This window comes from Chlamydotis macqueenii, chromosome W (assembly GCF_036417535.1).
Source record: "Chlamydotis macqueenii isolate bChlMac1 chromosome W, bChlMac1.mat, whole genome shotgun sequence".
Classification (NCBI taxonomy): Eukaryota; Metazoa; Chordata; class Aves; order Otidiformes; family Otididae; genus Chlamydotis; species Chlamydotis macqueenii.
Window position 1 is genome coordinate 47712876 of NC_141592.1, and position 288358 is coordinate 48001233.

Genomic DNA, 288358 nt, shown 5'->3' on the forward strand with positions numbered 1-288358 from the left:
CCCTGGGATCACAGTGCTACAGCAGCAGGAGAGGTTTGCACCGTTGGCCACCATGTGCCATGAGCACGGGTCTGTCTCATTCCAGTTCTCTGCCCCCAACTCAGTCCTTGTCATGAGTAAAAGGCATTTGAAGCTTTAGTGAATCCCACAGGGGATGGTTTGGAGAAGAAATTCCTTGATTCATCTAGGCAGAGAAAGAAGTTGGATTAGAGAGGGTGCCAGCATGTTGGGGTTTTTTTATAAGGCAAGAATCCCTGAGAATGCCCAACTTCTGCATTTTGCCAAAAACTCATGGAGATCTGGGGAACACTCCTGGCGAAGGAGTTCCTCACAGTATCCATCAGTGAATGCACTGGGGAGATCTCTGAAGGAGAAATGGCCACGTCTCTGCCCTAAAGTGAAAGTCTTCGCAGATGTTCAACCTCTGCAGATTCCAACGGATTAGACCCACCAGAAACCCGGCTGTCAGCAGAGCAGCGTGAAGAAGCACGTACTCCACGCACAGGGTTTACTACTCCAGTTCCGCAGCGAGCCCTGTGCGCTGTCTGGACGCCAAGCCTTCGGCTGACCCCGTACTTCCAACTAGAAGGTTTCCTAATTTCTAAAAGACTTTAGTGTTTCAGGAACATTGCACGTTGTGTTAGCGTTATATGGGATCTTCACTCTCTTAGGGCACGGCACATGGACAGACCTCAAGCTCTTGAGACCACCTGGAGGGCTCGAGAGGAAGGCGGTGCTTCCCTGGGGAGATAATTTAACCTGTTCTTTTGTACATAGGTATCTAGGAGGTACCACAGGGGACTGGGAGCTATTGATGGGGTTTGACCTGGCTGATTCACCTCACTTTTTCTATACCTTAATTTCCCTTCCCACACTTGCTGCTTTATGAAATGCAATGCAGTCCCTGGGGAAGTGACTCTTTATTTAGTGGGTACCTATACAGCACCTGGAAAAAAGGGATTTTGATTTATTTTAAGGCCCTCAAGATCTACTGTCTTTCACGTACCCATTAAATCCCCTGGAAGAAATTCTGCTCTATTATGCAAGGTGATCTACAGCCTTCTCTTTATTTTTCTCTTTACACCAAGCAGCAGAAACAGCCAGGAATAAAGAAAACCAGAGAGAAAACAAATAGGCCCTGCCAGAGCCAAATGGGCTTCATATGGAGTTAATTCTTTTTTTGCTGCTGCACACACTGCAGTGATTTTTTGCCCTCCTTTAATTCATCTCTCTCCCAACCAGCACGGGCTTGCACAGATGCAGGTGAAAGTGGAATGAGGGCCGTGGTCCATAAACACTTCAGACAAGATTAAAGGTAGTCCATAAATGCCAAGAAGGTTGTTGTAAGGTGTTTCCAGATGAGAGAAAAATGGATTATCCTTCAAGTCAGGCAAGAAAAATATGTTGCAGAACCAGACTCTGGAAACCTGATTTGAAACAACTGGTTTATGAGAGACAAAGAAAAATGTTATTTTATTCTCCTTGGTAGCAAATGGGGTTCAGATGCTGAAGCGTTTGATACAATTTCTTCAAGATTTCTTCTCTTTTTTTTTTTTTTATTGCGTAGCAATGATGATTTTACTAGCTCATTCCTTGTTTGCTCTTCCCCTGTTTTAAATATGGAAGACCAGTAGGTTTTGCTCCCACTCCTAGCCAATGCAGACCAGTTCCCTGGCTTAGCGAAGAGCTGATCCTACCTGCAGGTGACAAATAAACAGCAAACAGCAATGGGCAAACTGGATAAGTAAAAAGTGATTTATAGAATCACAGGATGGTTTGAGTGGGAAGGGACCTTTAAAGGCCATCTGGTCCAACCCCCCTGCAAGGAGCAGGGACATCTCCAAACCAGATCAGGTTGCTCAGAGCCCTGTCCAACCTGGCCTTGAATGTTTCCAGGGATGGGGTTTTCTTGTGATGCTGAAGCAGGCTTAGTTATGACTAAGCCATTAGGAAAGTTTCTTGTGTTAAGAATGCAGAGCAAGGATTTGGCGCTCCCAACTGGGCTCCCCACTGCCATATGGCAGATTTTTGTCATAACAACCCTATTAATTCCTTTAAGGAGATTATGGGTTTGGTGGATAAAGGCAATATACATAAGTAAGATACTGACTTTGGAAAGATCTCTTTGTGCTATGTGGAAAGTGATAAAGCTTTCAGTGCTGTTCCCAGTACTCATAAAGAACATTTTAAGTGGGCTGTAATTTGGGTGAGATGAGGAAGCCTTGATTAAATTTTAAAAAGTCAGATATTACATCCTCATCTTAGATGTTTAAGTTGGATCTAAAATTTCCCCTTATGCATTTAAGTTGGAACAAAAAATTTGCTGTTGAAGAGCTGAAGAACTGACTGATTTTTTTTTTTTTTTAAGGAAAAAGGGATAAAGACCTCAACATAGAAACTGCAGAGAAGGTATCAGGGATAATTGCTTTTTTTATCATTAAGTATAGCAATAGCTAGATGGATATTTCAGCTCCACAGGATGCTGAAAGTTTAGACAAGGTGCATGCAGGCACCTTCCCCCTTCTATTGTGCTGGGAGCTGAGCACATCACCCATGCAGCCACATACTCCAGAATTCATCCCAATGCTCCTGTCTTTTTTTTTTTAAATTTATTATTCTTACAGTCCGAGTTTCCACACCTGTCAGTGAGGTTTAAGGGTAAAAAAAGTGAGACGATGTGCTTCTTGCAGTAGTTGTTGGTTGTTTGGGGAGATCCCTTGGGTTTTTAAGCTCTGTCCCATATGCAGAGAGCCCCAGCCGAGGGCAGGACCCCTTCATGGTGGGAGGATGACAAGCACATGGTAGGAGGCACCCCCCCACCTTGTGAGGCTCTTGGAACTCAAAGCACCTTTTTAATAACCTGAACTTGCTGATTTTCACACCAAAGATAGGACTTACAGCAGTGTTGTAGTTCAGCCCTGATCGGCACCAGACTACACAGTCTCTCTCTTACTCCCCCCCCACCCTCCAGTGGGACAGAAGGGAGAACTGGTAAACAAACAAACAAAAAAACCAGCAAAAACACACAGGTTGAGATGGAACAAAAAGTAAATTTAACAGCAATAACAGAAGAAAACAAAACAGTGATGGAATACAAACACAATACAATGGCTCACAACAAATCTCCACACCCAGTTTCTTCCCACATAGCAGGAGGCTCCCCTTAGCACCCTCCTCACTTATATACTGAGCATAATGTCAGATGGGATGGAATAGCCCTTTGGCTCATTTGGGTAAATTAACCCCAGCTGTTAGCTAATTAGTTAACTATCCCAGCTGGGTGCCCCAGCCATAGGGGCCACCAGCTCCAGTTCTCCACCCAGCTCAGGTGAATATTAACTCTATCCTAGCCAGAACCAGGACAAGCAGGTTGGGAGCTGCTCTGGTATCCTCTCACTTTACTTGGGCCAGTTTTTCCAGGAGGTAGGAGAAAGCGGTCATGGGTGGATTGACATAAAGTTCAAGCCCTGCGCAACAGGTGAGCATGGACTTAGGAAGAGGATTTATCTACAGATCTAGAAATCTAGGGTGCCCCAAGACTGAAATTCATGCTTATGTAGAAACTCCTGTGCAAAACCTGTGTTTCTTGTCTCTTGACAAGTGAAAGCATCAACCACAAAGTCCATAAACCACCAAGTTCTGGCAGGAGCACTTGGAAACATGCTGGAGAACTGCTCTGGGGCCTCATGTTTAGGTATGGTCTCCCCTGCTGTAGGAAAGGGTTTTTTTACAGGGAATATTATAGTCTCAGACTTGGTTTCTGGGTGTTCTTAAGAATAAGGGACACGATAAGCACAGATGATGCATACGAAGGGGAGGTCATGAAGGGATAGGCAGGGGGGCCACATCTTCCGCATGGCTGGGTGCATCCTTTGTAGACAACCCTTCAGGAGAACCCATTCTGCTCCCACCTGCTTCCTTTTGGCTCCTGAACACCTTAGAAGGTATAGCCCTTCAAAATTTCAGCTGGGTTATTTTGGGACCCTGAACTGGACCATAAAGGCCAATATGGGTAAGATCAGACATGTTGTCATGGGCAGAGAAAAGTGCTTTATCTGTGGTCTTACTGCACAAATTCTTCTTTTAGATTATTTTCTTTGTCCTCTCTGGTCTTTCTGTGGGATTAGAAAGTGGTTGAGCAAGTTAAAGGATGAAATTCATTTTCCTAACTCTTCCTCACTTATTTTGCAATGCCAGCTGTACTTGGAAGGCGGTCCAGGAATGCCAATGGTCTGTAGAAATTTACTCCCTTCCTAGTCACCATCTGTCACCTCTTTGGCTTTGACTTGCAGTCTGACAGCAAATGGCCCCTCCGATTTGATGCCCCCCCCAGCCTGAACACCCCCAAACTGGAGGTGCTTGGGGAACACGTCCCTCGGCTGTTACCCAAGAGGTCTAGTCATGGATGAGTGGAGCAAGTGGGTTTTCCTCCAGTAATTGGTGGGAGGTTGCCATGCAGCTTTACAGGATTAGTAAGGGACCTCAGCAGCAATTTTGTTTTTCTGGTGTGTTCCCTTGAGCATGCAAATGACATGCTGGGGACCAGATTGTACCCAGAAGCTGGGAATTCAAAGCTACCACTTGGTGACCCAACATCAGGGACTATTTTTTTCTACAGGCTTCAATGAGGTAGGAGCTCTGATAAGTCTCCTACTGTTGAAAGAGGCCGTAGTTGCCAAAATAAGTGTGTCCTTTCTTCACCCTTGGCTGACGCTGGTCCTTTACATCACACATGGGGTTGAGAGGGACTGTATCTTTCTGCTTATTCTAACCTGCGCTTACACGCAGGTCTGTACAGGATTGCCACGTGGCTAGCTGGCATCACACTTGGCATGTCACAAGACATCCCTTGGTAGCCTTCATATGCTCCGCAACATGGCACTGTGTTTGCTGTGGATCTGCATTATAATCATCTTAAGCCATCAGACTTTTGGCTCAAAGAAAGAAACCACAAGCTCAAGATAGGGCCAGCATAAATGTTTGTCTTTTAAATAGTTTTCATCCTTGAAAATCACCTTCAACCAGGCTGGGTTGCTGGTAACATCCTTTCCCACCTCGCAAGCCTCAACAAGCAGCTCACATCCAGACGTGAAGCAGTTTCACTTGTAATTGTGGACAGTAGGTGCAGTGAGTTACAAGCACAGTGTTGAGGGATTTCCAGGCTCAAGACCTGAATACTTGGGTAGGCTTCAAGCATCCTGCAGGAACAGAAACCAGCAACCTCAGAGTCCAGTTTTGGCAGTTTGCCGAGGGATTTCTAGCATATTTGGTATGTCTAGGCTAGTCTGTGACCTTAAAGCTGTCCTTAAGTCTCAATGTTGACAACCAATCTTGGATCTACTTTGCTGTTCTGTACTATAACCAGAGACCTTTCTTGTGATCAGCCGGCCAGTCAAAATATTCTATCTATTCAGCATCATCTCCAGAGACTCTGAAGGGTCAACAGGGGTCCAGTAGCCAAGAGGGAGATGCTTGGTGTGTGTTTTGCAATAGATCAGCTCTAGTTGCAATGGGTAGAGAGAGACCATCTGCAGCCTGAGAGGCAGTGGGAGGTTTTTTTGTTGGCTCCTGTGACCTTCCCTGAACCTTTCTGCTGTGGAGCAATGGATCTGTTCACAACAAAATTCAAGTTAACAGCTCCTAAGATCTGCAACCTGCTGGGCTCCAACTGCTCCATGTTAACAATTATGGTTTGGTTGTTATTTTTCCCCAAAAGCAGGATGAAAAAGCTTCATCAGTATGTGCCCAAACCTCTGCTGAAGTCCGAGGAAAAATTCCTGCAGATTTCAAAAGGAACTGAGCTGGAAGACTTGGGCACATGCTTAGTTGTGTTCGGTGTGCATGTCCTACCGAGCAGTGCCCCGGTGGGTGAATCTGACCTTGCACGAAAGCAGCTGGTCAGAGCTCTTCAGACGAGGACTCTGGAGTGATCGTCTTCTCAGCCAGGAGGAAGCTTTGCAGACACAACTTGCAGAAAAGCTAACGTGTCCCTGCTTTTGCAACTTTGCTTACAGAAATTGTTAAGGCAAACATGTACAATGTGTAATGTGCTGCGTCTTTCCTGAGAGTAGATGTTCTACCACGACAGCCATTAGGAGTGTCCTCCTCTCCCTTTTAATTTTCAGCTTCCTTCACCTTCTGGCATGTTATTTGGAATTGGGGTTGTAGATGATATTAGACCAGGCTGAGCAAGTAGAAGAACGCTTCAGTAAGCAAAATAAACTCTTCAATTATTTTTCTGTGCATGAAAACTACTTGGAAGAGAAGACCGCGCACCCTTTTGGTGTGCATGCTGAGCAGTTATCCAATGTCAAGGCATCTGGGGTTTGTCTCTGTCACTGACTTGTAGCGCACATTGAAGGCAAAGCTGTTAGTCTTGTGCTATCGGTTGATTCTGTTGTGTTTTAGTTATTTGCATGTTAACGCACCAAGGCTTGGAGCCTCACCTGATCACAGAAAGGGGAGCCATGCTGATCTTGCCTTCCTTGGTTTGTGCTCTGCTGTGCACAGCAGTGCAGGTTAATGATGATTATCACATGGATTTGTCTTCCTCAACAATAAAGTCAATGTTAATAAACTCTTTGTAGAGCGAGCAGCAAGCTTTCTGAATAACTTTAGTCATCTGTAAACCAGCCAGATCCACCATTCTGAAATTTAGAGAGACATTTCAAGCTTTATTACCCAACTGATATTTTGAGACTTGTCAGTGAAAGTTCCTTCCATTGCAATGCATGAATAACATATAATCCAGCTTTTCCATGGATGTTTCTTTAATGGGTTATTCAAAGAACCAAGAGATTGGGCTGTTTCACAGAGATCTGCAGCACAAGGATCATCTTCTCATTAACATCTGCAGATTTTATGGCATGGGAGTAAGATTGTTCAGCAAACTTGCTTAGCTCCAGCTAAGCTGCATGTGGCCTCTCTTCATAATTTGGTAGGATACATCTGTTTTCAGCCAAAAACAGGATATTGAAAGTCATATGGAAAGGAGGGGAAAAAAAAAAAAAAAAGAAAAAAATCAACAAGATTTACCTTAAGGCTTGGTTCAAGTCTTGTGTCATTTCTTACTTTGTCTGAGCTGTTTTGCCTGTTTGCAATAATTAGGACAGCTGGCTAGGAGAGGTGGGACAGCATAGCCTGGAAAGCCTTATTTTATTGGTCCCCTTTCCTCGTTTTTCGATCTTATTGCAAGTCATGTCAGAAGTAAAGGATTCTGAACATTTGCACTTCATGTCTTTTTAACAGTTTGCCATAAACAGCCTAAAGCTTTGTGAAACAGCTGCAAAACAACCTAGAACAGAAAGGACAATAATCGAGCAATTAAAAAAAATGACCTGATTTTTTTGTTTTAAACTTGGGTCAGCTCTGGGTGAAGCTGTTTTACCCATCCCTCTGGGCAGCATGAGCTCTCCTGATACTTTTGCACAGATTTGCAAAAGTTGCCAGATTCTTTGTGTTTGCTGTTGGGCTGGACAGGATCACTGGGAAGGCAAATGAGCTGTATAACTTATGTTGGAATGTCAGCATCTGAACAGGCATAAAATTACAACTCGTTATCATGGGCTGAGGTGCAAGATCTTGGGTTTCTTGGATAGTCGCAGTCATCTTTTGGTAAGGCTGGTTTGGGGACCGCTGAAAAGCTTTACCTGGTGGAGCGGGGCTGCCTCATTATTTCAGCATGGGAAGCCAGCAAAGAATGTGTTTTCCTTGTTCCTGAATGGACTGGCTGGTCTTTCTCTTCCTGAACACAGCTGTTGTACTGAATTTATTCTGCCCAGATTTTCGTAGCTTAGAAACTGTCTAGGTGAGACAGCCTGCATCTCCTGTGTCAGGGACTTCTGCTGACCCACTTGGGATCTTACCTGCTCCGAGGGAAATGGAGGAGAAGCAAACTCCAATCACTTTGTGTTCAACTTACCTTCAAAAGCAGGGATGCTGGGATGTACTTGATGAAACAACCTGATCGCTGCAGCTGATGGGAGCTGGGGCAGTCCTGACTGGGTTATAAAGCATTCCCCGTGCAGGGCATATTGTTCCTTTGGAGACACAGCCTGACCTTTGGTGGGACCTGAATGGAGTGAAAAAGCGATCCTGGATAAACCTGGGGGAGGGGAGAGGGATGCCAGGCAGCTGAGAGCACAGGGGTCAGCCCCATGGCAGGTCCAGCCTGCAGCCTCAGCCCTGCCTGGCACAGATTTGGGAGGGGAGGGTGCCCACTGTGCCGATCTTAAGTTCTTACCTTATATTCTTCATCCTTTTCCTTGTAGAGAGCAGCTGGATGCAAAAGGGGCTGGTCCCTGCAGGAGATTCACCCTGCAAGAGGCACCAGCCCTTGCGCTGCAGCTGTATCCAAGGGGGTAGCATGCCAAAAAGAAAGAGCCCTAGAAATCTTGAATGACTTCTGGTATCGGTGTCCCCCTGTCTTTGCACAAGGTGCAAGGTAGCCCCACAGGAACACATCAGAAAACCTCCACTTCTGGAGTGCAGAATAATTGAGGGGGCCTACAAGCATCCAACAGCCTCCCTATCACTCTACCAAATCTACAGAAGTAGTTCTCCATGCAGTCCAGTCCATTGCTGGGCTTTTCACAGGAAGAGGTTAACTAAGCAATTTCATGTAAGTCTTCCCACAGCTTGGAGGTACTTTGTTTGCAAAAGTCCTTCTGTTGCCGCTGGATTTGTGCCACCAATGCGTGTCACAGACAGGCAAAGCACAGAGCAGTTTCCTTAAATCTGATGGCATGGCACCTGGGAAAAAACTCAGTTCGCAATCAGATTTGGGAAAGTTTTCTGAGAAGTATTCACTAATGGGCTACCTATTGAAGTCAGGCAAAGTGGAAGTATTTCAGAAGGAAAAAAACCCAGACATTCAATAGAGGGGAAAAAAAAAAACATTAATGCAGGAAGTTAAAAGAAGAGAGAGTTTGTCCAAACTTGTCCTGGCTAGCCTGGCACAGCAGCAATGGTCTTTCCAAAATTCACTACAATAGCCATAGAGAGCAAGTAACAAACTTGCTTTCCCCCAGCCAAAAGCAGTAGTGGTATTGCTATGGCTAAAAGAAAACAGGGTGGGAAGGAAGAGTTAATGTTTTGGGTAGTCTCCTCTGCTGAACATGCCTTATAGCCAGTGTGGGGAAGGGGCAGACAGAAAACCCTGCTACTGCTACCCAGACAGGGCTTATTTGGTGATATTCACTCTGGAGGAAAAAAAAAAAAAAAAAAAAAAAAAAAGCAAGCCTTGGGCACAGTTGAAATCATGGTCTCACTGCTAGGCCCAAGCTAGAAGTAAGCCAGTGACATTGTACAATGGGCATCTCAGGAGCTACAATGCAGGAGGAGATAGAAAGTGACTGCTCCATTCCCAACAGCACTCAGTGGTGTGAGGATGGAGGGAACAAGCCAACCTCGGCAACACAGCCCAGAGAGGACGTGGAAGGAAGGCACAGTGTAAAGTCACCTACATGCCAGCACTGACCTGGGTGCTTCTCTGCCTTCATGTCCTCTTTCTGCTGATCTCAGTGACCTGCAGGAAAGGGACAAGATGGCCATACACTGCTGTTCTGGCAAGGCATGGCAAAGCTTGTGGTAGATCAACAAGACTCCACTGATTTTTACAAAGCCCTTTTTTTTTTTGTCTTAAGGCTTATAAAAACTGTTACTCAAAACCAAAGTGTTTAAAACTTTACATATGTACAATATGAGAAATAAATTATGTTTTGAGTCATAAAAAAAACCCACGATATACAAATAGGGCTTTGAAACCACTTTAAGCATGACATGGTGACAAGTCACAGATACTTAAAGGCTTCAGTTATTGAAGCCTTTGCATTAAAGCCATGGGGGAAAAAAAAAAAAAAAAAATCTCCAAATGCGCTTGCTTCAGTTGGATTGAAGCTCTACAGTAACCCAGAGAATTGCAGGCCCTAAAAGGACTTTCTAAGTCTTCGGAACTCAGTGTACCATCCAGCAATACCATTTGTTGATATTGCCTTTCTGCATGCCAAAAGTTCAAGAGTTGTTACACTGAGTCACCTTCCAAAGAGAAAAAAAAATTAAGTAAATCTAATTCACCTCTGACAAAGTCCATTCTGTGTCAAACTGTGTCAAAGCCAAGTTCACCTGGCACCAGGGAATCCAACTGAGATGTTGTGGCAATGAGAGTAGGATGCCATCCGTCTGTCTCAGTTAAATACTCTGCACAAAAATAAGGTCTTAGTTACACACTGGTACTACAACAGCATCTGAACAGAGAGGCAAACACATCCTCAGTAGTTAAAAGGACTGGTGCCAAGCTCTCCTGAAGCAGTATGGTTTGTTACCTTCCTCCTCCCCTACAGTCAGTAGAAGGGCAGCTTTGCCTCTTGCAAAGAGATGAACACCCAGGGCCAGGCGGTCTCACCGCAGACACTGACTGGGGAGCAAAGAGGAGCTGCCAACCCCATTGCCTGCTGTCTGCACTGTGTTCTGCCCCAGAAACAGGGAGGATGAGTACTACCTTCTTCTAAGGTAATACAGAAATTTCAGTATTGGCCAGATGCAGAACAGCTTATTTTTAAGGCAAGCAAAGGACAACTTAAAGTTAAGTGGCATTGTGCTTATTCCCATCCCTCCCCTGAACAACCCTATGCACTTGACCTGTGCTGATCTCGTCTTCCCACAGTGCTAGCAGACCCACGGTAACTCCTACACGAGACACGAATTTCTTCTTGGCAGCTCTGTCACTGACAGTTTGATTGGGCAAGTTAACATGGTTATCTTCTCAACTCCACTGGCAGACAGACCAGAAGATCATTGCTGAGGTCTACATCTGTGAAGATCTCATCTGTCATCCTGGTTAGTGGGAGCAGGGCAGGGAATGCAGCATGTAACAGGTCAAGGTAAGGTTAAATGCACAAACCAGGCTCCTTGGGGAAGGGAGAATGTAGTTTGAGTTATTTTAAGTCCATCAATTGCTCTTCAGTTTCTTGCATCTGATCCAAGACATTTTGTCCTGAAGAGATTTAAGTGCTACCAAGCCAGATTTCTGCCAGAGCACCTTGCCACCATCTTCACGCATCTAGGTTGCTCAGTTGTGTGTCTTTAGAGAAGTCTTCAGAGCATGTTTGAGACAGATCTGGGAAAAGAAAAACAAACAACAACCTAGTTAAGTGCAGAAGTTAAGAGGAGTAATAAATAATTCCCCAGAAACTCTGGGACACTAAGAACAGGTTTAGACAGTACAAGTTGGTATTTTATTCTGTCAAAGCCACACTTTGCCCAGTAGCTACTCACCAAGAGCCTGAAGCAGACATTAGGCAGGCGAGTAGGCTGCAAACTGAAATTACAGGTCTTAATGCTAGACTGCCTGTTCAAATCCATTCAGGGTGGGCAAATGTTTGTAGCCTCAGTCTTCAAGAAGGGAACTATAGTCTCCCAGGGACTTGGCAGGAATGGAGAGCTGAACAGCCTGTGATTGCAGGGAGGAAGGATCATTTCCTCAAAACCATATGTCGTAGTTCAGCCCTGATCAGGACAGGACTACACAGTCTTTCTCTCACTCCCCCCACCTTCCGAGAGAACAGGGAGAGATAATATGAGGAAAAACGGCTCGAGGTTTGAGATAAGGACAGGGAGAAATCCTTAAAGTTACCGTCACGGGCAAAACAGACTCGACTTGGGGAAAACTATTCATTTATTATTACAAACAGCAGGATAATGAGACAGAGAACAAGATAACCTCCCTCCACCCCTCCCTCTTCCCAAGCTTAACATTATCGCTACTACCTTCCCCCCCCGAGCGGCACAGGGGGGGAAGAGGGAATGGGGGTTGCAGTCAGTTCATCATATGTTGTTTCATGCCGCTGCTTCATGGTTGGGGGAAGAACTCCTCACATTCCTCCCCTGCTCCATCGTGGGGTCCCTCCCACGGGCCACAGTCCTTTGTGGAACTGCTCCGGCGTGGGTCATCTCTTCCACGGGGTGCAGTCCCTTCAGAACAGCTGTCCCAGCGGGCCCTCCACGGGCCACAGCTGCCTTCAGGCATCCACCTCCCCCGGTACGGGGTCCTTCACGGGCTCCAAGTGGATCTCTGCTCCTCCGTGGGCCTCCATGGGCTGCAGGGGGACAACCTGCTCCACCATGGTCGTCACCACAGGCTGCAGGGGAATCTTGGCCAGGAGCCGCATTACTCCTCCCCCTCCTTCTGAACTGACCTTGGCATCTGCAGCCGTTCCTCACAACAGGCTGGTAGATGTCTCTCAGGATCTTTTTTTTTACATCTTATTCACTTCTCATCTCCTTTCCACTTCTTGCAGCTGGGCCGGGCCGAGTCGGGCCCAGTCGGCTGCCTGGCGAGAGGCCAGAGGGTGAGGCCTGCAAGGCCCATGAGGCCTGCGCCTCCCCCTTTGCACCTCTGCCCCCGCTCAGCTTCTTCACATCTTCTCTTCTCTCTTTTTTTTTTTCTGTTTTCCCATTCTTAAATACGTTATCGCAGAGGCGTTATCACGAGACATTCTGCTACCAATCGGCTCGGCCTTGGCCAGCAGTGGGTCTGCCCTAGGCCTGGCCAAGTCCACTGAACAAAGGGGAGCGACTTCTAGCAGTTTCCTACAGAAGCTACCACCTTAGGCCCCCCCCCTCACTAAACAAAACCACGACACCATAACGCTTCAGAACTCAGAGCTGCTCCTCTGCCTTGTGCAAAATGCTGTACTCCACAAGCAGGAAGGGCACATCTGCCAGCAATTCTGTTTTATGGGGGTTACTGAGTAGCATATCAAAATAGCCTTTTATTGTAACTGCAGGATTATTTACTTGATCTTTCACGACTTGTGGCAGAGCCACAAGTTTTTGCACAGGGGTTTTATTCACAGTGCTGTTTGCTACTACAGGTAGCACAGCTCGCTGGTTTCTGCCCAACCTGGAACAGTCCTGCGTTGCCAAGCTGAGCCTCAGCCACCCAAGAGGGTTGTGCAAAGCACGTCTTCCACAGGGCTTTGCTAGCCCTAACAAGCACTTCATTTCTGGATTAGAAAGCAACAGAGCTCTAAGGTTACACATGGAAATGTATGAGAGGCCAAAAGGCTGAGCTTCATCTGAAGGAGATCATTTAGTCAAATGAACAGGGATTCATTCAAAACATGACTAGAGGCAATCTGAAGCAATCAAGCTGTCACTGCTAGGACCAGACTTACTGGAAGTCATTGCTCTGAGGACTGATCCTAGGTGTCTGGGAAGTCCCCCAGAGGTTAAGCAGGGCTGAGATGCTCTGGCAACAGCTGAGTTTTGCACTCTCCTGAACCAGAAGAGATTAGTGCAGCCAGAGAAAGTAGGAGTCGCTGCTGGAACACCATGGCAAGTCCTCAGCTGTGTCTTGCTCACGCAGTTGAGCTCAAACTTTAATCAAGAGATTCCTTGGCAGCTCAAGATCTTCTACCAGGCTAAAACAGTCTTTGAGGCAGTCCCCTGTACTTCTCCCTTTCCTCTGTTTTACAGATGGAAAGATGCCTCTAAGTAGCTCTCTGCTATTGCACAGATTTGGGGTATTGGTAGCACCTCATTTTTAGCATCTACCATGATAGCAAGCAGACAGGTTCTTTAGGCTCAAGGATTGTTTTATACCAATTTGCTAGCAAGCATGTAAGGGTACAAAATAACAAACTAAGAAGAGAAGTGAGGATAATATCACCTAGTTAGTGATAGTTAAGGCATACATGAAAATTAAGTCTAATAGCTGGGAATCTTGGGCTAGAATTTTTTTTTTTTTTAATAAAAAGAGGTTCCAGGAGCCTAAACAAAAAAAAAAAAAAAAAAAGGCTCCACTCATCCCAGCACAGCCACATGCATCAGACAGGATCTCTCTTAGCTGATTTTCCCTACCTTTTTTGCCATTCCTTTGTGCACTTCACAAACCAGAGCTCTTTACCAGGAGATATACTGGTTAACTGGGAATCCTCCACACAGAAAGCAAACCTAGGAGGAGGAACTAGAAGTCAAGAGAAGATACCTGTTGTCTCCATAATTAACAAATAACATGTACTATAGATTGCAGCTAATTCTAAGACAAGTGGTTTGATTTACTCCACCTTCCTGTGGAGCATCTTGATTTGCCATTAGCCTGTTGAATGGCTGTTTTATTTCCTACTTCAGCATTTTATTTGGGGATCTTTGTTTCTACTACCCCAGTTTCATAAACTGTAGAAACTAGGATGTAGAATACCTTAGAGATGACAGGTGCTGTTTGTTTAAAGCTCCGAGATGTGGGAAATTGTCAATATCAACTATTGTTCTTTGACAGATCTGGTTTACCTTCAGAACAACATTAACACAAGATTTGGGGGTGCAGTGCTACATGCTTGGCAGCTTTACTTCTTGATGGTTGCTCATGTAGCTTTCCAACATTCAGAGATCTCTGAAGGAACAATATAGTGCCTAAGGAGTTGGTGTCACCACGTTACTGGTTGCAGTTTTAGATCTAGCTTGTTGTGCCAAATCAGTGCATTATGCATGTAAATAATAGCTATGCCCATCTACATTTCAGTATTTTTGGCACCATCGGTACTTTAATCCTTCAGGTACAATCTAAACCATCTTGAAGTTGGCTAATCAAGTCCCTGGGGCAGGCAAGACAGTGTCATGGTATCAAAATAAAGCAAAAGAACATTCCCAGATCTAATCTGCAGTGACTAGTTTGGCTTAAAGCCTCGTCTGCAACCTCATGCTGGCAAGTAACCCACTCTCCTACACCATGAGGAAGCATTAGCTGGTAACACCAAAGAGGAAAGACAGTTCAAGGTACTAGCTAAGTTCAAAACCCCAACTTCTCTTGCTAGATTCTGAATATTGCTCCTTTTGATTGGAGTTTCAAGTCAGCCCATGTGCAGTCTAACACAATCATTACCTCTGTTGTGTTTCCCCAGATTTCACATGTATACATCTGATATGCAGTTCCTGGGAAGACTTCACAGGTCAATACCAGTAGCTCTTCAGCTCTTTCCACAGATTGTACCATAACAGAGATGCTCCCTCCCAGGTGAGCTTTATTTTTTAAAAGTTCACCCACATCCTCTTCAGTATAGACCAGGAAGGTGTTAGTAGTGTTTAGGCCAATTTGATCAAGCCTGAAAGACAAGCAGACACTCAACATTTCTTCCTTATGGAAGCATGCCAGGTGCTCATTCATTCCACACAAGAAGTCAAGATGCAAAGGGCTCTGTTTATTGAGTACTCCACATTCAACTGTCACCAGTTAATTACCGATTACACTAAAGAAAGTGAGCTTGGATAGCTGGTTCAATACAATGCATCACCTTTGGCTCAGCCATCCTTCCACAGCTGAAAGGTGAATTTCATGCCTTGTGTTTCTTTTGGGAGAGGCTAAAGGAGGTCAATGATGCCTCCAGAGATGAGTGCCTTCTGACTACTTGGTAGAGGGGAAAAGCAAAACAAAGCACTTCAACAATAAGCCATGAAGGCTAGTATGTAGAGGACTTGGGCACATCAAATTGCTTTCGCAGCAATAAGTTATAATGAAGCTACAGGATGGAAAGTTTTTTGAATTGTGATGAAGTGAAGCTGCTAGGCTCCAGTGAAATACCAGAAGAAGAAGAATGATGCCACCTTGTCTAGTCCCAGTGGTCTTCTTACACAGGTAAGCACAACAGGCCAGCTTACTTACATTTCTAAAGAGAGAGGTTCAGAGTCTCCATTGGTGCCATGAAGGGTGACAAAGTGGGATCAGCCTCTCCCAAGCTCTTGTAGCTGAAGACATATGTAGGCAGCTAGGGTCTGGCGGCCGGAAGATATCATGCTGTACGGGAAGATAGGACCCCTCTCCAGATAGCCAATAGAGTTTAGTCTATGATAGCCAATAGCATTTAGTCTATGATGTAAGCACACGGAAGTGACGTTATAAACCCAAGCTATATAAGGCCATGTTACCTACCAATAAATGCCATTTGCCGTCCACCACATTGGTGTCTGTGAGCTGATGGACCGAGTGGCCTGGGGGTGGTCGCCGTGCCGTTCCGACAAAGGCAGACATACATTTTCATCTGATCGTGGTAGACTGGAGAGAAACAAGGAGAGCATAGATAGAAGCAACTTGGTGAAGAGACAACATTGCTTAGCATCACTCTTTGTGAAATAGCATTGGGTGGCAAAGGCTAGACCCTTTCTTTACTGAGATACCATTGATCACTTTTTTCCTGCGCTTACTGATTAGAAAGTTGACATTTATACAACAACAACAACAGGTCCACTCTGGGAGGGCTCCCCAAACCTTACACTGCTCTAAGGTTGGGGTGGTCTTGCAAGTATAAACACGTGTAAAGGGTAGTCCTGCTCAAAAGGCAAAGTGTCCTTATGGCCAGAGCCCTGTTGAGTTTATGTGGAGGAAGAAACAGTAATGCTGTGAGAGTTCAAAATCCTCAGGGCAGCAAGGAGGGTGAACAGCAAGCTCTCTGCCCTGGACTTCAAGAGGGCAGACTTTAGCATCTTCAGGGACCTGATGGGCAAAGTGCCATGGGAGGCTGCCCTGGAGGGAAGAGGGGCCCAGGAAAGTTGTTTAATATTCAAGGAGCTCCTCCTCCAAGCTCAGCAGTGATGCATCCCAACAAAGAGCAAGTTGGACAAAAGCACCAGGAGGCCTGCATGGATGAGCAAGGAGTGTCTGGACCAACTGAAAATAAAGGAAGTCTACAGAGGGTGGAAGTGCAGACAGGTAGCCTGGGAGGATGTCGTAGTTCAGCCCCGATCGGACCAGACTACGCAGTCTCTCTCTCACTCCCCCCACACTCCGAGAGAACAGGGAGAGAAAATATAAGGAAAAATGGCTCAAGGTTTGAGATAAGGACAGGGAGAAATCCTTAAAGTTACCGTCACGGACAAAACAGACTCGACTTGGGGAAAACTATTCATTTATTACTACAAACAGCAGGATAATGAGACAGAGAACAAGATAACCTCCCTCCACCCCTCCCTCTTCCCAAGCTTAACATTATCTCTACTACCTTCCCCCCCTGAGCGGCGCAAGACGGGGAAGAGGGAATGGGGGTTGCAGTCAGTTCATCATACGTTGTTTCACGCCGCTGCTTCATGGTCGGGGGAAGAACTCACATTCCTCCCCTGCTCCGTTGTGGGGTCCCACCCCTACGCCACAGTCCTTCGTGGAACTGCTCCGGCGTGGGTCATCTCTTCCACGGGGTACAGTCCCTCTAGAACAGCTGTCCCAGCGGGCCCTCCACAGGCCACAGCTGCCTTCAGGCATCCACCTCCCCCGGTACGGGGTCCTCCACGGGCTCCAAGTGGATCTCTGCTCCTCCGTGGACCTCCATGGGCTGCAGGGGGACAACCTGCTCCACCATGGTCATCACCACAGGCTGCAGGGGAATCTTGGCCAGGAGCTGCATTACTCCTCCCCCTCCTTCTGAACTGACCTTGGCGTCTGCAGCCGTTCCTCACAACAGGCTGGTAGATGTCTCTCAGGATCTTTTTTACATCTTATTCACTTCTTCTCATCTCCTTTCCACTTCTTGCAGCTGGGCTGGACCGAGTCGGGCCCAATCGGCTGCCTGGCAAGAGGCCAGAGGGTGAGGCCTGCAAGGCCCATGAGGCCTGCGCCTCCCCCCCCGCTCAGCTTCTTCACATCTTCTCTTCTCTCCTCTTTTTTTTCCTGTTTTCCCCTTCTTAAATACGTTATCGCAGAGGCATTATCACGGGACATTCTGCTACCAATTGGCTCGGCCTTGGCCAGCAGCAGGTCTGCCCTAGGCCCGGCCGAGTCCACTGAACAAAGGGGAGCGACTTCAAGAAGTTTCCTACAGAAGCTACCACCTTAGGCCCCCCCTCACTAACAAAACCAGAACAGAGGACTACAAAGAGGTTGTCTGAGCAGCCAGAGATCAGGTAAGGCAGGCTGAAGCCCTGACAGAATTGAATCTGTCCAGGGATGTTAAGGACAACAAGAAAAGCTTCTGTAGGCACATAGGGGACAAAAGGAGGTCTAGGGAGAATGTAGGCCCTCTCTGGAAGGAAACGAGTGACCTGGTTACCCGGGACATGGAGAAGGCTGAGGTACTCAATGACTTTTTTGCCTCAGTCTTCACTGATAAGGGCTGCTGTTGCACCACCCAAGCTGTGGAAGGCACAAGCAGGGACTGGGAGGATGAAGAACTGCCCACTGTAGCAGAAGAGCAGGTTCAGGACCATCTAAAAAACCTGAAGGTACACAAGTCCATGGAACCTGATGAGCTGCATCTGTGGGTCCTGAGGGAACTGGTGGATGAAGTTGCCAAGCTGCTGTCCATCATATTTGAGAAGTCATGGCAGTCTGGTGAGGTCCCCGATGACTGGAAGAGAGGGAACATAACCCCAATTTTTAAAAAGGGGAACAAGGAAGACCCGGTCAACTACAGGCCGGTCAGCCTCACCTCTGTGCCTGGAAAGGTCATGGAGCAGATTCTCCTGGAAACCATGCTAAGGCACATGGAGAGCAAGGAGGTGGTTGGTTGCTGACGCAGAACTCACTGACGCTGCTCACGACCAATATGATCAAGCAAATGCCAATTTATTGTTAATACATCCCAGTTAATATAGAACTTCTAGTTCCGTATCATGCGCAAGCTCTCTACTAATTGGTTAACTATATCATGCTCCTAGCTAAAATATGATTCCTGAAGTCTTTGTTCACACACGTTCTCTCCACCTGCATCCTGCTTCACATTCAGCCCCCAGTCACATATACCAGCTGTTTTCCTTCTTGTCAAGGCTGCTTCATTACTTTCTCACAGGAAGCCTTATTATCTTCTCACAGGTGGCTTCAGTACTTTCTCACAGGCAGCCTCATTGATGTCCTTGAAGCCTGCTGCTCAAAAACATAACAATTCCATTTGGTCTGGATTGTTCACTAAGTGCCCCGATTCTCCAGATATCCAACAAATCCCTCTTTTTGTTTCTGAACAATCCAGACTCCTGTCATCATATGTTATACATATACATAACTGCTAAGCAAAACTAAGTTTGACTACCTTCTAGTAATTTTCTACTACAGCATTCTTCTACCATTATAGATATAACAACTCCAGTAACTTTCTTATCTACAAGATCAGTGACTAGTTTTTTGCAGGCCTCTGTTGAAACAAGCCATAAATTCTGCTAACAATGTTTTGTATCTTAAAGCTTCCCTTCTCATTCCATGGCTTTCTTCCTGCGAGCGTGATTGTATCCCTCTCCCAAGGTCGGTGTGCTTTCACTGACACCGTACTGGCTCAGCAAAATGCCACATCTCCCCCTTCTTTGTTTATGAAAAGAGGCTTGTTTCAACACTTTACCCATTAAAGTATGCATACATTTTAAGACACAGAATATAGATCAAAATACATATATAAAAATAATGAATAGGCATCCTACAGCTATTTGTAATAAGCTTTTTATCAAGTCACCAAAAGGATTTCTGAATATATCAAAAATCATCCCATTGTTGCTGTTTTTGTACTCCTTTTTGCAAGTTTTGAATACTTTTGTGAATAGATTCCAAATGATCAGACAGATTCATGCAGCAAAGCCCATCAAAATCCTGGCAACCATGATTTTGTGCTAATAATTAAAAATCTACTACTGATCTATTCTGTTACCAACCCAACTACACCAAAGACACTGCTGAGCAAGAGGATGATGATCAGCTGGGTCAGAGCAGAGAAAGGAGGCAGGCGCAGCACCTTCAGGGCGTCCCCTGTTGTAAATAAAGTGTGCTCTGAGTCCCTTCTCTCTCCTCTGCTCTGAGCCACCTCTGTTTATACCCTCAGCAGATTCAGTGAAAGAGTACTGACTAGACGTTACTGCATGCGTGGCCAGTGCATACAAGGCCTGTCAAATATATGCGCTGCAGGGTAACAGTGGTTCTGTTTTGTAAAGTAGCATAGTGTATAGAATCTGTATCAGTTAGCAGCGTTGATAGTACTGATACAGTTGCATGCATTTACTTAGCAAGCCAACGGCCCAATTTATTTAGCGTAGCTAACGCCTGGGCACTTGCCACATCAGGTGCAAAGATTGAAGCAGCAATAATTTTACTTGGTTTCCAAAACTCTATATTATCTTGGCAATCAGATTCAAAGCTATGTGTATTTCATTTAGGTCTTTTATGATGTCTGGATTTTGATGTGTTAGTGCTTGCATGATTATACCATGCTGTATCATTGCAATTTAAAGCATTTACAATCATTACCCCTCTAGAAACATTAGCTCTTGAATAGTTAAAAAAAATAGACAGAAGTCCATCTTTACTGATTCGAGAAGTTCCATCTCTTGTAGTTCAGCACTCAGCACTCGTGGCTGCTGTTGTTTTACAGAGTTGCTGTCCTACCGTTATCTGGCAGATTGACCAAACATGTTCTGAAAGGGTCACTTGCAGATGACACAGGCAGACAAATGACGCCCCACCCTGTGGCACCAGCCATAGTTACCCACACGTTTGTTCCCTCTGTGACCGATGTCCATGGGGCTGCCACACAGCTTGTTAACAATCTGACGAACGCAAGGCAGCTTGGAGCGCTGGTCGTACCCATCGTGCAGGGATCCACTTGTTTACTGCTCCTGTAGAGACACAAGCATATCCTTTCCCCCACGTCATAAGAGGAAATGATCCTTCCCAATTACCTGTTTCCAGATTCTTCACCATCACCGGAGCTTGCCCTTGGATGGCATCAGGTACAGTAGATGATCCAAAATGTTTCTGTATTGGGGAAGAATTGTCACTCCAACAATTTAGAAAATTGAGCATATACATTGCTTTTGCTAACTTCTCATTGGCAGATTTTCCTTCTATTTCCCTTTCTTCTTTTCTTTTTTTTTGGTCCTTTTTTTCTTACTTTTTTTTAACAGCATATTTTTAAGTGTACCATGGGCACATTCAATGACTGCCCATCTAGTGGGGTTATGTGGGATACCAGTAACATGCTCAATGCCCCAAAGAGCAAGGAAGGTTTGGACTGCATGAGAAGCATACGCTGGCCCATTATCTGTTTTTATACACATGAGAACCCCCAAGAAAGCAAACGCTGACATCCAATGTTGGCAAATATCTCAAGCATGTTCTCCTGTATGAGCAGAGGCAAACAATAAGCTGGAATGGGTATCAATGGTTACATGTACATATTTGTGTCGGCCAAATGACGGGACATGAGTTATATCAGATTGCCATAACTCTTGAGAGCACAAACCACGCAGATTAACCCCATATAAAGATGGCATAATTGTGTTCTGGCAGCTGCTACAGGAACGCACAATCGCCCGAGTTTGTTCCCATGTCAGCTTAAATTGTCATTGAAGGGCTGTAGAGTTTTGGTGATAAAATTCATGGGATAGCTTAGCCTGCATGAGTGTGTTTGCAACGAGGGCCGCATTAGTGAGAGCATCTGCTCTTGTGTTACCTTTTGTGACAAGTCCTGGAAGCGAGGTGTGAGCTCTCAGATGTGCAATAAAGTAAGGATGATCCCACACATGTAATACCAATAATAGCTGTTGAAACTGATCACACAACAAAGGATTATTAATTTCCTTTAACATTGCCCATTCAGCGCATTGTATTACATTGACCACATAGGCAGAATCAGAGACAATATTGAGGGATTCATCTTTCCACTTATACAAAGCTTGTATCACTGCCGCAAGTTCTACAATTTGGGTTGAACCTTCTACCAATTGTACGTCATGATGCCACTCATCATTTTTCTTCCACACAACCATGGTCTTGTGTGTTTTTTTTCTACTCCATCTGTAAATACTGTTAAGGCCTTTTCTATGGGAGTGCAACTTAAATGAGTTGCTGGATACAATATTAATTCTCCTAAAAATTTCAGCATTGGTTGCTTGGGCCAGTGAATGGAGATCTGTAGCAAAACTGTTTGTAATGCTGTTTGTGCTTCTGGAGTCAGTCTCCTAGAAGAGGTTAAATCTGAGTCTCCTTTAAGTATTTGGAATAGTGGAGAAAGCAATACAGTAGAGAGGCCTAATACCGGACGTACCCAGCAATTTCTGCAAATCGTTTAAGGTAAACACTGTTTGAGGGATTTTTAACCTTTGCAGCCTAATTGTTCTTTCCATAATTTGCCAGCCGAGATACTGCTAGGGACACACCTTTTGAATTTTCTCTGGAGCAATAACCAATTTAAATCCGGATAATGCACTGGTGATATCATTAAGAACTCTGTCCACCAGAGAATCATCGGGTGCTGCAATTAATGTATCATCCATATAATGATAAATGAGGCTATTCCTATGCAAGCGCCTTACCGGTGCTATGACCTGTGCGACGTACCATTGGCAGATGGTTGGACTATTTTTCATACCTTGTGGAAGTACCGTCCAGTGATATCGCTGATTCGGTTCTCCCATATTAATTGAAGGCACAGAAAATGCGAATCATGGAGCATCTTCAGGATGCAAAGGTATAGTGAAAAAACAATCTTTTAAATCAATAATGCTAACATTCCAATCTCGAGGTATCATTGAAGGAGATGGTAACCCCTATTGCAAAGGTCCCATATCCTCAATTACTGAATTTACTGCCCTTAAATCCTGTAAAAGTTGCCATTTACCTGATTTTTTTCTGTATTACAAACACAGGTGTATTCCAGAAAATGTCTGTTGGCTTTATATGTCCAAGTTCTAATTGCTGGTCAACTAACTCATTCAAATGTTGCAGCTTTTGTCTTGCTAAAGGCAACTGGTCAACTCAGACGGGAGTATCTGTAACCATGGCAGTTTTTGGGTAAGCTGCCCCCGCCCCACCGGATGGGGGTGGGGGGTGCCTGGTGGCGACCGCGGCCCCGGGCATATAAGAGGGGAAAACTAAAACCCGAGGTTTAAGACAAGAATAGGAAGGGATCCTTAAAGCCACCGCTACAGGCAAAACAGACCCGACCTGGGGAAAACCACTCACCCATCACTAAAACCAAAGCGGGATAATGAGAAACGGAACAAGACAACCTCCTCCCCTCGCCCTCCCTCTTCCCGGGCTTAACACCACCTCCATCTCCTTCCCCCGCCCCCTGAGCGGGACAGGATGGCGGGGGGGGGGGGGGGGGGGGAGAGGGAATGGGGGCCACGGTCAGCTAATCACACGTTGCCTTATGCTGCAGTTTACTAAGAGGAAACCTACAATAATAACAAAATATAAGGGCATTAATATATACAAAATGAACAATGTACAATTTCTCACCACCTGATGTCCAAATGAATAACACTATCTGCCTTTGGCCCAGCTCCCTGCACGTTAACGAGACTTGGAAAGCCAGACAGTGTCCTTGGTCTCATTAACAACAACTCCTATCATCAGATCATTTTTATCAACATTCTTCACATACAAAATTCAAAGCTTCTGAGAGGAAAATTAACTCCATCCCTGCTGAAATCAGGACAGTATTCACCCCTCATTTCATACCATTTACTTCATGCTTATATGCACATACATACAGACTGCTTATACCTCTCTAGGAAAATTTTTTACTTGCCTCTGGACTGTAATCTGTTAATTTCTGTTTGCACTGCCTGTCTGTTTCCACTTAAAGATCTTATAACTCAACGCTGTGCCTTGTATGCAATAATATCAACCTGGATGTATCACTTGTTCTAACAGGATCGACCTGCAACAACGCATACACCCAAACACTAAGCAACAGCACAAATATAGATCAGCTGGAATAAGCTTACATCCACACCAACAACAAGACCAAGGGCTCCTTTTCTGGATCTATGGGACCTGGATCATAGGGATTTTCCGGCTCGCTGTTAGTCTTTGTTTCAATGGATGGAAGAGCAGATGGGGTAACAGGTGCTGTCGGATCCCACTTCTGCGTGTGATTCTTTAAGGCTTCAAACATTACATGCCATGCCAGTAATAATTTTTAAACAGCAGGCTCACTCCACGTTACACAGTCCCACAGTTCAACACTTACACTGTCCCAGGTGCCCACCGTGCAGATATTAGAGATAGCAGACACCCAAATCAACAAGCTCTTCAGGTCAGTGTTATTAATAGCACAGTTCTGTTCCTCTAACATTTTTGTTAGAATAGTTAAAACTGATTTATGTTCCTTTGAAGCCGTGCTTCTCGTCGTTCTGGTCTCGGGGACCGCAGCTCTTTACCCGCCGCTTTTTCCTTGGCATTGTCAGGTCCCCAGCCCCTCCCGCTGACATTCCTTGCCCAAATGCCGCCAAAGGTGCAAACCCATCTCCAAAGAAGACCGATCTCACCTGGTGCTCCGTTTGGAACGAACAGGTTGGGCTCTGGCAGTCCTAGGTATGGTACAGGCAAAGTGGCTGACAACTTTTCTGGCAGCGCTTCTAGGCGAGCCTCTAGAGCTTCCAGCCTTTTTAGCATCTCTTGCAACTGTGCGTCTTTTTAGCCAAATAAATGTTTATCCTCCTGCTCACGCCGTGACAGCGGGGAAGAAGGTGGTAATGGGGGATAAAATGGAGCTGTCAGCACCAGCAAAGAAGGCTCGTAATGCTGGGCCTGCACTGGCTTCTTCCCCCCCCCACCCCCCCCCCCCCCCCGCTGGAGAGCAAGGAGGTGGTTGGTTGCTGACGCAGAACTCACTGACGCTGCTCACGACCAATATGATCAAGCAAATGCCAATTTATTGTTGATACATCCCAGTTAATATAGCCCTTCTAATTTCGTATCATGTGCAAGCTCTCTACTTATTGGTTAACTATATCATGCTCCTAGCTAAAATATGATTCCTGAAGTCTTTGTTCACACACATGTTCTCTCCACCTGCATCCTGCTTCACATTCAGCCCCCAGTCACATATACCAGCTGTTTTCCTTCTTGTCAAGGTTGCTTCATTACTTTCTCACAGGAAGCCTCATTGATGTCCTTGAAGCCTGCTACTCAAAAACATAACAATTCCATTTGGTCTGGATTGTTCATTAAGTGCCCCTGGCTCTCCATGTATCCAACAGTTGGTGACAGCCAACATGGCTTCACCAAGGGCAGATCATGCCTGACCAATTTGGTGGCCTTCTATGATGGAGTGACAGCATTGGTGGACAAGGAATGAGCAACTGTTGTCACCTACCTGGACTTGTGCCAGGCATTTGACAGTCCCACATGACATCCTCCTCTCTAAACTGGAGAGGCATGGGTTTGATGGAGAGACTATTCAGTAGATAGGGAATTGGCTGGATGACTGCACTCAGAGTGGTGGTCAATGGCTCATTGTCAAAGTAGAGACTGGTGACTAGTGGCATCCCTCAGGGGTCTGTGCTGGGCCCGGCCCTGTTCAACATCTTTGTCGGCAACATGGACAGTGGGATAGAGTGCACCCTCAGCAAGGTCATCGATGACAAAGCTGTGTGGTGCCATCGACACGCTGGAAGGGAGGGATGCCATCCAGAGGGACCTGGACAGGCTGGAGAGGTGGGCCCGTGCCAACCTCATGAAGTTCAACCAGGCCAAGTGCAAGGTCCTGCACCTGGGTCATGGCAATCCCAGGCACAAATACAGGCTGGGCGGGGAATGGATTGAGAGCAGCCCTGAGGAGAAGGACTTGGGAGTGCTGGTGGACGATAAGCTCAGCATGAGCAGGCAATGCGCCCTTGCGGCCCAGAAGGCCAACCGCATCCTGGGCTGCATCAAGAGGAGTGTGGCCAGCAGTTCGAGGGAGGGGATTCTCCCCCTCTACTCTGCCCTGGTGAGACCCCACCTGGAGTACTGTGTCCAGTTCTGGAGCCCCCAGCACAAGAAGGACATGGATCAGTTGGAGAAGGTCCAGAGGAGGGCCACAAAGATGATAAGAGGGCTGGAGCACCTCTCCTATGAGGACAGGCTGAGAGAGTTGGGGCTGTTCAGCCTGGAGAAGAGGAGGCTCCGGCAAGACCTGATAGCGGTCTTCCAGTACCTCAAGGGGGCCTACAAGAAAGATGGGGAGAGGCTGTTCAGTAGGGCCTGTTGTGATAGAACAAGGGGCAATGGTTTTAAGATAGAGGGAGGTAGATCTGGATTAGATACAGGTTGCCCAGAAAGGTGGTGGATGCTCCATCCCTGGAAACCTTCAAGGCCAGGTTGGATGAGGCTGAGCAACCTGCTCCAGTTGGGGATGTCCCTGCTCCTTGCAGGACTAGATGACCTTTGAAGGTCCCTTCCAACCCTAACCATTCTATGATTATGCTCTTTTTAAGAGGGAAAGCATACCTTTGAACAGCATGCCAGCTCTTGTTTTTAAGTATATCTTGCTGTTTCTTTTTTTCCATGTTTTCTTGGCATTGTAGCCAATGCCGTTGCAGCAGTTCTTCCAGCAGCTCAGACAGATGCCCTTCTTGAAGCAACTGAAATCAGTACATTGAAATGCAAAGCTTTGTTTATCCTGGTTCACAAGGGAGTCCACAAAGAGGTGCAAACTGCTCATGTTTACATTTAACAACTTCACCAATTGCTAGAGAGGTAGAGTTGCAAGTGATAATTTTGTTTAAGCACTTGTCACCCCAGCAGCCGGTAATATACAGCAAGCTACACCTTTTTGTAGCCCAACATGAGTTGGGCATGGCCAAGCTTGAACATTTTTCAAACACTAGCAATTCAAGAGGTTAGTGCAAGACACTTGAAGAGAACTTGTCAATTAACATCTACCATGAAGAGATTCAAAGAGAATTCTAGACCTAGCATAAGATGACCATAGTTTATGAGGTGTTAGAGTGCTACTCCAAAATTTAAAAGCAGGTCTAGTTTCTAGCAGCTATCTAGTAGTACATGCAATTTTGGGGGTGGAATCTCTTCACCATGGGCTCACTGAGGGAACAAATGAAGATGTCCCATACCACTTTTCATAGAATCATAGAATCTTAAGGTTGGAAGAGACCTTGAAGATCATCTAGTCCAACCACCAACTTAACACCACCATGCCTACTATACCATGTCCCAAAGTGCCAATTTTGGCACAATACAACCCAGTAGCAGCACCAGTTTGCTTGACAGTGATGGTTTCTGATTGCCTGCTGGATGCAATGGGTCTTTGCTAGGTCACAGTGAAGAGATACTTCAAGAGGCAGCAGACAACCAGAAGACCAGAAGAGGTCCAGCACCTCACAGAGACTGCTGGTAGCCAAAGCTGCCTTGGCAATGTTTAGTCTATTTTCAGACTGGACATATGGAGGGACTAATACAAGTTTAAGCAGCATCCAGGTAATCCCTGCATCTGCAGCCCCACGATGGGTTTGAGACCTGTTAACCTCTGAGCCTCACTCCTAACCTGAAGCTGGACTCTTGAGCCATTCCACAACTTGGCCATTAGGGGATTTTTTCCTTCTTAACCAAATACAGATATTTATTGCTAGGCTGTGAGGAATTCTCACAGCCAGTGTCACATTTAAATGGTCAATGCAACCCCTTCTACTACACCCTAAGTTCTCTCATGTTGGAATCAGCTTTCCTCTGGAGTCAGAAGCACTCTATTCAAGATACTTTCAGAATGAGGAGTTGACTGAACTCCCCATGGGACAAACTGCACCCAATAGCTCTCACTTCTGTTAGTTTACAAGCTGTGATTATAAGACCAATATCACTCAGAGGCTTAGGATTTGGATAGTAAGGGTTTGAGTTGGACTTGTTTTGAACCTGCATTTAACTTCAAATGTACTGAAGATCTGTTTGTCCTCCAAGAGGTTTTTTCATTGAACCCTCAACTACATTTGAAGTTCAAAATTAAGATCCTTTCTCACATGAAGAGACCCACGCTCCTCACTGCCGCCACAGGTAGGAAACTTATTTCTGAATGAGCAAGCCCAAAACAACATCGCAGCAACACAGGAAACGAGCCTCTTCAGGGAAACTTGCTGCCATTAAGGAAAAGTAAGAGATTGCTTAAAAACCCTCTTGCCTGTAATTCTGCCTATTGTCCCACAGACATGGTTACCAGCAAAGCAGGCACCCAGGCTGTACCCGATCAGGTGGATGTTCTCAAGCTGGAAGAGGGGGTTCTCCTGCAAGGTGGAAAAAAAATAATAAAAGAGTCTAAATATATGGTAATTTGTCCCCCCTGTCTTTCAAGGCATCTGCAGGACTCAAGTCCAATTCTAAGAAGAGATTGGAGGGAGGGGGCAGGCTTCATTCTTTATTTCATCAAGATGAGTACAAGTTGAATGGTGTTTGGATAGCACTTGCTGTTTGTTTGCCCCCAACCACAGGGCCCAGTTTTCAACCCCAATTACGCTATTCTTTGTTGAAACAGCATCTGGAGCAACCTTCCCCAGGGAGCTACCAGCAGACCCCAGTTCTGGCCATGGACTCAAGTGCCAAGCATAGCACTGTGGGCCTTTTCCTTCTTTTTGACCCTCTTGCCAAGCCAACGCTGACTTTGAACACCCAGCTCCTGAGTTCCCATTGCTCAGACAGGAGGAAGGACTCCTAAACACGAAGTCCCCTTCAACAGCACAGATCTGACGGGGACAGAGCATCTCCTAGGAAAGCACCACAGCGCTTGCTTGCAAAAGGGCTGTGAGCCATCACTCCATCGAGCCATGGGGTTTGGATTACACCAGTACCTTCCTCACTTGTGAGCGTTGGAACTAGTGAATGCTCTGCTCCCTTGTGCAACAGTCCCTCACAGAGCATCACAGCAGAGCCCCTTCTTAACTTGCATTACCTCTAACCAGTCCAGCAACCTTATTATGCTTTTCCCAACAATCCTCATGTTGTTGACAGCATCAGTATAGAGCTGGTGGGCAAGCGCAAGCCAATCCACCACAACCACATTGGCATCCTTCTCCTGAAGGGCAGATACCAAGCTGCCCAGCCAGGTTTCAAACATGCCACTCATCTAGGAAAGAGATTCAGGTGTTAGTTTCCAGCTCACAGGACACAGATTAGTTATTTGTATATCATTTACATATTCTGCTCCAGCTACACACTACTCCTCTGCAAGCCCCACTACTTCTCAGCACTGTAAGAAAAACAGGTTTTGAAAGACTCTAGATGTAATTAGCCACCTCATCTTTTAAGGTGGGAGGGAGAGGCAGTCATTACATGCTACCTTATTGCTCTTTTTCTCCACCATCTCAGAAATTGACAGATTGCTAAATTATTTGCCAGTCCTGGTTCTACCATTTGCCTAAACCCTGACAGAGTTAACAAGTCCCCCAGTACCACACACTCAGCCACATCAAATACAGGAGAAGAAAGTGTGATAACATCTGCCCACCCTCCATTTTCTTCATCAAGGAAAGCATATAGCAGAAGGCGGAGACACAGCTATGATTACAGAAAGTCTTCATGTGTGCATGTCAAGGCAAGTGCCACCTTCATAGCAGTCAGTTAGTTGGATTTTAGGGAAAAATCCCCTTGGCACATTTATGTTATACAGATGTGAGCTGAGGCAGTTGTGAACAAGTTGGGTGATTTTTATGGAGTTCTGAAGTAAAACCCACATCACTTTGCTCCAGAGACTACTACAGTGCTCAGAACATGAAAAATTGTCCCAAATCCCCTGTATTCTAGAGACAGGAACCATTTGCAGGGCAGCTTGCTCTCAGACCCAACACTAAGCATCACCTTAAGCCATACTAGGATCCTCCACACTTACCATCCAGCCATGAATGATGAAGAAGGTTTTAGCAGTCAGGTTGAACTTGCAGTCTTCCAGCCACTCATGATGACTAATGGTGAGCAGACAACCATCCTCTTCAGTGGCCAGCAAGGAGCAGAGATTGAACTTGACCTACAGCTTCACAGCCAGCACAGGCTCCTATGTCTCCTGCAGCAGCTCAGCCACAGTAGCATCTGCAAACAGTGGAGAACAAAAGGTCAGCAAAGGGTTCAGCTTGTAAACCTGCTCTTCCCCCGCCCTGCCCACACACGAGCCCAAGCTTCACCCGCCTTCTCCCAACAGCGCGGCCTCCACCACCCGCAGGGCGCCTCCTGCTGTGGTGCGATAGGCCAGAGCTGTACAAAACAGCAGAACAAACCCCTTCATCGCTCAGAAGCACGCACATACAGCCCGACGAACAAACTACGCTCTGCGGGCGGCGGGGCCCTTTAAGGGGCCGCGCGGGGCGTGCTCGTGGCCCGATTGGGCCGGGCCTGGGCGGGGCCGGCTCGTAGCGCTGCTCCTATTGGTCAGGCTCTTCGTGACGTCACGGGGAGAGGTTGAATTGAAAGTCTCACGGGTGGGGGGGAAACTTCAGAAGGGATTAGGGTGGGATCTTTTGGGGAGAGTACTGTAGTAGTCACGAGCGGGTCTTCAGTGTTGTGTGACCCCGAGGGACAGCGGTTTCTCGGGTGGGGCATGGCAAAAGGACAGGGCAGCAGCGCTCCCCGGCTGCTCTCACCGACCCTGCAGCTGGCGTAGAGGCTGCGGTTTTCAGCCCTACCTGCAGGAACAACCCCGCCCCGAGCTCTTTCCCACGCAGGACCAACCAGGCACGAGGGGCTTCCCGAAGGGCATCACCTAGCACCGGCTTCTGCAGTCACGTTAGCGATACTGTTATAGTTTATCTGCCCTCTTTGTCCAATTAACTGACAGAGATTGGCCAATTAAAAATTTGGTTTATTAAAGCAAGCGACCAGTAAGCAAAACAGCGCTGGGCGGCCAGGGAGTCTCCTGCTCCGCCAACGGCGCGCGCCAAGATAGCAAACCGCCCCATTCTTATACAGTAAAACAATGAATATTTCGTTGATGCTTATACATATTCATTACCTAAACCCACCTACTCTCGCTTCGTATGTTAATTAGCTTATCAGTCCTTCGCGCTTGCGCAAATTCTCCCAGGAATTGTGGGCGAGGGTCTTCGGGGGTCTTTTGGGAGGAAGGCCGTAGGTCTTCTTCACGGTGTACTTTTCACCTTTGCCTGGAATGTGCTGTTCCCACAAGTTGGCAGTGTCCTTATCAGTCTGAGCCGATTCGTGTCCTTCTTGAACAAGGAGATTTATGTGATGGGTGCCATCCTGTTTTCGAATCCTTGCTCCTTTTAATCACTCCCTCACTCCCTCGAGATAATGTGAGACTGTTTCTTGCTCCAAACCAGACTTCCCCCTCCCACTAATTGCTTCTTCAAACTATATGGTTAGAAAGTTACTGGTTTTATACCCTTCATCTTTATGAGCCCCCCCCCGCTCCCTCCTTTCGCAGTCCTGCATGCCGTTTTTACATAGCCAGGTGCCTGTGGCTGACCTTGTGTATTTAATGTAACTTTCTTGTGGCCGACTTTGTGTATTTCATATAACTCTCCATTGTTCTGACAAGGTTTGATGAACAAACAGCTCACAGTTTATTACAGTCCCCCCTTTTTCTTTTCACTATTTTGTTCATCAAATCGCTTAAGCACCTGCTGGCTCAAAATGAGGGTCTCCTCCACCTCCGGTATTCCTCCCAAAGGTTCATGCTTGGCTCTCATAAGCATCAAATGGGCTGCTTCTAATCTGTTTTTTACAATTGTAACTACTCTATTGAATATACAGGGTCCAAAAGTTAATACCAGTATTAATATAATCAAGGGTCCTGCAATGGTAGATAGTAATGTGGTAAGCCAAGGAGAGTGGTTAAACCAGGACTCGTACCAGCTTTGTTGCGTTTCTTATTCTCGTTTTCGTTTTTCTAGGCCTTCCCGAAGTTTTGTCATAGTATCCCTTACAATCCCTGTGTGATCAGCATATACACAACATTGTTCTCCCAAGGCAGCGCATAGCCCACCTTGTTGTAGAAACATTAAATCTAACCCCCTTCGGTTTTGTAGCACCACCTCTGATAATGATCTAACAGATTTTTCCAAGGCAGTTATTGATTGTTCAAGTCTTACCAAGTCTTCGTCTACCGCTATTCTAAGTGATTGAAATTTCTGATTTTGTTGGACCAATGATGTTATTCCTGTGCCCGCGCCTGTTGCTCCTACAGCTATCAAAGTGGCTATTGTCAAAGCCGTAAAGGTAAATGGTTCTCGTTTCTGTAAGTGGTGACTCTGGGTATTCTGGTTATTATGCACAAATTCCTCAGGGTGGTATATGATCCGGGGGATTATCATCACTTGGATGCAATATTCCTCATATTCGTTGAACAATTTAAGAGATAAACAGGGAGTGATTCCAGTTTTGGAGCAGATCCATTTGGTGTTACGGGCTGGTATTAGCCAATCAGCAGGGGGCTTCCCTTTCAGGGAAGCTCTTATCTTGCATAATTTATTTTTCTCTGGGGGTACATTCCCAATACATCTCCCTTGTCCCAATACATGTTGCATCGTCAGGCCTGGTTTTCGACCTTCAGAATCCCATAAACATTGTATTGGGTTTGAACCATTTACCCTTTTCGCCTTTGAGTGGATGCCTATTGCCTCATAGAAGGGAGGTCTAGTATCGTAACACAACCAGCAATGTTGGGTCATATTTGGGTTTGTGTGGTTTAATACCAGGTAACTGGCTTGCATCAGTTTCCAAAGAGGGTTATCCCCAGAGTTTTCGTCAGGGGTTTGGATGGCTTGGGTACTATTCATTACAATAACTTTCGTTACATCACCCTCTGTTTCCTTGACCAAACTATCAGTCAATGTCTGGTCGGGGTCTGTTTTCTTAGCCAAATCATCAGTCAGGACCTGGTTGGGGCCTACTGGCAGTGGATCATTCGAGGCTGGTTTCTTTTTAATGTGTATTAGCCCACCTCTATCTTGCCCTAGTTCCTTATAATAACGAACTCCCCAAGTTCTTCCTACTAGCCAGCTAGGGTCCTGAGGTCGGGTCACATTCAAGTGCCAGTAGTTGCAACTCCACTTTGCGATACTGACAGACCCACTTCTATCCAGTGTACGTACCACTTGCGGCTTACATCCATAAGGGGCCCAAGATACCTTCAAGAAGGGATCTTTTCCAGGCTCTGGAATCCACCGGTTAGCAATTGTTTCACAACCCCAGTATGCGCAAAAATGTTGTCCTGGTTGGTTACAATACGATTTCCCAGGGTTAGAGCTCGGGCATAGATAAAATGGTGTACCTTCATTTTTACACGCTCCATCTACTGGCGCTAACTGACACAGAGTGGTCTTAAAGGCAGGGGCCCCTGGAGTTATTATAGTTTGTATGACTTTATCATCATCATTGCCCACTTGATGCAGTGTCCATTCGAATGGCTGATAAGCTTGGTGGCTCAGTTTCCCCCATGTTTGTGGTAACATTAAAAACAGAATAGTCAGGACGTACCGAAAAGGGTGAAGCCTCCAATTTTGTTTTAAGCCAATTTGACTAGTGCCTTTTTCCCATTTGGAACCTCGGGGCCTTTTCACTTGGAGGGCCTTTAAATCATCTGCAGTGACAGGGGTCAGTTCTCCACAGCACCTTGTCCCTCCACCTCGCTCGTCAACTCGGTTGCTTCGAGCTACGAGGAATGTCATCTTCTTGGTGGCAAGGACAATCTTCAGGAGAAATGAGATAGTGAATCGGCCCTCACTTATTTATTTTCTGTTCGGCTCCCGATTCTCCTGGGAGTAGCACTTTGGTATTTTATTTTTAAATTGTTTAAACGAGGCTACTCCTGTTTTCGGCACTTCCAAAGATATGTAAGTTCCTTCCCTGCTACTACCAAACTTATTACTACAATTAATATGAACTATGTGACACATCACTTTTCTTAAAGGATCATATATATAATGATAATTACAATTACAACCACAATTCTGATTTCAATATAGTCCTTACGTATCCATGTATTTTCCAGGTCTCCAAGTGTGGTTCTTCTGCAAAAAAAAGGTTAACAAGCGAAGCGTCTCCGCCTTACCGATACATGTTCATTGCTCAGTTCAATTTATTAGTCTGTCTTTTTCTTCGCAGTTTTAATTTCAAGGTATTCGGGTCTCCAGAGCTCTCCCACTGCTCCTCGGAGATGGGTCCTTTTACCCGGCTGGCATGGGTCCACCCCCGTTCAGCAGTCCGGATGGCGGTTTCTGTAGTGAGTAAAACAAGATAAGGCCCTTCCCAGCGGGGAGTTAGTGAGGACTCCTTCCATGACCTAATTAAAACGTTATCTCCAGGTTGTATATTGTGTATTGCAATGTCCAACGGAGGCCTTTGTACTGCTAAGCCTTTATCTCGCAATTGTTTCCTCATAGACATGAGTTGGATTATGTACTGTTTCAGTTGTAAATTTTCAGCCTGGGGATGATCTCGGGGAACCTCCAAATCATAAGGCATTCCATATAACATTTCGAAAGGGGAGATTCCCACATCCATGCGAGGTTGGATTCTAATATTTAATAAGGCTAAGGGAAGGCATTTTACCCAAGATAATTTGGTCTCCATCATTAATTTGGTCAGTTGTTTCTTTATCTCACCGTTTACCCGCTCTATTTTTCCCGAACTCTGTGGGTGCCAGGGTGTATGATATTCCCACTGGGTCCCCACAGCAGTAAAAACTTCTTTTATGATTTTTGAAGCAAAATGTGGTCCCCTGTCAGAGTCAATAGTTTCAATAGAGCCATACCTAGGTATCACATTTTCAAGCAATAGTTTTGTCACCGTTTGGGCAGTGGCCCTGACTGTTGGAAATGCTTCTACAAAGTGTGTTAAATGATCTATTATTACCAACAAATATCTATACCTGCCTACTTTCGGTAGTTCAGTGAGGTCTATCTGAATTTTGGCGAAGGGTCGGTGAGCCAAATCTCTTCCCCCTAATGGTCTTTCTCTTAATTGGTGCTTGTTCACTTTTTGGCAAATTAGGCAATCTCCAATTATTCTTTTTGCTATATTATATACCCCAATGCAAGCATATTTTATGGCAAATTGATCTACTAGTGCTTGAACCCCCCAGTGGGTGTTTTCATGGTACTTGCGCATGATTCTTATAGCCATAGTTTTTGAAATGACCTCTCATCCATCAGGAAGTTCCCATTCTCCAGATTTGACTTCCCTTGCCCCCATTCGGACTAACTTGTCTTTCTCCTGCACAGTGAAGCTGTACAGGTGGTACTCTTCCCCATGCACACAACAAAACTGATAATTAGGATTCGCACAGCTACAATGAAGTGTGCTCTTCCAACAATCCTTGCAAGGAAACTTTCTATCTTTCTTTTCCTTGAAGATCATTAAAGCTGCTCGTTTTGCTTCTTGATCTGCTAGATTGTTTCCCCTTGTCAGTGGAGTTAATCCCCACTGATGCCCTTTTAAATGGACCACTGCTATTCCTACCGGCCTCCATAAAGCCCGCAAAATTTCAATTATTAACTCCTGATGAACCAGTCCCTTTCCCTGGGAATTTATTAAGCCTCTTTCTTCCCAAATTTTCCCAAATGTATGCACTATTCCAAAGGCATATTTGGAATCCGTATAGATGGTGCCGATTTTTCCTTCTAATAATTGTAAAGCTCTTAAAACTGCGTATAACTCGCATGCTTGAGCCGACCAACTGGGACTCAGGGGCCCTGATTCTATTACCTTAAATGTTTTTCCATTAATTATCGCATATCCTGATTTTCTTTTCCCCTCTATTACCTGGGAAGATCCATCTACAAAAAGTTTTTCCCCATCCTCTAGCTCTTCTTCCTCCAAATCTGGTCTAATTTTGGCTTGTTCTTCAATAGTGTGCAGGCAATCATGAGTTATTTCCTCTGACGGTTCCCCGTACAGAAATTGTGCTGGATTCTGTAAACCAGTAACTTCAAGTTCTAGTTTAGGTGAAGATATCAGGATACCCTCGTACTTCAGGAGCCTGGCATCAGTAATCCACTTTTCAGCTTTCTGTTGTAAAATTCCTCTAATATTGTGGGGTGATAATACTTTCAGTTCTCCCCCAAAGGTAACTTTGTGAGCCTCTTCCACTAGCAGAGCCGCAGCCACTATAGCTTGTAGGCAGATAGGCCATCCTCTGCTTACAGGGTCTAACAATTTAGAAAGGTATCCTACAGGCTTTTTCTTCCCTGCCCATTCTTGCGCTAACACCCCATATGCTGTTCCTTCATCAACATTAATAAATAAATAAAATGGTTTCTTGACATCCGGTAAACTCAAAACAGGAGTGTTTACCAAATCCATTTTTAAAACTTCCAATTGTTCATCATCATCCTTAGACCATTTTAATAGGCCATCCTTAGATATCTTAGCATATAAAAATTTTACTTTCCTACTATAGCCTTCAATCCATTGTCTACAATATCCCAAAAGGCCCAGCAATTGTCTGATCTGTCTCTTAGTTTTTGGAGCCGGCAATGATAATATGCCCTGAACTCTTTCTGGGTCTAACTTCTTAGTTCCTTTACTCAATCTGTGCCCTAAATATTTCACTTCCTTTTCGACAAATTGCAGTTTTGATTTCGACACCTTTAATCCCTGTAAACTTAAAAAAATTTAACAACCTAATACTCTCCTCCCTAACTGCCTCCTCATCGCTGCCGGCCAACAGTAAATCGTCCACATACTGGACAAGGGTCACCCCCCCACCTAATTCGTACCCCCTCAATATTTGTTCTAATGCCTGTCCAAACAAATTTGGAGACTCGGTGAACCCTTGAGGTAAAACGGTCCACCGTAATTGTTGTTTTCTGTAAGTGTCCGGGTCTTCCCATTCAAAAGCAAAATAATCCCTGCAATCTTTCTTTAAGGGGCATGCCCAGAAGGCATCCTTTAAATCAATTACACTATACCACTGATCATTGGGGCCCAGCTGGCTTAAAAGTGTATGAGGGTTTGCCACTACAGGGAATCTGGTAACCGTTCGTTTGTTAATTTCTCGTAAATCATGCACTAATCTGTATGTCCCATCAGGTTTCTTTACAGGTAAGATGGGGGTGTTAAAAGGGGACATGCAAGGTTCTAATATTCCTTTTTCAATTAACCTTTGAATCTCAGGTTTCAATCCCTGTCTCCCCTCCATCGGTAGGGGGTATTGTTTTATTCTCACTGGTATTTCTGGGTTTCTTATTGTCACTGAAAAAGGTTCAATATCCAATTTTCCAATGGTCTCCGGAGTGTATCATACCTCAGGGTTTATTTTCCCCTCATCAACTGTCCGTAAAGGACACAACTTAATTCTTAGTTCATTTTTTATGACTTCTAAGCCAATCCCTAATTCTATCATTAAATCTCTGCCCAATAAGTTATAGTCCGCCTCAGGCACTAACAGCAAGGACCCCACCCCAAATTTAGAATCACTTTCCAAAACCACATTTTTTATTACGGGAACCCCAAAAGGCTCTCCTTTTGCTCCAATAACTTCTACTTTCTCTGAGGATGTCTCACACCCCCGGGGCAATTTTTGAACAGTAGATCTTTCTGCTCCAGAGTCCACTAGGAACTCTATTTCTTGTCGCTGGGGACCCACTTTTAATTTTATCAAGGGCTCAGTTTTCTCCCGGGTCCCCAGCAGATAGAGCCCCTGACCCCTCTAATCTTCTTTAAACATTCTCTCATCCATCATCCTCTTCCTACAATCCTTCTTAATATGCCCCGTCTTTCCACAATAGAAACAGGTCCTCATTTCCTTCTCCCCTCTCTGGTCCCTACTTTCCTTTCCAGAGGGTCCTGATGGGTTAAGGTTCGTATTTCGTCTGGGCGGAGGACCTCTCTGTCCTTCCCTTACTGCTGCAACCAAAAGCCTAGCTTGTTTCTTCTGAGTTTCTTCCTCTCTCCGAACGTAAACTTTCTGCGCCTCCCGGAGTAACTCATCTAATCCCCTTTGCTGCCAGTCCTCCATCTTTTCTAATTTCTTCCGGATATCAATACATGACTTAGCCACAAACTGAGTTTTCAATAATGCTTGCCCTAAATCAGTGGTTGGATCTAACCCGGAGTACAATTGTAAACTCTTCCTTAGTCTTTCTAACCATTCTGTAGGGGTTTCATCTTTCTTTTGTTGTTCATTAAGTGCTTTGTTAATGTTTTGTCCTCGAGGAACAGCTTCTCTAATTCCCTGTATAATTATTATCCGCAAGTCGGACATGTGGCCTCTATCAACTTCATTCTGATTATTCCAATTAGGTCTCTGGATTGGCCATTTTATATCTGCTGCCGGACCCCCTTGATGTTGATGGTCCCATATCCTCATTCCAGCTCGTCTGATCATATCTCTCTCTTCAGACGTAAATAAAATACTCAAAATTGCTTGTAGCTCATCCCAGGTATATATATTAGGACCTAGGAACTGATCCAATCTTTCCGAGACCCCTAGGGGGTCTTCCAACAAACTCCCCATCTCTTTTTTAAATTCTCTCACATCCCCTGAGTTAAGTGGGATGGATACATACCCCATGCCAGGTTGAGGTCCCCCCATCGCAATTTCTCTAAGGGGATATAACTCTGCCCGCTCCTCCCTCCGTCTGGTTTGGCTACGGGTTACTACCCTATTTTCCTCAGGGGAACTAGGAGCAGAGTCATTCTCATACCTTGGTGCTACTAGTGGGGGGGGCGCCAAAGGCTGTGGAGGAGGGGGTGGTGGAATATAAGGGGGAGGTGAGGTAGGAACCCCTTCCTCGTCCTTCTGTTTCTTTCTCCTAGCCCCTTCCTTTTCCTTTAAGGGATATAGATTCACTCTGGTCTCTGACCCAATCCACAAATGTGCATATTCACTTTCTTCTAAATTAAAAGGTTCCTTTGAATGTATGTAGATGTTTAGGGCCTGGCAAATCCAATCTTCAAAGGACCCAAATACAGGCCAATATAGATGGTCCCCTCTAATTTGTTTACCACCCCAAACTTCCATGCAATAGTGAATCATTTTTACTTTATCCTTACCCCGCCTAGAGGGGTAATCATCCCAATGTTTAATCATTAAGCCTAATGGACTATCCGGTGGTATCTGCGGGAGCCTCACCTGGACCCCAGACCCACCCATGGGATCAGAGGGCTTGCTTTTCCTCTGTCCCATCTTCCGAAGCGCCTTCTTTCACTCACACACTCACTTCCCCTGGTTCGTGGCCCAGCCCCTCGCAGGGTTTGGGAAACGCACTACTGAGGGTCTGCACTCACTTCGCCCGGTGGACTACTGAGCCCAATGGACGTCTCACACAAGCACGCTTCAGGATACCCAACCCCAACCGAACAGATAACCGGCCTATACTCACGCGTCCTGCGTCTTCGTCCGGGGCTTCGTGCACAAAGATTATGGGGTTAACCGGTTTTATTTGCTTACTGTCTAATTTAAGGTTCGTCGGTAAAGGATTTAGCATAGAAGCACCCTGACAAGGGCCGCTTATTCAGCGGGGCGCCTCCCCTGCCAAGGACCTCAGGCCAGATTGCCTTTATCCGAGTCACGGCACCAAAATTGTTATAGTTTATCTGCCCTCTTTGTCCAATTAACTGACAGAGATTGGCCAATTAAAAATTTGGTTTATTAAAGCAAGCGACCAGTAAGCAAAACAGCGCTGGGCGGCCAGGGAGTCTCCTGCTCCGCCAACGGCGCGCGCCAAGATAGCAAACCGCCCCATTCTTATACAGTAAAAACAATAAATATTTCGTTGACGCTTATACATATTCATTACCTAAACCCACCTACTCTCGCTTCGTATGTTAATTAGCTTATCAGTCCTTCGCGCTTGCGCAAATTCTCCCAGGAATTGTGGGCGAGGGTCTTCGGGGGTCTTTTGGGAGGAAGGCCGTAGGTCTTCTTCACGGTGTACTTTTCACCTTTGCCTGGAATGTGCTGTTCCCACAAGTTGGCAGTGTCCTTATCAGTCTGAGCCGATTCGTGTCCTTCTTGAACAAGGAGATTTATGTGATGGGTGCCATCCTGTTTTCGAATCCTTGCTCCTTTTAATCACTCCCTCACTCCCTCGAGATAATGTGAGACTGTTTCTTGCTCCAAACCAGACTTCCCCCTCCCACTAATTGCTTCTTCAAACTATATGGTTAGAAAGTTACTGGTTTTATACCCTTCATCTTTATGAGCCCCCCCCCGCTCCCTCCTTTCGCAGTCCTGCATGCCGTTTTTACATAGCCAGGTGCCTGTGGCTGACCTTGTGTATTTAATGTAACTTTCTTGTGGCCGACTTTGTGTATTTCATATAACTCTCCATTGTTCTGACAAGGTTTGATGAACAAACAGCTCACAGTTTATTACAATACCATAACTAATTTTGAACCCTCTGATGAGAAAAACTGTTTATTCCTACTTTCTATATTTTTACCAGTTACAGATCCATAAGATTTTTCATTTTATCTTGCTGCTGTTTCAACACGTGGTGTGAGAAGAGATGATGCTCTGGATGGGTGGCTTTCATCATCTCTTTTTTTTCTTCCCTTTCCACTCTGTTCCTTTCCCTCCAAACTCACAGCAGAAAGCGAGGAGGAGGCACTGTGTATAAAAATAACAGGGGAGAAAGCAGGAAAAAATATGAGCAGGCAGTGCTCCCTTGCAGCTCAGAAGGCCAACCGCATCCTGGGCTGCATCAAGAGGAGCATGGCCAACAGGTTCTGCCCCTCTACTCTGCTCTTGTGAGACCCCACCTGGAGTACTGCATCCAGTTCTGGAGCCCCCAACATAAGAAGGACATGGACCAGTTGGAGAGGGTCCAGAGGAGGCCACAAAGATGATCAGAGGGCTGGAGCACCTCTCATATGAGGACAGGCTGAGAGAGTTGGGGCTGTTCAGCCTGGAGAAAAGGAGGCTCCAGGGAGACCTTACAGCGGTCTTCCAGTACCTCAAGGGTACTTATAGGAAAGATGGGGAGAAACTCTTCAGCAGGGCCTGGAGCGATAGGACAAGGGGTAATGGTTTTAAAATAGAAGGAAGCAGATTCAGACTAGATATAAGGAAGAAATTCTTTACCATGAGGGTGGTGAGGCACTGGCACAGGTTGCCCAGAAAGGTGGTGGATGCCCCATCCCTGGAAACCTTCAAGGCCAGGTTGGATGAGGCTCTGAGCAACCTGATCTAGTTGGAGATGTCCCTGCTCCTTGCAGGGGGGTTGGACTAGATGATCTTTAAAGGTCCCTTCCAACCCTAACTGTTCTGTGATTCTTAAATTCCCAGAGGGCTGAGTTTGTACTCCACACCCTGTAAAAGACTGTATCGAATATTTGTCTCAACATTGTCGAAACATCAAACCACCACCCAAACAATGGAACTTCAGTTAAACCAGAGGACTAGAGTCTTCCTGTTATCTTACAAGCCAATTCCTTTTATGTTGCAAGCCAACTCCTGTTGTCCTGCGAACCTGAATGCAGAGCTGATTCTGAGAAATTTAGCCCTACCCCCCAGCATGTGCCCAGACCTGAGGCCAGAAAAACAGAGGGGCCTGTAGCCGGTTCATAGGATTCCTATGCACAAAGTTCACCCAGCATATGATATTTAAAAGCACAACAGTATTTATTGCTCTATTGTAGCCTTGCATAAGCAGTTACAGTTCCTAGCATAAGCAGTTACTAGCATATTGTTTTCCCTTTTTGAGAGTCTTACCAACCCAACTAAGCCAGAGACACCACCAAGCACGAGGATGATGATCAGCGGGGTCAGAGCAGAGAAGGGAGGTAGGCGCAGCACCTTCAGGGCGTCCCCTGTTGTTCGTAGAGTGTGCTCTGCATCCTTTCTCTCTCTTCCACTCTGAGCCGCCTCTGTTTATCCCCTCAGCAGATTCAGTGGCAGAGTACTGACCAGGTGTTGATGCACATGTGGCCAGCGCATGCAGCAAGGCCTGCCAAGTACGTGCCCTGCTGGCTAACAGCGGTTCCCGGATAGCAGCAACATCCTGCTCAATAACAACCCTCCTAGTTCCCCTCTCTGAGATAACAACCCTCCTAGCTCCCCTCTCCAAGGTTGTGTTCTCACAGCTGTGTGCAGCTTGTAATTTCCCACAGTGGCCCTACATGGACCATCACTGAAATCCCTCACACAGGGCCCGGAGACAGTAATGGGCATGCATATCACCGCAAGGTGAGGGGTGTGGCTAGGCAAACCAGCTCTTGGAATACAATGAATATGCAACGAAATGAACAATAAAAGGACAAAAACAACCAACATAAAAAGGGGAACAAACATTGACGGGAACAAACATCGACAGAACCAACATTGGAATCAACATCGGGCGGATTGTTCCCCCACCGAGTGAACTGGACTGTCGGGACGCCGCAGCTCCGTGGTGGTAGCTATTGCAACTGAAACTCTTTTCCCTCTTTCCTTTCTTTCTCTCTTTTCTCTTGCATTTGTGAACTTGTTCTCGGGTAAAGTTACCTGGCGCTTGACTCTGTTTTGAGTCTTAATTCTGTTCCTGAGAATACGAGCAAAACCACGCTCCGGTGTGTGAGAGGTTGGTCTAGCCGCCCCTAGCCTCCCAGACTCGTCTGAGGTCAGCTAGAACGCAAGGGGGCCTTCCTCTCATCCAAAATCGGAGCGTGACACACCCCTACAAGCCTTGTTCAACCCAGATGCCGCCTGACTCCACGTGGGTTGGCAACTTAAATTCCAACTTAAATTCTCCTCTTCCTCTTCTATTGATTTCTATTCTATTTTATTCTATTTCTCTTCTGTTCTAAAAGATTTTCTCATAACTCTGGTACGTGCAGCAGGTTGTGTCTGAGGACTGCTGCTCTTCTCCTCTTTGGGATCACTCCCAGAACCTCTTCATTTCTGACTCTGCAGAATGTCCACGTGTTCTGAGTGCTATTTGGGCACTCTCCTCTTTCATGACGCTAACCACTTCACCCCAGGGAGCGTGGGTTTGAGCAGAGCGTCCTGGGGATGCAGGCTCTCTCGCAGATGTGTGAGGAGCAGCATCCTGACAGCAGCAACCTAAAAAAGGACGGACAGAGGTTTCTCAGCTTCTGGCTCACAACCAAACTTACTCCTGGAAATGAATCAGCTAAGCGGATTCATCATTTAAAAAATTTCCTGGTGCTAACAAAACCCCAGCCAGACTGTCGGCCACTGCGACGTCTTCTCATTCTTCCTCCCACCCCTTTGCATTCAGTTCTTGCCTTTGTAAAGCTGTGAGGGGTTGGGGACATGTCCTCCTTTTGTCTGTGTGACACCAGGCTCCAGAGTGAGGGGGGGGGTCCTGCTCTTCGCCTCTGATTTCCAAGAATGACGGCAGCAGTGAGAATAGCTTAAGCAACAGCAAGGAAGAAGCGCATCAAAATAATTCCTGGCTGCTTCGGCCAAAAGGTGACAGATCATCCGGGGAGATGCTCAGGAGCTGTTGTGATGGGCATTGTGTCAACGCAGAGAGCACGGCTCTGCACTGACTTTTCCATAACCCTAATGGCCTGGGGGGAGAAAAAGCTCCCACCCAGAGCTGGGGTGAAGGCCGTGGGAGGACCAATGCATCGAATGGGTGTGCAGAGCTGACGGCACCCCAAAGGGTTTGCAGTCCTGGAGAGGCAGCTCTGTGGTGAAATAACATCCCTGGTTAATCCTTGCATCCCCCTGTGCCTGCTCAGCCCAGGGCCTCTTGGTTTGTCATCATCCCATCACGTCACCAATTATTTTATACTTTGCGCTTACTGCGGGGGGGGGGGATACTACTTTATGCAGCACAGCTTCTGCACTGGATATTTTTGTTCTGCAAGCATCAAACTGGGGTGAAAACAGGCCTCAGTGTCTTTGTTTCACAGCCATTCCTTACCCCACAGTCTCTCCTCCCCTCCTCAGCCTTTCAAATACAGCCCCGCTATGAACACGCTTTATAGGACCAATACTTCATGCCTCTTGATAGGTTTTGCTTGCTTACAGAAGAGGCTAATCTCCATCAGGTTATGAAAGTTGGGGATGTCCCTGCTCCTTGCAGGGGGGTTGGACTAGATGACCTTTGAAGGTCCTTTCCAACCCTAACCATTCTATGATTCTATGATTCTATGATTCTATGAAATTGGCTTACATGCTTCAGTGGCATTACCCACTATTGATAGCCCCGTTTGATCCTCGTTGAGCTCCCTTTGTTGGAGGTAACCCCCTTCTCCTGCTTCTTCTAAGCTGATTTCTTAGGCCACATCATTCAAGCCCCACATCCCCATGGTATTTAGATGTAGTAAAAATGACTGGGGGGGAAATAAATGGCAGCCAGCGAGCCAGCTAAACTGTCTGACTATTAATGGTCCTGTTAGTTGCAAATTTGCTTTGCTACAAAGCCCCCAGCATGTAATCCTTAGATGAATGCCTTTGATTGTGAGGAAATATTTACAGCTGACCCTGCCAGCAGCCTGCAAACCTGCAATGGGCCTCCTGTCCCACATTAAATCTGCTGGCATCTGTTCCTGGGTTCTTATCAAGCACATGCTCTGTTGGTGCAGTGTTTGGGCTCGCGGATACAGCGGGCCTTGAAGAAGAAATCCCCACATTCCTGTGGAACGCTAATTCTTGTGAACGTTGTCACACAGGGAGGAACGTTACAATTTGTACCTGCCTCCAGGCATCACCATCCACAGGGAGGTTTCCGGAAGGCTTTGATTCCCGCTGGCCGCCCCCTCCTCATGGCAGGTCCCTGGTCCTGCTGCTGGACCACCCTTCACCAAGGAAATACTTCTTGGCCACTTTTTGTTGTGCCATTTTCCCAGACATGTTTGAGTGACATGAAGTGATTTTTATGGGTTTTTTTAATCTCTTTTCACCCATGCCTTGCATTAGTCCCCAGGTTGCTCTGATTGAGCATGTTGTCCTTGCAGAGACCCTCAGGTGATCTTACCCTGTCTCCAGCCACAGCAGAGCTGGGCAGGAGCCCAGGCTGAAAGCTGGTGAGAGCTCAGTGTATCCTGATGCCTATTCCCCACGTCCAAGAGGACAAGTGTAATTCAGCAGCTCATCATTCCCAGCACGTCCCATGGTATGTGAGATGGATCCAGACCACTTGGCTGCTTTGTGTCGGACAGAAGACTCAGCGGTGGGTGGTGGGCCTGCTCCATCCGCTCTGCGAACAAGGATGTCTTTAAGTCTGTGCCAAGGAATGACATCTATTTTCTCTTCTTATGCCTTTACCCAAAGCCCACGCTTTTCCATCCAAGCTGTATGAATGCTGAGCATGTTTGTGCTTGGACATGGACTTGGAGCCAAGCCTGTTGGCAGTGGGTGGCCAGGGGGGATGTTTGCTTCTGCTCTGTTCTGAGGTCCTGTTCTGGTGGGGGATTGGAGAAATGTCTCAGAAGTTCATGAGCTCTTGACCCTCCAGACAGTCGATGGTGAGCCGCCAGCGGTGCTTCTGCTTTGACTCTCCTGCACCCAGCAAAGGGAAAAGATTAAAAAAATAATAAATTACTAACACTGCTCCCCTGCTTTTTTTTTGTAACTGGAGTCTGGAGCTGCTAGAGAGTCCAGGCAGGAGTTTGGGGGACGGTTGCTTGGTTTAGGGACTGCTTTAGAGTGCATAACCTTATCCACGTGATTTTTCTTCAAATCTGCAGGAATATTTGGCCCAAGTCTGGAGTGGATGTGGAAGCACCATTGGTGAGACATACTCAATGCTCAGCTGGACTGCAGCTGGAGGGGAGACCATAAGAATAGGCAGAGCAGGCAGTGGCTCTCCTGCCTGCTTGGATGGGTCTGTCAGACCGGGGCACAGCTCTGCCTTGGGGCTCATTTCTAGTATTTAGCAGCTAAAAGATCTTGCAAGTTGGCATTTTGGCAGAATAATTAGTAAGCCGACATCTCCTCCTTCTCTGAAAACTTCCCAAACTAAACCCCAAACCAGCCATCTAGGGCTTCCTTTTCAGCACTCCTAAATTCACTTTAAATTTATCTCAGTGGCACTCAGGCTTTCAAAACTGATCCTTTAAACCTGGAAATACTTTAAACGAGGAAACTGAGCATGCCACTCAAATACCCAGTGCCTACAGAAAAGAAAAAGAGTTCTTTATTAAAACCATTTAATTTATTGCTTACTTTAGCAAAGCCCTATAAAAAAGTATAATGTTAGTTCTCTCCATTATTGCTAATTTCCACCCAAGCTTTATGGTTGCAAATCTCTGATAATTCTTTCTTCCTGGGCTGTTGTTGGGTCAAACAGCTCATGCACGTTCTTCCTCTTGTGGTCCTGGTTGATTTGGCTACTGTTTAGGAGATCCTTTGGCAGTATTTTACCGTGAGTCACATTAAAGGGGAATGGTATTTTGAATGACAAACATAGACTTTACATATTGGCTGTTCAGTTTTGAACGTTCGTTTCTAATGACAAACATAGACTTTACTCCAGGCTGTTCAGCCTGGAGAAGAGGAGGCTCCGGGGAGACCTGATAGTGGTCTTCCAGTACCACAAGGGGGCCTACAAGAAAGATGGGGAGAGGCTGTTTAGTAGGGCCTGTTGTGACAGGACTAGGGGTAACGGTTTCAAAATAGAGGGAGGTAGATTTAGATTAGATATTAGGAAAAAAAATTTTACAATGAGGGTGGTGGAACACTGGCACAGGTTGCCCAGAGAAGCTGTGGAAGCCCAATCCCTGGAAACATTCAAGGCCAGGTTGGATGGGGCTCTGAGCAACCTGATCTGGTTGGAGATGTCCCTGCTCCTTGCAGAGGGGTTGGACTGGATGGCCTTTAATGGTCCTTTCTGACCCAAACCATTCTGTAATTCCATAGAATCATAGAATGGTTTGGGTTGGAAGGGACCTTCAAAGGCCTTGCCCGGCGGTCCCTACCCATCATATGACCTCCCCGAGCACCGGCATGTAACTGGGCCATGCAAACTGGAAACGACCATGCAGAGAGGAGAGGCTGGAGAGGGGGAAGGCGGCTCAGCTAGAGAGTATTAGTAAGTGTGGACAGATAGGGAAAGCTTTGAAAGAGGGGGCTTGGATCAGAGTTGCTGCAATAGCAAAGGGGGAGGTAGCTGGATGATTGGAAGAGGGAAGGAAGAAACAAGCCAGGAGGGAGGGATGACTTCAGAGGCGACATTTGGGATCAAAGCGGGGAAGTCTGCATCTTGTGGAGAGGAATATGCTGCAATCGTCCGAGCAGGAGAGAGCAGAAACTTGGGGAAAATATCTGACAACAAGAATAGGAAGGAATGAACACAGAGAAACCATGTGTGGGGTAATGTTAGCAGGGCTGCATGTATGCAGGAGGGGCGGTCCGTGGCGATTCACGCACTGGACGCGGATGAGTCCACAAGTGCAGGGGGCAGGTGCGTCCACGTACGTGGTGGGCACGGATAAGTCCATGGGCGCAGGGGCAGGTGCGTGGCGGGCATGGATAGATCCATAGGCACGGATAGATCCATGGGCACAGGGGGCCGGTGCGTTTGCGTGAGTAGTGGGTGTACGGGTATTTAACCCTGTGTTGCGCAGCATTAAATGGAAGGCTTAGCTTGACGGTATCCGTGTGATGCCCTGCTTTCCCTGGGGCGGGGCTCCGGTGCGTCCTGGGTTGGTTTGCTGGCAAGAGAGCCGGCACCATGCACTGGGATGATAAGAGAAGATGCTGGAAGGGTTGCTACAGACATTAAGTTTGGAAGAAAGGAATAGAAATTCAAGGCTGTAGCTTCTCACCGTGCCATGAACAGAACCCTGTCTGCTGGCTGAAAATTTGCACAGGTTGTGTTAACAGGCATCATCCAACCTCGTTTCCCAGATTCTGAGCAGATCTCTGCCTTGGTTCAGAACAGAGAGGGCTGCAGGGGTGACAAAGACGGGTCCTGCCTGCGAGGACTGTTCCTGCCCCAGGTCCCTCCATGTGGTGTCTGTCAGCAGGGAGGTGAAGGTGCAGAAGCCCCTGGAAGAAAATAACAGGTTTGACTGTGGTTTATCAGCTGATCCAGAGGAGCTCTTGACTAGGGCAGCCTCGAAAAGAGCAGATAATAGAGGAGAGGAGGAGGCTTCTTTGATCCCTTTTAGTTAGAAGATGCAATGCAACAAATGGATGAAGTTTGAGGCCATGTTTTGTACGTTTTTGAAGCTTTGGAGTTTTTTAGCACTAGAAAAAAGATCCAAAAATAGCCTCATGGTCAGAGTGTTTACACAGGCAGGAAGTTCTTGCTCTTATTTCTAAACGCAGAGTCAAACCCGGACTCTCCCACGCCAGGGAGGTGCCTGCACACCGGGCTGCTGGCCGCTCGGGAATATGTTTCTCTTTTTTTCCCACTCTGTCAAACTTCTTGAGGAGCCTTTTTGCTGGAGCTGGGTACCACTTCCAGGAAATGTTTCGGTTTTATTGAACCGCTGCTTTGTCAAATTTACCAAGCAGTTCTAGTTGCAAATGCAGCCTAAAATGGAAAAAAAAAAGATCTTTTATTTTAAGGACTAAGTCTTTGATTATTTTTTTTTCATAATGGTGCAACAAGTACCAGTGGCAATTTATAAACACGAATCTTTGGTGTCATCTCTGGGATACCTCTGAGAAGCGATGTGCTCCTCTCTCAGCCTGAGCTGCCATCTAGCTGCAGCCCTTGGGCTTGCGCCTTGGTTTAGTCTCAACCGATTCCTGGTCTGCAAACACCACCGGCCTCGAGCTGAGGGTTAATAAAATCGCGTCTTGGCTCCAGTGTCAGTCTTTCCTGACTAAAGCAGGTCTCTTCCCTGGGTAAAAAGGGTTAAGGCGTCAAGGGGAGGACTCGCCGCCATTTTGCGGAGGTAGGCCTTGGGACTGCGGGGAGCCCTGCACAGATGCATGTCTGCGCCCACGCTCCCGCACACAGACAGACACACGAGGACGTGTCTGGTGTAAACGCCCGTGTTATTTTCACATCGCAGGCTGACACGCCGGAATGTACCGCCACTTCTTTGTCGACAGTCCCTCCAGCGCCCTTCGCCCTCCGTTCGGAGGGGCACTTCCGCGACGCTCCCTACCCGAAATCCCGGCCGGGCTCTCGCGAGAGCGGGCGGCTGTCCCGCCTTCCTCTTCCCCGCTGCTGTTCTGAGGTGAGGCCATTGTGGCGGTCAGGGTGTGATCCCTAATCCGGTCCCATCCTCCCTAGGGCTAACTGGGGAGGTGATGAGGGGGCGAGGGCTCGGTATTTGTGGGCCTGGCGCGGGGGGACGGAGCTGTGGGATGTCTGGCGAGTGTGAGGTAGAGGAAGAGGCAGGGCCTAGGGAGAGGCCATGGCTGCGGTGATGACTTTCTTAAGACACCTTTGGATTTAATTGTGAAAAGAAAGCGTAATTTCTGAGAAGTTTGCTGTCGGCTGTGAGGCAAACAATCTGGGTTCTGCATACCTGTGTTAGAAACGTAATATATGGTGGGTTTGTTGTTCTTTGTTTTGTTTTGGTGTTTTTTTGTTTGTATTGTTTTGGTTTTTTAATTGCTTTTTTTGCAGTTGAGCTCCAAAAATGGTGCGCTACTCTCTGGATCCGGAGAACCCCACAAAATGTGAGTTTGTTTTTGTTTTGTTTTGTGAACGTTTGCCTAGGACTTCACTGAAGCCATTGAGATTTTAATTGCAAAAGTTGGTCTTTTTTTCTCTGCAGCATGCAAGTCCCGGGGATCCAACCTGCGAGTGCATTTCAAGGTACGTGGTGTGGGCATAGTAGGAAACGCAAAATAATTTGGGGTTTTTTTTGTTTTGTTTTTTTGGGGGTTTTTTTTTGTTATTTTTATTGGCGTGTTTTTGAAGGAAGCATCTTTTATTCTTCTATTTAGTTACTTAAGAGTGGTACTCCCTTAGTTACTTAAGGGTGGACAGGTTGAGAGAGTTGAGGCTGTTCAGCCTGGAGAAGAGGAGGCTCCGGGGAGACCTTATAGCAGTCTTCCAGTACCTCAAGGGGGCCTACAGGAAAGATGGGGAGAGGCTGTTCAGTAGGGCCTGTTGTGACAGGACGAGGGGTAATGGTTTTAAAACAGAGGGAGGTAGATTTAGATTAGACATTAGGAAAAAAAAATTTACACTGAGGGTTGTAGAGCACTGGAACTGGTTGCCCAGAGAGGTGGTGGATGCCCCATCCCTGGAAACATTCAAGGCCAGGCTGGATGGGGCTCTGAGCAACCTGATCTAGTTGGGGATGTCCCTGCTTCTTGCAGGGGGGTTGGACTAGATGACCTTTGAAGGTCCCTTCCAACCCTAACCATTCTATGATTCTATGATACGATAGGTTATGGCCTGTGTTTGCTTTAGCTGCTAGAAATGGCTTTCATCCACCGGAATCAAGATAAGATGGTGTGTCCTAAAGAGCTTCCTGTCTAAAACAGATAATAAAATAAATTAGGAAAACAATTGCAGTGAATTTAGCAGAGGGAATTTGGCTAATGTTGAATGAGAGGTGTTTTGTTTGTCTTACTCTGCCTTTTTGGTTGTTTGGAAAGAACATGGGGTTTGTCTGATCATGCTGCTGTCAAGAAGTATGGCAGGGGATAGCATGAGGAGATAGGTTCCTCTAGAAAAAGTGTAGATGAGGCAGGGAGTTCGGGACGTGTTGAAGTTCATCACAAAACCAAAGCTGAGCAGGTGTTTTTTTGCTTGATGTTATACAGCGCGGGTGAAATGATGCTTCGGTAATTTTGGTTCTTGTATTGTGATCAGGTAGGATTATAGTTACGCTCTGACTTCTCTATTTAGTATCTTATCTTAAGCACTGATACTTTACTCTGGATTTTTCTTTCTGAGCCTTTTCCTCTCTTCCCTTTATAATTTCTTTGCAGAGATAATTCCATTATTTGTAGCTTGTTTGTGTGGCCTGTGTTCTTATTGCTTCCTTTGAGGTGCCATAATGGAAGTTTTAGTAGGAATTTATCCTTCAGGCTCCTGCTTTTTGGATTAGTGGCCAAGGAGGAGCTATGAAAAGTATAAATCCTCAAATTTTAATTTTACTGGTTGGAAAGATCTAGCAGTTAGGTAAAAACCAAAAAGCAAAAAAGCATTGCTAATTATTCTTCATTCTTTAATTTTAGTTTTTTATGTGAGGGCTTATTTTAAACTGAGTTTGTAGCAAAAAGAATAAGATCCAGGAAAGGGAGAGGAGTGCTTTTGTTTGCATTGTAGCTTGGAAAGATCTGTTAAGAGGGACTTTGTGCTCTGTGTTGCTAGAACACCCGTGAGACGGCCCAGGCTGTCAAGGGCATGCACATCCGCAAGGCCACCAAGTACCTGAAGGATGTCACCCTGAAGAAGCAATGCGTTCCCTTCCGTCGCTACAACGGAGGAGTTGGTAGATGTGCTCAGGTGAGGGCCAAGATGAAAATGTGGGAAGGAGGCTTTGGATGTGGCTGATTAAAGAGGAGAGCAATGATGAGACAGTGTGGAGAATGGTCTGTTGATGATAATCTTATATATAAACTTAGGAGGGAGGAGAGAGGTGCTCTTAATTCCAGTACAGCAAGCATTGTACCTACTTGCAGTGGTCAAGTAATTGGTCAAATTTAATTATTTTGCTATGCAGCCTTACTAAAAGGGGTTGTAACAGCAAGTTAATGCCGTGTTAAGGGTAAGTTGTGTTGTACCAGGATAAAAATGGAACTCTTTCTTCCAGGCCAAGCAGTGGGGCTGGACGCAGGGACGGTGGCCCAAAAAAAGCGCAGAGTTCTTGCTTCACATGCTCAAAAATGCAGAGAGCAATGCTGAGCTCAAGGTAGGCCGCATAGACATTCTTAAATGCCAAGTGTCTGTCGTGCTGTGTATCAGCGTTCCTGAACTTGGCGGCTTTAGCGTGGAAGGAGGGATAAGGTCTGCTTTGTAGGTAAAACTGAATTGTATAGAGGCTTTGGCGTACTCTTCATTTGAATTAGGCTGCATGCATTTTCCAAGTTAAAATGCAAGTAACAATTTTTCACAGGTAGTTTGTGCATGGTTATCCACTGTTTAGAATAAGTGTGGTTTAGCTCTCTTAAAATCTACAAAACAAAGCAGAAGCAAAATCTGTGGACTCTTGATCAATTTGTATCTTTGTAATATCCTGAGCACTTAATTTGGTAGCTCTGATGGCAGTGATTACTATCTTGGGACACCTTTGGAATAACTATGAAACAATAGTATTCTTTTTCTGAGCCATCATTTTAAATTCATTGTGATGTGTCATGTTTTTGTTGCAGTGATTATTTATTTGAAGAGGAAAAAACAAGTCACAAGTTTTATCTTCCCCTCCCTCCTAGGGTCTTGATGTGGATTCTCTGGTGATTGAGCACATTCAGGTCAACAAGGCTCCCAAAATGCGCCGGCGCACCTATAGAGCGCATGGTCGGATCAACCCCTACATGAGCTCCCCCTGCCACATCGAGATGATCCTCACCGAGAAGGAGCAGATCGTTCCCAAGCCAGAGGAAGAAGTCGCTCAAAAGAAAAAGGTACCAAACATCATATCCTTTCATCCTCTTTAATGGTGCAGTCAAGAAATTGGAGTGTTAATGCTCTGTGGTTTTCAAAGGGGTTGCTGTGATGACCATCTTAGGATACCTTTGGAGTACCCATGGGAAAAAAAGCAGTTATTTTTGAGCAACCTCAATATTTATTGTAAATTTGTAAATACAACGTTGAGAGCTTAGGAAAATACTTCTCAGTGGTTCATATCACACGGAGGGTTTGTTCTTCCCTCGCACGGAGCAGTCACAGCATTCCCCATCCGTGTGTATAAAAGTGGATCTGCAGAACGGTGGCTCCTTGCAGAGCCCTGACTGTTGAAAAAATGATGGTATGTTTAGGCTATTCAGTTGGCATATGATGTGTTTCAATAAAATTGAGGTAATTTGGCAGCCTGTAAGTGAGGACACTTAGTTACGTGCAGGTGTGATGAGTGGAACATTTTGTAAATGTAACTATTTGTAAGATGTTTGGGGAGGGTGTAGACTCTCACTGTTCTCACATTTCTGTGTCTTGGTTTTTCAGATCTCCCAAAAGAAGTTGAAGAAGCAGAAGCTAATGGCTCGGGAGTAAATCTGATACGAGAGCTGTACATAAATAAAATTAAGGAGTTCAGAGCTGTGTGTGCTGCTTGACTCTGAGAGTTGTGCCTGGTGGGTTTGCTGGGCTGGCTGAACTGCTGGCCTGTTGCTTTGGGACGCCACGTGGTACTTAGGAGTATTAGTCACATACAAAATGAGATAACTTAGAACAAAACCGGGTGTTTATTTGCCCGGGCCCGGTGCCGTTCGGTCCCTCCCGTCCGGCGGGGGTGTGGAGGGGAGGAGGCCGGGGACCGCCGGGTCCTAGCGCCGCTCTCGGGGGCGAGGCGTGGGCCACGTGACGCGCACAACGCCTTCTCCCATTGGCGGCGAGGCCGCGGTGCGCGCCGAGCGGAAGCGTGGGGGCCGCTTCTGGTGCGGCGGGGAAGGTGGTGGCGGCTAGTCGCTGTGTCGAGTGGGGTGAGTGCGGGCTGGGCCGGGCTCGGCTCCGTGCTCCCTGGGAGTCCCTTCGCGGTCTGCCAGGCCTCCGTCCTGGCGGGGCCGGCCTTGCATTGCCGTTCGCTCCATTCTCTGCGACCGGAGCGGCTACAGTCACCGGGAGCGGGCGGGACGAATCCCGAAATGTAACAGAGCTAGGCCGAGCTGTGGAGCCCTTCTGCTTTCAGCGCGGATTTGAGGGGAGCTTTACCGATTCGGGAAATATTTGCGCTCTGGCCTTGCTGTAAGTACGAACGGGAGGGGAAATGCCACAGCTGCTCGTCTACCATAAACCGGGAAGGCTGGCCTGGCTCCTGGGGAATATTCTAGCCGGAGCGTCATCCTGTAGAGACATGGAACAGGGTTGTGTTACGTATATTCTCCCTTCCAGACTAAGTTGTCCTTTATGAAAACAATAAAATAAACCTTTTATCTGTATAGCCTTTTTCTTTGTTTCCCCGTTTCCATAATATTTGTCTAATGGCTGAGTTACACAGGGGAAAAAAAGACCAAATGTACTTAAATTTGCAACATCATGCATATTCTCTCTGCTGACCCTAATGTATGGTGGCTGACAGAGAGAAAAAGAAGCTCATATCACAAAAAAAAAACCAAGCATGCTCTTAACATTGGACTATGTGCTCTTCTAATTTTTTTTTTTTTTTTTTTTTTTTCCCCCCTCCTTAAAAATTGCCTGCTAGCCACCCAACAGAGCATCACCGAATCACAGAAGAAACTGCTGAACAGTATTTCAATGTGTTGGACTGGTGTTATGTTTCCACTGGCTGGGAGAGAAGGAAGGATTAATTTTCTAATAATTTGGCCAATTTTATGGGATTGGTTTGGGATGAAGTGATCCCTCCTGTGCAGGAGGAAGGAAGGAAGCCATATTCTCCTTTTCTCAAATCCTGACAAGGATTTTCTTTCCCTTGTTGTTGAGGACTTTATAACATTGGAACATGCAGCATTTTTGAAACTTTAACAATTAATCTATTATTAAAGGCTCTTTTCTGTTTGAATATCGATTACAATCCTTATTCATTTTTTAAGACTGTTTCCTTAGTTCATGGCATACAAACACTGTCATCCTAAGCTGTTTTTCTTCCACTCACCAGCTTTGTCACAGAACAAGTGGAAGCCATGGTGTGCATTCCTTGTATTGTCATTCCGGTTCTCCTCTGGGTCTACAAGAAATTCCTTGAACCGTATTTCTATGCTGTTATCGCACCTTTCATTAAGTGCGTCTGGACCAAGAAAACTGTGGAAGAAACAACAGCTGCGAAACAAGGTCAAGGAGGCAGCGCTGGAAATCCATGGACCACCTTCAGCCACGACAAGAGATCAGGAGGATGAGTTTGGAATTTATAAAGTAAGATTAATGCATTTAGCTAACCAGGGAAACTCCAGGTAAAGCACCCAGCAATGGTTCAGGGTGGGCACTACAAAAGAGTAAATAGTTGTGTTTTTATAGACATTTTTGTGGCTATTTTGTTATGAAAGGGAGTGACCAGTACTGAGCCAGCTGGAAATAGCAGTTACTTCAAGACAGTTTCTGGTAGGTCTTGGAAGGACAGGAATTGCACCTGTTTTCTGAAACAGCGTAGTTAATTTATTTTATTTTTTTTTCTTTAGTGATTGGCTATCCTTTCAGAGAAGGAAGAAATCAAGTAATTGGTACATCACACCAGATACATGAAGCAGAATTAAAAAAAAAAACATATTATGCATAACTCTAAAGAGACACCATCATTTTGGTTCTCACTGCAGATTTCTTTATAGATCTTCACTGGCTTCTGAAAGCCATTTCTGTCACCAGCTGTTACTGTTCTGGGTGTGGAGTCCTTTTTTGACATTCCATTAATGATACTGTCTTTTCTTTGCAGTTTGAAAGCAATGGCATTGCAAATGGGATTGCTGCAAAGAGATCCACAGAGGGTTCTGACAAGAAAACGGATTAAAGGATTTAATTAATAAGGATTTTATTCCCTTGTGTCCAATATGAACTAGTGATATTTCTCTCACTTTGAGACTTTTTTCTTTGCACATTTTAGTTGAATAAAAACCCTTATAACTTACAGGAGAGGGTCTCTCTTGCCACTAAAATGGCAGCTAGCACGTTTCTTAAAATGTTTGAAAACTGATGTTGTTTATTTTCCTCACTGGACCTACTTTTCATCTATTATCTATTTGGTGTGATTAGAGTTTAGGTTAAATAACTTATGAATAAATCTAGCTTTGGAAAGTAAATGTACCTTAGAATCTTAGTTTCCCTAATCGCTAGTGCAATACTTCAGGCTTTCACCTTAAAAAAACTATAGCTGTTCTTGACCTTGCTAAAGAACTATGAATTGCATTGTGGCAACATAAGCATCATGGTCAAATTATGAAGAGTTTAGATTTTTTTCATGTCATATCTGTAGATGAGCTAAAGGAGTTATGCTGTGTGAAAAATTTTCTTAGTTTACTAAAAGCGAAGTCTTGATTTGATACTTCTGTTAATAATTTTTTTCCTTGAAACATTGTGCCTTTCTTTCCTGAAGAGGAGCAGCAGGGGCATGATGCAAGAGAATTATTGCTTTATATTCTGTTGCAGTGGTCTAAAATGGTGCAGTTCTGTCTGTGGTTTTTTTGTTTTTTTTTTTAAATCTAATTGAAATCTCTTTAACATGCTTGTGGAATTTGAATTATAATAAACCAGGATTTTATTTAAAAATAAGTTGCTTCATACAGTTGTTCATGACAACTGTCACCGAGGTCCAGTCTTGTTCTTGTAACTGTTTTCTGCTACTGGATAATTAATTATTGCGAAGACTTGCTTGGTGCCTGTCAGATGCCTCTGGTGAGGCCTACTGTTTCTACTGCTACCTGGTTTTGTCAGGTCTTGCATGAATCGATCTGCAACGTTCACAGCTGGACATTGGACCCATCACTTCTGTAATGAGTTGAATCCCAGAAAGCTCCTTGTAAGACCTTGCCTGATACTGTTTTTCCCTTAATGAGCTGGTCTATTAGAAAGTGAATTTGGTATTACTGTTTAATCAGATTTTGCATCATCCTTGGAACATAATCCCCCATCTGATCAGTGTATCACAGATACAGCTTTCTCCTAGACCTGTGAAGTACCTACCCTTTGTGCTATTAAAACCTGGTTTTATTAGTCTGAGCATGCACGCATGATATAATTTATACAATAAAAGATAACAATACTAACTGCACTCCTGTAACTTCTCACAGATATTGTTGTGTGGATCGTATAGTAGAGAAGACAGGGTTGGGAAGCAGAAGCAAGGGAAAGAGGCTGCACTAGTTTCCGATCATTTTTGTCCTCTGTATCTTTGGATGTTTCAGCCATATTCTTGCAACGAATCGTACCCTTCATCCATCAGAACTTCAGCTGGGGAAAGGTGGATGTAATCTTTGCTGTGGTGGATTGGGCTTTGTAAACCGATCACCCCCACCTCACCCCAAACAATAAATTCCTCTGCTACTACTAGCATCAAAGTTCATGCTCTTAATCCGAAAACCAGGAACTTCTAAGGGTCTGAAATCACCTTGCAAAGAGAAAGGAGTAAACTGCCTGGGAAAGTCACTCCAGAACTGAGGTCATGCGCAGTGTCTTTCAAAGGGCTATAGAAATGAAGATCTATTGCGAGTGTGCAGCTGGAATATGAGTATGTGTTCTTGCTTTATAAGCAGTGCTGAAAAGATCATCCCTTCTGCTGTGCTTCCTGTCTCAGGGCAGGTAACCTTAGCTGCAGTTTTAAAATGTTGAGCATCACGTAAACAGGCCAAAGTTTTGGAGTAATACATTCCCCTCTAAGCTGTGAACATGACAAAAAGTAGAGCAAGAACTGTACTGGGACTCCTATGAAGTGTACATAATTATTTTGAGTTATTTAGGATATCATTGTACAAGGAAGTGCATCAGACAGTAACATGGAAAATAACCTGTACGGTAAATAAGACTGCAGGCTGAACTGGGCTTCTAGCTGTGTGCCAGCACGATATAAAGGGAGGTGGTAGAAACAAAATTTTAGAAAATAAAAAACATTTTCCTCATTTTTGTAGCATCTCATCTTTTAAAGACCTCTTTATTACTTCACAGTATCCTATATTCTGCTGTCCGACTGTGCTAGCATTTTATTGTTTCTGAAATATTTAGGTACTATGCATTCACTCTGAATCTCGAATATAAGTTATTCAGATAGCCTCTGTGATGGCTGCAAACATTGCAGCTTTTGGTTGCATCTCTTAAATTCTTTTTAGTAAGTGTCCCTTAGTTTTTATACTATTCTTTATGAATATTAACTGCTACTAGAATTGTCTTTTCTGGAAGTAACTGCCTCTGCAAAGATGAGTCAAAGAGAATCAATACTGGAGTGATTCTTGAAACACATCCTGTATTTTTGTCAAGGCCAAGGGAAGAGTTACTGCTGAGTAGTAGCTTGCATCTTCTAATATAGCTGTCCATGTTCTTATGTCTTACACCAGCTCAGGAGTGAGTATTTAGGTTACACAGTAGTACATTGCACAGCACTTTTATCTTGATGGGGGTGCTTTTTTAATATAAGCTTTTAAAGCAATTAGTCACGGTTATTTCTTATCAAAAGATGGAAGATTATTGAAGCTGATGTTCTAGAAGATGTAAGGTGGTTAGGAGCATCGCTGGCACATAGTTAATAGCATCATGGTGGGTTTTCTTTTAATTACATTGTTTATAAAGTTGAGAAGTGCTGATAAGCAGCATGGAGAACTGAAATCTCATTCTTCACGCAGATCAAGTACAACACAGCTAGTAATGAAAAGAGGTTTTTGAGTGTGTCTCTACCAACTTATGCACACGTTGCTTTAGCCGCTGCTTCATCGTTGGGGGAGGAACTCCTCACATTCCTCCCCTGCTCCATTGTGGGGTCCCACCCATACGCCACAGTCCTTTGTGAAACTGCTCCGATGTGGGTTATTTCTTGCACAGGGTACAGTCCCTCCGGAACAGGCTGCCCCAGCGGGCCCTCCACAGGCCACAGCCTCCTTCAGGCATCCACCTGCCCCAGCATGGGGTCCTCCATGGGCTGCAGGTGGATCTCTGCTCCTCCGTGGACCTCCGTGGGCTGCAGGGGGACAACCTGCTTCACCATGGTCTTCACCACGGGCTGCAGGGGAATCTTGGCCAGGAGCAGCATTACTCCTCCCCCTCCTTCTGAACTGACCTTGGCGTCTGCAGCCGTTCCTCTCACCAGAAAAATTCTTCACAACAGGCTGGCAGACGCCTCTCAGGTTCTCTTCACATCTCATCTCCTCTCCACTTCTTGCAGCCAGGCTGGGCCAAGTCAGGCCCAGTCTGCTGCCCGGCGGGAGGCCAGAGGGTGAGGCCTGCAAGGCCCACAAGGCTCGCGCCTCTCTGCCCCTGCTCAGCATCTTCACATCTTCTCTCCTTCTTTTTTTTTTTTCTGTTTTTCCCCTTCTTAAATACGTTATTGCAGAGGCCTTATCAGGGAACATTCTGCTACCAATTGGCTCAGCCTTGGCCAGCAGTGGGTCCGCCCTAGGCCCGTCCGAGTCCACTGGACAAAGGGGAACGACTTCTAGCAGCTTCTTACAGAAGCTGCCACCTTAGGCCCCCCCTCACTAAACAAAACCAGAACACTATCTCTGCGAATTCAATTGGACAACATGTTTTTGAGTAGCTTGTCAACTTAACGCTCCTGTTTAAGTTGTGCACTCCTTGGAGTTTTCCCCACTGGTAGCAACCTAACTGTGACACTGTGTTCTTGCCAAGTCTAACTTATGAAAATCCAAGTGAGAAGATGACTGCAGTATATAGCACAGTAACTTCCTTGAATGAAGACGTTATTATCTTAAGTTTGTTGAAAGGAAATCTTCTTAATGTCTTCCTATGTGCCTGTTTTCTATGTTTCAGTTATTCTTCAAGGCAGTGAACTAAAGCTTTACTGATAGCTAGTTTAGGATCCATATATTCCTTATTTGTGCTGAAGAGGAGATTTAGAAGAATAAAGGACTAATCAGAATAATAAAATTATTAAATAATAAAACAAGTAGCTTTATAATAAAGCAGTAATTTTTATGTGAAAATATAAACTACTAACCTTGAGAGAAAGAACAACAGAGTCATAAACTTAACATAACGAGATACTTTCAGGATGCTCTAGCAGGAGCTAAGGTAAGTCAGATGGGACCATCCTGAGGGAGTACAGACACACTGGCTGAAACCAAGATAAGGGGGCTTGAGGAGTTTAGAAGCAGCTGATAGGGTGGAATAACCAAGGACATTGGGAACCAGCAAAGATAAGTCAGCAAGAAACCACCCTGGCAGCAAGAACAAAGCAGGACAAAGGTCTGAATCCACGCAGCGGACACAGTGATAAAGAGGAGGGAACGACCACCAACTCCTGAGAACAGACAGGGGATGGATGCAGAGACCGGGGAATAACCTGTCGTGGGAGGAAACTTATGATAATGATTTCTCAGAAACCTAATGAATATGTAACCAAGTCCTTGGGAATTCTATGAATATGTATGTCTATGATGCATAAATACTGTACCTGTTGCTTAACACATTGCACACGTTTGGAGGAGCGATCCCCTGTGTGCCCGGCGCTGTAATAAAGAATACCTGCACTATTAAGTTTCTTTTATTATAGCTTTTTCGGCTTCAGTGCAAAAGACTTTAAATGCTTCACTTTTTTTTTTTTTTTTCTCCTTGAAGAAAATAAAATTTAGAAAGGGATTTACCAAATAAAGAAGATAGGAGCAAATAGCAGCAGCATCAGGGAGCTTCCAGAAAATAAGTACTTAAAAAAATTATCAGGAGCAGAACCCATCTCTGAGAATGACCCATTCTGGGATCAGCTGCTGTCTTTTAGCTTCACCACTCCAACAAACAGGTGCTTGTTGAAGAACTAAACCTTGATAATATATTTATAAAAGTCTGAAAGCAAATTGGTGGTTTTGTTAATTATTCCTGTTTTAAGTAGCAGAGGAATAAGTGCCTGTGTAAAATGGCCTGTTGTTTCTAATTTTGGAAGCTCTTTTCACCACCTCTTCTGTTCCTGTGGGTTCCTTTTATTCTTCCTGATAGTTATAATTGCTATTCATTGTCCTGGTAGCTGGGAAAGATCAGAAGTAGGGTCTGTAGTGTTGGGGGGAGCTTTTATTTATTTTTATTTATTAAACAAACAAACAAAAGAAAACCCCAAAAAAACGGAATACGAACCTTAACCCATCGGGACCCTCTGGAAAGGAAAGTAGGGACCAGGGAAGGGAGAAGGAAACGAGGGAGCTGTTTCTATTGTGGGAAGACGGGACATATTAAGAAGGATTGTAGGAAGAGGATGATGGATGAGAGAATGTTTAAAGAAGATTAGAGGGGTCAGGGGCTCTATCTGCTGGGGACCCGTGAGAAAACTGAGCCCTTGATAAAATTAAAAGTAGGTCCCCAGCAACAAGAAATAGAGTTCCTAGTGGACTCTGGAGCAGAGAGATCCACTGTTCAAAAATTGCCCCGAGGGTGTAAGATATCCTCGGAGAAAGTAGAATTGGAGCAAAAGGGGAGCCTGGAAAGTGATTCTAAATTAGGGGTAGGGTCTCTGCTGCTAGTGCCAGAGGCAGACTACAACTTGTTGGGAAGAGATTTAATGATAGAATTAGGAATTAATTTAGAAGTTGTAAAAGATGAGCTAAGAATAAAATTGTGTCCTTTACGGACAGCCGATGAGGAGAAAATAAACCCTGAGGCGTGGTATACTCCAGAAACTATCAGAAAATTAGATATTGAACCTTTTTCGGTAACAATAAGAAATCCGGAGATACCAGTGAGAGTAAAACAATATCCCTTATCGATGGAAGGGAAACAGGGATTAAAACCCGAAATTCAGAGACTAATCAAAAAGGGAATATTGGAACCCTGTATGTCCCCTTTCAATACTCCCATCCTGCCCGTAAAGAAGCCCAATGGGACATACAGATTAGTGCATGATTTGCGGGAAATTAATAAACGAACAGTGACCAGGTTTCCAGTAGTAGCAAACCCCCATACACTTTTAAGCCAGTTGGGCCTCAACGATCAGTGGTATAGTGTAATTGATTTAAAGGACGCATTTTGGGCATGCCCCTTAAAGAAGGAATGCAGGGATTATTTTGCCTTTGAGTGGGAAGATCCGGACACTCACAGGAGACAGCAATTACGGTGGACGGTTTTACCCCAGGGTTTCACGGAATCTCCCAACTTGTTTGGGCAAGCATTAGAACAAATACTACAGGAATTCGAACTAGGGGAGGGGGTAACCCTCGTCCAATATGTGGATGATTTATTATTGGCTGGCAGCGACGAAGAAGCGGTTAGAAAAGAGAGTATTAGGTTGTTAAATTTCTTAAGCTTACAGGGACTAGAGGTCTCGAAATCGAAACTGCAGTTTGTTGAGAAGGAAGTAAAATATCTCGGTCATAGACTAAGTAAAGGAACCAAGAGATTAGATCCAGAAAGGGTGCAAGGCATACTGTCACTGCCGGCTCCAAAAGCTAAAAGACAAATTAGACAGTTGCTGGGTCTTTTGGGATACTGTAGACAGTGGATTGTAGATTATAGTAAAAAGGTAAAATTCCTGTATGCAAAAATAACTAAGGATGGTCTTTTGAAGTGGTCTGAGGATGATGAGAAGCAATTAGATTCTTTAAAAACAGACCTGGTGAATGCCTCTGTTCTAAGTTTGCCCGACGTAAAGAAACCATTCTATCTATTTATTAATGTGGATGAGGGCACAGCATATGGGGTGTTAGCGCAGGAATGGGCAGGAAAAAGAAAGCCTGTAGGATATCTTTCTAAACTATTAGACCCCGTAAGCAGAGGGTGGCCTATCTGCCTACAGGCTATTGTAGCAGCAGCCTTTGCTAGTAGAGGAAGCACATAAAATTACCTTTGGAGGAGAATTGAAGGTGTTATCATCCCATAATATTAGAGGGATTTCACAACAAAAAGCTGAAAAATGGATTACCGATGCTAGGCTCCTAAAATATGAAGGTATTTTGATATCTTCACCTAAGCTTGAGCTTGAGGTTACTGGATTACAAAACCCAACACAGTTCCTGTATGGGGAACCATTAGAAGAAATAACTCATGATTGTTTACATACTATTGAAGAACAAGCCAAAATTAGACCAGATTTGGAGGAAGAAGAGCTAGAGGATGGGGAAAAACTTTTTGTAGATGGATCTTCCCGGGTAGTGGAAGGGAAAAGAAAATCAGGATATGTGATAATTAATGGAAAAACATTTAAGGTAATGGAATCAGGGCCCCTGAGTCCCAGTTGGTCGGCTCAAGCGTGCAAGTTATACGTGGTTTTAAGAGCTTTACAATTATTAGAAGGAAAAATCGGCACCATCTATACGGATTCCAAATATGCCTTTGGAATAGTGCATACATTTGGGAAAATTTGGGAAGAAAGAGGCTTAATAAATTCCCAGGGAAAGGGATTGGTTCATCAGGAGTTAATAATTGAAATTTTGCGGGCTTTATGGAGGCCGGTAGGAATAGCAGTGGTCCATTTAAAAGGGCATCAGCGGGGATTAACTCCACTGACAAGGGGAAACAATCTAGCAGATCAAGAAGCAAAACGAGCAGCTTTAATGATCTTCAAGGAAAAGAAAGATAGAAAGTTTCCTTGCAAGGATTGTTGGAAGAGCACACTTCATTGTAGCTGTGCGAATCCTAATTATCAGTTTTGTTGTGTGCATGGGGAAGAGTACCACCTGTACAGCTTCACTGTGCAGGAGAAAGACAAGTTAGTCCGAATGGGGGCAAGGGAAGTCAAATCTGGAGAACGGGAACTTCCTGATGGACGAGAGGTCATTTCAAAAACTATGGCTATAAGAATCATGCGCAAGTACCATGAAAACACCCACTGGGGGGTTCAAGCACTAGTAGATCAATTTGCCATAAAATATGCTTGCATTGGGGTATATAATATAGCAAAAAGAATAATTGGAGATTGCCTAATTTGCCAAAAAGTGAACAAGCACCAATTAAGAGAAAGACCATTGGGGGAAGATTTGGCTCACCGACCCTTCGCCAAAATTCAGATAGACCTCACTGAACTACCGAAAGTAGGCAGGTATAGATATTTGTTGGTAATAATAGATCATTTAACACACTTTGTAGAAGCATTTCCAACAGCCAGGGCCACTGCCCAAACGGTGACAAAACTATTGCTTGAAAATGTGATACCTAGGTATGGCTCTATTGAAACTATTGACTCTGACAGGGGACCACATTTTGCTTCAAAAATCATAAAAGAAGTTTTTACTGCTGTGGGGACCCAGTGGGAATATCATACACCCTGGCACCCACAGAGTTCGGGAAAAATAGAGCGGGTAAACGGTGAGATAAAGAAACAACTGACCAAATTAATGATGGAGACCAAATTATCTTGTGTGAAATGCCTTCCCTTAGCCTTATTAAATATTAGAATCCAACCTCGCACGGATGTGGGAATCTCCCCTTTCAAAATGTTATATGGAATGCCTTATGATTTGGAGGTTCCCCGAGATCATCCCCAGGTTGAAAATTTACAACTGAAACAGTACATAATCCAACTCATGTCTATGAGGAAACAATTGCGAGATAAAGGCTTAGCAGTACAAAGGCCTCCGTTGGACATTGCAATGCACAATATACAACCTGGAGATAACGTTTTAATTAGGTCATGGAAGGAGTCCTCACTAACTCCCCGCTGGGAAGGGCCTTATCTTGTTTTACTTACTACAGAAACTGCCACCTGGACTGCTGAACGGGGGTGGACCCATGCCAGCCGGATAAAAGGACCCATCTCCAAGGAGCAGTGGGAGAGCTCTGGAGACCCGAATACCTTGAGATTAAAACTGCGAAGAAAAAGAGAGACTAATAAATTGAACTGAGCAATGAATATGTATCGGTAAGGCGGAGACGCTTCGCTTGTTAACCTTTTTTTTTGCAGAAGAACGACACTTGGAGACCTGGAAAATACATGGATACGTAAGGACTATATTGAAATCAGAATTGTAGTTGTAATTGTAATTTTCATTATATATGATCCTTTAAGGAAAGTGATGTGTCACATAGTTCATATTTGCCCTAGTCATCTTAACTGACCCAATCTGGCCTATTTAAGCGGGATCATGCTAGTGACCGGTAAAAGCATTTTGCACCATGCATTGCAATAAACAGAGATTGGGTGATAAGAAACGGAGGCGCCCCTGAAGACTACGACTGCTGCCGAGAAGATAATAAACCTCGCTGCTCTAAGCAAAAGAGTAGGCGAAGGAGGCAGAGGCGTAACACGGTGGGGATTAATATACAACCTCCTCTATCACGAGAGCCCGGACTCCTTTGACCCAACTCTGACATTCGGAGAGAGAAATCATTCAGTCACTCCCGCAGCAGAAACTTGGAATTAAAATTAAGGAGACAGGGATTATGGGGCCAGCACTTTCCTTCATTCTGAATTTGTTTTGGATAATAATGATCCTACCAGAAAAGGGTAAATGGTTCAAACCCAATACAATGTTTATGGGATTCTGAAGGTCAAAAACCAGGCCTGACGATGCAACATGTATCGGGACAAGGGAGATGTATTGGGAATGTACCCCCAGAGAAAAATAAATTATGCAAGATAAAAGCTTCCCTAAAAGGGAAGCCCCCTGCTGATTGGCTAATACCAGCCTGTAACACCAAATGGATCTGCTCCAAAACTGGAATCACTCCCTGTTTATCTCTTAAATTGTTCAACGAATATGAGGAATATTGCATCCAAGTGATGATAATCCCCCGGATCATATACCACCCTGGGGAATTTGTGCATAATAACCAGAATACCCAGAGTCACCACTTACAGAAACGAGAACCATTTACCTTTACGGCTTTGACAATAGCCACTTTGATAGCTGTAGGAGCAACAGGTGCAGGCACAGGAATAACATCATTGATCCAACAAAATCAGAAATTTCAATCACTTAGAATAGCGGTAGACGAAGACTTGGTAAGACTTGAACAATCAATAACTGCCTTGGAAAAATCTGTTAGATCATTATCAGAGGTGGTGCTACAAAACCGAAGGGGGTTAGATTTAATGTTCTTACAAGAAGGTGGGCTATGTGCTGCCTTGGGAGAACAATGTTGTGTATATGCTGATCACACAGGGGTTGTAAGGGATACTATGACAAAACTTCGGGAAGGCCTAGAAAAACGAAAACGAGAAGAAGAAATGCAACAAAGCTGGTACGAGTCCTGGTTTAACCACTCTCCTTGGCTTACCACATTACTATCTACCATTGCAGGACCCCTGATTATATTGATACTGGTATTAACTTTTGGACCCTGTATATTCAATAGAGTAGTTACAATTGTAAAAAACAGATTAGAAGCAGCCCATTTGATGCTTATGAGAGCCAAGCATGAACCTTTGGGAGGAATACCGGAGGTGGAGGAGACCCTCATTTTGAGCCAGCAGGCGCTTAAGCGATTTGATGAACAAAATGGTGAAAAGAAAAAGGGGGATTGTGATAAACTGTGAACTGTTTGTTCATCAAACCTTGTCAGAACAATGGAAATTTACATAAAGTATGCAAGGTCGGCCACAGGCATCCCGCTATGTAAACACGGCATGCAGGACTGTGAAAGGAGGGGGGGGCTCATGAAGACAAAGGGTATAAAACCAGTAACTTTCTAACCATATAGTTTGAAGAAGCAATTAGTGGGAGGGGGAAGTCTGTTTTCATGAGGAGTGAGAAACAGTCTCACATTATCTCGAGGGAGTGATTAAGAGGAGCAAGGATTCAAAAATAGGATGGCATCCATCACATAAATCTCCTTGCTCAAGGAAAACAGGTGGTTAACAAGGACATGAATCGGCTCAGACTGATAAGGACACTGCCAACTTGTAGGATCAGCACATGCCAGGCAAAGGTGAAAAGTACACCATGAAGAAGACCTATGGCCTTCCTCCCAAAAGACCCCCGAAGACCCTCGCCCACAATTCCTGGGAGAATTTGCGCAAGCGCGAAGGACTGATAAGCTAATTAACATACGAAGCAAGAGTAGGCGGGTTTAGGTAATGAATATGTATAAGCGTTAACGAAATATTCATTGTTTTACTGTATAAGAATGGGACGGTTTGCTACCTCGGTGCGCGCCGTTGGCGGAGCAGGAGACTCCCCGGCCGCCCAGCGCTGTTTTGCTTACTGGTCGCTTGCTTTAATAAACCAAATTTTTAATTGGCCAATCTCTGTCATTTAATTAGACAAAGAGGACAGATAAACTATAACACTGCTAAAACTGGGACCACTTCTAATCTTTAATGAATTGGAAATGTGTTTGAGAGCTGTTCTGGACAATTTGATTGTAATGTTTCTTTTTTTTTTTATTAAAACAGAGCTGTCAGAATGAATGGTAGTCAAAGGTGGTGTGTTTGTGTGGTTGGTTTTTTTTGTTTGTTTTTTTTTTTCAGAAGGTGAAAAACTAGTGCAGATTTGACTACATAGTTCTATAAGTTTTGTTTAAAGTTATAAATGTATTTGGGAGGTTTATTTAAGTTATTAAAAATGTGTTTGGCAGGATACACTCCTGCCTTAGTAGTTTGACATAATTAAGGATTAATTTTACCTGCTTAACAGCGCTGTTTGCATAAGAAGGACACTTGACAGTGGAGCGAACAAAAGGCAGGAAAAGCGGGCTGGGGGCTGATGACCACGGGCACGTAAACAACCCCAAATATGGGACCAGCCGCTTCTGTACTTTTAGCCAATTAACACCTGTATAGTGGCTAGTGATTCGCTCTTGGCCAATCAGTACCTGCCGCGAACGGTGTGAGTAACCAATAGAATGTAGATTGTGAGCTCCCAAAAAAAAGGAGACAGGCACGATGGGGGACCGGGAGAGGTTATAAATACTGTAACTGTAAACAAAGGGGTGTGTGTCTTGGTGGAGCAAAGACTCCCGGCGCACCCAGCGCTGTTTGCTTGTTTCTATTCAATAAATTGGAAACTATAATTGGAATCCTGTTTTGGGACTCAACTCATTTATAACAGAACAATTGGGAGCAAAGATTATATTTGAAAAAGGAGAAATTACTCTGGAGGTAAAAGATCAGCAATATATTCAGATATTGAGTCTAACCTTAACCAGTCTCCCCTCAGAAGGAAAATTAATGAGGAAATCCTAAACCAAGTGTACCCGCGGGTATGGGCTACCAACGTACCTGGAAGAGCGAAAAGTGTCCTCTACCCAGTAGTGGCGAACCCATATACCCTGCTGACTGTGTTAACACCTGAACTAATTTGGTTTACTGTCTTAGATTTGAAGGATGCTTTCTTTTGCCTCCCTCTCCACGAAGCCAGTCAAAAATTGTTTGCATTCGAATGGGAAAACCCTAAAAGTGGTCGGAAGACCCAGCTCACTTGGACGGTGTTGCCACAAGGATTTAAGAATAGTCCTACCATTTTCGGCAATCAGCTTGCGAAAGACCTAGAATCCTGGGAAACCCCGTCTGAGGAAGGAAAATTGTTGCAGTATGTGGATGATGTCCTGATTGTCACCAAAACAGAGGAAGACTGTATGGTATGGACAGTGAGTCTGTTGAATTTCTTGGGACTCCAGGGATACCGGGTATCCAAGAAGGCGGCCCAGGTAACGCAACGTAAAGTGAATTATTTGGGCTATGAAATTAGTGCGGGGCAGAGAACTTTGGGGCAGGCCCACAAAGAGGTGATATGCCAGACTCAGAGAGTAAAGGAGTTACGGACTTTTCTGGGAATGACCGGGTGGTGCCGATTGTGGATCTATAATTATGGACTGCTTGTTAAACCACTGTATGCGCTGACAGCCACTGAACAGAAGCACCTTGAGTGGAACAAGGAGACCGAACGAGCCTTTGAGCTACTGAAAAAGGCTTTGATGTCAGCCCCGGCCTTAGGACGCCCAGATGTGAGTAAGCCGTTTCTTCTTTTCTCCCATGAGAAACAGGGCATTGCCCTGGGAATATTAGCACATGATCTGGGTCCATATCGACGGGCAGTTGCCTACCTCTCTAAGCAGTTAGATGCAACTGCAAAGGGTTGGCCTGGATGCCTATGGGTGGTTGCAGCCGTGATATTGAACATACAGGAAGCCCGAAAGTTTACTCTGGGCCAGAAAATGACTGTCTTAGTGTCTCATGCAGTATCAGCAGTACTGGAAGCAAAGGGTGGGCACTGGCTCTCTCCACAAAGATTCCTGAGATATCAAGCTGTATTAGTAGAACAGGATGATGTGGAAATTGTGGTCACTAACATTGTCAACCCAGCTTCTTTTCTCAGCGGGAACACAGGAGAACCGATGCATCATGACTGTTTGGAAACCATCGAAGCAACATATGCAAGCCGCCCAGACCTGAGGGATAGCCCCATGGAAAACAGGGAAAACTGGTTCACAGACTGGAGTAGTTATGTCTTAAATGGCAATTGACATGCAGGATACGCCATCACCACCAGTCAAGAGGTAATAGAATCAGGGCCTTTGCCCATGAACACCTCCACACAGAAGGCAGAAATAATTGCCCTAACCCGTGCCCTGGAATTGGCCCAGGGCAAAGTTGTGAACATTTATACGGACTCAAAATATGCCTTTGGAGTTGTACACGCACATGGAGCAATTTGGAAAGAAAGAGGCTTATTGAACTCCCAGGGAAAAAATATCAAAGAAATTCTGAAGCTACTAGAAGCTGTCCAGCTCCCTGAGAAAGTGGCAATTATGCATATTAAGGCACACCAGAAAGTGAGCTCAGATTTGGAGAAAGGAAATGAGCTGGCGGACAGAGAGGCAAAACAAGTGGCCAAAACAAAGGTAAAAATAGAAGGGGCTCTAATTCCTGATAGGCAAATCTCCCTAGAAGGTAAGCCAGAATATACCAAGGAAGATCAGAAACTTATTACAGACTTAGAAGGGTCATATAATGAAGAGGGGTGGGCTTATACCCCACAGGGAAAACTAATCATTCCCTCTTGTTTACTATGGCACTTGATACAGGAGGAACATAGAAAAAGGCATTGGGGAACGGAGGCTCTGTATAAACATTTAATAAGAGAAATTGTGGCCAGAAATTTATATACCACGGTGAGACAGGTGACTCAACAGTGTGATCTTTGCCTCCAGACTAATCCTAAAAATACTCCCAAACCAGAAATGGGCCAGATTGGAAAAGGCAATGGGCCTGGACAACAATGGCAGGTTGATTTTACAGAACTTCCAAGAAAAGGGGGGTATCGCTATTTGCTGGTATTAACTGATACCTTTTCAGGTTGGCCAGAAGCATTCCCAACCAGATCAGCTAAGGCTCAGGAGGTAACTAAAGTATTGGTACAAGAGATAATACCACATTTTGGGGTTCCAGCAACCATATCCTCTGACAGAGGACCACTTTTTGTCTCAAAAGTAGTACAACAAATTAGCCACCATTTAGGTATAGATTGGCAACTTCATACCTCATACCGCCCTCAGTCGAGTGGCCAAGTGGAAAAATGAACCACTTAATCAAACAGCAAATTGTGAAATTGGGACAAGAAGCAAACCTGGCATGGCCTCAGTCTCTCCCTTTAGCCCTTTTGCGTACCAAGGGCGAAGGAAGGACTGAGCCCCTTTGAAATTTTGTATGGACGACCCTATGGATTACAGAGGGGGATGTCTATGCAAGCTGGGGACGAAATTATGACTTCCTACATGGTGGCATTGAGCAAACAGCTCAACAGAATTGGAAAGCATGTAATTGGGACCCGGGAAAGAGGTCTAGATGAACCTGTGCATGATATACAACCTGGAGATTATGTACATGTAAAGTCTCTTGCAGAAAAAACCTTGGAACCACAGTGGGAAGGACCATACCAGGTACTCCTCACCTCTTTTGCAGCAATCAAGATCAGAGAGCAGAATGCCTGGATACACCACACTAGGGTAAAAAGGCACCACGAAAACTCTGGACTTCTGAAGTTCAGGGACCCCTAAAGCTTAAACTGAAAAAGTAGAATATGGATTAAGGTTTGTGTCCATAATCCTTTATATAGCAATTCGATGCGGCTTGTGGTGTTTTCAGCTAGATAGGGAAACATTGTACTAGAATCAGGTGTAGTAAAAGAACTTACTAATTTTCTAGAAAAGGGGGGACTGAAAGAAGGGATTAATACCAAGGAATCAAGCTGATAAATAGTGATCAATAATTTACTAATCTTGAGAGAAAGAACAGTAGAGTCATAAACTTAACATAAGGAGATACTTTCAGGATGCTCTAGCAAGAGCTAAGATAAGTTAGATGGGAACACCCTGAGGGGGTACAGACACACTGGCTGAGACCAAGATAAGGGGACTTAAGAAGTTTAGAACCAATTGATAGGGTGGAATAACCAAGGACATTGGGAACCAGCAAAGATAAGTCAGCAAGAAACCACCCTGGCAGCAAGAACAATGCAGGACAAAGGTCTGAATCCACACAGCTGGACGTAGTGATAAGGAGGAAAGAAAGACCACCAGAGAGACTGTGACTCCTGAGCACAGACACAAGATGGACGCAGAGACCGGGGAATAACCTGTCGTGGGAGGAAACTTATGATAATGATTTCTCGGAAACCTAATTAATATATAACCAAGTCCGCGGGAATTCTATGAATATGTATGTCTATGATGCATAAATACTGTACCTGTTGCTTAACATGTTGCACACGTTTGGAGGAGCGATCCCCCGTGCTGCCCAGCGCTGAATAAACATACCTACTTTACAATCTTACAGATTGTGGAGTCTGTTTTCCACACGTCACCGTTATGGGCAAAACAGACTCGACTTGGGGAAAACTATTCGTTTATTACTAAAAACCAAAGCAGGATAATGAGAAAGATAACAAAATAACCTCCCCCCACCTCTTCCTGGGCTTAACATTATCTCTACCTCCTTCCCCCTCCGAGCAGCACAGGGGGGAAGAGGGAATGGGGGTCATGGTCAGTTCATCACACGTTGCTTTATGCCACTGCTTCATCGCTGAGGGAAGAACTCCTCACATTCCTTCCCTGCTCCAGCGTGGGGTCCCTCCCACAGGCCACAGTCCTTCGTGAAACTGCTCCGGCGTGGATCATTTCTTCCACAGGGTGCAGTCCCTCCGGAATGGCTGCCCCAGCGTGGGCCCTCCACAGGCCACAGCCTCCTTCAGGCCTCCACCTGCCCCAGGGTGAGGTCCTCCATGGGCTGCAGGTGGATCTCTGCTCCTCCGTGGACCTCCATGGGCTGCAGGGGGACAGCATGCTTCACCATGGTCTTCACCACGGGCTGCAGGGGAATCTCTGCTGGGAACAACATTACTCCTCCCCCTCCTTCTGAACTGACCTTGGCATCTGCAGCCATTCCTCTCACCAGAAAAATTCTTCACAACAGGCTGGCAGATGCCTCTCAGGTTCTCTTCACATCTCATCTCCTCTCCACTTCTTGCAGCTGGGCTGGGCCAAGTCAGGCCCAGTCGGCTGCCCGGCAGGAGGCCAGAGGGTGAGGCCTGCAAGGCCTGCAAGGCCCACAAGGCTCACGCCTCCCCCTCTCTGCCCCTTCTCAGTTTCTTCACATCCTCTCTCCTCCTTTCCCCCCCCCCCCCCCCCCCCCCCCTTCTTAAATACGTTGTCGCAGAGGCATTATCATGGGACATTCTGCTACCAATTGGCTGAGGCTTGGCCAGCAGCGGGTCTGCCCTAGTCCCGGCCAAGTCCACTGAACAAAGGGGAACAACTTCTAGCAGCTTCTTACAGAAGCTGCCACCATATCCCTCCCTCACTAAATAAAACCAGAACAAGTTTACATGTTAGATAACTCACCTCTGTGCTGCTCTTGTTCACAGTAGCTTCTGAAAGGCAAAGAACCACATTTATTTTCATAACAATTAGGAGCAGATCATGTAGATAATCTATCTCCTACTACTGTGAGTGAGTGAAAGTTCAGATAACTGGGAGGGAAAATAGCAAAGGTAAACAACTGGGAGGCTTTTACTAGACTTTTACTAGGAGGAAGGATTTTTGCTGCATGGAGAGACTAGCCAGAGATTAGCAAGAAGATACAGTGTTGTGAAGGGCTGTAAAGTTCGTAAAGCGTGGTACATAATCGGCAGTGGGTGAGTAAGCAGTAATTTTTTTTCTCTAAGATACCTGAAGATGCAATAATTATTTACAGCCTACCCATGACTAACAAGATGGACAATATTCTAAGAAGTCATATAATACAACATTTTTTTTGTTTTGTTTTGTTTTTTTTTTTTTTATTTTAGGAGGAACCAGTTATATATATAAGCCCAGCAATTTCTTTCAATTGTTGTACTGCTCCTTCCTCACCCTCCAAAGTAAAGGAGTTTTTTATAGGTTATTCTGCAGCTTTTTTTGTGCATATTTCATGGAGTCAGATTAAGTGGAGAGTAAGTTTGCTTTAAGAAAAAAAACAAAAACCCACAAACCCAAACAAACCAAAATCCAACTAAACAAAAAAACCCCAAATGAGAAACATAATTAAAAAACCAAGCAAACAAAAAAAAATTATGCAGAAGCAGGTTGAAACTTTAATTACCTGAACACCAGATGGTGCTCTTGCCTTGCAGCTAGAAGAGAAAAATTTTTAGAGGCATCTTTTGTGCAGCTTAATAATTGGAAGGAAAGAGAAATTTCCCATTAAGTTGCATCTACCTGAGAGAACCGTTTGACAAATGATGTCACACAATGTCAGCTGCACAAGACCCTCAGCCATTGTCTAAATCAGACAACCTTGCCTGCAGGAATATAACAATAGAAGTCAATGTTCATTTCTGAGATTGAATGCTTGCAAAATACCGAGTTAACTCTGTTTTGTTATAATGAGACTTGAGTGTAGGCCATAGTTTTCACAGGAGCAAGATGCTGGTTTGTTACTGCTCTGAAAAGGAGCCAGTTTTCACCTGTCAAACAGAACAGGCTTGGAAGCTTTCTTCTCTTTTCAAATTATACTTTTTCCAATTGTATGTTACAAAATTGATGTGTTTCTTGTAGGTGATTGTTTGTGAGTGTTATTCGGAGCCATATAAATGCTGTGTGGTGTTTTTATGGAGGTAATTGATGATAACTCTAGAGTAAAAGATGTATTCTACTGTTCTGGTTTTATTTAGTGAGGGGGGGTGTCCTGGTTTCGGCAGGGATGGAGTTAATTTTCCTCTCAGTAGCCAGTGTGTTTTTTATTTCATGTGTGAAGAATGTTGATAAAAACACTCTGATGATATGAGTTGTTCTTAATGAGACCAAGGACACTGTCTGGCTTTCCAAGTCTCGTTAAGGTCTCGTTAACGTGTAGATGCAGGAAGCTGGGTGAAAGACAGACAGAATAATTGATCCAAACTGGCCAAAGAGAGTATTCCATGCCATGAACGTCATGCTCAGTATATAAGTGGGGGTTGCCCATGGGAGGGGGCATTCCATTTGGGCACCCTTGGCATTCTCTTCCATCTCTCTTGCTTGCTGGCATTGTTCCCTCTACCTTGCTAGCTTGCTCTCCTCCCCTTTGCTTGCTTCTCAGTGTTGTTCCCGTGATCGCTGCTCGGGCTGCGTCGGTCATTCGGACATCGAGTGGTGAGAAATTGTACATTGTTCATTATGTATATTTTGTATATATTAATATCCTTATATCCTGTTACCTTTGTAGTTTTTAGTATTTTTAGTAAACTGTTTTTATCTCAACCCACGAGTTTTCCTTTCTTCCCAATTTCTCTCCCCCGTCCCACTGGGTAGGGGGAGGGTGAATAAGAAACTGTGTGGTGACTCGGGCTAAACCACCACAGGGGGCTACGGTGGCAGCTTCTGTAAGAAGCTGCTAGAAGTTGTTCCCCTTTGTTCAGTGTACTCGGCCAGGCCTAGGGCAGACCTGCTGCTGGCCAAGGCCGAGCTAATTGGTAGCAGAATGTTCCCCGATAAAGTATTTAAGAAGGGAAAAAATAAAAAGGAGAGAAGATGTGAAACTGGAGTGGGGGCAGAGAGGAGGAGGCACAAGCCTCGTAGGCCTTGCAGGCCTCACCCTCTGGCCTCCCGCCAGGCGGCAGTCTGGGCCCAACTCGGCCCAGCCCAGCTGCAAGAAGTGGAGAAGAGATGAGATGTGAAGAGAACCTGAGAGGCGTCTGCCAGCCTGTTGTGAAGAATTTTTCTGGTGAGAGGAATGGCTGCAGATGCCAAGGTCAGTGAAGAAGGAGGGGGAGGAGTAATGCGGCTCCTGGCCACAATTCCCCTGCAGCCTGTGGTGAAGACCATGGTGGAGCAGGTTGTCCCCCTGCAGCCCATGGAGGTCCACGGAGGAGCAGAGATCCACCTGCAGCCTGTGGAGGACCTCACCCTGGGGCAGGTGGATGCCTGAAGGAGGCTGTGGCCTGTGGAGAGCCTGTGCTGGGGCAGCCTGTTCTGGAGGGACTGCACCCTGTGGGGAAAAAAAACGACCCATGTTGGAGCAGTTTCATGAAGGACTGTGGCCCGTGGGAGGGACCCCACACTGGAGCAGGGAAGGAATGTGAGGAGTTCTTCCCTCAGCGATGAAGCAGTGGCATAAAGCAACGTGTGATGAACTGACCGTAACCCCCATTCCCTCTTCCCCCCTGTGCCGCTCAGAGGGGGAAGGAGGTAATGTTAAGCCTGGGAAGTGGGAGGGGTGGGGGGAGATTATCTTGTTCTCTGTCTCATTATCCTGCTTTGGTTTTAATAATAAACAAATAGTTTTCCCCAAGTTGAGTCTGTTTTACCATGGAACAATAGTCTTTTAATCCCTGAAATCAGAAGCCCAGGACCTTGGCTTGAGCTTTGCTGAATTACTGGCTTTCTAATCTGAGAAAGATGAAGGCGTGATACCGTATCTGATCTTTTAATGCCACTGCTCTTTGCTGTCTGTCTTCATTTTCTTATGCTTTGCTTTTCTTGGCACTTTGTACTCTTTTCTCTCTTTTTTTGTCATTATTTTGCTTTTCTCATGTTCCCCTTCTGGTTTGGTTGATCTCTTCCTCTATTCATCCACTTCTTGTCTTCCTGGTTCTCTCTTTTGCTTTCTCTCCCCACCCCTACCCAACTGTATATGTTAATCTCTCTTTGTGTGGTTCCATGTACAGTTCTTCACCATTGCTCACTTATTCAGATATGTCTTCTTTATTGGGTTTCTTTTTTTCAGTCCAGTTAACTTTTTCATCTGTTTCTGTGAAGAATACAAGGTAATTTGCAGGGAGGAATAAAATTTGCCAAATACCAGTGCTACTGAATCTGAAGTTGCTGTGTCTCTGTCAGCAATTACCGATACAAGATACTCTTGCCCTTTCACTGTCCCTTTGTCCTCGTTTCAGCAGGGATGGAGTTAACTTTTCCTCTCAGTAGCTAGTGTGTTTTGGATTTCAGATGTGAAGAATGTTGATAAAACACCCTGATGATATGAGTAGTTCCTAATGAGACCAAGGACACTGTCCTGCTTTCCAAGTCTTGCTAATGTGCAGATGCAGGAAGCTGGGCGAAAGACAGACAGAATAATTGACCCAAACTGGCCAAAGGGAGTATTCCATGCCATAAACGTCATGCTCAGTATATATAAGTGGGGGGTGGCCAGGGCGAGTATCTGCCTTCCTGGCATCCATCCCTCTCTCTCACTCGCTGGCACTGTTCTCTCTGTGTTGCTGACCCTTTTTCACTCCCTTACTTGCTGCTCGGTTTCATTTCCTTGTCATTGGGACATCGGGTGGTGAGAAAACATACATCGTTCATTTTGTATATTTTAGTATCCTTATATTCTGTTGTTATTGTAGTTTTCCTCTGCTATTTTAGTAAACTGTCTTCATCTCAACCCACAAGTTTTCCTTTCTTCCCAATTTTCTCCCTCATCTCGCGGGGGAGGGGGAGCGAGAAATTGTGTGGTGATGAGGGCTAAACCATCACAGTCTTTTTGACGCCCGAAGGGTTGAGGTAACGACAGATCTGACTAGAGTGTGTTAAAGTTGTTACAAGTGCTCATTATTTTTATTTAAGAGTCCCTGGTCACCATGTTGTACTACTTGTTTGCATGGTTGTGTTATGTACATCCTCAGTTGCATCACCTTTCCTGTGGTGCTGTTTATCACTTCTCAGAAATGGATGAGAATTCTCATTTTGTTGTACAGGGCACTACTGGCTTATGGTATGATGACATCACTGGTCATGAAATCAGTCTGGTCCTTGTTTTCGCCATTGCTGGCAACTCCATACTTCGGACACCATTTTGCAAGAATTATTAATAATTACACTTTGTACTTTTTCTCCCTGGAGAACCCATCTATGGGGAAGTCAGGGGAGGATACTTTCCTGTACTCCTTTACCTTCCCTTTTTCTTTCAAGCTAGTCACATCAGCTTTCGAGAATTTTGAATATCCTAGGGATGTGCAAGCCAGCATACTCCTATTGCTATGTCTCCTGAATTTGTTTCAGATTTTGTTTAGGATTAAACAACTATTTAAAAATATCACCCAGAGATCTGCCTTGAGGTCGGAGGGGCAGGGGTGGCATGGCATGTGGGAGAATATGGGCAGGTAACTAGAGAGCTGCTCACCTCCAGTGGTCTGGAACTTCACTCCTGAGCAACTACAGAATCCTGATGAAGTGATCGAATATTTGAAAAGAAAAATGCCATGGCTGTTCCAAAGAGGCAAAGCTTATCGCTTTGTGTTGGGCACTGGCTAGTATCTACCAAACACTGCTCAGTGTTATGCAGTACCCTCAGGAAGAAGGGAGGGAAAATCAATTGACAGGCACTGTGGACGAATCAGAGAACCAACCCATGTTGGTATCAGTCGCCCCTGTACAGAAGAAGAAATCTTGGAAGCAAAACTCAGCTCGTTTAGTAAGGGATGAGGAAAGACCAGGACCATCACGAGCAGAGGAGGAAGAAGAGGAGCTCATAAATGAGACTGAAACCACCCGATCCCCATCCCTGAGTGACCTGCGAGATATGCGAAAAGATTTTTGGCTGGCGTCCAGGCAAGCACCTTTTTGCCTGGCTGCTCCGATGCTGGGATAGTGGGGCCAGAAGCCTGGAATTAGAAGGTAAGGATGCTAAACAGCTGGGATCCCTTTCTAGGGAAGCAGGCATTGACAAAGTGATTGGGAGAGGTGCACAAGCTCTCAGCCTCTGGAGGCGACTCCTGCCATGTATGAAGGAAAGATATCCCTTTAAGGAAGATGTTACCTGTCATCCAGGCAAGTGGACCACCATAGAGAGAGGTATCCAGTACTTAAGGGAATTAGCTGTGCTGGCAGTCATTTATAGTGACCTAGACAGCGAGGAGTCACCCCAAAATCCAGATGAAGTCTGGTGCACACAGTTCATGTGGTGGAAGTTTCTATGGAGCGTACCATCATCATATGCCAATTCATTGGCAGTACTGAATTAGAAAGATGGAGAGGGACCAACAATGGATGAATTGGCTAGTCAGCTCAGGCAATACAAAGAAAGTCTCTCTTCCTCCCTCATCTCGGCTGCTGAGAAACTGTCTCAGGAGTTCCAGCAATTCAAAGAGGATAGGTCGTACTCCCCATCTGTATGGACCAGTATTTCAGCTACTAGGAGTAAACACTTCCCTGCTCAAGAGAGATGGTATACGTGGCAGGGTACCCTGTGGTCTACCTTGCGTGACCAAGGAGACAACATGAGGAAGTGGGATGGGAAACCTACCTCAGCCCTAGAAACATGGGTACATGAGTTGCAGGGAAAAACAATTGCAAATAGAGGTTCTCCCCAGAAAATTGCTGCTCCAGTCACCAATGGACAGTTCCCCTGACAGAATAGAAGGGCTGATCTCACCACTGATCCTATGGAAGGGAATTCTGATTCATATTCAGAGGAAGTGAGCAGCGAATACTATGAACAGGACTAGAGGGGCCCTGCCTCCAGCCAGGTGGAGAAGGACAACCGAGTTCACTGGACTGTATGGATACAATGGCCTGTGTTCTGGTTTTGTTAGTGAGGGGGGGCCTAAGGTGGTAGCTTCTGTAGGAAACTGCTAGAAGTCGCTCCCCTTTGTTCAGTGGACTCGGCCGGGCCTAGGGCGGACCCGCTGCTGGCCAAGGCCAAGCCAATTGGTAGCAGAATGTCCCGTGATAACGCCTCTGCGATAACGTATTTAAGTAGGGGAAAACAGGAGAAGAAAAAGGAGAAGATGTGAAGCAGCTGAGCCGGGGGCAGAGAGGGGGAGGCGCGAGCCTCATGGGCCTTGCAGGCCTCACCCTCTGGCCTCCCGCCGGGCAGCCGACTGGGCCCAACTCGGCCTGGCCTGGCTGCAAGAAGTGGAGAGGAGATGAGAAGTGAATAAGGTGTAAAAAGGATCCTAAGAGACCTCTGCCAGCCTGTTGTGAGGAACGGCTGCAGATGCCAAGGTCAGTGAAGAAGGAGGGGGAGGAGTAACATGGCTCCTGGCCAAGATTCCTCTGCAACTCGTGGTGAAGACCATGGTGGAGCGGGTTGTCCCCCTGCAGCCCATGGAGGTCCATGGAGGGGCAGAGATCCACCTGCAGCCCGTGGAGGACCCCACGCTGGAGCAGGTGGAGGCCTGAAGGAGGCTGTGGCCCGTGGAGGGCCCGCTGGGACAGCTGTTCTAGAGGGACTGCACCCCGTGGAAGAGATGACCCACGCCGGAGCAGTTTCACGAAGGACTGTGGCCCGTGGGAGGGACCCCATGCTGGAGCAGAGGAGGAATGCGAGGAGTTCTTCCCCTGACGATGATACAGTGGCGTAAAACAACGCATGATGAACTGACCGCGACCCCCATTCCCTTTTCCCCCCCCCATGCCGCTCAGGAGGGGAAGGTAGTAGAGATAATGTTAAGCCCGGGAAGAGGGAGGGGTGGGGGGAGGTTATCTTGTTCCCTGTCTCATTCTCCTGCTAATTTTAGAAATAAATGAATAGTTTTCCCCAAGTCGAGTCTGTTTTGCCCGTGACGGTAACTTTAAGGATTTCTCCCCGTCCTTATCTCAAACCTTGAGCCGTTTTCCTTATATCATCTCCCCCTATTCTCTCGGAGGGTGGGGGGAGCGAGAGAGAGACTGCGTAGTCTGGTCCTGATCAGGGCTGAACTACGACAGCCTGGCACATCAGACCCACAAGAGTATAACGCTCTAGTAGACACTGGTGCACAGTGTACCCTAATGCCATCAAGCTATAAAGGGGCAGAACGCATTTGTATTTCTGGAGTGACAAGGGGATCCGAACAGCTGTCTGTACTGGAGGCTGAATTGAGTCTGACTGGGAATGAGTGGCAAAAGCACCCCATAGTGACTGGCCCAGATGCTCCCTGCATTCTTGGTATAGATTACCTCAGGAGTGGGTATTTCAAAGACCCAAGAGGGTATCGGTGGGCTTTTGGTATAGCCACTGTGGAGACGGAGGAGAAGAAACAGTTGACCACCTTGCCCAAGCTCTTGAAGGACCCTTTTGTTGCGGGGTTGCTGAAGGTTGAAGAAAAACAGGTACCAATTGCTACCACCATGGTGCACCAGTAGCAATATTGCATCAACTGAGATGCCCTGATCCCCATCCATAAGCTGATTTGTCAAATGGAGAGCCAGGGAGTGATCAGCAAGTCCCACTCACCCTTTAACAGTTCCATATGGCCAGTGCGAAAACCTAGTGGAGAGTGGAGGTTAACAGTGGACTATCATGGCCTGAATGAGGTAACACCATCACTGAGTGCTGCTGTGCCAGACATGCTAGAACTTCAATATGAACTGGAGTCAAAAGCAGCCAAGTGGTATGCCACCACTGATATTGCCAATGCATTCTTCTCCATCCCTTTGGCAGCAGAATGCAGGCCACAGTTTGCTTTCACTTGGAAGGTTGTCCAGTACACCTGGAATCGACTGCCCCAGGGGTGGAAGCACAGCCCCACCATTTGCCATGGGCTGATCCAGACTGTACTGGAAAAGGGTGGAGCTCCAGAACACCTGCAATGCATTGATGACATCATCGTATGGGGCAACACAGCAGCAGAAGTTTTTGAGAAAGGGGAGAAAATAATTAAAATCCTTCTGAAAGCCAGTTTTGCCATAAGACGAAGCGAAGTCAAAGGGCCTGCACAAGAGATTCAGTTTTTAGGAGTAAAATGGCAAGATGGACGTCATCACATTCCAATGGATGTGGTCAACAAAATAACAGCTATGGCTCCACCAACTACCAAAAAGGAAACACAAGCCTTCCTGGGCATTGTGGGTTTCTAGAGAATGCATATCCCAAACTACAGTATGATTGTAAACCCTCTCTATGAAGTGACCCAAAAGAGGAATGATTTTAAATGGGGCCCTGAGCAATGAGAAGCCTTTGAACAAATTAAACAGGAGATTGTTCATGCAGTAGCCCTTGGGCCAGTCCGAACAGGACAAGATGTGAAAAACATTCGCTACACTGCAGCTGGGGAGAATGGTCCTACCTGGAGTCTCTGGCAGAGAACATCAGGAGAGACTCAAGGTCGACCCCTAGGCTTTTGGAGCCAGGGATATAGAGGCTCTGAGGCTCACTACACTCCAACTGAAAAAGAAATACTGGCAGCATATGAAGGAGTCTGAGCTGCTTCAGAAGTGGTTGGTGCTGAAGCACAGCTCCTCCTGGCACCCCGACTGCCAGTGCTGGGCTGGATGTTCAAAGGGAAGGTCCCCTTTACATATCATGCAACTGATGCTATGTGGAGTTAGTGGGTTACATTGCTCACACAGCAAGCCTGAATAGGAAACTCCAATCACCCAGGAATCTTAGAAGTGATCACAGATTGGCCAGAAGGCAAAGATTTTGGAATGCCACCAGAGGAAAAGGTGACACATGCTGAAGAAGCCCCACCATATAATAATCTACCAGAAAGTGAGAAGCAATATGCCCTGTTCACTGATGGGTCCTGTTGTATTGTAGGAAAACACCAGAAGTGGAAAGCTGCTGTGTGGAGTCCTACACGTCGCAGAAGCCACTGAAAGCCAAGGTGAATCATCCAGCTGGCCTTAGTCATCACTGAATGGGAAAAATGGCCAATGCTCTGTCTTCACACTGACTCATGGATGGTGACAAATGCCCCATGAGGGTGGTTAAAGCAATGGAAACAGAGCAACTGGCAGCACAGAGGCAAGCCCATCTGGGCTGCCGCACTGTGGCAAGATATTGCTGCCTGGCTAGAGAATCTGGTTGTAAAAGTATGTCACATAGATGCCCACGTAGCCAAGAGTCGAGCCACAGAAGAACATTGAAACAACCAGCTGGTGGATCAGGCTGCTAGGACTGAAGTTTCCCAAGTGGACCTAGACTGGCAACACAGGGGCGAACTGTTTTTAGCTTGGTGGGCCCATGACACTTCAGGCCATCAAGGAAGAGATGCAACATACAAATGGGCTCATGATTGAGGGGTGGACTTAACCTGTGCAATAGTGTCCATGGTTATCCATGAATGTGAAACATGCGCTACAATTAAGCAAGCCAAGTGGTTAAAGGCTCTGTGGTATGGAGGACGATGGCTGAAATACAAATATGGAGAGGCCTGGCAGATTGATTACATCACACTCCCACAAACCCACCAAGGCAAGTGCCATGTGCTTACAATGGTGGAAGCAACCACTGGGTGGCTAGAGACATATTCTGTACCCCATGCCACCGCCTGAAACACTATCCTGGGCCTTGAGAAGCAAGTTCTCTGGCTACATGGCACTCCAGAAAGAATAGAGTCAGGCAGTGGGACTCATTTCCGAAACAACCTCATAGATACCTGGGCCAAAGAGCATGGCATTGAGTGGGTATATCACATCCCCTATCATGCACCAGCCTCTGGAAAGATTGAACGGTACAATGGACTGCTGAAAACTACACTGAGAGCAATGGGTGGTGGGACCTTCAAGAACTGGAATACACATTTAGCAAAAGCCACCTGGTTAGTCAACATTTGCGGATCCATCAATCGAGCTGGCCCTGCCCAATCAGAACTGTTACATATTGTAGATGGTGATAAAGTCCCTGTGGTGCATGTGAGGAATATGTTAGGAAAGACAGTCTGGGTTATTCTTCCCATGGGCAAAGGCAAACCCACTTGTGGGATTGCTTTTGCTCAAGGACCTGGATGTACTTGGTGAGTGATGTGGAAGGATGGGAAAGTCCCATGTGTACCTCAAGGAGATTTGATTTTAGATGAAAATAGCCAATAATTTGAACTGTATGTAATCATTTCTGTAGTTCTTTTATGTCATATCAAAGGTATTGCAGCAAGAATCACCCTGATAAGTGAAGAATGAACTTCAACAAAACTGGGCAACGTGCAGCGGTGATGGAACCAGAACTGGCGCCCAACAACTTCCTCGAGATCAACATCTTCAACTTGCAGACCATGGACATGATACACCAGCCACACCAGAGGTACCAACTGCGAGCTCCAGATGCAGCATGCAACAACCCCACACTACATACCATCTCTCCTGCCCTGAAGGACTGTTATCACAGATGGAGCCCAAAGTCATGGACTAAACGAACTCAACAGACTTTGGAGGGATGGCCCATAGACTGAGGGAATGATATCTGTGTGTGTATGTATGTGTGTTATATATATATATATATGTACACACAGATATAAATATATATATAAAAAGCATTATGTAAATGATATGGAATAAGGGGTGGATAGTGTCCTGGTTTCAGCAGGGATGGAGTTAATTTTCCTCTCAGTAGCCAGTGTGTTTTGGATTTTGTGTGTGAAGAATGTTGATTAAAACACCCTGATGATATGAGTTGTTGCTAATGAGACCGAGGACACTGTCCTGCTTTCCAAGTCTCGTTAATGTGCGGATGCAGGAAGCTGGGAGAAAGACAGACAGAATAATTGACCCAAACTGGCCAAAGAGAGTATTCCATGCCATAAACGTCATGCTCAGTATATAAATGAGGGTTGGCCGGGGGGAGTATCTGTCTTGCTGGCATCCATCTCTCTCTCGTTTGCTGGCATCCATCTCTCTCTCGTTTGCTGGCATCGTTCCCTCTACCTTGCTGGATCCCTCTCACTCCTTTGCTTGCTGCTTGGTTTTCGTTCCCGTGATCGCTGCTCGGGATGGGCTGTATCGGTCATTGGGACATCGGGTGGTGAGAAATCATGCATTGTTCATTTTGTATATTTTAATATTCTTATATTCTATTATTATTGTAGTTTTCCTTTCCTATTTTAGTAAACTGTCTTCATCTCAACCCATGAGTTTTCCTTTCTTCCCAATTTCTCTCCCCCATCCCGCTGGGGAAGGGGAGAGTGAGTGAGAAACTGTGTGGTAACTCAGGCTAAACCATCACACCCTTCCAGTGTTTATTTGGGTCTGTTGTGGATTTAATCAGGAACTGATGTTCTGAAAAATCAACACAGCAGAAAGTGTTTATTTTTTCAGCCAAGTTAATTCCCTAGAGTGATTCATAGCATGGCACCACCAAACAGTTCTGGCACAATGAGGGATTGGTTTTTGGGGCACAGCAGACTGTTGAGCTGAAAGGTGGAATTGCTTAAACTTGCTGTGCCATCCAAAAATGCACGTGAAAGCATGTGGTCAAAGCAGAGCTGGCTTCAGGGAGTGTAATATTCTGCTTTTTTTGGCTGTTTGTTCTTCCTCTCATAATGTTGATTTTCTTAATAGTTAAGTAAGTATAAAGAGAAAATATTAATTGTGAGTAATTCTTTTCTGTGCATTCACAAACTCTGATGATGAATTGGCCTTCAGTAATCAGAAATGAGCTGACGGTGAATCGCGAGTGAGCGATAGTAACAGCCAGAGCAAGTCTCAGGAATTTAGCAGGTAAAGACATTGGGGTCTTACACAATTTAGGAGTGGTAGGAGAGAAATAATATATGCCTAAGTGACAGTAAAAGGAAAAGCTACCAGCAATTTAGTTTGAGGTTGCCTCATGCTTTTCTTTAAGAGGTGTATTGTGATCTCTTCTTCTGTAAAGCAGCTCATGGATGCTAAGCAGGTAAAATCCCCTTGGGCTACAGAAGTGTCTGCTGAGAAATTTCTGTTTTCAGCCATTAGGAAGCACTTGGTGGTCTCAATTCACTCTCCTGCATGTTCATTTTTTTTTCTTCACGGTTACTTGTTTGTTGCACAGAATGGACTCATGGGAGCCAAATTAAAATTGTATAAAACCTCTTAAATTTGCCACTAGGAAGTGCCACATTTCAAGTGTCTGGCTTATCGATCTGAATAATGTTTGGATACTGGAAAAATAAAATACAGCTGTTCTGGCTGACTTTTTTAGTTATTGTTATGATCAAGAGTTGTGAGGTTTACTTTGGAGTCTTAGCTCTTGCTTTAGGCAGACCTTTGTTTGTCTGGTTCTACGAGCTGCTACCAAGAATGCAACCTCCTCCTTAGTGGTGGTATGAGTTACAATTCTTTCCTGATGGAAAACTTAAACTAGAGTTAACTAACACAGAACTTGCTGAAAATCATGTGCTTGATATTTACTATTCCACTTTGTTCCTTCCCTGAAGTTTTTAATGAGTGGCTAGTTCAAGAACAGTGTGCATGAGCCTTTAATGGAAAGACATAAAAATGAGCAACTTTTATGTTGCCTTAATATGTTACATTTTTAAATTGGTACAGTAAATTATATGCAGCTTTTTATTCTTTGATGTCTTTCCTCAAACTAGTCCATTAAAGTCAGCATTCCCACACTATGAATTTACTGAATGGTCTCATTCTTCTATTTTGTATTTGATGGCAAGGGAAAAAGCTTTCCTGAGAAGGAAAGCTGCCCTTTTTTTTTTTTTTTTTTTCCTCCCCCTCCTTTAGAGGGGGTAGTTGTCTGCTACGGTTTGGGTCTTACATCTTACTCTTATCATAATAAGGGTAGAGGCTGTGGTATGGGTATGTTTATAATTACAGTTTGTATGCAGAATACTTTCTGTTGCCATGTTGAGATATTTTAACATTAGTCACTGCCACTTTGAAACCTCTTAAACCTCTTATATTGTGATGCCTTTAAAATAAAAGCAGATAAAACCATATTCTTCAAAGATGACTGCTGTCAGGAAGCAGCTTTCACTGTCTTTTATTAATTATGGTTTTGCTGAAGTCTATGGGACTAATTGTTAGTAAATTTAAAGTTAGGAAACTGAAATGAATTAAACCACACTAAAGTAACTCCACTGATTTTTTTTTCCTTTTTTTTCCCCTCTTTTTGGAAGTTATTATTTTTTTTTTTTTACAATATATGATAGAATAGCTGACCACAGAATCTGGCTTTCTGGTAGTATGAAGCCAGAAATAAAAATCTACAGTCAATGAAAACTATGTATTTTTTTTTTTTGAGCAACAGACTGCTTAATTTACCCTTCTTCCCCACCTCTGCTGAAAAGATGCCTTCTTACAGAAAACTAACTTGCTGATGGAGAAACTCCTTGTACTGTGATCAGTAACTACAAATACAAAATTATTAAATCCTAAGAAAATTAAAAAACTTGACATCAGATCAATTATGAAACAATAGAAGAGCAATTTCACCATGTGGTGGTTTAGCCCGAGTCACCACACAGTTTCTCACTCACCCTCCCCCTACCCAGCGGGATGGGGGAGAGAAATTGGGAAGAAAGGAAAACTGATGGGTTGAGATAAAAACAGTTTACTAAAATACTAAAAACTACAAAAATAACAGAATATAAGGATATTAATATAGACAAAATATACAAAATGAACAATGTACGATTTCTCACCACCCGGTGTCCGAATGACCGATACAGCCCATCCCGAGCAGCGATCACGGGAACGACACTGAGAAGCAAGCAAAGGGGAGGAGAGCAAGCCAGCAAGGTAGAGGGAATGATGCCAGCAAGCAAGCGAGATGGAAAGAAGATGGATGCCAAGGATGCATGACAGAATGGATGCCCCCTCCCATGGGCAACCCCCACTTATATACTGAGAATGATGTTTATGGCATGGAATACTCTCTTTGGCCAGTTTGGGTCAATTATTCTGTCTGTCTTTCTCCCAGCTTCCTGCATCTGAACCTTAACGAGACTTTAACGAGACTTGGAAAGCCAGACAGTGTTCTTGGTCTCATTAACAACAACTGTTTAGTGAGGGGGGGCCTAAGGTGGCAGCTTCTGTAGGAAACTGCTAGAAGTTGCTCCCCTTTCTTCAGTGGACTCGGCCAGGCCTAGGGCGGACCCACTGCTGGCCAAGGCTGAGCCAATTGGTAGCAGAATGTCCCGTGATAACGCCTCTGCGATAACGTATTTAAGAAGGGGAAAATAGAAAAAAAAAGAGATGTGAAGAAGCTGAGCGGAGGGCAGAAATGCAGAGGGGGAGGCACAGGCCTCATGGGCCTTGCAGGCCTCACCCTCTGGCCTCTCGCCAGGTGGCTGACTGGGCCCAACTTGGCACGGCACGGCTGCAAGAAGTGGAGAGGAGATGAGATGGATGATGTGAAGAGATTCTGGGAGGTGTCTGCCAGCCTGTTGTGAAGAACTTTTCTTGTGAGAGGAACAGCTGCAGACACCAAGGTCAGTTCAGAAGGAGGGGGAGGAGTAATGCTGCTCCTGGACAGAATTCCCCTGCAGCCTGTGGTGATGACCATGGTGGAGCAGGTTGTCCCCCTGCAGCCCATGGAGGTCCACGGAGGGGCAGAGATCCACTTGGAGCCCGTGGAGGACCCCACGCTGGAGCAGGTGGAGGCCTGAAGGAGGCTGTGGCCCGTGGAGGGCCCGCTGGGACAGCCGTTCTGGAGAGGCTGCACTCCGTGGAAGAGATGACCCATGCCAGAGCAGTTTCATGAAGGACTGTGGCGTATGGGTGGGACCCCACAACGGAGCAGGGGAGGAATGTGAGGAGTTCTTCCCCCGACCATGAAGCAGCGGTGTAAAGCGACGTGTGATGAACTGACTGCAACGCCCATTCCCTCTTCCCCCCTGTGCCGCTCGGGAGGGGAAGGTAGTAGAGATAATGTTAAGCCCGGGAAGAGGGAGGGGTGGGGGGAGGTTATCTTGTTCTCTGTCTCATTATCCTGCTGTTTGTAGTAATAAATGAATAGTTTTCCCCAAGTCGAGTCTGTTTTGCCCGTGATGGTAACTTTAAGGATTTTCTCCCTGTCCTTATCTCAAACCTCGACCCGTTTTTCCTTATATTATCTCTCCCTATTCTCTTGGAGGGTTGGGGGAGTGAGAGAGAGTCTGCGTAGTCTGGTCCCGATCGGAGCTGAACTACGACAGACAAGCTGAACTAAACCATTTGGTTTTTGGAAAGTAGTACATATCCCAATCATATTTACCAGTTCTACAGTTTTCTGAGCAAAAGATATTATCTGATGTGGGGATTCAAAAAGGTTGTGAGCACTGGGGAAACATTAAGGATTCCATGAAAAGTACACTTAACCGCACAGACTTGACTGGCTCATTTAGATCCAAGCAAATGTGTGAGATGCAGGATTGCTTCCCACATACTTTAGGAAAAAATTCCTGGCTTCACAGAAATTCCTGCTTCATCCTATGATCTAGTGGCCAGCTTTTCAAAGTCCTTTATAAAAGCAATAAATTATTTTATTTGCTTTTTTATGTAGATGGTAGCCCCACAGACTTCAGCAAAATTATAATTAATAATAGTGAAATCTGATTTCTGACAGCACAGACTTCTTTAAAGAAAATGGTTTTATCTTGTTTTATTTTAAAGGCATCAAAACATGAGAAGTTTTACAGTGGTAGTGATTATGGTTTGTAACATCTCAACACAGCAAGCAGTAAGAATATTTTGTATACAAATTGTCACTACAAACTCATCTATACACAAGAAGCATCTGTGTGACACCAGGTATGACACATCAGCAATAGAAGTAAAAAGTAATCAAGGGTAATTCCCTTCTGCAGGAAAGGACAGCGCAACCATGCTATGCCACAGAATAAGAACTCCGTACTAGGAAGGTGAGAGAAGAAATCAAACTTAAAATTTCAACTTGCAGGCTCAAATACTCCCCCTCTGATACTACTACTTCTTTTTCCTGATACAAAAGTTCAGTCCCTTCAAACTGTACTGTCATATAAATCCCATTTGGGAATTCGACACATACACACACTCAAACATACAGGAACACTAACAGAAACTGTTGGATACCTGGAGTATCAGGGACACTTAGTGAACAATCCAGACCGAATGGAATTGTTATGTTTGTGAGCAGCAGGCCTCAAGGACATCACTGAAGCTGCTTGTGAGAAAGTACTGAAGCTGCCTGTAAGAAAGTACTGAAGCCACCTGTGAGAAAATAATGAGGCCGCCTGTGAGAAAGTAATGAAGCTTCCTGTGAGAAAGTAAACAAAGCAACCTTGAAGAAGATCGTAAACAACTTTGAGAAAGTGAAAACATGAAAAGTACGGGACTTTCAGGTTAACGGGACTTTCCAGATTAGCTAACTGCAAGTAGGAAGGATATGTAAATGTAACTATTAGAGCTTAAGCCAATCACGCAATGACTAGTAGGCATATTTTATCTTAGCAATATAAATATGCGCACCCGGGACTAATAAACGGAACTACGCTTATTACTCATATTGAGTCCTTGTTGTACGTTCCTCCGTCGCTCGCAAATGGCGCCCGAACAGGGACTACTAGAAGACACTGCTATTGGAGCGGCGGAGGCTGAGAAGCACCGGGAGCAGCGACCGGGGGGCAAGATCGACTACGCATTTGTCCTTCAGATGCGACGATCCGGAGCCTGAACCGTTGAAACAGGGGTTCGCCGTCTGCCAGGGCTACAGGACAAGCTGCAAAAAAGGGGTGCCTTAATCAGGGAGCACCAATCGTGAGTACTTAATCAGGGAAAAAGGAGTGCCTTAATCAGGGAGCACCAATTGTGAGCATGTAATCAGGGAATAAAAGGGGTGCCTTAATCAGGGAGCACCAACTGTGAGCACGTAATCAGGGAAAAAGGGGTGCCTTAATCAGGGAGCACCAATTGTGAGCATGTAATCAGGGAATAAAAGGGGTGCCTTAATCAGGGAGCACCAATTGTGAGCACGTAATCAGGGAAAAAGGGGTGCCTTAATCAGGGAGCACCAATTGTGAGCATGTAATCAGGGAATAAAAGGGGTGCCTAAATCAGGGAGCACCAATTGTGAAACTGCCGGCAATAATGGAAAAGGAGGTAGCCCTAGAATTATTATGCTCTCTATGAGAGGACTGATTTATGACTTGGCCATCCTAGAAGCTTTGCTGCAGTGGGCAAAGAAAAGAGAATTAATCCCCACAGCTGATGATCCTTTTGAACTCCCGACATGGGAAAAGATAGGAAAAAAGCTGTGGGATGAAATAAGTAAGGGATCTCCACCGTGTGGAAGCTAATTAACGAAACATTGATAAGCATGAAAGCCGAGCGTTCAGTTGCCGCATCTGCTTTTGCGGCCTTAACTCCAGCCGACGGGTCCACCTCCGCTACCAGCATGCTGTTCTTGGGTTTAACGAGCCCTGCCGCCGCCCCAGCTCGTGCTGAGGGTGGGGGGGTTCGAGTCCCAGCAAGGACTCCAGGAAATGCAGCCACAGCCCCTATAACTATAGATATGCGGGCACCAGAGGGAAAAACTGCCAAAGGCTTTTCACCACCATCAGATGTACCACCGCCAGGCACCCCGCCACACTGCGCCAGTGCAGGCTCAGAGTCACGAGCCTTTTCGCCAGCGCCAACAGCTCCAGTTTATTCCCCATTACCACCTTCTTCCCTGCCACCATGGTGTGAGGAAGAGGGGGATGAACATTCATCTGGCTTGAAGGATGCACAGCTGCAAGAGACACTAAAAAGGCTGGAAGCCCTAGAGGTTCGCCTAGAAGCGTCGCTGGGAAACTTGTCAACTCCTTTGCCTGTGCCACATCGAGACCTGCCAGTGTCCAACCTATTTGTTCCGAACGGAGCATCGGGTGAGATCAGTCTTTTTGCACCTTTGCAAGGGACGCCGGCGGGAGGGGCCGGGGATTTGAATCCAACAGCGCGGTGGAAAGGGGTGATTCAAGATGCCGTGATAGAAGGACAGCCTTTTCCCATGGCATTTCCAGTTGTGACTGATAATACTGGGAAAAGTGTGTGGAAAGCATTAGACTGGAAAATATTGAAGGAAGCTAAAAGTGCAGCGCAGTGCTAAAATCATCATATACTCAATCTGTGTTGCAGCATATTTTTTTGTCACAGTTGTTAACTCCTTATGATATTAGAATGATTGTCCAGATGCTTTTGCTACTGTCACAGCAGCTGCAGTTCTTTCAGTACTGGCAGACTGCTTGTGATAGGGCAGCTGCAACGCCTCGACAACAGGGTGATCCATTATTCGGGGTGCAAACTCAAATGCTGATGGGAGCGGGACCCTACACACGATCTGATTGGCAAGCGCAATTTGCTACTGAAGTGTTACAACTGGGCCAAGATTTGGCTTATAGAGCGCTTGCTAGGGTGTACGATGAAAAGTCTGGACCTGCCTTTACGTCAGTAAGGCAAGGTCCCACAGAACCACATGGGAAATTTATTGATCGGTTGCACACTGCAATTATGGCTCACCCTGATCTGGATGATGACATGAAAGCAAAGTTCTTAGATATGCTTGCCTTTAATAATGCTAATGAAAAAACTAAGAGAGAGCCCTTAGTGTGCTGCCGAAAGGATCTAGTACAGGGCAACTGCTGGAAGCTGCCAAGCGAATGTTAGAACAAGAAAAGGCTACAGTCATGGCTGCTGCTGTAGGTGCAGCAGTTAAACCGTTGATATCAATAAAGCGGCGCGTGATCAACTGACTGTAACCCCCATTCCCTCTTCCCGCGCCCGCCCCCCATCCCTGTCCCGCTCAGGGGGCAGTGGAGGGAGGTGGAGATGGTGTTAAGCCCGGGAAGAGGGAGGGGTGGGAGGAGGTTGTCTTGTTCCTTTTTTCCTTATCCTGCTTTGGTTTTAGTGATGCTCTGTTTTGCTTGTAGCGGTGGCTTTAAGGATCCCTCCCTATTCTTGTCTTAAACCTCGGGTTTTAGTTTTCTTTCCTCTATATGTCCGGGGCTATGGCCGCCGCCAGGCGCCCCCACCCCCCGCCCCTGACATGGTTAACAGATACTCCTGTCTGAGTCGAGCTTTGTATAAGTGGAAGGACCGTTCCCTCTTATAACATGGGGGAAGGGATACGCTTATGTCTTCACAGGAGCAGTAAACAAGTTGATCCCTGTCTGTATCATCTGCGGGTAAGCCTTTCAGAACATGTTTGGTTGACCTGCCAGATACCGGTAGGACGGCAACTCTGTGTAAAACAGCAGCAGCCACGAGTGCTGAGTGCTAAAACTACACAAGATGGAACTTTTTGGGATCAGTAAAGAGGGACTTCTGCCTATTTTTTTTAACTCTTCAAGAGCTAATGTTTCTAGAGGGGTAATTATTGTAAATGCTTTAAGATCTATACATTGCAACGACACAGCATGACGTAATCATGCGAGCACATATCAAAATCCAGACAGCATAAAAGACCTAAACGAAGCATACATAGCATTGAATCTGGTTGCCAAGATAATACAGAGTTTTGGAAACTAAGTAAAATTATTGCTGCTTCAGTCTTTACACCTGGTGTGGCAAGTGCCTAGGCGTTAACTACGCTAAATAAATTGGACTGTTGCCTTGCTAAGCAAATAAATACAACTGCATCGGCACTATCAACGCTGTTAATTGATGTAGATTCTATATACTACGCTACTTTACAAAACAGAACCGCTGTTAGCCTGCAGAGCACATATTTGACCGGCCTTGTTGCATGCACTGGCCACGCATGCAGCAACGTCTAGTCAGGCCTTGTTGCATGCGCTGGCCACGCATGCAGCAACGTCTAGTCAGCACTCTTTCACTGAATCTGCTGAGGGTATAAACAGAGGTGGCTCGGAGCGAAGGGGAGGGGACGGACCCAGAGCACACTTTATTTACAACAGGGGACGCCCTGAAGGTGCTGCGCCTGCCTCCCTTTTCTGCTCTGACCCGGCTGATAATTATCCTCTTGCTCAGCGGTGTCTTTGGTGTAGTCGGGTTGGTAACAGAATAGATCAGTAGTAGATTTTTTTATTATTATTAGCACAAAATCATGATTGTCAGGATTTTGATGGGCTTTGCTACATGAATCTGTCTGATCATTTGGAATCTATTCACAAAAGTATTCAAAACTTGCAAAAAGGAGTACAAAAACAGCAACAAAGTGATGATTTTGATATATTCAGAAATCTTTTGGTGACTTGATATAAGCTTGTTACTAATAGCTGCAGGATGCTTATTCATTCCTTTTATATATGTATTTTGATCTATATTCTGTGTCTTAAAATGTGTGCAGACTTTAATAGATAAAGCGTTGAAACAAGCCTCTTCTCATAAACAAAGAAGGGGGAGATGTGGTATTTTGCTGAGTCAGTATGGTATCAGTGAAAGCACACTGACCTTGGGGGAGGAATGCAATCATGCTCTCAGGAAGAAAGCCATGGAATGAGAAGGGAAGCTTTAAGATACAAGACATTGTTAGCAGAATTTATGGCTTGTTTCAACAGAGGCCTGCAGAAAACTAGTCATTGCTCTTGTAGATAAGAAAGTTACTGGAGTTGTTATATCTATAATAGTAGAAAAATGTTATAGTAGAAAATTACTAGAAGGTAGCGAAACTTAGCTTTGCTTCGTAATCATGAATATGTATAACGTGTGATCAGTAATTTTATTAACTAAGCTTGTGTGTGGCATAACTGGGTGGTTGCTGTCCTTGGTTAAAATTGGAATTGTGATACTAGGCAACATACTAGGCATAATCATTAACATACCATGCTTGCAAAAAATGATTGACAACTCAATACAGACAATCTGGCCCATAAAAAAAAAAAAAAAAAAAAATTCAGTAGAGGCCTACATGAACCTAGTTGATATTGTAGTAAAATAAGGTCAGGAGTACCAAAAAGGGCCATAGGAGGACCATGTTATTTTGGAAAATTGATAATGTTTGCTCCATTACGGAATCATACTCGAGCAAGAAGATCGCTAAAAGTATTGACTCCCCATTGTGACAGCAATTTAACCCTGTTGGGTACAGCTGAGTGGATAGCATTATCTTTATTTGTTCCCTGGGCAGCAACTGCAAAAAGCTTTAGCTAACTTAAATAAATTAGCTTGTTGGGCACAAAAGCAAATGAATTTAACCTCTAGCATGTTATCAGGATTATTAGAAGACATGGATAGTATGCGTCATAATATTTTTGCAGAATCTAGCAGCCATTGATTTTTTGTTATTAGCGCATAAGTGGGTCTGGATTGTTCAAAACAAAAAGGGGGATTTGTTGGATACCTGGAGTATCAGGGACACTTAGTGAACAATCCAGACCGAATGGAATTGTTATGTTTGTGAGCAGCAGGCCTCAAGGACATCACTGAAGCCACTTGTGAGAAAGTACTGAAGCTGCCTGTGAGAAAATAATGAGGCCGCCTGTGAGAAAATAATGAAGCTTCCTGTGAGAAAGTAAACAAAGCAACCTTGAAGAAGATCGTAAACAACTTTGAGAAAGTGAAAACATGAAAATTACGGGACTTTCAGGTTAACGGGACTTTCCTGATTAGCTAACTGCAAGTAGGAAGGATATGTAAATGTAACTATTAGAGCTTAAGCCAATCACGCAATGACTATTACGCATATTTTTTTTCTTAGCAATATAAATATGCGCACCCGGGACTAATAAATGGAACTACGCTTATTACTCATATTGAGTCCTTGTCGTACGTTCCTCCGTCGCTCGCAAGAAACCAAAATTGCCTCTTCATATTTCAAGAGTGAAAATTATGAGTTATCATATATATAGGCAATGAATATTGACCAAGTAAATCATAATACTGAAATAGTATTTAGATAATGCAAACCCCTCCTGGTTTTGGCAGGGATGGAGTTAAATTTCCTCTCAGTAGCCAGTGTGTTTTGGATTTCTTGTGTGAAGAATGTTGATAAAAACACTTGTTGTAGTTCAGCCCCAATCAGGACCAGACTACGCAGTCTCTCTCTCACTCCCCCAACCCTCCAAGAGAATAGGGGGAGATAATATAAGGAAAAATGGGTCGAGGTTTGAGATAAGGACAGGGAGAAAATCCTTAAAGTTACCGTTACGGGCAAAACAGACTCGACTTGGGGAAAACTATTCATTTATTACTACAAACAGCAGGATAATGAGACAGAGAACAAGATAACCTCCCCCCACCCCTCCCTCTTCCCAGGCTTAACATTATCTCTACTACCTTCCCCTCCCTGAGCGGCACAGGTGGGAAGAGGGAATGGGGATTGCAGTCAGTTCATCACGCGTTGTTTTACGCCGCTGCTTCATGGTTGAGGGAAGAACTCCTCACATTCCTCCCCTGCTCTGTTGTGGGGTCCCTCCCACGGGCCACAGTCCTTCATGAAACCGCTCTGGCGTGGGTCATCTCTTCCACAGAGTGCAGCCTCTCCAGAAGGGCTGCCCCAGCGGGCCCTCCACGGGCCACAGCCGCCTTCAGGCATCCACCTCCCCCGATGTGGGGTCCTCCACGGGCTCCAAGTGGATCTCTGCTCCTCCGTGGACCTCCATGGGCTGCAGGGGGACAACCTGCTCCACCATGGTCATCACCACAGGCTGCAGTGGAATCTTGGCCAGGAGCTGCATTACTCCTCCCCCTCCTTCTTCACTGACCTTGGTGTCTGCAGCCGTTCCTCTCACAAGAAAAGTTCTTCACAACAGGCTGGCAGACGCCTCCCAGAATCTCTTCACATCATCCATCTCATCTCCTCTCCGCTTCTTGCAGCCGTGCCGTGCCGTGCCAAGTTGGGCCCAGTCAGCCACCTGGCGAGAGGCCAGAGGGTGAGGCCTGCAAGGCCCATGAGGCCTGCACCTCCTCCTCTGCGCCTCTGCCCCCACTCAGCTTCTTCACATCTTCTCTTCTCTCTCTTTTTTTTCTGTTTTCCCCTTCTTAAATACGTTATCGCAGAGGTGTTATCATGGAACATTCTGCTACCAATTGGCTCGGCCTTGACCAGCAGCAGGTCCGCCCTAGGCCTGGCCGAGTCCACTGAACAAAGGGAAGCAACTTCTAGCAGTTTCCTACAGAGGCTACCACCTTAGGCCCCCCTTCACTAAACAAAACCACAACATTGTGGCAGTTGAAAGATATGATTACCTGTACAAACTCATCCTGGTCACTGTGATCCATGACCTGAAGCTGGTGTTTGTTGCCATGCGCACATCAATATCTTCCAAAGTGATGTCTCCTACATGGCAGGGCTTACTGGATGTTAGTGAAGTGCCTGGATTTCTCCTGCTGATACTCAGCAGCGCCATGAAGCAGCAGGAAAGGTTTACTTACCTTGCTCCTTGTTTATTGCTGGAAACTGATAATCTTTTTGTTGTTGAGAATATACTAACGATTCTCATAGACCAGATGATATTGTAGCCCTCCATCCCTAATGAATCTCTCTTCTATTTTTATGTGTTCTAGAAAATATTGTCTTTCAGAAGCTTCTTTTCAGTTCTGAAAAATTGTAATTTTTATTTTCCCAGTTCTTGGTAGATAAAATTGCAGAGTGGAAAATGTGGGGGATTTTTCCTTTTCTTTTCTGAAAGGTTGTTTTCTCCTGGATCCTCCCATAGGTACTTCATTACAATTAAATGTAATATGTTGAAGAGGATCAATTTAAATGCAGTTTAGATTTTTTTTTGTCCCAAATAGCAAGCTCCTAAAATATATATCTATATATATGCATGTGTATACACGTATTTGTCAACAAGGCAGTCCGTATTCCTTGGGTGAGGGTTTTCAGAGAGAATTGAAACTTTTATTTGTGATCAGTACAGTGAAGGAGCTTCAGTCTCAGTGCTTGCTCTTGTTAGTGCTGAAAAATAGTTTGAATTCTACCAGTGCTGCTCTGTGGATTGATGAAAGGACAAATGTTTTAGTGTTGGGTTTCCATTCTTATATTTGTTCGTTAACCAAATGCCATCTCCACAGAGATTGTAGAGCAAAGTCAATACCATAGCTGTAGTTGTAGCATTTCTTTTGTGCCACCTTATGAATCTTGGCTCTGGTATTTTTTGCTTAAGTGTTAATGTAATATATCTCCTATCTTCACAGCACAAAAAAAATATGCAGACAGCTTTTTCTGTATGTCTCACTTTCTTTCCTGCCCAAGTTAAGGAAAGGAGGCCACTGCTAAGTTTTGCCCCAGGTACCTGGAAATTAGCTGCTATTTTTGTACCCCCCCCCCCATACTCTCTCTATGAATCTGTCCTTGGGGATGTAGCAGTAGTATTGCTTCTTGTTCAGTGTAAGAACACAATTTCCAAAGATGCTGGGGACTTCTGTAATACAGACTGAGTGATTATTGTAATTGCTCCAGGATTTAAACCATAAATGTAGACATACAGACATACAGCTTTTAATTATGGTTCATTTTTCTCCAAATTTCTAAGCAGTCATGTTTTAAAGTATAGAATTCTTATAGGTTTTTTTTTGTTCCCTTTCAGTTGTTAAAAACCACCTGAAGTCCTCAAACAAATTCCACAGAGTTGCCTAATTTCTACAAGTTGCCAGGATCAAAACCAGTGGCAAACCGAGCAAGACCTTCAGATCTTCAGCAAAGCTTTTAACGCTTGAGTCATTCTTTTTCCTACCAAAATGAAGCTTAATGTTTAAAAATTAACTGCAGCCCACTCCCCCTCATTCATATAACAAGAACACAGAATTGAATTTTGCCATCCTCAAGACTAGGCAACAACATCTGCAAAATTTCAGTTTGTGCAATAGAAATACCTAGGGAGAAGGAAGTACAGCAGAACACTGCCCCACCACACACAGAGGAAAATGGTGTTCTTATGCTCAACTCTGTAGTCGATTGGTGTCCAATATAATATTCACCCTGCCTGTCAGCTCACAGGAAGGAATACATTCTAATGACAAGCAGCCAGCTGGACAAATTTAGAAGTGCTTTGTTTTGGTTGTTTTTTTTTTTTTTTAAGTGCAAAACGTCCTTGTTTCACAAAGACCTAGAAAACTCTGTTGTCTGTAGTTACTGGCAGGGTGTTCTAGCTTTATACCATTTGTTTTTAATTAATCTGCATGTTTTTAGCACTGAAATGAGAGACCACCTTTGAGACTAAGTTAAATGTTTTTAAAGTATACATTAAAGTGTAAGTTTGTTCTTTCTGAAACTTATGTTTCAAAGCAATTTATGAGAGAGGAACAAATGCTGATATTTGATATTAAAAAAGCCAATCTGCATAATCAGAAGTTGTCTTAGGATATTGAGCTCTAGGTGAAGAGCTGTCTCTGCTGTCAGCTCACTACACAGTAGTCTGATATCCAGGAACATTTTCAGGCAACTTAAAGCTCCTCTTCTAGTCCTCAGGAGTTTGGGCACAGCTCAAACTCAACAGCTTCCAAGAGCACGGCTCCACATGGGTTTTCAGCAGTCAACTGGTTTAGGGGCTTCCTATACAGCACCACAGTTAATCTCAGGTTGATGCAACAGTTCTTAGGACTGTGCTGTAAACTGGATTACCATCTAAATTTAAAAACAGAAAGAAGGGGGACTGTTTCCCCCACCACTGCCTTTTAGAAGTTCACTGGCAGAGCTATGGGTAGTTGCCAAGATGGGGTAGAGCAGGTAGGACAGAGAGAGTGCATGCGGTACCATGCCTTTTTGTCTTCAGTCTCTGATACTTTTATATAAATCAGGTTACTCATCAGAAAACTTAGTGCTTAGGAAGAAACAGCAACCATACTGCTGATTTTTATAGGCTTAGTTACTATTTAGGTTTCATTACATTGCTACTTTCCTGTTTATTCTGAGGATGGTGATTTTCATACCTTTAATTACAAGGATATAGCTGCATGAGCTCTGAAATTGTTCAGCCTATATTACATACTATGTTATGTCTGCAAACATTGAACTGGGTTTTTTTTTTTACTGCATTTTAATTTGGGGAACTTCAGAAGGACTGCCATTCCTGTAGGTTAGACTGTGTGTTAATTGAGTCTGTACAATCCTCTCAGATATCCTGAGCAGTAGGGCCTGTAGTGACAGGACAAGGGGTAATGGTTTTAAACTATAAGAGGGTGGATTCAGACTAAATGTAAGGAAAAAATGTTTTACATTGAGGATGGTGAGGCACTGGAACAGGTTGCCCTTGAGGTGTTAACATTGGGACACCTTCATATTGCTTAATGTGACATTGGACACAATATCTGATTATTATTTGTCCTTTTTTTTCTATCTGTTAAGGAAAAATAGACTTCTCATGTATTCTTCTGTTTTGATTTAAGGATCACTTACTCTGTACTAGTAGATTTGTAGTGCTAGAAGTATATAAAAGTATTTTTATCTGTTTGACATGGCTGCTATTTACTTTCAGTGGTTGTTGGCAAGTTCTGCTTCAGTGCTCTATTTTTTTCACCTGATGGTTTTCAATGAGGCATACAAACAGGCAATTAATGAAGTTATGAAAAATTTGGTGTGTCTGGTGTGATTGTTGCATTAATATAACAACATTAGTTAAAGGAAAGTGATGCTTAGCTTGAGATTAAATGTCAGGTTGAGGACTTTAATTTATACGTTTTAGAAAGATGTTATTTCATATGATAGTTCTTGTAAAAAAAAAAATCAAAATCTTTCTGTAGGCTGCTGTTCCATGTGTATTTTCAGTGGCTTCAAGCTAAGCATGGCAGCATTGAAGCCACTAAATTAGTGGTAACACAAATGATGTAGTGACATCATTTCACTTTGACAAACAATTCCCTTTTGAATATTAGTTTCCTGTTTAATAGTCACTGTGCTTCAAATGTATGTTGCCCTGCCTGATACTAGGATGACCGAACACTGGAATGGGTTGCCCAGAGTGGTTGTGGAGATACTCAGAAGCCACCCGGACATGGTCCTGGGTGACTGGCTCTAGGTGGCCTTGCTTGAGCAGGGAGGTTGGGCAAGATGACCTCCAGAGGTCCCTTCTCACCTCAACTGCTCTGTGTTTCTGTGATATCTATGTAAACCAGCTAATGGATTGGTAAAATTAAGTGCTTCATAGTAAAATATTTCTACCGTTTTTTAATGAATTTTCTCTTCAAGTACTCGGTGACTCAGTCGCCGAGGCAACAGCTTCGGAGTCGGCATGATCCGCAGCAGCGCAGCGAGGGGATTCCCCAACTGGGGAAGCTCAGGGAGGAGCCAAGCGAGGTGCCAGGAGCCCGCAGCTCGCACGAAAGCGGCTGATGAGACCTGGGTGGAGCCAGGGGGCACCGGCGGTCCGGCCCCACCCCTCTCCACGTATAAAGCAGGCCCTAGGGAGGGCCAGCAACCAGGACGGGCAAATAGGGTGTGGTGTGTCAGCAAGGGCAGGGTGTGTCAGGGAGGGCGCCGACTCAGGGCATTTGCCATACCCGGCTCTCAAGGCAACATGGCAAACACTCACCTGAGAACAAAGGCTGCAGCTCCGGCCAGGAGGCCTGCACTGGCTACCCCTGTGGTGGTCGATGCCTCCGTGCAGACGGAGCAGCCGAAGGGAGAGGCTGCGGTGCAGACCTCGGGCTGCAGGCAGTGCCTTGACCCTACTTCCGGGGCAGGGGCAGGCGGCAGCCCTGACTGCAGAAGGTGTGTACAGGGGGAGCTCCTGCAGCAGGTGGCTGAGCTGCAGGAGGCAGTCAGGAGGCTGTGTGACATCAGGGAGGATGAGAGGGAGCTGGATACTTAGTTTCAGGCACAGTCTGCACCAGAACCACAGCACCCAGTCAACCAACCAACCCCCCCCACCACCACTGACACACAAGGTAAGCAAGCAGGCAGAAGATACAGAGGAAGGAAAAGTTGCAAGGGCAAGGGGCAGCAGGAGGAAGAAGCAGCTTCCCCCAAAGCACGAGGTGCCCCTGCAGAACTGCTTTGCCGCTCTGCAGACTGAAGAAGTAAGACCTAGCACCTCGGGGGAGGCACTGGAGCCATGCAAGGTAGCCCAACTGGCTCGCGTGATAACTAGTGCTACCAAGAAAAGGAGACATGTGGTAGTAGTGGGTGACTCCCTCCTGAGAGGTATGGAGGCACCCATCTGCTGACCTGATGCGCTCTCTCGGGAGGTGTGCTGTCTCCCAGGGGCTCGTATCAGGGATGGTGTTGGATTCCTGGAGTACCAGGAGCACTTAGTGAACAATCCAGACTGAATGGAATTGTTATGTTTGTGAGCAGCAGGCCTCAAGGACATCACTGAAGCCACTTGTGAGAAAGTACTGAAGCTGCCTGTAAGAAAGTACTGAAGCCACCTGTGAGAAAGTAATGAAGCTTCCTGTGAGAAAGTAAATGAAGCAACCTTGAGAAGAAGGAAAACAGCTGGCATACGTGACTGGGGGGGCTGAATGTGAAGCAGGGTGCAGGTGGAGAGAGCCGTGTGCGTGAACAAAGAGACTTAATGAATCATATTTTAGCTAGGAGCGCGTGCATGATATAGTTAACCAATTAGTAGAGAGCTTGCATATGATACGGAATTAGAAGGGCTATATTAACCGGGATGTATCAACAATAAATTGGCATTTGCTTGATCATATTGGTCGTCAGCAGTGTCCGTGACTTCCGTGTCAGCAGGTGGCGCCCGAACAGGGACCGTCGGAGAGAGGGTACAGGGACCCTCAGATCGGTGTTGGACATCCCGACGGAACCGAAGAAGGAAAGAAGAAAAGAGGGGGCGGAAGCCGGTCGAAGGCGAGTGCTGCCCCGGCACTCGGGAAGTCGCTATAGCGCAAAAAGGTATAAAAGGTACGGAGGGAATCTCGTCTTGGCCAGGCGAGCGGCCGGGGAGGAGATGGGGTCCACACTGACCAAAGAGGAGTCAGCAGTGGTTAAGCTCCTCCAACATATGCTCTCTATGAGAGGACTGAGTTATGACTCGGCCGTCCTAGAAGCTTTGCTGCAGTGGGCAAAGAAAAGGGAATTAATTTCCACAGTTGATGATGCTTTTGAACTCCCGACATGGGAAAAGATAGGAAAAGAGCTGTGGGATGAAATAAGTAAAGGATCAAAGGAGGCGAGCAAACTCTCCACCGTGTGGAGGCTAATTAACGAAACATTGATAAGCATGAAAGCCAAGCATTCAGTTGCCACATCTGCTTTTGCGGCCTTAACTCCAGCCGACGGGTTCACCTCCGCTACTAGCATGCTGTTCTCGGGTTTAACGAGCCCTGCCGCCGCCCCGGCTCGTGCTGAGGGTGGGGGGGGGTTCGAGCCCCAGCAAGGACTCCAGGAAATGCAGCCACAGCCCCTATAACTATAGATATGTGGGCACCAGAGGGAAAAACTGCCAAAGGCTTTTCACCACCATCAGATGTACCACCGCCAGGCACCCCGCCACGCTGCGCCAGTGCAGGCTCAGAGTCACGAGCCTTTTCGCCAGCGCCAACAGCTCCGGTTTATCCCCCGTTACCACCTTCTTCCCTGCCACTATGGCGTGAGGAAGAGGGGGATGAACACTCATCCGGCTTGAAGGATGCACAGCTGCAAGAGACACTAAAAAGGCTGGAAGCCCTAGAGGTTCGCCTAGAAGCGTCGCTGGGAAACTTGTCAACTCCTTCGCCTGTGCCACATCGAGACCTGCCAGCGTCCAATCTATTCGTTCCGAACGGACCATCGGGTGAGATCAGTCGTTTTGCACCTTTGCAAGGGATGCCGGCGGGAGGGGCCGGGGATTTGAATCCGATAGTGCAGTGGAAAGAGGTGATTTGAGATGTCGTGATAGAAGGAGAGCCTTTTCCCATGGCATTTCCAGTTGTGACTGATAATACTGGGAAAAGTGTGTTGAAAACATTAGACTGGAAAATATTGAAGGAAGCTAAAAGTGCAGTTACTCAGTATGGGCTAAAATCATCATATACTCAATCTGTGTTGCAGCATATTTTTTTGTCACAGTTGTTAACTCCTTATGATATTAGAATGATTGTCCAGATGCTTTTGCTACCGTCACAGCAGCTGCAGTTTTTTCAGTACTGGCAGACTGCTTGTGATAGGGCAGCTGCAACGCCTCGACAACAGGGTGATCCATTATTCGGGGTGCAAACTCAAATGCTGATGGGAGCAGGACCCTACACACGATCTGATTGCCAGGCGCAATTTGCTACCAAAGTATTACAACTGGGCCAAGATTTGGCTTATAGAGCGCTTGCTGGAGTGCACGATGAAAAGTCCGGACCTGCCTTTACATCAATAAGACAAGGTCCCACAGAACCATATAGGAAATTTATTGATCGGTTGCACACTGCAGTTATGGCTCACCCTGATCTGGATGATGACATGAAAGCAAAGTTCTTAGATATGCTTGCCTTTAATAATGCTAATGAGAAAAAAAAAAAAAACCCCAAAAAACTAAGAGAGCCCTTAGTGTGCTGCCGAAAGGATCTAGTACAGGGCAACTGCTGGAAGCTGCCGAGCGAATGTTAGAACAAGAAAAGGCTACAGTCATGGCTGCTGCTGTAAGTGCAGCAGTTAAACCGTTGATATCAATAAAGCAGTGCGTGATTAACTGTCTGTAACCCCCATTCCCTCTTCCCGCCCCCCATCCCTGTCCCGCTCAGGGGGCAGTGGAGGGAGGTAGAGATGGTGTTAAGCCTGGGAAGAGGTAGGGGTGGGGGAGGTTGTCTTGTTCCTTTTTTCCTTATCCTGCTTTGGTTTTAGTGATGGTCTGTTTTGCTTGTAGCGGTGGCTTTAAGGATCCCTCCCTATTTTTGTCTTAAACCTCGGGTTTTAGTTTTCTTTCCTCCTATGTGCCTGGGGCCACAGCCGCCGCCAGGCGCCCCCACCCCCCCGCCCCTGACATGGCTAACAGATACTCCTGTCTGAGTCGAGCTTTGTATAAGTGGAAGGACCGTTCCCTCTTATAACATTGGGGAAGGGATACGCTTATGTCTTCACAGGAGCAGTAAACAAGTGGATCCCTGTCTGTATCATCTGCGGGTATTTCAGAACATGTTTGGTTGACCTGCCAGATACCGGTAGGACGGCAACTCTGTGTAAAACAATAGCAAACACGAGTGCTGAGTGCTAAAACTACACAAGATGGAACTTTTTGGGATCAGTAAAGATGGACTTCTGCCTATTTTTTTTAACTATTCAAGAGCTAATGTTTCTAGAGGGGTAATGATTGTAAATGCTTTAAGATCTATACATTGCAACGACACAGCATGACGTAATCATGCGAGCACATATCAAAATCCAGACAGCATAAAAGACCTAAACGAAGCATACATAGCATTGAATCTGGTTGCCAAGATAATACAGAGTTTTGGAAACTAAGTAAAATTACTGCTGCTTCAGTCTTTACACCTGGTGTGGCAAGTGCCTAGGCGTTAACTACACTAAATAAATTGGACTGTTGGCTTGCTAAGCAAATAAATACAACTGCATCGGCACTATTAACGCTGTTAATTGATGTAGATTCTATATACTATGCTACTTTACAAAACAGAACTGCTGTTAGCCTGCAGAGCACATATTTTGACAGGCCTTGTTGCATGTGCTGGCCACACATGCAGCAATGTCTGGTCAGGCCTTGTTGTATGCGTTGCCCACGCGTGCAGCAACGTCTAGTGGCTACTTTTTCACTGAATCTGCTAAGGATAAAACGGGGGTGACTCGGGGCAGGGAGGGGGAGAGGACCCAGAGCACATGTTATTAACAACAGGGGACACCCTGAAGGTGCTGCGCCTGTCTCCCTTCTCTGCTCTGACACTGCTGATAATCATCCTCTTGCTCAGCGGTGTCTTTGGTGTAGTTGGGTTAGTAACAGAATACGTCAGCAATAGATTTTTTTTATTATTAGCACAAAATCATGATTGTCAGGATTTTGATGGGCTTTGCTGCATGAATCTGTCTGATCATTTGGAATCTATTCACAAAAGTATTCAAAACTTGCAAAAAGGAGTACAAAAACAGCAACAAAAGTGATGATTTTGATATATTCAGAAATCTTTTGGTGACTTGACATAAGCTTGTTACTAATAGCTGTAGGATGCTTATTCATTCCTTTTATATATGTATTTTGATCTATATTCTGTGTCTTAAAATGTGTGCAGACTTTAATAGATAAAGCGTTGAAACAAGCCTCTTCTCATAAACAAAGAAGGGGGAGATGTGGTATTTCGCTGAGCCAGTATGGTATCAGTGAAAGCACACCGACCTTGGGGGAGGAATGCAATCATGCTCTCAGGAAGAAAGCCATGGAATGAGAAGGGAAGCTTTAAGATCCAAAATATTGTTAGCAGAATTTATGGCTTGTTTCAACAGAGGCCTGCAGAAAACTAGTCATTGCTCTTATAGATAAGAAAGTTACTGGAGTTGTTATATCTGTAATAGTAGAAGAATGTTATAGTAGAAATTACTAGAAGGTAGTGAAACTTAGCTTTGCTTCATAATCATGAATATGTATAACGTGTGATCAGTAACTTTATTAATTAAGCTTGTGTGTGGCATAACTGGGTGGTTGCTGTCCTTAAAATTAAAATTGGTTAAATTTGGAATTGTGATAATAGGCATCATACTAGGCATAACATACCATGCTTGCAAAAAATGATTGACCACTCAATACAGACAATCTGGCTCATAAAAAAAAAAAAAAGGGAGATTCAGTAGTTGATATTGTAGTAAAATAAGGTCAGGAGTACCAAAAAGGGCTATAGGAGGACCATGTTATTTTGGAAAATTGATAATGTTTGCTCCACCTATGAGAACATTACGGTATCATACTCGAGCAAGAAGATCGCTAAAAGTATTGACTCCCCATTGTGATGGCAATTTAACCCTGTTGGGTACAGCTGAGCGGATAGCATTATCTTTATTTGTTCCTTGGGCAGCAACTGCAAAAACTTTAGCTAACTTAAATAAATTAGCTTGTTGGGCACAAAAGCAAATGAATTTAACCTCTAGCATGTTATCAGGATTATTCGAAGACATGGATAGCATGCGTCATGATATTTTTGCAGAATCTAGCAGCCATTGATTTTTTGTTCTTAGCGCATGGACATGGATGTGAGGATTTTGAAGGTATGTGTTGCATGAATGTTTCTGATCACTCTAAGTCGATACAATATCAGTTGGCAGAGTTATGATGCAACATGCATGCAATACAAGTGGAAAGCAGGTTAACAGACTGGTTGAAATCCTTGGGGGTCACAGGCCTGGCTAAAAGATTTGATAGTTTATGGGTTGGTATTATTGACGGGTTTGCTGTTGACATTGATGATTTCGGGGTATATTTTAAAATAGCTTTGTGAAAGCTATGGAATGTATGATGAAAGTGGGTCTGGATTGTTCAAAACAAAAAGGGGGATTTGTTGGATACCTGGAGTACCAGGGGCACTTAGTGAACAATCCAGACCGAATGGAATTGTTATGTTTGTGAGCAGCAGGCCTCCAGGACATCACTGAAGCCGCTTGTGAGAAAGTAATGAGGCTGCCTGTGAGAAAGTAATGAGGCTGCCTGTGAGAAAGTAATGAGGCTGCCTGTGAGAAAGTAATGAGGCTGCCTGTGAGAAAGTAATGAGGCTTCCTGTGAGAAAGTAATGAGGCTTCCTGTGAGAAAGTAATGAAGCTTCCTGTGAGAAAGTAATGAAGCTTCCTGTGAGAAAGTAATGAAGCTTCCTGTGAGAAAGTAAATGAAGCAACCTTGAGAAGAAGGAAAACAGCTGGCATACGTGACTGGGGGCTGAACATGAAGCAGGGTGCAGGTGGAGAGAGCCGTGCGTGTGAACATAGACTTAACGAATCATATTTTAGCTAGGAGCGTGTGCATGATATAGTTAACCAATTATAGAATCATAGAATCATAGAATGGTTAGGGTTGGAAGGGACCTTCAAAGGTCATCTAGTCCAACCCCCCTGCAAGGAGCAGGGACATCCCTGACTAGGTCAGGTTGCTCAGAGCCTCATCCAGCCTGGCCTTGTACGTTTCCAGAGATGGGGCCTCCACGACCTTTCTGGGCAACCTGTTCCAGTGTTCTATAACTCGCATCGTAAAAATTTTTTTCCTAATTTCTAATCTAAATCTACCCCCCTCTATTTTAAAACCATTACCTCTCGTCCTATCGCAATAGGCCCTACTGAACAGCCTTTCCCCATCTTTCTTGTAGGCCCCCTTGAGGTACTGGAAGACCGCTATCAGGCCTCCCTGGAGCCTCCTCTTCTCCAGGCTGAACAGCCCCAACTCTCTCAGCCTGTCAAGTAGAGACATGTCATTAGTAGAGAGCTTGCGCATGATACGGAATTAGAAGGGCTATATTAACCGGGATGTATCAACAATAAATTGGCATTTGCTTGATCATATTGGTCGTCAGCAGTGTCCGTTACTTCCGCGTCAACAGGATGTCACCAAGAGAATAACAAACCTCATACGGCTCATGGACTACTATCCACTGCTGGTGTTTCATGTGGGTGCCAGCGACACAGCCAGCAGCAGCCTGAGAAACATCAAAAGGGATTTCAGGGCCCTGGGTATATCAGTCAAGGACTCTGGGGCACAGGTGGTCTTCTCATCAATCCTCCTGGTCAAAGGGCAGGGGCCTGAAAGGGCCAGATGAATCTGGCAGGTCAACTCATGGCTCAAGGAGTGGTACTACAGCCAGGGCTTTGGCTACTTCGACTGCGGGGCTTGCTTTGAGAAGCCTGGTCTACTAGGGGCAGACGGTGTACACTTAACTGACAAGGGGAAGAGTGTCCTTGGCCAAAGGCTTGCCAGGCTTGTCAGGAGGGCTTTAAACTAGTGTTGCTGGGGGAGGGGGAGCACAGTCCAGCCCACCGCTGTCAGCATGCCAGCATCAAGTGCCCAAAAGCCAGGGAAGGATCTCAGGTAAGTGTGAGAGAACTTAAACCGTGGACCAAAAGAACTCCTGTTGCTCCAGCCAGCAAGTCGGCTCTGTCAGGGCCCCAGCTCAAGTGTCTCTATACCAATGCACGCAGCATGGGGAATAAACAGGAAGAGCTGGAGATGCGTGCACACAAGCAGGGCTATGACCTTGTTGGCGTCATGGAGACACGGTGGGATGATTCGTATGACTGGAGTATCGGCATGGAGGGGTATAGGCTTTTTAGGAAGGACAGGAAGGGGAGAAGAGGAGGGGGTGTTGCCCTCTATGTCAGCAACCAGCTGGAGTGCATGGAGCTCCACCTGGGGATGGAGGAGGAGCTGACAGAGAGCTTATGGGTCAGGATTAAAGGGAGGGCAGGGACAGGGGACATTACAGTGGCGGTTTGCTACAGGCCACCTGGCCAGGAGGACAGAGCGGACAAGGCCCTCTACAATCAGATAGGAGCAGCCTCACAGTCACAGGCCCTGGTCCTCATGGGGGACTTCAACCACCCTGACATCTGTTGGAGAGACAACACGGCAGGGCACAGGCAGTCCAGGAGGTTCCTGGAATGCGTGGAAGACAACTTCCTCCTGCAGGCAACAGAGGAGCCAATGAGGAGGGGTGCCATGCTCGACCTTGTTCTCACCAACAGGGAGGGACTGGTGGGGGATGTGAAACTAAAGGACAGCCTTGGCTGCCGTGACCATGACACGGTGGAGTTCAAGATCCACGGGGCAGCGAGGAAACTATGAAGGAAGCTCTCTGCCCTGGACTTCAGGAGGGCAGACTTGGGCCTCTTCAGGTATCTGATGGGCAAAGTGCCATTGGATGTGGCCCTGGAGGGAAGAGGAGCCCAGGAAAGTTGGTCCATATTCAAGGATCACCTCCTCCAAGCTCAGCAGAGGTGCATCCCGATGAAGAACAAGTCAGGCAAAAAGGCCAGGAGGCCCACGTGGATGAGCAAGAAGCTCCTGGACCAACTGAAAGTAAAGAAGAAAGCCTATAGAGGGTGGAAGTGGGGACAGGTAGCCTGGGAGGACTACAAAGAGGCTGTGCGAGTGGCCAGGGATCAGGTAAGGCAGGCTAAAGCCCTGACAGAATTGAATCTGTCCAGGGATGTAAAAAAGAACAAGCAAGCCTTCTATAGGTATGTAGGGGACAAAAGGAGGTTTAGGGAGGATGTAGGCCCCCTCCAGAAGGAAACAGGTGTCCTGGTTACCCGGGACACAGAGAAGGCTGAGGTTCTCAATTACTTTTTTCCTCAGTCTTCATTGATAAGAGCTCTTGTCTCTCCACCCAAGCTGTGGAAGGCACAAGCAGGGACTGGGAGAATGAAGAACCGCCCACTGTACTGGAAGAGCAGGTTCGGGAACATCTGAGGAACCTGAAGGTGCACAAGTCCATGGGACCTGATGAAGTGCATCTGAGGGAACTGGCGGATGAAGTTGCCAAGCCGCTGGCCATGGTATTTGAGAAATCGTGGTGGTCTGGTGAGGTCCTTGATGACTGGAAGAGAGGGAACATAACCCCCATTTTTAAAAAGGGGAACAAGGAAGACCCGGGCAACTACAGGCCGGTCAGCCTCACCTCTGTGCCTGGCAAGGTCATGGAGCAGATTCTCCTGGAAACCATGCTAAGGCACATGGAGAGCAAGGAGGTGGTTGGTGACAGCCAACATGGCTTCACCAAGGGCAGATCGTGCCTGACCAATTTGGTGGCCTTCTATGACGGAGTGACAGCATCAGTGGACAAGGGACGAGCAACTGATGTTATCTACCTGGACTTGTGCAAGGCATTTGACACTGTCCCGCACGACATCCTTCTCTCTAAACTAGAGAGGCATGGGTTTGATGGATGGACCACTCGGTGGATAAGGAGTTGGCTGGATGGCCGCACTCAGAGAGTGGTGGTCAATGGCTCAATGTCCATGTGGAGACTGGTGACGAGTGGCATCCCTCAGGGGTCCGTGTTGGGCCCGGCCCTGTTCAACATCTTTGTCAGTGACATGGACAGTGGGATAGAGTGCACCCTCAGCAAGGTCACCGATGACACCAAGCTGTGTGGTGCCGTCGACATGCTGGAAGGGAGGGATGCCATCCAGAGGGACCTGGACAGGCTGGAGAGGTGGGCCCGTGCCAACCTCATGAAGTTCAACCAGGCCAAGTGCAAGGTCCTGCATCTGGGTCAGGGCAATCCCAGGCACAAATATAGGCTGGGTGGAGAATGGATTGAGACCAGCCCTGAGGAGAGGGACTTGGGAGTGCTGGTGGATGAGAAGCTCAACATGAGCAGGCAATGCGCCCTTGCGGCCCAGAAGGCCAACCGCATCCTGGGCTGCATCAAGAGGAGTGTGGCCAGCAGTTCGAGGGAGGTGATTCTCCCCCTCTACTCTGCCAGTTCTGGAGCCCCCAACACAAGAAGGACATGGACCAGTTGGAGAAGGTCCAGAGGAGGGCCATGAAGATGATAAGAGGGCTGGAGTACCTTTCCTATGAGGCCAGGCTGAGAGAGTTGGGGCTGTTCAGCCTGGAGAAGAGGAGGCTCCAGGGAGACCTTATAGCGGTCTTCCAGTACCTCAAGGGGGCCTACAGGAAAGACGGGGAGAGACTGTTCAGCAGGGCCTGTTGTGATAGGACAAGGGGCAATGGTTTTAAAATAGGGGGAGGTAGATTTAGATTGGATATTAGGAAAAAATTTTTTGCACTGAGGGTTGTAGAGCACTGGTACAAGTTGCCCAGAAAGGGGGTGGATGCCCCATCCCTGGAAACATTCAAGGCCAGGTTGGACGGGGCTCTGAGCAACCTGATCTGGTCGGAGATGTCCCTGCTCCTTGCAGGGGGGTTGGACTAGATGACCTTTGAAGGTCCCTTCCAACCCTAACCGTTCTATGATTCTATGATCCTGCAGGAACCCAGTTGCTTGTGTAACCATTTTTATTTTCTTTTCCCCCTCCCCTAGTGCTGACTTAAAGCTCTTGGAAGAAGCTGCAGTCTTAGTCTGCAGGTCTTTAGGTGAGAAAGTGTGGCATCTCTTTTCTATGTTCTTTGTCAGAAAAATTAAGAAATGGCTTTCATGTGCACATCCATGTCTTTAGTATACGTAACTCTACTTGTATGTGTTCCACTAGTAAGATTAAAGTAGTATAGATAGTGTATTTATATATCAAACTTTTAGGAACTTCCATCGTTACTGTTTTGTAGAAGTTGAAATGACTGGAAGGTTGTGTGAGGGATCTCAGTGATGGTCTGTGTAGGGCCACTGTAGGAAATTACAAGCTGCACACAGCTGTGAGAACGCAACCTTGGAGAGGGGAGCTAGGAGGGTTGTTATCTCAGAGAGGGGAGCTAGGAGGGTTGTTATTGAGCAGTATGTTGCTGCTATCCGGGAACTGCTGTTAGCCAGCAGGGCACGTACTTGGCAGGCCTTGCTGTATGCGCTGGCCACATGTGCATCAACACCTGGTCAGTACTCTTCCAGTGAATCTGCTGAGGGTATAAACAGAGGTGGCTCAGAGCAGAGGGAGAGAGAAAGGACCCAGAGCACACTCTGCGAACAACAGGTGTTGGATACCTGGAGTACCAGGAGCACTTAGTGAACAATCCAGACCGAATGGAATTGTTATGTTTGTGAGCAGCAGGCCTCAAGGACATCACTGAAGCCACTTGTGAGAAAGTACTGAAGCCACCTGTGAGAAAATAATGAGGCCGCCTGTGAGAAAGTAATGAAGCTTCCTGTGAGAAAGTAAATGAAGCAACCTTGAGAAGAAGGAAAACAGCTGGCATACGTGACTGGGGGGGCTGAATGTGAAGCAGGGTGCAGGTGGAGAGAGCCGTGTGCGTGAACAAAGAGACTTAATGAATCATATTTTAGCTAGGAGCGCGTGCATGATATAGTTAACCAATTAGTAGAGAGCTTGCATATGATACGGAATTAGAAGGGCTATATTAACCGGGATGTATCAACAATAAATTGGCATTTGCTTGATCATATTGGTCGTCAGCAGTGTCCGTGACTTCCGTGTCAGCAGGTGGCGCCCGAACAGGGACCGTCGGAGAGAGGGTACAGGGACCCTCAGATCGGTGTTGGACATCCCGACGGAACCGAAGAAGGAAAGAAGAAAAGAGGGGGCGGAAGCCGGTCGAAGGCGAGTGCTGCCCCGGCACTCGGGAAGTCGCTATAGCGCAAAAAGGTACAAAAGGTACGGAGGGAATCTCGTCTTGGCCAGGCGAGCGGCCGGGGAGGAGATGGGGTCCACGCTGACCAAAGAGGAGTCAGCAGTGGTTAAGCTCCTCCAACATATGCTCTCTATGAGAGGACTGAGTTATGACTCGGCCGTCCTAGAAGCTTTGCTGCAGTGGGCAAAGAAAAGGGAATTAATTCCCACAGTTGATGATGCTTTTGAACTCCCGACATGGGAAAAGATAGGAAAAGAGCTGTGGGATGAAATAAGTAAAGGATCAAAGGAGGCGAGCAAACTCTCCACCGTGTGGAGGCTAATTAACGAAACATTGATAAGCATGAAAGCCGAGCGTTCACTTGCCGCATCTGCTTTTGCGACCTTAACTCCAGCCCACGGGTCCACCTCCGCTACTAGCATGCTGTTCTTGGGTTTAACGAGCCCTGCCGCCGCCCCGGCTTGTGCTGAGGGTGGGGGGGTTCGAGCCCCAGCAAGGACTCCAGGAAATGCAGCCACAGCCCCTATAACTATAGATATGTGGGCACCAGAGGGAAAAACTGCCAAAGGCTTTTCACCACCATCAGATGTACCACCGCCAGGCACCCCGCCACACAGCGCCAGTGCAGGCTCAGAGTCACGAGCCTTTTCGCCAGCGCCAACAGCTCCGGTTTATCCCCCGTTACCACCTTCTTCCCTGCCACCACGGCATGAGGAAGAGGGGGATGAACATTCATCCGGCTTGAAGGATGCACAGCTGCAAGAGACACTAAAAAGGCTGGAAGCCCTAGAGGTTCGCCTAGAAGCGTCGCTGGGAAACTTGTCAACTCCTTTGCCTGTGCCACATCGAGACCTGCCAGCATCCAACCTATTCGTTCCGAACGGACCATCGGGTGAGATCAGTCTTTTTGCACCTTTGCAAGGGACGCCAGCGGGAGGGGCCGGGGATTTGAATCCGATAGTGCAGAGGAAAGAGGTGATTCGAGATGCTTTGATAGAAGGAGAGCCTTTGCCCGTGGCATTTCCAGTTGTGACCCATAATACTGCGAGAAGTGTGTGGCAAGCATTAGACTGGAAAATATTGAAGGAAGCTAAAAGTGCAGTTACTCAGTATGGGCTAAAATCATCATATACTCGGTCTGTGTTGCAGCATATTTTTTTGTCACAGTTGTTAACTCCTTATGATATTAGAATGATTGTCCAGATGCTTTTGCTACCATCACAGCAGCTGCAGTTCTTTCAGCACTGGCAGACTGCTTGTGATAAGGCAGCTGCAACACCTCGACAACAGGGTGATCCATTATTCGGGGTGCAAACTCAAATGCTGATGGGAGCGGGACCCTACACACAATCTGATTGGCAAGCGCAATTTGCTACTGAAGTGTTACAACTGGGCCAAGATTTGGCTTATAGAGCGCTTGCTAGGGTGTACGATGAAAAGTCTGGACCTGCCTTTACTTCAGTAAGGCAAGGTCCCACAGAACCATACGGGTTGCACACTGCAGTTATGGCTCACCCTGATCTGGATGATGACATGAAAGCAAAGTTCTTAGATATGCTTGCCTTTAATAATGCTAATGAAAAAACTAAGAGAGCCCTTAGTGTGCTGCCAAAAGGATCTAGTACAGGGCAACTGCTGGAAGCTGCCGAGCGAATGTTAGAACAAGAAAAGGCTACAGTCATGGCTGCTGCTGTAGGTGCAGCAGTTAAACCGTTGATATCAATAAAGCGGCACGTGATTAACTGTCTGTAACCCCCATTCCCTCTTCCCGCCCCCCCGCCCCCCATCCCTGTCCCGCTCAGGGGGCAGTGGAGGGAGGTGGAGATGGTGTTAAGCCCGGGAAGAGGGAGGGGTGGGAGGAGGTTGTCTTGTTCCCTTTTTCCTTATCCTGCTTTGGTTTTAGTGATGGTCTGTTTTGCTTGTAGCGGTGGCTTTAAGGATACCTCCCTATTCTTGTCTTAAACCTCGGGTTTTAGTTTTCTTTCCTCCTATATGCCCAAGGCCAGGCCGCCGCCAGGCGCCCCCACCCCCCGCCCCTGACATGGTTAACAGATACTCCTGTCTGAGTCGAGCTTTGTATAAGTGGAAGGACCGTTCCCTCTTATAACATGGGGGAAAGGGATACGCTTATGTCTTCACAGGAGCAGTAAACAAGTTGATCCCTGCCTGTATCATCTGCGGGTAAGCCTTTCAGAACATGTTTGGTTGACCTGCCAGATACTGGTAGGACGGCAACTCTGTGTAAAACAGCAGCAACCACGGGTGCTGAGTGCTAAAACTACAAAAGATGGAACTTTTTGGGATCAGTAAAGATGGACTTCTGTCTATTTTTTTTAACTCTTCAAGAGCTAATGTTTCTAGAGGGGTAATTATTGTAAATGCTTTAAGATCTATACATTGCAACGACACAGCATGACGTAATCATGCGAGCACATATCAGAATCCAGACAGCATAAAAGACCTAAACAAAGCATACATAGCATTGAATCTGGTTGCCAAGATAATACAGAGTTTTGGAAACTAAGTAAAATTATTGCTGCTTCAGTCTTTACACCTGGTGTGGCAAGTGCCTAGGCGTTAACTACGCTAAATAAATTGGACTGTTGGCTTGCTAAGCAAATAAATACAACTGCATCGGCACTATCAATGCTGTTAACTGATGTAGATCCTATACAGTATGCTACTTTACAAAACAGAACCGCTGTTAGCCTGCAGAGCACATATTTGACAGGCCTTGTTGCATGTGCTGGCCACGCATGCAGCAACACCTAGTCAGTACTCTTTCCCCTTGCAAGGAGCAGGGACATCCCCGACTAGATCAGGTTGCTCAGAGCCTCATCCAGCCTGGCCTTGAACGTTTCCAGGGATGGGGCTTCCACCACCTCTATGGGCAACCTGTACCAGTGTTCTACAACCCTCATTGTAAAAAAATTTTTCCTAATATCTAATCTAAATCTACCTCCCCCTATTTTAAAACCATTGCCCCTTGTCCTATCACAACAGGCCCTACTGAACAGCCTCTCCCCATTGTGGTGGTTTAGCCCAGATCACCACACAGTTTCTTACTCACCCTCCCCCTACCCAGTGGGACGGGGGAGAGAAATTGGGAAGAAAGGCAAACTCGTGGGTTGAGATAAAAACAGTTTACTAAAAATACTAAAAACTACAAAGCTAACAGGATATAAGGATATTAATATATACAAAATATACAAAATGAACAATGTACAATTTCTCACCACCCGATGTCCAAATGACTGACGCAGCCCGTCCTGAGCAGCAATCACAGGAACGACACCGAGCAGCAAGGAAAGGGGGGGAGAGCAAGCTAGCAAGGTAGAGGGAACGATGCCAGCAAGCAAGAGAGAAGAAAAGGATGCCAAGGGTGCCCGAACGGATACCCAACAAGAATGCCCGACAAGAATGCCCCCTCCCATGGGCAACCCCCACTTATATACTGAGCATGACATTTATGGCATGGAATACTCTCTTTGGCCAGTTTGGATCAATTATTCTGTCTGTCTTTCGCCCAGCTTCCTGCATCTACACGTTAACAAGACCTTAATGAGACTTGAAATACCAGACAGCGTCCTTAGTTTCATTAACAACAACTCGTATCATCAGAATGTTTTTATCAACATTCTTCACACACGAAATCCAAAACACACCGTCTACTGAGAAGAAAATTAACTCCATCCCTGCTGAAACCAGGACACCCATCTTTCTTGTAGGCCCCCTTGAGGCACTGTAAGACCGCTATAAGGTCTCCCTGGAGCCTCCTCTTCTCCAGGCTGAACAGCCCCAACTCTCTCAGCCTGTCCTCATAGGAGAGGTGCTCCAGCCCTTTTATCATCTTCGTGGCCCTCCTCCGGACCTTCTCCAACTGGTCCATGTCCTTCTTGTGTTGGGGGCTCCAGAACGAAACACAGTACTCCAGGTGGGGTCTCACCAGGGCAGAGTAGAGGGGGAGAATCACCTCCCTCGAACTGCTGGCCACGCTTCTCTTGATGCAGCCCAGGATGCGGTTGGCCTTCTGGGACGCAACGGCGCATTGCCTGCTCATGTTGAGCTTCTCATCCACCAGCACTCCCAAGTCCTTCTCCTCAGGGCTGCTCTCGATCCATTCTCTGCCCAGCCTGTATTTGTGCCTGGGATTGCCCTGACCCAGATGCAGGACCTTGCACTTGGCCTGGTTGAACTTCATGAGGTTGGCATGGGCCCACCTCTCCAGCCTGTCAAGGTCCCTCTGGATAGCATCCCTCCCTTCCAGCGTGTCGACGGTACCACACAGCTTGGTGTCATCGGCAAACTTGCTGAGGGTGCACTCTATCCCACTGTCCATGTTGCCGACAAAGATGTTGAACAGGGCCGGGCCCAACACGGACCCCTGAGGGACACCACTTGTGACCATTCTCCACTTGGACATCGAGCCGTTGACCACCACTCTCTGAGTGCGGCCATCCAGCCAACTCCTTATCCACCGAGTGGTTCATCCGTCAAACCCATGCCTCTCTAGTTTAGAGAGAAGGATGTCATGCAGGACAGTGTCCAATGCCTTGCACAAGTCCAGGTGGATGATATCTGTTGCTCATCCCTTGTCCACTGATGCTGTTACCCCGTCATAGAAGGCCACCAAATTGGTCAGGCACGATCTGCCCTTGGTGAAGCCATGTTGGCTGTCACCAACCACCTCCTTGCTCTCCATGTGCCTTAGCATGGTTTCCAGGAGAATCTGCTCCATGACCTTGCCAGGCACAGAGGTGAGGCTGACCGGCCTGTAGTTGCCTGGGTCCTCCTTGTTCCCCTTTTTAAAAATGGGGGTTATGTTCCCTCTCTTCCAGTCATCGGGGACCTCACCAGACCGCCACGACTTCTCAAATACAATGGCCAGCAACTTGGCAACTTCATCCGCCAGTTCCCTCAGGACCCGCGGATGGATATCAAAGCTCTAAGAAATTTTCAAAAGTTTGATTGACTTGAGCCTGTAGTATCTAGAAACTTTTAGAAGCATGCTGAGCCATCTGGTGAGCTCTTCAAAGAGTGGTACTTCTGGCAATTGTGGTGGTGGTGAATAATAATAGAAACGTAGCTAGGAGTAAGATTGTATTCTCTTGGGGGAAGAAAATCAGGCTTCTTTTAAATACATCTCCATTTTGTTAGCTGTAGCATCAACTGAAGATTCCCTGCTTGAGCACTTTCACTTTTCCTTGCTTTGACTGTAGGAATCCTTTTGTCTGCTCTGGCTTGTATTTTCTCATGGTTTTTGATGCATGTTCGCAGGTTAAGCGTTACTGATTCTTGTTTGTTTCTGCTTCTTTTCTAGTCACCTCTTTATTTGGTAGGCTTACAGTGCACTGTTTATTATTTGCTGTTCGCTGAAAGTATTCATCAGTTGAATGTTAGAAGAGGAGTTGCAACTTCATTTTACTTATGAAGAGAAAGCACCACGCTCATATGGTAGGTATACACTAGTGCTAGTGAAACAAATATCCCACAAGAAACTAAAGTTCTGATGCTTCTAAACGTGATGCTTAGGAACATGGTTTAGTGGTGGACTTTGCAGTATTAGGTTGATGGTTGGACTCAATGATCTTAAGGGTCTTTTCCAACCTAAATAATTCTATGATTCTATGTTTTGTTTAGACTAAGAATCCCAAACTTTGCTTTTGTCGTAGTTCAGCCCCGATTGGGACCAGACTATGCAGTCTCTCTCTCTCACTTCCCCCACCCTTCGAGAGCATAGGGAGAGATGATATAAGAAAAAAAAGGCTCGAGGTTTGAGATAAGGACAGGGAGAAAATCCTTAAAGTTACCATTACGGGCAAAACAGACTCGACTTGGGGAAAATTATTCATTTATTGCTAAAAAAAAAAAAAGCAGGTTTATGAGAAAGAGAACAAGATAATCTCCCCCTACCCCTCCCTCTTCCCAGGCTTAACATTACCTCTACCTCCTTCCCCCTCGAGCAGCACACGGGGGGAAGAGGGAATGGGGATCTCTGCTCCTCTGCGGACCTCCATGGGCTGCAGGGGGACAGCCTGCCTCACCATGATCATCACCACAGGCTGCAGGGGAATTCTGGCCAGGAGCAGCGTTACTCCTCCCCCTCCTTCTGAACTGACCTTGGCATCTGCAGCTGTTCCTCTCACAAGAAATTCTTCACAACAGGCAGGCACACCCCTTTCAGGTTCTCTTCACATCTCATCTCCTCTCCACCACTTGCAGCCGGGCCGGGCTGAGTTGGGCCCAGATGGCTGCCTGGCAGGAGGCCAGAGGGTGAGGCCTGCAAGGCTTGTGCCTCCCCTCTCTGCCCCTGCTCAGCATCTTCACATCTTCTCTTTTTTTTTTTTTTTTTTTTCTGTTTTTTTTCCCTTCTTAAATACTTTATCGCAGAGGCATTATCAGGGAACATTCTGCTACCAATTGGCTTGGCCTTGGCCAGCAGCGGGTCCGCCCTAGGCCTGGCTGAGTCCACTGAACAAAGGGGAAACAACTTCTAGCAACTTCTTACAGAAGCTGCTGCTGTAGACCCCCCTCACTAAATAAAACCTGAACAGCTTTAAAACTAGAAATGAAGTACCAGTGAGGCTACATACAACATGTTTACTGTTCAGGACAACCTGTCAGATTGAAAGTGTGTAGTCAATAGTAACTGATTGACTTGATTTTGAGATCTGAAGTGATTTGGTGTAAATCCTCTTCCTTTGTGTCATACATATGAAAGAGAGCACCCTCAAAATGTGATGAGAGCATTTAACAACATACTAACTGTTGTCATCTGTTAGAACTAAATGTTTGTTGACAAGCTGTTGGCATGTTACAGGTTCTTATAGCAAAATAGACCTCTTCTAGAGCAGAGTTTAAGTTGTTTTATTTATTTTTTTCTTTGAAGAGTTGTATTAAATTTAAGACGGTCATTTATTTACAAACTTAATTTGACATTTTTTTTTAAACAGTTGTTCAGAAGTGATGCTGTAGACCTACCTTAGCTTTAGTCATTTTCATACAGTTTGAAAGGTGGTAACGGTCCTCTTCAGAACAGAATAGAATTGGGGTGAAGCTGACCACATACTACTGTAGAACCAGTGATGTTGCAATTTAGTGTTTCTTTTCACATATGTTTCATAAACCAGCAGCAGTCAGGGAGTGGAATTAATGCAATTTTTAGGCATCTAGTGAGGGAAGATAACAGTACTATGGTTAGAACTGATGCATTGAAAGAGCAACTGCTAAAATTTAATTAGTGAGCAGTAGTTTATATAAGAATACAATAAAAGTCAAAGAATTTATGCAGAATGTTCCAAAGTAAGTGCATCTCTAGGAAATGGAGCATGCATTACAAAAGACAAAAGATGACAGGGAAGATGCTTGAATAACCTAGCTGTTCTCTTCCTGCTCTCTAGTCCTTTTTTTTGAACATGAATAATGTGAATGCTTTCAAAATCAGTTTGATTACAGCAAAAAGAAAGGTATTGTGGAAACGTAGTCACAGACCCTCGCTGCATGCTAAGCAAAAATCGTTTATTGTTACAGCTTATGTGCTTATATACCCTCCGATCGCCCAACCACCACCAGATCTCCTTTATCTTGTTTTCCTTCTCTCTGAAAGTCCCTTGTTTCTTGTTCCCATGGCTTCTTGTTTCTCGTCGTCCCCAGCAAGTCTCCCTTCTTGTTTTAACAGCACAGCATATGCGCTTCTATCAAAAGCTCTTGTGAGGGCTTCCTGTAGACATCATAAAATACAAGGGAGAACACATTCCATGGTCAACAATACTATAATTATAATAATGGCTTCTTTCAAGAGTAACATAATCCATCCTTATTTAATTCTTGTCCAATCAACAGTTCTGCCACACACAAGCTTAGCCAATAAAATTACTGATCACACATTATACATATTCATGATTGCTAAGCAAAACTAAGTTTCACTACCTTCTAGTAGTTTTCTACTACAGCATTCTTCTACTATTACAAACATAACAACTCCAGCAACCTTCTTATCTACAAAGTCAATGACTAGGTTTTTGCAAGCCTCTGTTGAAACAAACCATACATTCTGCTAACAATGTCTTTTATCTTAAAGCTTCCCTTCTCATTCCATGGCTTTCTTCCAACAAGCAGGATTGTATCCCTCTCCCAAAGCTGGTGTGATTTCACTGACACCATACTTGCTCGAGAAATACCACATCTCCCCCTTCTTTGTTTATGAAAAGAGGCTTGTTTCAACGCTTTAATAGATAAAGTTTGCACACATTTCAACACACACGGAATACAGATCAAAATACATATATAAAAAGAATGAATAAGCATCCTGCAGCTATTTGTAATAAGCTTATATCAATCCACCAAAAGATTTCTGAATATATCAAAATCATCACTTTGTTGCAGTTTTTTGTACTCCTTTTTGCAAGTTTTGAATACTTTTGTGAATAGATTCCGAATAATCAGACAGATTCATGCAGCAAAGCCCATCAAAATCCTGACAACCATGATTTTGTGCTAATAATAAAAAATCTACTACTGATCTGTTCTGTTACCAACCCGACTACGCCAAAGACACCGCCGAGCAAGAGGATGATTATCAGCTCGGTCAGAGCAGAGAAAGGAGGCAGGCGCAGCACCTTCAGGGCATCCCCTGTTGTTAATAAAGTGTGCTCTGGGTCCATCCTCTCTCCCCCGCTCCGAGCCACCTCTGTTTATCCCCTCAGCAGATTCAGTGGAAGAGTACTGACTAGACGTTGCTGCACGCGTGGCCAGCGCACACAACAAGGCCTGACCAGACGTTGCTGCATGTGTGGCCAGCACATGCAACAAGGTCTGTCAAATATGTGCTCTGCAGGCTAACAGCGGTTCTGTTTTGTAAAATAGTATAGCGTATAGAACCTATATCAATTAACAGTGTTAATAGTACTGATATAATTGCATGTGTTTACTTAGCAAGCCAAAAGCCCAATTTATTTAGCGTAGCTAATGCCTAGACACTTGCCGCATCAAGTGCAAAGATTGAAGCAGCAATAATTTCACCTGGTTTCCAAAACTCTGTATTATCTTGGCAATCAGATTCAAGGCTATATGTACTTCGTTTAGGTCTTTTATGCTGTCTGGATTTTGATATGTGCTCGCGTGATTACACCATGCTGTATCGTTGCAATGTATAGGTCTTAAAGCATTTACAATCATTACCCCTCTAGTAACATTAGCTCCTGAATAGTTAAAGAAAATAGGCAGAAGTCCATCTTTACTGATCCCAAAAGTTCCATCTCTTGTAGTTCAGCACTCAGCACTCCCAGCTACTGTTGTTTTACACAAAGTTGCCGTCCTACCGTTGTCTGGCAGGACATTTGTTCTTTCTGTGACTGATGTCTATAGCACTGCCATACAGCTTGTTAACAGTCCGATGAACGCAAGGCAGCTTGGAGCGCTGGTTGTACCCATTGTGCAGGGATCCACTTTTTTTTTTTATTTCTCCTGTAAAGACACAAGCATATCCTTTTCCCCACGTTATAAGAGGAAATGGTCCTTCCCAATTACCTGTTTCCAGATTCTTATTTTCACTTTTTTTTTTTTTTTTTTTGGCTCAGCTTCCTGCACCTGCTCATTAACGAGACTTGGAAAGCCAGACAGTGTCCTTGGTCTCATTAACAACAACCCTTATCATCAGAGCATTTTTATCAACATTTTTCACATACAAAATCCAAAGCTTCTAAGAGGAAAATTAACTTCATCCCTGCTAAAACCAAGATAGTATTCATCCCTTATTCCATACCATCTACTTCATGCTTATACACACACACACACAAACACGCCACCTCTATAGCGAGGAAGCTCCAAAGACCGAAGGCTCCTTTTCTGGATCTATGGGACCTGGATCAAAGGGATTTTCCGGCTCGCTGTTAGTCTTTGTTTCCATGGACGAAGGAGCAGACGGGGTAACGGGTGCTGTTGAATCTCCTTTCTGTGTGTGATTCTTCAAGGCTTCAAACATTACACGCCACACCGGTAATAACTTTTGAACAGCAGGGTCACCCCGCGTTACACAATCCCACAGTCTAATACCTATGGTGTTCCCGGAGCCCACTGTATAGATATTACAGAGGTTTGCATTTGATACGTGAGCGGACACCCAAGTCAACAAGTTCTTCAGGTCAGTGTTATTAATAGCACAGTTCTGTTCTTCTAACATTTTTGTTAGACTCGTTAAAACTGATTTATGTTCCTTTGAAGCAGTGCTTCTCGTCGTTCTGGTCTGGAGGACCGCGGCTCTATCACCCGCCGCTTTATCCTTGGTCTCGGGGACCGCGGCTCTTTTCCCCACCGGGAAAGCACTAGGACCCCGCTCCGCGCCCCGCGACTCCTCGGGCGCCACCTCGAAACTGGCTCCCGCCTCACTATCGCCCCTCCGCGAATTTACAAGCGGTGGAGCCGATGGGGCAGAAGGAGAGACAGAGGGCATTTCTGTGTCCTCGTATTTGGGGGGTTGTTCTTTTGGGTCAGGCTCCTCCGGCAAGGAAGGCGTGATACACGGGGGAGTACACCCAAATTCCATCGCCCCTCTACCACCATCAGAGGCTCCCGGCCAAACGAGGCAGACCACCGGAGCGCCACCCCCTGTCCCCTCCGCGCCATCTCGACCCCGTTCATCCCCCTCCCCTTCTGAGGGCCACCCTTCTTTGATTGCAATTAAAGCCGCAACCCACACTTCGCGCCTCTCGAGCCTTAGCCAGCAGTCTTTTCACCGAACCTAACGTCTCCAGCCGCGTCGCCACACCCTTCGTTCCGACCCCCCCTTCTTCCAGTAACTCTTTCCCCGCCGCCTGTAACCGCACCACGTCCATCACCTCTCCCGGCTTGTTAATCAAGCCCCTTTTCTGCATCCATAGGATAAACTCCGTCAACGGTGCCCTATGCACCGGACAATTCACATCTTTACCCAACGCCTTTAATGCCTTCACTGTATCAGAGATGGATGCCATCTTAACAGCAGGCAGGCACGACCGCCGCGCGGCCCCAGCTCAAAACCGTCCGGACCTGTATCACGTTGGGGTCACCACTTGCCGGCTCTCATGCCAGCTAACCTACCCCGCACGCACCGGAGCCGCACTCCGGGGAAAGCAGGGCATCACACGGATACCGTCAAGCCAAGCCTTCAATTTAATGCTGCGCAACACAGGGTTAAATACCCGTACACCCGCTACGCACGCGAACGCACCCGCCCCCCTGCACCCATGGACCCATCCATGCCCGCCACGCACCTACCCCTACACTCATGGACTTATCCGTGCCTACCACGTACGTGGACGCACCTGCCCCCTGCACTCATGGACTTATCCGTGCCCACCATGTACATGGACACACCTGACCCCTGCACTGATGGATTCATCCGCATCCAGTGTGTGAGTCGCCACGGACCGCCCCTCCAGCGTACGTGCATCCCTTCTAACGTTACCCCACACCTTATAACGTGGGGGAAAGGATATGCTTGTGTCTCTACAGGAGCAGTGAACAAGTAGATCACTGCACGATGGGTACGAACAGCGCTCCAAGCTGCCTTGCATTCGTCAGATTGTTAAACAAGCTGTGTGGCAGCTCCATGGACATCAGTCACGGAAAGAACAAACGTGTGGGTAACTATGGCTGGTGCCACAGGACAGGACACCATTTGTCTGTCTGTATCATCTGAAAATAAGCCTTTCAGAACATGCTTGGTCAATCTGCCATATAACGGTAGGATGGCAACTCTGTGTAAAACAACAGCAGCCACGAACGCTGGGCTCTGAACCACAAGAGATAGAACTTTTGGGATCAGTAAAGATGGACTTCTGTCTATTTTTTTAACTATTCAGGAGCTAATGTTACTAGAGGGGTAATGATTGTAAATGCTTTAAGACCTATACATTGCAACGATACAGCATGGTGTAATCACGCGAGCACATATCAAAATCCAGACAGCATAAAAGACCTAAACGAAGTACACATAGCATTGAATCTGATTGCCAAGATAATATAGAGTTTTGGAAACCAAGTGAAATTATTGCTGCTTCAATCTTTGCACTTGATGTGGCAAGTGCCTAGGCGTTAGCTACACCAAATAAATTGGGCTGTTGGCTTGCTAAACAAATAAATGCAACTGCATCGGCACTATCAACGCTGCTAACTGATGTAGATTCTATACGCTACGCTACTTTACAAAACAAAACCACTGTTAGCCTGCAGAGTACATTTGACAGGCCTTGTTGCATGCGCTGGCCACTCGTGCAGCAATGTCTAGTCAGTACTCTTCTACTGAATCTGCTGAGGATGTAGATAGAGGTGGCTCGGAGCAGGGAGAAGGGATCCAGAGCGCACGATGTGAACAACAGGGGACGCCATGAAGGTGCTGCTTCTGCCCTGTTTCTCTGCTTTGACCCTGCTGATAATCACCCTCCTGCTCGGCGGTGTTTCCGGCGTAGTTGGGTTGGTAACAGAATAGAGTAACAGTAGATTTTTATTAGTAGTACAAAGTTATGGTTGCCAGAATTTTGATGGACTTTGCTGCATGAATCTGTCTGATTGTTCGGAATATATTCGCCAAAGTATTCAAAACTTGCAAAAAGAGTGCAGAAACTGTAGCAAAGTGTTGGTTTTGATATGTTCAGAAGTCTTTTTTGGTGGATTGATAGAAAAAGCTTATTACAAATAGATGTAGGATGCTTATTCATTCCTTTTATATATGTATTTTGATCTGTATTCCATGTGTGTTGAAATGTGTGCAAACTTTATCTATTAAAGCGTTGAAACAAGCCTCTTTTCATAAACAAAGAAGGGGGAGATGTGGGTATTTCTCGAGGCAGTATGGTGTCAGTGAAATCACACCAGCTTTGGGAGAGGGATACAATCCTGCTTGTTGGAAGAAAGCCATGGAATGAGAAGGGAAGCTTTAAGATAAAAGACATTGTTAGCAGAATTTATGGCTTGTTTCAACAGAGGCTTGCAAAAAAGAAACTAGTCACTGGCCTTGTAGATAAGAAGGTTGCTGGAGTTGTTATGTTTGTAATAGTAGAAGAATGCTGTAGTAGAAAACTACTAGAAGGTAGTGAAACTTAGTTTTGCTTAGCAATCATGAATATGTATAATGTGTGATCAGTAATTTTATTGGCTAAGCTTGTGTGTGGCAGAACTGTTGATTGGACAAGAAGGAATAAGGATGGATTATGTTATTGTTGACCATGGAATGTGTTCTCCCTTGTATTTTATGATGTCTACAGGAAGCCCTCACAAGAGCTTTTGATAGAAGCGCATATGCTGTGCTGTTAAAACAAAGAAGGGGGAATTGTGGGAGATTCAAGAGGCCTACATGAACCTAGTTGATACAGCAGTAAAATAAGGTCAGGAAAAGGACAATCACAGGTGCAGGAAACAAAACTGTACTCAAAGGAAAGAAACGAAACTGTAATCGAGTAAGAATGAGGAAGTGGAAATGATAAGGAGAAACTGGATGAGAGCACCAATAACCAATCAGAAGTAAGGATGATCAGGGCCAACAGCCAATCATAAACATGCATGCTTGGCATGTGAACAAGGAAAAAATATATAATGAGAAGAAAAAGAACAATAAAGGTCTCCATTTCCCCCAAACAATGGAGTCCACCAACAAGCCGAAAAACCCACAATGAGAGTAATCCACATGTTTGAGGACTTAAATATAGTAGATGAAAAATGGTTCTTCAGCATAACTGGACATCTTAAAAACTTTGTGTGTTTGCAGTTACTTCTGCACTGAAGTAGAGTTGTAGAAGATGCACCTACAATTCCTCTTTATGCAAGTCTGCTCTAATCTTATCTGGACAGATTCACCCTTTACTTATTTTCCCCAAGGGTTTACACGTGTCTTTGATCCAAGTATGTGAATGAGTATTGTGTATATTTTCTTTATCCTGCTATTGAAAAAGACATTGTTTATGAAAATGCATAGTGTTCCATGTTTATAGCGCTCTCTCACCTTATAGGTTTGGCATGCATCCGCCTCATTGTCTTGGCAAGACAAGAATTAAACAAGAATGCATGTGGCCCAATGGGGAAAAGGATACATTAATTATTGTAGCTGAATGACATTAATTACAGCAATTAAGCTTTTATTAAAAAAAAAAAAAAAGAAAAATAGTTTGAGAACAGAGCAGGAAAGACTAACGTCTTCCATTCTATGTGATTGTGCTAACCCAATATTTTCTTGCTTTATTTTGAATATAGTGTGGAGGAAAAAATCCTCTTCCATATTCAAATAACATTATTCTCTCTTCAAATGACTTGTGTATATAGCATGGTGGAAGAGACAATGTTCTTAAAATGTGCTCACTTTACTTTTTTCATCCTTTTTCCTCCCCCCTCGTCCCTTTCCTCAATTGTCGAGAAACAATTAGGTCCCTAGGGAACTAGTAGCAGTCTTGCTCTATAAGCATTTTCTAGATTCAAAAAACCCTAGAAAACTGTCATGATCAAGTTACTTTAGAATACATTATCTGGGTTTTATTATTGGCAGTGATTTCTGTCTAAGGTTAAATACCGCTAGCAGTTCTTGATTTTTACTAACAGGAGCTACATTGTGTTACTCATGGGGGATTCTATATAAAGGAAACTGTTTCCGTGATAAAAAACTGATTTCCTTTAGAATGTGCAGTTCACTAGGTGACAATTTTTAATGTGTTTTTAATAAACCAATTGTGGAAAGAAATAATTTTTGCTTTATTGTGAATATTCCCTCTGGTGTGCTTCTTAAAATTGAGTTCTGGATTTAAGAACAAACTTGGGTTAAACAGAGAAACACTGCCATAACCTGGCTATAATGCCATGTTTATTGCAGGACGTATTTATTGGAAAATACAAAATAAACAAGCATTTGGGTAATTGTTGTGCTGCAGTGCTGTAATGCCTATTGGGTAATGCAGAGAGAAAAACTCTGCCTGCTCTTAGGCCATTCAGCACTATAATCCTCTGCACTTTTGTATTGTAAGTTTCTCTTCATAATTTTATTTTGAAAGCAGAAAAAATCCTAATGAGCCAAGAAATTTATCTCTTTTTTTTTTTTAGTATTAAATGACAACTTCAAATGGTTTAATAAGCTTTTTTCCTCAGCAAGTCTTGCAATTCTTTTGTTACAGTTGCTTTTAAAAATTGCAGTGCTAATGTAAAATATCACCACTTCTATTGCTTAGAATAATTGCATTTTTAAAAATATTTTAATCATCTTGTGCGTTTTGTCACATTGTGTATGAGTAGAGAATAATTTCTGCTCGCCTAAAATGCACTTTGGAAATTCATGAATCCTTACTTGTAATTGAAAGAAACGTGTAAAACCTCTTCAATAAATAAATGTGCATTCATGAAAAACAGTGTGTAGATTTAATTGCTTAAGAGCAGCAGTGATGTGTACTGTAGGCTGCATTAATTTGACAGATTACGATTTAGAATATTGTCCAGTGTATGTTAGACAAATGAAACTGTGTCTTCTGTCTGTCTTTGTTTATTCCTCACTTGAGATTAAAAAAGAGATGGGAAAATATGGGAAGTGCGGGGAATTTTGAGAGGAGACTTGAACTGTGAACCAGTGAGAAGTCACTAGTGATCCATTCAATTATTAGTAATAACACAACTTAATATGAATTTAGTTAAGCTGTAAAGTAAGGATTGATATGCTTTAAATTAGCATACTTCCTACGATACCAACTTCTCATTTAATTTATTCAATTATTATTTGTTTTATATATAAAGGGCTTAATATCAGCATTTTCTCTGGTGATAATCTCAAGTGCTTTCTGTTTCAGAATAGAATGCCATCTCCTTAAACAAGTAGAATTGCTCTTCTAATGTTTGTTCCTTAATTAAAATATTGATCATCTGCATCTATGTATTTAAATCTTTGCTTTCTTTTGGTATTTGAAAATCCAGAAAACCTTTGGTATGCTTCTTTTCAGGAACAGAGTGTGAAGACCTCGTAGAAGAGTTGCTGTGTTGCCTCATCCAGCTCATTGTTGAAAGTCCCCTCTTGTAAGTTGACTTTTTTCTTTTTTGTTTTTTTTTTTCAGTCTCCTTTTATAAACTGAGCATTTTAGAGAATATAAAATGTGGAGTGATGGGATTGTAATGTTTGAATACTTGTATTTGAATGCTTCATGTGATGGTGCCGTACTGATAATGATAACTTGCTGCCAGTATTGGCCCTGAATATTCTGTTGGAAGAAGTACATGATCAGCATCTCACACCCAGTTCAAGCCATCAACAGAAGTTAACTCATTTTATTTTGTAGGAGCTTTGACATTTTTTCAGGTACTTCTGTCAGCACACAGGCAGTTACTGCTAACTTTTGACTAGAAATGGTTGTGCTAATTGTACAGGGAAAGGTACATTGGAGATGTCACTTCATCTCTGGGGGAATGCAGCAAGGTGCAAACAAAAGTTCCTGTTCTGCAGTTGTGTGAGTTTTTCAACTGCATGTGCATTAAATAAGTCATTATTTAATACTAATTTCTGAAACACCAGTGAATTGATGTCTGAAGAAGAGGGAAGAGAAATGACTAAGTGGAATGTTTCTATGGATCTCCAGATTTGTTTATATGGCTTTTTTTGTGCATCTGCTGTATCTGAGATAGGTTGATTCCACATCCCATCGGGATGCGTGTCATGAAACATACCTCAGTATTATACGAAGGAGAACTTTGTTCTTTGGAAATAAAAATGTTTTTCCACACCTGTCTTGATGTTGTAGTTTAGCCCTGATCAGGACCAGACTACGCAGTCTCTCTCTCACTCCCCCCACCCTCCAAGAGAACAGGGAGAGATAATATAAGGAAAAAGGCTCGAGGTTTGAGATAAGGACAGGGAGAAAATCCTTAAAGTTACCGTTATGGGCAAAACAGACTCGACTTGGGGAAAACTTAATTTATTACTAAAAACCAAAGCAGGATAATGAGACAGAGAGCAAGATAACCTCCCCCCCACCCCTCCCTCTTCCCGGGCTTAACATTATCTCTACTACCTTCCCCTCTCCGAGCAGCACAGGGGGAAGAGGGAATGGGGGCTGCAGTCAGTTAATCACGCATTGTTTCATGCAGCTGCTTCATGGTCGGGGGAAGAACTCCTCACGTTCCTCCCCTGCTCCTTCGTGGGGTCCCTCCCACAGGCCACAGTCCTTCTTCAACCTGCTCCGGCGTGGGTCACTTCTTCCGTGGGTTGCAGTCCCTTCAGAATGGCTGCCCCAGCACAGGCCCTCCATGGGCCACAGCCTCCTTCAGGCACCCACCTGCCCCAGAGTGGGGTCCTCCACAGGTTGCAGGGGAATCTCTGCCAGGAGCTGCATTACTCCTCCCCCTCCTTCTTCACTGACCTTGGCATCTGCAGCCGTTCCTCTCACAAGAAATTCTTCACAACAGGCAGGCAGACGCCTCTCAGGTTCTCTTCACATCTCACTTCCTCTCCACTTCTTGCAGCCAGGCCGGGCCGAGTCAAGCCTAGTCGGCTGCCCGGCAGGAGGCCAGAGGGTGAGGCCTGCAAGGCCCACAAGGCTCACGCCTCCCCCTCTCTGCCCCCGCTTCAGCTTCTTCACATCATCTTTTTTTTTTTTTTACCCCCTGTTTTTCCCCTTCTTAAATACATTATCGCAGAGGCCTTATCAGGGAACATTCTGCTACCAATTGGCTTGGCCCTGGCCAGCAGTGGGTCTGCCCTAGGCCCAGCCGAGTCCACTGAACAAAGGGGAAACAACTTCTATCAGCTTCTTACAGAAGCTACCACCATAGCCCCCCCTCACTAAATAAAACCAGAACACCTGATAAGATTAATGTCTTTTTTTCCCAGAATAAACTTTACCAAACAGTGTTAGTAGTATTTTTTGTGTTAAATTGCATTGTAGCCTGTGCCTAAAATGTAGTGTCCCAATTAACGCATCACAGCTTTGAAAGTGTTTCTGATTATCTATTAGTGTAGTATACAGCTCTGCTGATGTTTTATTTTTTGTACTTCAGATTGTTTTCTTGGTTGGAAAGCTGACAAAGATGCAACAGTTTTTGAAACATTGCTGTCATTAAATACAACTCTGTCAACGTTACATTGAGGGTTTGGGTAGGTAGTATGTAATGTATTAGTGATATGATTTTGAGTGTCATTCTGCAAAGCTTGTCAGGACTTCCTGGGACAGATACACTTTTTGTTTGGAGCAGATTAGAGGAAGTACAAAGGGGTGAAAGGACTGTGATATATGGACAAGTTCATAAATCCTGCAGGGTTTTATTTTTCTTACTTTTTGGTGAAAGCAGAACGCTTCAGAGGTACTAGAATTTTTCCCTCTCTATATATATAATTTCAGATGTACTGTTTTAATGGTTTTTTTGCAAATGTGTTACTGAAGAGTGGACAACATTGCTGGATGATGTTGTGTAGATTCTCTAATGGAGTAGTGAGAAATTTGTGATTATAACATAGAAAGATCATATTATTCTTCATAGTTGAGTATCACGTTGTGAAGATGTATATGTAAGACGACAGATACTGTTGGGAAGAGAGTTTAGGATGCCTGTGTGTGGTATTTTGCAGGCAGGTATGTAATCTTAACCCATGTTCCAGACTGGCCAAAAACAAGCATAAGACTTTGGACTTGGCATGGGCACTGAGTTCGTGAAGGCTCGAGTCTTCCCTGAGCATGGACAGCTTGCTCACCTCTGAGCTTACTCTGCTGGAAGCCTTGGAAGAATGGGCTCACATCTGCCTACAAAATAACCTACAGACATACTTGGAAAAATGCAGGTGGGTAGCCTAGCTTGAAATTAATAAGGAAGGTGTCAGATGGGGAAGAAGATGAATGTTAAGTCTGTAAGACATCTCTCCATATTCCTTACTATGAAATATAATTGAAGAACAAAGATGTGTTGATTTTTGTTGGCAAGGGCTGGAGAGATGTACAGCAAACCATATCTAGCAGTGTCTCAGAATTGTCTACAATGAATTTAAGAAACTATTTCTCAAAGTTAATTTGTATTGGGAAAGGCAGATGTGCTTTAAGGCAGTTACACTCAGCATAGTTAAAAGAGGTTGTAGTAGGGACCATGGGACTCTAGCATTGTGGCTCTGTATCGGGGAGTTATTAAAAAGCTCTTGAATTGCCCTTATGAAAAACAGGCTCTGCTGCCCTGTACAAAGTGCCAAGGAAAAAAGATTTCATATTTAATTTTAAGACATTTTATAGAAACTACAGCATTATTGCTTTTCAATAATTAGACTTGTGCAATCCATTATAACACTTGTGTTATGGTATGTTGATGTTTGATTTATGACTCTCTTGGGTATGTTATGGATACTCTACAGTTGGCCTTCTGGGCCGCAAGGGCGCATTGCCTGCTCATGTTGAGCTTCTTGTCCACCATCACTCCCAAGTCCTTCTCCTCAGGGCTGCTCTCAATCCATTCTCCACCCAGCCTGTATTTGTGCCTGGGATTGCCATGACCCAGGTGCAGGACCTTGCACTTGGCCTGGTTGAACTTCATGAGGTTGGCACGGGCCCACCTCTCCAGCCTGTCAAGGTCCCTCTGGATAGCATCCCTCCCTTCCAGCGTGTCGATGGCACCACACAGCTTGGTGTCATCGGCAAACTTGCTGAGGGTGCACTCTATCCCACTGTCCATGTCGCCGACAAAGATGTTGAACAGGGCCGGGCCCAACACGGACCCCTGAGGGACACCACTTGTGACCATTCTCCACTTGGACATCGAGCCGTTGACCACCACTCTCTGAGTGCGGCCATCCAGCCAACTCCTTATCCACCGAGTGGTCCATCCATTAAACCCATGCCTCTCTAGTTTAGAGAGAAGGATGTCATGCAGGACAGTGTCCAATGCCTTGCACAAGTCCAGGTAGATGACGACCATTGCTCTTCCCTTGTCCACTGATGCTGTTACCCCGTCATAGAAGGCTACCAAATTGGTCAGGCACGATCTGCCCTTGGTGAAACCATGTTGGCTGTCACCAACCACCTCCTTGCTCTCCATGTGCCTTAGCATGGTTTCCAGGAGAATCCGCTCCATGACCTTGCCAGGCACAGAGGTTAGGCTGACCGGCCTGTAATTACCCAGGTCTTCCTTATTCCCCTTTTTAAAAATTGGGGTTATGTTCCCTCTCTTCCAGTCATCGGGGACCTCACCAGACCGTCACGACTTCTTGAATATGATAGCCAGTGGCTTGGCAACTTCATCCGCCAGTTCCCTCAGGACCCACGGATGGATCTCATCAGGTCCCATGGACTTGTGCACCTTTAGGTTCCTCAGATGATCCCGAACCTGCTCTTCCAGTACAGTGGGCGGTTCTTCATCCTCCCAGTCCCTGCTTGCGCCTTCTACAGCTTGGGTGGTGGGACAAGAGCTCTTATTGGTGAAGACTGAGGCAAAAAAGTCATTGAGAACCTCAGCCTTCTCCATGTCCTGGGTAACCAGGACACCAGTTCCCTTCCGGAGGGGACCTACATTTTCCCTGGACTTTCTGTTGTCCCCTACGTACCTATAAAAGCTCTTCTTGTTGCATTTTATATCCCTGGCCAGATTCAGTTCTGCCAGGGCTTTGGCCTTCCTCACCTGATCCCTGGCCACTCGCGCAGCCTCTTTGTAGTCCTCCCAGGCTACCTGTCTCCGTTTCCACCCTCTATAGGCCTCGTTTTTTACTTTCAGTTGGTCCAGGAGCTCCTTGCTCATCCATGCCGGCCTCCTGGCCTTTTTGCCCGACTTGTTCTTTGTCAGGATGCACCTCTGCTGAGCTTGGAGGAGGTGCTCCTTGAATATAGACCAACTTTCCTGGGCCCCTCTTCCCTCCAGGGCTGCCTCCCATGGCACTTGGCCCATCAGGTCCCTGAAGAGGCCCAAGTCTGCCCTCCTGAAGTCTAGGGCAGAGAGCTTGCCATGTAGTTTCCTTGCTGCCCCATGGATCTTGAACTCCACCGTGTCGTGGTCGCTGCAGCCAAGGCTGTCCTTGAGTTTCACATCCCCCATCAGTCCCTCCCTGTTGGTGAGAACAAGGTCGAGCATGGCACCCCTCCTTGTCGGCTCCTCTATCGCCTGCAGGAGGAAGCTGTCATCCACGCATTCCAGGAACCTCCTGGACTGCCTGTACCCTGCCGTGTTGTCTCTCCAACAGATGTCAGGGTGGTTGAAGTCCCCCATGAGGACCAGGGCCTGTGACTGTGAGGCTGCTCCTATCTGCCTATAGAGCGCCTCATCTGCTCTGTCTTCCTGGCCAGGCGGCCTGTAACAGACCCCCACCGTAACATCTCCTGCCCATCCCCATCCTCTAATCTTGACCCATAAGCTCTCTGTCAGCTCCTCCTCCATCCCCAGGCGGAGCTCCACACACTCCAGCCGGTTGCTGATGTAGAGAGTGACACTCCCTCCTCGTCTCCCCTTCCTGTCCTTTCTAAAAAGCCTATACCCCTCCATGTTGACGCTCCAGTCATATGTGTCATCCCACCACGTCTCCATGATGCCAACGAGGTCGTAGCCCTGCTTGTGTGCAAGCATCTCCAGCTCTTCCTGTTTATTCCCCATGCTGCGTGCATTGGTATAGAGACACTTCAGCTGGGCCCCCGACACAGCCGACTTGCTGGCTGGAGCGACAGGGGTGCTATTGAATCGCAGTTTAGGTTCATTTGCACTTATCTGTGATCCCTGCTCAGCTTCTGGACCCCCGGTGCTGGCACTGGCACCATGCTGACAGCAGTGGGCTGAACTGTGCTCCCCCTCCCCCAGCAACACTAGTTTAAAGCCCTCCGGACGAGCCTGGCAAGTCTTTGTCCAAACACACTCTTCCCCCTCTTAGTTAGGTGCATGCCATCCACCCCTAGCAGCCCAGGCTTCTCAAAGCACGCCCTGTGATGTAGATACCCAAAGCCCTGGCTGTAGCACCACTCCCTGAGCCATGAGTTAACCTGCCAGATACGTCTGGCCCTTTCAGGTCCCTTCCCTTTGACCAGGAGGATTGACGAGAAGACCACCTGCGCCCCAGAGTCTTTGACTGTTGAACCCAGAGCCCTGAAATCCCTTTTGATGTTTCTCAGGCTGCTGCCAGCTGTGTTGCTGGCCCCCACATGAAACACCAGTAGTGGATAATAGTCTGTTGGCCATATGAGGCTAGGTAGTCTCTCTGTGACATCCCTGATACGAGCCCCCGGGAGACAGCATACCTCCCGAGAGAGTGCATTGGGTCGGCAGATGGGTGCCTCCATACCCCTCAGGAGGGAGTCACCCACTACTACCACTTGTCTCTTTTTCTTGGTAGCGCTAGTTATTACACGAGCTGGTCGGGCTACCTCGCATGGCTCCTGTGCCTCCCCCGAGGTGCTAGATCTTACTTATTCAATCTGCAGAGCAGCAAAGCAGTTCTGCAGGGGCACCTCGGGGTTCTGAGGAAGCTGCTGCTTCTTCCTCCTGCGCCTTGCCCTTGCAGCTTTCCATTCAGTGGCATCTTCTGCCTGCTTGCTAATGTCGTGTGTCACTGCGGGGGGGGGTTGATTGGTTCACTGGGTGCTGTGGTTCCGGTGCAGACTGTGCCTGGAACCAAGTATCCAGCTCCCTCTCAGCCTCCCTGATGTTGCACAGCTTCCTGACCACCTCCTGCAGCTCAGCCACCTGCCGCAGGAGCTCCTCCACCTGGGCACACCTTCTGCAGTCAGGGCTGCCGCCTGCCCCTGCCCCGGGAGTAGGGTCCAGGCACTGCCTGCAGCCTGAGGTCTGCACCGCAGCCTCCCCCCTCGGCTGCTCCGTCTGCACGGAGGCATCGACCGCCGCAGGGGGTGCCGTGCAGACCTTCCGGCCGGAGCTGCAACCTTTGTTCTCAGGCGGGTGTTGGCCATGTCGCCCTGATAGGCGTAAATCACCAAGTGCCCCGGGGCGACGCCCTCGCTGACACGCCCTCCCAGCGCGAACTGCCGCGCCCTGTTTACTCATCCTGTTCACCGCGCTCCGAGTCGCTGGCGCTCCTTAGGTTCTGCTTTATACGGGGAGAGGGGCCGGACCGCCGGTGCCCCCTAGCTTCGCCCACGTCTCGTCAGCCGCTCTCGCGCGAGCTGCGGGCTCCTGGCGCCTCGCTCCGCTCCCCCCTGAGCTTCCCTGCTTCGCAAATCCTCTGGCTGCGCCGCGCCGCGCCGTGCCGCGCCGCTGCGGATCGTGCCGACTCCGAAGCTGTTGCCTCGGCGACTGAGGATATGTCCTCCAGTAGGAAGGAGAGAGAGAAAAAGAGGAAAAATTAAGTGTGAATAATTACTGAAATCTCCACGTGAGAATATCCAGAGGGAGGGGGAAAAAATGACCTTGTATGCTTTGGTATGTTGCTCTATGAAGCCTGTTTACTTGGGACATGAGCTTTATCTGAGTTCTGAGGATTTTTTTATCTGTCTTATAAAACACTTGGGAAGGAAAATAGACCCCACAGAAACTCAAAACATCATACTGAGAGAAGGAGTTAAAGAAATCTTAATAGATATGGCATTGATTAATTATTGCTGTGCATCCTAAGGAATCAAGTTGATAAATAGTGCTTAATGTTTTGTTAACTACTTGCTTAATAATTTGCTAACCATTGTGCAAACTATTTGAAGCAGAAAGTCTTGCAATTCTTCACGAAAGACAGTTCCCGGTAAGGACTAGGGGGGTCGCTTCAAGAACCAGCTAAAACCGACCCTGCAGCTTGAATGAAAGCCAAGGGATAACTGAGTTTGCGCAAGAACAAAAGGTTACTAGCGGTGACGAAGAGGAGTCACCTGCCTTCATCCCCACGACCCCCGACGACCACCACCAGGAGGCACTGTGCAAGCCCAGACAGGAGGAGTTTATGAAAATGACCCCTTGGGACTAATTTTAATACGAAGCGGGGATAGGTCATGCATATGTATAGGCGTATTGTGAAACTTTATGTATATGTAACACTTGGTTGTATAAATTTAAAGTGAGTTGCCACGTAAGGCGCGCACGGTTTTGGTGGGACTACCCCCCTGTGCTGCCCAGCGCTGAATAAACATACCTACTTTACAATCTTACAGATTGTGGAGTCCGTTTTCCGCACGTCAGTTTGGCGAGCCAGCCAGGAGGCTCTCTGCTTGGCTGCGGGATCGACTGCGGAGCGGACGCCCCTAGGCGCGCCCCGAGCACTTTCCTCGGAGGAGCCTCCGCTGCCAGCCGCTCACCACGGGAGCAGACAACGACCTCCTGAAACCGCGGATCAAACGGTATGTTTAATGGTAGGGGCCTGTAAGTCGTACGCGTGGCTGGGGCAGCTGGTAAATCGCACAGAGACGTCTGGCGTGCAGCATAGTCCCCGTTGGTTGGGTACCCATTGGTTTGGGGCTCCAATTGGGGACTCGCTGACCGATAGAGCGGCCGCTAGCGATCTTGGGGGTAGATCGAGCGAGTCCGAGGTAACCGCTGCATCCCATTGCTGGGAGCCAGGACGGACCTGCTGATGATCGGTACATGAGAAGCAGGAGAAGGGTAAGCGGGCCTCTTTAACCCGGATTTGGAGATAGTTTAACATCAGTAGGTGAGTTTGTTCTTGCAACCATTTTGCAGCTGCTTTAAAAGGCTGGTATGAATGAGGGATCCCTGTGCTGTATGGTTAAGAGAGTGTGGTTGAGTGATTGATTGTAAGTGTGGTGTGGAGGAGTGAAATAGTTAGTCTAGATTTGAATCATTCATTGAGACCCTCTCACAGAGGAAATATAAAATGGGTAACACTCAACGGGGAATATTAAGGAAAAGCCCCCTGGGCTGCATACTCGCCCACTGGAAAGATGTTGCTGGGGGTGGAGGTACGGAAAGTAAAAAGACTCTTATTAAATATTGCAATCAGTGGTGGCCATTGTATAAGTTAGAGGGTGAAGTCAAGTGGCCGTTCAATGGAACGTTGGATTACAATACTTTGTTGCAGCTTATGTTGTTTCTTAGAAGAGAAGGGAAATGGGACGAGGTGTCGTATGCAGATATGTTTTTTACCCTACGAAATCACCCAGAGTGGCAAAGGGACTGTGGGATGATATCCCCGCAGGATCCTATGGTGCTCGCACTCGAACGGGAGAACAAGGAGGGTGGAGGCAGATTAAAAAGGTGCTGTTCATCATGCAGCATTGGGCAGAGGTGTATGAAGGCAGATAAAGTATGCCAGGTTCCAGAACAAGATTTAAGTGATTTGTTTAAACCTCCCCCCTGATCACAGGACCAGGACGCAGACTCGGAAGGGACATTGAATCCCCCTGATAGCCCTGTATCTTCCCATACTAGACAGAAATCTGCTCCGACAATCTTACAAGCACCCCTCCGGGAGGCGGTGGGGCCGGAAGGCAGAACAATGTTAATTAAAGTACCCTTCTCCACCGCTGACTTGGGAGAGTGGAGAAAAATTGCGAAAGATTACAGAAGCGATCCGGTAAGTGTGGCTAAACATTTCCAGTTCATCGTAAAACAACATAATCCGGACTGGAAAGACATACAACTGCTATTAGAATACATGACTGAAACGGAGAAGCAGTTGATTTTAAAAACGGCAGGAAATCTAGCCGAGGATTATTATAAAGTTACCGGGGGAGATGTTAAGGAACACTTCCCCCTCCAGGACCCGAAATGGGAGGTAAACAGGTCAGTACATATGGAAAGATTGCAGGAATATCAGGAGTGGATTTCGAAGGGGATGGAACGGGCAATCCCTAAGACTATAAATTGGTCAGCTTTATATGCAATTAAACAAGGTCCTTCCGAGTCTCCATCTGAATTCCTGGATCGACTGAGGGATGTGATGCGTCGTACCACGCCGCTGGACCCGGGGTCTGAGGTAGGGATACAGCAACTAGTTTCTCTGTTCCTGGGTCAGTCTACGGGGGACATAAGACGAAAGCTTCAAAAGTTGCGTCCTGCGGAAAGCAGGAATTTAGAGATATTGCTGGATGAGGCTTGGAGAGTGTTCAGTAATAGAGAAGAAGGGTATCGGCAGGGACAAAGAAGGTTGGTGGCTGTCGTTCGGGGAGATGGGGAGTGGAGAGGTAGGCGAAATCAGCCTTGGTTGGGGTTGGAAAAGGATCAGTGTGCAATGTGCAAGGGCTTTGGCCACTGGAAAAAGGAATGCCCAAAGAACAAGAAAGAAGGCCGGAGGATCCCGGCGAATGCGAGGATAGCTAATGTGATAGAAGACTGATGGGAACCTGGGGAGTCTACCCTAGCGGATCCACTGGTTATAATTAAGCTAGGGGAAAAACAACAACAAGTAGAATTCTTAGTAGATACAGGGGCAACATATTCGGTTCTGAATCAAGCTTTGATGCCCCTGGGAAATGATTATGTCATGGTAAAAGGAGCGACTGGCCAAAGTGAAAAGGCATATTTTTGTAAGCCTCTAAAATACAAATTGGGAAAACAATGGGGTATCCACAAATTTTTATATATGCCCAACTCCCCGAAAGCACTTTTGGGGAGAGATCTATTGGAACAATTGGGAGCAAAGATTATATTTGAAAAAGGAGAAATTACTCTGGAGGTAAAAGATCAGCAATATATTCAGATATTGAGTCTAACCTTAACCAGTCTCCCCTCAGAAGGAAAAATTAATGAGGAAATCCTAAACCAAGTGTACCCGGGGGTATGGGCTACTGATGTACCTGGAAGGGCGAAAAGTGCTCCACCTGTTGAAGTTAAGGTTAAGGAAGGCCGACGACCGGTAAGAATTAAACAATATCCCCTAAAGAAGGAATACAGAGAAGGAATCCAGCCAGTGATAGAAAAATTTCTACAGTTAGGACTATTAAAGTAGTGTGAGTCAGAATTCAATACCCCTATATTACCTGTTCGGAAACCCGATGGGTCATATAGGGTGGTCCAAGACTTACGGGCAGTGAATAAGATGACTGAGGACCTCTACCCAGTAGTGGCCAATCCATACACCCTGCTGACTGTGTTGACACCTGAACTAATTTGGTTTACTGTTTTAGATTTGAAGGATGCTTTCTTTTGCCTCCCTCTCCATGAAGCCAGTCAAAAATTGTTTGCGTTCGAATGGGAAAACCCTAAAAGTGGTCGGAAGACCCAGCTCACTTGGACAGTGTTGCCGCAAGGATTTAAAAATAGTCCTACCATTTTTGGGAATCAGCTTGCAAAAGACTTAGAATCCTGGGAAACCCCGTCTGAGGAAGGAAAATTGTTGCAGTATGTAGATGATATCCTGATTGCCACGAAAACAGAGGAAGACTGTATGGCATGGACGGTGAGTCTGTTGAATTTCTTGGGACTCCAGGGATACCGTGTCTCCAAGAAGAAAGCCCAGGTAATGCAACGTAAAGTGAATTATTTGGGCTATGAAATTAGTGCGGGGCAGAGAACTTTGGGACAGGCCCGCAAAGAGGCAATATGCCAGACTCAGAGACCTCAGACAGTAAAGGAGTTACGGACTTTTCTGGGAATGACCGGGTGGTGCCGATTGTGGATCTATAATTATGGAGTGCTTGTTAAACCACTGTATGCTCTGACAGCTACTGAGCAGAAGCACCTTGAGTGGAACAAGGAGACTGAACGAGCCTTTGAGCTACTGAAAAAGGCATTGATGTCGGCCCCGGCCTTAGGACTCCCAGATGTGAGTAAGCCGTTTCTTCTTTTCTCCCATGAGAAACAGGGCATTGCCCTGGGAATATTAGCACAAGATCTGGGTCCATATCGACGGGCAGTTGCCTATCTCTCTAAGCAGTTAGACGCCACTGCAAAGGGTTGGCCTGGATGCCTATGGGTGGTTGCAGCCGTGATATTGAACATACAGGAAGCCCGAAAGTTTACCCTGGGCCAGAAAATGACTGTTTTGGTGTCTCATACAGTATCAGCAGTACTGGAAGCAAAGGGTGGGCACTGGCTCTCTCCACAAAGATTTCTGAGATATCAAGCTGTATTAGTAGAACAGGATGATGTGGAAATCGTGGTCACTAACATTGTCAACCCAGCTTCTTTTCTCAGCGGGAACACAGGAGAACCAGTGCACCATGACTGTTTGGAAACCATTGAAGCAACATATGCAAGCCGCCCAGACCTGAAGGATAGCCCCATGGAAAACGGGGAAAACTGGTTCACAGACGGGAGCAGTTATGTCTTAAATGGCAATCGACATGCGGGATATGCCATCACTACCAGTCAGCAGGTAATAGAGTCAGGGCCTTTGCCCATGAACACCTCCGCACAGAAGGCAGAAATAATTGCCCTAACCCGAGCCCTGGAGTTGGCCCAGGGCAAAACTGTGAACATTTATACGGACTCAAAATATGCCTTCGGAGTTGTGCACGCACATGGAGCAATCTGGAAAGAAAGAGGACTATTGAACTCCCAGGGAAAAAATATCAAACATGCAGAAGAAATTTTGAAGCTACTAGAAGCTGTCCAGCTCCCTGAGAAAGTGGCAATTATGCATATTAAGGCACACCAGAGAGTGAGCTCCGATTTGGAGAAAGGGAATGAACTGGCGGACAGAGAGGCAAAACAAGTGGCCAAAATGAAGGTGAGAATAGAAGGGGCTCTAATTCCTGATAGGCAAATCTCTCTAGAAGGTAAGCCAGAATATACCAAGGAAGATCAGAAACTTATCACAGACTTGGAAGGGTCATATAATGAAGAGGGGTGGGCTTATACCCCACAGGGAAGACTAATTATTCCCTCTTGTTTACTGTGGCACTTGATACAGGAGGAACATAGAAAAAGGCATTGGGGAACAGAGGCTCTGTATAAACATTTGATAAGGGAAATCGTGGCTAGAAACTTATATACCACAGTGAGACAGGTGACTCAACAGTGTGACCTTTGCCTCCAGACTAATCCAAAAAATACTCCCAAACCAGAAATGGGCCAGATTGGGAAGGGCAATGGGCCTGGACAACAATGGCAGGTTGATTTTACAGAACTTCCAAGAAAAGGGGGGTGTCGATATTTGCTGGTATTAACTGATACCTTTTCCGGTTGGCCAGAAGCATTCCCAACTAGAACAGCTAAGGCTCGGGAGGTAACTAAAGTGTTGGTACAAGAGATAATACCACGTTTTGGGGTTCCAGCAACCATATCCTCTGATAGAGGACCACATTTTGTCTCAAAAATACTACAACAAATTAGCCACCATTTGGGAATAGATTGGCAACTTCATACCCCATACCGCCCTCAGTCGAGTGGCCAAGTGGAGAAAATGAACCACTTAATCAAACAGCAAATTGTGAAATTGGGACAAGAAGCAAACTTGACGTGGCCTCAGTCACTCCCTTTAGCCCTTTTGCGTATAAGAACGAGACCAAGGGCAAAGGAAGGACTGAGTCCCTTTGAAATTCTGTATGGACGACCCTATGGAATACAGAGGGGAATGTCTATGCAAGCTGGGGATGAAATTATGACTTCCTACATGGTGGCATTGGGCAAACAGCTCAATAAATTTGGAAAGCATGTAATTGGTACCCGGGGAAGAGGTCTAGATGAACCTGTGCATGATATACAACCTGGAGATTATGTACATGTAAAGTCTCTTGCAGAAAAAACCTTGGAACCACAGTGGGAAGGACCATACCAGGTACTCCTCACCTCCTTTACAGCAATTAAGATTAAGGAACAGAATGCCTGGATTCACCATACTCGAGTAAAGAAGTCACCATAGAAGCTTTGGACTTCCGAAATCCAAGGACCGTTAAAACTTAGACTAAAAAGATAAGATGTGGATCAAATTCTATACGATTTTTATAGCCTTGCAGGCAATGAATGCAGTGGCCTGGCGAGAAAATTGGTATGTTCAACTAATTCAAAATGTCACCAAAATTTTGAATAAGACGGATTGTTGGGTTTGCACCCAAATGCCAAGACATTCTGGTTACGAAGTGCCATTGATAGGTGTTCCATTGCCAGTCTCTTTAACCAACAGACAAAATGGTATCTTTTGGGGAAATACGGTTTTGAGGACGGATCCTCAAATTAAATGGGGTTGGGAACTGGCAATAACTATAGAGGGGGCTAATCCATTAGGGGACAGCTGTTTGGTAAGTTCGGGAAAAGGACCGTTTGTAGGAGAATACCCAAACTGCAATGATAGTCACACCTTAAATATGACGAGAGTAGATCCGGAATTTCTAGAACTCAATTATACCGGCCTCCCAACCCCACAGGGAACAGGATGGTATTGGTTGTGCGGCACAGTGGCCCGTAAGGTTTTACCCCTAGGATGGCATGGAGCATGTACATTAGGAGGTTTGATCCCCAACATTACTATTATCAACAAATTGACACCATATTCTCTACGAAGAAAACGGGAAATTGTAAATAACCCTCTCATAGACAGGCCAACCAGTTTTCATAGTTTTGCACGATGGTTCATCCCATTTCTAGGGGCCAGTGAATTGGAGAAGGCAATAATAAACATCTCGGCTGTAATAGAAACAATGGAAAATAAGACCATTGATGCTATCCTAGCACTCCAGGAAGAAGTTACTGATTTGTCAAAAATAGTGTCACAAAATCGCATGGCTTTAGATTTGTTATTAGCCTCACAAGGGGGAGTATGCACAGTAATTAATGTAGACTGTTGCATGTATGCAGACCAAAGCGGGCGGATCACTGAGGATCTCCAAGAAATCAGAAGACAAGTAGGTGTTTTACACAAAGTAACGCAAGATAATACTTCTTGGGGTTTTTCTGACTTATGGGAAAGACTGACATCCTGGTTACCCAATTTAGCGTGGTTAAAACAGTTGTTCGCAATAATTATTGCACTTGTTTTTTTATTTTTGATTATTGGAATAGCCATCCGCTGTGGATTTTGGTGTTTTAAAGGAACAGAAATTTCCTACAGCGAATGGAAAAGGAACCAATTACGACAGAAATTAGAATCTAACCAATATTTTAGGGACATTGATAGTAAAGGAATTTACTAATTTTCTAGAAAAGGGGGGACTGAGAGAAGGAGTTAAAGAAATCTTAATAGATATGGCATTGATTAATTATTGCTGTGCATCCTAAGGAATCAAGTTGATAAATAGTGCTTAATGTTTTGTTAACTACTTGCTTAATAATTTGCTAACCATTGTGCAAACTATTTGAAGCAGAAAGTCTTGCAATTCTTCACGAAAGACAGTTCCCGGTAAGGACTAGGGGGGTCGCTTCAAGAACCAGCTAAAACCGACCCTGCAGCTTGAATGAAAGCCAAGGGATAACTGAGTTTGCGCAAGAACAAAAGGTTACTAGCGGTGACGAAGAGGAGTCACCTGCCTTCATCCCCACGACCCCCGACGACCACCACCAGGAGGCACTGCGCAAGCCCAGACAGGAGGAGTTTATGAAAATGACCCCTTGGGACTAATTTTAATACGAAGCGGGGATAGGTCATGCATATGTATAGGCGTATTGTGAAACTTTATGTATATGTAACACTTGGTTGTATAAATTTAAAGTGAGTTGCCACGTAAGGCGCGCACGGTTTTGGTGGGACTACCCCCCTGTGCTGCCCAGCGCTGAATAAACATACCTACTTTACAATCTTACAGATTGTGGAGTCCGTTTTCCGCACGTCAATACAGTTCTTCTGGTTTTCTGAAATAAATAGCTAAATAATTTTGACATGTGATTGATACATGATTTCATTATTTCTGGTTTCCTCCTTATCTGCAAGCAAACAGTTTTCAGAGGAAGTTGGAGATCAGTATAAAATCCATGTAAAGTCAGTCTGTATGACCAATAGCTTTGAATAATTTTAAAAAAATTCAAAACCCCTCTATTCTGTAGTCTTTCAATGTAAATAAACAGTATTTTCTTTGAAGTTAAAAGAGGTTCCTGTTAGTTCTTGTGACTCTTTAGAAATGCTTGAGTTTCAGAAAACTGTACATTTGACCCTTGGTAGAAAAAATAATTTTGCTCTGAAGCTTTATCCTTGTGCTGATAAATTAAGCGTGACTACCTGAGCGATTACCCCAGATATAGAATCATAGAATGGTTAGGGTTGGAAGGGACCTTCAAAGGTCATCTAGTCCAACCCCCCTGCAAGAAGCAGGGACATCCCCAACTAGATCAGGTTGCTCAGAGCCTCATCCAGCCTGGCCTTCAACATTTCCAGAGATGGGGCTTCCACCACCTCTCTGGGCAACGTGGGCCAGTGTTCTACAACCCTCATGGTAAAAAATTTTTTCCTAATATCTAATCTAAATCTACCTCCCTCTGTTTTAAAACCATTACCCCTCATCCTGTCGCAACAGGCCCTACTGAACAGTCTCTCCCCATCTTTCCTGTAGGCCCCCTTGAGGTACTGGAAGACCGCTATCAGGTCTCCCCGGAGCCTCCTCTTCTCCAGGCTGAACAGCCCCATCTCTCTCAGCCTGGCCTCATAGGAAAGGTGCGCCAGCCCTCTGATCATCTTCGTGGCCCTCCTCTGGACCCTCTCCAACTGGTCCATGTCCTTCTTGTGTTGGGGGCTCCAGAACTGGACACAGTACTCCACGTGGGGTCTCACCAGGGCAGAGTATAGGGGGGACTCTGGTTGTGTTTATGTCAGAGCAGATTTAATTTGAACAGATTCTACAGGTTGAGTGGAATGTTTCTGCAGTTAAACGTGCCCTAACTGGGTTTTGACTAGAAAGAAAATGAGAATAACTCACTAACTGGAACTGCATGAATTTAGCTTACTTTCTGTTTTTTTTTTCTTTCAGAGTTATATAAGGGAATTGAAACCGTTTTTTTTTTCCCCACAAAAAAATTACTTAATACATTACAGTAACCTCTTTTTTTATTTCTTCACACTGAATCTTATAAAAAATAGAGAACAGTTTTGTAATGTCTCCTTAGACTTGCATTTCCGCTTGTATGACTTGTTAGAAAAATAAATAAATGAATGACTAAAATGGAGAAACAGTACACTAGTGAGATAAGGGGAGGAATGAGTTAACCCAACCATATAGTTAAAGAATAAAATACAGACACATAGGCGCTGACCATGGGGCTTAAAGAAACAGCTAGTGGGGAGGAAGTTTGTTTCCCTTCTCCTGATAGGGGGGCTTATGACTGATGTGTGGGAGAGTAAGAAACAGTCTCACACTATCTCGAGAGAATGATTAAAAGAAACAAGAATTTCCAAAGCAGGATGACACTCGTCACGTAAATCTCCTTGCTAAAGGAAAACAGGATGGGACTCGTCATGTAAACAGATGCTTAACAAGGACATGAATCAACCCAAGCCGATAAGAACAGTGCAAGCTTGCAGGATCATCACAATCCAGGCAAAAGGTGAAAAGTACACTGCGAGGAAGACCTACGGCATTCCTCCCAAAAGACCACCAAAGACCTCTGCCCACAATTTTTGAGAGAATTTGCGCAAGCGTGAAGGACTGATGAGCTAATTAGCATGCGAAGCGGGAGTAGGTGGGCTTAGGTAATGAATATGTATAGGCGCCAATTGAATATTCATCATTTTATTGTATAAAAGTGGGATGGGTTGCTACCTCGGGCATGCACGTTTGTGGTGGAGCGATCCCCCGTGCATCTGCGCGCATTAAACATACCTACTTTATAAATTCCGAGTTATAGAGTCTATTTCCGCACGTCACTAGTGTTGTGGTTTTGTTTAGTGAGGGGGGCCTAAGGTGGTAGCTTTTGTATGAAACTGCTAGAAGTTGTTTCCCCTTTGTTCAGTGGACTCAGCCAGGCCTAGGGCAGACCTGCTGCTGGCCAGGGCCGAGCCAATTGGTAGCAGAATGTTCCGTGATAACGCCTCTGCGATAACGTATTTAAGAAGGGGAAAACAGGAAAAAAAAAAAGAGAGAAGAGAAGATGTGAAGAAGCTGAGTGGGTGCAGAGGCGCAGAGGGGGAGGCGCAGGCCTCATGGGCCTTGCAGGCCTCACCCTCTGGCCTCTCGCCAGGCGGCCGACTGGGCCTGAATCGGTCCAGCCCGGCTGCAAGAAGTGGAGAGGAGATGAGAAGTGAATAAGATGTAAAAAGGATCCTGAGAGACATCTGCCAGCCTGTTGTGAGGAATGGCTGCAGATGCCAAGGTCAGTGAAGAAGGAGGGGGAGGAGTAATGCGGTTCCTGGCCAAGATTCCTCTGCAGCCTGTGGTGACGATCATGGTGGAGCAGGTTGTCCCCCTGCAGCACATGGAGGTCCATGGAGGGGCAGAGATCCACCTACAGCCCGTGGAGGACCCCGTACTGGGGGAGGTTGATGCCTGAAGGCGGCTGTGGCCCGTGGAGGGCCCGCTGGGGCAGCCGTTCTGGAGAGACTGAACTCCGTGGAAGAGATGACCCATGCCGGAGCAGTTCCACGAAGGACTGTGGCGTATGGGTGGGACCCCACAACGGAGCAGGGGAGGAATGTGAGGAGTTCTTCCCCCGACCATGAAGCAGCAGCATAAAACAACGTGTGATGAACTGACCACAACCCCCATTCCCTCTTCCCCCCTGTGCCGCTCAGGGGGGGAAGGTAGTAGAGATAATGTTAAGCTTGGGAAGAGGGAGGGGTGGAGGGAGGTTATCTTGTTCTCTGTCTCATTATCCTGCTGTTTGTAGTAATAAATGAATAGTTTTCCCCCAGTCGAGTCTGTTTTGCCCGTAATGGTAACTTTAAGGATTTCTCCCTGTCCTTATCTCAAACCTTGAGCCGTTTTTCTTACATTATCTCCCCCTATTCTCTTGGAGGGTGGGGGGAGTGAGAGAGAGACTGCGTAGTCTGGTCCCGATCGGGGCTGAACTATGACACTAGACTCTAAAATTTGTTTCCTCTCAGCAAAAGTGACCCAGTGGATGTTGTGAATGTTTCATTCATCAGCTCAGGGTTGGAGACATTGTTCTTGTATTCTCACCCTTGGTAATGATATGTTTCTGAATTTTTTTTTTTCTTCTGTATCTAAAAAGTATTTTTTCCAAGCTGTTGTTTTTATTTTGATAGAAAAACATTTTGTAATTTTTTTTTTTTTTTACTGGCTGCTAAACATCTAATAATCAGTACATATAGGTCTTCTAATAATTAGTGCATAAAGGTCTTCCCTGCCTTGCTTGGGAGGGATGAGGGCGGTGGACTGCAAAGCGTCACGGTTTTGGAGAGGGAGTGGGAGCCATTCCTAGCTCAGCCTTGCTTCTGTATGAGATGAATTTGCAGCGGAACCAGATCACAGTGTAACCTCTGGCCCGATGTAATTATTGGCATTTACACTGGCTAACTTCCTCAGTAGTGGGAAAAAAGTCAGGTAACTCACAAAACCTAAAAGTAATTTAAATGTACTTAATTGTAAATTAAATTGTATCAGGCACAAATATAGGCTGGGTGGAGAATGGATCGAGACCAGCCCTGAGGAGAAGGACTTGGGAGTGCTGGTGGATGAGAAGCTCAACATGAGCAGGCAATGCGCCCTTGCGGCCCAGAAGGCCAACCGCATCCTGGGCTGCATCAAGAGGAGTGTGGCCAGCAGGCTGAGGGAGGTGATTCTCCCCCTCTACTCTGCCCTGGTGAGACCCCACCTGGAGTACTGTGAAGAACTCCTCACATTCCTCCCCTGCTCTGTTGTGGGGTCCCACCCATACGCCACAGTCCTTTGTGAAACTGCTCCAGTGTGGGTCATCTCTTCCACGGAGTGCAGTCCCTCCAGAACGGCTGCCCCAGCGGGCCCTCCATGGGCCGCAGCCGCCTTCAGGCATCCACCTCCCCCGGTGTGGGGTCCTCCACGGGCTCCAAGTGGATCTCTGCTCCTCCGTGGACCTCCATGGGCTGCAGGGGGACAACCTGCTCCACCATGGTCTTCACCACAGGCTGCAGGGGAATCTTGGCCAGGAGCCGCATTACTCCTCCCCCTCCTTCTGAACTGACCTTGGCGTCTGCAGCCGTTCCTCTCACAAGAAAAGTTCTTCACAACAGGCTGGCAGATGCCTCTCAGAATCTCTTCACATCATCCATCTTCTCTCCTCTCCACTTCTTGCAGCTGGGCCGGGCCGAGTCGGGCCATGTCGGCCGCCTGGCGAGAGGCCAGAGGGTGAGGCCTGCAAGGCCCATGAGGCCTGCACCTCCCCCTCTGCGCCTCTGCCCCCGCTCAGCTTCTTCACATCTTCTCTTCTCTCTTTTTTTTTTTTTTTTTTTTTCTGTTTTCCCCTTCTTAAATACGTTATCGCAGAGGCATTATCATGGGACATTCTGCTACCAATCGGCTCAGCCTTGGCCAGCAGCAGGTCTGCCCTAGGCCCGGCCGAGTCCACTGAACAAAGGGGAGAAACTTCTAGCAGTTTCCTACAGAAGCTACCACCTTAGGCTCCCCCTCACTAAACAAAACCACAACACAGGACAAAGGTCACTTTTTTGAGATATATTAGTTATTTTTAGAGTGAAGTGTAGTCTGAAAATTGCACCTGGAATGTTTTGGGCAATACCTCAATGTTTTTACATTGTCTTGTCTTTTGGCATATAGAAAAAAAAATGCTTACATCTGAGAAAAACAACCCATTGTTGGTATGAAATGATTCTGAGTTTTTTGAATTTGTTGTTTACATGTTCCCAATTGAAACTCGCTGTGCTAAGTGTAAACTCAGGTGAAGCTACCAAGTGTTCTTGGATGTCCATTTGTAAACAAACCCGGTAGATTAATCTTTGTAAATTTTCCCCCTTTTCCTGCAGAGATATTACATACAGCATTTCTTTGGAGGCTGTGACAACTCTCATCGTCTTCCTGTCCTGACAATTATTCCACAAAGAAATTCTACGAGAGAGCATCATTCACAAATACCTGATGCATGGTTGATGGTATGTTATGTTCTGGGGTGGTACCTTATGGCAAAGCAAATGCTTTTAATTGCTTGTTTAGATTGTTTGTACTTGAAAACAAAAGACAGCAAAGCACATTTTGATAGAAAACTTGCTCAAATCGAAAGAAAACAAAACACAAAGGAAACACTTGTAAAGGCTGTTGGAAAGTTTCAGGTTTAAATCTCACAGCCCAGACTTCAGTAAAACTATTTTGGAAGCCATTTTCATTTTTTGAGGGTAATTTCATTAACTTAAACCAGCTTTTATTTTTCAGGATGTTTTTTTTTTTTTATTTAGCTATGAGTCTTTTCCTGTAACACTGCAGTCTAGAGAACCCATATACCTCAGAAAGGCTAATGAGGCTTCTTGCAATACAAATGAATAGCAGCCCCTTGAAAGATTGCACGTGTGCTACGCTGAGTTTTAAGCTGCAGTAGTGGAAATCCTTAGCAGGTGGCAAACTCAGTTGTATAAGTAATACCACTTGTTCTGGCCAGTTAGTTGTGTTGTTTAAATGCTTTGTCATGAATGCTTTGTACGCATTTTGGTCAGGCTACCATTTGTCCTCTTTCAACTTTGAATTCCATGCAGGCAGATTTTTGGGAAGTGTATCTATTGTCTGGTTTTCTGAAATTTCTACTAGATGTAAGAGAGAGGTACTGCTCTAGGGTGGCATGCTGGGAAAGGAGGAAGGCTCAGCTCGGTGGCAGGAAGAGGGAGCACAGGGCAGGCTTCAGCCTGAAACTTTAGTGGGGTAGAGGCCGAGTCTCAGTATTTGTATGGTTTGGTGGTACTTAAATCTCTGGACCGAAGGAAGTGAGGGTTTGGGGCAAAATGGGGAATGTTTGGGAGAAAAGGCAGGACATAGTCCAAGAGATCTGAGTTGGGAATAGCAAGTGCCTGGCCTCTGGAGAGGGGTGGGAATTTGGTGGCTGGGAATGTGGGGCAATGTGAAGAGTTGGAGGGGTACTGTTTAGAGGGAACTGGAGTTCATCGTAGCGCAGCCCCTGTCTGTTCACCTCTGAATCATATGGGAATGGGAACCAACTGTTTGTTTCTGTGGAAATCCTTCTCTGTTTTGGAAATACTGTAACCTTTTATTTAAATCCAGCAAATTTTACATGCATTTGTAAAAATCGTTAATGTGAGGTCAGATGTTTCATTGGTCTTTGCAAATTGGTCCCAGTCACACACAGACAAAAATATTGGGGGGGTGGAGAAATACTAGTGTTACCTTTTCTATGGAGCAAAAACTAAACAAATATGTTTCTTCCCCTTGCATAAATACTTTTCCAGTTATGTCTTGAGATAAAGGAATACAATGATTCCACAAATTAAATGATTGATTTTAAAGTAGTATTAAGAAAAGAAAACAAAAAATAGCTTCCATGATCCTGCTGTTGAAGGTACTCTTGCAGAGCCCTGCTGAAGTCAGTGCAGCTTTGCGTGGGCAAGACCTTGGCGTTTTTTCCCTTTCCAGTCTGCTCAAGACTGGGAGAGTTACTGTCTGTGTTTAGAGCCAAACACCAGCCTTTGCACCCTTCCTGGGCTTTCTTGTGCCAAATTTTGCAAGCTGTGAGTCAACTAAAGCTGTTTTCTTTTTTTCTTTTCAGTCTCACATATACCAGCAGGCTTGTGAAAACCTTACTATATAATTTCATTAGACAAGAAAGAAGCCCTCCTCCAGGGACTCATGTCTTTCAGCAGCAAACAGATGGAGGAGGACTGCTTTACGGAATTGCATCTGGAGTGGCAGGTGAGTCCTATTTTCTATAAACTATACTTCAGACCTTGTGAAGTATTGCCTTCTATGTGACCTCTCTTACAAACACACCTGTAGCCCATTTCTTTTTCAGCGAGTGATACTGGTTTGCATGCTCAGTATCGAAAAGCTGTCCACAGGCCTGCTTGGATTGTTAATCATAGACAGTCTGTCTCGAGATGTGTTAGAATCTGAGGCAATTGCATCTGCAGATACCCTGGAGGACAGCACATCATAAAATTAGCACTTAGTCCCTATTTTTCTTTTATTGAGACATTAAAAAAACCCAACCAACCAAACAAGTAGTGCCCTATTTGATAAATCACATGCTTTGAGTTACTTCAAATGTTGTAAGAAATACTTTTATGTGCATATTTTATTTTTTATAATTACTCAGTGGATATGGTCACCTGCTCTGTGGCTCTGCTGGAGCAGAAGGTTGGACTAGGTGGTCTCAAGAGGTCTCAAGGATTTCTGTGATGTAAGGGAGTGACTCAGGAATTTTTGCAACATATTGTAGCGTATGCTTTTCCCAGTAGGTTGACTAATATTCTTTCCTGAATAGTATGACTAGATTCTGACCTTTCATGGGTGGACTGTTTGCTTTAGAGAGAGATATCACCTGAAGAATATGAAATACTTGATGCCATTTTTTGTTAAGAAAAAGAATTCTCATGTTTGTTATACTATATACTATGTTTTGGTTAGTGGTTGCTCTCTTCCCCACACCACGTGTTTTATGTGTGTGTGTGTATTTCATATAAAAATTCTTCCTAAAAGTTTTTCTTTTCTGTATAATAAGAATAAAATATAATATATTGCTAACAGTAAAGGTATATGTTATGTTCTTTTTCCCCGATAAACTAAATACCACTTTGCAAGTCAGTTGCTGTTAAAACTGATACTATTTATTTTGCTCTTTTGCAAAATCCATTCACTGGCAGCATCTCTAGGGGATATTAAAGTTCAGGCCACAAGTGGTCTGCCAGAAAATATTTTAGTGTGAGAAAGTGTGCGTGGATCTCCACATGGAGGCAGTAAAAGAGCATGTCTCTAACTTGGTGCAGTGTAGCCTAAACACATCGCTGCTTCTGTGTAAGCGGAGGTTACACACAGCTCGATGTGCTGCTGGAACACACATCTCCTTTGTGGTTTCCAGTTTACATGCTCCAGGGTAGACCACTGCCATGTTTGAGTTGTGCCCATAACGTAAATGTGTCAGAAAACAGTTGCTTGGCTTGCAGTTTATTTAAACACAGAAGAGAAATTAATTAAATTGTTCCCTACAATGTTTATATTCAGGAGTCCTAACAGGTACATTATCTTCTTTTCAGTTGCTAGAGAAATTTGCTCTTAATTTTTTTTTTTTTCTAAAGCAGTTTTCAGTATGTGGTTTGTACTTTTGCTTCTGACTAGAGAACAGTTTTCACTGCATATTTTGATACCTCTGCTTACCTGATGGTTTTATTCTTCTTGGTTCTAATCTCTCTAGTCATACTTGATTATCTTTCTGTTTTAGTGCTGCTACAGGTGAAATAGCTTTTTTTTTTCTCTACTGGGTACTTGATTGATTTGTAAAATCCATCCAAATTGTCACCACTCCTGCCTTCCTCTGTAGCTACTCTGATATCTTATCCCCCCATGACTTCTTGCTTCTTGTGTATCAAGTTTGCATTTCTTAATGCAAACTCCTAAGGTTTCAGCCTACATCTGTTCTTGTCTCTTCCTACACTTCCACCCCCTTCACTCCTCTTGAACCGTTCGCTTAACAACTCCCTTGGCATACTCCTATGCTTATTTTGTTGCTTCTTTCATGAGTACCTGAAGTGCCATCTCTTCTCCCAGTGAATTAAGTATCTTCATTTAAAGCTTGGAAAAAAAGAGCCTTTATGAAGAGCTTCCTAATGACCTGCCTGGGAAAGGGGAAGAAACAAGTACCACCACCTGTTAGAAATTTGAAACATTTTTTTCTGTTTGTGCCCAAACAGTTGGTTAATGGGTTTTTTTTGTGTCTGATTACTTAACTATATATGATGTTGGACTACAGATGAAACTTGGACACAATAGAATTGGTAGAGTAAATGGCATATTTGCCTATCCATATATCTGAATTAACCCTTTGCAGTCCTTTGTTTTATATAGCATCAAGTACATGGGCAGGGTGTGATACAGATCAGAAGACAGCAACACAAACTGATACTCTGTGTTATGGAATAGAATAGTTCTGAGCAATGAGCAGATGTGGAAAACTTAGATATGATTTCTATATTGTGTTGTTTTTGTGTATTTTGTAATTTAATTTTTATTTTACAACATAAGAATTGAAAGAAGAATGGAAGAATTGAACATTCACTTTTAAGTTGCTCAGTGTCTTTCAAGTACTACATGATGCTTAAAATAAGTTTACTGAAATAGTCTAAATATAATGTATTTAGGATAAAAGGAGATAGGAGCCTGGTTTTAAAAATTAATTTTTTTTCATGAAACTTTTAGGCCTAAGATAATTATTTTCCTTGTTAATGTGAAATTATTTCACTTAATACAACAGACGTCTACCTTACCATGTATTACATTATGCATATTTTGTCATCAACAAACTCTTAGAAGCACTGTATTTTAAATCCCCCCCCGCTTTCCTTCCTTGTGATTCAGCAGGAGTGATAATTATACATATGAGCAGAAGTTTACCCTTTCCCACAGTTAACCTTCTCCTTTGTAGCCTGTTATTTTTCCTCTCATGAGCCTCCTTAACCCTGAAACCATACAGCCCACGTCCTCACACCAATTACTTCTGCTGCTTACCTCTGACTGTGTGCAAGTTATCTGTGTGCAAGTACCTTTCTCCACCCTGTATATAAAATACCTTGATTAGAATTGTATTGCCAATTATGTTGTCTTCCAGTAGTTAAATAAACAATTGTGGGTTTCAAATGAGGAGGGAAATAATGATATTTTAGTTTTGTAACTTCATAAAGGACGTTATTCTATACTGAGCCAAGTTTGGTTTGTCCTTGCAGTCTTTTTGTAGATGTGCAAAATAATTGTTAAGTGCTACCAGATCTGATGGTATGTTGTCGATGTGTTTTGAAGGCATAAATGACATCAATATGCATGGCAGTAGAGATTAGACCTCATATATTAGAAATTTAAGTTCATTTTTCTTGGTTCACAAGATACACTGAATCAACTTTAAAGATATGTATTTTTTGTTGATTTTAAATCTCCTTTTTTTGAGTGTTATTAGCATTTGCCAATTCATGGTCTACAGTTAGCCAAGTTGAGAGAACTATTTGTGGGCAAGCAACATTTTTTAATTAGTCATTTTATTTCTTGCAAAATAAAATTCATGTTGCAGTGAGGAACTACCAAACATGGTCTGCTGACAGGAAAATGTTAGTTCTACTCAAGACAATTGAAAAATAAGTAAATTTCTGTTCTGGTTTTGTTTAGTAAGGGGGGGCCTAAGGTGGTAGCTTCTGTAGGAAACTGCTAGAAGTTGCTCCCCTTTGTCCAGTGGACTTGGACGGGCCTAGGGCAGACCTGCTGCTGGCCAAGGCAGAGCCAATTGGTAGCAGAATGTCCCGTGATAATGCCTCTGCGATAGCGTATTTAAGAAGGGGAAAACAGGAAAAAAAAAAAGAAGGAGAGAAGATGTGAAGCAGCTGAGTGGGGGGCAGAGAGGGGGAGGTGTGAGCCTCGTGGGCCTTGCAGGCCTCACCCTCTGGCCTCCCTCCGGGCAGCCGACTGGGCCCAACTCGGCCTGGCCTGGCTGCAAGAAGTGGAGAGGAGATGAGAAGTGAATAAGATGTAAAAAGGATCCTGAGAGGCGTCTGCCAGCCAAGGTCAGTTCAGAAGGAGGGGGAGGAGTAATGCGGCTCCTGGCCAAGATTCCCCTGCAGCCTGTGGTGACGACCATGGTGGAGCAGGTTGTCCCCCTGCAGCCCATGGAGGTCCACAGAGGAGCAGAGATCCACTTGGAGCCTGTGAAGGACCCCACGCCGGAGCCAGTGGAGGCCTGAAGGCAGCTGTGGCCCATGGAGGGCCCGCTGGGACAGCTGTTCTAGAGGGACTGCACCCTGTGGAATAAATGATCCACGCTGGAGCAGTTTCATGAAGGACTGTGGCCCATGGGAGGGACCCCACGCTGGAGCAGAGGAGGAATGCGAGGAGTTCTTCCCCTGACGATGACACAGCGGTGTAAAACAACGCGTGATGAACTGACCGCGACCCCCATTCCCTTTTTCCCCCCTGTGCCGCTCGGGAGGGAAGGTAGTAGGGATAATGTTAAGCCTGGGAAGAGGGAGGGGTGGGGGGAGGATATCTTGTTCCCCATCTCATTCTCCTGCTAATTTTAGAAATAAATGAATAGTTTTCCCCAAGTCGAGTCTGTTTTGCCCATAACGGTAACTTTAAGGATTTTCTCCCCGTCGTTATCTCAAACCTTGAGCTGTTTTTTCTTATATCATCTCCTATTCTCTTGGAGCGTGGGGGGAGTGAGAGAGAGACTGCGTAGTCTGGTCCTGATCGGGGCTGAACTACGACAATTTCATAGAATCATAGAATGGTTAGGGTTGGAAGGGACCTTTAAAAGCCATCTGCTCCAACCCCCCTGCAAGGAGCAGGGACATCTCCAACCAGATCAGGTTGCTCAGAGCCTCGTCCAACCTGGGCAACCTGTGCCAGAGTTCTACCACCCTCATTGTAAAAAAATTCTTCCTAATATCTAATCTAAATCTACCTCCCTCAATTTTGAAACCAAGGCCCTACTGAAGAGTTTTTTCCCGTCTTTCCTATAGGCCCCCTTGAGGTACTGGAAGACAGCTATCAGGTCTCCCCAGAGCCTCCTCTTCTGCAGGCTGAACAGCCTCAACTCTTTCAGCCTGTCCTCATAAGAGAGGTGCTCCAGCTCTCCTCTGGACCCTCTCCAACTGGTCCATGTCCTTCATGTGTTGGGGGCTCCAGAACTGGACACAGTACTCCAGGTGGGGTCTCACCAGGGCAGAGTAGAGGGGCAGAATCACCTCCCTCGACCTGCTGGCCACGCTTCCTTTGATGCAGCCCAGGATGTGGTTGGCCTTCTGGGCTGCAAAGGCACATTGCCTGCTCATGTTAAGCTTCTCATCCACCAGCACTCCCAAGTCCTTCTCCTCAGGGCTGCTCTCAATCCATTCCCCGCCCAGCCTGTATTTGTGCCTGGGATTGCCCTGACCCAGGTGCAGGACCTTGCACTTGGCCTGGTTGAACTTCATGAGGTTGGCACGGGCCCACCTCTCCAGCCTGTCAAGGTCCCTCTGGATGGCATCCCTCCCTTCCAGCGTGTCGATGGCACCACACAACTTGGTGTCATCGGCGAACTTGCTAGTCAATGTTTAATTGCCTCTTCATTGCATACCATAATGAAAATGTAGATCTGAAAACTTTTCTCTGTTTCTGTCTGTTCTTCTTCCTTCTTGCTTACATAAGTCCGTAACAGCGTCATCTTCTTGTCACTATAATGGTGGTGTTTTGACTTGCCTGAATGTGAAGATTTAGGTAGTGTCCAGATCTTTAACCTTTCTCTTAGTTTCTCTGAAGATGTGTCTGAAGCAGAGCAAAATACGTGGCTGCAGCTCAGGCACACGTTCTTTGAGACTAAGAAGTTTAGTTGAGTATTAATAGCAGTGTGGCTGTGGCAGGCTCAGTCTGCAAAAGCTGCCCAACAAGTTGGGTTCTAGAGCAGCTTCATCCTGACCAAAATCTGTGCTGTGGTGCTATGAGGACTGTAGGAGCTGGTTTGAATTTCATTTGAACTATTGTCAGAGCGGTGCCTGAGTATCTCCTTTGAGAGTCTTCATTGCCATTTTTTCGGGAGATAAGACTCATCTTCTGTCTTAATCACAGTAGCACAGGAAAAAGAGATGTATTGACTGTCCAGCTCTTGCACACTTCTTTTAGCATAGACTGTGTTGTGTTGGGCTTTGTTTTTCTTGCAATCAAATTTATCTTTGTGGTTTTGAATGATACGAGAGTATAGAAGAGTTATACAGCAATAGCACACTTGACCCCAGGTCCAACAAACTCTTGGGGCTTTCAATCACAAGGATCTTGAAACCGGAAGAGTCATACTATAATTATTTAAGAAATTATTGATCTTTCTTGTAAGCTTCACCAAGTATTTTTGATAGTAAGCCACCAGTGAGTTAGAACTAGCCAGACAGGTAAGATAAACTTTTGCTCTTTTCATAGATGCTGATGGCAATGATAGCAAAGCATCCTTTCCCAGAAGAGCCATTTATGCTGTAAGGTCCTGGGCTTGACAGTTCTTGGAAGTCTTCCATTGACTCTGGTGAGACTTACACAGTTGCAGGAAGCAAATGGTGAGGTTTTTTTCCTTCCTTCAGAGAGGTAGACACTCCTGGGGACCCTTGACTGCCACCACTCTGCCTTTAGGGCAGGGATAAAATATTTTATACTAAACATTCGCAAGGCTTATGTGTTTTTAAGTGTTCTGTAAAGCCTCTTTTCCGTGATATCCACCTGTAAGAGTCAGTCAGAAGATCAGCATTGTCTCAACCTTGTCATCAAGGACATGGCACATTGGGGACACGCACGTTGGGGACACGGCACCTCCAGTTAGACTATGAATTTGATGTGGCCTACAAGTTAGGCTCACAACTTGACATGAGTTGCTACGAGCAGTCTGCCTGAGACACAGTTGCTGCTCCCATGAGTGGAATGCAGTTTCCACGGATGAGTTGCTGTAAGCCTCGGTGTCGTAGTTCAGCCCTGATCAGGACCAGACTACGCAGTCTCTCTCTCACTCCCCCCACACTCCAAGAGAATAGGGAGAGATAATATAAGGAAAAACGGCTCGAGGTTTGAGATAAGGACAGGGAGAAATCCTTAAAGTTACCGTTATGGGCAAAACAGACTCAACTTGGGGAAAACTATTCATTTATTACTACAAACAGCAGGATAATGAGACAGATAACAAGATAACCTCCCCCCACCCCTCCCTCTTCCCAAGCTTAACATTATCTCTACTACCTTCCCCTCTCCGAGCAGCACAGGGGGGGAAGAGGGAATGGGGGTTGTGGTCAGTTCATCACGCGTTGTTTTACGCCGCTGCTTCATGGTCGGGGGAAGAACTCCTCACATTCCTCCCCTGCTCTGTTGTGGGGTCCCACCCATACGCCACAGTCCTTTGTGGAACTGCTCCGGCGTGGGTCGTCTCTTCCACGGGGTGCAGTCTCTCCAGAACGGCTGTCCCAGCGGGCCCTCCACGGGCCACAGCCTCCTTCAGGCATCCACCTCCCCCGGTGTGGGGTCCTTCACGGGCTCCAAGTCGATCTCCATGGGCTGCAGGGGGACAACCTGCTCCACCATGGTCGTCACCACAGGCTGCAGGGGAATCTTGGCCAGGAGCAGCATTACTCCTCCTCTTCCTTCTTCACTGACCTTGGCGTCTGCAGCTGTTCCTTTCACCAGAAAAGTTCTGCACAACAGGCAGGCAGACGCCTCTCAGAATCTCTTCACATCATCCATCTCATCTCCTCTCCACTTCTTGCAGCCGGGCCAGACCGAGTCAGTTGGGCCCTGTTGGCCGCCTGGAGAGAGGCCAGAGGGTGAGGCCTGCAAGGCCCATGAGGCCTGCACCTCCCCCTCTGCGCCTCTGCCCCCACTCAGCTTCTTCACATCTTCTCTTCTCTCTTTTTTTTCTGTTTTCCCCTTCTTAAATACGTTATCGCAGAGGCCTTATCAGGGACATTCTGCTACCAATCGGCTCAGCCTTGGCCAGCAGCAGGTCTGCCCTAGGTCTGGCTGAGTCCACTGGACAAAGGGGAGCGACTTCCAGAAGTTTCCTACAGAAGCTACCACCTTAGGCCCCCCTCACTAAACAAAACCACAGCACTCGGTTACTGCTCCCATGGGTGGAGTGCGGTTTCTGTGGAAGCCAGAGGCATAATGCTCCTGGAATGGGGACTGAATGAGGCACAGCACTCCTGGAGCGGGGACTGAGTGGACTGTCTGTTCTCCATTATCAGGAAAGGACCTGGGCTGCTAAGATAACAGCATAGCTGCTATCAAGGAAGATGGAGCGCAACAGCTGTCTCAGAACTTTGCTCAGGATAATGAGTTCCGAGAAAGGCGGAGATCCCTGAAGCAAAGGAGGAGCAAGATTTGTTACTTAGCATAAAAGGTCGACCCCTAACAACAAGGCCCCCAAGAGAGAGAATTCTCCCCACCAAGGATCAACATCGACATGGATCATGAAGACTGGCGGGACGCTGCCTGGATCTGTGACCATAGGGACGCCTTGGACCCACAGTGGTAGCTATAATCCTCTTTCCTATCTTTACTTACCTTTCCTTTCCACTCCCTTTCACCTGTCATGTGCTGCTTTACGGGCAAAATAATAAAGTTTGTACTGTTTGATTGAAACCAACCCCTTTGGTGTGTTCGCTGTAATTTTGCATTTAGAGATCGCAGTAAAAGAACTATCACGAGTCCCGAGTGGACCATGACACTACCTGATGCTGTCTAGGCTCGTGGTGTGCTGGGAGCTCTGCTACTGTGCTGACTAATATTGCCTCTTCTGTTTTGTTGGCCCCTCTCTGTGCCAATCTGTCTTGTTTCTTGCCCTATATGTAGATTGTAAGCTGTTTAGGGTAGGGACCAGTGTTGAGTATGTACCATACATAGCATAGCGAGGCTGTGGTTTGTGACTAGAGCTTCTCATTTCTGTGGTCATACAAATCCTAATTGTAACCATATGTTCCAGCTTGTTTACTGAGAGTGTTGCAGCAAGTTTCATGAGATGTGTTGGTGATTTATCTCCCTGACATTTATCCTGATATTCCAAAACCTGAGCAGCTTCAAATAACTCATTATTAAAAAACAAACAAACAAAAAAATATTGACTCAAAAATTATTTTTCTTCTTTACTTCTTCAGGGGAAATTGCTTGCTAAAGGAAAACAAGAATCAAGCTGATTTATTGTAACAACAAAAGTTTTAAAACTTGATATCTTGCAAGCACTAGGTCTAGGAAAAAGGAGTTTTAGGCTGGTGAAAAGGAGGTATTTCCTGCTTTCCAAAAATCTTCTCAGCTCTAGAGAACTACAGAAATGGGAATTGAGATAAATACAATATTTATAATTACAAAAATTCAGTAATCAGTTATTTTTTTAAAAGTGCTGTATTTGAGTTTTTCTAAGTCCTACAAATTTCAACTAGAGAATGGTAAGAAATCCATACCTCTTCACTTTACAATCCACTGTCAACAAGCGTGTTCATCTCCTACATAGCATTTATTTTAGCAATAAATGTGAAAATGTTTTGAAAAGATTCTGAACACCATTATTTCTACTTCATTTTTGAAGATACTGCAAATTATAAAGAGGGTGGACCATGCCATCTAAGAAATGAACCAAAATCTGTGAATGAAAGTCTTCAGGTTCAGCATCGTCTTCCAGTAGGCCGCAGTACTTCTCATAAAGTATTAACAGATCTTAAACTTTTTGCTGGTCATCCTTCTGGATCATTGATACAGAGTATGTAGGGTTAATATGTGACCGAAAGGGTGAGGGTTTTTGCAGTAATATGGGATATTAAAGTAACACCTGTGACTTATAACTCCATAAGGCAGTTCTTCATAATTTTGAAAATGTCTGGAGTATATCACACCAATTGTGTTCTTCTGCTGCACATTTTCTGATGAAAATGGCTCAGTAGTTCAGGAAAAAGGGTAGTCAGGTTTAAGATGGACTGATACCATATTATGAATGGTTTTACCCTGTGTGAGGGATTTCAGTGATGGTCCGTGTAGGGCCACTGTGGGAAATTACAAGCTGCACACAGCTGTGAGAACGCGACCTTGGAGAGGGGAGCTAGGAGGGTTGTTATCTCAGAGAGGGGAACTAGGAGGGTTGTTATTGAGCAGGATGTTGCTGCTGTCTGGGAACCGCTGTTAGCCAGCAGGGCATGTACTTGGCAGGCCTTGCTGCATGTGCTGGTCACGCGTGCATCAACACCTGGTCAGTACTCTTCCACTGAATCTGCTGAGGGTATAAACAGAGGTGGCTCAGAGCAGAGGGAGAGAGAGAAGACCCAGAGCACACTCTATGAACAACAGGGGATGCCCTGAAGGTGCTGCGCCTACCTCCCTTCTCTGCTCTGACCCCGCTGATCATCATCCTCCTGCTCAGTGTTGTCTCTGGCTTAGTTGGGTTTGTAAGACTCTCACAAAGGGAAAACAATACGCTGCTAACTGCTTATGCTAGGAACTGTAACTGCTTAAGCAAGGCTATAATAGAGCAATAAATACTGTTGTGCTTTTAAATATCATATGCTGGGTGAACTTTGTGCATAGGAATCCTACGAACCGGTTACATACCCCTGATGGTTGATTGCTGGCAAGTCCCTTGGAGGGGTTGGAAAATGAATCGACAGGAGAAACTGAGCTGCATTTCAGGTCTGGGTGAGAAACATTGATAAAACACAACCAATTCTTGTTGTTTTCTTATTGCTCTGTGTCAGAATTTGGTTTTCAAGTCTGCTGATGAATTGATTTCACCCAAAGCTGCATTTGTTATTAAATTACACGTTAACTGGTTTCCCTTCGTTCTCCTGCCAGATGTCTTTACCATCTTCTGGAGTGGGAGTCTTTGGACATCAGATCACTCACATTTCCCAAGTTCAGCGTAGCAGGGGAATTGCTTTGCCTCTTGGCTGGTGCATGCACTTCTGCTTCAACACCTTTTCACTTTTAAATTTTGTTTTTCAATTATTGATCATGTCTGTAAAGATTAAAGAAATACAAAGGCTGTGCTGTGCACTACCTGTCTGGAAATACTGATTATCTAGCCCCATTTTTCTGTTGTTTTTTTTTTTTTTCTCTCCCCAGTAGTTTTCTAGAGTACCAGTTCTGTAAAGTTGCTGCATTATATTGCATTTTTTTTCTTTCTTATTTTATTTTTATTTCATTTTTTTTATTATTTATGCATAAGTGATGTGGGGAAGTTGAAAGTGTTTCTATGTTTTTTCTTTTTTGTTTCCTGTTCCCTTTTGCCTTTTAGCTTCCTGCTGCTTCCCCAAAAAAAGTACTGATGATTTTTTTTTTTTTTTTGTTCGTCTGCAATGAAAATCTGTATTTTTAATCCCTTCCGAAAGTAACTCCTGAAGTGTGGTAGGTTTATCAGATACAAGGTGAGAGAAGTTTATTCATATGATATCTATTATGTTGGTCATTAAATGAGGTACTGATTGGAGCAGCACAAGTCAGTTGTGAAAGTATTGTGTCATGATCAAATTAGTTCAAGTTCTGTAACAGTTTTATTTGCTGTACCAATAATTTTGTCAGGGGAGAGGAGAAATTACTTCAAAGCTTCAAACAAATTAAAACAGCCCTTGCCTTGGAAAGGGAGTGGGATTTACAAATACAAAACTAAAGAGTATATTTTCACAGTTAGGGATGTATCATACATGGCTGAGAGATGAGGAAGGCAGCATCTATCACTAAAGTGGACAAGAGGAGCAGTGAGTTTGCTTACCTGTTAATTGCTTTAAATCCTTTAATTAAATCCTTTAATTAATGCAGCAGAACTTACTAAGTATACATCTTGCAGGTACAGCAGAGCTTATGGTTTTCCAATCAGCAGTAGGCATTTAATTTTTGGGAGTGCTGGTGGACGAGAAGCTCAACATGAGCAGGCAATGTGCCCTTGCGGCCCAGAAGGCCAACCACATCCTGGATTGGCCTCCTGGGGGGAGGTTATCTTGTTCTCTGTCTCATTATCCTGCTTTGGTTTTAGAAATAAATGAATAGTTTTCCCCAAGTTGAGTCTGTTTTGCCTGTAACAGTAACTTTAAGGATTTCTCCCTGTCCTTATCTCAAACCTCGAGCCTTTTTTCCTTATATTTTCTCTCCCTGTTCTCTCAGAGGGTGGGGGGAGGGGGGGAGTGAGCGAGAGACTGCGTAGTCTGTTCCCAGTTGGGGCTAAACTACGACAGAAGGGTAAGTGGACATACTTTGAAAATCTTGGCTGTAATGAATTTTGTAACTTTGAGGTAGTGCAACCTTGCTGGAGCCACACTGTACACACTGCATCTGGATATGGCTCATAGTATCTTGGGTTTGTACTTAAGAGCACATATTTACAATATTGCCTATATGGACTGAAGTGTTTGATTTTTTTTTTGGGGGGGGGGGGGTTGATTTAGCAACAGTTTTAGTTTTTTTCAACAGCTATAGTTTCTAATGAGTGCTTTTTATTTGAGAGGGTTAATGTTCCTTTTTACATTTGAGTATAAAAAAGCTTGGAAGTCTTTCCGTCTTTCTTTATTTCTACGAATTATAGCTATACTTCCTTGTTTTTATGGAAGCTCTGCAGAGAATGATCTAAGATTTAATGAGGCCTTTGACTAAAATCTTTGTCTTAAACCAACAAAGACAAACCCTTAATATGGTTATAACATAGTTATTTTTTACTAAATATTCTAGAAGAGCCAATGGTAATTAAATGTGTTCTGCCAAACTGTAGCTTCCAACACAAGTATGAGATTTTTACATAACCTGATAAATGGCTATTTTTCATTTTGAACAAGCCATCAAAAACATTTTCCTTCTTCCTGTGAAAAACTTCCCAGCCAAATAAGAGCAAAGCCAAACAGATCATGTGCTTAGCAGTGTATTAGTAAAAACTATTTTAACAGTTGTAGATTTAAATTTTATTTCTATCGTAGTTCAGCCCCGATCAGGACCAGACTACATAGTCTCTCTCTCACTCCCCCCACCCTCCGAGAGAACAGGGAGAGATAATATAAGGAAAACGGCTCGAGGTTTGAGATAAGGACAGGGAGAAATCCTTAAAGTTACCGTCACAGGCAAAACAGACTCGACTTGGGGAAAAGTATTAATTTATTTCTAAAACTAGCAGGACAATGAGACAGGGAACAAGATAACCTCCCTCCACCCCTCCCTCTTCCCAAGCTTAACATTATCTCTACTACCTTCTCCCCTCCCAAGCGGCACAGAGGGGAAGAGGGAATGGGGGTTGTGGTCAGTTCATCATACGTTGTTTTATGCCGCTGTGTCATCGTCAGGGGAAGAACTCCTCACATTCCTCCTCCGCTCCATTGTGGGGTCCCTCCCACGGGCCACAGTCCTTCATGAAACTGCTCCAGTGTGGGTCGTCTCTTCCATGGGGTGCAGTCCCTCTGGAACAGCTGCCCCAGCGGGCCCTCCACAGGCCACAGCCTCCTTCAGGCCTCCACCTGCTCCTGCGTGGGGTCCTCCACGGGCTGCAGGTGAATCTCTGCCCCTCCGTGGACCTCCATGGGCTGCGGGGGGACAACCTGCTCCACCATGGTCTTCACCACAGGCTGCAGGGGAATCTTGGCCAGGAGCAACATTACTCCTCCCCCTCCTTCTTCACTGAACTTGGCGTCTGCAGCCATTCCTCACAACAGGCTGGCAGACGCCTCTCAGGATCTTTTTTACATCTTATTCACTTCTCATCTCCTCTCCACTTCTTGCAGCCAGGCCGGGCCGAGTTGGGCCCAGTCGGCTGCCCGGAGGGAGGCCAGAGGGTGAGGCCTGCAAGGCCCACAAGGCTTGCACCTCCCCCTCTCTGCTCCTGCTCAGCTGCTTCACATCTTCTCTCCTTCTTTTTTTTTTCCTGTTTTCCCCTTCTTAAATACGTTATCGCGGAGGCGTTATCACGGGACATTCTGCTACCAATTGGCTCTGCCTTGGCCAGCAGCAGGTCCGCCCTAGGCCCGTCCGAGTCCACTGGACAAAGGGGAGCAACTTCTAGCAGTTTCCTACAGAAGCTACCACCTTAGGCCCCCCCTCACTAAACAAAACCAGAACAATTTCCTTGTCCTGAAGCCAGTTACTATTGTTGAATAATTTGGAACTTTTCTGATTGAAGTTTAAGTTACTGGTATGCGGTAGCTGTAGTATAGAGCAGTGAACATTAATTTTCATGACAGTTGGGTTTGTTTGTCAATTTTTTTCTCTTTCAAGCAAGTAGCGTTTTCCAGAGTGACTCACTTTGGGCAAAGAAAAATACTATTAACAAGAAAAGAATGTGACACCTAGGAATAGACATCCTGGTGAAAAAAATGGATTTCCATTATCGAAAAATAAATTTCTGTATTACATGGAAATTCAGTTATTATCCTTACAGGAAAGTGTGAATTTTTGCTTGCTTTTCAGTAATTTGATTTTTATTTGAATTTTGAATTTGCACCAAGTTCAGAGCCACGCTACTGCCAAGCTGTGTCAGTCAATGTCTGGTTGATGGCTGTGACTGTCACAGGTCAGGGGACACGGCTTAAACCTAAGTGACATGCTGCTTTTGTGCATGCTGGGCTGCTGTCTGGGAGGCCACAGCCACATTAGGATAGGCTTAATGACAAAACTTCACCCTGATCCTTCTACCTCTTCCCTTACTGTGGGTGAAGGGCTGGAGCAAGTGAGAAGAAATGTCATTTTGCTTGTGTCTGCTGTGCTAAGGATGCTTTGCTGATGACGGTGTAATATGGTGGCATTCCTGAAGGTGCCCACAAGAGAAACTCTGAGTCTTACAAGAATAGACGTAAAGTTGTCGTGGTGGTGGTGTAGCCGTGATGATCTACGAAGGGGAGGTTTGTAGAGAGAGGCAATATTTTTCATTAGACCAGTTACTGCAGTTGGAATAACACAGGGATGTATGCGAAGTGTAACGTGTGCTACACAAACTATCTTCCGATGGCAAAACTTCCAAGAATTTAACCTTAGGAGAGGCCTTAAAGATTCGATGTTGGCATGCGAAGGAAGATTTCTCTAACCATTTTACTAGGAACACTACTGAAGTCGTGAAATACAAATTCTGTTACCAGCACCATAGCTGGAATACAGCTTTATTAATTTAATCTTTCATCAACAAATATTTGAGATTAATAAAGCTAGACATTATAAACTTACCGCTGTATCTCTTTCACCGTGGAACATAAGAGAAGGACTAGATAGATGAGAGGCTGGAGAGGAAGGCACAGAAGCAAATCCCTTATTGCATGAGTTTTCCATATTATCTTGGTCCTTTCCATCTTCTCTTTCTCTCCTGTAAGATAGAAGGAATGGAGATGGCGTGGAGCTGGGAAGGCAGAGTAGATGAAGGGAGGAGGATGACACTCTTGATATCTCTAACTCAGCTATGACTTGGCTGGCTGACGTGAAAGCTCTTGCCTCTATGTAAATTACTGTTGTGGACATTAAAACATTCCTGATGTGAATGTGTATACAAAGTAGTTAATGGTAAACAAACTTTTTGTTTGGAGTACCATTGGAGTATCATTAGGGGTTTGCTCATACAAAATGGAGAGCATGTCGGTCTGACAAGCTCTTGCACATTATTTTTATTTAGCATGTTAAGCAAATGCTTTTATGTTTGGCCTTTCCAGATAAGGTCTCTGGATAGTATTTCTTCCTTTGTGCCAAGCATCGCCCTCTTTCCCACTCACTTTGGAGCATTTTGTGAGGTTTGAAGTGAACTGTTATCGGGAAACTGTTGCAATTCAATGGTCAGATTTTCCTTGATTGAGATCCAAACCTTGTCTTCCTGTTGTGGATATTAATAATGACAGAGTTGAGACCTTGTCACTCTTCTGCTGAATAGCATAGGTAATAAATTTGGAAACTAGGTTTCATAAGAGAATTGTGGTCAGGAACAGGACAAGGTTTTTTGTCAAAATGAAAAATTTCAGAATAAGTTTAACTCTGGAATAATTCCTAATAATTGTTAAAAGACTAAATTTCCTAGCATTCCTGCTAATATTTTGGATTTTTGCTCAACATCGTGAGAATCTGTAACTGATAAATACACAGACCTGTAGCCTCAGTCTGACTGAACTGAAAATTTTTACTTTCCCATTGGTCTTAGTTTGCACAAAACCCTCACATTGTGAGATGATTTTTGTCCTGCTGCTAAGATTCAAAATCAGTTTAAGTCCATTTATTTCAACCGTGCACATACATGAGTCTTACTTCTGTATTAAACAGTTGTTGTAGGACTTCAAGTTTTAGCATGTGTCTGGGGCAATGTACAAACCTTTTAGGGTACTTGAGAGTGGAAGACACATCAGTAGGCTTTCTCAGGTTGGCTTCAGCTGGCACTTATTATTAAGACTTCAATAAGGCATTTAAGGTTTGCTTCCCTGATTTATTTTGCACTTCACATCTTGTGAAGAGTATACCCAAAATGCACAGGCATTAATCAGAAATTCCATTCCTAGAACACACAGCGATTATAAGGGGATGCACAGAGTTGTCAAGAGGATGTTCTGCATCAGATCTTTCTTTCCATAATGAGACCTGTAATCTCCATCCTGTGTCATTTCTGTTTGTAGCAGGCAGCATCTACCCAAGTGAGGTGTCCTGGTGGGTGCTCACAGCTAGTGCTGTGGCTGAAGGGTTTTAGGAAGGGGCAGCACCTTACACAGGGGTTTGCTTTTCATTTTCTTTTCTTTTCCTCCTTTCTATTTTAGAGAATTGAGGAGTGGGAAACTGAAGTCTTGCATTTCCTTTTGTTGAGTGAAAAAGAAGTTCTGCCCTTACACTCCTGTTACAACTCCTCCTCCTGCAAAATGCAGGCATGAGTGCCCATCCTTCCCCCTGTTGCTGGGGCTCAGAAGAGGCTGCCTGAGGGACTGCCAGGACCCTCGACTGCTCCGTCTGAAGTAACCAAATTTGCTCTACTCTGCCACTCAGTGTATTGTCAGTATGTAAGCCCTAGTTGTACATTAGAGAAATTTAACTGTTAGAAACTCTGTAATGTCTGTCATAGCTAGATTTGAACCCTTGGGAAAAGGTGGATTTATAAATTCTATGGAGCCTTTAGAACTAACTAGTTTTCAGCAGACCTGAATTAGGGATTAAATGAACTAGGCAGGCAAGAAATAGCTCTTTCGCAACTGCTTCTTACTGTACCAGTCATGTAATATCTGCCTGAATACATTGCTTTGTGAAGTGAAATTCAAAAAAAGTGGGGCGAAGGATTAGCCAGTAGACTATGTGAGAAGTGAATAATTTGCTGAGAATAGTCTTAGCTACTTTTTCCTCCGTATTCTCAAGGAAAATCCTGTATTATAGTTATCAGGCTTACAAGCTATGAGGCTTGTCGTAGTTCAGGCCCAATCGGGACCAGACTACGCAGTCTCTCTCTCACTCCCCCCACCCTCCAAGAGAATAGGGAGAGATAATATAAGAAAAACGGCTTGAGGTTTGAGATAAGGACAGGGAGAAAATCCTTAAAGTTACCGTTACGGGCAAAACAGACCTGACTTGGGGAAAACTATTCATTTATTCCTAAAAACAAAGCAGGATAATGAGACAGAGAACAAGATAACCTCCCCCCACCCCTCCCTCTTCCCAAGCTTAACATTATCGCTACTACCTTCCCCCCCGAAGTGGCACAGGGGGAAGAGGGAATGGGGATTACAGTTCATCACACATTGTTTCACGCCACTGCTTCATGGTCGGGGGAAAAACTCCTCACATTCCTCCCCTGCTCCATCGTGGGGTCCCATCCATGGGCCACAGTCCTTCGTGAACTGCTCCGGTGTGGGTCATTTCTTCCACGGGGTGCAGTCCCTCCAGAACAGCTGCCCCAGTGAGCCCTCCACGGGCCACAGCCTCCTTCAGGCCTCAACCTGCCCCAGTGTGGGGTCCTCCACAGGCTGCAGGTGGATCTCTGCTCCTCCGTGGACCTCCATGGGCTGCAGGGGGACAGCCTGCTCCACCATGGTCATCACCACAGGCTGCAGGGGAATCTTGGCCAGGAGCAGCATTACTCCTCCCCCTCCTTCTGAACTGACCTTGGCATCTGCAGCCATTCCTCTCACAAGAAATTCTTTACAACAGGCAGGCAGACGCCTCTCAGGTTCTCTTCATATCTCATCTCCTCTCCACTTCTTGCAGCCAGGCCGGGCCGAGTTGGGCCCAGTTGGCTGCCCGGCAGGATGCCAGAGGGTGAGGCCTGCAAGGCCCATGAGGCTCATGCCTCCCCCTCTCTGCCCCACACTCAGCTGCTTCACATCTTCTCTCCTTCTTTTTTTTTTTTCCTGTTTTCCCCTTCTTAAATACGTTATCGCAGAGGCATTATCATGGGACATTCTGCTACCAATTGGCTCTGCCTTGGCCAGCAGCAGGTCCGCCCTAGGCCCGTCCGAGTCCACTGAACAAAGGGGAGCGACTTCTAGCAGTTTCCTACAGAAGCTACCACCGTAGCCCCCCCCCCCCCCCCAAATAAAACCAGAGCACTTTTATTTTGGACTGGCAAAGGAACATGTAATTTCTTTAAACAGAAGTTTAAATAGAGGCTGCATGCCTGAAAGCTTGTATTTTTTCCAACTGCTTAAGCTGGTCTTACATTACTCTCCGAATACTTTGCTTTTGAAGTTTCTGTGTAAACATATCTCTTGAAAGAGAGTAGACCCTGAGGATTGCCATTGAACATAGATGACTGGCAAATTTTAGGATGTGTGGTAAAAAAGCCTTCCTATCGCTCTGCATGGCAAAAGACATGTATTTATGGCTTTAAAACTGGGTATGGTGCTGATTCTGGGGTGTGGTTGTGCACAGAGATATTATGTGCACATGCAACATCCCAACAGCTTCAGTGGAAGTCTTTTGAGATCAGACCCTAAGCTTTCAACTCTTTATCTTTAGTAAAGCTACTGAATGCTTGTAGGGAAGAAGGGACACATCTTGATGATGCTCTGTAATTTATAGTGATGGAGGGAATATGGGAGCATCTCTTTTTTCTAGTATACCAGATAGAGTATGTTTTGGGTTTTTTAAAATAATTATGTTGAAAATCATTGGAAATCCACAATTAAACAAATGTAAAGTCACAATATTTAAGCATTTGAAGAAGGAAAATGGTTTACCCTGCCATTTATAAACCAGGTACGTCATGTGGTACAACAGATGCAGAGCACTTTGATGTCTGGTGGGAATATTGTGATAAAATGTCTCCAGCCACTTTGCATCTTGAGGCTGTACATGACATCTTTCAGATGAGAGCTTAAAGCTTAAAATACAATTTCAGAATTTCTTGATACCTAGATATTTAAATAATACTATGAAGAACTTGTATTTCTGTAGTCAACTGCAAACACTTAGGGCTTTTGTGTTAAGTGCTGTTCCTTACAGAGAGGTATGACAAATAGAACAAAATCAGTCTAAAGAAAACAGTTTTCCTAAACAGAGGACATAATTATTTTATTTTCCAAGTACAATGTTTGGAACTCCATTGGGTTTCTGCAGTACAAGGTCAAGCAAGATATGATGACATGCATGACAACTTAGAATAACTGCTATAGAAACATGACTGGAAAATAAAATAGTAATAGGCAATTTTCAAAATGTAATGAGTTTAACAACAAATTGCTTAAAGGGTACTTGCTAGGATATATTAGTAAGCTGTTTATGGTGTTGCAGGGGGTGGCAATCAGGCACAGCAACTGGAATGCCTGTGACAGCTCTGATCAATAGAATTTGACATCATGCTTCTGAGACCTAGTGACTACCCCCAAAATGACTTGTACAACTGCATGTATCTAACCAGAAACAGAACCTGTACTAGGTAATGGAATAAAGATTCCTTTGGGATGGAAAGTGTCTCCTTGGAGAAAAAGTAGTTGTAAATCTAAAAATATACTGCTAAAAATACATGTATTCTCTTTATCCAGAGGATTTGCTAGGAAGCTGTATGTCCTGGTATGGAATACATACTAAATTTTGACAGGAGGGATTGATCCCAAACATGCTTTTGAAATAGCTGATCAGAGGAAGTCAACGAGCTGCTTTTGACTCTATAACCTGCAGTCTCCTGGAGGAAAAAGTAAAAATAAAAAATCCTCTTCCTAATAATCCTATTAAGACAACCAGCTAGTTGGCCTGTGCTTACAAAGACAGATAATTTGAGATATCCAGTGTTTTGAGCAATGATTTTGGACTTCTTGAAATTAATACTTGGTTGAGGTTGTGTAGGTTTGTTAGACCAAGGCATTCTTTTGGCAATGGGAGTGAAAGCAAAACCACTCCTTATCCTGCTAAAGTGAGTGCTGCTTTTCCATTTCACAATGTGGAGAGACAAGACACAGTGAGACTGCATTTCATCCAAACACGCGTATGGCTGACTTCAGAGCTTCTCAGGGGATTAGTCCAGACTTATCACAAAGTCATACCTTCACTGAGGAATCTTAATTAGTTGAAATTGTGAATATTTTAAATAAGTTCTGTCCTCAAAAGCTGATACCTTTCTGGGAACATAAACAGAATGGTTGCTGCTCATGATGAGCCACTCTGAGTGTTAGTATGTGCACATGAAGGACTTGATTCAAAAATGTGTATCTCCACACAGTAAAATAAGTTATCTGTAAGTTTCCTCAATAATCCAGTTGTTAAGTCTCAAGAAAAAAATGAACAGCAACAAATCTGGAGGTTTTTTATTTATTTTTTTTTTTAATTAAAAACCCCCCAACTGAACAGAATCATTATGAGAATAATGGCAAGTCTGGGCACTGCTCCATGCAGACACATTTCCATACTTGCATAAATAGGGAACTCCAATGCTACAAACTCTCACCTTACTTGAGATTATCCATTAGTCTTCCTGTTGCCAAACATTTGGTAGAACAAATATGATGACTGTAATCAGAAAGCTGTTGAGATGACTTTTGTTCTGCTTCTTTAAATTATCTTGCCTGTGACCAAGAAGTGAGAATAGACAAAGTGTTCTTCCACTGACATTTTCTGAAGAAGTGTTGGTCTTCCAAGGTCTCTCTCAAAAAGCATCTGGAGCATCTGCTCCCAAAATCAAATCTTAAGATCTGCATACTGCAACTTCTAGAGGTAGACTTGCTGTTTCAACTCATCTCGGTAATAGTTTGGTGATCATTGAATGGAGTTTGCCAACATGCTTAAACATAATCTCACTTTGTTATGGAGAGATCTTTACTGATATCAGGCATTTTTTTCCTCCTTGACTTCCTCTTCTGTTTTTCAGCTTGGAGATTGTTTGTACTGTCATTTATATTAAAAGTTAAATTAAGGATTTGCTGCATAACATAGTCTTCAAGGTGTTGTTTGTTGTTTCTAGGTCAGAACAGCCTGGGCGATGGACAGAAGCTATAGAGCCTCTGATTTTTGTAACAATTGTTCTTGGACAGGAATTACATGTAATCTAGTTTAGAGAACTGCTTATTATATAAAGGCTTTATGCAATTGGAAGTGCAGCATTTTACACTTCTGCAATTAAGAAAGTTGTCCTGAAATAGTCTTAGCATAGATGGAAAATGTGCTCATTAGCCACGTTCCTATTCTTGCCCAATGTTCTGTTTAATTTTTCTGTGAACTTTTAACTTGCAATGGCTGCTGTCACTACTTTTTTTTTTTGTTATATTTACTGTATTGGTTCAAATTGCTTATTAGTGAAGATTTATATAATTTTTCCACTTTTTGAGATCTATTTACTTTCCCTATCCCATGTTCTAAAACACTCTGAAGCTTTGCAAAACTTGTACTGTTGCCCAAAGAAACCCTTTTTAGCTGCTGTAGCAGTCACAAAACAAAGCCCTGCTGGCAGCATTTGGTGCAACTGAGTGATTTAATTGCAGCATTAAAATGAACAAATGCAGTGAGCGTGGCTGGTCTGAGTGCATTTGCCATTTATGCTAGCGCTGCTTCATGAATTGAAAATACATTATGTTTAATATGGGCTCTCTGGGGACTATGGAAGTTTACCAAATAAGTGCATCAAGTGATATGAAGAAAACAAATAGTAGACTGCAAGAGTCTTGCCTCTTCCTCCTCTGTTTTTCTATTCCCTTGGTGCACTTTGTCTACTTGTAAAAGTCTCTCAGAAATGAAGGTTTAGGTAAACTTATTTTGAACAATATATAGAAAATAACATTTAATAATTAATTTCTAGATCAGTCAACTAAAATGTTTTAAACATAGTCCCACATAGCTTGTCTAGTCAAGTTAATGATTTGTCACATAATTTGTAGCTAATTGGGGAATCTTTGTTCTCGCTAAATAGAAAACCTTTATCTTTGCCATTTGACTTGTTAGTATTTTCACTGGAAGAAGAAAAAATAACCTTGTGCACTTTTGCAGTTTGTGTATTGGAAAATAATGTGTTCTTAATCACTGTTAGTGTTTCTCTTCCTGACTTTTTAATAGCATCTTTTTTTCCCCTCTGTGTTTTGCACTCTCTCTCCCCACCACAACCAGAAGTCTCTTAAAACTCACGGTGTGGTTGGATATTTGAAGTAATTTTTTAAGTCACTTCACTGGAATATTTGCAAATTGCAGTAGTTAATTCATAAAGCACATAAACTGTGCAAAAGTTTGCTTCGGCATATATTTAGAGCTCTGCAGTTAATTAATTTAAAATTAAATTTTCACTGTGGTTTGGCACATGCTTGAAACGAGCACCAGGCAACTGCTAAAGATGGAAACCTGTAATACTTGTAATTATTGCATCTTATGTACAAATTAATCCCTTTGTTGTGCAGAACTGACATTTTCCTTGTCACTTTATCCTCCTTAGGAGGTAGACTTTGAAAAGAAATAATGACTGTATAAATGAAAATTTATGGTTCTGTCTGGTTAGTGTGGGTGTCATGCTAGACATAATTCCTTATGAAGTGTGGTGTCTGTTATGGAAATTGTCATTGTATCCTTTCTCAAGCATAGGAAGGAATTTTATTATCTGCTAGAATGCCAACTGCTTTTGACTAGAATTGAATGTGGTCCACTACTCATAAATTATAATCATGCATGTGTGTGGGTGTCTTATCATTTAACTCATGTCTGTGTGAGAAGTGTGGGAGGTAATAAAAGTTTGGGATGTACTAGTTGATATATTGTACATTTTGTTTTTAAAACTTGTTCTGAATGTGTTTTGGAGTCCTTTAATTCACATCTTCCTCAAAGAAATTAATGCTGTGTTTGGGATATTAATTAAGCAGTATTGTGTTTTTTCTCTTTTGGGCTTGTACCAAATGGTGATTAAAAACTAGTTTATGAGGTCCATAGGCTCTGCTCGGGTATGTAAGGCATGTTTATGCAACTTCATGCTAATTTTAGGTATTTGAGTTAGAACTGAAGCTTTTACTGCAATAACTACATCAGGGCAGGTGTTTCTATAGTTGCTTATGCTTTTCTTAAATGCATAAACTCAGGCAAGAAAAGCTTGGCTTAGCTGTGATTATATTTATGGTGAGGATTCCTAGAGGTGAAATTAATACAAACAGTAAAAAGTAAAGATGTGCATCACTTCAGTTATACAGCTGAAGCTCTGTAGTCCAGATAAATTCTGATAATCAACAATTGGTGTGGATATTGAGTCTTGTGGAACAATCTAAAAATGCCACATGTCTTAAAAATGAAATTATACAGTTCTGAATTTTTTTCTGGCATGATATCGCAGCAGTGCTAGCTAGCTGTAGAAATAGTGCTGGTTTAGCTACAGGAATTGAATGACTGGAGCAAAAGTAAATTGTGCTTGGCCAACTGCATTGCCTTTGCAATGGTAAAATGAGAAAGCTTGTGGACAAGGGAAGAGTGATTGAAGCTGTCTACATGACTTTATTAAGGCTTTTGACAGTCTCTCATAGCATCTTTGAATGGAGTATTATGCTCTAGATGGGTGGACTACTATGTGAGTGAGACACTGGCTTAAAGAGTCTGGTGGTTTGTCCCCACTCCACCACTCTGTCACATTTCTATCTTCCACCATCAGAATATCTAAACATCTTCCAGTGTTTTCACCTTGACCAGCCTCTAATCAAAGGCATGGGGGAAAGGATGGTTGTACTCAGGAGATCTGAACATCGAGCACTTTGCCTTTTGGATGACTGCAAGGTTTGAGCTGACACTTTCAGGGGACTATACGTAATGATTCTGAGATTTCTTTCTTGAATGGAAATAGTTAATTTAGAATTTGCTATGACGTGTAGCTTAGATTTCTTACCCCACCATGTGTATATGTCTCCTACCTTGCCTTCATTGCCCTGGTAATTAGCTGGCATTCCTTCAGGAGATTATTCTGTGACTCTTAGTCACTTTAGATTTGATAATAGATTTTTGTATCTTCAAATTTTAACCCGAGTGCTTTGTTGGTTTCCAAGATATGTATGGAAAATCCAGAGGTGTTAGTACCCCAGTTTAGCCATATGGTAATCTACAGATAATCTTCTTTCATTATACAAACTGACCATTTTATTCCTTTATTTAGTCCCTGTTAAATCTTATTAATGAATTCTTATTCTTTCAGGAGTTTAATTTTTTTTTTTTTTAAAAAGACAAAGTCTCTTAGAAATCCAGTTGTAGTGGGTGCAATTCCACATTCACTTTCAGTCCAACAGAAGTATGAGCTGCTGTTGAAAGAAGCTCAAACCACCTTTGCCTGCCTGTTTCTGCCTCTCCATTTATTTGCTTATATTTGCATTTCTGTGGCCACATGGTGAGCTATCACAGAGAACTGAGCTAGCTGAAAATTGTCCTTTCCCTCAACTTGGCTAAAGAAATTCATTTTCCTGTGTGGCTACACAAATGTGGGTGGTTTTTTGTTTGTTTGTTTTTAAGAAGGGAGCAGACAGTGGGAAGAAGTGTGCAAAGGGAAGGGAAGGGGCTGCTGGTTTTGGTGGAAGCTGTGTTAAAAACCCCATTGGCATGCACCCTGTATCAACTAGATTGCTTTATTCCTGTTTGTTGACTCCTTCAAGAAGTTTTGAAAGATCTGAGAGATAAACATAGGCATAAATGTTAAGCAAATGGGAAGGGTCAGTGCAACTTGTGTAATAGATATGACTCACCTATGTAGGAGCCTGATTTGATGACCTGTTGCCGAAAGAGGCTGAGCAGGGACACCACAGCAACTGCTCCTTCAACTGGTCTTGCGTCAGATCTGCTGATGGTGTATCCGGAGTGTGTTGGAAAATGCACCCACCATACTTCACTTAACTCATCTGCTAGAGCCTGACTTTCTCAGAGTGCTCCCTTAGTGCCTCCATTGCTTGTTAGCCTCTCTGAGGAGCTGTCTACTTCAGATTGTTCAAAAATGCTGTTGCTGTTAATTTTTATACCTTTAGCAAGCTGTTCCTAAGTTATTTTTGGCTTGACTCGATATGGTTTAGCACTGAACTTGACAAAGCATATGTACCTTTTTCTTTCCTGATTTGGAAAAGACTTAATTGTTTTACATTTAACAGTCTCCTTCCTCTGCAGTTGAGTCATGGTGCTTTTTGTTCTGTTCGGGGCCTCTAATATCTGATATATGTCCACTCTTAATGCAGTGGCTTTAAGTTGTCTTAATGCCATGTACAAGCAATTCACAAGCTGAGCCTGTTTTCTTACCTGTTTCTTAATCTTTTGTGTAAATGTCAATGCTGAACTTGCTATCTAGGACAATTAATTCCACTTTGATAAGATACATGGAAACTGGAAGAATCCATTAAATATAAAATGTTCAGAGAACTTCAATTAAGAATGCTTGTGGAAATATGTATATGGGAGGTTGGTGAGGGTTTTGGGTTTTAGGAAGAAAATCAGATCGTGACCTTGAGCAAAGTTTTTTTTCTGGTCCGAAAGAGAAAGGAAAGTAGAACTGTGGGAGGTTTCAGCAGTTTACTCTCAGCTGGGAGGAAAATCTAGGTCAAATTAGTTCCACCAAGAATGGGAGATATTTGTGGGCACCACAGTAATTGACGGCTATTTGGTACGCACTAGTTTTGTGTGTATGTGTGTAACAGGAAAACTATATAATATAAATAAAATATAGTAACTATATAGAAAATATATAAACAAATACATTTTTATAATCTGAAAAATATGACCTAGTATACTATATATAGATTTATATTTATTGTATATATATACAAATATATATATACCTAGTAGGTATAAAAATACCTAGTAGAAATAAAAATAGGTAAAAATTTTATATCAGAGTAATTTGTTATGTAACACTAAATAAAGATCTTGTTATGTAAAGATTAAAATATATGAAAATATATTAAAATAAATGTAGATATGTAAACCATAGATAATATAAAATATTACTAGAAAAATATTTTGACTTGCAGAATTTCAATTTTGGCTTCAGGTTTATCCATGTAACTCACTGCTGACTTCTGAATTGAGCCTCAACAGTTTATGGAACTGCTTCTCGGCAGTTGGTGTTCAGAGAACATCTGTCAACAAATGATCCATCTTCTATATATTTATATATTATATCTCTATATTTATGTAATTGTATGTGTGTGTGTATATGTCTACATATATACACACAATTAATACATAATCTATTCCAATGTATGTATAATCTATTCTGACTCTCTTCAGTGAGTCAAAGATCTCTTGGGCGACTGGATGTTAGCTTGGGATTTCTCACTGCAGCGGTGCCTGTCGGTCCCCTACCTGACTTGCACCAGCCCAACGCTGTCTTTATTTTCCAAAGCAATAATCAGGAAACTCGAATGTTTAGTTCTTGTTAATAATAGTTCTTTGGTCCAGATTCAGGAATCTCTTCTAAAGCTAAGGATTGTTTCCATACATATTATTTACTCCCTGCATCCATGGGAAACTGTAATTATGAGAGTAGTTTTGGTAAAGCCAGTGAAATTATTATTGTGCTCGAGTACCTTACTGAGCTGGGATCTCGGGGGAGATGATAAATGGATATTGTCCAGTGCTTTAACAAGACCAAACAGCACACGTTCAGGCCAAGAGCATTGAGAGGCAAATGCCCTTATTAAGTAGAAAATTCTAATTTTTTTAAGATAGGAGAAACAGAGGAAATAACATGCTTGCAGCTTGACTAAAATTATACAATGAGATGACATTACAACTAGGAATAAAATTCCAGTGTCCTGATCTTTATCCTCATGATTTAACTGCTAGACCTTGCTTCAAGGTTAATAAAACATGCTGTTTGCATATGATAACGTGTGTAAGATTTCCACTTAACTAACAATTTCAGATGATTTTATAAGATGTATATGCAGCGTGTATATATATCTCTCTCTGTCTGATCTTGCTAATCATAATTCTTTGTGTTGCTGAGTTTAGAATGTAGGCAATAAATACCCATTTTTCCCTTCTGAGGAAGCATGTTGTATTCCTGAAGAACCCCTGTAATAAGGTAATTAGTGTGAAACACTATCAGTTCAATTATAATTTTGATAGATACAAATACAATTGAATATTTTAGTATATGAGTATTTAGGTTTGTGGAAATTGTGTGTTAAAAGTGATGGTATCATAACCAACCTCAAGAAGAGTGATTATGGGAGGTAAGAGAGTGGCTGAACAGGAGAAGAGTGGGAAGGGGAGCCTCGGCTGGGTATCCAGGCAGTTGGGATGCCATCGTGCCTAGGCTCCAAGGTGGCCCAGAGCTGTGGGCCAGCCTCACCGGTGCCAGCCCCGGGTAGGGGTCGGTTGCAGAGTCCTGCTGTCAGCTCTCCGTGCTGTAGCTTGCAAGTCAACCTACTGTCCTGGTTTTGGCAGGGATGGAGTTAATTTTCCTCTCAGTAGCTGGTGTGTTTTGGATTTCATGTGTGAAGAATGTTGATAAAACACACACATGATATGAGTTGTTGTTAATGAGACCAAGGACACTGTCCTGCTTTCCAAGTCTCGCTAATTTGCAGATGCAGGAAGCTGGGAGAAAGACAGACAGAATAATTGACCCAAACTGGCCAAAGAGAGTATTCCATGCCATAAACGTCATGCTCAGTATATAAGTGGGGACTGGCAAAGGCAGGTATCTGCCTTCCTGGCATCCATCTTTCTCTCGTTTGCTGGCATCGTTCCCTCTACCTTGCTGGCTCCCTTTTGCTCCTTGCTACTCGGTTTTGTTTCCGTGATTGCTGCTCGGGACAGGCTGTATCGGTCATTGGGACATCGGGTGATGAGAAAACATACATTGTTCATTTTGTATATTTTAATATCCTTATATTCTGTTATTATTGTAGTTTTCCCTTGTTATTTTAGTAAATTGTCTTCATCTCAACCCACGAGTTCTCTTTTCTTCCCAATTCTCTCCCTCATTCCTGCTGGGGAAGGTGAGCAAGAAACTGTGTGGTAATTCAGGCTAAACCACCACACCTACGTACCAAACAGCTTGGCAGCATTTGTGATTTTGCTTAAAGTTAGCTGAGTAATGGCTGTGCAAATATGGAATGGATGTTGAGGACAGCAGAAATGTTTTAATGAAAAATATTACAGTATTTCAATTATCTACTCAAAAGCAGGTAGCCTAAAAAGGATTGCTTTGCACAAGTGGCAGCTGCTGATGCTGAAGGTCTACAAAAGTTGTATATAAGGTAGGGCTTGCTTGGTTAAGTAGGGCTTGCTCAGTTAAGTAGGGCTTGCCAAATAGTTTTGGCAGAAAACTCTGCTCTGCTCTCGTGAGACTCCCCCTGCAGTACTGCGTCCATCTCTGGAACATAAGAAGGACATGGACCTGTTGGAGCGAGTCCAGAGGAGGCCACAAAGATGATCAGAGGGCTGGAGCACCTCTCCTATGAGGACAGGCTGAGAGAGTTGGGGCTGTTCAGCCTGGAGAAGAGGAGGCTCCCGGGAGACCTTCTAGTGGTCTTCCAGTACCTCAAGGGGGCCTACAAGAAAGATGGGGAGAGGCTGTTCAGTAGGGCCTATTGCGACAGGACGAGGGGTAATGGTTTTAAAACAGAGGGAGGTAGATTTAGATTAGATATTAGGAAAAATTTTTTATACTGAGGGTTATGGAGCACTGGAACAGGTTGCCCAGAGAGGTGGTGGATGCCCCTTCCCTGGAAACATTCAAGGCCAGGTTGGACGGGGCTCCGAGGAACCTGATCTGGTTGGAGATGTCCCTGCTCCTTGCAGGGGGGTTGGACTAGATGACCTTTAAAGGTCCCTTCCAACCCAAACCATTCTGTGATTCTAAGAGAGAGCTCCATTAAAATCAGAGGGACTTTTCAAAAGTGAGTGTAGTAGCCCTGGAGGAAGTGGTGCCTGCTGTCACCCTCAAGGGCAGTCTTGCTGCTCAAATCAGCATTTTTAACGCTTGGGTTAGTCTTCTGCAGAATGAGAATTCTATTATAGGTTATATTAAGAAGTTATATTAACTTCTCTTTCTCGGAAGCATGAACTTCGACCTATTGTAGATGGCAGCAGAGAAGGCAGTCACGGGTTGTTCTCAGTATTTCCTAATTGCGCTCCCAGGGAGCAAGCGCTTTACTGTTTATGGCTTGGCACTATTGCAAAATCCTTACGAACAGGAAAAACCTAAGGGAATCCCTTGCCCTGTGGTAAAACATTTTTGGATCCCGAAGATGAACTGAACATGCATGCTAGAGACAAAATAAAGCACATCTAAATGTAACTTTTCATATTGGGATAAATGCAAATCTTTGTGTAATTCATGCCATAAGGTAGGTTAATAACAACTGGTGAATCAATATTTGGAACCAAAGCTTTCTTAATATATTATATGTAATTTTAGTCTTTAATAGTAAAGTTGATGAGTATTAGCACATATTTCTATATAATTTCCATGTTAACTATCAATTTTTGTTGGAAAAAAATCTCTTTATTAAAAAGTGTGTATATATGGGCAGAGTGAGTTACACTTAGTCAGCCTTTTTCTCCCCCCATGGTGGTGTATTTTTTAGTCAGCAAATTTGATACACCAAAACCTTTCCCAACAGTATTCCCTCTATGATGACCATCTACCCAAAAGATAAGCAACAGATCGTGTATTGCAGCTCCATTTTGTTGGTTTGAATCCAACTGTGGTGTCTGGTGACAAAAACTTGTTACTAACCGATGCCTCTGGAGTTTATTTCAGTTTAGAGACCAAAAGGCAGGTGCTAACATAAACCAGCTCATCAGCATTAGTGATAATTTATGTCCTTCTCTGAAGAGTGAGCGGGGAGATTGCTGAGGTAGTGTTTTCTGTTCGTCAAGGTAATGAAAAAATTTTCCCTGGTTTGCCTGTGGTACACTTGTTCTAGGGACAGGACTTCATTCTTCAGGACTGACATTTTTCTCAATGCTTTTTCATTAAAAGTACAATTTTAATAATGTTCATATGGAGCTGATATTGATGCCTTTAGATAAGCTTATATAGCACTTTCTATAGTGAAATCCAGTTTTCAATTGCTCATAATTTTTGTTTTTCAAACTTCAGTTGTTTGTGACAAAACTTTTAATACTGAGTATCTTCCTCGGGCTGCTTTTTTGTTTGTTTAGTTGGTTGGTTTTTTTTTTGGCACTACTTTAACTGAAAACATTTCTTCTGTTTCTGAGAATGAGGTTAGGGAAAAATGTTACTTAACCAATGCTGAATTCTTACATCTGTTTTATTAAGGAGTTTTAGAGCATTCATGCCTTGGAACAGACTATTGAGATTTGAGAAGGGAGGCTTAGGGGAGTGAAAATGTGGACAAAGATGTGCCATTTGCAATCCCTCTTAAATTTTACTAACTCTAGCCAAGTTACAAGGTCCTGAAGCTTGAGGTTTGCATACGTTGAGCAGAAACTTGTTGAAAAACTGGCAGCAAAATTGTCTGAACATTGAGTTTTCATGAAGTGTGTTCCACAGAGCGTCATGCCAGTGAGGCTTGGGATGCGGCACCCCTCTTCAAGTCTGTTCCAGGATGCGGGGGGGACTTTCCCTGAAGTGGCTTCATCCAATTGCTGGTGGACCAGATTTCAAGCAAGAGAATTAATACTTGGGGACTTTCTCTTCCTTGGTACAGCAGGTAGTGTAGAGGAGGAAGTTATCTCACTGCATTACACGATGTTACAGCTTAGAGCAAAAATAGGGACAGGCTGGGGTGGATTACATGTGTGCACTGGCGAGAGGTGGCAGGGTCCAAGTCTTGGCAGGGTGAGCAAGTCTTCTTAGAAATTAGGGCAGCAGCCAGAGCACTCCTAAACTGTACTGTCGAGTTTTCAAACTGTACTTATATTTGGAGTTTTATTTAGTTGCTTTTAAATGCTCTGCTGAAGACTCTGGTAGAGAAGCTGATTGGAACTTGTGCAGGTACCAGCACTCAGGTGCTTCACAAGTTTGGAGGAGTAAAACTTAGGCCTAGCAGGGAAGCAGCAGATCTGTGATGCCTTTGCTGTGCTAGCTATTCCTTCTTAGTTTTGTTTGGGACGAGAAACAGGAGATTGGGATCTTTATCTGGCACGTGTGCAGCAGGCTGTGGAAAGGAGCAAACAGCAGTTATTTCAGTAGAAGGAAGGGCATCAAGAGGCTGGGGAAAATGCTGAGGTTTAGCTGTTGAGATGTAATTCAGTGATGGGATGGAGCAAATAATGAAAACTGGGAGCAGGAGGAGAGGTGCATCCTTGCAGAGCCAGGTCCAGCAGGTCTGCTAGTCAGTCTGGTTGTGATTCAGGCAGTGAATTCTCCCCTTACCTCATCCTGCTTCATCGCAATTGCTTGTTTCTTGCCTGGTTAAACACAGATAGAGAGATGCTGAGTTTGACCATGGTAAAGCTGACCTTTGTTGTTTCCTGAATGCTAGACTTGAAGATAACTCTGGATTTGACCCCTTGAGCGGTGGCAAGAATGAGCTTTGAAGTCTTCCAGAAAGGGATAAGTCTTGTCATGGAACTGGGGTTTGTCATGTCATGAGACTTGCCATGGAAACTGAGCTGCATGCATTCAACAAGTAAAGGAACAGAAAGATGAAAGTTATCTTCTGTTTTAGGCAACTGACTCCAGAAAAAAAAATTAGTTCTCCCTTGCCTCTGTGTGTGGTTTTGTTGTTTTTTTTTTGTTTGGTTGGTTTGTGTTGTGGTTTTATTTAGTGGGGGGGGGGGGGGGGGGGGGGGGCTACGGTGGTAGCTTCTGTAGGAAACTGCTAGAAGTTGTTTCCCCTTTGTTCAGTGGACTCGGCTGGGCCTAGGGCAGACCCGCTGCTGGCCAGGGCCAAGCCGATTGGTAGCAGAATGTTCCCTGATAACGCCTCTGTGATAACGTATTTAAGAAGGGGAAAAACAGAAAAAAAAAAAAAAAAAAGACAAGAAGATGTGAAGAAGCTGAGCAGGGGCAGAGAGGGGGAGGCGCGAGTCTTGTGGGCCGTGCAGGCCTCACCCTCTGGCATCCCGCCAGGTGGCCACCTCGGCCCAGCCTGGCTGCAAGAAGTGGAGAGGAGATGAGATGGATGATGTGAAGAGATCCTGAGGGGCATCTGCTTGCCTGTTGTGAAGAATTTTTCTTGTGAGAGGAACGGCTGCAGACACCAAAGTCAGTGAAGAAGGAGGGGGAGGAGTAATGTGGCTCCTGGCCAAGATTCCCCTGCAGCCTGTGGTGACGACCATGGTGGAGCAGGTTGTCCCCCTGCAGCCCATGGAGGCCCAGGGAGGAGCAGAGATTCACCTGCAGCCCATGAAGGACCCCACACCGGGGGAGGTGGATGCCTGAAGGCAGCTGTGGCCCATGGAGGGCCTGCTGGGGCAGCTGTTCCAGAGGGACTGCACCCTGTGGAAGAAATGACCCATGTTGGAGCAGTTTCACAAAGGACTGTGGCGTATGGGCGGGACCCCATGATGGAGCAGGGGAGGAATGTGAGGAGTTCTTCCCTCAACGATGAAGCAGCAGCGTGAAACAGCATGTGATGAACTGACCATAACCCCCATTCCCTCTTCCCCCCTGTGCCGCTCAGGGGGAAAAAGGAGATGGAGATGGTGTTAAGCCCAGGAAGAGGGAGGGGTGGGGGGAAGTTATCTTGTTCTCTGTCTCATTATCCTGCTTTTTTTTTTAGCAATAAATTAGTAGTTTTCCCCAAGTCGAGTCTGTTTTGCCCGTGACGGTAACTTTAAGGATCTCTCCCTGTCCTTATCTCAATCCTCAAGCTTTTTTTTCTTATATTATCTCTCCCTATTCCCTCGGAGGGTGGGGGGAGTGAGAGAGACTGCGTAGTCTGGTCCCGATCAGGGCTAAACTATGACAGTTTGGGATTTTTTGGTTTTTCTTTTTTGGATGTTAGATCATTTTAGGGGGAGACTTTCTGAGGATATTCCTCATGTTCTCATATCTCACTTAGGAAACAGGTTATTTTTTAATTGAGTGCCTGCAGTCACAACAAGTCAACAGGAGCAGTTTGTTAAACTTGCTAAGTGATAGAAAATTCTAACTGCTCTGGAAAAGTCAGTTGTTGGATGCCTTGCTCTGTCTAGTAACATTACAGGTCACTTCTGTCAATGGCAGTCTGAATTTCTTCTTACCCCTCCCTATGTAGGGATGAAGTTATTCCGAGGGTACTGCTTCAAAATTGTTAGTTAATATAATTACCTTAGTTAGCACTATTTAAAAATAACACTGGAATCTAAGAAATAAAGATTGGTGGTAAAAAGGAAAATTTGAGTGCTTTCACTTATGATAGGATCATCTAAGACACAGAAAATATGGATCCCCGTGAGTAAATATTTTGGTATCATCCACATAAACAAGAGAAGGGAGCTGAGGCACAGCGCGGACAAACATGATTTTTGCAGTTGCCTAAAATTGTGAACATCTATGTCACTTGTGTATCTTGTGGTTTGTGATTGGAACAGATCAACATTGCAGCAGGAGAAGAATGAGAAAGTGTTACAAACTTTTATTACCACTTGTTTCAGTAACCGAACACCACATTTTAAAGTTAGGTCTTATGTTGTGTTTCAAGGGCAGCAGAGCCCCCGTTTGCATGGAATACCAGCACATTGTTCATAGGAGAAGCTCTTGTACTTGGAGAAAAATTGCACTTAATTGCATGTGTTACAAATGTGTGTTTATAAATGATGAGTACTTAATGATTCTCTCATGTATATGTTTATAGTTGATATAATTTATATAAATTATCAAATATATTTGGTAATTTATACAAATACATTTTGTTATTATTATATAAAATATCATTTTAATATACATATGTAAACCCCAGAATGTATGTATCTACATTAAAGAACATTAAAGTAATATTTGGCCTTTTTACTATGGAGAGAAATTCATGCTGGCAGCCCTGTTAAATGGACTTTAAAAGGTTTATCTTCCCTCTCTCTGAAAGGGAGATTAATCAAAGTGTGCATAAACTTGTGATAACAAATACTTGCAATTCTCTGAGTGCAGAGTAAACCAAAAATAATTTGAGGACAAGGTTATCGGGATAAATCCGGAGAGTATTCAGCAGTATGCTAGGAGCTATTTAAAAACTTTTGGCTGCAACTCTCCAGTAAATAGCAATCAGACTTCCAGAAATGTCTGGCAGTCAGCATCTCCAGTTGTTCTTACGGTTCATACTTTATATGTTCTACCAAGATCATTACGTGAAGATCCGAAATCTCTTCTGCAGTGCATAAATGGGAGATAGTTTCTCCTGGAAATGTTTGTATGTGGTGTATGGAGCACTTTTGGACACCCGACCCTTGAAAGACTTCTCACTTTTAGTTTTCCAGAGTTTTGTTAAATTCAGAATACTGTCTTACCATTATGCCATTTCCAGACTGACAACACTGATCACTTCTCGTGAATTGTTTCTCTGCCTACTGTTGAAGTGGCTGCATAGGCATGATTGTCTAGGGTAGTGTGAGTGTGATTGTTTTGGATTTTTTCTAAGAAGAATCACACATTACTCTGACTGCTGTCTTTGTTAAAATATTCACGCTGTTTATAGCTAGACCAGTATCAAAATTCACCTTGATGGATCACACTATACATTCCTTAATCATTCTTAACTGTTGTATAGTATACTAAATGTAATTACTGCCTTCATATTTTTTGTTCTCTATACCTTTCTTTCAGGGTTTATATTTTTCTTTTTATTCTCTATTATGAACTCCTAAAACAGATACATACTTTCCCTGTATGCATATTGCAGTGCCTTTCACAGAGGTAGGTGTAGCTCAGATTGCTGAGAAGTACCTAGCGACTTGATTGCAAAAGAAATAATGGCTGGCAAGTACAGCTGACAAGGGTTTGACTTGCTAATTTTGTATTAGTAGAAGTAACTTTGAGATTGGTAAGTAAAGCTAGTATTTTGTTTGTTTTAAATGTTTGCATGTGCCAGCACTAGGTTTGAAGGTGTTCTTTAATTCAAAATACCTCCTCTTTGAGCATATACACAGCTTAAAATCATTTCCCCAAGTCCTGTGCACCTGACTTTAAATCTGTTGAGAGCAGAGGGAGGAATTAATGTGAAATTATAAGATCAGATATCAGTCTCATTTTTCTTCTTGAAAAACTTTATTTTGTACTTCTGAAAACTTTTTTGTTGCTTACCTTCCTTCTCCCTTAATCCTATTTTAAATATGTAGGATTGGAAGGGGATTTTTTTTCCCCCATTTCATAAGTGAAGAATTAGTTTGCAAAGAAAATAAGAGATTCTAGAATCCTATGGAAATATTTCTTTGTGAGGACAGTTGAGCAGTGGAGCAGGCTGCTCAGGGAGGTTGTGCCATCTCCATCCTTGGAAGTTTCCAAGACTCAGCTGGACAAAGCCCCAAGAAACCTGGTGTGAGTCCATAGCTGCCCCTGCTTGGAGCAGGAGGTTGGGCCAAAGACCTCCTGAGGTCCCTTCCAGCCTGAATCATCCTGTAATCTTATGCTCCGAAAAATTGCTTCTTCCTTTCTTCTCAACTTTTACAACTTCTCTGTCTTTTCCATCCTCTTCATATGATTTCTTTGAGCCATCAGTTTGGTCCTGGTAGTATTTTTCTTCAGTGGACTAGACTAGCTTGATCATTTTGTTGTTGTCCTGGTTTTGGCAGGGATGGAGTTAATTTTTCCTCTCAGTAGCTGGTATGTTTTGGATTTTGTGTGTGAAGAATGTTCATAAACACCCTGATGATACCAGTTGTTGTGAATGAGACCAAGGACACCGTCCTGCTTTCCAAGTCTCGCTAATGTGCAGATGCAGGAAGCTGGGAGAAAGACGGACAGAATAATTGACCCAAACTGGCCAAAGAGAGTATTCCATGCCATAAACGTCATGCTCAGTATATAAGTGGGGGCAGGCGAGGGTGGGTATCTGCCTTCCTGGCATCCATCCTTCCTGCTTGTTTTGGCTGGCATCGTTCCCCCTACCTTGCTGGCTCCCTTTTGCTCCTTTGCTTGCTGCTCGGGTTTGTTTCCGTGATCGCTGCTCGGGACGGGCTGTATCGGTCATTGGGACATCGGGTGGTGAGAAAACACATATTGTTCACTTTGTATATTTTTAATATCCTTATATTCTGTTATTATTGTAGTTTTCCCTTTTATTTTAGTAAATTGTCTTCATCTCAACCCACGAGTTCTCCTTCCTTCCCAATTCTCTCCCCCATCCCCCTGGGGAGGGGGAGGGTGAGCGAGAAACTGTGTGGTGATTTGGGCTAAACCATCACAGTTGTCAAAATCAGTGCTGCAAATAAATGTTGCTTTCACTTTGCCAAGATATTTTTGAACGTGTTTCCAAGTTTGTTTCTGTCCCAAATTGTGTCTGATGGTGTTGACAAAAAATGTTACTGAAAATCCCACTGTCGGTGGGATTATACACATTCACTGTGCTCCCTCCCATTCTGACCACAACAATAAAATTCTGCTTGGCAAACAGAATGAAATACTGATCTCCTTTAGAATAGTATTATTAGGTGTGAAAAAACCTCAAACAAATAAGCTGTACTCAGTCATATATTTTAATGAGCCAGTCTTAGTAGTTCTGTAACACTGGTTTGATGAGGAGAAAATAACTTGGTTTTAAAACATCTCTTCTAGAATGTTTTTTAAATACATTTCTAAAATGTGATCTAAAACTTACTTTTAATCTTTCTGTAGAAATGCAGTCACTTTTCTATAGTATTTAGGAGTTAAATACTGAAAATGAAGTATAATAATGATAAAGCACAAGAAATAAGGCCTATGGCAATCCACTGTGTGTATTGTTGAGACACGTGTGCACAGCACTTTGGATCTAGGACTAAGTAGTAGCTTGATAGGATTTTAAGCCCGGATGTGCCATTTCAATTGATCGTGTGTTTACTCTGATATAAATTCCTAATTCTGATATATATTCCAAACAGTAAATGGAGTCAAGATGGACTGGTACGTAGCTGTTGTCTCAAAATGCTTACAGCACTGCACACAAGCTTTCAAATTTAGTATCTCCCATGTGTGAATTCTTGCTGCAGCCTGCTGATAACTTAGAAAGCAGATAGCCTACCAGTATTTAAAATGTGAATTTATTTTGCTAGACTGTGTGTTGCCTAGAAACTATTCATTTCTAGTTATTTTTAAAACATCTGTCTGTCTATGTTGCAAGCTAGCTTGGGTTAATTCTGTTAGTCTAATGCCAAACAGCAGAGAGCATGAAAAATATTGCTGAAAACTAAAAATTGTTACTTTTGTCACTTGTATCACCATGTCAGATATAATATTGCAAAAATATAATAAATAATGCATTGTTAATTATAATCAATTATATATATTATTTATAAGAACTTGTGTCGGCAGAAAAAAGTTACTGCAAACAAAAAGTTACTGCAAACAAAAAGTTACTGCAATATTTAGGACAGCCATTTTTATGCTTCTGAGTTTTATAATCTCCTTACCTAAAAAATCTATGGTGTAATCAGATCTACTTTTTCAGTCAGAGATGGTAGTTTGTGTATACATCAGTGTGTTTATGCTCTTTAACAGTTTAATGTTGCTTGAGGATGGAATACTTCACATGCAAGTTCATTAACCACATAAAAATTATTCCATATTTCCTATACTTTAGCTTTGCTAGTTTCTTGCTGTAGTGAATCTTCCAAAAACTTGCTATGGGACTTCATGTAGCTGCTGTTTGTATGGTCTTTTAAGCAAGTATACTCAGTGCTCCTCACAATTAGCAGTTTTAAGTTGCTTTAAATAAAGACCTGAGATGTTAAGGACATGCTCATAAAGTATAAAATGACTTTGAGACATGATGTGAACTACATCTTGATATAGCAGTTGCCTCACTGATCCAGGCTCTCCCATTTATGATTCTATGGACCACTTCTTCCTCTCCCATTTATTATCACATAACATCCCTGTGGCAACTTGAGAAATTACTTACATGGAAAAGTAATCATAGGAAAGTATTTTTGTATTTTTAGCTTTCTTCTAACACAATATAGCAGCTGGAAACAAGGACAAGAGCCAGTACAACATGAACTGCCAGTTCTGCGTGGGCCAGCAGAAAGTGTTCATCAGACCACAATGTGAGAAATGTGTCACACATAATGAGCATTAAATAAAAAAATAAAAAAAAACTACCCTCAAGTTCCCAAAGCTACTGCTTGAATGTAATAAGAATGAAATACTAATTGTAATGTTTTTGAGTAATATGGTATTCGCTGGTTTTGGTGAAGGAGCTACATGATGGTATCAATTAGATGCAATGAAAATCACTTCTGCTTTAGTTCTTAATAATCTATGTTTACTGCTGCCTCAGATGTTGTTGCAGCATTGAAGAATATTCTGGATGCTGAAAGTTTCATAAATAGGAAGGCAGGGTGTGGAGCTAGAACTTGATTTGAACAGATTACTGAAACATGGGTTAGATCTTTTCTGTTTGGGGTTTTTGTGGTTGGATTTCCTTTCTGATGCTTTTTTACTGACTTCTCTAGCCTTGTCTACTTGTGTTCTTTCCATTTTTGCAACAAGTCAGCAGAATTGTCATTTTGGAAATGTTAAAATGACAGGAAGAGATCAAGAAGTTCTTTTGAAGATCTTCGTGTTTACCAGAACTCTTACTTCCTTTCAGTCTCGAAAGCAGCCCAGGATTGCAGCTCAATCCGGTGCACCCTGCAAAATAGTTTCAAAAGCAATAAAACTCATTGGCAGGATGCTAATGATGTACGATAGGACTCGAGTTGGGTGTATGGGGGAACAAGGAAAGGATCTGCTCTGTTACCAAGCTCCAGTGATGGGAGAAATGAACATACTAAAATACTGAAATCTAAACTTTCCTAATTTTTTGTTGTCTTTAAGAAAGTGTGTTATAATTAATTTTTAATTAAAAAAGGAAATAAGAATTTTGAGGTCGTTTTAAAGTTGTATAAAGTTTGTGCTGTATAATTCAAGACATTGAACTATTAAATAAATAATCTGATGAAATGTTCAATCTCTGCCATAAAATTTGAAGAGACACTAAAAAATATTAACTGCTAAGCAGGCATTTGGGGACAAATATAATACAATGTGATTGGAAGGGGCTGCTTCTTATCACCTGGGAATTTATTGGAGCCCACATGTAGTAAAGCTTTAGTCTTTCCCCTGACTTTTTCCTCAGTAATGCTGAGTCTGCAGCATCTCTACTTCAGCTTTGGTGCTTTTCTTCTTTTTTCCCTATCTCATGAGTGCTGGCAAGGAAATAAGGATTTATGGACTTGCTGGAGATGGCTGAGGGGAGTCCTCTAATCCTCCCCTGCTGGACACCTGGAGTACCAGGGGCACTTAGTGAACAATCCAGACCGAATGGAATTGTTATGTTTGTGAGCAGCAGGCCTCAAGGACATCACTGAAGCTGCTTGTGAGAAAGTACTGAAGCCACCTGTGAGAAAATAATGAGGCCACCTGTGAGAAAGTAATGAAGCTTCCTGTGAGAAAGTAAATGAAGCAACCTTGAGAAGAAGGAAAACAGCTGGCATACGTGACTGGGGGCTGAATGTGAAGCAGGGTGCAGGTGGAGAGAGCCGTGTGTGTGAACAAAGAGACTTAACGAATCATATTTTAGCTAGGAGCGCGTGCATGATATAGTTAACCAATTAGTAGAGAGCTTGCGCATGATACGGAATTAGAAGGGCTATATTAACCGGGATGTATCAACAATAAATCGGCATTTGCTTGATCATATTGGTCATCAGCAGTGTCCGTTACTTCCGCGTCAACAGGTGGCGCCCGAACAGGGACCCTCAGATCGGCGTTGGACATCCCAACGGAACCGAAATAGGAAAAGAAGAGGGGGTGGAAGCTGGTCGAAGGCGAGTGCTGCCCCGGCACTCGGGAAGTCGCTATAGCGCAAAAAGGTACAAAAGGTACGGAGGGAATCTCGTCTTGGCCAGGCGAGCGGCCGGGGAGGAGATGGGGTCCACACTGACCAAAGAGGAGTCAGCAGTGGTTAAGCTCCTCCAACATATGCTCTCTATGAGAGGACTGAGTTATGACTCGGCCGTCCTAGAAGCTTTGCTGCAGTGGGCAAAGAAAAGGGAATTAATCTCCACAGTTGATGATGCTTTTGAACTCCCGACATGGGAAAAGATAGGAAAAGAGCTGTGGGATGAAATAAGTAAAGGATCAAAGGAGGCGAGCAAACTCTCCACCGTGTGGAGGCTAATTAACGAAACATTGATAAGCATGAAAGCCGAACGTTCACTTGCCACATCTTCTTTTGCGGCCTTAACTCCAGCCGACGGGTCCACCTCCGCTACTAGCATGCCGTTCTCGGGTTTAACGAGCCCTGCCGCCGCCCCGGCCTGTGCTGAGGGTGGGGGGGTTCGAGCCCCAGCAGGGACTCCAGGAAATGCAGCCACAGCCCCTATAACTATAGATATGTGGGCACCAGAGGGAAAAACTGCCAAAGGCTTTTCACCACCATCAGATGTACCACTGCCAGGCACCCTGCCACGCTGCGCCAGTGCAGGCTCAGAGTCACGAGCCTTTTCGCCAGCGCCAACAGCTCCAGTTTATCCCCCGTTACCACCTTCTTCCCTGCCACCACGGTGTGAGGAAGAGGGGGATGAACATTCATCTGGCTTGAAGGATGCACAGCTGCAAGAGACACTAAAAAGGCTGGAAGCCCTAGAGTTTCGCCTAGAAGCCTCGCTGGGAAACTTGTCAACTCCTTCGCCTGTGCCACATCGAGACCTGCTAGCCTCCAACCTATTCGTTCCGAATGGATCATCGGGTGAGATCAGTCTTTTTGCACCTTTGCAAGGGACGCCGGCGGGAGGGGCCGGGGATTTGAATCCGATAGTGCAGTGGAAAGAGGTGATTCGAGATGCTTTGATAGAAGGAGAGCCTTTGCCCATGGCATTTCCAGTTGTGACCAATAATACTGGGAGAGGTGTGTGGCAGGCATTAGACTGGAAAATATTGAAGGAAGCTAAAAGTGCAGTTACTCAGTATGGGCTAAAATCATCATATACTCAATCTGTGTTGCAGCATATTTTTTTGTCACAGTTGTTAACTCCTTATGATATTAGAATGATTGTCCAGATGCTTTTGCTACCGTCACAGCAGCTGCAGTTTTTTCAGCACTGGCAGACTGCTTGTGATAAGGCAGCTGCATCGCCTCGACAACAGGGTGATCCATTATTCGGGGTGCAAACTCAAATGCTGATGGGAGCGGGACCCTACACACGATCTGATTGGCAAGCGCAATTTGCTACTGAAGTGTTACAACTGGGCCAAGATTTGGCTTATAGAGCGCTTGCTAGGGTGCACGATGAAAAGTCCAGACCTGCCTTTACATCAATAAGACAAGGTCCCACAGAACCATACGGGAAATTTATTGACCGGTTGCACACTGCAATTATGGCTCACCCTGATCTGGATGATGACATGAAAGCAAAGTTCTTAGATATGCTTGCCTTTAATAATGCTAACGAGAAAAAAAAAAACAAAACAAAAAAAAAACTCCAAACCAACAAAAAAAAAAAACAACAACAAAAAAAAACCCCTAAAAACTAAGAGAGCCCTTAGTGTGCTGCCAAAAGGATCTAGTACAGGGCAACTGCTGGAAGCTGCCGAGCGAATGTTAAAACAAGAAAAGGCTACAGTCATGGCTGCTGCTGTAGGTGCAGCAGTTAAACCGTTGATATCAATAAAGCGGCACGTGATTAACTGACTGTAACCCCCATTCCCTCTTCCCGCCCCCCATCCCTGTCCTGCTCAGGGGGCAGGGGAGGGAGGTGGAGATGGTGTTAAGCCCGGGAAGAGGGAGGGGTGGGAGGAGGTTGTCTTGTTCCTTTTTTCATTATCCTACTTTGGTTTTAGTGATGGTCTGTTTTGCTTGTAGCGGTGGCTTTAAGGATCCCTCCCTATTCTTGTCTTAAACCTCGGGTTTTAGTTTTCTTTCCTCCTATATGCCCGGGGCCACAGCCGCCGCCAGGCGCCCCCACCCCCCCGCCCCTGACATGGTTAACAGATACTCCTGTCTGAGTCGAGCTTTGTATAAGTGGAAGGACCGTTCCCTCTTATAACATGGGGGAAGGGATACGCTTATGTCTTTACAGGAGCAGTAAACAAGTGGATCCCTGTCTGTATCATCTGCGGGTATTTCAGAACATGTTTGGTTGACCTGCCAGATACCGGTAGGACGGCAACTCTGTGTAAAACAGCAGCAGCCACGAGTGCTGAGTGCTGAAACTACAAAAGATGGAACTTTTTGGGATCAGTAAAGATGGACTTCTGTCTATTTTTTCTTTAACTATTCAAGAGCTAATGTTTCTAGAGGGGTAATGATTGTAAATGCTTTAAGATCTATACATTGCAACGACACAGCATGACGTAATCATGCGAGCACATATCAAAATCCAGACAGCATAAAAGACCTAAACGAAGCATACATAGCATTGAATCTGGTTGCCAAGATAATACAGAGTTTTGGAAACTAAGTAAAATTATTGCTGCTTCAGTCTTTACACCTGGTGTGGCAAGTGCCTAGGCGTTAACTACGCTAAATAAATTGGACTGTTGGCTTGCTAAGCAAATAAATACAACTGCATCAGCACTATTAACGCTGTTAACTGATGTAGATTCTATATACTATGCTACTTTACAAAACAGAACCGCTGTTAGCCTGCAGAGCACATATTTTGACAGGCCTTGTTGCATGTGCTGGCCACGCATGCAGCAACACCTAGTCAGTACTCTTCCACTGAATCTGCTGAGGGTATAAACAGAGGTGGCTCGGAGCTGGGGGGGAGAGGACGGGCCCAGAGCACACGTTATTAACAACAGGGGACACCCTGAAGGTGCTGCGCCTGTCTCCCTTCTCTGCTCTGACCCGGCTGATAACCATCCTCTTGCTCAGCGGTGTCTTTGGCATAGTTGGGTTAGTGACAGAATAGATCAGCAATAGATTTTTTTTTTATTATTAGCACAAAATCATGGTTGTCAGGATTTTGATGGGCTTTGCTGCATGAATCTGTCTGATCATTCAGAATCTATTCACAAAAGTATTCAAAACTTGCAAAAAGGAGTACAAAAACAGCAACAAAGTGATGGTTTTGATATATTCAGAAATCTTTTGGTGACTTGACATAAGCTTGTTACTAATAGCTGTAGGATGCTTATTCATTCCTTTTATATATGTATTTTGATTTATATTCTGTGTCTTAAAATGTGTGCAGACTTTAATAGATAAAGCGTTGAAACAAGCCTCTTCTCATAAACAAAGAAGGGGGAGATGTGGTATTTCGCTGAGCCAGTATGGTATCAGTGAAAGCACACCGACCTTGGGGGAGGAATGCAATCATGCTCTCAGGAAGAAAGCCATGGAATGAGAAGGGAAGCTTTAAGATCCAAAACATTGTTAGCAGAATTTATGGCTTGTTTCAACAGAGGCCTGCAGAAAACTAGTAATTGCTCTTATAGATAAGAAAGTTACTGCAGTTGTTATATCTATAATAGTAGAAAAATGTTATAGTAGAAAATTACTAGAAGGTAGTGAAACTTAGCTTTGCTTCGTAATCATGAATATGTATAACGTGTGATCAGTAATTTTATTAACTAAGCTTGTGTGTGGCATAACTGGGTGGTTGCTGTCCTTGGTTAAAATCGGAATTGTGATACTAGGCATCATACTAGGCATAATCATTAACATACCATGCTTGCAAAAAATGATTAACAACTCAATACAGACAATCTGGCTCAAAAAAAAAAAACCCAAAAAAACAAAAAAAGCAAAAAAAAACCAAAAAAAACCCCCACAACCATGAACCTAGTTGATATTGTAGTCCATACGAGGACCATGTTATTTTGGAAAATTGATAGTGTTTGCTCCATCTATGAGAACATTATGGAATCATACTCGAGCAAGAAGATCACTAAAAGTATTGACTCCCCATTGTGACAGCAATTTAACCCTGTTGGGTACAGCTGAGTGGATAGCATTATCTTTATTTGTTCCTTGGGCAGCAACTGCAAAAACTTTAGCTAACTTAAATAAATTAGCTTGTTGGGCACAAAAGCAAATGAATTTAACCTCTAGCATGTTATCAGGATTATTAGAAGACATGGATAGCATGCGTCATGATATTTTGCAGAATCTAGCAGCCATTGATTTTTTGTTATTAGCGCATGGACATGGATGTGAGGATTTTGAAGGTATGTGTTGCATGAATGTTTCTGATCACTCTAAGTCGATACAATATCAGTTGGCAGAGTTATGATGCAACATGCATGCAATACAAGTGGAAAGCAGGTTAACAGACTGGTTGAAATCCTTGGGGGTCACAGGCTGGCTAAAAGATTTGATATTTTATGGGTTGGTATTATTGACGGGTTTGCTGTTGACATTGATGATTTTGGGGTATATTTTAAAATGCTTTGTGAAAGCTATGGAATGTATGATGAAAGTGGGTCTGGATTGTTCAAAACAAAAAGGGGGATTTGTTGGATACCTGGAGTACCAGGGGCACTTAGTGAACAATCCAGACCAAATGGAATTGTTATGTTTGTGAGCAGCAGGCCTCAAGGACATCACTGAAGCTGCTTGTGAGAAAGTACTGAAGTCACCTGTGAGAAAATAATGAGGCCGCCTGTGAGAAAGTAATGAAGCTTCCTGTGAGAAAGTAAATGAAGCAACCTTGAGAAGAAGGAAAACAGCTGGCATACGTGACTGGGGGCTGAACGTGATACAGGGTGCAGGTGGAGAGAGCCGTGCGTGTGAACATAGAGACTTAACGAATCATATTTTAGCTAGGAGCACATGCATGATATAGTTAACCAATTAGTAGAGAGCTTGCGCATGATACGGAATTAGAAGGGCTATATTAACCGGGATGTATCAACAATAAATTGGCATTTGCTTGATCATATTGGTCGTCAGCAGTGTCCGTTACTTCCGCGTCAACACTCCCCTGCTGCACTTTTTCCCTTCCAGTCCCCTTGTCATCGAAATCAGGAATCAAACTCCTTAACACCAACGTAGGATTAAGAAGCAGGCATTCTTTATTGTGGCATCGGATGCATGGGGGAATCCTTCCACCTAGCGTGCATGCCGGTCTGAAAATCCAGATGGAATGTATTCAGTAACCTCATGCATAATCATCAACAATACATAGTCATTAGTTTTCCTAGAAATCATTACCATATTCCCCACCCACTTGTGCATGCTCACTCTTTTGAGTCGAGGGTCGTCTGGTGGTCCCGGGAGTCGTCAGAGCACCCCTTCCTCAAATCTGCTGGTTGAACTTTCCTTAAAAATCTCCATATATGGTCTTGAGACCAGGTCATGGTGTTCCTTGATCTTCTCTACCTCCCAAGTACTGGCTCAGGGCCTGTTTTACACTCCATCCTCGAGGCCTACCTTTGTTCTACCATCCCTCTTAATCACCCCAGCTACCCTAGGCTAACTTTTCTCAAACAGAATAATAAATTTTCCTGACAATCCTAAAACTACCAGTTCTCTCTAAGGATTAATAGATTACATATGAAGTCTAGCCTGTGTGACTGCAGTTATATGAACAGCAAAAACTGCCTAGTATTTCTACAATTTTCAAAAATCTTATTGTTCTAAAATTATATTATTTAATCTTTTTATGTCATATAACACCCTGTTAATTAGTATTTGGGCACATAGCTGGTGAACTTGGTTCACCAATGCTGCTGTAATTAGGAATTTTAAATGCGGTAGTTTATTATTGGAGTTAATTTTTTTTAATGCTGGAAAGGCTTAAGTATGAAAATTACTCTGCTTGCATTTCGAGCTCAAACATCAAAGTTTGAACAGTATGATACTGAGAGTTTTAACAAGCAATCTTCCAGTGCTTTATACTGGCTTTATAGTTTATGCCTTAATACTGGAGCTGTATGCACCATGTATGTACATCGAGATAAAGGAGGAGGGTATGCCAACATGCATTCTTACTGTAGTTCATGAGCAAAGAACTGAGAGTTGATGTGCAACGGTGAGCTATTTACATTTTTGTACCTAATAAATTTTTGCAAGTCTAAAATTTTGGTGCTTTGTTACATGTGTATTTTGGAGGCAGTTGTGAGACAACAAAAAACTGCTTACCCAAGAGGAATCAGTCTGTTTTTTTCATAGCATCAGTAGGTATTTAGGACTTCAAACTTGACTTTTTAACAAGATTTTTAACTTCAAGTTATTGTAGACAGTTTGTACTTTCATAGCTTTACATCATACATGCAGTCTGTTAAAATGAAGTTTCAGAGCAGTCTAATAACTTCCAACTGGAGTGCTTTTTCAGGTTGTTTCATCTTTGTTCTGGTTTTGTTAGTGAGGGGGGGCCTAAGGTGGTAGCTTCTGTAGGAAACTGCTAGAAGTCGCTCCCCTTTGTTCAGTGGACTCGGCCGGGCCTAGGGCGGACCTGCTGCTGGCCAAGGCCGAGCCAATTGGTAGCAGAATGTCCCGTGATAACGCCTCTGCGATAACGTATTTAAGTAGGGGAAAACAGGAAAAAGAGGAGGAGAAGATGTGAAGCAGCTGAGCGGGGGGCAGAGAGGGGGAGGCGCGAGCCTCATGGGCCTTGCAGGCCTCACCCTCTGGCCTCCCGCCGGGCAGCCGACTGGGCCCAACTCGGCCCGGCCCGGCTGCAAGAAGTGGAGAGGAGATGAGAAGTGAATAAGATGTAAAAAGGATCCCGAGAGACGTCTGCCAGCCTGTTGTGAGGAACGGCTGCAGACGCCAAGGTCAGTGAAGAAGGAGGGGGAGGAGTAATATGGCTCCTGGCCAAGATTCCTCTGCAACTCGTGGTGAAGACCATGGTGGAGCGGGTTGTCCCCCTGCAGCCCATGGAGGTCCACGGAGGGGCAGAGATCCACCTGCAGCCCGTGGAGGATCCCACGCCAGAGCAGGTGGAGGCCTGAAAGAGGCTGTGGCCCGTGGAGGGCCCGCTGGGACAGCTGTTCTGGAGGGACTGCACCCCGTGGAAGAGATGACCCACGCCGGAGCAGTTTCACGAAGGACTGTGGCCCGTGGGAGGGACCCCACGCTGGAGCAGAGGAGGAATGCGAGGAGTTCTTCCCCTGACGATGATACAGCGGCGTAAAACAACGCGTGATGAACTGACCGCGACCCCCATTCCCTTTTCCCCCCCCGTGCCGCTCGGGAGGGGAAGGTAGTAGAGATAATGTTAAGCCTGGGAAGAGGGAGGGGTGGGGGGAGGTTATCTTGTTCCCTGTCTCATTCTCCTGCTAATTTTAGAAAATAAATGAATAGTTTTCCCCAAGTCGAGTCTGTTTTGCCCGTGACGGTAACTTTAAGGATTTCTCCCCGTCCTTATCTCAAACCTTGAGCCGTTTTTCTTATATCATCTCCCCCTGTTCTCTCGGAGGGTGGGGGGAGCGGGAGAGAGACTGCGTAGTCTGGTCCCGATCGGGGCTGAACTACGACAATCTTCTGTAGGAATACAGAAATATATGTCTGAGTTTAATAATGAGTTTAATAATACTATAACTTTTGAATTTAAATTGCTGATAATCCTGGTTTTGTTTATTTTTTTCTAAGTTGTTAATTATTTGCTATTATGTTGTTTACGCACAAGGAGCAATGATGATGATCTTTACTGGACTCTCAATCTGGAGTTTTTAGTTTGAGCAGTATTAGTTTTTGTTGCTGTCTTATCTAAAATATGCCGAGTTTATTAAAATTAGAATACATGAGGAAAATGCTGTATGATGGACCAAGTAGGTTTTATTAGAAAGGCAACATAGAAGCTCCTTTTCCTCTCTTAATATGTTAGCATTATCAGGATTGCTACCTGAATCCTTCAGCTGGTATCTGCTCTGTGTTTAAGGTTCTCCCCTTCAAACATATGCTTTTGTTTCACCTCTCCTAATTTCCTTTCCATATATTGCTATTACTTAATTTTCTTGAATTTCCAGTTGTCGTGGTTTTGTTTAGTGGGGGGGGGCCTAAGGTGGTAGCTTCTGTAGGAAACTGCTAGAAGTCGCTCCCATTTGTTCAGGGGACTTGGCCAGGCCTAGGGCGGACCCACTGCTGGCCAGGGCCGAGCCAATTGGTAGCAGAATGTCTCGTGATAACGCCTCTGCGATAACGTATTTAAGAATGGGAAAACAGGAAAAAAAAGAGAGAGAAGAGAAGATGTGAAGAAGCTGACCGGGTGCAGAGGCGCAGAGGGGGAGGCGCAGGCCTCATGGGCCTTGCAGGCCTCACCCTCTGGCCTCTCGCCAGACAGCCGACTGGGCCCGACTCGGTCCAGCCCAGCTGCAAGAAATGGAAAGGAGATGAGAAGTGAATAAGATGTAAAAAAAGATCCTGAGAGACACCTACCAGCCTGTTGTGAGGAACGGCTGCAGACGCCAAGGTCAGTTCAGAAGGAGGGGGAGGAGTAATGCGGCTCCTGGCCAAGATTCCCCTGCAGCCTGTGGTGACGACCATGGTGGAGCAGGTTGTCCCCCTGCAGCCCATGGAGGTCCACAGAGGAGCAGAGATCCACTTGGAGCCCGTGAAGGACCCCGTACCGGGGGAGGTGGATGCCTGAAGGCAGCTGTGGCCCATGGAGGGCCCGCTGGGACAGCTGTTCTAGAGGGACTGCACCCGTGGAAGAGATGACCCGCACCGGAGCAGTTCCATGAAGGACTGTGGTGTAGGGGTGGGACCCCACAACGGAGCAGGGGAGGAATGCAAGGAGTTCTTCCCCCGACCATGAAGCAGCGGCGTGAAACAACATGTGATGAACTGACCACAACCCCCATTCCCTCTTCCCCCCTGTGCCGCTCGGGGGGGGAAGGTAGTAGAGATAATGTTAAGCTTGGGAAGAGGGAGGGGTGGAGGGAGGTTATCTTGTTCTCTGTCTCATTATCCTTCTGTTTGTAGTAATAAATGAATAGTTTTCCCCAAGTCGAGTCTGTTTTGCCTGTGACGGTAACTTTAAGGATTTCTCCCTGTCTTTATCTCAAACCTCGAGCCGTTTTTCCTTATATTTTCTCTCTCTGTTCTCTCGGAGGGTGAGGGGAGTGAGAGAGAGACTGCGTAGTCTGGTCCTGATCGGGGCTGAACTACGACACCAGTAATCTTACAATTGTCACCTCTCTGGGCCCACCGCTATGTTACTCCTGAAATTTTAATTTTGAGAAATCAAGTAGCCAGTCCTGTCATCACGTTGTACAGGAGTAAATTGTTTTTCCATCTTCTCTCTACTTATCTGTCAGATGCTATCTTTCCCTCTAAAGGAGCGTTGCTCATTAAAATGTTAACAAACTTAATATTTTTTCCCTTTTCTCTCTAGCTGGCCTGTGGACAACCTTCACGCTAGGTGGGGTGGGGATTAAAACAACACCGCAGCTGGAGTAGTGCTCCCCTCTAGCTAACCAGAGTCTACTGTTTCCACTGGTCTTGGCTAATCTGACTGATGCTCCAGATACCTGGAATCCCTACAGGCAAGCTTTTACATCCTTCAGGAACACACAGGGTTTGTATCTGTTCTTATTTCTAAGCGTGAACTGATGAAAATGAAGTGTGAAGTTGCTGTGACTATGTGGTGGTTTAGCCTGAGTCACCACACAGTTTCTTGCTCACCCTCCCCCTCCCCAGTGGGATGGAGGAGAGAAAATGGGAAGAAAGGAAAACTGAGATAAAGAGAGTTTACTAAAATAGCAAAGGAAAACTACAGTAATTACAGAATATAAGGATATTAAAATATACAAAATGAACAATGCACGATTTCCCACCACCCAATGTCCCAATGACTGATACAGCCCATCCCGAGCAGCGATCACGGAAATTAAACCGAGCAGCAAGCAAGGGAGTAAAAGGGAACCAGCAAGGTAGAGGGAACGATGTCAGTGAATGAGAGAGAGGTGGAAGAAGATGCCCCCTCCCGTGGCCAACCCCCACTTACTTATATACTAAGCATGATGTTTATGGCATGGAATACTCTCTGTGGTCAGTTTGGGTCAATTATTCTGTCTGTCTTTCTCCCAGCTTCCTACATCTGCGCATTAGCGTGATTTGGAAAGCAGAACAGTGTCCATGACTTTGGGCTCCATCTGTGATAACAGTCCTTCAGGGCAAGAGAGATGGTATGCAGTACAGGGTTGTTGCATGCTGCATCTGGAGCTCACAGTTGGTACATCTGGCGCAGTTGGTGTATTGTGTCCATGGTCTCAGAGTTGAAGATGTTGATCTCGAGGAAGTTGTTGGGTGCCAGTTCTGGTTCCATGACCGCTGCACGTCGCCTGGTTTCATCAAAGTTAATTGTTCACCAATCAGGGTGATTCTTGCTGCAATAACTTTGCTGTAACATGAAATAACTACAGAAATGAATATATATAGTTCAGATTACTGCCTATTTTCACCTAGAATCAAATCTCCTTGTCGTGGTTTTGTTTAGTGGGGGGGGCCTAATGTGGTAGCTTCTGTAGGAAACTGCTAGAAGTCGCTCCCCTTTGTTCAGGGGACTTGGCCAGGCCTAGGGCAGACCCACTGCTGGCCAAGGCCAAGCCGATTGGTAGCAGAATGTCTCGTGATAACGCCTCTGCGATAATGTATTTAAGAATGGGAAAACAGGAAAAAAAAGACAGAGGAGAGAAGATGTGAAGAAGCTGAGTGGGTGCAGAGGCGCAGAGGGGGAGGCGCAGGCCTCATGGGCCTTGCAGGCCTCACCCTCTGGCCTCTCGCCAGACAGCCGACTGGGCCTGACTCGGTCCAGCCCAGCTGCAAGAAGTGGAGAGGAGATGAGAAGTGAATAAGATGTAAAAAAAAAAGACCCTGAGAGACATCTACCAGCCTGTTGTGAGGAACGGCTGCAGACGCCAAGGTCAGTTCAGAAGGAGGGGGAGGAGTAATGCGGCTCCTGGCCAAGATTCCCCTGCAGCCTGTGGTGACGACCATGGTGGAGCAGGGTGTCCCCCTGCAGCCCATGGAGGTCCACGGAGGGGCAGAGATCCACTTGGAGCCCGTGAAGGACCCCACACTGGGGGAGGTGGATGCCTGAAGGCAGCTGTGGCCCATGGAGGGCCCGCTGGGACAGCTGTTCCAGAGGGACTGCACCCCGTGGAAGAAATGACCCACGCCGGAGCAGTTCCACGAAGGACTGTGGCATAGGGGTGGGAACCCCACAACGGAGCAGGGGAGGAATGCAAGGAGTTCTTCCCCCGACCATGAAGCAGCGGCGTGAAACAACATGTGATGAACTGACCACAACCCCCATTCCCTCTTCCCCCCTGTGCCGCTCGGGAGGGGAAGGTAGTAGAGATAATGTTAAGCCTGGGAAGAGGGAGGGGTGGATGGAGGTTATCTTGTTCTCTGTCTCATTATCCTGCTGTTTGTAGTAATAAATGAATAGTTTTTCCCAAGTCGAGTCTGTTTTGCCTGTGACAGTAACTTTAAGGATTTCTCCCTGTCTTTATCTCAAACCTTGAGCCGTTTTTCCTTATATTTTCTCTCCCTGTTCTCTCGGAGGGTGGGGGGAGTGAGAGAGAGACTGTGTAGTCTGGTCCGATCGGGGCTGAACTACGACACTCCTTGAGGTACACATGGGACTTCCCCATCCTCCCGCATCACCCACCAAGTACATCCAGCTTCTTGAGCAAAAGCAATCCCATGCATGGGTTTGCCTTTGCCCAAGGGAGGAATAACCCAGACTGTCTTCCCCAACATATTCCTCACATGCACCACAGGAACTTTATCTCCTTCTCCAGTACGTAGAAGTTCTGACTGGGCAGGGCTAGTTCGATTCCTGGATCCCCAAGTGTTGACTAACCAGGTGGCTTTTACTAAATGTGTATCCCAATTTTTGAAGGTCCCACCACCCATTGCTTTCAGTGTAGTTTTCAGCAGTCCATTGTACCGTTCAATTTTTCCAGAGGCTGGTGCATGATAGGGGATGTGATATACCCACTCAATGCCATGCTCTTTGGCCCAGGTATCTCTGAGGTTGTTTTGGAAATGAGTCCCATTGTCTGACTCAATTCTTTCTGGAGTACCATGTCGCCAGAGAACTTGCTTCTCAAGGCCCAGAATGGTTTTTCTGGCAGTGGCATGGGGTACAGGATAGGTCTATAGCCACCCAGTGGTTGCTTCCACCATTGTAAGCACATGGCGCTTGCCTTGGTGGGTTTGTGGGAGTGTGATGTAATCAATCTGCCAGGACTCTCCGTATTTATATTTCATCCATCGTCCTCCATACCACAGAGGTTTTATCCGCTTGGCTTGCTTGATTGCAGTGCATGTTTCACATTCATGGATAACCTGTGCAATGGTATCCATGGTCAAGTCCACCCCTCAATCATGAGCCCATTTGTATGTTGCATCTCTTCCTTGATGGCCTGAGGTGTCATGGGCCCATTGAGCTATAAATAATTCATCCTTATGCTGCCAGTCCAGATCCATCTGAGCTGTGTAAATTTTAGCAGCCTGATCCACTTGCTGGTTGTTTTTATGTTCTTCCATGACCCGACTCTTGGGTATGTAGGCATCTACGTGACATTCTTTTACAACCAGATTCTCTAACCAGGCAGCAATATCTTGCCACAGTGTGGCAGCCCCGATGGGCTTGCCTCTACGCTGCCAGTTGCTCTGCTTCCATTGTTTTAACCATCCCCACAGGGCATTTGCCACCATCCATGAGTCAGTGTAGAGATAGAGCATTGGCCCCATTTTTCCCATTCAGCAATGTCTAAACCCAGCTGGATGGCTTTCGCCTCTGCAAACTGACTTAATTCACCTTGGCCTTCAGCAGCTTCTGCGACTTGTCGTGTAGGACTCCACACAGCAGCTTTCCACTTCTGATGTTTTCCTACAATACAACAGGACCCATCAGTGAACAGGTGTTGTAGTTCAGCCCCAACGGGGACCAGACTACACAGTCTCTCTCTCACTCCCCCCACTCTCCGAGAGAATAGGAGGAGATTTGACAAACAAAAAAAAAACCAGAAAAAAAACCAAACACGCGGGTTGAGATTGAACAAAAAGTAAATTTAACAGTAACAACAGAAGAAAACAAGACAGTGATGGAACACAAATACAGTACAATAGCTCACAACAGAACTCCACAGCCAGTCTCTTCCAAGTAGCAGAGAGACTCCCTTCACCACCCTCCTCACTTATATACTGAGCATGATGTCAGATGGGATGGAATAGCCCTTTGGCTAATTTGGGTAAATTAACCCCAGCTGTTAGCTAATTAGTTAACTACCCCAGCCATAGGGGCTACCAGCTTCAGTTCTCCACCCAGCTCAGGTAAATATTAACTCTATCCTGGCCAGAACCAGGACAACAGGGCATATCGCTTCTTGTGTTCTGGTAGATTATTATATAGTGGGGCTTCTTCAGCACGTGTCACCTCTTCCTCCCGTGGCATTCCAAAACCTTTCCCTTCTGGCTAGTCTGTGATTACTTCTAATATGCCTGGGCGATTGGGGTTTCCTATTCGAGCTCGCTGTCTGTTCAGCGTGACCCACTTATTCCATGCAGCATCAGTTGCATGATGTGTGGAGGGAACCTTCCCTTTGAACATCCAGCCCAGCACTGTCAGTCGGGGTGCCAGGAGGAGCTGTGCTTCAGTACCTGTTCAGCTCGAACTCCTTCATATGCTGCCAGTATTTCTTTTTCATTTGGAGAATAGTGGGCCTCAGATACTCTGTATCCCCAGCTCCAAAAGCCATGGGGTCGACCTCGAGTCTCCCCTGGTGTTCTCTGCCAAAGACTCCAGGTAGGGCCATTCTCCCCGGCTGCGGTGTAGAGGATGTTTTTCACATCTTGTCCTGTCCAGACTGGCCCAAAGGCTACTGCATGAAAAATCTCCTGTTTAATTTGTTCGAAGGCTTGTCGTTGTTCAGGGCCCCATTTAAAATCATTCTTTCAGGTCACTTCGTAGACAGGTGTGTGAGGGATTTCAGTGATGGTCCATGTAGGGCCATTGTGGGAAATTACGAGCTGCACACAGCTGTGAGAACGCGACCTTGGAGAGGGGAGCTAGGAGAGTTGTTATAGAGCAGGATGTTGCTGCTATCTGGGAACTGCTGTTAGCCAGCAGGGCACGTACTTGGCAGGCCTTGCTGCATGCGCTGGCCACGCGTGCATCAACACCTGGTCAGTACTCTGCCACTGAATCTGCTGAGGGTATAAACAGAGGCGGCTCAGAGCAGAGAAAGAGAGAAAGGACCCAGAGCACACTCTACGAACAACAGGGGACGCCCTGAAGGTGCTGCGCCTACCTCCCTTCTCTGCTCTGACCCCGCTGATCATCATCCTCCTGCTCGGTTGTGTCTCTGGCTTAGTCAAGTTGGTAAGACTCTCATAAAGGGAAAACAATACAGTGCTAACTGCTTATGCTGGGAACTGCTTATGCAAGGCTATAATAGAGCAATAAATACTGTTGTGCTTTTAAATATCCTATGTTGGGTGATCTTTGTGCATAGGAATCCTATGAACCAATTACAAGAGGGCTTACAATCATACTGTAATTTGGGATGTGCATTCTCCAGAAACCCACAACGCCCAAGAAGGCTTGTGCTTATTTTTTTTTTAGTCGGTGGAGCCATAGCTGTCATTTTGTTGACCACATCCATTGGAATGTGACGATGTCCATCTTGCCATTTTACTCCTAAAAACTGGATCTCTTGTGCAGGCACCTTCACTTTGCTTCCTTTTATGGCAAAACTGGCTTTCAGAAGGATTTGGATTATTTTCTCCCCTTTCTCAAAAGCTTCTGCTGCTGTGTTGCCCCATACAATGATGTCATCAATGCCCTGCAGGTGTTCCGGAGCTTCACCCTTTTCCAATGCAGTCTGGATCAGCCCATGGCAAATGGTGGGGCTGTGTTTCCACCCCTGGGGCAGTCGATTCCAGGTGTACTGGATGCCCCTCCAAGTGAAAGCAAACTGTGGTCTGCATTCTGGTGCCAAAGGAATGGAGAAGAACGCATTGGTGATATCAGTGGTGGCATACCACTTGGCTGCTTTTGACTCCAGTTCATATTGACGTTCTAGCATGTCCGGCACGGCAGCACTCAGTGGTGGCGTAACTTCATTCACAGCGTGATAGTCCACTGTTAGTCTCCACTCTCCACTGCGTTTTCACACTGGCCATATGGGACTGTTAAAGGGTGAGCAGGACTTGCTGATCACTCCCTGGCTCTCCATTTTATGAATCAGCTTAAGGATGGGGATCAGGGAGTCTCGGTTGCTGTGATATTGCTGCTGGTGCACCATGGTGGTAGTGATTGGTACCTGTTGTTCTTCTACCTTCAGCAACCCCACAACAGAAGGGTCCTTCGAGAGACTGGGCAAGGTGGCCAGCTGTTTATTCTCCTCCGTCTCCACAGTGGCTATACCAAAAGCCCACTGCTGCCCTTTTGGATCTTTGAAATACCCGCTCCTGAGGTAATCTGTACCAAGAATGCACAGAGCATCTGGTGTTGTGGTTTTGTTTAGTGAGGGGGGGCCTGAGGTGGTAGCTTCTGTAGGAAACTTCTTGAAGTTGCTCCCCTTTGTTCAGTGGACTCGGCCGGGCCTAGGGCGGATCTGCTGCTGGCCAAGGCTGAGCCGATTGGTAGCAGAATGTCCCGTGATAACGCCTCTGCGATAACGTATTTAAGAAGGGGAAAAAAAGAAAAAAAAAGAGAGAAGAGAAGATGTGAAGAAGCTGAGTGGGGGCAGAGGCGCAGAGGGGGAGGCGTGGGCCTCATGGGCCTTGCAGGCCTCACCCTCTGGCCTCTCGCCAGGCAGCCGACTGGGCCCGACTCGGCCCGGCCCGGCTGCAAGAAGTGGAGAGGAGATGAGATGGATGATGTGAAGAGATTCTGAGAGGCGTCTGCTAGCCTGTTGTGAAGAACTTTCTTGTGAGAGGAGTGGCTGCAGACGCCAAGGTCAGTGAAGAAGGAGGGGGAGAAGTAATGTGGCTCCTGGCCAAGATTCCCCTGCAGCCTGTGGTGAAGACCATGGTAGAGCAGGTTGTCCCCCTGCAGCCCATGGAGTCCACGGAGAAGCAGAGATCCACCTGGAGCCCATGAAGGACCCCACACCGGGGGAGTTGGCCGCCTGAAGGCGGCTGTGGCCCATGGAGGGCCCGCTGGGGCAGCTGTTCCAGAGGGACTGCACCCCGTGGAAGAAATGACCCATGCCAGAGCAGTTTCACAAAGGACTGTGGCCTGTGGGAGGGACCCCATGATGGAGCAGGGGAGGAATGTGAGGAGTTCTTCCCTCAACGATGAAGCAGCAGCGTGAAACAGCATGTGATGAACTGACCATAACCCCCATTCCCTCTTCCCCCCTGTGCCCTTTGGAGGGGGGAAGGTAGTAGAGATAATGTTAAGCTTGGGAAGAGGGAGGGGTGGAGGGAGGTTATCTTGTTCCCTGTCTCATTCTCCTGCTAGTTTTAGTAATAAATAAATAGTTTTCCCCAAGTTGAGTCTGTTTTGCCTGAGTCACCACACAGTTTCTCGCTCACCGTCCCCCTTCTCTGTGGGATGGGGGAGAGAAACTGGGAAGAAAGGAAAACTCGTGGGTTGAGATGAAGACAGTTTACTAGAATAGCAAAGAAAAACTGCAATAAATACAAAATATAGGGATACTAAAATATACAAAATGAACAATGCACGATTTCTCACCACCCTATGTCCCAATGACCGATACAGCCTGTCCCGAGCAGCCATCATGGAAATTAAACTGAGTAGCAAGTGAAGGGGGAAAAGCGAGCCAGCAAGGTAGAGGGAACGATGCCATCGAGCAAGACAGAGGTGGAAAAAGATGCCCCCTCTCGTGAGCAACCCCCACTTATATACTGAGCATGACGTTTATGGCATGGAATGCTCTCTTTGGCCAGTTTGGGTCAATTATTCTGTCTGTCTTTCTCCCAGCTTCCTGCACCTGCGCATTAGCGAGACTTGGAAAGCAGGACAGTGTCCTTGGTCTCATTAACAACAACTCCTATCATCAGGGTGTTTATCAACATTCTTCACATCTGAAATCCAAAACACACTAGCTACTGAGTGGAAAATTAACTCCATCCCTGCCAAAACCAGGACACACATCAGACCCACAAGAGTATAAAGCTCTAGTAGACACCAGTGCACAGTGTACCCTAATGCCATCAAGCTATAAAGGGGCAAAAACCCATTTGCATTTCTGGAGAGACAGGAGGATCCCAACAGTTGACTGTATTGGATGCTGAAGTGAGTTTGACTGGGAATGAGTGGCAAAAGCACCCCATAGTGACTGGCCCAGATGCTCCGTGCATTCTTGGTGACGATTACCTCAGGAGCGGGTATTTCAAATATCAAGAAGGGTACCGGTGGGCTTTTGGTATAGCCACTGTGGAGACGGTGGAGACCAAGCCCCGTCCGCTCGCTCCTTATTTCCCACTCCCTGGGTCGTTTGTGCTACAGGAATCCCATCCTCGTGACCAATTTATGTAACCAGTTTGTAGGATTGCTATGCACAAAGTTCACCCAACATATGATATTTAAAAGCACGACAATATTTATTGCTCTATTATAGCCTTGCATAAGCAGTTACTAGCATAAGCAGTTACAGTTCCTGAAGGTGCACAAGTCCATGGGACCTGATGAGATGCATCTGCAGGTCCTGAGGGAACTGGCGGATGAAGTTGCCAAGCCGCTGGCCTTTGTATTTGAGAAGTCGTGGTGGTCTGGTGAGGTCCCTGATGACTGGAAGAGAGGGAACATAACCCCCATTTTTAAAAAGGGGAAAAAGGAAGACCCCGGCAACTACAGGCCAGTCAGCCTCACCTCTGTGCCTGGCAAGGTCATGGAGCAGATTCTCCTGGAAACCATGCTGAGGCACATAGAGGTGGTTGGTAACAGCCAATATGGCTTCACCAAGGGCAGATCGTGCCTGACCAATTTGGTGGCCTTCTATGACGGGGTGACAGCATCGGTGGACAAGGGAAGAGCAATGGTCGTCATCTACCTGGACTTGTGCAAAGCTTTTGACACTGTCCCACACTACATCCTTCTCTCTAAACTAGAGAGACATGGGTTTGATGGAGGGACCACTTGGTGGATAAGGAGTTGGCTGAATGGCCACACTCAGAGAGTGGTGGTCAATGGCTCAATGTCCATGTGGAGACCGGTCACGAGTGGCATCCCTCAGGGGTCCGTGCTGGGCCCGGCCCTGTTCAACATCTTTGTCAGCAACATGGACAGTGGGATAGAGTGCACCCTCAGCAAGTTCGTCGATGACACCAAGCTGTGTGGTGCCGTCGACACGCTGGAAGGGAGGGATGCCTTGACAGGCTGGAGAGGTGGGCCCGTGCCAACCTCATGAAGTTCAACCAGGCCAAGTGCAAGGTCCTGCACCTGGGTCGTGGCAATCCCAGGCACAAATATAGACCAGCCCTGAGGAGAAGGACTTGGGAGTGCTGGTGGATGAGAAGCTTAACATGAGCAGGCAATGCGCCCTTGCAGCCCAGAAGGCCATCTCCATCCTGGGCTGCATCAAGAGGAGTGTGGCCAGCAGGTCATGGGAGGTGATTCTCCCCCTCTACTCTGCCCTGGTGAGACCTCACTTGGAGTACTGTGTCCAGATCTGGAGCCCCCAACACAAGAAGGACATGGACCAGTTGGAGAAGGTCCAGAGGAGGGCCATGAAGATGATAAGAGGGCTGGAGCACCTTTCCTATGAGGACAGGCTGAGAGAGTTGGGGCTGTTCAGCCTGGAGAAGAGGAGGCTCCCGGGAGACCTTATAGCAGTCTTCCAGTACCTCAAGGGGGCCTACAGAAAAGATGGGGAGAGACTCTTCAGTAGGGCCTGTTGTGACAGGGTGAGGGGTAATTGTTTTTAAATAGAGGGGGGTAGATTTAGATTAGATATTAGGAAAAAATTTTTTTACACTGAGGGTGGTGGAACACTGGCACAGGTTGCCCAGAGATGTGGTGGATGCCCCATCCCTGGAACCGCTCAAGGCCAGGTTGGATGAGGCTCTGAGCAACCTGATCTAGTCAGGGATGTCCCTGCTCCTTGCAAGGGGATTAGACTAGATGACCCTTGAGGGTCCCTTCCAACCCTAACCATTCTATGATTCTAACTTGATATTAACATCTTCAACCTGCAGGCCATGAATATAAGCCAGTTGCACCAGATACACCAAATGAGCAAACACTGTGTCATCTGTCCTGCCCTGAGGGACTGTTATAACAGATGAAGCCCAAAGTCATGGACTAAATGAACTCAACAGACATTTTTAGAGGGATGGTCCATAGACTGAGGGAGTGGTATCTGTATGTATCTATATATGTTTATCAAAGACAGAAAAAGGTGATGTTTATTTGGAAGGTGCAGGATCTGGGCATGATGTAGATAGTATGGAATAAGGGGTGGATAATGTCCTGGTTCTGGCTAGGATAGAGTTAATATTCACCTGAGCTGGGAGGAGAACTGGAGCTGGTGGTCCCTATGGCTGGGGCACCCAGCTGGGCTAGGTTACAGCTGGGGTAATTTTACCCAAATCAGCTCAAGGGCCATTCCATCCCATGTGACATCATGCTCAGTATATAGGTGAGGAGGGTGCTTTTTTTTTTTTTTTTTTTTTTTTCTTTTCTTTTCTTTTCTTTTCTTTTCTTTTCTTTTTTTCTTTCTTTCTTTTCTTTTCTTTTTTCTTTTTTCTTCCCTTTTTTCCCCTTTTCCCTTTCCCTTTCCTCTTCTTCTTCTTCTTCAGATAGTGAAAAATATCCCATGGTATGCTGAATGTGTCTTAACAGAGATTTCACTTGGGAATCTCCTGATACTAGTTGTGATAAGAACCATCCAGTACAACATGACAGACAAGTTTAAGAGTTACGTGTAGCACTTACGTACGTAGTGTGGATTTCTAACTTCAACAGCATTTTAAACAGGCTGTGGGATTTTCTTCAGTCTATTTCAACCAGTTGGCATCTGAATTTACAGGAGGGGAGGAAATGGGAAGATCAGTTGTATTAACTAAGTGCAATGTTAAGTTATTCTGAACTTTTGACACAATTTCTGTGTTATCATCCAGTTCATTTAGTAGGATTCTCTAAAGACCAGAATTCAGGCACCAAACTCCTCATCTTCAGATGAGAAGAAAAAAATTCCTTAGTTGAATGAGAAGAAATCATTCCTTATAGGTTGTTTGCCTCTCTTAAATTACTGAGAAGTGGAATTTCAACTCTATTATTAGTGTTTTTGTAAATAGGATGGTGACTGTGCCATAAAAACTTTTTAAGCTCTAGCAAAGCAAAACTGCTTCAACTTTATAGCCTTGTATCAGATTATTTTTGTACATTTTTCAAGCATTTGATTCTATACGTTATCTCAAACATATGAGCATGAGTATCATACACTGTTGAATATTTTCAACAATTAAAGGCACAGAAGTTCTTACATGAAAAAGTAGCAAAAAAATTTAAATGTATTTTAAATTGTAACACTTAAGGATTTAACTCTTATGATCAGAAGATTTGAAAGCAACGAGGACATTCTTGGCATATATTTGTAGGATTTGGAATCTGTTATGTTATGTAAATGCATATTTTAGAATTGAATAGGGAAAATAAATCCCTGTTAGATTGGATAAGTAGTCAAATTTGTTTCTGTGAAAACCCTTGACTTTAAGGGCATCATTTAAATGCTTATCTAGTCAAATGGTTTCAGGGATACTAACAAGGGGACCAGATCTCTGAAGTATTGTATGGTTGTAGTTGTGGGATATATAAAATGCTTTGAAAGAGTTGATAGGGAGATGAGTTATGAAGCAGAAAATTTTACGATAAGACTACAAAAAGGAGAGAGAAGAAGGGAGAAGAGGAGAATGTCTTTCATTATTTGTTACATCTGTGATATCATTGTAAATTAACATTGCTAAAGATAGGAAGACATGCACACATGTATATGTGTATACACGTACACATAGACACTGAAATCTGTATGAAACAATCACTCTTTTATAAGCCTTATATTTTCAGAAAACATATTTAAAACATCGTCAAGTATATACACTTTGCGCTTCTGCTATATGCTTTTGAGCGTATCCTTTAAAGTAACATACATTACTCAGTCTTTTGAATTATTCCTGCAGTAGATGTCAGTGTATATCAAAATGAAAGTTTGATGTGCTGGGTTTTTTTTATTTCTCCTTTCTGACAGGACAAATACCTTCATACAAATTGTCTGGAAGCCTTAGCAAATATGTCAGCACAGTTCTGCTCACTTAATCAGTATGCTGCTCAGAGGATCATCAGGTAAACATAAACTTCTCTTGAAGCTCACCTTTGCTGAAACTCAGGAGTAGAGAAACTTGAATTTTATATGCCTTAATAGATACTGATGAACTAAGTAGCTGAAATAATAACTGAATAGCTAAATAATTCCAGAATAAATCTTATTTGCTTTATACTTGAATCTGTTCTGAATGCACGAAAATTATTAGTTTCTCTGTCTGAGAAACTTCTGACTTTTGATTCTCTTAACAGAACAGCTCAGTAGCTGCTTTCAAACTGGAAGGTTTTCAGGGATTTGTGTGAATTATGCTTTCTTTAGTCATGTATCACGTTTTCATAAAAATGCACTGCGTGGTGGTTCTTGAGTTCTATGCAGACTGGACTTTCAACTTGCTTTACTTCTTCCTGCATATTTGGCAAAAGATCTATTTTAAGTCAGACATAATGCAATGATAATTTTGTGTCGAGATCCTGCAAATGTGGACAATAAAACCTACACCTATGCTTTTCAGCTGGTAAAGTTTATTAGCCTGTGTAGTTATAAATAGTCAATATCTGCTCTGACTCTAAAACAGAGTCCTAACTTTAAAGAATTAGATATTGAATTTGCTCCTTGCTATTTTGTATCTGTGCTGCAGACCACTTTGTAAAGGCAGGTAATTCATATGTCAGGCATCCTTCTCATCTTGGCAGCCGTCCCTGCTCCATGCTCAAAGGGAAACCGGGAAGGTCCTTGTTAATGCGATCTGGAATAAGCTGTTGTAGTGCTTGTCAAGTACAGACAGTGTGCCAAAAAATAAGTAAATTATAATTGCATGCCTTTACACTTTGTAAAGGACTGGGTTAACAAGAGATATGTCTTGTTCTTAAACCACTGCTCTTTAGGAAATGGATGATTGTAAAAGTATGGACAAGTAACCAGGATGAATGCAGTGTACCATTACCTTTTCCCTGCTTGATACTCACCCTCTTTTCATATCTTCAGCAGTGATAATGAATTTGAGTTATTTTCCTGTTACATATCACAGACTGTCTTAAATACCTACTCTCTTCATTTCTCAAATCATAGACATGGAGTCTGAGTTTTCCAAGCGTTTGCAAATGTTGGCCTCTGAAATCATAGATCCTAGCGTGGTGTGAGATAAGCTAACTTGATATTCAGAAACTTGGTCTGATTTTTAGTGTGATACTTTGTTTTCCACTTCAGACCTTTTTCCTGTATTTCCGGTTTCTGATTTTGTTCCATTTTATTCTACTGCTGTTTCTGCAGACCAAAGTGAGATGTGTTCCTCTGGGCCAGGAAGAAGTTATTTTGCTAAGTCCTGTTACAGCTGGCTGTTATCACCACTCAGTAATCTTGTAGTCATCCAGCCTAACTGCATGTGTATTTCTGTGTGGCTTGTCTATAAATTCAGAGCATTTTGACAAAAGCCATCTGCTGTTCAAAACTTAAACTTGTGATTCAAAGGGAGTTCAGCTGGATTATTTTTATTTAATTGGGTTCTGAAATGGCTAAGCATGTGGTCTACCGGCTTATCAGAAGAGGTGGCAGCAACCTCAGTACCTTTGCACACATGTCTCACCACGTGGAGGCAGAAAGTGCAACGCAGCTGTTTGACGAATTTAGGCTATGTCCTTGAACACCGCTTGCTCAATAACAAAAAAATCCAGCAACTAGAACAAGATAAGGAAATACCAAAGGCAAAAATAGTAAAGACAACCAAAAAACTATAACCAATCCAAATGAAGCATAAGGCGCATGAACAGTATATTGGTACCAATCAAATTAGATAATTAAGTGTGTGCGCTTCATGTGTAACTTAGAGTATAAAAGACTAATGCTGACTAACAATAAAGGTCTCTGGAACACCATCCACGGAGTCCGTGTTTTTACTGCCACATTACCACAACCTTTCAACTTGGAAACGTAAAAGGAGCTGTTATGTGCTGTGAGTCTCCTCCTTGCACCAGCCTCTTCCAGCCTTCTCACATGCAGTTTTCACAGTCTGTACTGGCATCTTTGAGGCAGATTGACTTCCTTGTGTTTAAGACCAATCTCAAGACCCAAGGAAGGACGTGCAACACACAGAAATTCTCTTGTGCTCCTTGTATGCAACTTTTCAACAATCTGCTGTGACATTTAGGTGCCTTATTCGTCATCCCTATAGACATACATAGTTACAATGTGATTTCAACATTGCTGCTTGATTTGAGGTGTAAAATAATTGTGCTGATACTCTTATTGAAGGCAGACAGACTTCTGTTGTTGCTTACACTGATGCATGGAGAAAGGAGGCAATAAGGCTGAATGGTAGAAAACAGGGAAAAAAACCCCATCACATTGAAATTTTGTCTTTTATTGTGTAAAGGACTAACAAAGCCACACTTGAAATGTGCCAAATAGAAAAAGAGACCTTAGAGCAAACATGTAGCACTGGCATATTTGAAACTCTAAGGTCTTCCAAAGATGTGAGCTCTTGGTAGCTGCTTTTGATTGGTTTCTGTGTGGCTTTTAGCAGAGAGACTTCGCATGGGATCTGAGCTGGGCAGTATTAAAAATAATAACCAAACAATATCCAGCCAACTGGAGTGTGGTAGGATAGCAGTCTGAGAAGGATGTTGGTTATCTCAACCGCTGGGTGCCAGCAGGGCTGGAGCTATATTTTTATAGTTGGAAATAACTTAAGGATAGGTACAGAAAATGGGCATACTCATCAATTGAAGAAACAAACAAAAAAAGGCACTGTGATACATATTATGTCATATATAATATATTCTTACATAATTGTCGTAGTTCAGCCCCGATCGGGACCAGACTATTCAGTCTCTCTCTCACTTCCTCCACCCTCCAAGAGAATAGGGGGAGATAAGATAAGAAAAACGGCTCAAGGTTTGAGATAAGGTGGGAAGAAATCCTTAAAGTCACCGTTACAGGCAAAACAGACTTGACTTGGGGAAAACTATTCATTTATTACTACAAACAGCAGGATAATGAGACAGGGAACAAGATAACCTCCCTCCACCTCTCCCTCTTCCCGAGCTTAACATTATCTCCACTACCTTCCCCCCCACTGAGCAGCACAGGGGGGAAGAGGGAATGGGGGTCGCAGTCAGTTCATCATACGTTGTTTTACGCCGCTGCTTCATGGTCAGGGGAAGAACTCCTCACATTCCTCCCCTGCTCTGTTGTGGGGTCCCTCCCATGGGCCACAGTCCTTCGTGAAACTTCTCTGGCATGGGTCATCTCTTCCACGGGGTACAGTCCCTCCAGAACAGCTGCCCCAGCAGGCCCTCCATGGGCCACAGCCTCCTTCAGGCATCCACCTCCCCCGGTGTGGGGTCCTTCACGGGCTGCAAGTGGATCTCTGCCCCTCCGTGGACCTCCATGGGCTGCAGGGGGACAACCTGCTCCACCATGGTCTTCACCACGGGCTGCAGGGGAATCTTGGCCAGGAGCAGCATTACTCCTCCCCCTCCTTCTGAACTGACCTTGGCGTCTGCAGCTGTTCCTTTCACAAGAAAGTTCTTCACAACAGGCTGGCAGGCGCCTCTCAGAATCTCTTCACATCATCCATCTCATCTCCTCTCCACTTCTTGCAGCCGGGCCGGGCCAAGTCGGGCCCAGTCGGCCGCCTGGCGAGAGGCCAGAGGGTGAGGCCTGCAAGGCCCATGAGGCCCACGCCTCCCCCTCTGCGCCTCTGCCCCCACTCAGCTTCTTCACATCTTCTCTTCTCCCTTTTTTTTTTTCTTTTTTCCCCTTCTTAAATACATTATCACAGAGGCGTTATCAGGGAACATTCTGCTACCAATCGGCTCAGCCTTGGCCAGCAGCAGGTCCGCCCTAGGCCCGGCCGAGTCCACTGAACAAAGGGGAGTGACTTCTAGCAGTTTCCCACAGAAGCTACCACCTCAGGCCCCCCCTCACTAAACAAAACCAGAAAAAAATATATTCCACGCTGTTATTTTTAATCTTCTGCCTTGTTGTAGCCAGACACTTATTGCTATAGTGTAGAAATTGTAATGAGAGGTAAATTTGAATTTGAACCAGAACCAGAAAAACAAGAAGAGAGGGAACATATTTGATCCCTCCCTCTCTCAATTTTTGTGTAAGATTGACCAAACATCTTATTCTGCAGATAGAAAACTGTACATCTGGAACATAGGCAAAAATGACCACCAAGATTGGGATTTAATTTGTCACTGTGTTGATGATTGCTTATAAATCAAAAGATCCTACTATAAAAATGTATTAAAATCTGTTGTAAAATGTCCTGTGGGGCTAGGATATGGGCAGACTGGAAGGAAGAGACAGTTCACGGGGCAGCCTGTGTCTTGATAGACTTTACTGCTAGTATGATAACATTTTCTTCTTAGGAGCTTTACAACCTTGGGTTTCCTGGCAGGCTTAAGCACCGTAAAGGATTTTAACCTGATTTCTTCTCAAAATACACAGATTAATTATAGAGTTTCAGTTATCAAGAAAAGCATTTGGAATACACATATTTCATAAGAGATTGATGTTTTGAGACATACATTGTCCTTTCTTTTCCTACCTTATGAAGTTTCTTAGCCACTATTATTAAATTTAGCCAGCACTGATGGACCCAGCTTGCTCCATGATGCCAAAGCATACCCGAGTGCCATCGTAGCCCTGATATACCTGTTACGAAAGCAAAGCGAGAGACATACAGGTGGCTGGCTGTACTGATTCTGTTGCTATCTGGAAGAAGCAAATATGGTAACCCTACTTCTCACTAGTCAGCCAGCCTTGAAGCTGATGGTGATGAGTGCTGTAGGATATCCTGGAGCACAATGCTGGCCATTGGAGTAGCTCAATGTTGTTTTTTTTATTTTTTTAAGTAGAGTTGTAAGTAGCTTACTTAAATATCCTTGTTTGTAAAGGATGACTGCATCGCTGTGGTTCCCCAAGTCTGTCTTCTCTTGTTGGAGAGGAGTCTGAAACCCTTCTTTCTCTTTGCACTCTTCAACAGTCTTCATTGTTTTGTAGAGTCAATTATATTTTGTAAGCGATCAAGAAAAATTCCTGTCCATTCTGATACATGCTGCTATATTTCAGAAGTTTCACCTCCTCAGCAAAACCATTTGTTTTAGAATTTCTACGTTATAATTTATTTTTTCTTCTACTGTTTCCCCTTATAGTCTGATGGGATTGTATTGAGTGAAAATGTTTATGACAATTCTTTAAGAGTAAGAGTATATGATGTTGCTTTAAAATGCACTTTTAAAGCTCAGTTTAAGAGTATGCTGGATTAAAAATCATCTTTAAGTTAGAATATATTTCTGTAGAAATATTGTATTGCTACTGCAATGTGTTTGCTTATAATTACTTACCAGCTGCAAATAGCTTTGATCAGCAAATTTCAATGGAGGCCACATTCAACTGAAAACTCTGAAATTGGTAGTGTGTGAATGTGATGAAATTACAATTTACCAATTGCTTTAAGAAATTTTTTAACAGTGACAAGAATGAGATGTAATTACTGGCTCAAAACTCGTTATTCTGCTCACATAGGAAGGTAAACAAATTTCTCTCCCACATGGCTTTACGCTGTGTGAGCATTCTGGTTTTCCTGCCTTTTTTTCTTTGATGTTCACAGTGCTTTTGGGAAGCTCTTTAACATATAGCTTCCTCTTTCGTTGACGAATAGCAATGGGACAGTTGGTGCAGAAAACTAGTGAAATCGAGTTACTCAAATACAAAGACACTTCTTAAGGAAAAAACTTGGGGGGGGGGAGCCAAGTTGCTGCATGCATGCTTCAAAGCTGTTTGGTTTCTAATTTAATTCTCATTTGAAAACTTAAATACAAGAACAGAAGAGTTGCTTCTCATCCAGGAATTTGATTTTTAAAGGGTAAAATTTTAGCTTAGTAGACATTTCGAACTTTGAGATTTATAAATTGGGAAAAAGAAATTAAGTGAATAGAGTATGCAATACTTCTATTAAACTCATTTTTCTGGCTTCTTTCTTACAACAGGGGAATGAATGGTGTTAAATTAGAGCCACTTTTCAGATAGATTTCCTAAAATTGTTCTGAATTTGGGGAGTGGAAGCCTTTTACCATATGAAACATTATTTTGGAAATGTCTAGTTTCAGAAATGGCAGCTTTCAGTTTTTGCTAATCAAAGAGCAACATAATACAAGTAAGATGTCAGTGATAGAGTTATAACATAATAGCCAACCTATACCTTTATTAACACATAGTATGATCTCTAATTCCTGCTTCCTTTATTACTTCTCTGTTGGTAGTGTTGTAACAAGGGATTTCTGTTGCCTAGAGCTGCATGGCTCCGAGGATGCTTTGAAACACACAGGTTTGCATCATACTGTGCACACTGGGAGCCTGACCTTCAGTAGCAGCTTTTTAATGCCACCGTAAGAACAATCAGAAGACAAGTCTTTTATATTCTGGGTTCAAATCTTAATTGGACCATTAAATTAAATCTCAGTTTACTGCTCTCTTAATCATAATAGAGGAGTCCTCATAATAGCAAACCCTGGAGAAAAGAGGCTACTTCTGCTCTTACACAAGTGTACATCAAGAGACTTCGCAAATCAAACTATGCAATAATAAAAGATCAAGTTCTGAAAGGGATTCTTGGAATTAATGTCCTGTGACCAGAGCTGTTAAATACTGAATTCTCTGAGCATCAGCTTGCCTCTTCTTTTTTTATAACCAAAAGAAAAGGAAAAAGGATTTGAGAGTAATGAACAGTTTCACTTAAATTATGTAGTGAAACATATAGTGATAGGTAAATTCTGCAGATATTGGGAAGGGCATAGTCACAAATCCCTGGTTTCTGATAGTGAAATGTAAATATCTCTGGTCTGAGCTGTCATAAGCATTTATGACATTTCTGAGTCTCTTAAGTACTCGAGCCAAGGTATTTCCCACCACCATATACTTTAACCATAGTTTGCATGGCTCACAAAGAGAATGTTGCACTTTGAAACATCTGACACTTAAATGGAGGATGAAAGTATAGGTACAGAAGAAAGAATCAGGATTTAACAACTTTAATGTACATCAGGTCTTTATAACTGTTGAATGACTCAACCTTTTTAATGGTAATGGCCTTCAGCAAGTTTAGGAAAGAACAGGCTTTTAGGTAAAGTAAATACATTTAATTCTGCAATGAATAAATAAATTTGCTGTGAAATTGTGTAGAGACATGCTTCTGTAATTCATTAATTGTGCTCTTGGGTCTACAAGTAGGTCTTTCTCAGAATACCACAATTTACATGGACTCATATGGGATGAATCCTGCTGTGGAATAGGGTGAGGGCTCAGACAAGTGCTGCTGACTCATCACGGTGCCCTCTCTCATGCTGCTGTAGCCATTGTCTCCCAATAGAGGATTTTCAGGTTCCCACAGACTGAGATGCAAATGTCTGCGTTAATGCGAGTGTCATAGGCATCTCCTGTAATCCCGTGTGGAGCCTGTGAATTATCACAAGTGTCTAGCCAAAGAATAAAAGCGCAGGAGATTTCCAAAGTAGCATTCCCATAGTACCATCTCTTAAGCTGCTGGGGATATGTGCCTTGCAAATAACCAGTGCATCTGGGTGATTAAAGCCTTTGCTCTTTCTCTGAAACATCCGTACTGACTAGACAATTCCTCCCAGCTCTTTCATATCTTTTTATTCTTACAGTCATCAGCTCCTTGTGTCTGCTTCTAATATACAAGTCCTTTTGTTCTTTTTGATAGAACTTCATCTCTACAGAGATGATTTGGCCTTTCTGTAGAAGAATCCCATATATTTATCATTTGATTTTTCAGCCATCTCCAGAACTTATTTGGTTTTCATTTCCTTGCCCTCCTTTACTATAAATACTTTTATGCATAAAGATAATACTCCTCTCATAAGCTTGTTGTGTACATTTAGCCAGTACTGTGACAGAGTGCTGCTTCGGGGCATGGGAACTTAGGTCTGTGATGCATTATCACAAATAATTGCTGCTTAAGTATTTCAATAATTTTCATGCTTCTCTGTTCTGTGTTTTTATGGCACCTTTAACCCTATAATGACCCCTCTGCTCCAAACTGTTGTTTTGCAATAATGTAATTTAAAATCCTGTCATCACTCTGTGCTTTAAGAAATTTAGTGTATCTGAAAAGTAGGCCTGCAAGAATGAAGTATTTTTAGAAAGCTAAGAGAAGTCACCCTATTACTTAAATTAGGAAGTTAGGCAAGGATCAAGGAGTTGAAACAGGATCAAGTCAGGGATTACTTGAGAACTGACACACACATGTCTGTGGGACCTGGTGAAACATATCTGAGTGTGCTCTGAGAGCTGACTCATGCCGTTGCAAGACCACTGTCCATTGGATCACATCTGGAGAACTGCATCCAGGTTTTGGGCCCCTGGACGTAAGAAAGGTGGTGGTAAACTGGAGCATGTTCAGTAGAGGGCTGCTACAGTCGTTGGGGGCTGGAAGACTTGGTGGAGGAGAAGAGGCTGAGGGAACTGGGCTTGTTTAGCCTGGAGAAGAGAAGGCTTCAGGGCAAGGCTATGGCAGGAGTTTCGGAGAAAGGGTTATAGGGCCTGGTAGCAGCTTTTCCACACATAAGAGGAGGTTACTGTGAAGCTGGGGCCAGGCTCCTCATAGAAGTGTGTGACAGGAAGATGAGAGGGAATGGTCATAAACTGAAGTCAGAAATTCCAGCCCGATGGAAGAAGACAATTTTTCATGGTTGAGGAAGCAATGGCATAGCAGCCCAGAAAAGTTGTAGAGTCTCTGTCCCTGGAGGCTTTCAAGACCCAACTGGACAAAACCCTGGTCTGGTCTGAATTCAGTGTTAGCCCTACTTTGAGCAGGAGGTTGGGCTAGAGACCTCCTAAGGTTTTCTTTTAGACAAACATGAGAAATGGCAGATTTGGAAGAATCTTCAGCAAAATCTCATTAGTTTGTTGGTTTTGATTATCTACATGTTTCACACAAGGTCCTCGGAAGGCTTCCAGATGATTCAGGAGACTCAGTAAAGCTGCAGGAAGCCACAGTGTGTATTCATGCTCTGGCAGCTGAGAGGGCACATCAAACACCAGCCAGTCAAAAGAGGTGATTATCCCGCTGTATTCAGCGTTGGTGTGGCCTCACCTCAAATACTGTGTGCAGTGCTGGGCCCCACAATTTAAGAAGGATGTGAAGTTCCTTGAATGCGTCCAGGGGAGGGCAACAAAGCTGGGGACAGAGCTGGAAGGAATGTTTGATGAGGAGCGGCTGAGGGCTTTGGGGTTGTCTAGTTTGGAGAAAAAGGAGGTTGAGGGGTGACCTCATTGCTCTTTACAGCTTCCTGGGGAGGGGAAATGGAGAGGGAGATGCTGAGCTCTTTTCCCTGGTATCCAGTGATAGCACGCGTGGGAATGGTTCAAAGCCATACTGAGGAGGTTAGTAAAATATACTAAATGGGAATAGGGGACTCGGAATCATAGAGTGGTTAGGGTTGGAAGGGACCTTCAAAGGTCATCTAGTCCAACCCCCCTGCAAGGAGCAGGGACATCTCCAACCAGATCAGGTTGCTCAGAGCCTCATCCAACCTGGCCTTGAATGTTTCCTTGAATGTTTCATGACCATTTAAATCTTACAAGCAGCATCATTCTAAAAGATGCTCTTTAATCTGGTTTTGGAAAAATTCTGTGGCCTCTGTGGGTAGCTGGAAGGGCAGACTTGTGTGTTGAGGGTTCCCCTCGGTATGGAATCCTGTGAATACCATTCTTTATCTTCTCCATCCCCGGCCTGGGGAGTGAAGAGAATAGCCTCTGTTGCTCAAAACATGCTGTGATCAAAAAAAAAAAAAAAAAGGCATGATAGCTTAAGAAATTGCCTCCTTGCAGCTGATTCCTCTCCTGAAAACTAATGTATCTGCAAATGAAGTGTCAAAAGTGATTGTGTGTTCCTCAACTTCCAGAGCAAAGGTAGGTAACTGACTTCAACCCAGTAGTGAATGCTGTTTAAACTAAAGCAGCTGGAGATACTGGTTTTGATTAAGTCTTAGACTTACAGCCCCACTGATTGCACCAAGAGTCAGCTCTTGGTGGTGCTCTGTCCTGTTCTTTGCCCAAGGTACTTGAATAATTTGGTCTCCTGAAAGAATGTTTTAGCCGCACGTGTCCAGTAAAGGAATTGGAGGGATACTAGTCTGTGAAATGTAGATAACCCATTGGCCAAGCTTCAACCTATGAAGCTATGAAACTATGGTTTGGGGGGGTTTTTGGTTTTTGTTTTTTGTTTTGTTTTGTTTTGGTTTTGTTTTTGTTTTTTTAATTTGATAAGGAGGTTGCAGCCCAGAGTTCAGGTGTTTGTTGATTCAGGCTACAGTAGGGATAGCAAACAGTCTGGTAGAACTATCTTGGTACTTATGAAGAGCTGTCTTATTTATCTCACAGGCTGCTTAAGGTACTTTCTGGCGGACTTGCCACACTCTATACCCTGGGCAGAATTCCCTACGCTGGGCATCATGCATGCGTATTGTACAATGTGATGCGGTGAAGTATTTTTCATGTGAAACCTATAATAATAGACGTTTGAGGTTACATGGTGTATGTGCTTCATAGTTTACCAGTGATGGAGTTTCTTGCAAGTGAACTACACTATTTAGTTAATTCTCCTTTCTCTTAGGAGTGGGAGGATATCCTGTGAATAGGAGTAGGCAGTAGATCTCTTATCAAGGACATTCAGAGTTGTTTAGTATGAATAACTAAATATTTTATTGATTGCTTTATAGTTATGTCATGGAAGTGATTGTAATTTTTAATGAAAAAGCTGACCAGGTCTTAAATGTGTGACTCGGTTATGATAAAGTACCGTGTTTGAGGAACTGGAATTAACCACAGGAATACTCTACCACTGGAATCCCAAGCTGTGAGAGTAGTTCACAATGGACAGTAATTCTATGTGAATTTTTTCCCTTAAAGCAAGATGTCAATTTCCATGAAAATCAGTTAAATTTTGTGAATACTCTCAGGGGTTTTTTAATAGTGGACTTTGTAAACCAGGTTCAGACTCATGCATTTGTATTTTCAAAGCAAATTGAGAGAGGCAAAAACTTTTTCTTAACATGATAGCAACAAAAAAAAAGAAGGAGAGGAGGGAAAAAAAAGCCTCCCAAATTCTTGCATCTCTAATGCCTGAGACTTGGCAAGTTGCCTTTGCGGTAGTGACAGAACCAGCATATGGGCACAGGCCAACAGATCTGTCTGCCTTTTGAAACTGTTGTTTTATGTCAAACTGCTCCCTTGCTTACTTGGCATCTTCCATTGACTCTTGGCACAAAACCCAAGGACATTAAACCATGACTTAGCTTTCTTAAAGGAAAATACCTCTTTGTTTTTTCTCCCTTTACCCTTGTCTTTCAGTTATACCTGCCACCACTTGCGGAGATATGTATATATCTTGGACAAACTGTATTCCCCCCACTCTCACTGCTCTACGCTGCAGCATTGCTTCTCGACCCTCAGTGACAATGGAGAGGAACTCTTGTCTTTAACTTGTTCTCACATTCTCGGATCCTATGCTTCCAGGTTATTAACCTCTGCTCTCCGTTTACTGCGTGCTCTGTGACTGATCTGTGCATGTTTTCAGTAAACTGATGAATAACACTAATTTCTAATTTCTTTGTGTCTTTATGCCATCTTTGATGTGTGTCCTAAAACGTGTGGTAGAAATGAGAGTCTAATAATGGTTTGGTTTGGGTTTTTGTTTTTTTTTTTAATTTAGAATACAACTTCTGAAGTTAATGTGCAGCCTTTGGAAGTTTTAAATGCTTTTTATGTTAGAACAAAAGTATTTAATCCTTTTCCAAAGCTATGACATAAGAATGTAAGCTGTGATTCACAAAGCTTCCATACAGTTATGTAGTTTGTTTGGAATTAGTGCAGAGATAGTTGTCTTACATGTGTCTAATACTTCCCTGATGCCCGTTATTTCCGTAACATTTTCTATATGAATTATTTTTCAAGAATGAGAACGATACAACTTTTCCCTCGAGTTCAGTAAATTGTCACAGCACTTAATGATAAATAAAGAGCTACCTTTTTTGATATGCTAGATCAGTTTTGATTATACAGAATAAGAATGGTGAGAATCCATCAGCCCAAAATGACGACATAAAATCCTTGTTCATGATGCAGAATTATAGATGCTCTACAGAAAGTGTAAAATAGCAGGGAATTTAAAAATAAATTCTACTTGCAATACCCAAATGCTTTCTCAAAGATGTTTACTCCAAGTAAAAAAATTTACTATTTCACTGTTGATGCTGTGGATAATTAAATATATTAGCAAGATGCTAGAAGCTTCAGGAAAACAAGGAGAAAATTGCATGACAAAATTGATCAGAGCATGGAAAGGATCCAGTACTATCCACAATAGCAGTAGACCACACAGTAAATATAAGTAAAACCAGCTTGATTGTCAAGGGAAGAAAATACGACATGCAAACTGAAAAAGCTCTTTTTGTACAAAAGAAATTTTATAGTAGTACATAATGATGAAGAGTTACACTGAAGGATCTCAACAGCAGAAAATCTAGCTCTCCCAGGGGCATTTTCCAGATTAATTTGGAACAGGAATGCAGTATTAAAGTAGGCAAAACCCTAAGATTTCAAAGACTTTATTTAAAAATGAATAATAATAAGGGCAGTCCACACAAAGATCTTGTTTAAGATGGAATATTTTATATGTAGGAGTGATATCCCGAAAACATAAAAGAAACTGCTTAATTATTCCAGTGTGTTTCAATAAAACTGTCAAAATTCTGTACAATTGCAACACTGCAACATTAAGCTGGTGAAATCATCCTTGGGAGATTAAGTCCTACTCCATGGATATTACATCTTTCAGGTGGCTTTATGGATGGAAATAAGCACTGGTAACACTATGCATTTTCATATAACAAGCTTCTGAAGTTTGTAGAGTAAAAAGTTCATGTAGTTGGTCCTCTGTTCTGGTTTTGTTTACTGACGGGGGCCTAAGGTGGTAGCTTCTGTAGGAAACTGCTAGAAGTCACTCCCCTTTGTTCAGTGGACTCGGCTGGGCCTAGGGTGGATCCGCTGCTGGCCAAGACCGAGCCAATTGGTAGCAGAATGTTCCCTGATAACGCCTCTGCGATAATGTATTTAAGAAGGGGAAAACAGAAAAAAAAAAAAAAGAAAAGGAGAAGAAGATGTGAAGCAGCTGAGCGGGGGCAGAGAGGGGGAGACATGAGCCTTGTGGGCCTTACAGGCCTCACCCTCTGGCCTCCCACCGGGCAGCTGACTGGGCCCAACTCGGCCCAGCCTGGCTGCAAGAAGTGGAGAGGAGATGAGAAGTGAATAAGATGTAAAAAGGATCCTGAGAGGCGTCTGCCAGCCTGTTGTGAGGAACGGCTGCAGACGCCAAGGTCAGTGAAGAAGGAAGGGGAGGAGTAACGCAGCTCCTGGCCAAGATTCCCCTGCAGCCCGTGGTGAAGACCATGGTGGAGCAGGTTGTCCCCCCGCAGCCCATGGAGGTCCACGGAGGGGCAGAGATCCACCTGCAGCCCGTGGAGGACCCCACGCCGGAGAAGGTGGAGGCCTGAAGGAGGCTGTGGCCTGTGGAGGGCCTGCTGGGGCAGCTGTTCTGGAGGGACTGCACCCCGTGGAAGAGATGACCCACGCTGGAGCAGTTTGACGAAGGACTGTGGCCCATGGGAGGGACTCCACGCTGGAGCAGAGGAGGAATGCGAGGAGTTCTTCCCCTGATGACGATGCAGCGGCGTAAAACAACGTGTGATGAACTGACCGCGACCCCCATTCCCTTTTCCCCCCTGTGCCGCTTGGGAGGGGAGAAGGTAGTAGAGATAATGTTAAGCCCAGGAAGAGGGAGGGGTGGGGGGAGGTTATCTTGTTCCCTGTCTCATTGTCCTGCTAGTTTTAGAAATAAATGAATAGTTTTCCCCAAGTCGAGTCTGTTTTGCCCGTGACGGTAACTTTAAGGATTTCTTCCCGTCCTTATCTCAAACCTTGAGCCGTTCAAGACTCATGTTTTGCTTAAGTCAAAAGATTATGTGGTTAGGGCTAACAGCCCTACAGAGGGCTGTTAGCAACACACGTAATCTGTGAACTGCATATGGAGTGATTCTGTTAACGTGGATCCAAATTCTTTCCTGTCAGAGTGAGTACCGAGAGGCACAGCAGTTTTCTTTTTAAGTGTAGCAATGACCCAAATATGTATAAATATGTATGTACACACACATCCAGTGTGTTTGAGCAAAGCCATGCCAAATAAAAGCTGCTCAAAGGATAAGGAATTGGACCTTAGATTGCATGGCAGTGATGTCTTTTTAATTTTCTTATTGTTGTTTCATTGTTTAGAGTCTGTCTGTGTGGTTTTGGGTGGGAGTTTTGCTCAGGCTGCTTTCTCCAGCAATTTCCTCTAATTCTCACCCACAGAGTTTTGTCCTTTCAAGACAAATGGCTTCTCTCAGCAGCTATGAAACACTTATACTATTGAATTAAGAGCAAGTGAATGAAATGAAAATATTGTGGACCCTGTTGCCCATTCAATGTTCCAATAAAATATTAACAGGAAAAGCACAGGGAGCATTCAAAGGAATTACATCCATGCCTTGAGACACCTAAGGCAGATTCAGGGATATTTAGCTCAGAATAAACCTTCTAATTAGTCTGAGCTTTACAAACATGTATTCTGTTTATCCTGGACTGCATACATTTTCCCCCATACCTTTCAGCCTTCCTGAATTTAGTTTGCCACTTGCCACTCTCTTGGTTGGACAAAAATACAGCATATTTACATGGGGGGTTACACCTGTAGTAGATCACGATCTGATTATTTGGTTTATACTTTAATACAACATAGAGTTGGGAAGATGTTGTTTCTAGGTAGTGCTCCTCATCCTTCCCCAACTCTGTCCTTTAAAGTGGAATTAAGACGATCTTATTTTGCATGCCAGACAAAAGGGGAATTAAATTATCTGTACCCAAATACAGGGGAAGGATTTTACTGCTTTCTGTGCCTTTTAAGTCTCTAGCGATAAGAGTATCAATTTCCCAACACTGGTTGTAAAGTGTCCATGAACTGCCTAACAACTTGTGCCTTCAGTTGAAAAATACATTTCCTGCTCTCTGCAAATGAAACTCTAGGCTTACTTTTGTAAATATTTACTTTTGTCTCACCACATCAAATTCCTTGCTTCCATGTTTTTTCTAGTGTCTTTGTCTTTTTGATTCCATTTTAACAGGAAATCCTGTTTGTTAATGCAAAGCCTCCATTAGTTGTCCTAAGATGCTTCTGAATTTGCTTATATACTTTTGCCGCAAGTGTATGGTGGCTGCATGTTTTTCTACTTATTAATAAGAAAATTTCTTTAGGAGGCAGAATTTGGAATGTCTTTATAGCACATGAATTAGAGCTCTCTGTTCATATGTAAGCAGTGGCAGATAAAAGAATACTCATTAAAATTAATGAGAAGCTTTTGTCATGAACTAAAGATATCTTGAAGTACTTTATTTATTATGATGAAGTTCAGGACTGTAGAATTAAAAGAACAGTCTTTAATGCTTACTGTTTAACAGGAAGATGGGATAGAAATAATTTGTTTACCTAGGTTGCATTAAATCATTTGTGATGCTTTGGGTTTTGCCCTGAAAAATAGCAGGCAGCTCAGGTGCAGAGTCGGTTTCCAAAGGGATACAAACTTACATCTTTGAGAAGGCACTAGACAAGATAAGTTAAAAAAAAAAAAAAAAAAAGTCTGATCACTGACCAGCAAAGCCAGAACGTGGCAATACCAGCCTCATGTGGACCTTTTGCTACCTGGGAGAAGCCCTTTTCATTTCCTGATCCTTTAAACACTCTTTGGTGAACAAGTCCATCTGCGGTGCCCATACAAACAATTTATTTGCATACATGACCGTTGGGCAGACTGCACACCCTAAGTCTCTTGATTTCAGATCATGTCCACAAGCCAGATGGACCTAATAGTAAATACAGTCAAGCTTTATTCAGTGGAAGTTAGTCACGCTTCACTTTACAAGATTAGAAAGAAAGATACGAAGTACGTTCTTATTTACTCCTTAGCAATCTGATATCTTAATTGGTTAGCTTCTCTTTCCTGGGATCTTAAATGTCTTCCAGGCATTAAAGTTGGGCTCAAGTAAATAAGAGCAGTGTCCCTCCGTGGAGTCAACTGCCCTGGATAGTCCTTGGAGTTCTCCATGGCTATTCTCTCTCATTTCTACTTATTTGCCATTACAGCTTGGATAATTCAAATGCAAAAATGCCTCAAGGACTCTTCAATAGACATGGGCATTTGGAAACTTGAGCATTTTTCTGCACTTACTCATGCTAAATGGATTTCTCCCAGGGTCTGGTTCCTTAAGTGTGTACAGATCACTTCTCTATCGCCCACAGAAAGGCTGCTCAACTGCCCCACTTGCTTGCAACCAGTCCCCCCGTATAGGACTAGCAATACATTTATTATATTTCATATGAAACAGCGTGGTGCGTTTGCTTTGATGTGACCTCTCGTGTGACCATACATGAACCATTCTTCAAGCAGATGAGTGATTCGAATCCTCTGCTCGGAAATGTCTGCGCAGGCATCTTACCCAGTACACAAGTAGAGTTCTCATGCCATAGTACTCTCTCTTTTGCTGTAATCCATTAAAAAAAAGATCAAAACCAAGATGTGTTCCTTACATATACAGGAATTAAGGTATGGTTTTAACTTTTAGATGTCAGATTTCAAAATAAAGATATTTTTAGAGCTTACTGTATAAAGGAGTTTTTTTCTAATATGTTTGTGGTGTTCACACAGGCATTGTAAAATCCTGTTGTTTAAGAAAGATTTGCATAACATGGTTTTGGCATTTAGGGCTTATATTTAATTCTTTAAAATTGAGAACAATAGTACATTTGGCATGTATATGAGAGCAGAGAGAAGGAACAGCACAGAGTGTTGCTAAATTGTTTGAGAACATTCATCATAATTTTTTTTAATCTGTGGAACTGTTTTTTTTTCCATCATCAGATAGTGTTTTTGTGTTTGTGTGCTGTTTGGTTTAATTGCAGTATACTTCTGAACTAGGAGAGTGAGGAGAGAAGATTCAGAGCATATGAATTTCCAAGCTTCAAATAAATTATGTATGTTGGGCAGTGCTTTAGTCCTCATGTAATTCTGAGGATTGTCCTGGTTCTGGGTAGGATAGAGTTAATATTCACCTGAGCTGGGTGGAGAACTGGAGCTGGTGGCCCCCTGGGGCACCCAGCTGGGATAGTTAACTAATTAGCTAACAGCTGGGGTTAATTTACCCAAATTAGCCAAAGGGCTATTCCATCCCATCTGACATCATGCTCGGTATATAAGTGAGGAGGGTGCTGAGGAGAGCCTCCTGCTATGTGGGAAGAAATTGGGTGTGGACATTTGTTGTGAGCTATTGTACTGTATTTGTACTCCATCACTGTTTTGTTTTCTTCTGTTATTGCTGTTAAATTTACTTTTTGTTCCATCTCACCCTGTGTGTTTTTGCTGGTTTGTTTGTTTACTAATTCTCCCTTCTGTCCCACTGGAGGGTGGGGGGGGAGTAAGAGAGAGACTGTGTAGTCTGGTTCCGATCAGGGCTGAACTACAACACTAAATATTCAGAAAATTATTTTTTTTTTCTGCTTGAGAAGCTCACTAGTGATTTGGGTTGTGAGATGTCCAATCCTTATTCTTTTTTTCTGTCATATAACTTGATCTGACCTTCCTCTGCTAATGTGCTCAATTTCTCTCCTGCTCTCTGATAGTGCCTCTGCCTCTTAGGCTTCCATCTCTTTCTTTGTGTTATAGCATCAGTTTAAGCTCAACTCATACACTTGGTACTGAGATTCTCTTCTTCCCTCCCAGATTTTTCTCTCCTTTCAGCCATTACTCTAACAGTATAAATAGGAATTTATTGTGCCTCAAGCCTGGTTTCAACCACCTCTAAAAGGGAGAGCTGTGCCCATGTAGCTGTTATTTCAGTTTCTGTTTCAATAACTTTTTTTTCTTTTTTCCTTTCTTCTGATAGCTTGAAGGTAAAGCAGCTTCTTTTCTCCATGTTCTGGTTTTATTTAGTGAGGGGGGCCTTGTGGCCCTCACCCTTTGGCCTCCTGCCGGGTGGCCGCCTGGGCCTGACTCGGTCCAGCCCGGCTGCAAGAAGTGGAGAGGAGATGAGATGTGAAGAGAATCTGAGAGGCGTCTGCCTGCCTGTTGTGAAGAATTTTTCTTGTGAGAGGAACGGCTGCAGATGCCAAGGTCAGTGAAGGACGGGGAGGAGTATTGCTGCTCCTGGCAGAGATTCCCCTGCAGCCTGTGGTGCAGCCCATGGAGGTCCACAGAGGAGCAGAGATCCACCTGCAGTCCATGGAGGACCCCACTCCGGGGCAGGTGGATGCCTGAAGGAGGCTGTGGCCTGTGGAGGGCCCATGCTGGGGCAGCCATTCTGGGTGGAGTGCACCCTGTGGAAGAGATGACCCACGCCAGAGCAGTCTGATGAAGGACTGGCCTGTGGGTGGGACCCCATGATGGAGCAGGGGAGGAATGTGAGGAGTTCTTCCCCCAACGAGGAAGCAGCAGCATAAAGCGATGTGTGTTGAACTGACCATAACCCCCATTCCCTGTTCCCCCCTGTGCCGCTCATGGGGGAAAGGTGGTTTCAGCTTGGTGTCATCGGCAAACTTGCTGAGGGTGCACTCTATCCCACTGTCCATGTTGCTGACAAAATGTTGAACAGGGCTGGGCCCAACACAGACACCCGAGGGATGCCACTCGTGACCGGTCTCCACATGGACATTGAGCCATTGACCACCACTCTCTGAGTGTGGCCATCTAGCCAATTCCTTACCCACCGAGTGGTCCATCCATCAAACCCATGTCTCTCTAGTTTAGAGAGAAGGATGTCATGTGGGACAGTGTCAAATTCCTTGCACAAGTCCACATAGATGACAACAGTTGCTCGTCCTTTGTCCACTGATGCTGTCACCCCGTCATAGAAAGCCACCAAATTGGCCAGGCACCATCTGCCCTTGTTGAAGTCATGTTGGCTGTCATCAACCACCTCCTTGCTCTCCATGTGCCTTAGCATGGTTTCCAGGAGAATCTGTTCCATGACCTTGCCAGGCACAGAGGTGAGGCTGACTGGCCTGTAGTTGCCCGGGTCTTCCTTGTTCCCCTTTTTTAAAAATTGGGGTTATTTTATGTCCCCTTTTCCAGTCAGTGGGAACCTCATCAGACTGCCATGACTTCTCAAATACCATGGCCAGTGGCTTGGCATCTTCATCCGCCAGTTCCCTCAGGGCCTGTGGATGTATCTCATCAGGTCCCATGGACTTGTGCACCTTCAGGTTCCTAAGATGCTCCCAAATCTGCTCTTCTGCTACAGTGGGCAGTTCTCTATTCTCCCAGTCCCTGTCTTTGCCTTCTGTGACTTGGGTGTTGTGGCTAGAGCCCTTATTGGTGAAGACTGAGGCAAAAAAGTCATTGAGTACCTCAGCCTTCTCCATGTCCTGGGTAATCAAGTCTCCTGTTTCCTTCTGGACAGGACTCTCATTCTCCCTGGTCTTCCTTTTATCCCCAGTGTACCTAAATAAGCTTTTCTTGTTGCCCTTGATGTCCCTGGTCAGATTTAATTTTGTCAGAGCTTTAGCCTGCCTTACCTGATCTCTGGCTGCTCAGACAATCTCTCTGTAATCTTCCCAGGCTACCTGTCCTTGCTTCCACCCTCTGTAGGCTCCTTTTTTGTTTTTCAGTTGGTCCGGGAGCTCCTTGTTCATCCATGCAGGCCTCCTGGTGCTTTTGTCCAACTTGCTCTTTGTTGGGATGCATCACTGCTGAGCTTGGAGGAGGTGATCCTTGAATATTAACCAACTTTCCTGGGCCCCTCTTCCCTCCAGGGCTGTGTCTCATGGCACTTTACCCATCAGATCCCTGAAGAGGCCAAAGTCTGCCCTCCTGAAGTCCAGGGCGGAGAGCTTGTTGCGTAGCTTCCTTGCTGCCCCATGGGTCTTGAACTCTATCATCTCATAGTCACTGTGGCCAAGGCTGCCCTTGAGCTCCACATCCCCCACCAGCCCCCCCCCCTGTTGGGGAGAACAAGGTTGAGCATAGCACCTCTCCTCTTTGGCTCCTCTATCACCTGGAGAAGGAATTTATCATCCATGCATGCTAGGAACCTCCTGGGTTGCCTGTGCCCTGCTGTGTTGTCCTTCCCACAGATGTCAGGGTGGTTCAAGTCCCCCATGAGGACCAGGGCCTGTGACCATGAGGCTGCTCTTATCTGTCTATAGAGGGCATTGTCTGCTTAGTCCTCCTGGCCAAGTGGTCTGTAGCACACCCCCACTGTCATGTCCCCTGTCCCTGCCCTCCCTTTAATCCTGACCCATAAGCTCTCTGTTAGCTCCTTGTCCATCCCCAGGCGGAGCTCCTTGCATTCCAGCTGGTTGCTGACATAGAGAGCAACACTCCCTCCTAATCTCCCCTGCCTGCTGTACCTGGTTTGTAGGATTCCTATGCACAAAGATCACCCAACACAGGATATTTAAAAGCACAACAGTATTTATTGCTCTATTATAGCCTTGCATAAGCAGTTAGCAGTGTATTGTTTTCCCTTTGTGAGAGTCTTACCAACCCAACTAAGCCAGAGACACCGCCAAGCAGGAGGATGATGATCAGCGGGGTCAGAGCAGAGAAGGGAGGTAGGCACAGCACCTTCAGGGCGTCCCCCTCGCTGTTTTAAAACGAGGGCCAGATTGACTGACAGGGGAGGTGAGTCTCTAATTCCTATCTGATGGATTCCTTTTGGTCTGTCCTCTGGGAGTTTTACTGGACCATATTTTCTTCCATAATTTATCAGCTCCTGTGCTACCTCTCCCCAGGCCCACACCTTTGCTTTATCACTTAATGGGGATTGAGCTGGGCTGAGATTGGAGGGCGGCATATTCGTGGGGCTATTGGTTGCATTTCCACAGCCTCTTATAAAGCCCTCCAATCTTTCTAAGGGACTGAGTGCCTCAATGGTCTTTTGAAGTTGAATTTCCAAAGGTTTAAGCGACTCTGGAAGTCCCCTTATTAAGGGAGTCACTTAAGAGAGCACTCAGGGTTCACCGACAGCATCATTGGGGATTCACATCTAGGAGTTAACTTTCTTTCCTTCATCATTTGCAAACAAGCAGCTTTTTGGATGCTTTCCACCAACTGATCAGTCGCTGAGGCAACAGCTTCGGAGTCGGCACGATTCGCAGCAGCGCGGCACAGCGCAGCGCAGCCAGGGGATTCCCGAGGCAGGGAAGCTCAGGGGGGAGCGGAGCGAGGCGCCAGGAGCCTGCAGCTCGCGCGAGAGCGGCTGATGAGATGTGGGCGGAGCCAGGGGGCACCGGCGGTCCGGCCCCTCTCCTCGTATAAAGCAGGCGCCAGCGACCCGGAGCGCGGCAAACAGGATGAGTAAATAGGGCGTGGCACGGCAGTTAGCGCGGCAGTTCGCGCAGGAAGGGCGCGTCAGCGAGGGCGCTGCCCCGGGGCACTTGGTGATTCACGCCTCTCAGGGCGACATGGCCAACACCCGCCTGAGAACAAAGGCTGCAGCTCCGGCCGGAAGGTCTGCACCGGCACCCCCTGCGGCGGTCGATGCCTCCGTGCAGACGGAGCAGCCGAGGGGGGAGGCTGCGGTGCAGACCTCGGGCTGCAGGCAGTGCCTGGACCCTACTCTCGGGGCAGGGGCAGGCGGCAGCCCTGACTACAGAAGGTGTGCCCAGGTGGAGCAGCTCCTGCGGCAGGTGGCTGAGCTGCAGGAGGTGGTCAGGAGGCTGCGGGATATCAGGGAGTCAGAGAGGGAGCTGGATACTTGGTTCCAGGCACAGGCTGCACCGGAACCGCAGCACCCAGTGAACCAATCAACCCCCCCCCCGCAGTGACACACGACGTAAGCAAGCAGGCAGAAGATGCCACTGAATGGAAAGCTGCAAGGGCAAGGCGCAGGAGGAAGAAGAAGCAGCTTCCCCAGAAACCCGAGGTGCCCCTGCAGAACCGCTTTGCTGCTCTGCAAACTGAGGAAGTAAGACCCAGCACCTCAGGGGAGGCACGGGAGCCGTGCGAGGTAGCGCGCCCGGCTCGTGTAATAACTAGCGCTACCAAGAAAAAGAGATGAGTGGTAGTAGTGGGTGACTCCCTCCTGACAGGTACGGAGGCACCCATCTGCTGCCCCGATGCGCTCTCTCGGGAGGTATGCTGTCTCCCGGGGGCTCGTATCAGGGATGTCATCGAGAGACTACCTAGCCTCATATGGCCAACAGACTATTATCCACTACTGGTGTTTCATGTGGGGGCCAGCGACACAGCTGGCAGCAGTCTAAAAAACATCAAAAGGGATTTCAGGGCTCTGGGTTCAACATTCAAAAGCTCTGGGGCGCAGGTGGTCTTCTCGTCAATCCTCCTGGTCAAAGGGCAGGGACCTGAAAGGGCCAGATGAATCTGGCAGGTTAACTCTTGGCTCAGGGAGTGGTGCTACAGCCAGGGCTTTGGGTATCTAGATCACAGGGCGTGCTTTGAGAAGCCCGGGCTGCTAGGGGCAGATGGCGTGCACCTAACCAAGAGGGGGAAGAGTGTGCTTGGACAAAGACTTGCCAGGCTCGTCCGGAGGGTTTTAAACTAGTGTTGCTGGGGGAGGGGGAGCACAGTTCAGCCCACTGCTGTCAGCATGGTGCCAGTGCCAGCACCGAGGATCCAGAAGCTGAGCAGGGATCACAGATAAGTGCAAATAAACCTAAACTGCGGTGCAATAGCACCCGTGTAGCTCCAGCCAGCAAGTCGGCTGTGTCGGGGGCCCAGCTGAAGTGTCTCTATACCAATGCACGCAGCATGGGGAATAAACAGGAAGAGCTGGAGATGCTTGCACACGAGCAGGGCTACGACCTCATTGGCATCACGGAGACGTGGTGGGATGACACATATGACTGGAGCGTCAACATGGAAGGGTATAGGCTTTTTAGAAAAGACAGGAAGGGGAGATGAGGAGGGGGTGTCGCTCTCTACATCAGCAACCGGCTAGAGTGTGTGGAGCTCTGCCTGGGGATGGAGGAGGAGCTGACAGAGAGCTTATGGGTCAAGATTAGAGGATGGGGACGGACAGGGGACATCACGGTAGGGGTCTGTTACAGGCCGCCTGGCCAGGAGGATAGAGCAGATGAGGCGCTCTATAGGCACATAGGAGCAGCCTCACGGTCACAGGCCCTGGTCCTCATGGGGGACTTCAACCACCCTGACATCTGTTGGAGAGACAACACGGCAGGGCACAGGCAGTCCAGGAGGTTCCTGGAACGCGTGGACGACAACTTCCTCCTGCAGGCGATAGAGGAGCCGACAAGGAGGGGTGCCATGCTCGACCTTGTTCTCACCAACAGGGAGGGACTGGTGGGGGATGTGAAACTAAAGGACAGCCTTGGCTGCAGCGACCATGACATGGTGGAGTTCAAGATCCACGGGGCAGCAAGGAAAATACATGGCAAGCTCTCTGCCCTAGACTTCAGGAAGGCGGACTTTGGCCTCTTCAGGGACCTGATGGGCCAAGTGCCATGGGAGGCGGCCCTGGAGGGAAGAGGGGCCCAGGAAAGTTGGTCCACATTCAAGGATCACCTCCTCCAAGCTCAGCAGAGGTGCATCCCGATGAAAAACAAGTCGGGCAAAAAGGCCAGGAGGCCGGCGTGGATGAGCAAGGAGCTCCTGGACCAACTGAAAGTGAAAAAGGAAGCCTATAGAGGGTGGAAGTGGGGACAGGTAGCCTGGGAGGACTACAAAGAGGCTGCGCGAGTGGCCAGGGATCAGGTGAGGAAGGCCAAAGCCCTGGCAGAACTGAATCTGGCCAGGGATATAAAATGCAACAAGAAGAGCTTTTATAGGTACGTAGGGGACAAAAGAAAGTCCAGGGTAAATGTAGGCCCCCTCCAGAAGGGAACTGGTGTCCTGGTTACCCGGGACATGGAGAAGGCTGAGGTTCTCAATGACTTTTTTGCCTCAGTCTTCACCGACAAGAGCTCTTGTCCCACCACCCGAGCTGTAGAAGGCGCAAGCAGGGACTGCGAGGATGAAGAACTGCCCATTATACTCAAAGAGCAGGTTTGGGATCATCTGAGGAACCTAAAGGTGCACAAGTCCATGGGACCTGATGAGATCCATCCGCGGGTCCTGAGGGAACTGGTGGTTGAAGTTGCTAAGCCACTGGCTATCGTATTTGAGAAGTCGTGGCAGTCTGGTGAGGTCCCCGATGACTGGAAGAGAGGGAACATAACCCCAGTTTTTAAAAAGGGGAATAAGGAAGACCCAGGTAACTACAGGCCGGTCAGCCGCACCTCTGTGCCTGGCCAAGGTCATGGAGCAGATTCTCCTGGAAACCATGCTAAGGCACATGGAGGGCAAGGAGGTGGTTGGTGACAGCCAACATGGCTTCACCAAGGACAGATCATGCCTGACCAATTTGGTGGCCTTCTATGACGGGGTGACAGCATCGGTGGACAAGGGACGAGCAACTGACATTATCTACCTGGACTTGTGCAAAGCTTTTGACACTGTCCCGCACGATATCCTTCTCTCTAAACTAGAGAGACATGGGTTTGATGGATGGACCACTCGGTGGATAAGGAGTTGGCTGGATGGCCACACTCAGAGAGTGGTGGTCAACGGCTCAATGTCCATGTGGAGACCGGTCACGAGTGGCGTCCCTCAGGGGTCGGTGCTGGGCCCGGCCCTGTTCAACATCTTTGTCGGCGACATGGACAGTGGGATAGAGTGCATCCTCAGCAAGTTCGCCGACGACACCAAGTTGTGTGGTGCCGTCGACATGCTGGAAGGGAGGGACCTGGACAGGCTGGAGAGGTGGGCCCGTGCCAACCTGATGAAGTTCAACCAGGCCAAGTGCAAGGTCCTGCACCTGGGTCACGGCAATCCCAGGCACAAATACAGGCTGGGCGGGGAATGGATTGAGAGCAGCCCTGAGGAGAAGGACTTGGGAGTGCTGGTGGATGAGAAGCTTAACATGAGCAGGCAATGCGCCCTTGTGGCCCAGAAGGCCAACCGCATCCTGGGCTGCATCAAGAGGAGTGTGGCCAGCAGGTCGAGGGAGGTGATTCTCCCCCTCTACTCTGCCCTGGTGAGACCCCACCTGGAGTACTGTGTCCAGTTCTGGAGCCCCCAGCACAAGAAGGACATGGACCAGTTGGAGAAGGTCCAGAGGAGGGCTATGAAGATGATAAAAGGGCTGGAGCACCTCTCTTATGAGGACAGGCTGAGAGAGTTGGGGCTGTTCAGCCTGGAGAAGAGGAGGCTCCGGGTAGACCTGATAGCGGTCTTCCAGTACCTCAAGGGGGCCTACAGGAAAGATGGGGAGAGGCTGTTCAGTAGGGCCTGTTGTGATAGGACGAGAGGTAATGGTTTTAAAATAGAGGGAGGTAGATTTAGATTAGAAATTAGGAAAAAATTTTTTACGATGCGAGTTATAGAACACTGGAACAGGTTGCCCAGAAAGGTGGTGGAGGCCCCGTCCCTGGAAATGTTCAAGGCCAGGCTGGCTGAGGCTCTGAGCAACCTGATCTAGTCAGGGATGTCCCTGCTCCTTGCAGGGGGGTTGGACTAGATGACCTTTGAAGGTCCCTTCCAACCCTAACCATTCTATGATTCTATGATTCTGTGATCGACCGTGCCGGTGATTGCCAGGGGATCCCCTCCCTCCAAAGGGTTCAACCCCCCAGCCCAATAAGCAGCCCACTGAGTTAAGGACCACGGGGCACGATTATCTCCTGTGGTCAAAAAGACTCCAGGACCCCAACATCCCTCAGCCTTCTTTTCACTTAACCAAATTTGATATCCCCCCCCCCAGTTAGAGACACACGCCACGCATACTCTGTCTCGGATTCTTTGGCAAGATGCCCGTACTCCCGCTTCAGTTTGGCAAGCTCAGTGGCAGTATACGGCGACTCCTTAGTTGTAATTTGTGGGTCACTATCCTCATCATTAAAATAAAAACATTCTGTTTTAACCAAAGGTCTCACCCGAGGCTGATCCCTGAAGCGATCCGTCACTTCCTCTAATTTCTTCTGAGGGTATATTGGACTTATCTGTCAAATACCTCTCTCCTCAAGTTTTGGATCTGTCTCACTCAGCAGCTCTGAATTCTTTGAATGTTCTTCCCTCAAGACAGTTTTTAGGAAAAGATTGTATTCCTTTTCTTCCTCCAACTGCTTTTGGAGGTTAGATATTTCCCATCAGAGGGTAGATACTGTCCCCCAAAGGACCTCCACCAAACACTGGAGCGACTCAATAATCTGTTGCTCCTGGTCTCACTGCTTAAGGCGGTCCTCTACTGCCACTACCAGACTTGCACCCAGAACAGCACAAACTATTGCTTTGCCTCTGCCAGATTTTACCCTCGCCTCCTTCTGCAAGGAAGTCACTCGATCTACTACACTCTGTAAATGTGTCCAATTATCTTGAGCACCATGCTGTGCCAAAAGCTCATAGAGCGAGTCTCAATTTTTCACTAACAAAGGGTACTGATCATCAACTTTTTCTGCCATTCTTATTACGAAGGGACCAAATCCACTTCGGAGAGGCTAATCTTAGTTTCCACACACACAGTTCCCCTGCGTCACCCTTCTCTTCCCCGAGTGGTTGAAGGGACCAACACACAGGGTTACAGCATTGGTGGATAAGGGAAGAGAAACTGATGCCATCTACCTGGACTTGTGCAAGGCATTTGACACTGTTCTGCACAACATCCTTGTCTCTAAACTTGAGACATGGATTTGATGGATAGACCACTAGGTGGATAAGGAATTGTCTGGATGGCCACACTCAAAGATTTGTTGTGGGAACGTAGTCACAGACCCCCACTGCATGCTAAGCGAAAATCATTTATTGTTACAGCTTATGTGCTTATATACCCTCCGATCGCCCAACCACCACCAGGTGTCCTTTATCTTGTTTTCCTTCTCTCGGAAAGTCCCTTGTTTCTCATTCCCATGGCTTCTTGTTTCTCATTCCCATGGCTTCTGATACTCGTCATCCCCAGCAATTCTCCATTCTTGTTTTAACAGCACAGCATATGCACTTCTATCAAAAGCTCTTGTGAGGGCTTCTTGTAGACATCGTAAAATACAAGGGAGAAGACATGCCATGGTCAACAATACTATAATTATAATAATAGCTTCTTTCAAGAGTAACATGATCCATTCTTATTTAATTCTTGTCCAATCAACAGTTATGCCACACACAAGCTTAGCCAATAAAATTACTGATCACACGTTACACATATTCATGACTGCTAAGCAAAACTAAGTTGCACTACTTTCTAGTAATTTTCTACTACAGCATTCTTCTACATCTGTTGGAGAGACAACACGGCAGGGCACAGGCAGTCCAGGAGGTTCCTGGAACGCGTGGATGACAACTTCCTCCTGCAGGCGATAGAGGAGCCGACAAGGAGGGGTGCCATGATGGACCTTGTGCTCACCAACAGGGAGGGACTGGTGGGGGATGTGAAACTAAAGGACAGCCTTGGCTGCAGCGGCCATGACATGGTGGAGTTCAAGATCCACAGGGCAGCAAGGAAACTACATGGCAAGCTCTCTGCCTTAGACTTCAAGAAGGCGGACTTTGGCCTCTTCAGGGACCTGATGGGCCAAGTGCCATGGGAGGCGGCCCTGGAGGGAAGAGGGGCCCAGGAAAGTTGGTCTATACTCAAGGATCACCTCCTCCAAGCTCAGCAGAGGTGCATCCTGATGAAGAACAAGTCGGGCAAAAAGGCCAGGAGGCTGGCGTGGATGAGCAAGGAGCTCCTGGACCAACTGAAAGTGAAAAAGGAGGCCTATAGAGGGTGGAAGTGCAGACAGGGAGCCTGGGAGGACTACAAAGAGGCTGCGCGAGTGGCCAGGGATCAGGTGAGGAAGGCCAAAGCCCTGGCAGAACTGAATCTGGCCAGGGATATAAAATGCAACAAGAAGAGCTTCTATAGGTATGTAGGGGACAAAAGAAAGTCCAAGGAGAATGTAGGCCCCCTCCGGAAGGGAACTGGTGTCCTGGTTACCCAGGACATGGAGAAGGCTGAGGTTCTCAATGACTTTTTTGCCTCAGTCTTCAACAATAAGGGCTCTTGTCCCGCCACCCAAGCTGTGGAAGGCGCAAGCAAGGACTGCGAGGATGAAGAACCGCCCACTGTACTCGAAGAGCAGGTTTGGGATCATCTGAGGAACCTGAAGGTGCACAAGTCCATGGGACCTGATGAGATCCATCCGCGGGTCCTGAGGGAACTGGCGGATGAAGTTGCCAAGCCACTGGCTATCGTATTTGAGAAATCGTGGTGGTCTGGTGAGGTCCCTGATGACTGGAAGAGAAGGAACATAACCCCCATTTTTAAAAAGGGGAACAAGAAGGACCCAGGCAACTACAGGCCGGTCAGCCTCACCTCTGTGCCTGGCAAGGTCATGGAGCAGATTCTCCTGGAAACTATGCTAAGGCACATGGAGAGCAAGGTGACAGCCAACATGGCTTCACCAAGGGCAGATCGTGCCTGACCAATTTGGTGGCCTTCTATGACGGGGTAACAGCATCGGTGGTGTAATGGTTTAGCCCGAATCACCACACAGTTTCTCACTCACCCTCCCCCTCCCCAGGGGGATGGGGGAGAGAATTGGGAAGGAAGGAGAACTCGTGGGTTGAGATAAAGATAATTTACTAAAATAAAAAGGGAAAACTACAATAATAACAGAATATAAGGATATTAAAAATATACAAAGTGAACAATATGTGTTTTCTCACCACCCGATGTCCCAATGACCGATACAGCCCGTCCCGAGCAGCGATCACGGAAACAAAACCGAGCAGCAAGCAAAGGAGCAAAAGGGAGCCAGCAAGGTAGAGGGCACGATGCCAGCAAAATGAGCAGGAAAGATGGATGCCAGGAAGGCAGATACCCACCCTCGCCTGCCCCCATGAGCATGACGTTTATGGCATGGAATATTCTCTTTGGCCAGTTTGGGTCAATTATTCTGTCTGTCTTTCGCCCAGCTTCCTGCATCTGCACATTAGCGAGACTTGGAAAGCAGGACAGTGTCCTTGGTCTCATTCACAACAACTGGTATCATCAGGGTGTTTATCAACATTCTTCACACACAAAATCCAAAACATACCAGCTACTGAGAGGAAAAGTTAACTCCATCCCTGCCAAAACCAGGACAGTATCCACCCCTTATTCCATACCATCTACGTCATGCGTATACATATACATATATATACACACACAGATGTAACTCCTTCAATCTATGGGCTATCCCTCCAAAGTCTGTTGAGTTCATTTAGTCCATGACTTTGGGTTGCATCTGTCATAACAGTCTTTCAGGACAAGAGAGATGGTATGTAGTATGGGGCTGTTGCATGCTGCATCTGGAACTCGCAGTTGGTACATCTGGAGTGGCTGGTGTATCATGTCCATGGTCTGCGAGTTGAAGATGTTGATCTTGAGGAAATTGTTGGGTGCCAGTTCCTGTTCCATCATTGTTGCATCTCTCTTGGTTTTATTGAAGCTCATTCTTCACTGATCAGGGTGTTCCTTGCTGGAATACCTTTGATATGACATATAAGAACTATGGAAATGATTATATACAGTTCAAATTATTGGCTGTTCTCACCTAAAATCAGATCTCCTTGAGGTACACATCGAACTTCCCCATCCTCCCGCATCACCCACCAAGTACATCCAGGTCCTTGAGCAAAAGCAATCCCACGGGTGGGTTTGCCTTTGCCCAGGGGAGGAATAACCCAGACCGTCTTTCCTAACATATTCCTTAGATGCACTACAGGGACTTTATCACCCTCTACAATATGTAACAGTTCTGATTGGGCAGGGCCAGCTCGATTGGTGGATCCCCGAGTGTTAACTAACCAGGTAGCTTTTGCTAAATGTTTATCCCAATTTTTGAAGGTCCCACCACCCATTGCTTTTAGTGTAGTTTTCAGCAGTCCATTGTACCGTTCAGTCTTTCCAGAGGCTGGTGCGTGATAGGGGATGTGATATACCCACTCAATGCCGTGCTCTTTGGCCCAGGTATCTATGAGATTGTTTCAGAAATGAGTCCCGTTGTCTGACTCTATTCTGTCTGGAGTACCATGTCGCCAGAGAACTTGCTTCTCAAGGCCCAAGATGGTGTTTCGGGCAGTGGCATGGGGTACAGGATAGGTCTCTAGCCACCCAGTGGTGGCTTCCACCATTGTAAGCACATGGCGCTTACCTTGACGGGTTTGTGGGAGTGTGATGTAATCAATTTGCCAGGCCTCTCCATACTTATACTTCAGCCATCGTCCTCCATACCAAAGAGGCTTTAACCGCTTGGCCTGCTTAATTGTAGCGCATGTTTCACATTCATGGATAACCTGTGCAATGGTATCCATGGTCAAGTCCACCCCTCGATCACGAGCCCATTTGTATGTTGCATCTCTTCCTTGATGGCCTGAGGTGTCATGAGCCCACCGAGCTAAAAATAGTTCACTTCTGCGTTGCCAGTCTAGGTCCACTTGGGAAACTTTAATCTTAGCAGCCTGATCCACCCTTTGGTTATTTTGGTGTTCTTCTGTGGCTCAACTCTTGGCTGCGTGGGCATCTACGTGACGTACTTTTACAACCAGATTCTCTAGCCGAGCAGCAATATCTTGCCACAGTGCAGCAGCCCAGATGGGCTTGCCTCTACGCTGCCAGTTGCTCTGCTTCCATTGCTTTAACCATCCCCACAGAGCATTTGCCACCATCCATGAATCAATGTAGAGATAGAGTTTTGGCCATTTTTCCCGTTCAGCAATGTCTAAAGCCAGCTGGATGGCCTTCACCTCTGCAAACTGACTCGATTCACCTTGGCCGTCAGTAGCTTCTGCAACTCGTCGTGTAGGACTCCACACAGCAGCTTTCCACTTCCGATGTTTTCCTACAATACGACAGGACCCATCAGTGAACAGGGCATATCTCTTCTCATCTTCTGGTAAATTATTATATGGTGGGGCTTCTTCAGCACGTGTCACCTCTTCCTCTGGTGGCATTCCAAAATCTTTGCCTTCTGGCCAATCTGTGATTACTTCTAAGATTCCTGGGCGATTGGGGCTCGCTGTGTGATCAGTGTGACCCATTTACTCCACGTGGCATCAGTTGCATGATGTGTAGAGGGGATCTTCCCTTTGAACATCCAGCCCAGCACTGGCAGTCGGGGTGCCAGGAGGAGCTGTGCTTCAGTACCAATCACTTCTGAAGCAGCTCAAACTCCTTCATATGCTGCCAGTATTTCTTTTTCAGTTGGAGTATAGCGGGCCTCAGAACCTCTATATCCCCGGCTCCAAAAGCCTAGGGGTCGACCTCTAGTCTCTCCTGATGTTCTTTGCCAAAGACTCCAGGTAGGGCCATTCTCCCCGGCTGCGGTGTAGAGGATTTTTTTAACATCTTGTCCTGTCTGGACTGCCCCAAGGGCTACTGCATGAACAATCTCCTGTTTAATTTGTTCAAAGGCTTGTCGTTGTTCAGGGCCCCATTTAAAATCGTTCCTCTTTCAAGTCACTTCATAGAGAGGGCTTACAATCATACTGTAATTTGGAATATGCATTCTCCAGAAACCCACAACGCCCAAGAAAGCCTGTGTTTCCTTTTTGGTAGTCGGTGGAGACATAGCTGTTATTTTGTTGACCACATCCATTGGAATGTGGCGATGTCCATCTTGCCATTTTACTCCTAAAAACTGGATCTCCTGTGCAGGCCCCTTGACTTTGCTTTGTTTTATGGCAAAACCGGCTTTCAGAAGGATTTGTATTATTTTCTCCCCTTTTTCAAAAACTTCTGCTGCTGTGTTGCCCCATACGATGATGTCATCAATGTATTGCAGGTGCTCTGGAGCTCCACCCTTTTCTAATACAGTCTGGATCAGTCCATGGCAAATGGTGGGGCTGTGTTTCCACCCCTGGGGCAATCGATTCCAGGTGTACTGAACACCCCTCCAAGTGAAAGTAAACTGTGGCCTGCATTCTGGTGCTAAAGGGATGGAGAAGAACGCATTGGCAATATCGATGGTGGCATACCACTTGGCTGCTTTTGACTCCAGTCATACTGAAGCTCTAGCATATCTGGCACGGCAGCACTCAGCGGTGGCGTAACTTCATTTAGGCCACGATAGTCCACTGTTAACCTCCACTCTCCATTAGATTTTCTCACTGGCCATATGGGACTGTTAAAGGGTGAGTGGGACTTGCTGATCACTCCCTGGCTCTCCAGTCGACGAATCAGCTTGAGGATGGGGATTGTGGAGTCTCGGTTGGTGTGATATTGCCGCCAGTGCACTGTGGTGGTAGCAATTGGTACCTGTTGTTCCTCAACCTTCAGTAATCCCACAACAGAAGGGTCCTTTGAGAGCTTGGGCAAGGTGGCCAGCTGTTTATTCTCCTCCGTCTCCACAGTGGCTATACCAAAAGCCCACTGATACCCTCTTGGGTCTTTGAAATACCCACTCCTGAGGTAATCTATACCAAGAATGCAGGGAGCATCTGGGCCAGTCACTATGGGGTGCTTTTGCCACTCATTTCCAGTCAAACTTACTTCAGCCTCCAATACAGTCAGCTCTTGGGATCCTCCTGTCACTCCAGAAATACAAATGGGTTCTGCCCCTTTATAGCTTGATGGCATTAGGGTACACTGTGCACCAGTGTCTACTAGAGCCTTATACTCTCGTGGGTCTGATGTGCCAGGCCATTTAATCCATACAGTCCAATAAACTCTGTTGTCCCTCTCCTCCGCCTGGCTGGAGGCAGGGCCCCTCTAATCCTGTTCATAATATTCATCGCTCACTTCCTGTGAATATGAATCAGAATTCCCTTCCATAGGATCATAGGTAAGATCAGCCCTTCTATTCCGTCTGGGGAACTGACCACTGGAGACCGGAGCAGCAGTTTTCCAGGGAGAACCTCTATTTGCAAATGTTTTTCCCTGCAGCTCACGTACCCATGCCTCTAGGTCTGAGGTAGGTTTCCCATCCCACTTTCTCATGTCCTCTCCTTGGTCACGCAAGGTAAACCACAGGATACCTCGCCATGTGTACCGTCTCTCTTGAGCAGGGAAACGTTTACTCCTAATAGCTGAAATACTGCTCTGTATGGGCGGGGAGTAGGACCTATCTTCTTTTAACTGCTGGACCTCCCGAGATAGTTTCTCCACAGCTGAGACAAGGGAAGAAGAGAGAGTGTCGTAGTTCAGCCCTGATCAGGACCAGACTACGCAGTCTCTCTCCCGCTCCCCCCACCCTCCGAGAGAACAGGGGGAGATGATATAAGAAAAACGGCTCAAGGTTTGAGATAAGGACGGGGAGAAATCCTTAAAGTTACCGTCACGGGCAAAACAGACTCGACTTGGGGAAAACTATTCATTTATTTTCTAAAATTAGCAGGAGAATGAGACAGGGAACAAGATAACCTCCCCCCACCCCTCCCTCTTCCCGGGCTTAACATTATCTCTACTACCTTCCCCTCCCGAGCGGCACGGGGGGGGAAAAGGGAATGGGGGTCGCGGTCAGTTCATCACGCGTTGTTTTACGCCGCTGTATCATCGTCAGGGGAAGAACTCCTCGCATTCCTCCTCTGCTCCAGCGTGGGGTCCCTCCCACGGGCCACAGTCCTCCGTGAAACTGCTCCGGCGTGGGTCATCTCTTCCACGGGGTGCAGTCCCTCTAGAACAGCTGTCCCAGCGGGCCCTCCACGGGCCACAGCCTCCTTCAGGCCTCCACCTGCTCTGGCGTGGGGTCCTCCACGAGCTGCAGGTGGATGTCTGCCCCTCCGTGGACCTCCATGGGCTGCAGGGGGACAACCCGCTCCACCATGGTCTTCACCACGAGTTGCAGAGGAATCTTGGCCAGGAGCCATATTACTCCTCCCCCTCCTTCTGAACTGACCTTGGCGTCTGCAGCCGTTCCTCACAACAGGCTGGCAGACGTCTCTCAGGATCCTTTTTACATCTTATTCACTTCTCATCTCCTCTCCACTTCTTGCAGCCAGGCCAGGCCGAGTTGGGCCCAGTTGGCTGCCTGGCGGGAGGCCAGAGGGTGAGGCCTGCAAGGCCCATGAGGCTCGCGCCTCCCCCTCTCTGCCCCCCCGCTCAGCTACTTCACATCTTCTCCTCCTCTTTTTCCTGTTTTCCCCTACTTAAATACGTTATCGCAGAGGCGTTATCACGGGACATTCTGCTACCAATTGGCTCGGCCTTGGCCAGCAGCAGGTCCGCCCTAGGCCCGGCCGAGTCCACTGAACAAAGGGGAGCGACTTCTAGCAGTTTCCTACAGAAGCTACCACCTTAGGCCCCCCCTCACTAACAAAACCAGAACAGAGAGTGTCTTCATATTGCCGGAGCTGAGTAGCCAATTCATCTATTGTTGGTCCCTCTCCCTCTTTCCAGAGCATAATTGCCAATGAATTGGCATACGATGATGGTACACTCCGTAGAAACTTCCGCCACATGAGCCGTGTGCACCGGACTTCATCTGGATCTTGGGGTGACTCCTCACTGTCTAGGTCACTATAAATGGCTTCCAGCACAGCTAATTCCCTTAGGTACTGGATACCTCTCTCTATGGTGGTCCACTTGCCTGGATGATAAATAATATCTTCCTTGAAGGGATATCTTTCCTTCATACTTGACAGGAGTCGCCTCCAGAGGCTGAGAGCTTGTGCACCTCTTCCAATCACTTTGTCAATGCCTGCTTCCCTAGAAAGGGATCCCAGCTGTTTAGCTTCCTTACCTTCTAATTCCAGGCTACTGGCCCCATTATCCCAGCATCGAAGCAGCCAGGTGAGAAGGTGCTCGCCTGGACGGTGGCCAAAATCTTTTCGTATGTCTCGCAACTCATTCAGGGATAGGGATCGGGTGGTTTCAGTCTCATTTATGAGATCCTCTCTTACGAGTTCCTCTCTCATGAGTTCCTCTTCTTCCTCCTCTGTTCGTGATGGTCCTGGTTTTTCCTCATCCCTTACTAAACGAGCTGACTTTCGCTTCCAAGATTTCTTCTTCTGTACAGGGGCGACTGATACTGACACAGGTTGGTTCTCTGATTCGGCTGCAGTGCCAGTAGCTACAGTTGGAGTAGCCGCAGTGCCTGTCGTTGGGGCTGGAGTAGCTGCAGGGCCGGTAGCTGGGGCTGGAGTAACCGCAGGGCCGGTAGCTGGGGCTGGAGTAGCTGCGGTGCCGGTAGCTGGGGCTGGAGTAGCCATGGTATCGGTCGGTTTATTTTTTCTCCCTTCTTCCTGAAGGTGCTGCCAAAACCAGGACAGGTGGACAAGGGACGAGCAACGGATATCATCTACCTGGACTTGCACAAAGCTTTTGACACTGTCCTGCACGACATCCTTCTTTCTAAACTAGAGATACATGGGTTTGATGGATGGACCACTCGGTGGATAAGGAATTGGCTGGATGGCCGCACTCAGAGAGTGGTGGTCAACGGCTCAATGTCCATGTGGAGACCGGTCACGAGTGGTGTTCCTCAGGGATCCGTGTTGGGCCTGGCCCTGTTCAACATCTTTGTCGGTGATGTGGACAGTGGGATAGAGTGCACCCTCAGCAAGTTTGCCGATGACGCGCTGGAAGGGAGGGATGCCATCCAGAGGGACCTTGACACACTGGAGAGGTGGGCCCGTGCCAACCTGATGAAGTTCAACCAGGCCAAGGGCAAGGTCCTGCATCTGGGTCACGGCAATCCCAGGCACAAACACAGGCTGGGCGGGGAATGGATTGAGAGCAGCCCTGAGGAGAAGGACTTGGAAGTGCTGGTGGATGAGAAGCTTAACATGAGCAGGCAATGCGCCTTTGCGGCCCAGAATGCCAACTGCATCCTTGGTTGCATCAAGAGGAGTGTGGCCAGCAGGTCGAGGGAGGTGATTCTCCCCCTCTCCTCTGCCCTGGTGAGACCCCACCTGGAGTACTGTGTCCAGATCTGGAGCCCCCAACACATGAAGGACATGGACCAGTTGGAGAGGGTCCAGAGGAGGGCCACGAAGATGATAAAAGGGCTGGAGCACCTCTCTTATGAGGACAGGCTGAGAGAGTTGGGGCTGTTCAGCCTGGAGAAGAGGAGGCTCTGGGGAGACCTGATAGCAGTCTTCCAGTACCTCAAGGGGGCCTACAAGAAAGATGGGGAAAGGCTGTTCAGTAGGGCCTGTTGTGACAGGACAAGGAGTAATGGTTTCAAAATAGAGGGAGGTAGATTTAGATTGGATATTAGGAAAAAATTTTTTACAATGAGGGTTGTGGAACACTGGCACAGGTTGCCCAGAGAGGTGGTGGATGCCCCATCCCTGGAAACGTTCAAGGCCAGGTTGGATGAGGCTCTGAGCAACCTGATCTAGTTGGGGATGTCCCTGCTCCTTGCAGGGGGGTTGGACTAGATGACCTTTGAAGGTCCCTTCCAACCCTAACCATTCTATGGTTCTATGATTCTATGATTCTACTATTACGGACATAACAACTCCAGCAACCTTCTTATCTACAAAGCCAGTGACTAGTTTTTTGCAAGCCTCTGTTGAAACAAGCCATAAATTCTGCTAACAATGTCTTGTACCTTAAAGCTTCCCTTCTCATTCCATGGCTTTCTTCCAAAAAGCGATTGTATCCCTCTCCCAAAGTTGGTGTGCTTTCACTGACACCATACTTGCTTGAGAAATACCCACATATCCCCCTTCTTTGTTTATGAGAAGAGGCTTGTTTCAACGCTTTATCTAATAAAGTTTGCACACATTTCAACACACACATAGAATACAGATCAAAATACATATATAAAAAGCATGAATAAGCATCCTACACCTATTTGTAATAAGCTTTTTATTAATCCACAAAAAAGATTTCTGAATATATCAAAATCATCCCATTGTTGCAGTTTCTGTACTCCTTTTTGCAGGTTTAAATACTTTTGTGAATAAATTCTGAATAATCAGACAGATTCATGCAGCAAAGCCCATCAAAATCCTGGCAAGCATGACTTCGTACTAATAAAAAATCTACTACTGATCTATCCTGTTACCAACCCGACTACGCCGGAGACACCGCCGAGCAAGAGGATGATTATCAGTGGGGTCAGAGCAGAGAAGGGAGGCAGGCGCAGCACCTTCAGGGCATCCCCTGTTGTTCATAGAGTGTGCTCTGGGTCCCTTTGCTCCGAGCCACCTCTGTTTATCCCCTCAGCAGATTCAGTGGAAGAGTACTGACTAGACGTTTCTGCATGCGTGGCCAGCGCATGCAACAAGGTCTGTCAAATGTGCTGTGCAGGCTAACAGGGGTTGTGTTTTGTAAAGTAGCATAGCGTGTAGAATCTACATCAGTTAGCAGCGTTGATAGTGCCGATGCAGTTGTGTTTGTTTGCTTAGCAAGCCAACAGTCCAATTTATTTAGTGTAGCTAACGCCTGGGCACTTGCCACACCAGGTGCAAAAACTGAAGCGGCAATAATTCCACTTAGGTTCCAAAACTCTATATTGTCTTGGCAGTCAGATTCAAAGCTATGTGTACTTAGTTTAGGTCTTTTATGCTGTAAAATCATTGTATTATTTGGTATAAACACCCCTAAGGTTCCTATGTGTCGTGGTTTTATTTAGTGAGGGGGGGCATAAGGTGGTAGCTTCTGTAGGAAACTGCTAGAAGTCGCTCCCCTTTGTTCAGTGGACTCAGCCAGGCCTAGGGCGGACCCGCAGCTGGCCAAGGCCGAGCCAATTGGTAGCAGAATGTTCCGTGATAATGCCTCTGCGATAATGTATTTAAGAAGGGGAAAACAGAAAAAAGAAGAGAGAAGAGAAGATGTGAAGAAGCTGAGCAGGGGCAGAGGCGCAGAGGGGGAGGCGCAGGCCTCATGGGCCTTGCAGGCCTCACCCTCTGGCCTCTCGCCAGACAGCCGACTGGGTCCGACTCGGTCCAGCCCGGCTGCAAGAAATGGAAAGGAGATGAGAAGTGAATAAGATGTAAAAAAAGATCCTGAGAGACATCTACCAGCCTGTTGTGAGGAACAGCTGCAGACGCCAAGGTCAGTTCAGAAGGAGGGGGAGGAGTAATGCAGCTCCTGGCCAAGATTCCCCTGCAGCCTGTGGTGACGACCATGGTGGAGCAGGTTGTCCCCCTGCAGCCCATGGAGGTCCACGGAGGGGCAGAGATCCACTTGGAGCCCATGAAGGACCCCGTACCGGGGGAGGTAGATGCCTGAAGGAGGCTGTGGCCCGTGGAGGGCCCGCTGGGGCAGCCGTTCTGGAGAGACTGTACTCCGTGGAAGAGATGACCCACGCCGGAGCAGTTCCACGAAGGACTGTGGCGTATGGGAGGGACCCCATGATGGAGCAGGGGAGGAATGTGAGGAGTTCTTCCCCCAACCATGAAGCAGCGGCGTGAAACAACATATGATGAACTGACTGCAACCCCCATTCCCTCTTCCCCCCTGTGCCGCTCGGGAGGGGAAGGTAGTAGAGATAATGTTAAGCTTGGGAAGAGGGAGGGGTGGATGGAGGTTATCTTGTTCTCTGTCTCATTATCCTGCTATTTGTAGTAATAAATGAATAGTTTTCCCCAAGTCGAGTCTGTTTTGCCCGTAACGGTAACTTTAAGGATTTTCTCCCTGTCCTTATCTCAAACCTCGAGCCGTTTTTCTTACATTATCTCTCCCTATTCTCTCGGAGGGTGGGGGGAGTGAGAGAGAGACTGCGTAGTCTGGTCCCGATCGGGGCTGGACTATGACACTATGGTGCAGGGGCCCCCTTTTACCTGGGAGGGTATCCCTGCCCACGCACGGTCTCCACATATGAAAAACATACCATCAGGGAGGCCCACTGGAGTATTGCTGGATTTTGATATGTTAGTGCTCGCATGATTACACCACACTGTGTCATTGTGATATATAGGTCCTGAAGCATTTACAGTCACTACCCCTCTGGTAACATAAGCTTCTGAATAGTTAAAAAAATAGACAGAAGTCCATCTTTACTGATCCCAAAAGTTCTCTCTCTTGTAGTTCAGCACTCAGCGTTTGCAGCGACTGTTGTTTTACACAGAGTTGCTGCCCTATCGTTATCTGGCAGGTTGACCAAGCATGTTCTGAAAGGGTTATTTGCAGATGTGTCGTAGTTCAGCCCCGATCGGACCAGACTACGCAGTCTCTCTCTCACTCCCCCCACACTCCAAGAGAATAGGGAGAGAAAATATAAGGAAAAACGGCTCGAGGTTTGAGATAAGGACAGGGAGAAATCCTTAAAGTTACCGTCACGGGCAAAACAGACTCGACTTGGGGAAAACTATTCATTTATTACTACAAACAGCAGGATAATGAGACAGAGAACAAGATAACCTCCATCCACCCCTCCCTCTTCCCAAGCTTAACATTATCTCTACTACCTTCCCCCCCCGAGCGGCACAGGGGGGAAGAGGGAATGGGGGTTGCAGTCAGTTCATCATATGTTGTTTTATGCCGCTGCTTCATGGTCGGGGGAAGAACTCCTCACATTCCTCCCCTGCTCCAGCGTGGGGTCCCTCCCACGGGCCACAGTCCTTTGTGGAACTGCTCCGGCGTGGGTCATCTCTTCCACGGGTGCAGTCCCTCCAGAACAGCTGTCCCAGCGGGCCCTCCACGGGCCACAGCTGCCTTCAGGCATCCACCTCCCCCGGTACGGGGTCCTTCACGGGCTCCAAGTGGATCTCTGCTCCTCCGTGGACCTCCATGGGCTGCAGGGGGACAACCTGCTCCACCATGGTCTTCACCACAGGCTGCAGGGGCATCTTGGCCAGGAGCCGCATTACTCCTCCCCCTCCTTCTGAACTGACCTTGGCATCTGCAGCCGTTCCTCACAACAGGCTGGTAGATGTCTCTCAGGATCTTTTTTTACATCTTATTCACTTCTCATCTCCTCTCCGCTTCTTGCAGCCGGGCTGGACCGAGTCGGGCCCAGTCAGCTGCCTGGCGAGAGGCCAGAGGGTGAGGCCTGCAAGGCCCATGAGGCCTGCGCCTCCCCCTCTGCGCCTCTGCCCCCGCTCAGCTTCTTCACATCTTCTCTTCTCTCTTTTTTTTTCTGTTTTCCCATTCTTAAATACGTTATCGCAGAGGCGTTATCACGAGACATTCTGCTACCAATCGGCTCGGCCTTGGCCAGCAGTGGGTCCGCCCTAGGCCTGGCCAAGTCCCCTGAACAAAGGGGAGCGACTTCTAGCAGTTTCCTACAGAAGCTACCACCTTAGGCCCCCCCTCACTAACAAAACCACGACAAGATGATACAGACAGACAAGTGGTGTCCTGTCCTGTGGCATTAGCCATAGTTACCCACACATTTATTCTTTCCGTGACTGATGTCCATGGAGCTGCCACACATCTTGTTAACACTCCGATGAACGCAAGGCAGCTTGGAGCGCTGGTCGTACCCATTGTGCAGCGATCCACTTGTTTACTGCTCCTGTAGAGACACAAGCATATCCTTTCCCCCACATCATAAGAGGGAATGGTCCTTCCCAATTACCTGTTTCCAGATTCTTAACCATCACTGGAGCTTGCCCTCGGATGGCCTCATGTACAGTAGATGACCCAAAATGTTTCTGTATTGGGGAAGAATTGTCACTCTAATGATTTAGAAAATTGAGCATATACATTGCTTTCGCTACTTTTCGTTTGCAGATTTCCCTTCCATTCCCCCTTCTTGTTTTAACAGCATATTTTTAAGTTTACCATGGGCACGTTCAATTATGGCCTGTCCAGTGGGGTTATGTGGGATACCAGTAACATGCTCGATGCCCCAAAGAGCAAGGAAGGTTTGGACTGCACAGAAACCGTACGCTGCCCCGTTATTTGTTTTTATACGTGTGGGAACCCCCATGAAAGCAAATGCTGGCGTCCAATGTTGGCAAACATCTTGAGCACGTTCTTCTGTATGAGCAGAGGCAAACAATAAGCTGGAATGGGTGTCAGTAGTTATATGTACATATTTGTGTTGGCCAAATGACGGGACATGAGTTATATCAGATTGCCATAATTCTTGAGAGTGCAAACCATGTGGATTAACCCCATATAAAGGTGGCATAATTGTGTTCTGGCAGCTGCTACAGGAACGCACAATCGCCCGAGCTTGTTCCCATGTCAGCTTAAATTGTCGTTGAAGGGCTGTAGAGTTTTGGTGATAAAATTCATGGGACAGCTTGGCCTGCATGAGTGTGTTTGAAACAAGGACCACATTACTGAGAGCATCTGCTCTCGCATTACCTTCTGTGACAGGTCCTGGAAGCGAGGTGTGAGCTCTCAGATGTACAATAAAGTAAGGATGATCCCACACATGTAATACTGATAATAGCTGTTGAAACCGATCATACAACAAAGGATTAATTTCCTTTAACATTGCCCATTCAGCACGTTGTACTACATTGACCACATAGGCAGAATCAGAAACAATATTGAGGGATTAATCTTTCCACTTATACAAAGCTCATACTGTTGGGTAACGTTAGCAAACAGGTGGGTGTTGCAAGGCAGAACTTACAGCTTAGCAACAAGGCTACGAGTGGGGATGGGTTGCACGTGTGCGGGAAGGGCTGCGAGGGGGGCCGCATGTATGCAGCAGGGGCAGTCCGCGTCAATTCACGCGCTAAGTGTGGAGAGGTCCATGGGCGCAGGGGGCGGGTGCGTTCGCGTGCGTAGCGGGTGTACGGGTATATAACACTGTGTTGCGCAGCATTAAATGGAAGGCTTAGCTTGACGGTATCCGTGTGATGCTCTGCCTTCCCCGGAGCAGGGCTCCGGTGTGTCCTGGGTTGGTTTGCTGGCAAGAGAGCTAACAAGTGGTGACCCTGACGTGATAGAAGGCAACGTGTCAGAAGGTGATGTGATAGGTCCGGACGGTTTGTTAACACCAGAAGGTGTTAATGGGGTGGCAACTCGAGTGATTTTGGATGTGATCTGGGCAGCAAACCCGCTTCCTTTCGACTGTAGGCAGCTGGCTAGAGCGGTTTTCACAGCCCCCCAAATGGTGCTGTGGGAGGCTGCGTTAAAGGAGGAAGCGGACAAGGTGGTTTTAGAAGCCTTAGATCCAAATCACCCCTTGCACGGGATTAGTTGTGGAAAGGATTCTAGGGTCAGGTAACTTCGCTGATCCGTCCGCACAGGCTAATATGCGGGGCAGGGACATCAACGCTGCCGCACAGGTGCGGGTGGTGTTTGTAAAAATGGGTAAATATGAGGGCAAAAGGCAGCCGTACACTCAAGTGAGGCAGGGCGTAGGGGAGTCGTATACCTCTTTCTTGGAAAGGCTACAGAAGGCGATTGAGAATTCCGATTTGCCAGAGAATGTGAAACCTATAGTGGCGAAAGAGTTAGCTAAACAGAATGCAAATGAGGTAACTCAACAAGTTTTGGCGCAATTGCCTGGGGATGCAGGTGTGGCGCAGATGATTAAGCAGGTTATGGAGGCAGAAGCCTTGCAGCAAGCAAAACCGCTCATTGCAGCAGTTTCTGCCATGCGAGCGCCAGCTGCGGGCCCCACCTGCTTTGGTTGTGGGGGTGTAGGACATTTCAAGTGGCAGTGTCCTTCAGAGACCAATCAGGGAACAGAACTTACAGGTGGCCAGAACAGGAGATGTTTTTGATGTGGGCGGGGCGGACATCTTGCCAAACAGTGTCTGCAGCCATGCTTGGCCGGGGGGCAGGGAAACAGGAGGCGCGGTCTCTTACAGGGGTGGAGGGATGCGCCAGGCAAAGAAACGCCCCCATTAACCTTCCTGAACAGTAAGGGGCAGGCCCCGTGGCCAGGCCCCGGTCAGGAGCACAACTGAGTTGTGTGGAGGGTCTATGGGTAACAGCCCCTACTTATGTACGCATTGACGGAGAAATACCACCCGGGATAATAGTAGGGGCAGGGGCACGGCACTTGGGGGTGGAGGTGGTGCCAGAAATGAACACACAAAATGGAGAAAACAGTGTGTGTTGCTCCGGTGTCCGAGATGCCCATCTATTTGCCCAAAGGGTCGACTTTTGTTCGTTTATTACTTGATCTTTCAACACGCCCGGTAGTTGTGTGTGAGCTACGCCCAGGCGGGTACCCTTCCACGGAAGCGTACCCACAGCCACCAAAGTGCTTTGAGGCCATGTTAGATACCGGGGCAGACGTTACGGTAATTTCCCTGACAGATTGGCCAAAAGAGCTTTCTTTAGCCCTGGTGGCCATCCCGTTGACAGGGGTTGGTGGCAATCGGAGAGCATTACGGAGCCAATATCCCGTACGCCTCTCAATGAAAGGGGAGAGGGGTGAGGCAATTATTCGACCGTATGTATTAGATAATCTGCCTGTTTCCCTTTTGGGTTGGGATGTTTTGCAATCCCTTAAAGTTCAGCTCAGCATAGAGACGCCTTTTTAGTGGGGGCCACTGGTCCAGAAAAACCCTGCATCAAAATGACATGGTTAACCGACAATCCAGTATGGGTGGATCAGTGGCCGTTAACTGTTGGATACCTGGAGTATCAGGGGCACTTAGTGAACAATCCAGACCGAATGGAACTGTTATGTTTGTGAGCAGCAGGCCTCAAGGACATCACTGAAGCCGCTTGTGAGAAAGTAATGAAGCTGCCTGTAAGAAAGTACTGAAGCCACCTGTGAGAAAATAATGAGGCCGCCTGTGACAAAGTAATGAAGCTTCCTGTGAGAAAGTAAACGAAGCAACCTTGAGAAGAAGGAAAACAGCTGGCATACGTGACTGGGGGGGGCTGAACGTGAAGCAGGGTGCAGGTGGAGAGAACCGTGCGCGTGAACATAGACTTAACGAATCATATTTTAGCTAGGAGCGCGTGCATGATATAGTTAACCAATTAGTAGAGAGCTTGCATATGATACGGAATTAGAAGGGCTATATTAACCGGGATGTATCAACAATAAATTGGCATTTGCTTGATCATATTGGTCGTCAGCAGTGTCCGTGACTTCCGCGTCAACAGGTGGCACCCGAACAGGGACCCTCGGAGAGAGGGTACAGGGACCCTCAGATCGGTGTTGGACATCCCGACGGAACCGAAGAAGGAAAAAAGAAATGAGGGGGCGGAAGCCGGTCGAAGGCGAGTGCTGCCCCGGCACTCGGGAAGTTGCTATAGCGCAAAAAGGTACAAAAGGTACGGAGGGAATCTCGTCTTGGCCAGGCGAGCGGCCGGGGAGGAGATGGGGTCCACACTGACCAAAGAGGAGTCAGCAGTGGTTAAGCTCCTCCAACATATGCTCTCTATGAGAGGACTGAGTTATGACTCGGCCGTCCTAGAAGTTTTGCTGCAGTGGGCAAAGAAAAGGGAATTAATCTCCACAGTTGATGATGCTTTTGAACTCCCGACATGGGAAAAGATAGGAAAAGAACTGTGGGATGAAATAAGTAAGGGATCAAAGGAGGCGATCAAACTCTCCACCGTCTGGAGGCTAATTAACGAAACATTGATAAGCATGAAAGCCGAGCGTTCAGTTGCCGCATCTGCTTTCGCAGCTTTAACTCCAGCCGGCGGGTCCACCTCCGCTACTAGCATGCTGTTCTCGGGTTTAACGAGCCCTGCCGCCGCCCCAGCTCGTGCTGAGGGTGGGGGGGTTCGAGCCCCAGCAAGGACTCCAGGAAATGCAGCCACAGCCCCTATAACTATAGATATGTGGGCACCAGAGGGAAAAACTGCCAAAGGCTTTTCACCACCATCAGATGTACCACTGCCAGGCACCCCGCCACGCTGCGCCAGTGCAGGCTCAGAGTCACGAGCCTTTTCGCCGGCGCCAACAGCTCCGGTTTATCCCCCGTTACCACCTTCTTCCCTGCCACCATGGCGTGAGGAAGAGGGGGATGAACATTCATCTGGCTTGAAGGATGCACAGCTGCAAGAGACGCTAAAAAGGCTGGAAGCCCTAGAGGTTCACCTAGAAGCGTCGCTGGGAAACTTGTCAACTCCTTCGCCTGTGCAACATCGAGACCTGCCAGCATCCAACCTATTCGTTCCGAACGGACCATCGGGTGAGATCAGTCTTTTTGCACCTTTGCAAGGAACGCCGGCGGGAGGGGCACGGGATTTGAATCCGATAGTGCAATGGAAAGAGGTGATTCGAGATGCTTTGATAGAAGGAGAGCCTTTGCCCATGGCATTTCCAGTTGTGACCAATAATACTGGGAGAAATGTGTGGCAAGCATTAGACTGAAAAATATTGAAGGAAGCTAAAAATGCAGTTACTCAGTATGGGCTAAAATCATCATATACTCAATCTGTGTTGCAGCATATTTTTTTGTCACCGTTGTTAACTCCTTATGATATTAGAATGATTGTCCAGATGCTTTTGCTACTGTCACAGCAGCTGCAGTTCTTTCAGTACTGGCAGACTGCTTGTGATAGGGCAGCTGCAACGCCTCGACAACAGGGTGATCCATTATTCGGGGTGCAAACTCAAATGCTGATGGGAGCGGGACCCTACACACCATCTGATTGGCAAGCGCAATTTGCTACTGAAGTGTTACAACTGGGCCAAGATTTGGCTTATAGAGCGCTTGCTAGGGTGCACAATGAAAAGTCCGGACCTGCCTTTACATCAATAAGACAAGGTCCCACAGAACCATACGGGAAATTTATTGATCGGTTGCACACTGCAATTATGGCTCACCCTGATCTGGATGATGACATGAAAGCAAAGTTCTTAGATATGCTTGCCTTTAATAATGCTAATGAAAAAACTAAGAGAGCCCTTAGTGTGCTGCCACTTAGTGTGCAACTGCTGGAAGCTGCCGAGCGAATGTTAGAACAAGAAAAGGCTACAGTCATGGCTGCTGCTGTAGGTGCAGCAGTTAAACCGTTGATATCAATAAAGCGGCACGTGATCAACTGTCTGTAACCCCCATTCCCTCTTCCCGCCCCCCCGCCCCCCATCCTTGTCCCGCTCAGGGGGCAGGGGAGGGAGGTGGAGATGGTGTTAAGCCCGGGAAGAGGGAGGGGTGGGGGGAGGTTGTCTTGTTCCCTTTTTCCTTATCCTGCTTTGGTTTTAGTGATGCTCTGTTTTGCTTGTAGCGGTGGCTTTAAGGATCCCTCCCTGTTCTTGTCTTAAACCTCGGGTTTTAGTTTTCTTTCCTCCTATATGCCCGGGGCCACAGCCGCCGCCAGGCGCTCCCACCCCCCCCCCCCCCCGCCCCTGACATGGTTAACAGATACTCCTGTCTGAGTTGAGCTTTGTATAAGTGGAAGGACTGTTCCCTCTTATAACATGGGGGAAGGGATACGCTTATGTCTTTACAGGAGCAGTAAACAAGTGGATCCCTGTCTGTATCATCTGCGGGTAAGCCTTTCAGAACATGTTTGGTTGACCTGCCAGATACCGGTAGGACGGCAACTCTGTGTAAAACAGCAGCAACCACGAGTGCTGAGTGCTAAAACTACAAAAGATGGAACTTTTTGGGATCAGTAAAGATGGACTTCTGTCTATTTTTTTTTAACTATTCAAGAGCTAATGTTTCTAGAGGGGTAATGATTGTAAAGGCTTTAAGATTTATACATTGCAACGACACAGCATGACGTAATCATGCGAGCACATATCAAAATCCAGACAGCATAAAAGACCTAAACGAAGCATACATAGCATTGAATCTGGTTGCCAAGATAATACAGAGTTTTGGAAACTAAGTAAAATTATTGCTGCTTCAGTCTTTACACCTGGTGTGGCAAGTGCCTAGGCATTAACTACGCTAAATAAATTGGACTGTTGCCTTGCTAAGCAAATAAATACAACTGCATCGGCACTATCAATGCTGTTAATTGATGTAGATTCTATATACTATGCTACTTTACAAAACAGAACCGCTGTTAGCCTGCAGAGCACATATTTTGACAGGCCTTGTTGCATGTGCTGGCCACGCATGCAGCAACACCTAGTCAGTACTCTTTCACTGAATCTGCTGAGGGTATAAACAGAGGTGGCTCGGAGCGAAGGGGAGAGGACGGACCCAGAGCACACTTTATTTACAGCAGTGTCCGTGACTTCCGCGTCAGCAGTTAACTGAAGAAAAATTGAATCAATTAAATTTGTTAGTAGATAGGGAAATAGCAGCAGGGCATTTGATACACTCGACAAGTCCCTGGAATTGTCCAGTGTTCTTGATCAAAAAGAAGTCTGGGGCTTGGCGATTTTTGCATGACTTGCGAGCAGTAAATGCGGTACTGGAAGATATGGGACCGCTACAGCCAGGTATGCCTTGGCCATCCATGTTACCGGACAGCTGGCCAGTGGCAGTTATAGACATTAAGGACTGTTTTTTCTCTATACCATTGCACCCTGACGACAGTAAATGATTTGCCATGACGATTTCAACAGTCAACAACGCAGTGCCTGCAAGGCGACTGCAGTGGACAGTGTTACCGCAAGGGATGAAAAACACCCCAACTCTGTGTCAGTTGTATGTTTCTTGTGCCTTGCAAGAATTCTGGGAGGCCCATAGAGGTTGGGTGGTTTATCATTACATGGATGACATCATTATATCTAGGCCTGAGGGGGTGGAACAGGCGGTTGAGCAGCTCACAGCTGCCCTGCTGTGGTGGTTTAGCCCAGATCACCACACAGTTTCTTACTCACCCTCCCCCTACCCAGGGGGACGGGGGAGAGAAATTGGGAAGAAAGGAAAACTCGTGGGTTGAGATAAAAACAGTTTACTAAAAATACTAAAAAACTATAAGCTAACAGGATATAAGGATATTAATATATATATAAAATATACAAAATGAACAATGTACAATTTCTCACCACCCGATGTCCGAATGACCGACGCAGCCTGTCCTGAGCAGTGATCACAGGAACAACACCGAGCAGCAAGCAAAGGGGGGAGAGTAAGCTAGCAAGGTAGAGGGAACGATGCCAGCAAGCAAGAGAGAAGAAAAGGGTGCCAAGGGTACCCGCAAAGAATGCCCGACAAGAATGTCCGAAAAGAATGCCAAAAAAGAATGCCAAGAGTGCCCGAACGGATACCCGACAAGAATGCCAAAAAAGAATGCCCCCTCCCATGGGCAACCCCCACTTATATACTGAGCATGACATTTATGGCATGGAATACTCTCTTTGGCCAGTTTGGATCAATTATTCTGTCTGTCTTTTGCCCAGCTTCCCACATCTGCACGTTAACGAGACGTTAACGAGACTTGGAAAGCCAGACAGTGTCCGTGGTCTCATTAACAACAACTCGTATCATCAGAATGTTTTATCAACATTCTTCACACACGAAATCCACAACACACCGGCTACTGAGAAGAAAATTAACTCCATCCCTGCTGAAACCAGGACAACACTATGCTACTTTACAAAACAGAACCGCTGTTAGCCTGCAGAGCACATATTTTGACAGGCCTTGTTGCATGTGCTGGCCACACGTGCAGCAACGTCTAGTCAGGCTTTGTTGTGTGCGCTGGCCATGCGTGCCGCAACGTCTAGTCAGTACTCTTCCACTGAATCTGCTGAGGGTATAAACAAAGGTGGCTCGGAGCAGGGGAGAGAGGATGGACCCAGAGCACACTTCATTTACAACAGGGGATGCCCTGAAGGTGCTGTGCCTGCCTCCTTTCTCTGCTCTGACCCGGCTGATCATCATCCTCCTGCTCGGCGGTGTCTTTGGCGTAGTTGGGTTGGTAACAGAATAGATCAGCAATAGTTTTTTTTATTATTAGCACAGAATCATGGTTGTCAGGATTTTGATGGGCTTTGCTGCATGAATCTGTCTGATTATTTGGAATCTATTCACAAAGTATTCAAAACTTGCAAAAAGGAGTACAGAAACTGCAACAAAGTGATGATTGATATATTCAGAAATCCTTTTGGTGGATTGATATAAGCTTATTACAAATAGCTGTAGGATGCTTATTCATTCTTTTTATATATGTATTTTGATCTGTATTCCGTGTGTGTGTTGAAATATGTGCAGACTTTAATAGATGAAACAAGCCTCTTCTCATAAACAAAGAAGGGGGAGATGTGGGTATTTCTCAAGCCAGTACAGTGTCAGTGAAAGCAAACTGACCTTGGGAGAGGGATACAATCATGCTCGCTGGAAGAAAGCCACGGAATGAGAAGGGAAGCTTTAAGATACAAGACATTGTTAGCAGAATTTATGGCTTGTTTCAACAGAGGCTTGCAAAAAAGAAACTAGTAATTGCTCTTGTAGATAAGAAAGTTACTGGAGTTGTTCTGTTTGTAATAGGAGAAGAATGCCGTAGTAGAAAATTACTAGAAGGTAGTGAAACTTAGTTTTGCTTAGCAGTCATGAATATGTATAACGTGTGATCAGTAATTTTATTGGCTAAGCTTGTGTGTGGCATAACTGGGTGGTTGCTATCCTTGGCTAAAATCAGAATTGTGATACTAGGCATAATCATTAACATTCCGTGCTTGGTCACCTGCCTACAAAAGTGATACAGAGAATACTACATCAGGGCGCGCACGCCATACGACGTCAGTTCCGACTGCCCATCTCACAGGCTCGGGCTGTAGTGGCAGCCTGTCCAGCATGTCAAGCAGCAAAGCCGAACCAGCCCTTATACTACCCAGGCATTAACCCCGGGGGTATGCTCCGAACCAGGTGTGACAAGTGGATATCACAGAGTACGCGCCATTTGGCCGTCTCAAATACATTCATGTTGCAGTCGACACTTGCTCCCGAGCTCTTTTCGCATGTCCATTCATGGCGTCCACAATGCAGAAATCCATCCTACACTGGAACCGGGCTTTTGCCTGCCTAGGGGTACCTCGGGAGATAAAGACCGACAATGGGCCGAATTATCGATCACTGGTATTTCGCCACTTCCTGCAGATGTGGGGAGTCCGCCATACGTTTGGCATTCCTCTGAACAGCACCGGGCAAGCGATTGTAGAACGTGCACACAAAACCCTGAAAGCACAGCTAACGCACTTAAGAGAGAGGGGGGAGAGAGGGGTTTGCCAGAGGTCTTAGTCGATAAAGTGCTTGTAGTACTGAATCATATGTCCTTCGCTAACCCCCAATCCGTTTCCCCTATCCAAAACCATTTTTCCTCATGTCAGCCGCTGTTTGGGGGCAAGGCACTCCCAAAGGTCTGGTACCGCCTGCCAGAAAACCCGTGTTGGGAAGGTCCCGCTGATCTGCTAATAGGGGGACGAGGGTATGCTTGTATCTCCACAGGTGCGGGGACCTGATGGATCCCAGCCTGGTTGGTACAGCCGTGGCTGGAGGATCGGCAGGGTGACCGAGCGGCGCGGTGCTCTCCAGCTCACCCTAGTGGGATCGATCCTGCTTGTGAGTCTTCCAATGCCAGTGGTAACGACTAATTTCTGGGAGCGGTTCACGAACTGCGCCGACTCTACTCAGGTTTGCATAGTGCGTGGCCTGTTGGGCTCTTGGGAATGCCAACCGCACAGCCCTCACCATATCTGAACTGGCGACTGCTTTAGCAGCACACGACGAAGGACTGACAAAAATGAAGTTGGCATTAGATTATGCCCTTGCGAGGCCTGGCATCGGTTGCAGCGACCTAGAAGGAGTCCTAGGTCTCCAGGGTTACTGCTGTTTGGACTTCAGCAAGAACTCCTCCTCGGCCTTGGAGAAGACACGTGCGCATGCTGCCCAGTCGGTTTTCAACGTCAAAGCCCTAAAAGGACTGGGGGTAGTTTCCAGACCTGTTCGGTTTACCTAGATGGCTAAGAAATATTGTGTCTATAGGTCTGAGGATCCTAGCAGTTGCTTTGATAATGCTTTGTTTGTTTCTGTTATTGTTACCTTTCTTGCATGCTATGATTAAGGGGTCACTGGGCGACTATTTATGATGAACTATGTTATGGCGGTATCCACCCCAGAGTACCAGCCATTAGATCAGGATGATTTAGCATAGAGGGGGGGAATTGTGGGGTAACGTTAGCAGGGCTGCATGTATGCAGGAGGGGCGGTCTGTGGCGATTCACGCACTGGACGTGGATGAGTCCACAAGTGCAGGGGGCAGGTGTGTCCATGTACGTGGTGGGCATGGATAAGTCCATGAGTGTAGGGGTAGGTGCGTGGTGGGCACGGATCGATCCATGGGCGCAGGGGGCGGGTGCGTTCACGTGCATAGCGGGTGTACAGGTGTTTATCCCTGTATTGCGCAGCATTAAATTGAAGGCTTGGCTTGATGGTATCCGTGTGATGCCCTGCTTTCCCCGGGGCGGGGCTCCGGTGCGTCCTGGGTTGGTTTGCTGGCAAGAGAGCCGGCACCTTTGGTTTACTTTCTCTCCCCCTCTCCCCTGAGTCACACTGTCATAGGAGTTGCTTTAGGCTTTAGAATTATCAGCTGCAAAAAAAAGCTAAAAACAACTGCACTTAACCTTTTTCTTTAACTCTTCATCTAAAATTCTTAACAGATCTAATGATTAGAAAGAATTATTAAGCAAGGTATCATGATGCAGTCATGCCTGACTACTTGTCTCTGACACCTCTAGCTCCCCTGTTTTTGACCCCAGATTATCTTAACCAGAGGTCTCTAAGGATGTTAGTCTCCCTGTTTATACCCACTCAGCAGCTAAAATCCCACACAGTCAGTCACCCCTCACCACCACCCCTGCAGCATCAGAAAAGAAGATAAAACTCATGAGTCCAAATAAAAAGAGTTTAAGAGAACAACAAAGAAAATAAAACAGATTAAAAACAACAACAACAAAATTTAAGCATGTAATTTACAGTACAGTAACTCACAGTGGAGCCTAACACCTAATTTCTAGTCATTTAGAAGACAGTGTCTATTAGCATTATCCCCACTTTATATACTGAGCATGTCACATAGGATGGAATGGCCCTTGGGCTGATTTAGGTAAACTTACCCCAGCTGTGGGCTAATTAGTAACCTAGCCCAGCTGGGTGCCTCAGCCACAGGTGCCACCAGCTCCAGTTCCTTTCCCAGCTCAGGTGAAAATTAACTCCATCCTAGCCAGAACCAGGATATTATTCGCCCTTATTCTATACCATCTACGTCATGCCCAGATCCTACAATTTCCAATTAATCATCACAATTTTTTTTCCTGTCTTTGATATACATACACACACAGAGAAATATCACTCCCTTAGTCCATGGGCCATCCCTCCAAAATGTCTGTTGAGTTCACTTGGTCCATGACTTTGGGCTCCATCTGTCATAACAGTCTCTCAGGGCAGGACAGATTATGCAGTGTTTGCTCAGTTGGTGTATCTGGTGCGACTGGTTTATCAAGTCCATGGACTGCAGGTTGAAAATGTCGATCTTGAGTTTCTGGGCACTAGTTGCTAAAACTAGTTCTGGTTGCATCACTGCTGCATTTTGCTCTGTTTTATCTAAGTTCATTATTTGTTGATCTAGGTGATTTTTACTGTAAGACATTTGATATGACATAACAGCTACACAAGTAATGACATAAAATTATACAGCAATTAACATCATACAGTTCAAATTATTGGCTAGTTTCACCTAAAATCAGATCTCCTAAAGGTACACATTGGGCTTCTCCATTCTCCAGCATCACCCACTGTTGGGGGAGACGAAGCCCTGAGATTGAAAAATAAGGGACTTTCTAAGAGAAGCAAAATCAAGGACACCTGGTGGTGGGAAAAAGATAAGGGACACCTGGTGGTGGTTAGAGGAACTACGGGTATAAAAGCACGGAAATGGTAAGAATGGTTGGCTCTCTGTCTGGCTTGCAGTGGGGTCTGAGACTGTGCTCAAAATCACTATGCAGTGATAACTGGTGTCTGAACAGATAGAATTGAATTATTTTGTTGCTAGACAACTACAGGTTTGAAGCCTGCCTAGCTAATTCATTATCTAAACTAAGAGAGGTAAGCAACTGGGAACAATGGGAAGCATAGTGTCAGAGGCTCAGAGCTTATTACTGGCATGGTGGGCAATATCTGAGAATAATGTTCAGAAAGGGGTTGTGACAGCACCTGTTATCCTGTCTGCTCCTCCATTTGAGACTGATACTGAGTTGGAGAATTCCTTTGATCCAGGCCTGAAAAAGAAGCTGGGTTTTTTCCCTACTCTACCCTGATAATTTGCAAAAAGGCTGCTCTTCAGCTAATTTAGTAGCTCCAGTGATGACCACAGAATTGGTTAACTGGTGGAAGGATGTTTGGAGGCAAGCTGCTATGGAAGGGGACATAGGGCTATGACCTTGTTGGCATCATGGAGATGTGGTGGGATGACACATACGACTGGAGTGTCAACATGGAGGGGTATAGGCTTTTTAGAAAGGACAGGAAGGGGAGATGAGGAGGGGGTGTCGCTCTCTACATCAGCAACCGGCTGGAGTGTGTGGAGCTCTGCCTGGGGATGGAGGAGGAGCTGACAGAGAGCTTATGGGTCAAGATTAGAGGATGGGGATGGGCAGGGGACGTTACGGTGGGGGTCTGTTACAGGCCGCCTGGCCAGGAAGACAGAGCAGACGAAGCGCTCTACAGCAAGATAGGAGCAGCCTCATGGTCACAGGCCCTGGTCCTCATGGGGGACTTCAACCACCCTGACATCTGTTGGAGAGACAACATGGCAGGGCACAGGTAGTCCAGGAGGTTCCTGGAACGCGTGGATGACAACTTCCTCCTGCAGGCGATAGAGGAGCCGACAAGGAGGGGTGCCATGCTTGACCTTGTGCTCACCAACAGGGAGGGGCTGGTGGGGGATGTGAAACTAAAGGACAGCCTTGGCTGCAGCGGCCATGACATGGTGGAGTTCAAGATCCACAGGGCAGCAAGGAAACTACATGGCAAGCTCTCTGCCCTAGACTTCAGGAAGGTGGACTTGGGCCTCTTCAGGGACCTGATGTGCCAAGTGCCATGGGAGGCGGCCCTGGAGGGAAGAGGGGCCCAGGAAAGTTGGTCTATATTCAAGGATCACCTCCTCCAAGCTCAGCAGAGGTGCATCCCGATGAAAAACAAGTCGGGCAAAAAGGCCAGGAGGCCGGCGTGGATGAGCAAGGAGCTCCTGGACCAACTGAAAGTAAAGAAGGAAGCCTATAGAGGGTGGAAACGGAGACAGGTAGCCTGGGAGGTCTACAAAGAGGCTGTGCGAGTGGCCAGGGATAAGGTAAGGAAGGCCAAAGCCCTGGCAGAACTTAATCTGGCCAGGGATATAAAATGCAACAAGAAGAGCTTTTATAGGTACGTAGGGGACAAAAGAAAGTCCAGGGTAAATGTAGGCCCCCTCTGGAAGGGAACTGGTGTCCTGGTTACCCGGGACATGGAGAAGACTGAGGTTCTCAATGACTTTTTTGCTTCAGTCTTCACCGACAAGAGTTCCTGTCCCATCACCCAAGCTGTAGAAGGTGCAAGCAAGGACTGCGAGGATGAAGAACTGCCCACTGTACTCGAAGAGCAGGTTCGGGATCATCTGAGGAACCTAAAGGTGCACAAGTCCATGGGACCTGATGAGATCCATCCGCGGGTCCTGAGGGAACTGGCGGATGAAGTTGCCAAGCCACTGGCTATCGTATTTGAGAAATCGTGGCGGTCTGGTGAGGTCCCCGATGACTGGAAGAGAGGGAACATAACCCCAATTTTTAAAAAGGGGAATAAGGAAGACCCGGGTAACTACAGGCCAGTCAGCCTCACCTCTGTGCCTGGCACGGTCAAGGAGCAGATTCTCCTGGAAACCATGCTAAGGCACATGGAGAGCAAGGAGGTGGTTGGTGACAGCCAACATGGCTTCACCAAGGGCAGATTGTGCTTGACCAATTTGGTGGCCTTCTATGACGGGGTGACGGCATCGGTGGACAAGGGACGAGCAACTGACATCATCTACCTGGACTTGTGCAAAGCTTTTGACACTGTCCCGCATGACATCCTTCTCTCTAAACTAGAGAGGCATGGGTTTGATGGACGGACCACTCGGTGGATAAGGAGTTGGCTGGGTGGCCGCACTCAGAGAGTGGTGGTCAATGGCTCAATGTCAAGGTGGAGACCGGTCACGAGTGGCATCCCTCAGGGGTCCGTGTTGGGCCCGGCCCTGTTCAACATCTTTGTCAGTGACATGGACAGTGGGATAGAGTGCACCCTCAGCAAGTTCGCCGATGACACCAAGCTGTGTGGTGCCGTCGACACGCTGGAAGGGAGGGATGCCATCCAGAGGGACCTTGACAGGCTGGAGAGGTGGGCCTGTGCCAACCTCATGAAGTTCAACCAGGCCAAGTGCAAGGTCCTGCACCTGGGTCATGGCAATCCCAGGCACAAATACAGGCTGGGCGGGGAATGGATTGAGAGCAGCCCTGAGGAGAAGGACTTGGAAGTGCTGGTGGATGAGAAGCTTAACATGAGCAGGCAATGCGCCCTTGCGGCCCAAAAGGCCAACCGCATCCTGGGCTGCATCAAAGGAAGCGTGGCCAGCAGGTTGAGGGAGGTGATTCTCCCCCTCTACTCTGCCCTGGTGAGACCCCACCTGGAGTACTGTGTCCAGTTCTGGAGCCCCCAACACAAGAAGGACATGGACCAGTTGGAGAAGGTCCAGAGGAGGGCCACGAAGATGATAAAAGGGCTGGAGCGCCTCTCTTATGAGGACAGGCTGAGAGAGTTGGGGCTGTTCAGCCTGCAGAAGAGGAGGCTCCGGGGAGACCTGATAGCAGTCTTCCAGTACCTCAAGGGGGCCTACAGGAAAGATGGGGAGAGGCTGTTCAGTAGGGCCTGTTGCAATAGGACGAGGGGTAATGGTTTTAAAATAGAGGGAGGTAGATTTAGATTAGATATTAGGAAAAATTTTTTTACGATGCGAGTTATAGAACACTGGAACAGGTTGCCCAGAGAGGTGGTGGAAGCCCCATCCCTGGAAACATTCAAGGCCAGGCTGGCTGAGGCTCTGAGCAACCTGATCTAGTCGGGGATGTCCCTGCTCCTTGCAGGGGGGTTGGACTAGATGACCTTTGAAGGTCCCTTCCAACCCTAACCATTCTATGATTCTATAATTCTATAGAATTGTTGAAGGCTCTGGCCATGCCTGTGATACTGCAGCCTAATGGCCTTCCTCAGTGGGAAGGGTTTCAGTTTGGGCTAGTAAAAGAGATCTGAGGTAGTGTAAAGGAGGAGGGACTTAATTTGTCATATACAAGGGGGTTAATTCAATCTATCTTTAACACAACTTTGATGCTGACTAATGATTGTCCCACATTGGTGCAAATTATCCTTACCCCCACCCAAAGAATGTTGTGGCAACAATTGTGGAGAGACCACTGTGAATGAGCGTTGCTTGAGAATTTGAATCAGCAGCCGGGTGACCCTTTGTATGCTGTTGGGGTTGATGTATTAATGGGAGAGGGTGTGTTCATGCTACATGGCGCACAGTTGCGAATCATCCGTGAAGCTTTAGTACAGAGTCAGAATGCTGCTTTATGGGACCTTTTAACCCTCCCTGATGAGAGTGAGAGTGGTACTGCGATGAAGTCCTTTGCAATCATAAAGCAAGAGGCTACAGAGCCCTTTAAGAAATTCATAGATTGTTTGAATGAGGCTTTAGAATGCCAGGTAGATCATGCAGAAGCTCGATCTATATTGTTAAAACACCTGGCAATTGCTAATGCAAACCAGAATTGTAAAAGGACAGTAGTGTCCTCTTTAATGGCAATAAATCCTGGTGCCTCAATAGCTCAAATGATAGAGGCATGTAATGTCGTAGGGACGCATGGATGGCCAATGGCTCAAGCGTTTGCTGCTTGTCAGCTGGATGCATCACAACCTCGAACATGTTATAGTTGCGGACAGCCAGGGCATCTGCAAAGGGATTGCCCTAGAAGTCCCAAAATATACCCTCCATGTAACAAGGGCAGAGATGTGGAATACCGTAACTCAAAATTTGCCCATAATCAGGGAAACCACAAGCTGAGCACTGCAGGGAGGCATGTGCAGACAACAAATGCTCCCCGGAACACTCCTCAGGAACCACACGCGTGGATGGGCATAAGCAAGTCACAACCCTCAACTCAGGCACCCCAGGAAGTGCAGGGCTGGACCTGTCCACCTCCCAACCTGTATATTTAGGAAACTCTAAATCTATAGCTGTACTGACTGGTGTAATATGGCCCAATAGGGAATGGATGTCATAACCTCTTGTTAGGCAGATCATCTACTACAATGCAAGGACTCTTCATATTGGTAGGCATTATTGATTCCGACTATACAGGGGAAATAAAAATTATGTTATGGGCACCACAGCTGCCATGTATCATACCATCTGGAGTTAAATTGGGGCAATTGATATCTTTTGAGGACAGCCTAAACACTGAAACACCTGCTTTTAGGGGAGAGTGTGGGAACCAGGGGTTTGGATCAACGGGTAGCCCTGAGATATACTGGACTCAACAGATAGTGAGTAGCTGCCCTGTGCTGTGATGCAGTTACAAAAGGAAGTGATCAAATTGTAATTGATGGATTAATTGACACTGGAGCTGACATTCAATAGTGGCTACATGGGACTGGCCATCCACTTGGGGGGCTGTGATGGCAGTAACTATGGTGACGGGAGTGGGAGGAGGAATTACTGCACCAAGACACAGTGAGGCATTGGTACACATTAATGGCCCAGATAATTGTGTGGGCACTGTGCGGCCTTTGATACTACCCATTCTTGTTACCTTATGGGGTACGGATCTCCTTGCTCAGTGGGGAATGTCGTTGCAAAATTTATCGTAATGGCCACTGGTGAAGAGCAGCTTACCCAAAAGTTGACATGGCTAACAGATACCCCTGTCTGGGTTGACCAGTGGCCATTGGCAAAAGAAAAGCTGCGTCATTTGAACGAATTGGTTGATGAGCAATTGTGAGTTGGACACATAAGGCCAACACACAGTCCCTGGAATACACCTGTATTTGTAATACAGAAAAACTCAGGCAAATGGCGAATCTGACAGAATTTAAGGGCAGTGAATAGGGTAACTGAGGATATGGGACCTTTGCAACAGGGGTTACCATCTCCTTCAGTGATACCTTGTCACTGGAGTATTACCGTAATTGATTTGAAATATTGTTTTTTCACCATAACTTTACATCCTGAGGATGCTCCATGATTCCCATTTTCTGTGCCTTCAATCAATATGGGGGAACCTAATAGCTGGTATCATTGGATGGTACTTCCGCAAGGTATGAAAAATAGTCCAACCATCTGCCAATGGTATATTGTACAGGCTATAGCACCAGTAAGGCGCTTACATAAGAATAGCCTCATTTATCATTATATGGATGACATCCTAATTGCAGCACCCAATGATTCTTTGGTAGACAGAGTTCTTGATGATATTACCGATGCGTTATCCCAATTTAAATTGGTTATTGCTGCAGAGAAAATTCAAAAGGTATGTCCTTGGCAATATCTCAGCTGGCGAATTATGGAAAGAACAATTGCACTGCAAAGGTTAAAAATTCATCAGTGTTTACCTTAAACAATTTGCAGAAATTGCTGGGAGCTATCAACTGGATATGCCCAGTATTAGGCCTTTCTACAGAAATGCTCTCGCCTCTATTTCAAATGCTTAAGGGGGATCTGGATTTAACCTCTCCTAGGAGATTAACTCCAGAAGCACAAACAGCTTTACAAACAGTGTTGCAACAAATCCAGGTTACCCAAGCTGACTAATGTGATCCCAATTTGCCCTTTAATGTATATGTATTTGCAGCAAGGATGTGGCCTAAAGCATTAATAGGCCAGCAAGTGGAACAACAGCCTCTGCTAATAGAATGGATCTTTTTATCCCATACACGCAAAAAAGACGCTGACTACCTGGGCAGAGCAACTAGCACAATTGGTGGTTAAAAGCAGGACTCTGCCAATTAACGGGGCAAGATGTGCAAGAGCTGTACATGCCGCTCACAATGGAACAGTTGAGTTGGCTATGGCAGTTTAGCGAACATTTTAACTATGCCATGGCGGGATTCACAGGGCAGATATGTATTCATTGGCCTAAGCAACCTATGCTGCAGTTTTTAGGACAACTAATGTTGTATCCAGCAACTCATCAAAGTTATACTCCCATAGAAAATGCCTTGACAATATTTACAGATGGATCAGGAAAAACACACAAATCTGTAATTGTTTGGAAGCAGGATGGTGAGTGGCATCATGATGTACAATTGGTAGAAGGTTCAACTCAAATTGTAGAACTTGCGGCAGTGGTACGAGCTTTGTGTAAGTGGAAAGATTAATCCCTCAATATTGTCTCCGATTCTGCCTATGTGGTCAATGTCGTACAACACGCGGAACGGGCAATGTTAAAGGAAACTGATAATCCTTTGTTGTATGATCAGTTTCAACAGCTATTATCAGTATTACATGTGCGGGATCATCCTTACCTCATTGTACATCTGAGAGCTCACACCTCGCTTCCAGGACCTGTCACAGAAGGTAACGCAAGAGCAGATGCTCTCACTAATGCGGCCCTCATTCCAAACACACTCATGCAGGCCAAGCTGTCCCATGAATTTTATCATCAAAACTCTGCAGCCCTTCAACGACAATTTAAGTTGACACGGGAACAAGCTCGGGCAATTGTGTGTTCCTGTAGCAGTTGCCAGAACACAATTATGCCATCTTTATATGGGGTTAATCTGTGCAGTTTGTGCTCTCAAGAATTATGGCAATCTGATATAACTCATGTCCTGTCATTTGGCTGATACAAATATGTACATGTAACCATTGATACCCATTCCAGCTTATTGTTTGCCTCTGCTCATACAGGAGAATGTGCTCGAGATGTTTGCCAACATTGGATGTCAGCATTTGCTTTCATGGGGGTTCCCATGCATATAAAAACAGATAATGGGCCAGCATATGCTTCTCATGCAGTCCAAACCTTCCTTGCTCTTTGGGGCATTGAGCATGTTACTGGTATTCTGCATAACCCCACTGGACAGGCCGTCATTGAACATGCCCATGGCACACTTAAAAATATGCTGTTGAAACAAGAAGGGGGAATGGAAGGGAAATCCGCAAATGAGAACTTAGCAAAAGCAATGTATATGCTCAATTTTCTAAATCATTAGAGTGACAATTCTTCCCCAATACAGAAACATTTTGGATCATGTACTGTACATGAGGCCATCCGAGGGCAAGCTCCAGTGATGGTTAAGAATCTGGAAACAGGTAATTGGGAAGGACCATTCCCTCTTATAACGTGGGGGAAAGGATATGCTTGTGTCTCTACAGGGGCAGTGAACAAGTGGATTGCTGCACGATGGGTACAACCAGTGCTCCAAGCTGCCTTGCGTTCATCGGAGTGTTAACAAGCTGTATGGCAGCTCCATGGACATCAGTTAGAGAAAGAAGATCTATTTTTTTAACTAATTAGGAGCTAATGTTACCAGAGGAGTAATGATTGTAACATGTATACATTGCAATGATACAGTGTGGTGTAATCATGGGAGCATGAACATATCAAAATCCAGCAATACTCTAATGGACCTCTACTTTACAAAACAGGACCGCTGTTAGCTGGTGAGCACATACTTGACAGGCCTTATTGCATGCGCTGGCCACACATGCAGCAATGTCTAGTATTAACATAAAGTTATGGTTGTTAGGATTTTGATGAGTTTTGCTGCATGACTGTGATTGTTATGTTTGTCGAATGGATTGTTACTCCTGGAAAGAACTGTTATTACTGTAGTATTGTTGGTTATGGCATGTATTCTCCCTTGTGTTTTATGATATCTCTGTACTGTGAAAAGGAGAAGGGGGAATTGTTGGGGGCAATGAGTATCAGAAGCCCTGGGATTGAAAAATAAGGGACTGTCTAAGAGAAGCAAAATTGAGGACACCTGGTCGTGGGGAAGAAGATACGGGACACCTGGTGATGGTTAGAGGAACTACAGGTATAAAAGCATGGAAATGGTAACAATAGTCAGCTTTCTGCCTAGCATGCAGTAGGGTTTGAGACTACAACTGTAACTATGCTCTGAACAAGTACACACTGACACCCCACCACGTACACCCAGGCTCCTGAGTGAAAGCAATCCCATGGGTGGGTTTGCCTTTGCCCAGGGGAGGAAAAACCCAGACTGTCTTCCCCAACATATTCCTCATATGCACCACAGGGACTTAATCTCCTTCTACAGTTTGGATTGGGCAGGGCCGGCTCGATTCCTGGATCCCTGAGTGTTGACTAACCAGGTTGGCTTTTATTATGTGTGTATCCCAGTGTTTGAAGGTCCCATCACCCATGGCTTTCAGTGCAGTTATCAGCAGTCCATTGTACCGTTCAATCTTTCCAGAAGCTGGTGCGTGATAGGGGATGTGATATACCCACTCAATGCCATGCTCTTTGGTCCAGGGGTCTAAGAGGTTGTTTCAGAAATGAGTCTTGTTGTCTGGCTCTATTCTTTCTGGAGTGCTATGGAGGCACAGAACTTGCTTCTCAAGGCCCAGGATAGTGTTCCACGTGATGGCAAGGTGCACGGTATATGTTTCCAGCCACCCTGTGGTTGCTTTGACCATCATAAGCACATGGCACTTGCCTTGGTGGGTTTGTGGGAGTGTGCTGTAATCTATCTGCCAGGCCTCTCCATATTTATATTTCAACCATCGTCCTCCATACCACAGAGGCTTTAGCCACTTGGCTTGCTTGATTACAGTGCATGTTTCACATTCATGGATAACCTGTGCAATAGTGTCCATGGTCAAGTCCACCCCTCAATCACAAGCCCATTTGTATGTTGCATCTCTTCCTTGATGGCCTGAGGTGTCATGGGCCCATTGAGCTATAAATAATTCATCCTTATGCTGCCAGTCCAGATCCACCTGAGCTGTGTAAATTTTAGCAGCCTGATCCACCAGCTGGTTGTTTCTATGTTCTTCAGTGGCTCGACTGTTGGGTACATGGGCATCTACGTGACGTACTTTTACAACCAGATGCTCTAACCTGACAGCAATATCTTGCCACAATGTGGCAGCCTAGATGGGTTTGCCTCTGCGCTGCCAGTTGCTCTGCTTCCATTGCTTTAACCATCCCCATAGGGCATTTGCCATCATCCATGAGTCAGTGTGGAGAAAGAGCACAGGCCATTTTTCCCGTTCAGCGATGTCTAAAGCCAGCTGTATGGCTTTCACGTTTGCCAACCAACTTGATTCACCTTGGCCTTCAGCAGCTTCTGTGACTCGTCGTGTAGCTTTCCACTTTTGATGTTTTCCTACAATACAACAGGACCCATCAGTAAATGGGGCATATTGCCTCTCATTTTCTGGTAGGCTATTATATGGTGAGGCCTCTTCAGCACGTGTTACCTTCTCCTCTCATGACATTACAAAATCTTTGCCTTCCAACCAGTCCATGATCACTTCTAATATCCCTGGGTGACAGGTTTCCTATTTGAGCTCGCTGTGTGATCAGTGCAACCCACTAACTCCACGTAGCATCAGTTGTATGATGTATAGAGGGGACCCTCCCTTTGAACATCCAGCCCAGTACTGGTAGTCAAGGTGCCAGGAGGAGCTGTGCTTCTGTACCAACCACTTCTGAAGCAGCTCGTACTCCTTCATATACTGCCAGTATCTCTTTTTATGGTAGAATATTGCGGACCTCAGATCCTCTGTATCCCCAGCTCCAAAAGCCATGGGGTCGACCTCGAGTCTCCCCTGATGTTCTCTGCCGGAGACTCCAGGTAGGGCCATTCTCCCCAGCTGCAGTGTAGAGCACGTTTTTCATATCTTGTCCTGTCTGGACTGGCCCAAGGGCTACTGCATGAACAAGCTCCTGTTTAATTTGTTCAAAGGCTTGTCGTTGCTCAGGGCCCCATTTAAAATCATTCTTCTTTTAGGTCACTTCATAGAAATGTTGCAAATATTATGATAAAAGTTAAAAAACTTGATTATGAAATAAAGCGAGCCAAATGTGATCAAAAGTAAATTGTAGAATATAGGAGTGTTAAGAATAAATTGTAGTCATGGGAATTGTAACCACAGAGGTTTAAGTTTTGTTTAAAATCAGTTAACCATGGAGATTTTGATAAAGATTAATTGACTTGTAGCATTGTGTTTTAGGAAACTAAGGAAACCGTTATGGACACCAGTTTGCTGCTAGGAAACCTTCTACCCTTCCCATCCCGATCTGGGTATAGAAGATTCCAATCAGTAGAGCTAAGTGAGATTAACCAATGATTGCTTTAATATAAGAATAATATGATTTTTGATGATGATCAATATGAGGTGATTGGCCTACAATGGTAGGCCCCAAACACCACCTATAGAAAATAGGCCCTGAGCCATCACTTTGGAGCCAGAAAATCAAGGAGCAACGCGACCTGTTCCCAAGACCATATATCGAGACTTTAAGGAGGGATTCGACCAGCAAATTCGAGGAGGGGGCGCTCTGACGACCCCCAAGACCACCAGAAGACCCTCGATTCAAAAGACTGAGCATGCGCAAGTGGGTGGGGGAATATTATAATGACTTCCAGGAAAGCTAATGTTTATGTATAATATTTCTCAGAAATCTAGTGAATATGTATAACAGGTGTGTATTTAACCTGCGCTGTTGATTGAACAGGTGCGCACGCTAGGTGGAGCGATCCCCCGTGCGCCCAGCGCTGCAATAAAGGAGTGCCTGCTTCTTAACTTCTCATTGCTGTTAAGGAGTTTTATTCTGGATTTCGGTAACAGAGAGGGCTTACAATCATACTGTAATTTGGGATGTGCATTCTCCAGAAACCCACAACGCCTAAGAAGGCTTGTGTTTCCTTTTTGTTAGTTGGTGGAGCTATAGCTGTTATTTTGTTGACCACATCCATTGGAATGTGACGACGTCCATCTTGCCATTTTACTCCTAAAAACTGGATCTCTTGTGCAGGCCCCTTGACTTTGCTTTGTTTTATGGCAAAACCGGCTTTCAGAAGGATTTGGATTATTTTCTCCCCTTTCTCAAAAACTTCTTCTGCTGTGTTGCCCCATACAATGATGTCATCAATGTACTGCAGATGTTCTGGAGCTCCACCCTTTTCCAATGCAGTCTGGATCAGCCCATGGCAAATGGTGGGGCTGTGTTTCCACCCCTGGGGCAGTCGATTCCAGGTGTACTGGATGTCCCTCCAGGTGAAAGCAAACTGTGGCCTGCATTCTGCTGCCAAAGGGATGGAGAAGAACGCATTGGTGATATCAGTGGTGGCATACCACTTGGCTGCTTTTGACTCCAGTTCATATTGACGTTCTAGCATGTCTGGCACGGCAGCACTCAGTGGTGGTGTAACTTCATTCATGCCGTGATAGTCCACTGTTAGTCTCCATACTCCACTGGCTTTTCTCACTGGCCATATGGGCCTGTTAAAGGGTGAGGGAGTCTTGCTGATCACTCCCTGGCTCTCCAGTCGACGAATCAACTTATGGATGGGGATCAGGGAGTCGGTTGGTGCGATATTGCTGCCGGTGCACTGTGGTGGTAGTGATTGGTACCTGTTGTTCTTCGACCTTCAGTAATCCCACAACAGAAGGGTCCTTCGAGAGCTTGGGCAAGGTGGACAGCTGTTGGATACCTGGAATACCAGGGGCACTTAGTGAACAATCCAGACCAAATGGAATTGTTATGTTTGTGAGCAGCAGGCCTCAAGGACATCACTGAAGCTGCTTGTGAGAAAGTACTGAAGCTGCCTGTAAGAAAGTACTGAAGCCACCTGTGAGAAAATAATGAGGCCGCCTGTGAGAAAGTAATGAAGCTTCCTGTGAGAAAGTAAACGAAGCAACCTTGAGAAGAAGGAAAACAGCTGGCATACGTGACTGGGGGCTGAACATGAAGCAGGGTGCAGGTGGAGAGAGCCGTGCGCGTGAACATAGAGACTTAACGAATCATATTTTAGCTAGGAGCGTGTGCATTAACCAATTAGTAGAGAGCTTGCGCATGATACGGAATTAGAAGGGCTATATTAACCGGGATGTATCAACAATAAACTGGCATTTGCTTGATCATATTGGTCATCAGCAGTGTCCGTTACTTCCGCGTCAACAGGTGGCACCCGAACAGGGACCCTCAGATCGGCGTTGGACATCCCGACGGAACCGAAATAGGAAAAGAAGAGGGGGCGGAAGCCGGTCGAAGGCGAGTGCTGCCCCGGCACTCGGGAAGTTGCTATAGCGCAAAAAGGTACAAAAGGTACGGAGGGAATCTCGTCTTGGCCAGGCGAGCGGTCGGGGAGGAGATGGGGTCCACACTGACCAAAGAGGAGTCAGCAGTGGTTAAGCTCCTCCAACATATGCTCTCTATGAGAGGACTGAGTTATGACTCGGCCGTCCTAGAAGTTTTGCTGCAGTGGGCAAAGAAAAGGGAATTAATCTCCACAGTTGATGATGCTTTTGAACTCCCGACATGGGAAAATATAGGAAAAGAACTGTGGGATGAAATAAGTAAGGGATCAAAGGAGGCGATCAAACTCTCCACCGTGTGGAGGCTAATTAACGAAACATTGATAAGCATGAAAGCCAAGCATTCAGTTGCCACATCTGCTTTTGCGGCCTTAACTCCAGCCGACGGGTTCACCTCCGCTACTAGCATGCTGTTCTCGGGTTTAACGAGCCCTGCCGCCGCCCCAGCTCGTGCTGAGGGTGGGGGGGTTCGAGCCCCAGCAAGGACTCCAGGAAATGCAGCCACAGCCCCTATAACTATAGATATGTGGGCACCAGAGGGAAAAACTGCCAAAGGCTTTTCACCACCATCAGATGTACCACTGCCAGGCACCCCGCCACGCTGCGCCAGTGCAGGCTCAGTCACGAGCCTTTTCGCCGGCGCCAACAGCTCCGGTTTATCCCCCGTTACCACCTTCTTCCCTGCCACCACGGCGTGAGGAAGAGGGAGATGAACATTCATCCGGCTTGAAGGATGCACAGCTGCAAGAGACACTAAAAAGGCTGGAAGCCCTAGAGGTTCACCTAGAAGCGTCGCTGGGAAACTTGTCAACTCCTTCGCCTGTGCCACATCGAGACCTGCCAGCATCCAACCTATTCGTTCCGAACGGACCATCGGGTGAGATCAGTCTTTTTGCACCTTTGCAAGGGACGCCGGCGGGAGGGGCCGGGGATTTGAATCCGATAGTGCAGTGGAAAGAGGTGATTCGAGATGCTTTGATAGAAGGAGAGCCTTTTCCCATGGCATTTCCAGTTGTGACTGATAATACTGGGAAAAGTGTGTTGAAAACATTAGACTGGAAAATATTGAAGGATGCTAAAAGTGCAGTTACTCAGTATGGGCTAAAATCATCATATACTCAGTCTGTGTTGCAGCATATTTTTTTTGTCACCGTTGTTAGCTCCTTATGATATTAGAATGAATGTCCAGATGCTTTTGCTACTGTCACAGCAGCTGCAGTTTTTTCAGTACTGGCAGACTGCTTGTGATAGGGCAGCTGCAACGCCTCGACAACAGGGTGATCCATTATTCGGGGTGCAAACTCAAATGCTGATGGGAGCGGGACCCTACACACGATCTGATTGGCAAGCGCAATTTGCTACTGAAGTGTTACAACTGGGCCAAGATTTGGCTTATAGAGCGCTTGCTAGTGTGCACGATGAAAAGTCCAGACCTGCCTTTACGTCAGTAAGGCAAGGTCCCACAGAACCACATGGGAAATTTATTGATCGGTTGCACACTGCAATTATGGCTCACCCTGATCTGGATGATGACATGAAAGCAAAGTTCTTAGATATGCTTGCCTTGAATAATGCTAATGAAAAAACTAAGAGAGCCCTTAGTGTGCTGCCAAAAGGATCTAGTACAGGGCAACTGCTGGAAGCTGCCAAGCGAATGTTAGAACAAGAAAAGGCTACAGTCATGGCTGCTGCTGTAGGTGCAGCAGTTAAACCGTTGATATCAATAAAGCGGCGCGTGATTAACTGTCTGTAACCCCCATTCCCTCTTCCCGCCCCCCCGCCCCCCATCCCTGTCCCGCTCAGGGGGCAGGGGAGGGAGGTGGAGATGGTGTTAAGCCTGGGAAGAGGGAGGGGTGGGGGGAGGTTGTCTTGTTCCTTTTTTCCTTATCCTGCTTTGGTTTTAGTGATGGTCTGTTTTGCTTGTAGCGGTGGCTTTAAGGATCCCTCCCTATTCTTGTCTTAAACCTCGGGTTTTACTTTTCTTTTCTCCTATATGCCCGGGGCCACAGCCGCCGCCAGGCGCCCCCACCCCCCCGCCCCTGACATGGTTAACAGATACTCCTGTCTGAGTTGAGCTTTGTATAAGTGGAAGGACCGTTCCCTCTTATAACACGGGGGAAGGGATACGCTTATGTCTTTACAGGAGCAGTAAACAAGTGGATCCCTGTCTGTATCATCTGCGGGTATTTCAGAACATGTTTGGTTGACCTGCCAGATACCAGTAGGACGGCAACTCTGTGTAAAACAGCAGCAGCCACGAGTGCTGAGTGCTAAAACTACAAAAGATGGAACTTTTTGGGATCAGTAAAGATGGACTTCTGCCTATTTTTTTTAACTATTCAAGAGCTAATGTTTCTAGAGGGGTAATGATTGTAAATGCTTTAAGATTTATACATTGCAACGACACAGCATGACGTAATCATGCGAGCACATATCAAAATCCAGACAGCATAAAAGACCTAAACGAAGCATACATAGCATTGAATCTGGTTGCCAAGATAATACAGAGTTTTGGAAACTAAGTAAAATCATTGCTGCTTCAGTCTTTACACCTGGTGTGGCAAGTGCCTAGGCGTTAACTACGCTAAATAAATTGGACTGTTGGCTTGCTAAGCAAATAAATACAACTGCATCAGCACTATTAACGCTGTTAACTGATGTAGATTCTATATACTATGCTACTTTACAAAACAGAACCGCTGTTAGCCTGCAGAGCACATATTTTGACAGGCCTTGTTGCATGTGCTGGCCACGCATGCAGCAACGTCTAGTCAGGCCTTGTTGTATGCGCTGGCCACGCATGCAGCAACACCTAGTCAGTACTCTTTCACTGAATCTGCTGAGGGGATAAACAGAGGTGGCTCGGAGCTGGGGGGGAGAGGACGGACCCAGAGCACACTTTATTTACAACAGGGGACGCCCTGAAGGTGCTGCGCCTGCCTCCCTTCTCTGCTCTGACCCGGCTGATAATCATCCTCTTGCTCAGCGGTGTCTTTGGCGTAGTTGGGTTAGTAACAGAATAGATCAGCAATAGATTTTTTTTATTATTAGCACAAAATCATGATTGTCAGGATTTTGATGGGCTTTGCTGCATGAATCTGTCTGATCATTCGGAATCTATTCACAAAAGTATTCAAAACTTGCAAAAAGGAGTACAAAAACAGCAACAAAGTGATGGTTTTGATATATTCAGAAATCTTTTGGTGACTTGATATAAGCTTGTTACTAATAGCTGTAGGATGCTTATTCATTCCTTCTATATATGTATTTTGATCTATATTCTGTGTCTTAAAATGTGTGCAGACTTTAATAGATAAAGCGTTGAAACAAGCCTCTTCTCATAAACAAAGAAGGGGGAGATGTGGTATTTCGCTGAGCCAGTATGGTATCAGTGAAAGCACACCGACCTTGGGGGAGGAATGCAATCATGCTCTCAGGAAGAAAGCCATGGAATGAGAAGAGAAGCTTTAAGATACAAAGCATTGTTAGCAGAATTTATGGCTTGTTTCAACAGAGGCCTGCAGAAAACTAGTAATTGCTCTTGTAGATAAGAAAGTTACTGGAGTTGTTATATCTATAATAGTAGAAAAATGTTATAGTAGAAAATTACTAGAAGGTAGCGAAACGTAGCTTTGTTTCGTAATCATGAATATGTATAACGTGTGATCAGTAATTTTATTAACTAAGCTTGTGTGTGGCATAACTGGGTGGTTGCTGTCCTTGGTTAAAATCAGAATTGTGATACTAGGCATCATACTAGGCATAATCATTAACATACCATGCTTGCAAAAAATGATTAACAACTCAATACAGACAATCTGGCTAAAAAAAAAACCAAACCAAAACAAAACAAAAAAAAAAAAACCCCAAACAACCATGAACCTAGTTGATATTGTAGTAAAATAAGGTCAGGAGTACCAAAAAGGGCTGTAGGAGGACCATGTTATTTTGGAAAATTGATAGTGTTTACTCCATCTATGAGAACATTATGGAATCATACGCGAGCAAGAAGATCACTAAAAGTATTGACTCCCCATTGTGACAGCAATTTAACCCTGTTGGGTACAGCTGAGCGGATAGCATTATCTTTATTTGTTCCCTGGGCAGCAACTGCAAAAACTTTAGCTAACTTAAATAAATTAGCTTGTTGGGCACAAAAGCAAATGAATTTGACCTCTAGCATGTTATCAGGATTATTAGAAGACATGGATAGCATACGTCATGATATTTTTGCAGAATCTAGCAGTCATTGATTTTTTGTTATTAGTGCATGGACATGGATGTGAAGATTTTGAAGGTATGTGTTGCATGAATGTTTCTGATCACTCTAAGTCGATACAATATCAGTTGGCAGAGTTATGATGCAACATGCATGCAATACAAGTGGAAAGCAGGTTAACAGACTGGTTGAAATCCTTGGGGGTCACAGGCTGGCTAAAAGATTTGATAGTTTATGGGTTGGTATTATTGATGGGTTTGCTGTTGACACTGATGATTTTGGGGTGTATTTTAAAATGCTTTGTGAAAGCTATGGAACATATGATGAAAGTGGGTCTGGATTGTTCAAAACAAAAAGGGGGATTTGTTGGATACCTGGAGTACCAGGGGCACTTAGTGAACAATCCAGACCGAATGGAATTGTTATGTTTGTGAGCAGCAGGCCTCAAGGACATCACTGAAGCTGCTTGTGAGAAAGTACTGAAGCTGCCTGTAAGAAAGTACTGAAGCCACCTGTGAGAAAATAATGAGGCCGCCTGTGAGAAAGTAATGAAGCTTCCTGTGAGAAAGTAAACGAAGCAACCTTGAGAAGAAGGAAAACAGCTGGCATACGTGACTGGGGGGGGCTGAACATGAAGCAGGGTGCAGGTGGAGAGAGCCGTGCGCGTGAACATAGAGACTTAACGAATCATATTTTAGCTAGGAGCGCGTGCATGATATAGTTAACCAATTAGTAGAGAGCTTGCGCATGATACGGAATTAGAAGGGCTATATTAACCGGGATGTATCAACAATAAATTGGCATTTGCTTGATCATATTGGTCATCAGCAGTGTCCGTTACTTCCGCGTCAACAGACAGCTGTTTATTCTCCTCCGTCTCCACAGTGGCTATACCAAAAGCCAACTGGTAGCCTTTTGGTTCTTTAAAATATCCACTCCTGAGGTAATCTATGCCAAGAATGCATGGAGCATCTGGGCCAGTCACTATGGGGTGCTTTTGCCACTCATTCCCATTCAGACTCGCTTCGGCCTCCAGTGCAGTCAGCTGTTGGGATCCTCCTGTCACTCCAGAAATGCAAATGGGTTTTGCCCCTTTATAGCTTGATGGCATCAAGGTACACTGTGCACCGGTGTCTACTAGAGCTTTATACTTTAGTGGGTCTGATGTGCCAGGCCATTGTATCCATACAGTCCAGTAAACTCAGTTGTCCTTCTCCTCCGCCTGGCTGGAGGCAGGGCCCCTCTAGTCCTGCTTATAATATTTTCTATTCACTTTCTGTGAATATGAATCAGAAGTCCCTTCCATAGGATCAGAGGTGAGATCAGCCCTTCTACGCTGTCTGGGGAACTGCCCACTGAAGACTGGAGTAGCAGTTTTCCTCGAAGAACCTCCCTTTGCAATTTTTTTACCTTGCAACTCACGTACCCATGCCTCTAGGGCCAAGGTTTTCCATCCCACCTCCTCATATCCTCTCCTCGGTCATGCAAGGTAAACCACAGGGTACCTCAACGTGTGTACTGTCTCCCTTGAGCAGCAGCAGGAGGAGGAGGTCATCTTCTAATAGCTGAGATATTGGTCCGTGCAGGTAGGGAAGTAAGACCTATCCTCTTTGATTTTCTGAAACCCCTTGGATAGATTTTCAAACAGTTTTTCAAACAGGCTTTTGGATTTTTCAGTCAGTCTTTCCACAGTTGAGACACAGACCTGTAGGGTGCAAGAGATATTGTCTTCATATTGGCAGAGTTGGTTAGCTACTGCATGAACCAGTGGTGCCTCATCATGCCAATGAGTCGGCATACGAGGATGGTGCGCTCTGTACAAACTTCCGCCACGTGGGTCAGGTACATGCAATTTCATCTGGATCTACGGATGTCTGCGAGTCATAAAGGTTACAATAAATCAGCTCCTGAACAGCTAATTCCCTCAGAAACTGGATACCTCTCTCCATGGTGGTCCACTTGCTTGGGTGGCACATGATATCTTCCTTAAAGAAATACCTGTCCCTCACGCCTGACAGGAGTCGCCTCCAGAGAATGTGAGCTTCTGACTCTCTTCCAATCACCCTGTCAATGGCTGCTTCCCTAGACAGGGATCCCAGCTGCCTGGCTTCCCTGCCTTCTAATTCCAGGCTTCTAGCCCCACTGTCCCAGCATCGGAGCAACCAGGTGACAAGTTGCTCACCTTGATTACAACTGAAATCTTTTCGCATATCTCACAGCACACTCAGGGATAGGGATCGGGTGACTGCCTCTGCTTCTGCCTCTCCCTGTTCTTGTGATGTCCCTGGTTCATCACCATCTTTCACTATGCAAACTGATTTATTTTTGTGTATTTCTTCTGTACAGGGACAACTGATACCGATGTGAGTTGGTTTTTTTTTTGTTTCTCTTTGGTACTGCTTGCCGAGGTTTGAGTAGCCACAGTGCCTGTTGTGGGGGTTGAAGCAATTGTAGTGCCTGTGGCAGGGATAGGGGTAGTGTTGGATACCTGGAGTACCAGGGGCACTTAGTGAACAATCCAGACCGAATGGAATTGTTATGTTTGTGAGCAGCAGGCCTCAAGGACATCACTGAAGCCGCTTGTGAGAAAGTACTGAAGCTGCCTGTAAGAAAGTACTGAAGCCACCTGTGAGAAAATAATGAGGCCGCCTGTGAGAAAGTAATGAAGCTTCCTGTGAGAAAGTAAACGAAGCAACCTTGAGAAGAAGGAAAACAGCTGGCATACGTGACTGGGGGGGGCTGAACATGAAGCAGGGTGCAGGTGGAGAGAGCCGTGCGCGTGAACATAGAGACTTAACGAATCATATTTTAGCTAGGAGCGTGTGCATTAACCAATTAGTAGAGAGCTTGCGCATGATACGGAATTAGAAGGGCTATATTAACCGGGATGTATCAACAATAAACTGGCATTTGCTTGATCATATTGGTCATCAGCAGTGTCCGTTACTTCCGCGTCAACAGGTGGCACCCGAACAGGGACCCTCAGATCGGCGTTGGACATCCCGACGGAACCGAAATAGGAAAAGAAGAGGGGGCGGAAGCCGGTCGAAGGCGAGTGCTGCCCCGGCACTCGGGAAGTTGCTATAGCGCAAAAAGGTACAAAAGGTACGGAGGGAATCTCGTCTTGGCCAGGCGAGCGGTCGGGGAGGAGATGGGGTCCACACTGACCAAAGAGGAGTCAGCAGTGGTTAAGCTCCTCCAACATATGCTCTCTATGAGAGGACTGAGTTATGACTCGGCCGTCCTAGAAGTTTTGCTGCAGTGGGCAAAGAAAAGGGAATTAATCTCCACAGTTGATGATGCTTTTGAACTCCCGACATGGGAAAATATAGGAAAAGAACTGTGGGATGAAATAAGTAAGGGATCAAAGGAGGCGATCAAACTCTCCACCGTGTGGAGGCTAATTAACGAAACATTGATAAGCATGAAAGCCAAGCATTCAGTTGCCACATCTGCTTTTGCGGCCTTAACTCCAGCCGACGGGTTCACCTCCGCTACTAGCATGCTGTTCTCGGGTTTAACGAGCCCTGCCGCCGCCCCAGCTCGTGCTGAGGGTGGGGGGGTTCGAGCCCCAGCAAGGACTCCAGGAAATGCAGCCACAGCCCCTATAACTATAGATATGTGGGCACCAGAGGGAAAAACTGCCAAAGGCTTTTCACCACCATCAGATGTACCACTGCCAGGCACCCCGCCACGCTGCGCCAGTGCAGGCTCAGTCACGAGCCTTTTCGCCGGCGCCAACAGCTCCGGTTTATCCCCCGTTACCACCTTCTTCCCTGCCACCACGGCGTGAGGAAGAGGGGGATGAACATTCATCCGGCTTGAAGGATGCACAGCTGCAAGAGACACTAAAAAGGCTGGAAGCCCTAGAGGTTCACCTAGAAGCGTCGCTGGGAAACTTGTCAACTCCTTCGCCTGTGCCACATCGAGACCTGCCAGCATCCAACCTATTCGTTCCGAACGGACCATCGGGTGAGATCAGTCTTTTTGCACCTTTGCAAGGGACGCCGGCGGGAGGGGCCGGGGATTTGAATCCGATAGTGCAGTGGAAAGAGGTGATTCGAGATGCTTTGATAGAAGGAGAGCCTTTTCCCATGGCATTTCCAGTTGTGACTGATAATACTGGGAAAAGTGTGTTGAAAACATTAGACTGGAAAATATTGAAGGAAGCTAAAAGTGCAGTTACTCAGTATGGGCTAAAATCATCATATACTCAGTCTGTGTTGCAGCATATTTTTTTTGTCACCGTTGTTAGCTCCTTATGATATTAGAATGAATGTCCAGATGCTTTTGCTACTGTCACAGCAGCTGCAGTTTTTTCAGTACTGGCAGACTGCTTGTGATAGGGCAGCTGCAACGCCTCGACAACAGGGTGATCCATTATTCGGGGTGCAAACTCAAATGCTGATGGGAGCGGGACCCTACACACGATCTGATTGGCAAGCGCAATTTGCTACTGAAGTGTTACAACTGGGCCAAGATTTGGCTTATAGAGCGCTTGCTAGTGTGCACGATGAAAAGTCCAGACCTGCCTTTACGTCAGTAAGGCAAGGTCCCACAGAACCACATGGGAAATTTATTGATCGGTTGCACACTGCAATTATGGCTCACCCTGATCTGGATGATGACATGAAAGCAAAGTTCTTAGATATGCTTGCCTTGAATAATGCTAATGAAAAAACTAAGAGAGCCCTTAGTGTGCTGCCAAAAGGATCTAGTACAGGGCAACTGCTGGAAGCTGCCAAGCGAATGTTAGAACAAGAAAAGGCTACAGTCATGGCTGCTGCTGTAGGTGCAGCAGTTAAACCGTTGATATCAATAAAGCGGCGCGTGATTAACTGTCTGTAACCCCCATTCCCTCTTCCCGCCCCCCCGCCCCCCATCCCTGTCCCGCTCAGGGGGCAGGGGAGGGAGGTGGAGATGGTGTTAAGCCTGGGAAGAGGGAGGGGTGGGGGGAGGTTGTCTTGTTCCTTTTTTCCTTATCCTGCTTTGGTTTTAGTGATGGTCTGTTTTGCTTGTAGCGGTGGCTTTAAGGATCCCTCCCTATTCTTGTCTTAAACCTCGGGTTTTACTTTTCTTTTCTCCTATATGCCCGGGGCCACAGCCGCCGCCAGGCGCCCCCACCCCCCCGCCCCTGACATGGTTAACAGATACTCCTGTCTGAGTTGAGCTTTGTATAAGTGGAAGGACCGTTCCCTCTTATAACACGGGGGAAGGGATACGCTTATGTCTTTACAGGAGCAGTAAACAAGTGGATCCCTGTCTGTATCATCTGCGGGTATTTCAGAACATGTTTGGTTGACCTGCCAGATACCGGTAGGACGGCAACTCTGTGTAAAACAGCAGCAGCCACGAGTGCTGAGTGCTAAAACTACAAAAGATGGAACTTTTTGGGATCAGTAAAGATGGACTTCTGCCTATTTTTTTTAACTATTCAAGAGCTAATGTTTCTAGAGGGGTAATGATTGTAAATGCTTTAAGATTTATACATTGCAACGACACAGCATGACGTAATCATGCGAGCACATATCAAAATCCAGACAGCATAAAAGACCTAAACGAAGCATACATAGCATTGAATCTGGTTGCCAAGATAATACAGAGTTTTGGAAACTAAGTAAAATCATTGCTGCTTCAGTCTTTACACCTGGTGTGGCAAGTGCCTAGGCGTTAACTACGCTAAATAAATTGGACTGTTGGCTTGCTAAGCAAAAAATACAACTGCATCAGCACTATTAACGCTGTTAACTGATGTAGATTCTATATACTATGCTACTTTACAAAACAGAACCGCTGTTAGCCTGCAGAGCACATATTTTGACAGGCCTTGTTGCATGTGCTGGCCACGCATGCAGCAACGTCTAGTCAGGCCTTGTTGTATGCGCTGGCCACGCATGCAGCAACACCTAGTCAGTACTCTTTCACTGAATCTGCTGAGGGGATAAACAGAGGTGGCTCGGAGCTGGGGGGGAGAGGACGGACCCAGAGCACACTTTATTTACAACAGGGGACGCCCTGAAGGTGCTGCGCCTGCCTCCCTTCTCTGCTCTGACCCGGCTGATAATCATCCTCTTGCTCAGCGGTGTCTTTGGCGTAGTTGGGTTAGTAACAGAATAGATCAGCAATAGATTTTTTTTATTATTAGCACAAAATCATGATTGTCAGGATTTTGATGGGCTTTGCTGCATGAATCTGTCTGATCATTCGGAATCTATTCACAAAAGTATTCAAAACTTGCAAAAAGGAGTACAAAAACAGCAACAAAGTGATGGTTTTGATATATTCAGAAATCTTTTGGTGACTTGATATAAGCTTGTTACTAATAGCTGTAGGATGCTTATTCATTCCTTCTATATATGTATTTTGATCTATATTCTGTGTCTTAAAATGTGTGCAGACTTTAATAGATAAAGCGTTGAAACAAGCCTCTTCTCATAAACAAAGAAGGGGGAGATGTGGTATTTCGCTGAGCCAGTATGGTATCAGTGAAAGCACACCGACCTTGGGGGAGGAATGCAATCATGCTCTCAGGAAGAAAGCCATGGAATGAGAAGAGAAGCTTTAAGATACAAAGCATTGTTAGCAGAATTTATGGCTTGTTTCAACAGAGGCCTGCAGAAAACTAGTAATTGCTCTTGTAGATAAGAAAGTTACTGGAGTTGTTATATCTATAATAGTAGAAAAATGTTATAGTAGAAAATTACTAGAAGGTAGCGAAACGTAGCTTTGTTTCGTAATCATGAATATGTATAACGTGTGATCAGTAATTTTATTAACTAAGCTTGTGTGTGGCATAACTGGGTGGTTGCTGTCCTTGGTTAAAATCAGAATTGTGATACTAGGCATCATACTAGGCATAATCATTAACATACCATGCTTGCAAAAAATGATTAACAACTCAATACAGACAATCTGGCTAAAAAAAAAACCAAACCAAAACAAAACAAAAAAAAAAAAACCCCAAACAACCATGAACCTAGTTGATATTGTAGTAAAATAAGGTCAGGAGTACCAAAAAGGGCTGTAGGAGGACCATGTTATTTTGGAAAATTGATAGTGTTTACTCCATCTATGAGAACATTATGGAATCATACGCGAGCAAGAAGATCACTAAAAGTATTGACTCCCCATTGTGACAGCAATTTAACCCTGTTGGGTACAGCTGAGCGGATAGCATTATCTTTATTTGTTCCCTGGGCAGCAACTGCAAAAACTTTAGCTAACTTAAATAAATTAGCTTGTTGGGCACAAAAGCAAATGAATTTGACCTCTAGCATGTTATCAGGATTATTAGAAGACATGGATAGCATACGTCATGATATTTTTGCAGAATCTAGCAGTCATTGATTTTTTGTTATTAGTGCATGGACATGGATGTGAAGATTTTGAAGGTATGTGTTGCATGAATGTTTCTGATCACTCTAAGTCGATACAATATCAGTTGGCAGAGTTATGATGCAACATGCATGCAATACAAGTGGAAAGCAGGTTAACAGACTGGTTGAAATCCTTGGGGGTCACAGGCTGGCTAAAAGATTTGATAGTTTATGGGTTGGTATTATTGATGGGTTTGCTGTTGACACTGATGATTTTGGGGTGTATTTTAAAATGCTTTGTGAAAGCTATGGAACATATGATGAAAGTGGGTCTGGATTGTTCAAAACAAAAAGGGGGATTTGTTGGATACCTGGAGTACCAGGGGCACTTAGTGAACAATCCAGACCGAATGGAATTGTTATGTTTGTGAGCAGCAGGCCTCAAGGACATCACTGAAGCTGCTTGTGAGAAAGTACTGAAGCTGCCTGTAAGAAAGTACTGAAGCCACCTGTGAGAAAATAATGAGGCCGCCTGTGAGAAAGTAATGAAGCTTCCTGTGAGAAAGTAAACGAAGCAACCTTGAGAAGAAGGAAAACAGCTGGCATACGTGACTGGGGGGGGCTGAACATGAAGCAGGGTGCAGGTGGAGAGAGCCGTGCGCGTGAAC

At 45.4% G+C, this 288358-nt stretch overlaps 4 protein-coding genes, 3 non-coding genes and 1 pseudogene across 8 annotated transcripts; 7 read left to right on the forward strand and 1 right to left on the reverse strand.

The window, feature by feature from the left end:
• Positions 1–11094: 11094 nt before the first annotated feature.
• LOC147596760 (endothelial lipase-like) lies at positions 11095–38813 on the reverse strand. Its single transcript, XM_086769636.1, is given in 13 exon segments — positions 11095–11116; positions 13861–13953; positions 14882–15027; positions 15029–15101; positions 15659–15710; positions 15713–15761; positions 16023–16048; positions 26180–26388; positions 26390–26420; positions 27861–27963; positions 28626–28799; positions 29562–29696; positions 38760–38813. Coding segments are annotated over 13 exon segments (1167 nt in total).
• A 9853-nt stretch (positions 38814–48666) lies between these two features.
• LOC147596761 (large ribosomal subunit protein uL22-like) lies at positions 48667–52700 on the forward strand. 2 transcript variants are annotated; one of them, XM_086769594.1, is made up of 7 exons: positions 48667–48718; positions 49114–49166; positions 49265–49305; positions 50818–50952; positions 51260–51358; positions 51879–52070; positions 52609–52700. In XM_086769594.1, the coding sequence occupies exons 2-7, from the start codon at positions 49127–49129 to the stop codon at positions 52654–52656; spliced, it is 555 nt and encodes a 184-aa protein (XP_086625720.1). In that variant the 5' UTR covers positions 48667–48718; positions 49114–49126; the 3' UTR covers positions 52657–52700. The 2 variants fall into 2 exon arrangements, with proteins under 2 accessions (XP_086625720.1, XP_086625721.1); XM_086769595.1 differs by lacking the exon at positions 48667–48718 and adding an exon at positions 48846–49035.
• Positions 48903–48971, forward strand: LOC147596762 (small nucleolar RNA SNORD58). The gene has a single exon (XR_015261376.1). It is a non-coding gene; the product is annotated as a small nucleolar RNA SNORD58 (small nucleolar RNA).
• On the forward strand, positions 51709–51778 carry LOC147596763 (small nucleolar RNA SNORD58). Its single transcript, XR_015261375.1, has one exon. It is a non-coding gene; the product is annotated as a small nucleolar RNA SNORD58 (small nucleolar RNA).
• LOC147596764 (small nucleolar RNA SNORD58) lies at positions 52154–52223 on the forward strand. The gene has a single exon (XR_015261374.1). It is a non-coding gene; the product is annotated as a small nucleolar RNA SNORD58 (small nucleolar RNA).
• Positions 52701–53045: 345 nt separating the features above from the next.
• LOC104475451 (UPF0729 protein C18orf32 homolog) lies at positions 53046–55721 on the forward strand. The gene is given in 4 exon segments (XM_086769596.1): positions 53046–53084; positions 54218–54416; positions 54418–54471; positions 54986–55721. Coding segments are annotated over 3 exon segments (303 nt in total). The 5' UTR covers positions 53046–53084; positions 54218–54242; the 3' UTR covers positions 55061–55721.
• A 3185-nt stretch (positions 55722–58906) lies between these two features.
• Positions 58907–211304, forward strand: LOC147596765 (dymeclin-like; annotated as a pseudogene).
• Positions 141245–142087, forward strand: LOC147596766 (endogenous retrovirus group V member 2 Env polyprotein-like). The gene has a single exon (XM_086769441.1). The coding sequence runs from the start codon at positions 141245–141247 to the stop codon at positions 142067–142069; it is 825 nt and encodes a 274-aa protein (XP_086625567.1). The 3' UTR covers positions 142070–142087.
• Positions 211305–288358: the final 77054 nt, after the last annotated feature.

Bases quoted from the DNA above. Each gene is read 5' to 3' on its own strand.
- LOC147596766 (XM_086769441.1), top strand. From the start codon at position 141,245: ATGACGAGAGTAGATCCGGAATTTCTAGAACTCAATTATACCGGCCTC.
- LOC147596761 (XM_086769594.1), top strand. From the start codon at position 49,127: ATGGTGCGCTACTCTCTGGATCCGGAGAACCCCACAAAAT. The intron at 51,359-51,878 runs GTAGGCCGCATA...CCTCCCTCCTAG, and splicing joins AGAGCAATGCTGAGCTCAAG to GGTCTTGATGTGGATTCTCT. The intron at 52,071-52,608 runs GTACCAAACATC...TTGGTTTTTCAG, and splicing joins AAGTCGCTCAAAAGAAAAAG to ATCTCCCAAAAGAAGTTGAA.